The 288,358-nt window shown below is 35.5% G+C and overlaps 21 protein-coding genes and 1 non-coding gene across 36 annotated transcripts in view; 9 read left to right on the forward strand and 13 right to left on the reverse strand.

Annotated features, from left to right (window-relative positions):
• The first annotated feature begins 482 nt into the window (after positions 1 to 482).
• LOC113497283 (ribonuclease Oy) lies at positions 483 to 3,831 on the forward strand. Its single transcript, XM_026876767.1, has 3 exons — positions 483 to 683; positions 753 to 1,069; positions 1,366 to 3,831. The coding sequence occupies exons 1-3, from the start codon at positions 640 to 642 to the stop codon at positions 1,827 to 1,829; spliced, it is 825 nt and encodes a 274-aa protein (XP_026732568.1). The 5' UTR covers positions 483 to 639; the 3' UTR covers positions 1,830 to 3,831.
• A 251-nt stretch (positions 3,832 to 4,082) lies between these two features.
• Positions 4,083 to 7,968, reverse strand: LOC113497282 (UBX domain-containing protein 1). The gene is made up of 6 exons (XM_026876765.1): positions 7,821 to 7,968; positions 7,343 to 7,739; positions 6,235 to 6,419; positions 5,288 to 5,461; positions 4,626 to 4,744; positions 4,083 to 4,258 (listed from the first exon to the last, which is right to left on the reverse strand). Exons 1-6 carry the CDS (start codon positions 7,868 to 7,870, stop codon positions 4,215 to 4,217), a joined length of 969 nt encoding a protein of 322 aa, XP_026732566.1. The 5' UTR covers positions 7,871 to 7,968; the 3' UTR covers positions 4,083 to 4,214.
• Positions 7,969 to 8,183: 215 nt separating this feature from the next.
• On the forward strand, positions 8,184 to 19,079 carry LOC113497186 (cGMP-dependent 3',5'-cyclic phosphodiesterase-like). Of its 2 annotated transcripts, XM_026876600.1 has the most exons (16): positions 8,184 to 8,596; positions 9,063 to 9,179; positions 9,568 to 9,663; positions 10,785 to 10,921; positions 11,421 to 11,526; positions 11,811 to 11,942; positions 13,250 to 13,395; positions 13,822 to 14,047; positions 14,711 to 14,865; positions 15,039 to 15,197; positions 15,752 to 15,840; positions 16,188 to 16,377; positions 16,706 to 16,847; positions 17,300 to 17,445; positions 17,778 to 17,874; positions 18,230 to 19,079. In XM_026876600.1, exons 1-16 carry the CDS (start codon positions 8,462 to 8,464, stop codon positions 18,374 to 18,376), a joined length of 2,220 nt encoding a protein of 739 aa, XP_026732401.1. In that variant the 5' UTR covers positions 8,184 to 8,461; the 3' UTR covers positions 18,377 to 19,079. The 2 variants fall into 2 exon arrangements, with proteins under 2 accessions (XP_026732401.1, XP_026732402.1); XM_026876601.1 differs by lacking the exons at positions 8,184 to 8,596; positions 9,063 to 9,179; positions 9,568 to 9,663 and adding an exon at positions 9,962 to 10,263.
• On the reverse strand, positions 9,929 to 10,092 carry LOC113497833. Its single transcript, XR_003400932.1, has one exon. It is a non-coding gene; the product is annotated as a U1 spliceosomal RNA (small nuclear RNA).
• Positions 19,080 to 21,077: 1,998 nt separating the features above from the next.
• On the reverse strand, positions 21,078 to 36,542 carry LOC113497187 (glucose 1,6-bisphosphate synthase). The gene is made up of 12 exons (XM_026876602.1): positions 36,176 to 36,542; positions 34,520 to 34,687; positions 29,202 to 29,293; positions 25,508 to 25,753; positions 24,847 to 25,066; positions 24,297 to 24,481; positions 23,716 to 23,921; positions 23,380 to 23,501; positions 22,915 to 23,091; positions 22,435 to 22,531; positions 21,621 to 21,774; positions 21,078 to 21,268 (listed from the first exon to the last, which is right to left on the reverse strand). Exons 1-12 carry the CDS (start codon positions 36,242 to 36,244, stop codon positions 21,175 to 21,177), a joined length of 1,830 nt encoding a protein of 609 aa, XP_026732403.1. The 5' UTR covers positions 36,245 to 36,542; the 3' UTR covers positions 21,078 to 21,174.
• Positions 36,543 to 40,526: 3,984 nt separating this feature from the next.
• On the forward strand, positions 40,527 to 44,491 carry LOC113497679 (acylphosphatase-2-like). The gene is made up of 3 exons (XM_026877344.1): positions 40,527 to 40,723; positions 42,899 to 43,025; positions 44,303 to 44,491. The coding sequence occupies exons 1-3, from the start codon at positions 40,660 to 40,662 to the stop codon at positions 44,415 to 44,417; spliced, it is 306 nt and encodes a 101-aa protein (XP_026733145.1). The 5' UTR covers positions 40,527 to 40,659; the 3' UTR covers positions 44,418 to 44,491.
• Positions 44,492 to 47,377: 2,886 nt separating this feature from the next.
• Positions 47,378 to 71,853, reverse strand: LOC113497485. Of its 2 annotated transcripts, XM_026877051.1 has the most exons (8): positions 71,773 to 71,853; positions 63,463 to 63,592; positions 62,763 to 62,916; positions 61,698 to 61,895; positions 60,984 to 61,131; positions 54,690 to 54,842; positions 48,940 to 49,123; positions 47,378 to 48,714 (listed from the first exon to the last, which is right to left on the reverse strand). In XM_026877051.1, the coding sequence occupies exons 1-8, from the start codon at positions 71,794 to 71,796 to the stop codon at positions 48,437 to 48,439; spliced, it is 1,269 nt and encodes a 422-aa protein (XP_026732852.1). In that variant the 5' UTR covers positions 71,797 to 71,853; the 3' UTR covers positions 47,378 to 48,436. The 2 variants fall into 2 exon arrangements, with proteins under 2 accessions (XP_026732852.1, XP_026732851.1); XM_026877050.1 differs by lacking the exons at positions 60,984 to 61,131; positions 61,698 to 61,895; positions 62,763 to 62,916; positions 63,463 to 63,592; positions 71,773 to 71,853 and adding an exon at positions 58,802 to 59,404.
• A 7,382-nt stretch (positions 71,854 to 79,235) lies between these two features.
• On the reverse strand, positions 79,236 to 127,683 carry LOC113497339 (START domain-containing protein 10-like). The gene is made up of 8 exons (XM_026876860.1): positions 127,271 to 127,683; positions 126,828 to 126,986; positions 125,281 to 126,655; positions 105,208 to 105,355; positions 92,618 to 92,750; positions 82,720 to 82,836; positions 82,229 to 82,379; positions 79,236 to 80,055 (listed from the first exon to the last, which is right to left on the reverse strand). The coding sequence occupies exons 3-8, from the start codon at positions 125,449 to 125,451 to the stop codon at positions 79,699 to 79,701; spliced, it is 1,077 nt and encodes a 358-aa protein (XP_026732661.1). The 5' UTR covers positions 125,452 to 126,655; positions 126,828 to 126,986; positions 127,271 to 127,683; the 3' UTR covers positions 79,236 to 79,698.
• A 4,555-nt stretch (positions 127,684 to 132,238) lies between these two features.
• On the forward strand, positions 132,239 to 133,891 carry LOC113497513 (lysozyme). Its single transcript, XM_026877090.1, has 3 exons — positions 132,239 to 132,430; positions 132,861 to 133,019; positions 133,409 to 133,891. Exons 1-3 carry the CDS (start codon positions 132,295 to 132,297, stop codon positions 133,537 to 133,539), a joined length of 426 nt encoding a protein of 141 aa, XP_026732891.1. The 5' UTR covers positions 132,239 to 132,294; the 3' UTR covers positions 133,540 to 133,891.
• Positions 133,892 to 134,106: 215 nt separating this feature from the next.
• On the reverse strand, positions 134,107 to 138,207 carry LOC113497512 (chromosome partition protein Smc-like). The gene is made up of 9 exons (XM_026877089.1): positions 138,024 to 138,207; positions 137,775 to 137,932; positions 137,262 to 137,525; positions 137,044 to 137,136; positions 136,582 to 136,763; positions 136,057 to 136,257; positions 135,421 to 135,600; positions 134,808 to 134,970; positions 134,107 to 134,400 (listed from the first exon to the last, which is right to left on the reverse strand). The coding sequence occupies exons 1-9, from the start codon at positions 138,031 to 138,033 to the stop codon at positions 134,314 to 134,316; spliced, it is 1,338 nt and encodes a 445-aa protein (XP_026732890.1). The 5' UTR covers positions 138,034 to 138,207; the 3' UTR covers positions 134,107 to 134,313.
• Positions 138,208 to 138,457: 250 nt separating this feature from the next.
• On the forward strand, positions 138,458 to 148,608 carry LOC113497274 (N-acetylgalactosaminyltransferase 7). Its single transcript, XM_026876750.1, has 7 exons — positions 138,458 to 138,782; positions 140,449 to 140,608; positions 141,203 to 141,374; positions 144,353 to 145,289; positions 145,845 to 145,995; positions 146,993 to 147,139; positions 148,555 to 148,608. Exons 1-7 carry the CDS (start codon positions 138,587 to 138,589, stop codon positions 148,574 to 148,576), a joined length of 1,785 nt encoding a protein of 594 aa, XP_026732551.1. The 5' UTR covers positions 138,458 to 138,586; the 3' UTR covers positions 148,577 to 148,608.
• Positions 148,609 to 152,497: 3,889 nt separating this feature from the next.
• Positions 152,498 to 155,747, reverse strand: LOC113497281 (tubulin-specific chaperone C). 3 transcript variants are annotated; one of them, XM_026876763.1, is made up of 3 exons: positions 155,579 to 155,747; positions 155,062 to 155,198; positions 152,498 to 154,363 (listed from the first exon to the last, which is right to left on the reverse strand). In XM_026876763.1, the coding sequence occupies exon 3, from the start codon at positions 154,233 to 154,235 to the stop codon at positions 153,237 to 153,239; it is 999 nt and encodes a 332-aa protein (XP_026732564.1). In that variant the 5' UTR covers positions 154,236 to 154,363; positions 155,062 to 155,198; positions 155,579 to 155,747; the 3' UTR covers positions 152,498 to 153,236. The 3 variants fall into 3 exon arrangements, with proteins under 3 accessions (XP_026732564.1, XP_026732563.1, XP_026732565.1); XM_026876762.1 differs by having other exon boundaries at positions 154,951 to 155,198; positions 155,579 to 155,705; XM_026876764.1 differs by lacking the exon at positions 155,579 to 155,747 and having other exon boundaries at positions 152,498 to 154,210; positions 154,270 to 154,363; positions 154,951 to 155,167.
• Positions 155,748 to 156,045: 298 nt separating this feature from the next.
• Positions 156,046 to 160,553, reverse strand: LOC113497277 (spondin-2-like). 2 transcript variants are annotated; one of them, XM_026876755.1, is made up of 10 exons: positions 159,998 to 160,553; positions 159,486 to 159,662; positions 158,982 to 159,190; positions 158,492 to 158,683; positions 158,084 to 158,290; positions 157,717 to 157,971; positions 157,342 to 157,507; positions 157,003 to 157,108; positions 156,558 to 156,696; positions 156,046 to 156,424 (listed from the first exon to the last, which is right to left on the reverse strand). In XM_026876755.1, exons 1-10 carry the CDS (start codon positions 160,014 to 160,016, stop codon positions 156,317 to 156,319), a joined length of 1,578 nt encoding a protein of 525 aa, XP_026732556.1. In that variant the 5' UTR covers positions 160,017 to 160,553; the 3' UTR covers positions 156,046 to 156,316. The 2 variants fall into 2 exon arrangements, with proteins under 2 accessions (XP_026732556.1, XP_026732555.1); XM_026876754.1 differs by lacking the exon at positions 159,998 to 160,553 and having other exon boundaries at positions 159,486 to 159,990.
• Positions 160,554 to 160,628: 75 nt separating this feature from the next.
• LOC113497276 (spondin-1-like) lies at positions 160,629 to 165,679 on the reverse strand. 2 transcript variants are annotated; one of them, XM_026876753.1, is made up of 10 exons: positions 165,446 to 165,679; positions 165,106 to 165,317; positions 164,744 to 164,935; positions 164,331 to 164,537; positions 163,880 to 164,137; positions 163,455 to 163,629; positions 162,973 to 163,063; positions 162,134 to 162,326; positions 161,191 to 161,314; positions 160,629 to 160,791 (listed from the first exon to the last, which is right to left on the reverse strand). In XM_026876753.1, the coding sequence occupies exons 1-10, from the start codon at positions 165,627 to 165,629 to the stop codon at positions 160,694 to 160,696; spliced, it is 1,734 nt and encodes a 577-aa protein (XP_026732554.1). In that variant the 5' UTR covers positions 165,630 to 165,679; the 3' UTR covers positions 160,629 to 160,693. The 2 variants fall into 2 exon arrangements, with proteins under 2 accessions (XP_026732554.1, XP_026732553.1); XM_026876752.1 differs by having other exon boundaries at positions 162,937 to 163,063.
• A 529-nt stretch (positions 165,680 to 166,208) lies between these two features.
• On the forward strand, positions 166,209 to 169,620 carry LOC113497273 (engulfment and cell motility protein 1). Its single transcript, XM_026876749.1, has one exon. It carries the CDS (start codon positions 166,293 to 166,295, stop codon positions 168,522 to 168,524), a length of 2,232 nt encoding a protein of 743 aa, XP_026732550.1. The 5' UTR covers positions 166,209 to 166,292; the 3' UTR covers positions 168,525 to 169,620.
• Positions 169,621 to 169,882: 262 nt separating this feature from the next.
• On the reverse strand, positions 169,883 to 180,914 carry LOC113497279 (transmembrane protein 87A). Its single transcript, XM_026876759.1, has 11 exons — positions 180,661 to 180,914; positions 180,066 to 180,126; positions 175,146 to 175,240; positions 173,958 to 174,131; positions 173,438 to 173,593; positions 172,872 to 173,047; positions 172,503 to 172,610; positions 171,948 to 172,166; positions 171,431 to 171,551; positions 170,636 to 170,783; positions 169,883 to 170,139 (listed from the first exon to the last, which is right to left on the reverse strand). The coding sequence occupies exons 1-11, from the start codon at positions 180,754 to 180,756 to the stop codon at positions 169,922 to 169,924; spliced, it is 1,572 nt and encodes a 523-aa protein (XP_026732560.1). The 5' UTR covers positions 180,757 to 180,914; the 3' UTR covers positions 169,883 to 169,921.
• Positions 180,915 to 181,242: 328 nt separating this feature from the next.
• LOC113497280 (mesoderm induction early response protein 1) lies at positions 181,243 to 182,717 on the forward strand. The gene has a single exon (XM_026876760.1). The coding sequence runs from the start codon at positions 181,370 to 181,372 to the stop codon at positions 182,561 to 182,563; it is 1,194 nt and encodes a 397-aa protein (XP_026732561.1). The 5' UTR covers positions 181,243 to 181,369; the 3' UTR covers positions 182,564 to 182,717.
• Positions 182,718 to 184,361: 1,644 nt separating this feature from the next.
• Positions 184,362 to 187,502, forward strand: LOC113497275 (protein KBP homolog). Its single transcript, XM_026876751.1, has 2 exons — positions 184,362 to 185,559; positions 185,805 to 187,502. The coding sequence occupies exons 1-2, from the start codon at positions 184,599 to 184,601 to the stop codon at positions 186,626 to 186,628; spliced, it is 1,785 nt and encodes a 594-aa protein (XP_026732552.1). The 5' UTR covers positions 184,362 to 184,598; the 3' UTR covers positions 186,629 to 187,502.
• Positions 187,503 to 187,702: 200 nt separating this feature from the next.
• On the reverse strand, positions 187,703 to 204,144 carry LOC113497278 (UDP-glucuronosyltransferase 2B1-like). Of its 2 annotated transcripts, none has more exons than XM_026876757.1 (4): positions 203,228 to 204,144; positions 193,662 to 193,887; positions 191,048 to 191,264; positions 187,703 to 188,888 (listed from the first exon to the last, which is right to left on the reverse strand). In XM_026876757.1, the coding sequence occupies exons 1-4, from the start codon at positions 204,083 to 204,085 to the stop codon at positions 188,609 to 188,611; spliced, it is 1,581 nt and encodes a 526-aa protein (XP_026732558.1). In that variant the 5' UTR covers positions 204,086 to 204,144; the 3' UTR covers positions 187,703 to 188,608. The 2 variants fall into 2 exon arrangements, with proteins under 2 accessions (XP_026732558.1, XP_026732559.1); XM_026876758.1 differs by lacking the exon at positions 203,228 to 204,144 and adding an exon at positions 199,462 to 200,365.
• A 3,968-nt stretch (positions 204,145 to 208,112) lies between these two features.
• Positions 208,113 to 211,122, reverse strand: LOC113497157 (protein cornichon). The gene is made up of 4 exons (XM_026876563.1): positions 210,941 to 211,122; positions 210,750 to 210,862; positions 209,797 to 209,940; positions 208,113 to 208,289 (listed from the first exon to the last, which is right to left on the reverse strand). The coding sequence occupies exons 1-4, from the start codon at positions 211,088 to 211,090 to the stop codon at positions 208,262 to 208,264; spliced, it is 435 nt and encodes a 144-aa protein (XP_026732364.1). The 5' UTR covers positions 211,091 to 211,122; the 3' UTR covers positions 208,113 to 208,261.
• A 568-nt stretch (positions 211,123 to 211,690) lies between these two features.
• On the forward strand, positions 211,691 to 216,932 carry LOC113497153 (endoplasmic reticulum lectin 1). 3 transcript variants are annotated; one of them, XM_026876559.1, is made up of 8 exons: positions 211,691 to 212,003; positions 212,389 to 212,626; positions 212,947 to 213,111; positions 213,496 to 213,785; positions 214,985 to 215,038; positions 215,550 to 215,711; positions 215,988 to 216,150; positions 216,572 to 216,932. In XM_026876559.1, the coding sequence occupies exons 1-8, from the start codon at positions 211,845 to 211,847 to the stop codon at positions 216,898 to 216,900; spliced, it is 1,560 nt and encodes a 519-aa protein (XP_026732360.1). In that variant the 5' UTR covers positions 211,691 to 211,844; the 3' UTR covers positions 216,901 to 216,932. The 3 variants fall into 3 exon arrangements, with proteins under 3 accessions (XP_026732360.1, XP_026732361.1, XP_026732359.1); XM_026876558.1 differs by having other exon boundaries at positions 211,692 to 212,003; positions 216,557 to 216,932; XM_026876560.1 differs by lacking the exon at positions 214,985 to 215,038 and having other exon boundaries at positions 216,557 to 216,932.
• Positions 216,933 to 217,265: 333 nt separating this feature from the next.
• LOC113497152 (CUGBP Elav-like family member 1) overlaps positions 217,266 to 288,358 on the reverse strand; it is a 340,295-nt gene continuing 269,202 nt past the window's right edge. For 4 of the 6 annotated variants that reach the window (XM_026876556.1, XM_026876551.1, XM_026876557.1 and 1 more), the window contains 6 exons: positions 227,834 to 228,012; positions 226,504 to 226,768; positions 225,319 to 225,540; positions 224,671 to 224,697; positions 222,297 to 222,443; positions 217,266 to 221,487 (listed from right to left, as the gene is read on the reverse strand). In XM_026876556.1, coding sequence (XP_026732357.1) covers positions 221,216 to 221,487; positions 222,297 to 222,443; positions 224,671 to 224,697; positions 225,319 to 225,540; positions 226,504 to 226,768; positions 227,834 to 228,012 — 1,112 coding nt within the window. In that variant the 3' untranslated portion in view covers positions 217,266 to 221,215. The remainder of the gene's footprint in view (positions 221,488 to 222,296; positions 222,444 to 224,670; positions 224,698 to 225,318; positions 225,541 to 226,503; positions 226,769 to 227,833; positions 228,013 to 288,358) is intronic. The other 2 variants (XM_026876552.1, XM_026876554.1) reach the window with 2 other exon arrangements.

The following is a 288,358-nucleotide window of genomic DNA, read 5'->3' on the forward strand; positions in this document are numbered from 1 at the left end:
GAAAGAAGAGAAGAAAATGCTAATAGAAAAAATATACGTAAGTGATATTTAAATTAATAACAATATTTATTTTACGTTTTTTTTCAACTAATTTAAATATTACCAACGCTATATTTTACCTAGTTATACCATGGCATTGATCCATAATTAAATTGCAATTCCAGACTGAAGAATGTTCGTAATGCAGGATTTGATTCATCATCTCCGCAATGTACTCGACCAGCTGTTTGCGATAAATAACCAGAAGTTTTCAAATCTCTACGCTGCTGCCATCTGTTAGGATAGCTAACAACTAAAACTGTTATATTTCAAAATTAGTTGTATATTCATTTGGTAAAGTGTTTTTGTGGTGCCTTAAAGTAATTATTCGTCACAACGTTAAATATTGGTATTATAGGAAATGTTAGAGGATTGTTTCATAATTATAGATGCATCCGAAAGTTTTTCGTCAAACGTGAACGTCTCAGAATTATATTTGACGTTGACAATATGTTGACAGTGACACACAAGCAATACAAGGTTTATATTTTCTTCGTAGAACAAAAACAGCTATTTTGTAGATAGTTTTTACGTAAGCTAGCATAATTACCGTAATTTAGATATTGGACTGGACATTAACTGCCGCCTAAGTTAGTGAACATGAGTCTCAAAAGCTTGATCCCGGCGATAATACTATATTTATGGTGAGATTTTGAACTGTAAAATAAACATGTAAACAATTTAATAGTATTCTAAAAGTAAGATTGTTTCAGCTTTGATTTTTCACATCAGCGAGAGAGCTACGAACATGAACTTGTAAAAGGAGTTTCTACTGTGGATAAAGACTGGGATTTTTTAATATTTACTCAAAACTGGCCAGGTTCTGTGTGCAAAGCTTGGACTCATAATAAACCTAATCACCACTGCGTTTATCCTAATAAGAAGGATTCATGGACTGTCCATGGCATCTGGCCGACAAAGGCTGGAACTAAGGGACCTTTTAGTTGCAACACCACATGGTTATTTGACCCTGAAGAAGTCCGGCCTATCGAAACTGAATTGGAACAAGCCTGGACGAATGTGGAGAAAGGTAAAATTTGTAGGGTAGATTACAGTTTATGGGTGGTTGTAATAAATTTTAAAATAACAGTCAAAAATTGAAATACCCTCTAAATACTAATGATGCCATACAGATGATGATTATTCTTTCTTATGTTCTACATAAGAAACAAATTTACTATATATGTATGTAATAATAAAAATACAATACTCTTGACATCCTAATCAGGCATTTTACAGATAATATTTAATTAAATAAACAATCATAATATAACTAACATTTATAATTACTATTATCTACTTAAATTTGTTATCTAACATTTTCAGAAACTGAACTCTACAATCTATGGGCTCACGAATGGAACAAACATGGTACTTGTGCTGCAATGATAGAACCATTCAACGGCCAACTAAAATACTTTTCAAAAGGCATTGATTTCCTTAAGCAATTCCATATGACAGACATGTTGAATGCTGCTGACATCATTCCCTCGGACGTTAAAGAAACTAATGCAGAAGATATAAATAATGCCGTAGTATCTAAAATCGGTAAGCGTCCAGTAATTGAGTGTGTATTTGAAGACGGAGTCCAGTATTTACTTGAGTTACGTATATGCTTTGATAAGCAGTTGAATTTGATGGAGTGTCTTGGTGAGAAGGAAGTCAACGGTCTGCTTACAAACTGTAACATATCTAAAGGTATTATGTATCCGACGCAGTTACCGCCCCCTAAGAGATACTTGGTACAGTTGCATAAGTTTGTCAATTGGCTTCAGTGGTTTACACTGTAAGTCTAAACAAGAAATTCTTCTGATTTGTTTGCGTTTATAATTCTCAAACACTTTTCAACCAATAACTATCACATGAACAACCAGCAAGGAGTTCCTGTAAACAAAATGCCCATGGCACTTGTTTTTAATAATGTTTCAATATTAATTATTTATTTTTTATATTTAAATGCCTCTTGCAATTTAGTTGTTTACAGTTGGAAACAATTTTTTTTATAGTAATGCAATGTTTTCAAAAACATCACTGTTGTTTTTGAACTAGCTTACTAGCTTTTTTAAACCTGTGAATGTCTCAGAATGTTTAATTTTTCTATATTATGGATAAAGAAGATCTATTAAAAAACTTTCTGCCATAAGTGAAACTAAGTTCTATATTTCTTTTTTTATATCTGTCATAATAGGTTAGTCTTAAAGTAGCTTTTTTGCTATTTCCTTAAAATTTGTCTTTCTTTCGTAAAAGAGTCATTATTTCGATCTTATAATATTTGGATGAGACCAACAACCAACAATTCATTCAGTTATAGTTCAAATGCTCAGAGCTATTTAGTTCCTAGAAAACTAACTTTAATGTAATCATAATCATCTTTTATAGAAATAGTCACGTTTTAAGATAACAGCTAGCGAAAAAAAGGTTTATCCCCAGATAACAGACACAATGTAAGTGATTTTCAAGACCGGAAAAAAGGGTAAAATATTATGTGATATAAACATCAATTCCCCTTTTAAAATTTAGTTCTTAATTAAGAGGAACTCCGTATCAAAATGAGTATAAGCCAGCCTTATTATAACATGACCCAACATAAGTATAATAAGGGGATCACCCACTATCTCTTAATAGTATTGTAATTGTGAAAGCGTAACAGCGCATTACAGGGCGTAGAGCGATGTCTCTCTCTTACACAACTGCAGTAATATGACTTTAGAAGGCCGTAGGGGCGCTCAGTTTATAAAAATATATTTTGTAAGTATTATTAACTACACAAATCCCTGTTTCAGTTAATTTACCAGTCATTACCGTAATTACTTGATATTTTATTAACACTAGTGTAAGCAGATGTATATTTTATTTATAATATCTATGTACCTATGTAGAGACAAATATTTATTTAAAATATTTAGATATATATTTTCAGATACATTTAAAATAGGATGAAAAAGCTAAATATGTAAGTTACTAAATAGATATTGAGATTAAAGAAATAATACACATTACATTGTTAAGCAATACATGTCAATAAAACAAAATGAATCCTATTATTCGAAATTCAACTTTACTCTAATGCAATAAAGTGTGATTTTGTACTAAGCCTCTAATGCAACGTAGTTTTGCCTTAAGACGTCCGTCCATCACCTCTTTTACTCTCCCAAGATTGCCAAGTAAGAAATAGAATAGATAGTTTTAATATAAATGCTTAGTCAATACATAGGAAATAATCATAGCTATATACATATTATACATGTACCTAATGTTAAGTTCTACCTATATTGATAATAATGAGTAATATTATGGATTTCTATAAATATTGGTATGTATTTTATATATTTTTACACGTGTAGTTGTGTAGGTAGTTAGGTACTTAAGTATTACTACGTCAAAGTGTCACTAACATACTTTAAATAATTTTTATTGCGTTATAATTGTTCATTTTATATTTATAGTCTACCAGAACATTATTCAATGCTGTGACTTCTGCCTAGTCTTTTCCTAATCAATTAAGGGTCGGCTTCAGTAAATAGATTTCTCTAAATAAAACTTCTTTGTGCTACTAACAAATGGTACCAACGGATTATTAGATGCCCCCTTAAAAATGTAGAAAATGCTGTAACAAAATGAGATATTATGTTGATATAATTTGTGAACTATCGATATTATAGCTTCAATAGCAAGTATTATATTGTTACCGGTGAAACTTTAAAGCCAATCTTGATTCTAGCAATATGTTACTTATGTCGTATTTTTAATCTTGTATTTCTTTCCCAATAAAATAAATTATTTTTTCCATTATTTCTTGTTTAATTTGTCCTTTACGAAAGCTGGAAGGTCCAAAAATCACGACTTTTAGATATTTAATAACAATGACATGGTGCGCCTTTGACGTTCTGTGCTATTGACTAAGTGCGCTTTTGACGATTTGCGATCTTTTGACATTTTGCGCTTTTGAGTTAGAGTTACGCAAATGTTATTCACACTCCCGTTTTTTTCAAACACGTAAAAAGTTTTCATGTTAAAAAGGTAATTCGAAAATAAAATACTTATTTTACACAACGCAGACTTTATTTCCAACACTTCCACATCTCCGAGTTAATATAATTGAACTATTGTGCCTGTGCCCCGAGCCCATACAGTACATTTATAAATCAATACATCCCTTGTAAATTTGTTATGATCTATTGCCCCTTCGACACAATGATCACCGCTGAGGGTACCAGACCTGAAAGTAAAGATACGTTTGTTATTGTGTGTGAGTGAAAAAGTGTGTGTGTGTGTAAAGAAGACTTGAGTTATTGGAGGTGGGTTCTCGGATTTTTGTCTATATTTGAACGAAGAAACCTCCACTAGACTAATTATCTTTGTGCATATGACTTGAATGATTTTAAAATACGAATTGAGAAATCTTTAGTGAGGTACGGTAAGTATTTTTACTATAAAAGATACTTGCTTAAAAATGCGGATGCTGTTTGTCGCGTTGACTCAAAGAGGTCAGAACTAAAGCGCTTATAAAGCCTAGTATTTATAGAAAAGGTCGATTACAGTAAACAATGTCGTATAAAATCATGTTAAACAATAAAGTTAAATACCTAATAAGTCCAAAGGTTTGTCATAGTCTTCCGTGGTGAAAATCTTCTTGGGGAATGTGGTCATCATCTTGAAGCTGTCCTGTTGAGCGTATTCACTGGCGTTCATTTGCAGGTACAATCTGAAATATATGTATAGTACAGTTGTTACAAGGGAATCAAGACTTTAACTTATAAACATGGGGTCGAAAGTTCAATGAAGTGCCACGGGTAGTTTAACAAAAAGAACTTAACTTCGTTTTGGTACTTAACGTTAAAAACTTTTGTGCTTTAAGTTAGTATAGCAAAATTCTTTCTGCAAGTGACAAAAGTTATATTTATTTTGAGCAAACAGAGGTAATTTAATTGATAGCAGAGCGTATGACCATTGGATTACGAAGTCAAATCTCAAGTCAAATCTAGACGCATCAATCACTTTGGTGTTAGTGTTCACATTACAAACTAATTTTCCCTTGTTAGACATGGAAGTGAATCTGGCACTCCTGACAATTTTTCAAGGGACCGATTTGACACAAAGTTCAATTCTCAATTCTTTATTGCGAACCATAATGTATACAGGCTGTTGTGTTTATATATAATTAAGTAAAAATTATAGACCCTGTCTACAGTCTGTAGTTGTAAAACAGTCATGCGATAAGTCAGAATTTATTCATAGTTCTCCCCACCTGACAGCAGCGAGCTGTTCCTTAGCTCCGAAGGTGTGCGCGAGCGCCTTCCCGTCGGGCAGCCGCAGCTGTATGCGCGCCTGCTCGTACGAGACCTTGGGCGCGGGCGCGGCGGCCGGCGGCGGGGCCGGCAGCGGGGCCGCGGCCACCGGCGGCTGCCCTGATGCTGCTAGTCTGTGGGGGTGGGTATACTTGTTATACTATACTGAATGGAATATTGGTGTAGTGGTTAGTGACCCTGACTCCTATACCGAAAGTGGGGATGTGGTGGGGTTTGATTCTCACCCAGGACAAATGTTTGTGAGTTGAACACTCATTCCTTCCGTGTCTAGGTGTAATTTATTATGAATGCTGTATTGTATTGTATGTAAGCTTTGCTTGGTTTTGGACTAGATGGATGGATTATTATATTATATTAATGGACAATATACTATTCAATAATATGTGCGATGTGATGAGCTCATCTACAATGTACAACTACACAAGTTGATTGATCACAGGTTGAGCTACGTTTGACCCGCTCGGCCCGTCCATGTCATAAGAAGCTCGCCCATGTTTCGGAAGGCACGATAATTGTGGTCCCTGCTGTTATTTACACATCTTTGGCAGTCATTGAGAAGTCAGAAGCTAGAAAGTCTTACAAACATGATGCCCATATTGAGAAGGACAAAAAGGCTGTCTTTCCTTATATAGCACTGGTACTTAGCTGCATCGGGTTAGACTAGCAGCCGACCCTAACATAGTTGGAAAAATTCTGGGCTGATTGATGAGTATCTAATTACATAGGACTATTCTTATGGTGGAAGATATATTACAATATATTATATCTTCCACCATAAGAATAGTCCTTCTCGGTTTCAAAATCACATCAACTAACTGTATCTATCTACATAGCACTCACATCATATATTATCAACCATAGTGTATAAAAAAAAAATATCACTCACTTGCGCGCCTGTTTATCAGCCTCGATCTGCGCCCGCACCCTCTCTCGTGCCTTCTGGTCTTCAATCTTCTCCCGTCGCCGTTGTTCCACTAACTTCTGCATCTCTTGCTCCTGGAGTCGCTGGCGGGCATCCTGCATCTCCTTTCCAGACTTGATGCGGATTCTCTCACGCTCTAGTGCTTCAGCCTATAAGCAAATCACAAACTTATTTTGTGAGAATATATACAATGTATACTTTTATACATAAATAAATAATACTAGCAAAACTAATTGTGGTGTACTTTTAAAGAACAATAATCAAGATAAATTATTACATTTAGATATTAAAATTATTTATAAACTGCGTTGGATTTTGTTGTTTGTTTTAAGTAATCAAAGTCAGAACTTTGATAGAAAATGTAAATAATGAAATGCCAATGTCTAGATGACATTTTAGTCTATTTCTATTATTTGAAACCTTTTTAGAGGATTTATTGTACAATTTTAATTTCATTAATTAAAATTAACATTTTAAGAACATTAATTAGTTATATGTTACTTATTAAGGCAATGTAGCGGTAAACATTTCATTGGTATAGAAGTTATCCTACATTTTAATTGTTTACCTTTTTTAATTGTAGTATAAAATGGAGTATTGGTCAAAGTTTAAAATTAGTTAAACAAAATAACTACTACACTTCATCAAAAATGCACTACATGACATCTTTTATTGACAGATTTGAGTATAATTTAATTAATTTTAACACACAGCCTTTGTTGGAGGCCCATTTAACAAATAAATAAAATAACTCACAGGTACTTGAATACTCTTGAATACTCACGAATAGATAACAATTACTTCAATATTTTACAAAATTCCTTTTCAATGAGAGCATATGTAATATTACATTGCTATTCATACTTCCAGATATGGCACTGAGTGTTGTGGATGTACTTATGTTGTGTTAAGACTTGATATCTATTAAGTCTGATGGTAACATTGTAATATTGAAATATTTGTACTGCTGTACAGACACCAATGCCTAGCTATTTCCAACTGCATGTATTTATTTCATTTAGTAAATTTTAGTATAAGATTCTTATACAAGTGTTAAGTAATGTTTGCTCACCTTTTCTTTCTCCTCTCTTTCTTTTCGCTTCTGTTTCATCCTTTCCTCGAGCAGTAGCAGTTGTGCCTTCTTTTCCTCTTCGCTCAATGGTTTCTTCTCCTCAGTCGACTCTGAGAAGCTGCTGTGGTCAGTCTTGGCAGCATGGTACTCCATCTCATCCTGATCTTTGAGCAATTTCCCGCACACGTCACATTTAAATGACTTGACTTCAGCTTCCTCGCTGGTCACCTCTTGAGACGAGGTCGATGACTCGGGCACTGGCGCCGGCGGAGCTTCCGCGCTTGTAGATGTAGCAATGGTAGGCGCAGAGTCTATTGCAGGGTCATCAGCGTGTGCCAACAACCACTCCATAGCTGGCTCCACACCCTTATAGTTCGTTACCGCCATAGCTTTCTCTCTAAAACCAAAAAATCATCCCATGTTTAAGGTTACCGAATCACCGCTAACAATGTCAAACACAAACAAAGTAAATACTTACGCTCGCTCTTTGGAAAATCCCATTTCAATAAGTGTTTGTATTTCGGCCATTTTTAAGTTATTTTATCACTAAACTTATTTGTTACAGTACACCACCAAAATATTCATTGAAATTCATACATTTCATCAGTCATCAGCTGTTTTTTTAAGAACACAGATAATACTATATTGCGTTCCGTTTCGAGTCTCTACACTCGCTAACGGGTTTGTTTACAAAATTATTCTAATTATTATTATTTTTTTGTTTCCCGCAGCAGTAAATTTCAACATTTTTAAGATTTTTTAAAAGATTGAAAATTTTCTTTTTTGCTTTTTCATCGAATGGTAAAAAGAAAGCTTATAAATTAGTTTACTTATTCACTTATGTATTGTTTTTGAAAATTTTAACACCTTTTTCTTAGGAACTTCTCTACTTATAGTCTATCGGTTCCACATAGATCGTTATTATAATGGAATGTGTATTATTATGTTGTCTTTATGATTTGATGTGTTGATTTCGATGACAGAATTGACAAGTTTCACAACGATTCGACCGAATCATTATTTTGTCTTCGTCTGACCAGATTTTCAAATTCTTACTTTTAATTTCATTCTAGATAATTTTACTAACGACTACGATATTTATAATTAAAATAAAGCATAATGCCATTAACATTGCAAAAGAAACAGAACAGACGAAAAAGCATTCAAAACAGTGACCCGGGAAAAATTCTCGATTTGGTTATGAGCCTTACAGACGATGCCTGTGCGGATTTAGAAATAAAATTAAATACTTATGTACGTATAACTCAAAATATATTAGTCTCAGTTACGCTTTAGGCCGGTCAAGATCTCTGCTACATTTTTAAGAAGTGGAACCAAGATACTTGTTATTTCGAACCTTCGAATACAAAGAAATGGTTTAACTAAAACAACTGAATGCCAACCGTTTTTCAAAGGAACAATGAGAAATAGCAAATACATTTATTACAATAGTAACACAACATTTTACACTAGATAGGCCTCGCAGGGATTTAATGATCTTTCCGAATTCATGTGTGTATTGCAAAGAAATTATCAATTGCTAAGAACGCTGGAGGAAAACTTCGTGAATAAACCAATAGTGGATAGTGGACTACCTCCGTGTGGTTTCGACAACCATCCATACGACAAAAAGACCAGAGGCAATATATTTTCATCGAAAGTACATTGCATCGTGAGGCAAAGTCTTGTTTTATAGTTTAAATGAAAGTAATTTACTTAGTTGACAGAAGAATGTGAAGCAGAGTTGGCGTTGCAAGTGATAATAAATGCTGAACGTTGCGAGGTTTTCATTGAAGCAGTAGGAATGACCGCTTTGACACGGAAAGTCAAATTGCACGTATGTTTATTTAATTAATTCTTGGTCAGTGGGTTACCATCAATTCCCTACATGGGCATATAATACTGCACGGAGTATTATGGGCGCCCGACGGGGACTAAATTCTATAAAATACTTGCAACTAAGTATCTACTTACGCTAAGGTAAACTCTGTCCGTTTTTAGAACATTTTGATAGGTTCTAAAATTGAACAAAAACTGATAAGTAACACGTTGCTATTGTGCAATGTAGATCGAAGAGGAATATTAGCTTAAAATCGTCTTACCTACTTTTTTCAATTTTAACCTATCAAACGGATCTTCGTAGAGGGATTTGGACCTATTATTTTCTTCCGTAGATATATTATAATTCTATTGGTAGGCATTTATAAAAATAATTTATTGCGCAGTTATCTCAGAAATTCAGCGAAGCATTGAAGTCCACTGTTGAACAGACAGATTTACTAACTAACTTTGATGAAGATTTTCAGAACATCCTTGCACCTGTAAGTTTGAAGAAATACTACTTACTTAATTTGACTATCTGCTGATTCGAATTATGAACATATTTGCTTCTATCGAATCATAATTATTTTAATATATATAATAACTATATATATTTATACCTACTAATACTTCTAAATATAATATTCATCAGAAATGAAGAAATTATTGTAAGTATTATACGAACTATAGACTAGAATCGATGTTGCACGTGCGCACACATTACATGTTCGTAGTTCAGTTGTCGATTACATCAGAGAGTTTCTGAGAGGGACAGCGCGAACGCAGTACCTCACTACCAAAAATTACGCGTCCGAGTTATCCACAATAGGGATAATCGCAAGGGTCAACCCGCCCGCAGTGCAATGGGAAGGCCTCGCCCTGGGAGAACCGCCTTCATGATCACGGTTTCTCCTACGCCAGGTAAGTATGATATCTCTACACGCGCCTCGGGTAGTCGTTCAGACGCGGAAAATCTTAACACCGCCATTCAGAAAACGGCTCTCAATGCACAGCGGCATCTATCGAGCGACCGAGAACTAAACAAGTATTGCGAGTCGCGTGACATTCGAGTTAAAAGAGGGGAGGCGAACTTTGTTATTGTACGTACCTTCGCCGCTTTGCCGCTTCGAGTTAAAACTTAGTCGGTTGGAGAATAAAATGTAGGATGTACAATAGGGATGATGACTTTGAATAAAAATCTTAAATATATTTAGTCCCACATGTGGGACATGTATAAATTAACTAACTGTGGCCACAGTTTGGTAATTAAAAATATTAGACACTTTCTCTTGCCTTTTTTGACATAAAAAAATTACACAAATATAGTTTAGGAGACGCTTGCGACGTAACAATTTCGTAAAATTTATACAAAATCGTTACGCGAAGTTCCATTCACTGTTACTTGTTCAATTATGTTTGCGAGACAAAAGAAAAAATACGTATCAATTAATAACCGTTAAGCTACAAGACGGATCTTTAAAAAAAAAAAATATCATCCCTATTTTAATATCGTAAGTAGTAATATAATTATAAACCCAGAAAGATTGTTACAAGTAGTTCAAAAGCATTGGGAATCATATTAGCAAACTGTTAATGAATGTCTGATTTCTTACAATTCCAGCATCTGTCGAAAGATAATCCAAAGAGGCGTGTTGTGACGTTTCCGTTGGTGGATACGCCCTTCTCGGTGTTGTTCTGCGTCGTGTCCCCCAAGATACAGGAGGGCCATGTCGCCATGCTCATACACGAGTGTTCTTTGTAAGTTCCATTTAAATCTATCTCAACTTATAATATTTTTGAGGTAAAGTTTGTTTAGGTTATTGAGGATTGATTGAATTAATATTATCTATAGAGGTAGAATTTATTACTCTAGAGATAATTGGGGACTGAACCGATTTTGAAAGTCACGCTATTTTTGAAATAGCCTTTTGTATGGCTTCGTTTGAGCATATTGTTTTAATAACAAAAACATACAACTGCATTCTAATAAAACTCTACTGAGTTAAACTTGATAAAAAGCTATGGAACTAAGTAATGGCTATTTCATGTTGAATGAAAAATTAATTAACAAAACCGGTTCATCCAGTTATAGGTTTTGAGGTAACAAAAGAAGAGTGAAGTCGGTTAAAAATGAGAGTCGTATTTCTTTCCTAATCGTCTTACTACTCGTCTCATTTTCAACGGCCAACATTTAAAGAAAATAAACATTTTATTTTCTAATGTTGACGCTTTTGATATTCTCAAAATAACCTTTCAGGTTCAGTTGGCCGACATTAAAGAAAGCAATCGCACACGAATACGAAACTACTCTAAAAGTTAAATGCCAGCAACTACTGCGCGTCGCCAGGAGACTGTTCACTCAAGTAAGGCAAAAAATAAAGATCTTTAAACTTGTGAACTCTAGTTAGTAAGCCTCTTCAAAGTCAGCTTCTAATAAAGGAAATATTCAATCGAAATCAACAATAATAGCCTCTTACTTTTTTTAAATACTCCCACATTAAGGAATTTAATCGTTGTGTCGTGGATCGTCCTTCACAAACATTCAAGACACATGCACAATTTAATAAAACTGAGGTACGCGTACGTTTTGAAAACACTAAATTCTTTTAAACTTTCCTTGTTTCTATTGCCGACTTGTTAATCCCAGGTGGCATCATTAGAAACTCTACTGCAAATGGCAGCAGACCAAGCGAGGCAGCTGACAAGAGCCGAGTACTGTAACGTACTACTTGTCGATGTAGACAAAATGGAACTAGTCGATTCCAGCTCCCCTGTGAAGGTAAGCAGGACTTTCCAGCATTTCTAAGTGTAGAAGGTTAACTCGGGCACAATCGCAAAGTATATGTGAGAGCGTCACTAAGACTCGGGCTCAATAGAAATGTCTCGGGTAGTTTTAAGTATGATATATACCATGGCCTTGCCCTCTGCGTGGGTTTGAGATGAAGACCACCCCAGGAACGGTATAACTGCCAATTATTGTCTACTATTGCCCTTTTTTATTTATATTGTCCTACGTGCTAATCGAACCGTGAGTAATCCATGCAGTCAAAGTTGTCTAATATTGTCATACAGACTTACCAAACTCTGAGTTTGGCAAAATGACTTCTTACTATCCGTGTACCTAGTCGAATTACTTCTACCCACACAATACAACATCTGGGCCCCGATTCTGCTATTTACAATGGCCGATGAATGACTGGCAATTGCATTAAAGATCATGGCCCATAATCCGACTCGGTTCAAAAATCTTTTTGTACAAAAAAGAAAATGGTGGTAAATAATGCTTTTCATTATATTATTATGTAAAAATAAAAAATATATTTAATGGAGAGATCGTTCAGAAGACCCCCAAAAATTGGATAATAATTAGCTGCACAGGCGGTTTCGCCCGTCTGTAAATTATTTTGTCCCATGGAAACATGTCATTAGGATAAAAAGTATAGGTACTATGTCGGTCTCCAAATCTAATATGTATATCTCTACACTACAATTTAATCAAAATCGGTTCAGTGGTTTAGACTTGAAAATGAAACAAACAGACTTACTTTGCACTTGTTTTGTTAAATAAAAATATGATCATCACACTCATCATAAAGCAAACAACGAGTTTGCTACGGTCAGATAAATAACACGTATATTGCTGTCTCTGTCTTACCCGAGTTACTAACCATGTTCCCCATCATGATCCCCATCAGCCACAATAATGCGTCAGTTACCATTGAAAAGTACAATCTTTCTTGTCTTTGATATACAGTATATACAGTCTTTGATAGCCGCCATATTTCATTTCTGTACGCCGTAGGTATATTTTTCACACTAAACGGGCCATGACCTTTGAAATAATTCCTATTCTGCTAAGCATTATGCCAATACAATAATTAAAAATTCATTGTATTGAGTGTACCGCCCAATACTAAATTTTCAATTATTGTGTAGGTAAAATGCTTCAGAGAACACGAAAAGTGTCGTTTTGAGCCTATTTTCATTCATTCATCGGCCATTGCAAGTAGCAGAATTGGGGCCCTGCTCAAATCTGAAGCAACTTAAATGTAAGTAGGACGAAACATAAAAGTTTGTATGTTTCAGGAAGAAGGCACGGAGCGTCGATTTCCAATGGACATCGGTATAACTGGAGAAGTCATAAAGTCTGGAACAATCGTGAACGCCAGATCTGCTAAAGAGCACCCGGCCTTTGATCCCAAGATCGATAGCTTACCGAATATCACCTGCAGGTATTCATCGTCTATCCTCACGGTAGCGTCGCGGCTAAGCTTTAGATCACAGGTAAAATTACGCTTGACACGGACGGTTCGTGTTAGTTACATCTATTTCTGGATATTTATTTGCGGAAGGCACGTTAAATTAGTCGTTACGAGTAGTCAGAATCTAGAAAGTCTTATCAAAATCAAAATAAAATCCACTTATTCAAACTAGGCTACAATGTAGTAGATACTTATTGAACGTCAAAGTTACACAGACAGCTCCCCTAATCGCCCATCCTGCACTGCACCCAGCCGCAAGAAGTTTTACCCAGGAGTAAGATTTTTGTGGCTATTTTGCAGGTTGGCAACATTATACATTGCTGGTTGAGGTGGCAGTCGTTTTTTATACCTAAGGCCTATGATGGTCCAATAACCGATCCTTAAATTTCTCCTCAGAAATGTCCTTTGCTTCCCAATTCGGGAACAATCAGGGATCATCGGTGTGGGTCAGCTGATCAACAAGGTGGCGGACCCTTACTTCGACGGCATGGATGAGGAGATGGCCCTCGCCTTCAGCGTCTACTGCGGAGTCTGCATCATACACTCTGTAGTCTACCAGAAGATACAGGAGGCACATATCAGAAACGCATTAGCGAATGAACTGGTCATGTATCATATGAAGGTGAGTTCAAATAGGAATGGTAATATTCTAGAAGTAAAGCATTGGTTTTCAAAATGCAGTCAAATCAAACGTATGAAAACCCGGTGTGATATGATAATATACCTGGTCTACGGTATTTTTCGTTAGCATCTACAGTAGCGTAGGTAATATCGCAGGTCTGTGCGGAATAGCAAATTCACTTTGAGACGCCGAGAGCTAGACATATCAATGACGAGATGGTTTGTCGTCTTGGCAAAAAGAAGAGTCTAAATGTATATTAATATATCTCCGAAAGCTTTACAATGACCTCGGTACACAAAACGCAAAGAAAGTTTTAGTCCGTAAAAGTCTTGAGTGACACCCTCTTCTGCTCAACCCCAAGCTATAGAAGTCATTTCATGATTTCTCATCCAGAAAAAGGATAAATAAATATTTGAACGCGCTGGGTCCCAGTGAACGCTTACAGCTGGCGGCTGACTTTGCTAGCGATTGGAACGTGGTTTAAAGTTGCTACTTAATTCACTCTGCCTTATATCGTACTAAAAGGGGAATAGACTTACAGAATGAGATTGATCTATGTGATTTATTTACTATGCCGTCTTGCTTCCTCAAGGGCAACAGTCCAGCTTCAAGAGCTCAAATTACATACAGACCTTTAAGATTATAATGTTTGTTATATAATAGGTAAGTGACTCAGAGGTGTCCAAGATGCTGAACTGCACTGGCTACCACAACCACCCTCACTTGAGCAGCCTCCACTTCAACCCTCGCGCGCTGCCGCTCAGAGAAATGCCGTGCTACGTCATGAAGATGTTTTTAGATCTCGGATATGATAAAAAGTATGTCCTACATCCCTAGTCTAGTTGCATTTCTGTAATTTGTGTGGAATTATCACATTTCGTTTGTAGAAATATAAGTGGGCTAGGTAGCTGGGGTCATTGCAATAGACCTAATATAGAAATATATAGATTTAGGTGATCACTTTGTATATTCAACTAAGTTTTCTCTCCAGATTTAACCTGAAGCCACATAAGTTGGCTTGCTTCATTCTGTATGTGAAGAAGGGTTACCGCGACGTGCCCTACCACAGCTGGATGCACGCGTTCAACGTGGGACAGTGGGCATTCGCCGCACTTATGAACTTCAAACTGGTTTCTCAAGGATACTACAAGTATTATTCATTCTTTTACTTTGATTTTCAGCTTTTTTATTTGTATTTCAAAGGTACTTAACATCTCATCTTAGTAATAATGTTAGTTGTAGACTGGGGTAGATTTGATACGTTCGCTGCCCAACGCTTGCGGTTACATTTTTCTTGATAGCTAAATCCATTTGGACTGCACAGATAGCCGAGTGGTTGAGGTCTCCACGCCAAGTGTACTATGCGTGACGTGTGGCGGGATTAAGCGTTTGTGTGATCCATGAACGTTTGTTCTGAGTTTGTCTTTGTGCATATGATTTGAATGACCCCAAGCAAGACAAGGATTAAATTATTTAGTAAGGTTACTCTACTCCCTTATTAAATAATTTGTTGCTGTGAGAATTTTTTGTTGTGAGTTTTTCCCTGAAAAATATTAACGGCGAATAATCGTGCGGCAGTTTTCCGTAGATCCAGGGCAGCCAACATCTCAAACTCGACCCTCTTTAAGACATCAAAAAGACCTTGAAAATATAAGGCATATTGATGATTTTCTACTAGTAACTATAGTCTTATTTCTTTGTCAGCGACCTGCAAGGTCTCATGTACGTGGTAGCCGGTTTGATGCACGACATCGATCACCGAGGCACCACGAATAGTTTCCAGATTCTTGGACGTAAGATCATAATGTACATATACATTAGCTTTATGGAAAAAAAGATTTCTTCCCGTTCTTCTCACAAGGAATGACACTTTAAAACCGCGTGGCTCGAGTTAAAAGATTTGTAACAATATGGAAACAAACTATAGAGCCTGTTTTGGGTAAGTTGCAAATAAAAAGTGAATTAAAGTTTTTCTAATTAATAAAATAAATTGCTCCCGAAATAAGGATTTTAATGCTTGCGTGACTTCTAGACTAAGAACAAGACAAGTATTTGTGGATTAAACAAAGTCATTATTTACGTAGCGTAACGCTCGCTAACACTTGGCTATGCAGTCAGTTCGATTCCATTATTCCAACAGAAACGACACTAGCAGCGTTGTACTCCAGTGAGGGTAGCGTCATGGAACGTCACCATCTTGCACAAGCCATCTGCATACTGAACACGGAGGGCTGTGACATTCTGGAGTCGCTTCCACGGCGGGACTACGATCGAGCCATCATGCTGCTCAGAGATAATATCCTGGCGACTGACTTGTCTAATTATTTCAAGTAAGGATAAGACAATATTAAATCTTGAACAAAAACGTTGTCTTATAATCCATTACACTATGTTTTTTCCTCGTTTACTTACACGTATTTATCAGACTGGGGTCGAGGATCGAACTGGCGACTTGCGACCCCGGATAGGTCCAAAACTAGTCGGGCTACCCCGAGAAAATCGCTTAAGAATACTGTTGCGTCATTTAAATACATCTCGCTTTGTTCTCAATTTTCCATTTTTTGTAAACGCTCATTAAATACTGAGCGATACATGCATAGATCAAGAAACAACTCAGTTACGAGTATATTCACACTTTCTAACTTCCTATGCTTAAAGGAACCTCAATGAATACAAGGTGATAGCAAATGACTTTCAAAAAGGAAATCGTCTCCATACGTGTGCGCTTCAGTGTCTGCTGATGAACGGCGCGGACCTAAGCGACCAACTCAAAGACTGGACAAGTGTCAAGAAGACTGCCGTTAGTTAAAAGTTTTTACAGATACTCATAACGATATATTAATATTATCCAATATGCGACGGCTTGTGTCTAACCAAAGACCCGTAGCTTTAAGCCTACTTCTGAAAGAAGTTTATTACATGAGTTTGAATGAGGATAGTCGCTTGGAGACTAAAAACCTAAATGTCTTATCTTTAATGAATCTCTGTGTTATTTGCACGTAAGTTTTTCGTAAATCGACTCTTCAGTACTCCTGAGATTGGCAAGGTCCTTGCGGTGCGGGGATTTCACAAACATCCAAATCACATTATCTATCCGTGCCGTCTGAATGGTATGAAAAAATCGTGTGTCATCTATTCACCATGTGGCGCGGAAAGCTAAAATCCGCCACAGGTTCGGCTTTTGGTTGGCGTTTGTCCTGCATCGGTTTTATGAGTTAGGATCTTCTTAAAATCGCCCGTTTTCATCTTCAGACTGCAGTATTGACAGAGTTCTTCAAGCAAGGTGACGTGGAGAAGACTCGCGGAGAGCTGCCGGCCACGATTATGGACCGGGAGAAATGCTTCATACCTGATCTCCAGATACAGTTCCTGCAGAGTATCTGTATGCAGCTATATGGGTAATGTTACCAAAATACTATATAGACTGACCAATAAATCTTTATCATATCTTCAATTAATCATGTCCACCACTGGATAGATGCGTCCCCCAAATAGGCGCGTCTTTAGTTACTGAGGCCCACAGGAACGTGACGTTTTTTTTTAATTAGTTCCTGTCTGTGGCTAACTTTAACTAGACTTACGGCAGTTTTTTTTATAAACGCTTCACGCACTAAGGAATTTAATCCTTGTGTCGTTAACCTGTAGAATGTGATGGCCTTTTAAAATAAAGATGTGGTTACAAGTTAGCTAGTTTTGTGAAATATAAAATAATATTTTATGTCATTTACAGAATTATAGGCAAGATCTTACCAAAGGCAACCGCATGCCTTCAAGTCCTCGACCACCATATAGAACGATGGGAAGCGTCCAAACCTGTATTTGCTGAGGTAAAATCTGGAATATTTTTAGTTACCTCGTACCTTCACGATCATTCTCGATAGTGATTCATGATCCAAGCCCAAATACCAATTGAGCGTGTACAACGAAATGTAAGTTACAAATATGAACATATTAATGCTCTGATAAATAAATAAAAATTTGCAAATATTAATTTTGGTTTTAGCATAATGAGCATAGGTATACATTAATATTAATAACGCGAAAGTTTGTAATCAGGTATGTTTGTTACTGTCTCACGCAATAATCATACTGAACGGACTTGGTATACAGATAAACGTATTTTTTATTATACTTACTACGAGGGTTTTTTCTGAACTTAAATTTACAATCGGTTATTTACAGGTGCCAATTCAAGCTGGGTTATCAGTACTCCTGAGCCCAGAACTGGACAACTTGATAGATTTGAATCTGAAAGAGATGAAGGAAGCGAAAGAAAGAGAAAGATTGGAAGCGGAGGCTCGGGATCAGGAGCAAGAGCAAGCCACATGAGGAGCGACTGTGTAGGTGACACTCAAAAATATACTTAAAAAACATGAGCATATAGTCCAAAATTAAACGAGATTAAATAAAGTATATGTGTTTAAATCGACCGGATATATTTTCAATGTGGTTTTGTGTATGGTAGTTTATAAATTCTAAAGAATAAAAATTTGGCTGATGAAAAAAAAGTTGTTTTCAGCGAATCAAGTTTCTTTGGGAGATGTCGGTGTGTTGTTGAAGGAAAACTGGGGATTTTTTTACTGATAAAAAGATATACTTAAAAAAATTTCGGTTCTTTTTGTGCTTTATGTTGATCGTTCGAAAATTAGTTTCTCGCCTTTTGATCTGTTAAATTCTTTTAGTGTCACCTAGTACAAGTGTTACGGAGCGAGTTGAGTGAAGAAAAAAAAATAGCTTTTAGAAAATATTAAAAATATTTTTTTGCCAACGCCCCATTTACATCATACAATGTTGTTGCTTTTTAGTCAACGACCTGTCAAAAAGTTCTTATTAGAACGGACAGTATATAGCGGCATTAACTCAATCTTTATCGAGTTTGTTCTAGATCTAGCGTCTTGAGTAATGTCTCGCTAATGTAAATGGGGTATAAGTAATCTTGAAATTTTACTCTAAATTCGAAATTATTCTCAATTATTGTTTAGTTTTAGTTATGTCCTTAATATTGGGGGTAATAAATAAAATAACAACTGTTCATAAATAGTTTTATTCTCGTGTCACAAATGTAGAATAAGTAACAAATTTCGAGATATTAATATGCAGTCTATTTCATTGAAATGTTGGAACACACAAATATCTATGAAATAATTTCCGTATTCAAGAACTCCTAATAGCAAAATTAATTTTTGAAACAACTATTTATCTCATTTTCTACGAACGGTCTACTCACGCGTATTTATAGAAAATCGCCAGACTAGTTTCGGAACCAACCGGAGTCCTTAATCAGTTCGACTCGCGATCCCGCGATACTAGTCGGGCGATTTGTGCGTAGAACAATGTTATATCGGCCTCGCGTTAGTTATTTTTGTTATTTTTTAGTTTTTATACATAAAATGGTATATGGTAAACTTCTGGCCAGGACAGGGCCTTACAAAACAGTACACACTGTTTGATTGTGATAATAGTCTATTAGTCTCTACATGTCACTTAAAGGTGACTTTTTACTCAGTGACGTTCTTGAAAACAATCTTAAGGTTCTCATATTATTAATTTATAACAATTTTCATTCAGTTTCTGTTGGTTTACATAAAGTATGCGCATAAGGACACGAATTCTCTTCAGCACATTTATTACTATATTGCATTAACTTAACTTAAAAGTTTTACAAATAAATGCTTAGCTGTTTTGTTTTTGAATACTAACTTTCTGCTTAGCAATTTAAGGTTTTAACCTTCATATAAGGCATACGACTCTAAAAGACCTTATGTTAAGGCCTGAAGTAGGATTCATAGTGAGTTCTAAAGCCTATGTGTTATATTGTTAGGCTTTTTTGTGCCTCTTTAGCTTTCCTTGTAAGTTATATAATCATAAAATATTGGATTACTAAACATCACAGTATGGAATGATTTTCATACATTTTTTCTTTGGTACCAATATTCTAATCAAAGATCTAAATTTATAAACATAGAAACGTCTTGCTGTAGAAAAATGATCTTTATTAACAGGCAGTAAGATTGATTTTACGTGTTCACAACATTCATATTATTGTGCAATACAGCCACGACAAGTGCTCAAAACGTTTCCTTGAATTCGACCATTCCAGAAAAGCCTTTAAAATCTGTTACATTGAAAATCTACTCTCACTAAATTCAGTACCGATATATAATCTAAAGATCTTCTAAAATTTATTGCATAAAATTTTAGTCAATATAGCCTCATCTAATACATGTATATCACACTAACTACTTGTTTAACATGATTGTGCAAATAGGAAACATTAACATAACGTATTCAAAAATATATATAAAACATATTCAAAGCACTGGCAGCCTTAATCACAAACGACACCTAGTGACGTCATTGAATATCTTTTTTTGACTTGAATGAATAGTTTTAGAAATAGTATGACACTTGAAGTCAACGTTTGACTGAGTGACGTTTGTGAATGCAAAGTTTATAAAACCTTAAAAATAAATAGTAAGAAAAATAAATTTAAATTCAATATTTTTTGTAACTTGGTAACTTTTGAACGATTTCAATACAATAACAACATTGGCAAAAATTGAAAAACTTTTTTGCTTATCTAAAGAGATTTTAAACTTAAAACTCTGTTCACGAAGTTAGCTACCGACATTTGGAATGTCGCAAAAATGAAAAAAAAAAAAAATATTTTTACAAATAAGCATTTTTTATGTAATTAAACTTGTATAAAATTATAAACTAATTTGATAATCTTCTTAGCTACTACAGGTTTTTATGGGTTGGGCCAACACATATGGCATATGTCGAACATTATTTTTTTGATTATAATCTATTTTTGAAAGGCATAATATGTACATAGTAACCTTTCATTATCTATTTTTCAATAAACCGTTCATAAAAATATGCTTAAACTAATAGAAAAGATCGAGATAAAAACTCTTTAAAAGTCCAATTTATTAATAAGGCATTGAATCGGAACAAATTGACATTAAATTTGCCTAAAAAGGCTTTCCAAACTTGAACAGCAGTTAAATAGCCTTTTGATAATGAATATTGGCCCAACCTACACAACTTTTTAAATCATAGTTTTACGAATAAGTAGTGTAATAAGTTGTATACCTTATGATCTCATGAATTGTTAGTTTCTCTTAGCCTATGAGCCCATTCTCAGCTGGTTGGAGAAGCTCCTCAACAAACTCCTTGACCATCACTTTCAGTTTCGTGTTCATTTCTTGCTGTTCACTGTGAAAGGGATAATGATTAACTTTCTAAGCTTTTAAAAATACTAGGTTAGTGTTACTTAAACTTTACTTTAGAAAATGAAATGATATATGGTTCTAGGATAAATTCATCCTTTAAAATTTTCGAGGTTCGCCTTTTTTGAGCTAGTTTTCGACATTTTTCTTTCAATGGCTATCCACTTGCAAGACGGCAGATGAGATATCGCGTAGTCCATATATATTCAATAAATTCATATTTTCCATGCCAACAAACCCAAATCATATAGATAAAAATATGTGGGTATGTCTCGTTTGCCCGAGTCCAGTTATCCCCAAAATTCGTTTAAAACACTTATAATAAGTATACTCCTTACCTCCTAGTGGGCGCCTCGCAGACTAACTCCGAATAATACTTGAGCTTGGGTTCCGTCCCACTTGTCCGAATCGTCACACTTAGACCGTTGCTGCATCGGAATATTATCATCTCGCCCGACGTGTAGTCCTGGTCTAAACCAGTACCGAGGACATCTAAGGAAAGATTAAATGTGATGACTTATATTCCTATATCTTTAACAGACGTTACAGGTAGTCAGAAGCTTGAAAGTCTGACAACCAGTCTAACCAAGGGGCATCATGTTGCATAGGTAACTGTGTTGAGGAGATCAGATAGGCAGTCCTTGTAAAACACTGGTACTTAGCTGAATCCAGTTAGACTGGAAACCGACCCCAACATACATAGTTGGGAAAAGGCTAGACCAATGATGAGGTAGAACTTCAAACAAGTGGGGATGGTGACGTCGTATTAAGAAATGCCGAATTTTGTGTTTTTTTTTGCTTGAAGTACGAGTAAGATAGTCGCAAAGGAGTAAGGAGCATGTTAGGTAATGGCATCCTTCTATTCATTCTAATTATCTCAGTCCTTGATACCTCCTGCTAGGAAATTCATCTAATTGGTAGAAAGTTTTCAAATAATTCGAATATTTTCAGCCGACTTCAAAAAAGGATTCAGCTACTTCTCAATTCGGAGTTTTTATATATTTGTTATCTCACGACTTACGGATTCGAAGCCATCTTGTTTTATTTAACATGAAATAGCTGTAATTTGGTATCATGCTACTACTTATTTTTGCACCATTGTTTTTACCGTAGTAAGTGTTTATGTCACTCTTCAATGAATTTAGTACTTACTTAGGTGAGCCTCCCCGTTGATGTTCTCTGGCCATTTGAAGCCGGCGGTGAAATCGTTAATGTAAACAATCTCACATGATCCCACTTTTTTAGGATACTGGAATAAAAACCAAAATAATTTAGACAACTTATCGCCAATATTAAAAAGATCAAAATTTCTTAAAGCTGCCTTTGAGAAATTATGCGCGTTAAATTGCACTTCGATACGTATTTTTTTTATTCTCAACATTTATTGATATTGCGATCAATTCAATTACGATAGCTTGAAGCTAGTTCTTTTCATGAAATATATAAGGCTTCCATTGTTACCAGTTTTTTAATTCTGTTTTTTTATGAAGTCATTCATAAAAAAAAAAACAGAATTTTTCGACACAATGGGGGCCGGGCCCGGCCAGAAATTTGAGCTTGAGGCCCTGCCAGTTGTAATAGCCCAAAGTAATGTTCAAAAGATATATATAAAGTTCTTGTGGAGTTCCTCACCTGCCCTTGACAAGAATAGTTCCGGATCCGTCTGAAGATCTTCTGTATGGTGTTGGGCTCGTGGCAGAGGTAGTACGCGTTGTGCGTGACGTGATACCCGTACTGCGCGTACAGAGCCTGCAGCTGTCGCAGCAGGGACGAGCCCGCGCGGGACAGGTGCGAGGCCAGAGAACCCACCTGAACACAACGGATTTAGAGGTCAGAATCTGTCATCATCCCTTTTGGCGTGATCACTTATACCAGTCGACTAACCGTGTAGTCATTTAATCATTTGAAAGTTGAGGCTGGTTATTTTTGAAAAAAAAGACGAAAATATAACCTGCTCTAATGCCGTAATGTTGCATCTTAAAGTAATTTTACTGAGGGTGTCGAAGAGAGATGCTTGTCGTGTGTAGCGTTGTCTTGCTTCCACAACCATAATACGAGCGCCCCCTAGTGTGTACCACACTGGTCCTGGCAGCTCACCTGTACGGCGGCGGACACGCCGTCCTTCTCGGGCACGCGGTGGTCGCACATGTAGCCGAGCGCCTCCTCGAACGCGAACAGAGGGACTTTGTTTTGTTGAGCCAAAAGGAGTGTGGTGTTACCTGGAATGAAAAGTTTTCTTAGATTTAAGTATTCGATTGAAAAAGTGATATCTAGATTTTATGGTTGGAAAACTTTGTGACTTGCTTAATTTTTTAAGTAATTAATTAATTTTGTACCCATATATGACCTCTCTTCTATCACTTAAACTTTGCTGTGCTCGACAGGGTCCATAATTGTTTCGAAAAATTGTAACTTCAGAATTATCCCACTCACCCATCCACTTAAACCCAGTCAAGGTCTCGACGAACTCCCCCCTCCCCTTGACGATGGCCTTCAGCATCTTGGAGCTGACGATGCTGGCCATGATGTAGACCTCTGACTCGGGCTCGTGTTCCGCGCGCTTGCAGTACTGGTCCAGCAGCCACCAGCCCAGCAGGCCGCCCATCTCGTTACCCGTGAATATGTGCCAGGAGTTTGTACTACATGGATAGGAAACACTCTGATATTATTAAAGCTGAGCTCTTCACGCTTTAATAGCTGGACAAGTTATGAGAAAATTTGGTAGCTTTTTTAACTCACGTGGGTAGCTTATAAGCTTGTGTTGGTAAAAGCTGCTTGAAACTAATTATAACATTTACATAGCCTTGTAGCCAATATTATAAGCGTTATGGCGACGGAAACACTCAAATGTCAATCCAATCCTTTTTGGACAAGTAACTTGATTAATTTGTCATTTCATTACACATAAGCGATTTTATCAGATTTAGAGTATATACAAAAATGTCACTTGTCTGGAAAGGCGGTTCGTTCATGCTTTAGGCATCCTATCCATCACAGCTGTCCAAGTTACTCACGTGTCATCAAACTCGGCAACGGCCAGCCTGTCGGCATCAGGATCGTTGACGAGCACCAGCTTGACGCCCTTCTCCTCTGCGAGCTGTTTGCTGAGCTCTAAGCACTGCAGCTCCTCAGGGTTGGGGAATACCACTGTTGGGAAGTCAGGGTTTGGATCCTGTTGTTGTTTTACGCTAATTGGAGGCTGGAAATTAAAATTGGCAAGGTTAGTATAAAAAAGTTTCATATTGTGGCGCCTGACAATAGACCATTTTGGTAAGTGTGGAGTTTTCCAAGGGAATTGAAAGTTGTCTTTAAACATTTGAATGCAAGCGACGTGTCGTGGGTTCGGTCCACTTGTAGGATTAGCATTTGTGTGATCCACGAATGCTTGTCCTCTGGGTGTCTTTATGCATGTAACTTGAATGTTCGTGAATGCGTTTGTGTGCTTGTGAATTCCGCCCCCCGCGATATAAGGATCAAATTCCGCGGGAGTCGTAAAAAACATCACAAATACTTTTTTTGCTGTTTATGCATTATCACTTCAAATAGCTAATAAGTCTTCCTTACCTTAAGATTAGCAGTAGCAAACGCCTTCAAGATATACTCATAGCCGACGCCATGCATCGCGCTGTAGACTATATCGATGGCTGCTTTACTGTTATCCTCTAACACTTCAGGACTCAAGCTGATGATAGTCTCCATGTACTTGTTAGTCACTTCGTCTTGACAGATCTTTGTAAGGGGATGTGAAGCAACGTCTGTGATGTCCCAGTGAGCGTCTGGTATGCTGAAAGGGAGAATATAGAGAAGTAAAAATGAGTTTCAAGAAGGTTTTAATTAGATTTTATCAATAAATTTCGACGAGACGACTTTTTTAGATTTAACTCGACGCAATATTAATTCTGCTACGAAAACTTAACCATGGTCGATAAAACCTTTCTCAAATAGAATTAATGCTAATTTTGGAATATTTCGCATCTTTTTAAAATGTTCATACACTTGATTGATAGTCTTTTGTAATTTTCTACGGTAATGCCATTTTTTATGGAATTGATTATGATTTCTTTGTTGGACGTATTTATTTGCACGTTTAAGCAATACTTAAAGTATCACCATGTATAAGTGTTACTGCGTCTATAGTTTGTGAATGCGGGGGCGTAGGGCTGGAGAGTCTTCCGTCCAGCAGTGAACAGCAATACGTTAACTTGTACTATTAAAGTTTACTTACTCCAAGCACTGATTAATTTCATCCAGTACATTATCATCATGTGGCGATATGATCTGGCACCCGTTTCTCCAATACACCTTATAACCATTGTCTTCCTTGGGGTTGTGGGAGGCAGTCACCATGACACCGGCGACGGCGTTGTAGAGGATGGTGCCGAAGGAGACCAGCGGTGTGGCGCAGACCTCGGTGAACATGTGGACCGGGATCGATGAGGATAGGAAGACTTTGGCTGTTAGGTCTGCGAATCTGAGGAGAGGAATTGTACATAACTTTACAAGCTTGTGTTTGCGATCTAGTTTTGTTAGGCGAAGTCGGAAAAAGGCTAAGCCTATCGGACGCAATCACACCTAGCTAGGTGTGATTGCGTCCGAAATTAGTCGGGGTATTCTGATAAATACGGGTGTGTAATCCGTTGTCAAACAAATAAGTAAAGGTTGGTTTTTTCGTTTTAAGAAAAACGTGTGTTGTATCATTTTTTGCAGCATAAGTAATAACTGTTTATTTTATTTATATCTTTTCATGATAAAAAAACTGAAAGAGTTGCAAAAAACAGCCTATTTTCGATGCTTGCCAAACGATTACTCATTCCCACGTTTTATTATGATTTTTTTTTTGGTAAACATCAATATATATTTTATTTACATAAATTGCCAAGACAAATGCATTATTTAACAAGTTCAAACTAAGAATCACATAAATATTTACCATAAGTACCAAGAAAACCGAAATGTCGTTCCAAAAAAAGCTTATTGAAACGACATTTCCAATTGGAGACCAACTAGAAGCACCTGGTCGAAATTAGATTCATTGAGATTTCAGAAAGGATCTCATTGGCCAAAATGATCTTCTAAGTGCTTATATGAAGATTGATAGGTTTCGCTGGTTGTAGTAATGAAATTGTATGTTTTCATTTTTTGCGTCCTAGCCATGTAAGTATTATTTACATATGTATTTACTAAATACACATAATAATACGTATAGGACTTTCTTAGCCAGAGCCTTAGCTTAGCTCGCCAGAGATTGGACTCGTTACGGACACCTTATTTTACGGGTAATAGCTTTAAGCGGATATGTCGGACTTACACCTACTGAAAATGCCCGGGGCCCTTTCTATTTCTTAAGCCAGACTCTGGCTTATTGTGTGCTTGTGTGACCGTGGTGGAGTAGTTGGTACCCTTTTTGATACTCCTAACCATAGTTGTAATCCTAAAATGGCTTATAATTTGGAGATCTAACTTATTTTGTCAACCGGTATTACAGGTATAGTCATACATACACATACTGAAGATCGAGAATTGTTTTTCAGTACGAGAAACAAAAGGACCATTCTCCATGGAAAGTATAAATGTAAACTTCTATGTACTGTGTCAGTGCAGGAACATGACTACCGAGAAATGAACCTTGTCTGAAATTCGACTATCAATCGCATTCGCGTAACTGTGGAACGCAGTCGTGTGTAGCTGTATGTAAAGATTATTATGCATACAATAATATAAGGTTTACCGATAAGGAGAATAAAGATACTTACCTATCATAGAGTATACAAAAGGTAACAATAATAGGTAGGTTCAATGACGAGGATTTTCTATCAAATTCAACAAAACGTCTTTTTCCATTCTTGATCAATTTATGCAGTCACAAAATACTTTTATACTATAGAAATTGAAGTAGTTAGCTTCATTTTGTTAATACAATTCTCGAATAGTTTTTATGATAATTTTAGAGACAAATGTACACCTTTTTCCGTAATTGTTAATTTGAATTGTATGATAACCTAAATGTTTAAATAAATAAAACTAACTGCAAAAAAAAACAGTACCTAGTCCCAAAAAAATAGCACTATGACACAAAAGTGGAAAAATATCTTTAAAAGTGAAAGGGAAAAAACGTATTTATATTCGATTATTTAACACGTTTAAAACTACAAGTCTCGCGATAAATCGGTTAACTGTAAACGCATAGCTAATTCGATATACAAACGCAATGGGACTCGTGACTATTTTCTATATGAGATATTTGCATATACATAATACACACCATTCAGATACTATACTTACTAGAAGGTGATTAGCACTAAGTATTTCTTTGTAGCAAAGAATTTCTTGAGAGCAGTCGAGTCATTTATTGAGTGATATCGTTGTGAATTGAATGTGAAAGCCATTGCCATTTGCAGTAAATTGAAATTTTAATGAAATGAAAAAGTACGAGTAATGAAATTTTAATATTTACATGCGGTTTCGCCTCCGTGAAGGCCAGTTATGGGAAATCCAATGATCTTTCCTTAAAGTTCATAGTGAACTGGTAGATTTTATCAAAATCAGCAAAGTGGTTTATTCGTCAAACAGTAACTGACAAATAGTTCATTTTACGGATATAATTTCAGATTCGATCAACGCTGTTGTGTGATCCACGAATGCTTGTTCCCATTCTGGGTGTCTTGCGCATGTGAGTTGAATGTTTGTGAAACTTCTCGTTTCACAAGGATTGAATTAATTTGTAAAGGAGTCGTGAGAGTTATATAATAGTTTGGATTGGGAGCCAATCAAAATATGTAGTAAGAAAATCTTAACGTCAATACTACGTTACTTTATCAAGTACCAAAATAACAATCGTATTATTTTCCGAAAATATCACAATATTTGTGTCTAAGATGGTATTGACCTTTGGTGACACAACGATAAGATATAGAACGTAGTTGATAAGTATTGGCGACTCCCGCCGACGCTACTCAGGCGCATTTGTAGAGACAGACAATAAGTACTACTATTCTAACTAATATTTAACTTTGAAACAGCTTAGATCACAGGGCAGACCGCGACTTATTAATGTAGAAATTGTGGAAACGGAAACGGCATGCTACATGGTGTACAGAAATTTCTCTCCGTCAACTGCTATTGTCAAAATGTATAAATATTGAAGACGTTATTACGACGAATATTGAACAAACAAGTCTAAGCACGACAGGATGGCATCGTCAAAATGCTACCTTCCTTTGAAGCAGTCGAGAAACTAACGAGTAAAATAATAATTAAATTTAGTTTTGCCAAAACTAGCTTCGAAATTTTTTTCATACCAAGCAATTTCAGAGGTTCCAAATTCAGTTTCAAGATTTGGTGTAAACGACTACAAATTATGTGTATTATTGTTTATCCTTTAACATCGGTTCGTTGCCGACAGTACAATATGAAGCAACAGCAATTCGTCTGATTGCCTGCTGACCGGTGTATCATAGACATGACGTAATTCTGCAGGAAATATTATATTTTAGTCCTCGAACTCTAGCTACTTTTCATACTCCTACTTTTACTCACTAGGGATAAGCATAAAGGATGAATTTATTACTTTTATCATGTCTGAGCGGTTGTTTTACTTTCCATAAGCCCACCGCTTGGAATCGAATGACTGAATATAAAGTTGACTGCAAACGTTACGTAACAAAATGGGGAATCTTAGACCCTTTCGATACCCATTGCTAGTGTCGTACTCATAACCAAACTTTGGCAAACGTTACAGGGATGCTAATAATCTGTTCACATGCACATCAAATAACCTGATGCATGACACTTTTAGATCCTAATTTTAAGTTCAACCTAAATTCAAATAATCTGTCACCGCCTAAACCACAGGTAAGTGGTATTCCCATTTCTTTTCCACTGGAAACGACATATGGTAGACGAAAATACCATCATATTACCTCTTGCTGTTATATCTGCCATCGAAGCCAATCACGACGCCATTTTGCATTTGACTGTGGTTGCAGACCTTCTTTAAGTACGAGCATAGACCCTGAAACAAAACGAATAATTATAATTAAAACAAAAAGCCAAAAATAAAATAATTTAGATTATCCTCGAAGAAGTTTTCTAATGTTATTGATTTGTAGCTTTAAAGTCGTTCAATATGAATCATTGGGACATTAAACGTTTCCAGTATTAACTTCAAACATATTTATGCGACACGGTTTAAAACCTTTAGCTCCTGCTTACGTCGGTCAAACAGTCGTGGTGTTACGGTTTTTCACATCGTGATGGAAAAATAAACCTATTTTTAAACACCTTTTTCATTTCAGTTATGGTAATAGCTATGATGACACTATTAAATATTGAATAGACACTAACAAACAGCTATCATTGTATTGATTAAGATTAAGAGATAATGTTGCATCGTAAACAATATCAATCTATTTGAAGATTAATATTGTCGTTACAAGTTTAATCCAAATGCAAGTAGCAAGGAACGGAATATAGCTTCTAGCGTCCATGGTCTAATGAAATATGTTAAGAACTTTTATCTACATGGAATTGTTGGAGGATTTGGATTTATTTAGAGAGTCAACGGCGAAGGCTTGAATGCTTAGTCCGAATAGTTCGAGTTAGGTTTTTTGTCGAAACAAAAAAAATACAAAAGATGGTGAAACGTACCTATAGAAGTAGGGCCTAATAACGTCACTTGTCGGTAAAACGTGAACTGTATAATAATATTTATTTAGTCATTACACGAGATTTCAAGTTACTGTATCATCTTAATTTTTATGGGCCAAATATTAACTATGAACCAAATATTTTTTTCAATCTGAAGTAGTCGTTGAACTGGACCTTCTATTAGATGTAAACTCATTTTCTAATACGTGTCAAGCTCTACGTGGAGGTTTTTGTGTCATTAATAAACGCTTATCACTGATGATTGACAATAAACTGATTAAGCCACGTATTTATACATTTATCTTCAAGTACAATCTTCCTTGTTGAAGAGCTAAAGACAACGCACATAATATATGTCATAGATAATTCAAATTATTATGAAATATTCAAATTTAATATCTAATTATTATCTCTGTCATAAAATCAATACAAATATTGTAAACAACAATTATCAATAACATTTCTATAAAATCTTAATATCAATTTCCAATTTATCTGTTACTATAGGTATATTTAGCAATAACAACTTGATATTACGCGATCAAGTAGGTTAATCTAATAAACTAATGAGTGGACTTACTGTATTATTAATGGGTTAAAGAACTTTGAGGCCTACCTCGTAGAAGGAAGACAAACAACGCGGTGATAATTGGTAAATAACGGAGATAAATAAGGAAAACCATTGTCATTGATATCGTTAACATTGCGGTTAAACAATACATGTTCTACAATAATTCGCCTCGTAACGTGGCTAAGCTACAACTGAACAAGTTGGTTGATCACAGGTTAAGCTAAGCTAACCACGATCGGTCTGTAGATCTATTTCCCAACGAGTTTCTAAATGTTTTGGAAAGCACGTCAAATTGTGGGTCCCTGCTGTAATTTATACATCTTTGGCAATCGTTACTAGAGCGGCGTCTTTCTCATATTGTCAATTACATCATTTCAGCGATTCTAGTGAAACTGGTCGTTTTGGAAAAGGCCAGGAAGGACTGGACATGGACTAATACCGTATTTTGACAAAACAAAAAAAGTATTGTAACAAACATCGGCAAAAAGCTAATGAAATTTCTTGTTAAACGAATTATTTTAAAAACTTTTCTATAATCCAAATTAAAAGGCATCAAAAGCACCAAGGTGAACAACATATTGACCACTTGTTAATAAATCAGACTGGACCGTAGGAGAGTGAAGGGCCAGTTATTTGAGGGACAGATTCATGTCCCTTCCGCTACGACAATTGATGGCCGGACGTCGCGAATGTCATTGCGATCCTGTAGCGAGGTGGACCCTTTGTGACTGGACTAATGGATTATACTGATTGGTTTATTAGTTGCAGTCAATAGGCATGGAAATGATCTATTAGACAGTTTTAGACACCGGCCCAAAGGGTTACCGCGGTTCAGGTACATAAGGGGCAAAGGAAGGAATATGGTTGGGTTTTATTTAGTAAATGTCTGACACTCCCTTCCGCTCAACCCAAAGTGGGAGGAGTAGCTTGACGATTTCCCATCCGGAAAAAAAGGTCCGGTAGGCAAAAAAAAATGAACGAATAGTATGAGTGTCTTGAAGTGAAGGACTCTACATCTCTAGTGGACTCCCTACCATTGTTTTAATGAGAATGTAAGTTTGTTTGTAACACTTTCAGACGAAAAATACGATTAAGTATTTTTTACACAGAATCTTTGTCCACATGTTCTACTGGCACTTCGCTTTACTCGACTTATTGTCAGTTTGATGACGTTTATGATGATCTTTAATCCAGCCTTAAATCTCTCGGTTAATTTCTTTCACTTATTTTCTCTAGACGCACTAAAATTTAGCTCAGAAATAGGTAAAAACACATTTCATACAAATGTAATAGATATAATTAACCCGGTCTTTCCACAAAACCCGAAATACATGTTTGTTTATCATTGTCACCTAAACTAAACAACAGCTTGTAAATTGGTAGGTATATGTAATTTCTTTGACACAACTTTAAAGATAACGACTTTTTTATGAAGATTTTTTTTTACTTTTTATATATATGTTTGTCGGTTAGCATGTTGGCAAAAGCGACATTTACGACGTAAAATTTGACTTTTATAATTATATGTGGAAACCAATCTATTGCAACAGTTCACTGCTATATGGTCCTATTTACTACATTTTAATATTTTTTACTCTTTTATTAGGCCAGCCTAATCTTATAGCCAAAAAGAATAAATTTTTCAAGCCTTAAAAAAGTTTGATGTTTCCTCTTTTAATCAATTAATATGTATTATGATAACTTGACAGTGACTAGAAAGATCTCGCTCAAAATGGGACACAAACAGTATTAAGAATTCTAATGCCTGGATTCACACAAATTTGACGTCGCTCGAAGTAAACAAAAATCTAAAAATAGAGAGCAGCCGACTGACTATGAAATAAGAATGAGTCATTTTCTATAGATTGGTATGTCTTTTTTAAAAAAGTGATAGTAGCTGTCGCTCATGGCTTGGCCCGCCTGTATGTCGGTTAAAGCTGCAAAAAGTCCTGCTTTAACAAAATAGTATATGGTTGCTCAAGGTAACAGCTACCTACCATACAAGATTTCAACGGAATCGGTCAGGCCGTTTAGGCGTAATGAGGTCACAAACATACACATCATGTCATACTAAAATGACATGATGTGTATGTTTCTTTATTTATTACTTTTCATGACTTTTTGGTCAGCTCCATAGTATTTCCCGACGGCAGGTCAAGGTCTCTTCCTATAAAGAAGGAAGTCTTCATACCTAATAATAAATTTCCGAGGGACTAGACCTGACTGACTATCAGTACACAACTTCAGTTTCCCCAGTTCCATTGGACCAATACTTATAATCGTCAAAATTCTCAGCTTGGAAACGTAATTATCTCAACGTGGAAGGTCAAGAGCATTAACGTATAAGATAACGTATAATTGACTTAATTACCTCCTGCGGTTATCCACAGTAAATAAATATATTTATATCATATGAATAACGCGTGATTCTTTATTATAGAGGAAGGGATGAGACGGAAAATGGCCTAAATCCCGCACAAAAAAGCCATTTGGCAAACAAAATCATCTACAGGAATTGCATTGAGTGAAAATAAGGTAAACTATTTTTTTAATTGTTTGGTCACAGTACAGTATTACTTTGAAATATAACTTTCTCCGCTCGCTACCAATTGAACCAGTTAAGTTACCAGTTAAGGTACCAGTTTCCACAGGAATATCGGGATAAAACTATCCTATGTATCCACAGATTAAACTTTGAAATTCGATCATTGTCTAATCAATGACTTTATTTGTGAAAGTGTAAACATTGATTTGATCAGATCATATTCGAATCTACACGTACCTAATACTTATGTATTTCATCGATTAGATTAACAGACAGACAAATATTTTCTCAAAATGTACACAAATTGCATCATACTGGTTGGTTGACTCTTTGTTATTTGGATTTCGTCAGCTGTAGTTTTCTTCTAAAATGATACACGATTAGATATAGGAAAACAATTTTTTTTTGTATTACAGCCATATTATGGCTTTTCTTGCCGGTTCTTCTCAATAGAAATGACATTTTGGTACCGTGCGCCTAGAGTCATTCTTGCACCGTCAAAAGTGCCTAGCAAATGGCCTTCTTAAAATAAAAAGTTATGGTTTTGAACTTGATAAAAAGATAGGAAGGTGGTATTGGGCCTGTAATGGGTTTTAATAGCAAATGACTATAGAAAGCTCTCCTGGCTGCTTACTACCTCTAACTCCTAAAAAATCTCTATTGCTATTGTAAGAGCGAATCGCCCCTATATGCTTTATAGAGCACTATCTTGCTTCTACAACTGCTACTCTTTAAGCTCATTATAGACACTATAATAGAATAGCATAAAGTTCAATTTACAACAATATCGCGCACCATACATTAATTATGGACACGTTCACAATGAACTGGACGATCTGTAATTGGTTTGTCCTTACTTGTTTCACTATTTGCAATACTAGCTGAGTGGTTCAGCCCAGTGCAAATAGGAAATGATCCCACAGGAACATCAAATCGAGATAATAAGTATCTTATGTGTTAATTCAGGTTATAAACTATCTACGTACCAGATTTTGTCCAAATCTGTTCAGTGGGGTTTGCGTGAAAGCGTAACAAACCGCAATCCATAATCTTTGTAGTATGGTCGGGCATTACTTTAAAAGTTGATAGCAAATCCCATGTTCACTAGCGAAAAATATCTTTTAGTGTGTCGTAACTAAAGGGTAAAAGCGAAAACCTATTACGAAGGAAGGCTGTCGGTCTATCCGTAGTATCCGCATGGCACCAGGCACGCAAGCTGGTGTGCCAAGCTAGAAGGAGCTTTAGCAAGAATGTTAAAGTTTCACCAATGTTGCCACAGAATTACCAAAAATAGTAAGATTTAAATCAAGATTGAGCAGCGCTTACTACAGTCATAAATTGGATGAATGACCTTTCTTGCACATTAATTTTTCTATAAGCTTTTTGTACGGAACCCCATCTTAGCAGTCCGACTCACACCGGATTTCCACCTTAAATCATCTTATTTCATCAAGAACCCAAAAATGTTCACTCACCTGAGCTGTTTGTAGGACTACAACATCGTTCATAGCCTTGTATCCAGCGCCCATGCGCCCGCGCAGCCCAGCTGTGCCGAACTTCAGGCGTTGCAGCATACAGCCGCGCAGCTTGTCCCAATGTTTGTTGGATATGGCATCGAGGACCTCCTTACGAGTTTCAGGGTTCTGGACAAATAAATATATTATGTAAGCAAGGCGTTTTTATTTATAAAAATCTAACTGTGCCCGCTACATCCACCACATGGACAAGTGTATTTGGGCAGATTTTTTTGGTCTGGTTTAGACTGAATGTGGCTATCAAAAAACAGAGTACTATAAAGCTAAACAATATTTAAAAAGTTAAATACTTATCCAGTCCTTAGTTAAATCCCCTTAAATTGGGTAGGTTTGTGTTTCCTTCTACTTGTCATATACAATGTATAGAAAGCAGTGCAAGCTTCAACCAATACAGATTGTGATGAGATTTTAGTATGGTTGTCTTATTACATTAGAAAAAGATTTTGAACCAGAAGTATCTTGTTAAGTATGGAATTCAAGGATTGTGTCTCGGGCGAAAATGCCTTCACAGACACTGAAGGCACATAAACAAAGATAGCCATAGTTGTCTGCGAGGGGATGGAAACCTGCAACCTATCAAACACAAACAATGGGCAACATAACATAATGTGGTACAACATAAAACCAATTAGAATTTATTGATCCTAGTATGAACATACACACTCAATGAACATTAATTTAAATAAATTCATTCTTGCCGGTTGCAGCAGGATATTAACAACGAAACACTGTATAGATCAAACAAATGAAGCAACAAATATATCAGAAAGGAGCGAATTAAAATCAAGGTCAAATAACTGTGATACTGTCTTCTTACATCTGATACTAAAGCAATACATATATATATACAGTGTATGGTAATGAGTGAATCATTATCCTATTGTATCAATACCTACCTAGTACTATAGGTTTTGTTATAGGTAGAGAATAATGATTCTAATGATGCAATTATGTGAAAAGAGTAACTGTTGAGCTGACTTATTTAAGTAAAACCGTTTTAATATTAAGTCATGCATAAGTCCATACTGTATTTTTTTTAATAGCAATGTTTTTTTTATTATTCAAAATGAGTTCATCTTTTTTTTTTATGTTGTCTAGGAAGAGACACTCTGGAATTTAATCCTGGTGTCGCAGGGGATTCCACAAACATTCAAGTCACATGCACAAAGTTTAAGAGACACTATGTATAGTATTACTGAAATATTTATATTACACTTATCTACTTTCTACTTGAGTGTTATGGTACTATGATACTTTTAAGTTATCACATACATTTTTGTTATCTATAATAAGCTTTTAATGGACATTTCCTGCTTTTATTATTACCAACATAAGTGATATTAAGCACTTGCAATTAGTAGAATATATAGCTAGACAGATAGACACATAGAAGCAACATAAGACAATTTTTAGAATGCTGAAAAAATAATTTTAACGAAAGATAAAGGCTCAATTCGAAAAATCAAATACTATGCAATATTTGTTTGACATTACATGCACAATATCAATAAAGCAACTGTTAAGTGTGTGACGAGGGCAAGCAACGATCCCTAGTTACACTTAAATTTTCCATAATGAATGAAATCTCAGACGTACCTTGTCATGTTTCAGCCAACTGTTTACAGCGGCATCTAATTTCATATCCCCGCTATCACATACAGACATTTTACACAGTTTTTTTAATAACTTCTCCCTACAAAAAGTCTACAATGATTTTCAACAAAAGTAACGTAATCTTATAAATTATTAAAATGTATCAATGACGTACAACACGACACCACTCTTTGAAAGCCGGCTTTCGTACTAAACACAGTTTAAAAGATAAAAACGTATAAACTATACCGATTTCACTAACTTCGTGTATATTACAATTTGCACTCCATAGCAAATTTTATCAATAACTAAAGGAACTAAAATAGGCCTTATGCTTCGAGAATAAAGTTCTATGAAACAGTTTCCAGAAATTTGCAATTAAGTAAACGTCAAGTGATACGCTTTTGACACTATTGACAGAAATACTGTTCGGAAACGCTCAATCGTATATAAAATCAATTTCAACCGGTTCATTTTCAGGTTTGTAAATATTGTTGTAATATAACAAATACCTATCTGAAATATTTTCTAATTAGCTTATATAAAATAAATAAGTTTATTTTTAACTTTTAAGATGAGCATGATTATTTATAGAAGGGTAGACGCCTGGTGACAATAAATAGCAAATATTCTACGTAATCACATTCCCGATTGAATAATGAATAGGAGTTTTTTATGACTGTATTTAGTAAAACTACGAATACAAACCTCAAACCGATTGGAAAAGGTTTTGATGGAGCTTCCATATAAGAAAAAATCTTTTTTTTTGGAAGTGTGTAAGTTCTCTTTCGATGTCGACTTAAAACGTGGTAAAAATACTATTTTAAAAGTTAATACGGAATCTGTTTCTCAAAAAAACCTTCCGACACAAAATTCCGAGGAGCAGAGTTTCTATGGAAGGGCCGAAGACATGCCGTTCCTGATTGCTCACATCACATACAAATGCTCACATAACCTCCTCATAAGAAAGACTTTTGAAGCGTGGAAGCGAGATAGAAAACTACACGGCATGGAGCGGCATCTCGCTCGCACAACATTAACCCTAGAAAGATAGTCTGCGTAAAATTGACGCATGCATTCTTGAAATATTGCTCTCTCTTTCTAAATAGCGCGAATCCGTCGCTGTGCGTTTAGGACATCTCAGTCGCCGCTTGGAGCTCCCGTGAGGCGTGCTTGTCAATGCGGTAAGTGTCACTGATTTTGAACTATAACGACCGCGTGAGTCAAAATGACGCATGATTATCTTTTACGTGACTTTTAAGATTTAACTCATACGATAATTATATTGTTATTTCATGTTCTACTTACGTGATAACTTATTATATATATATTTTCTTGTTATAGATATCGTGACTAATATATAATAAAATGGGTAGTTCTTTAGACGATGAGCATATCCTCTCTGCTCTTCTGCAAAGCGATGACGAGCTTGTTGGTGAGGATTCTGACAGTGAAATATCAGATCACGTAAGTGAAGATGACGTCCAGAGCGATACAGAAGAAGCGTTTATAGATGAGGTACATGAAGTGCAGCCAACGTCAAGCGGTAGTGAAATATTAGACGAACAAAATGTTATTGAACAACCAGGTTCTTCATTGGCTTCTAACAAAATCTTGACCTTGCCACAGAGGACTATTAGAGGTAAGAATAAACATTGTTGGTCAACTTCAAAGTCCACGAGGCGTAGCCGAGTCTCTGCACTGAACATTGTCAGATCTCAAAGAGGTCCGACGCGTATGTGCCGCAATATATATGACCCACTTTTATGCTTCAAACTATTTTTTACTGATGAGATAATTTCGGAAATTGTAAAATGGACAAATGCTGAGATATCATTGAAACGTCGGGAATCTATGACAGGTGCTACATTTCGTGACACGAATGAAGATGAAATCTATGCTTTCTTTGGTATTCTGGTAATGACAGCAGTGAGAAAAGATAACCACATGTCCACAGATGACCTCTTTGATCGATCTTTGTCAATGGTGTACGTCTCTGTAATGAGTCGTGATCGTTTTGATTTTTTGATACGATGTCTTAGAATGGATGACAAAAGTATACGGCCCACACTTCGAGAAAACGATGTATTTACTCCTGTTAGAAAAATATGGGATCTCTTTATCCATCAGTGCATACAAAATTACACTCCAGGGGCTCATTTGACCATAGATGAACAGTTACTTGGTTTTAGAGGACGGTGTCCGTTTAGGATGTATATCCCAAACAAGCCAAGTAAGTATGGAATAAAAATCCTCATGATGTGTGACAGTGGTACAAAGTATATGATAAATGGAATGCCTTATTTGGGAAGAGGAACACAGACCAACGGAGTACCACTCGGTGAATACTACGTGAAGGAGTTATCAAAGCCTGTGCACGGTAGTTGTCGTAATATTACGTGTGACAATTGGTTCACCTCAATCCCTTTGGCAAAAAACTTACTACAAGAACCGTATAAGTTAACCATTGTGGGAACCGTGCGATCAAACAAACGCGAGATACCGGAAGTACTGAAAAACAGTCGCTCCAGGCCAGTGGGAACATCGATGTTTTGTTTTGACGGACCCCTTACTCTCGTCTCATATAAACCGAAGCCAGCTAAGATGGTATACTTATTATCATCTTGTGATGAGGATGCTTCTATCAACGAAAGTACCGGTAAACCGCAAATGGTTATGTATTATAATCAAACTAAAGGCGGAGTGGACACGCTAGACCAAATGTGTTCTGTGATGACCTGCAGTAGGAAGACGAATAGGTGGCCTATGGCATTATTGTACGGAATGATAAACATTGCCTGCATAAATTCTTTTATTATATACAGCCATAATGTCAGTAGCAAGGGAGAAAAGGTTCAAAGTCGCAAAAAATTTATGAGAAACCTTTACATGAGCCTGACGTCATCGTTTATGCGTAAGCGTTTAGAAGCTCCTACTTATATTTGCGCAAATATTACAGATATTTGCGCGATAATATCTCTAATATTTTGCCAAATGAAGTGCCTGGTACATCAGATGACAGTACTGAAGAGCCAGTAACGAAAAAACGTACTTACTGTACTTACTGCCCCTCTAAAATAAGGCGAAAGGCAAATGCATCGTGCAAAAAATGCAAAAAAGTTATTTGTCGAGAGCATAATATTGATATGTGCCAAAGTTGTTTCTGACTGACTAATAAGTATAATTTGTTTCTATTATGTATAAGTTAAGCTAATTACTTATTTTATAATACAACATGACTGTTTTTAAAGTACAAAATAAGTTTATTTTTGTAAAAGAGAGAATGTTTAAAAGTTTTGTTACTTTATAGAAGAAATTTTGAGTTTTTGTTTTTTTTTAATAAATAAATAAACATAAATAAATAGTTTGTTGAATTTATTATTAGTATGTAAGTGTAAATATAATAAAACTTAATATCTATTCAAATTAATAAATAAACCTCGATATACAGACCGATAAAACACATGCGTCAATTTTACGCATGATTATCTTTAACGTACGTCACAATATGATTATCTTTCTAGGGTTAAGCGGTGGTAGTGGTCCCCCAGGAGTCGAGCACCACCTGACCTCAAACACAACTAAATCCTTCACCCACATTGACCGGCACACTTTATTAGGAAGTTGTTAGTGCAATCAATGGACAATCATGTAATTGTAATTGTCTGCGGAACAGACCACTCTATGTCCTGGGGCGGAGCTTCCTTCTTGAACGTTTGGTACTCATTCATTTGTTTGTAGGCTCATACTGATGAATTATGAACGATAGGAGCCGTTGTGAAATTTTCATTTACATGCCTATGGAAAATAATATGAACTAGGTACTTATTCCTTGGTAAAATAAAGATTTAATATGTGTAGTCAGATGCAATCGTTAAAGCCTGCAAGCAGACCGCCGAAAAGACCAAAAGGAATGGTAGAATAGAAATATATGAAATATACCATACTAATTCGGATAAAACTAGACTACTAGTCACTACTTTCTAAACTAGAAAATTTGAATATTCATTTTGAATATTACAGGCAAAAAAGTGAATTCTCATGAGTACTTTTAGATGAATCAATGATTTCAGGGAAGCGACATAAGTAACGTATATATTTTTTTTACAAAACACGCTCGATATGCAATTATCTACCCACTACCTTCCTTTCGAGGCGGGGAGGGGGACCTTTATAAACTGCCTCTTACTCATGATTTCACCATATATTCAAAAGCTTATAAAATTTTACGACCTCCTTCATCAACCTAATTGATCCAAACATCTTTAATCCAGTACTTTATCTGTATTACTATCATAAATAATACGTACACTTGAAACTGTATAAATAAATACACATGAACTAGGGCGGGCGGCGTAGTATTGGCACTTGGGCGGGCGGGTTCAGTTTGGGCGCGATATACGCTGAAAACAAGTCTCTTTTTAAAGTGCAGTGCTGTGAAAAATAAGAAAAGATTTTTTTACATTTATTTTTTATTATTATTTGTGATGGGTGCCGATGATCCCAATGCGTTGGCTGCTGTGGAATTCGAGGTTTATGGACAGGTCCAAGGTACTTATACCTACGAATTATGTTCAAAATGTTAGCTTTAACAAATATAACAGTTTGAGGGTAATCATTAACGAGCTTAACGGCGATTTAAATAAGTGATCAAAGAAATAACAATATTAATGCCTCAGTTATCACCAAATTTAATTTAAATGCAAAATGTAATTAGCAATGAAACTTTTTAAGAAATAAAAATTGAAATAAAAGAAAGTTGCACATGCAACAAAGAATAGTGATTCCAAAGCTCAAAAACATTATTCCATCAAATTCTCTTAAAACAAATGTAAAGTAATCATTATGATATACGAATACTAATAAACTATAGAACAATTTAAACCTGTCAAATAGGAATCAAAGTATAAATAACAATTAATTCGACAGCTGATCTATACCGAGAGCTAATCAGTCAACTCGGTATAATTAGAATGCATGTAGGTCGATGTCAATGGGTGATTTGGACGTGAAATCAGCGATAATGTATGTGTGAAATGGCATTTTATATAAATATACGTTGTATATGGCATAGCGAGCAGCCTCTATGAAAGATAATGTAATGCGTAGATAAATGTGTCTAAGGCAAACTATCTCGTTGGCCGGTAAAACTCTATATTTTCCTTAAAATTGCTAAGTACATAAAGGAGTTACTAAATATACACGGTGATTTTTTAGTCGTCTTACAAAAGCAGCCCAGTTCATGTATCCGACGTAAAATACCCCTTTTTTATCATCAACTAAGGTAATAAGTACGAAGAAAATTAAACAAGAGAAATCTGAAATATACTCTTAAAAATGATAAAATTGCCGCCCGCGCCCCTCACCATTGTTATAAGGCTCGGACTGTACTCGCAACAGAGCTGTGTTTCTAAAAAACTACGAATTGCATCATAATATTGAATAAAAATTGCATTTTTTTTTTCAAATCTCATAAATACCTATTTTTTTATCATGAACGTGTTCTAGTCATTGGATACATGAACTGGGCTGCTTTTGTAAGACGACTAAAAAATCACGGTGTATAAAACTAGCTGTTGCTCTCGACTTCGTCCGCATAATAGGTAGATCCAGAATTAAATAGACAAATAATTTCCAAGAAAATAATATTACGTCTGTAGATTAAAATGTAAGCTTTCCTCTTTCAAGTTGGATCAAGTCGCACACGGTGTACAAATTTGATTGAAACTAAAAAAGTAGTTTAGCAGTCCATCGCGCAATAACAACGTGATACATAATAAAATACACAATTACTACTAGAGACTTTTCTCTATGCACTCAAAAAAGGTAAAGAAAATACTACCAATTATCTTCAAAACTCAAATCAAAATTTTGGGTGATTTGTCATCTCATCCCAAGAAAAAGAATCTCCCAAAATATTTCTGTCTCTGCAGAAGAAAGAGAAAAAAAGCTTTTTGCAGTTTTTAGGTTTTTTAATAAAGTTATAGCCAATATAATACGTAGGTATTTATGGACGGACCTCTCCCTTGTCAAGTCTTAATTAAAATATGATCTATCAAGAATTTTCTAATTAATGAAGCGGTAAAGAAAAGTTGGCAATGCGTTAATTAATAACTACATCAAAATAGCCTCATTAAAATATTCGCGCTACCAGGCACAGGAGACGGTTATCAACTTTAAAAATTTCCTCTTTTGATAATACGTACCTACCTATTATAATTGAGTGTCCATGATCAAAGTGCCTCTTTAAAATCCTTTGTAAAACAAATGAGTTGTGGGGTTCCGTAACCATAGCGTAAAAAAGAAACTGTATTACTAAGATTCCGCTCTCTGACTGTTTAGCCGTCTGTGGGTCCGTCTGTCACCAGGCAGTATCAAAGATAACAAAAAAGAAAATAAAAGACAAAATTAAACGACGGTTATAAATGTAGTGGGTGATCATTTTTTATTGCAAAATTTGTTTTTCTTTAGCCTATTGGTTCTGAAGCTCCACATTCGCAAGTTCGAGAAGCGTTCACTTAATTGTTTTTTAATCATCGATACTCAATTCTTAACTCTTTCATTGCTAATAACCTAAATGAACCAGCTTGGTACGACAATGTGCTAGAATAGCTTTGGTTACCTGAAGGTAATCGTCGACAGTAAATTAAAAAAAACAGCCTTTATAATATGAACAGTAAGGTCGAAATCACACATTTCAGTAATCATCATTTATAAAATTCTCAGGTTGTTACTTCACGAAGTATTGCAAGGAGTTGGCAGAACAGCTCGGTGTCGGCGGTTGGGTGAAGAATTCCAAGAAAGGCACCATCGTCGGGAAGATACAAGGGACTAAGGCACAGCTTGATCATATGTAAGTATATGTAGTAATTCGCCAAAACTGGGGATTCAATACTGACGTCGGGCAAGCATTTGAGTGATCTAAAAATGCTCAGCTTCTCAGTCTGGCATTCAAGTCACTTGCACAATGACTGCGGGTGGAAACCCTGGAAACACGGGGATTTTAAGCATTAGAGTGGGTGCCAATGTGCCATATACTTATTAAACAAAAAACGAATCAACATTTTAGGAAAATAAATCATTGTAAAACAGTTCTTACACAGTTTAATAATGTACCAGTATGTTTGGTGGTAACCTGGTACACATGGTAAATACTGTAACCTTAAATGAACGAGCGGGCATGTCACCAAGTAGTAAGGTGAGACTATTAACATTAATATTGCTGTCAAAGATGCAACAAGAATCAAAACCTCTGACATATTTTTCAAAAAAATCACCAATCATATTATCTACATATTTTCTACTGCAAGTAAAATAGATAAAACGAAAAACAACAAAAAAAAACATCAAATAAACCAGGCAGCAGCCTGGGGATTAAATAAATTAAATAATTTTTAAATAAAACTTTGCGTTTACCTAACTATCTATGACACTCAAATAATATAACAATGTTTATAACCATTGACAGCACTAATTAGTAAAGCAATGTTTACTTGTTAATTACGAATTGGAATCAATCCAAATGCTGATAGCATATTGTTCCGGATTCTGTCAATTAGTATGCAATAACTCTCTGTCAAAAATAAGCAGTTATCGTCCGCATAATGTTGTTATTGTCAGTGCCAAACGAAATAATAAATAAAAAACTGCTCATAACTCAAAAGTTTTGGTTACCAAAAAGATAAGAGATAAAGAGAAAAGCCAAAAAAGATTTTCAGACTTTCATTGCAACAATACTCACCAGCCATGTTTTTTCTTTTGCCCTTTGCCCTAAAACCATTAAATAACTCCTACCTCTTCGGTTTGAGAGGAAAGAAGTGTCAGACTTTTACTGCCTAAAAGCCACCCATGTTATTTCATTAGCCACTTGGGTCATTGGGACAATCCCGCTGGCCCGGAAGGCATCAACCCTAATGCCGCCCTCCTGAGCTAACTGAGACCTCTTTATTATTTTTCATCTCATTCTTGTTTTTTGCTTTGTTTCTGCTTCTTACTTCATAACTTCGGACTAGGTGAAACGATTTTGTTAATTCTTTTTTTATTTAACCTGAAATCAAGCATGGCTCAACTATTTTATTTTAAGTCGTTTGAATGTTTTTTTTGTAAAACGATACCTGTTTGTTCTTCTAGGATTGATTGGCTGAGTACCACAGGCTCCCCCGGATGTAAAATCGAGAAGTGTGACCTTACGAACTGGGAGTACGTCGCGAAGATCGCGTACACCGACTTCACCGTACGATTTTGATACTTTTGTGCTTTTAATTCTTTTTTTCTAACATTTTTTTTTGTAATAAATGTAAGTATTTAAACTGGGCGTATTATTTTACATGTTACATTGAGATATTCCGTTTCTATGTTTAATTTTGAAGATTTTCAGGAGTAGGATATTCATAAAAATAAGAATGTTTTACCTATAGGAGAGCATAATTTCGTTAACCGGCCACAATCTTAGTTAACCGCTTTTTAAGCCACATCTTTCCACAGAAATAAACAATATTCGTAAAAATACTTTTTAAAAAACAGGTAAAAAAAATAAGCTGCCACTCAATTTTATTCCTATCCCTATTCCTTAGTTTCAGAATGCCGCAAAAGAGAATTATCTACCCAGTAACTAGTACCTAAAAACCTAGTAGGTACTTAGGTACCTAGTGGCATATAAATATAACATCAGTTCTATTTTTTATTCGGTGCTACAACGTAAAGTGAATTAATTATTCCTAATAATGCTATTTTAAAGTGTGATTACCTACAATTAATGAAGAATCTGGAAACTATCTGTGCTACGTCACAATGTAATTCAATAGGTCATTGAAAAGTGATCACACCTTTCTAGAGTAACGACGGTTTGTATTAAAAAATATAAAAACAAAACCACGTGTAGCCATTAGTAAGTTAATTATAATAATTAATTAGTGTGTGCATACGTCCAGACACAAACATTGTCTCGTTATGTCCATGTAAGATAAAGTAAGTAGGTATAGTTAACAATAATAATATATCTACATGGTGTTAATTAAAGGACGTTTGTATTTAACTAAGTTAAGTATAAAAAGGACTGGAAAATAGGTAAATTCTACAAAAGAATTTGAATCTGATCTGTCTAGACTGTTTAGCTCCACCCCTTTTCAAATTAAAATAAGTACATTATCCAATGTATCTTTTTGGCTTCGCTTAAAGTTACCAAATTAGTAGGTATAAAAATAAAGTTAAAGTTTAGGCAACGGCTGTTACGGTCATAAAACGATTTTTTTTCCTTTTTGAATCCTAACTATCGCGAGTCCAAGTCATGTTTGACAAGTTTTTTGATGAAGAAAGCAAGCCCAAAAGCAGTTTGGATAAAACATATGACCATGCATTTCTAGTACACTCTGTATAACAATATCTACAAGTTAAAACGCGACGTGGTAGGTACTATTACTGCACAAATATTATGTTACGTTTGTCTGTGGAATCCTACCAATTAAGTAATGATTGTTCTTATTAATTTGGAAAATTTAGAATACATTTTATAATGATGTGTTTTCTAGAACAATTGCCGAAATGGATTTATTGATAGATGGAAAATTGTTGTAATGATTATCAGAACTGATTTCAATGGCGAAAAAGGCTAATAGCAATATCAAAAGGGGTAATTTTTATAGGAAGGTACTATACGGTAGGTAACGTGTAAATTAGTGGTAACGTAGCAAGTCCCGAACATAATGAACCTGACATCTTGCATCGTTTTACCACGGGACTGATTAGAATTTTTCACTTTTTTGTTAAGAAAACTATTATGCCTTGTTTGCATAAGCAAATCCAGTTGTAAAACAAAACAATTCGTAAGAATATGTAATAAACCATGTAAATGATGCGATAACTTATCACCATTGTCGTCTCAACGCTTATACACTTAACCTCTGGTTATTTTCAACCTTATTTCACCGACAATAAGGGTCTACTTTTCAGCTGTTGTGGTAGGTTTCAATAAGGGCAAGGACCTTTGGTTTTCTTCCGAAGTGTTATAAATAGTTCCTCGGGACTCGGGAGGTATTTCTGTTTTCCGACCGGGGACGCATAATTAACTGTAATTGTGAATAATTGCATGACAGTTCGCATGCACTAGCATTTAATTCAATAAATTTCATTGATTAAGTGTTTTCAATTGAATTGAGATAGCGGTGCGATTTTTTCAATGAAGTATTATGAATGTGGTCAAGCAGACTGATTGATTGTTGGACGGTGTTTGTTTGGTCCGTGATTTACTTACTATTTGATATAATTATATGAAAGGTCCCGGGTAATTAATTGTGTTGCACGGGTTTAATGGTTTGTTGCCATTGTTGAGGTTTTAATTAAAAAAATACATATTTGTAGTTAATTTATCTACTGAATATGAACTTGGTACCTATTCATATCCATAATAAGCACATACTTAGTATAATTATTAGAAAATGCGTTTTTTTATTTAAAAAAAACGACTGCCGCAGTAAGGAACTTAATCATTGTGTCACGGGGGGTTTAACAAACATACAAATCACATGCACAAAGACACCCAGACTCAGAACAAGCTTTCGTGGATTACAAAAATGCTTGTCCTGCGCGGGCATCGAACCCGCGACACGTTGTGCACAGTGGCTTTGGTGTGGTGGCCTCAACTACTCGGCTATCCGTGCAGTCAACTTTATATATTTGACTTCTGTTAATAGCTTATATGTATCTGGGCAAACTCAATGGGCTCTCTTATACTCCAATTTGATGAGATACTTAGTAAGGTTCGTACTTAGAGCGGTCGGCAAAAAAAATGCCATTTTTATGTACAGCTGTATCTATTTTTCTATCCCAGAATTCTTAAAACGAATGTTGTAGAGTTAGGTCACAGTTACTATGAGACTGCATGTGTCCAAGAAGTGATGCCACCCTGAGATTTAGTATTAAAGGTGGTTGTCAATAGTGCTACGAGACGACGGTGCTACGGTAAAATGCTACGAATCAAATCTTTATCCAAAAACAAGTCTTTTCTTAGTAATAGGACGCCATATTTTATATATCGTAGCGTATTATATTTAAGCTGAGGGCTTTCATCATTTAGGTCTCTTTGTGCTAGGGTACGAAGACCAAAACGCTATCTCTACACTACGCCATTTTCGTATCGCGGTCATACAACATCGTAAATCGTAATAATCAATTTAATTCAATAACTAAGTTATTAATAAAACAAAGATAAAATATCAATACGTTTATTATGTTTCGTTCAACAGTACTTACAATAACTTAGAGTTTACAACTTCATTGTTCCATATTTACATATTTTCTTTTACAAACTAATAAAGACCTTAATAGTTTGACTTAGAACGAATACTTAACATTAAATTACATATTACGTGATATAAAAGAAACAATATTACATCCTAATATATTCACCTTACCTAATTACAGGCACTTTTTAAAGTTCATTTTCGAACGCATTTATTTTTGACATTAGACATTTGTGACATTAAAAACAATCTAATGTCAAAATGAACGCGGGAGCGTTTCTGTTCCATTTTCAAATATGTATATGATTGAGGTTTCATTTTACGAATAAAAAGAAAATTGATTCAATTAATTGTATTTCTTTTTATAAATAAGGAGAACGTATTAAAATAAAAACAAAGATAGAGGTAGTTTTATTTAAGAGAATACGCACACTACAGACTTTTCTATCCGTTGCGACTAATTATACGCTTTAATAGAATACATAATGTATGAAAATATAAGACGATTTCAATATCACCCGCCATATACGGTTTCGTGTGCGTGAACTTACTTTTTGCTTAAAAACAATGATTTATGTACTTTGAATATGCATCACTAATAAACTACAAAATAACAATTGTACAAATAACTACAACATTATTTTTAAAATAAAAAAATGTTCTAATAATATATTGTTCGAAGTTACAGCGTTAAGTTCGCAGAGAATTAAAAATATAATTTAATCTTTTTTTATAACTATTTAGACAACAAAAATCTTAATCATACTTTGAACTTTTAAAGAAACTATTTTACATTATAATAGTTTTTAGGCAACCTTGTAAATGGAATACTCCGTGCCCTTCGAGATGGATAGAGAACAAGACATTAAGACAAAAGCGACCACGAAGACAGAATTTTGGGCTCTTACAGCCCTTTTGGTAATTTTTCAGATCGTAAAACGTAAAAACACAGAAATTGATCACGCATCACTGGGCTACATAATTAATAGTTCATCATTCCTCAACGTCATAACTTCGAAGTCTTGTACTAGACTTTCTCTTCTGGCATCTGTAAGGGTAGACTAGCATCTTCTGGCTTTCTGCCAGCTGCCGCGGCAGCCTGTAACGCTCTTCTGTGCCTCTTCTTGGTCCGTTCTTTGTGGAAGAAGAGACGTAGATAGTGGCAGGGGAAGACGACGCACTCCCCGGCCGGTTCCTCCGCGTCGATGTAGACTCCTCGCACGATGACGGAGTTGGAGCAGTTCAGGAGTATTAGGAGCGTGAGGCTGACGATGTGGGAGCCCCAATTACTGAGCTTTGGTGATTCTGTAAAGATCGAAAGCTGTATGAGTTACATAGCAATGTAGTGTTAAACAAACGTACTGAAAAAAGAAAAAAATAAATTTAACAAAGATCAGAATTTAAAAAAGTTTATCTTTTTCTTATTTGCACGGTACCCTCAGTGTCGCTTGCCTGACTCGCACTTTAAAGGTTCTTATTTAATACGGCTTGGCTAGAAGTTTAATCAATTGATTGACCATGTAGACTTACCAGGAAAGAAATAAATATCAAGCAACCCCCACACGCCTCGCCAGACGTTGACAGTGGCGACGAAGGAGATGAAGTGGTAGACGTCAGCTAGCAGCAGTCTCGGGGCGCCGTGCAGGCGGGCGGCGGCCCAGCGCACCGGCGCCTGGAGAGCGAACGTCACTAGCACTACTGCGTAGCCAACGATCTGCGGAAAGAAAAATATTGAGAATCGTGAATAATTATCAGCCTAGCCTTTTCCCAACTATGTTGGGTCAGCATCCAGTCTAACCGGATGCAGATTAATACCAGTGAAAGAGATACAAGGAGCGATAGCCAATCTGACCTCCTCAATCCAGTTACCGGGGCAACACGATACCTCCTGGTTAAAATCACTTTCTAGCTTTTGACTATCTGTAACAACTGTCAAGGATGTATGAATATCAGCCGGGATCCACGATTTAACGTGCCTTCCGAAACGCGGTGGAACTCGTAACGACCCATCCCCAAATTATAATTTTATGAAATACCAGCCGACATATGTCCCTCTGCTAGGTTTGAGCATAGATCATAACGGGTCTTCAATTCAGGTGGCCGTTTGCATATTCCAATAAAATGAAATAAAATTTCTGACTGTATAGACCCTCTATCAATCTGACCAATGTTTGGTGCAAGAACAGGTAACGCAAGTTATAGGCATCGCGTGGGATCCAGGGCGTGTATATTTCAGCGTGTTGTCTAAAAGGGAATATCCATGGAATATGATGGTAGTCTGTCGCTCCCTTTAGCTCAACCCGAACTGGGAAAAAACATTTACAAGGCCGCATAATAATATAACTTTATATTATATAAATAACAACAAGGCACGAGTTCTTGAAAAAAACACATGAAAGCCTACTTATTGACATTAGAAATCAGCTGCGCAACATTAACGACAGGCTTCATTTTTACAATAAATAAACAAATCAGATTACTGTGTATGTGTTAATGAAGGCGCCTGTTAAAGCCAAAACAAATATGTATAACATTTCCTTATCTATCTTGCAATAAAACGTGTGTCGTCAGCTGACAAATCTTATAATAAAGGCTTTGCATCTTAAGCCTTGTAAATATCTTTAGTAATATGTAAACAATGATTTAAATAGAACGAATGTTTGGAGTGGAAACAACCCACAGACAATAGAGATAGAGTTTATTACAGTTTATTAATAGGTAAAAACGTAAATATTATGTTGTTGGCCTTTCCCTTTCTCACACGTAGGAAAGTTAGTTAAATTAAGCTGAATCAGAAATGCGTTTGGATAAATTACTCTAAAAGCGCAAAAATACCTGTTTGATCATTTTATAAGCTTATGGTAATGACTAAAAGTTAGAGAGTTAAACTTTTTGAATGTTTTCAGAATTTTAGAAATAAAAATTTTCCGTGTTTCTGTAGGCTCGCAAAAATTTGGTTTAAATAATTAAGTTCCTATCAAGAATGCAAATGATTTTTTAACTGAGCGACTTCTGCCACCTCTTGATGTGTCTTGATGTAGTATTATTAAAATTATTATATTATATATATTAAAATTCTATAAACGGAGCGCTACAACTGCAATAGTTTTAATTGGGGAATCTTCACCTTCTCGAAATCTTCCAAACCTCAGTTTGTGCCTAGATAGAGCCAAACTTAGATTTTTATGAAAATAGTAACGCTTCGGCCAAATGTGTTTTCGATAGCCAGCCAAACACAAACATGACATTACAGTATGTTAGTTCCACTACGGTTAATTAAAAATTACATAATGTCATGTCAACGTAATGGTGCCCCAAAACGACCTTATTTTTTCTGTTATTTCCCATTACAAATATTCAAAATAGTTGTGAGCATTCAAGAAATCGATTAATGCAGGCTGCCCAAACGAGTTGTGGCGGACGCAGAAGGACAGCGCCCTGCATGAATAAGAGAGGCATCTCCCTTCCAAAAATCCAAAAAAATAATTAGTACGAAAGTGTTAAGTCTGGTAGGCCCTCAAAGGCCCGCGTAGGATAAGCATTTGTGTGATCCACGAATGTTTATTCTGAGTCTGGGTGTTTTGTGCATGTGATTTGTATGTTTGTAAAGCCCTTGCACAAGGATTAAATTCCGTACTGCGGGAGTCGTTTTTTTAAAGACCTTTTGATCGACAATGATGACGTTAATAATGAACCAAAAGCGTGTACGTACGTCCTAATTGATAATACAATTAATGACACAAAACTAAATTCTTATCAGCCTGGAAAAGTCCACGGCAAACGTGACCACAACGTATTGACACACATAACGAATTAACATTCACTAAACTAACGATTGTAGTGTTTGTCTAACTGTGTGTGTTTTTAAGGGAAAGCAAGAAATGATAAAATTAACCCACTAATTATGACCTTGTGCTCTTTTTGATTGCTTACTTATGAAGACTAGATCAGTAAAAAGAGGTTTAATTTGTTTCGAGGTAAGATTTTTTACTTATCTATTTGAGAAGTTTTTTTTTTATTTTGCCCATTTTTAGCATCTCTTGGCTGGCTGTTGTCATATGCATGCATTGTAAAATTGAGGATATTTGCTTTTAAGCCAATAGATGAAAGGTAATAGGTTGAAAACTTTTGTTGTGATCAATAGTTATACTTATTACAAGACAGCAAAGATGAAGAGACAATAGATACATGTAACATGAAGTGGCCTTAGCCCAAAATAGTATTAGGAAATGCTTCAGCAATGGACAGTTCTGGCTATGAAATGAAGTCCCTACATCAAGTACTTCAGATAACAGGGTAGTCCAACACTTCCTTTTTTATTTTTACGATCTTTTGCCATTCTTCTTTAAGTAGGAGCCAAGGTCTTCAGTATGTACCGTTAAACTCAATACAGCAGTGAATAGGAATGGAATATTTCTCATTGTATGAAGATATCAAGCACGTGGCTTATGAATGGACATTGTGGAAGGACAGTTTTGTGTATCTTGTTATAACAAGGTAAGAGATATAAAATATAGAATAAATAGTTACGTTTCAAATTGAGAGGAGGATTATACATGACCAAGTGTGGCTCTACAGCCAAGTGTAAATAGTTAGTAGTAGCGCCGTGAAAATGACATTTAATTTCGTTAAGTCACTGACTTTGATCTGACGTCTTCAAATATTCGAGAATTTTCTAATGATTTTATCGATCCGTCAATTGGCCAGAGGGGCTGGTATGCGTATTTGAGGGAACTGATACTTATATACTTCCCGAAGCACTATTGGAAGACTTAGAGCCCACGTGCGGCAATAGAACCCTACCACTAGTAACCAGTAAACAGTGGGCACTTGTAATGTGTGTGACATTAATTTACCAAACGTTTGCATCAGTATTTGGGATGCGCATTTTCGTGATCTACAGTTCATCTAATTTAATTAAAGCTTTTGAATTAAGTAGTTCTCTATAATAAAAATAGTACCTACCCTTATCTTTCTTGAGAACAAGATGGCGTAATTAGGCTCATATAAAAGATACCTACTGCAGGAACATAAAGTTATAAAGAAGATTATAGAGATCAACAAAGATTTGGCAAAAGTGTATGAACCACTATTTGATTACACAATAACTGCAAATCCTACAAAACTCCTTCTTTTTTAATTTTACTGAAAATATTTACATTACTTGATATACTTTAATGCTTTTGACAACATTCTAATAGATTATGAATTTTGTAGGTAGGGAAATCCCAGCGTAGGAAAAAAAGTTGTCTTAACCTGAGAAGTTAAATGGCACCTATTTTTAACTAAAAATGTATGTTTATGGGATATTTTGGGAATTTGACGTGGTAAGAATCGCAAGGAAGAAGATAAGCTTAAGAAGACCTTTGTGCAAATCTATATCTATACTAATATATAAAGCTGAAGAGTTTGTTTGTTTGTTTGAACGCGCTAATCTCAGGAACTACTGGTCCAAATTGAAAAATTCTTTTTGTGTTGAATAGACCATAAATCGAGAAAGGTTTTAGGCTATAAACCATCACGCTGCGACTAATAGGAACGAAGGTACAAAGGAAAATGTGAAAAAAAATAGGGCAGGTATAAATCATAACTTATATCTTCTACCCACGGGGACGAAGTCGCGGGCAACAGCTAGTTCGTAAGATAAGATGATAATTTCTGGAGAGGAACTACTCAAAATAGAGCTGATGTTGTAGGTGACTTCTTAGTAGATGAAATGTACTAGACATAGACTGAGCTATTCGAAATATTCCCAGGAACAAAGTTACTCATAATTCCATTAAAGCTAATCTTATAAACGTCAGTCAAACCAGTCTCAGGAAATCCTATATTATCTGACTGCATTATTCCTAAGGACGCATTAAATCATCCAGCATCACCCTAATAAGGAAAAGAAGCCATCATGAGACAACAGTTGACGGAGCTCCTAAAAATAGAAGATAAATAGCAGAAAAACCGTTTATCCAATTTGCGTGCAAAATGAGTTCAGTTTCAAGAACCGTTAATGAGGTAAATGCTTTCGTTACGTTTCTAGTGTTGTTACCTTTGAGCTAGTGACACGCGTATTTGTGTCTGTCTGTCCGTATGTACGTCCCACGTGCGACAATTCCCTCAATGTCAGCGTGGCATTGAACGAGTTGCTGTTTTGTGTAAACTGACTTGATCTCTGGCCTCTAGGATGTTAATGGATGAATTGAAGATGAACTCTTATTGTCGTATGCGTTTGACTGTTTTCAACGGGGTATCCGATGCAATTCGCCTATTAATTACTTACTGGTGTTGTAAAGTGTTGCTACATTCGAGAAAGAGGATAATTTAGTCATTGCCATACAATTTAACTTTGACTAACTTTGACTTTAGTTTTCTGTTTAAACACAAATGAAATCTTCTTTATTGAATGTAGCTGTTATTTATTTAGCGAAACACTTTTGGGAATGGGCCATTAGGATGCTGCAAGACTGGTTAGGAAATTCGTACCAAACAAAAATTAATCTCCTACAGTCCAACTACTAATAGTCATACAAATATGTTTACAATCTGTACCTACGTCCTAATTCGCGTTGAGTTAAAATCCAATAATAACGCGGCACAACACGGCGGCTGGGGGACGCAAGACGAGCGAGAGGAAGACCCAATTGCGTACCTAACGTACCTAAGTGGTCACTGACTCAATAGCTACGCATAATGACCCATATGCGGAAAATGTTCGCTTTTGTTAACGATTTTAATAAATAAAGACTTATTTATCAGAGTCAATGACCAATGTTTTCTCTCCATGGAAGATTTCTGGAGTTGCTTCTCCATTTGAATGAAATTTTGAGCACACCTAGAGTCACTTGCTCGGTTACCTAACCTTTCCTAAGGACTTGGTGTAGGCCTACTAAAAAAATAAGATCTGATTTTTACGCTAAATGGCAAGAGTTCTTTGCCGAGCTATGATGCAGGTACCAGTTATTATGATAAGCAGTCTTACCCAATTTTCTTGATATGATTTTCAAATTATTTGTTATCGACTCCTATGGCGATCAAAGTTTTAAGGAAGATTGACGTAAATAGATCATTGTGTACTTTTTAAATTTAGGAATTCAAACAACCTTACAAAAATTGATTGTCTTTTGTATATCGGCTAAACTGATTTGACAATCTACTTTAAGGCAATACCATTACCTTATACAAGCTTAAACCCACCAAAGAGCTTCACAGTTCCCATTTCCCAACAACCTGGCGAGACTACTATTCCAAACAGAACAAATTCCCCAAGCATAGCTAAAACAACTCACCAGCGACGTCCAGCACGACTTGCTCTTGTCATCCGGGAACAGGAAGATGTCCAGCAGTGCCCAGGACCCGCGCCACACGAACACCACCAGGGATCCCACCACAGCCACCGAGAAGATGCAGTCCAGGATGTACAGTATCGTGTCTCTGCTGTTCTGTTAATAATATGTCATGTTACATAGGAATTCGAACAGCGTTGGTAAGGGAAGGTTGGTGATTGGTTGTTAAAGAAAAGACAAGACTGAAAAATGAGACATGTTTTACAAAAACACGTAGTTTTCGTCTTTGGCACGTTTTGGTAGATTGACAAATATTCAAGTGCTTGAAATATTGTGTTCTATTCTTACAAATTTTACAGTTTGGTCTGAAGGACCCTTGATAGGCTTCAAACAGTGTGTCACCCCTTCACCAAGAGAACATTTCGTCGACCTTTTGCAAGGGAAGGGGAAGTAGCAGTGGAAGTGAAATATTTGATATTTCAACTAGGACAGCAAAAGTTTCAAATTTCGAAAATAGTGTAAAGACCTATTACTTGTTATATTCGAAAAGAAATCTTCACAAAAGTGACGTAAAGTGATACGATGAGTTTAAAAATTATATATCTTCTAATAAATAAAATTCCCGTGTCACGATGTTAGTTACCGTACTCCTCCGAAACGGTTCGACCGATTTTTATGAAAATTTGTATACATATTGGGTAGGTCTGAGAATAGAACAACATCTATTTTTCATACCCCTAAGGGATAAGGGTCGCTTACACAAAAAAAAATATTTTATTTTTTGGACGAAATTTTTTGTTTTTATTTTTTTATAATGACTAGATAACTACAAAAAAAAATTAGGCATAAGAACGTTTGCTGGGTAAGCTAGTAGCTCTATAAAAATGGTAGATTTTTTGTTAGGGATTAAAAGCTTATAGCACAGTAAGGCACTGCAAACTGTTTAGGGAAACATTTTCATTGCGAGCTAGCTGTTTCAACCTCATAATACCTGATCTCGTGGTAGTTTAACGATTTTTTTACACCATAAGTGAAACAATAAAGACTTCTTTTAATTTACATTCAAAAGTATGAAAACCATCAAAACATGTCCAAAGTTTGACAAGGAAAGTAGATGGAGTAGTTAACATGGGAAATTAAATGTTTTTTTTTTATCTTTTCCGCATTGTTTCCAAATTTTCTCACCCTTTCCTACGAATGCTACAAATATTTCAAGATCAAATCCGTTCAGTCATTCTCGAGTTTTAGCGAGACTAAGAAACAAGATGTACATAACTTTAAATTTCTAAATAATGATTAGCAATTTTGCTTCTACGAATACGACATACTTTTCAACAAGAATTAAAAAGACCAACCCTAGAATATAACCTCGGATTGACTTGTGAGTGACAAGAAAATTATATTTATGCAATCGTTATGTATGCAACCTCACAAGAATGGCTTAAATTTATTAAAGTGAACATCGACATCATCGTTTGGATAGAAAATAATGTAATGACGTATAGTTGTAAAAATTACACTTTTCATTTGTGCACGAATAAAACCGTTTAAAATTAAAAGAACGTGTTGAACATAAATTAGAAAAAAAAACAATGAATAATCAATCAAATATTGATCGGAGAGACAAAAAGGTTGTTTATCAAATATTACCGACACACGACATCAAATTTAATTAAAATTTTCCATTTGATTGATTCGCTATTGTTTTTCATTTAATGAAATGAGATTTGTAGATGAGAGAGAGCGATCAAAAGAGGTTTAGCAGACAAAGAGTAACGATGAATTTGGTTTAAACTGATATTCCTTATACAATAAAAGATTTTGTATGCCTGGCTTAATTTTACACGGGCAATGCCGCTTTTAAAAGCTACTAAGATGGTTGCATATATACTTACAATATTAGTAAAATATAATGCGTTTTATCACAATCACAATAAGCCACGTACTGTCTCTAGATTTTTTTAATGTATCACAAAATAAAATATCTTTTAAAAGACTTTTTACCAATACTTTGATGGCACTTTGATGGCAACTTTGACCAAAGTTGTATCCTCACGATTCATAAATAAAGAATCTAAATTATGGCAGGTCCAAACCAAAAAGGATTTCAACAGCAAGCAAAATTAATGATACTAAAAAAGTAATAATTAGAACCAAGAAATTTACAGAAGACCAAAAAATATATTGTTTCGACATCAAAAGTCTTCCAACTCTATTTATTCAAGAAAAGCACTTTGAACGTAAAAAAAAATAAAAAAATATACCCAGTACCCCAATAGCCTCGCCTTTCACTGCTTCTAAAGAGCTCTAGCTGTGTTCAAAAAACGTTACATCAAACTCCACAGCCCAGCACGATGTCAATGCTTTGAATTCCCGTTTGAATTGAATATCACTTGCACATTGTTTTACGTTTTTAAATGTGATGGTTGATGGTTCAATTTAGGCTTCCAGAAATTTCGTTTTAATGCCGTTTAAAATCATTGTAAAGTGATAATGTTGTTTTTTTGAGACTAATTTTGCACAAAATGTAGAGCACGATACAAGTACAAAACAATATTTATTGCAACAAGCTTTTGAGCTGGTTTCCTTTTTATTTTATCCAATCAAAGTACTTTACCAAACGCATTCAAAATTTCAGCTCAATAATCCAGAAGTCCAGGAAGTGGATCAATATTTGCTAGATTTGATTGCAAACGAAGAATAGGCAACATAAATGAAAAGCTTGTTAAAAAATACAAGCGGAAAAACAATCAGTATAATTTTCTCAAATCAGGAAAAAAAAATAGTTATAAAATGACCTACTAACTTGTTCTCAGAAGTAAATTAAGAACATGTTTTTTTTTAATGTTTTGATCATTTACACGTCATATCGTCATATGCTATTAACATCGATGTGAAACGCGAAATTAGTAAGCATAAACATTGTAAATCGATTAGTTAAACACGCGTACATTGTTTATTGTAATACCAATAATAATTGTCAATAAATAATAATGATAATTTGTTTCTGTCTTTTTCATTTGAGTTATTTTCAACGATCCCCTCACTCAGGAATTTCAAAACATTCGAATCACGTGCTCAAGACACCGAGACTCAGAACAAAATTTTGTAGATCGCATACATGCTTGAGCCACGTGGGTTTAGAACCCGCGATATGTCGCGCACAGTGCAACATACTAGTAATAAAAGAAATTTCAACTAAAGTCATAAAAGTATTTGATCAATGTCTTTGCATATTATGAAGCCAGCATTGAAGTATTTGAAGTATGCATGCCATTAAAACACGGTCAAAAACCTTGTTTTGAGTACATAAAATGCAGCCTTTTGACATCGTCCTTTTTTGCCTACCCGTCACCATTTTCATCCTCTCGCAGTGGGAAAACGGCGCAATAAACTTTGTGGCAGCACATAATGTCTGGACTTCAAAAGAGACTGTGACCCCTTGAGTTTGTTTCGACATTTCTTCTCAGGGTAGTCAGATAGGAAATGTCGACTCCAGCGTTCTCAAAAAAAATAAGAAGACATGTAAAAGTGATGATAGGAAATCCTACTTACAGAATAAATGATTTCATTTCATAAAACGTAGAGCTCACGACTATTAGAGATTAGCGAGCTATTCTGTTACCTGTAGTGTCAATGAGTACGTAAGACTGTATGAATGAATGTACAGCTGATCCCAAGTGTCAAGTACACTCGTCTAATCTGTGTTTATTTGTAAAGCTGAGTGTAACGCGCGGGCCGATGAACCTTATACAGGATTTCAGGTAAGTCCTACCATCAGTGCAATTCTATGTATGGAAATTGAAGGAAATTTTATCAACAGTATTGAGAATGTTTCTTCGGATGTTCTTGTTTATCAGGATGATTTGTTCATTTTAGGAGTTCAGTTGTGCTCGCGAAGTGAATATAGGTAAATAGAACAGGGACGCCAATTAGGAATACATGCAGTGTTTGACGGATATCACCTATCCAGTGGTCTGAACTAGTTAGGTCTAGTCCATTAAGAAATCTCTATGAGAAGTTTTGACTCTTAGTTCGATGTAACGAGACCTGATGGTGGTAGTTGTTTATGTTCATTATTCTGCGGGTTTGGGGTGGTTCTAAATAGTACCAACCGTCCGAAACATAGTGGGTACGTCGAAGTAGTCCTGCGGCGAGTCCACGGCCACAGCGAAGGGCGCGGCGCAGATGTTCCTGAGCGCGCGCAGCGCCGCCAGCGACAGCGTGGCCGCCGCCGTGGTGGACAGCAGCGTGCGCGCGCTGTCGCCCGTGCACTCGTTGAGCAGGTTCCACACGCCGCGCCACGCGCCCACGCACGCTGCACCCGCCACACACGTACACAACCGCGACAGCACGTAGTAAGTCAGCCGGCCCTTCTCCGGGTTAAGGTGCTTGCTCAGTTGCGTTTGGAACACGGAAAACAACAAGTCACAGATGAGGCCGAAGGCGGCGCAGGCGGCGGCGCTGGCCACGGGCCGGTCGGGCAGCACGTACAGGTCCATGAGCGTCCACGTGGACTTCCAGTAGGTGACGACGGCGGGCGCCACCAGCAGGCTCGCGAACAGCGCGTCCGCGCCCTCCAGCAGCGCGGCGTGCGCGCGCGAGCCGCCCGCCAGCGTGTCGGCCAGCCCCGCGGTGCTTCCTCGCATGTCGGCCGCGCGACTCACAGTGCGACCGCGAGCCTCCGAGCTCCGCTACTCCGCCGCCAGATTACTACAAGTAATTGCATTATCACCCGTCCCGCACTCTGACGTAGCCCGTGTTTGCTCAGGACTAAACGGTTGTGCGTATGATTCTTGCGCTACTGATGTCGATGTTTCGATCGTTTGTTTGAGATAAGAGGTCCTTAACCAGCTAGAAAATAGTGCATCTTCTATGTAATGCATTGTGTCATGACGTTTGATTTCCGTATCGCGATCCACGCCTTGAAGACACAGTATCCTTCCACATTCAGATTTCGATACCATCGATAAATATTTTCTCTTATGTTTTTGAGGAAATATTGTCATTTTCCATTTAGTCTAACAAGCCATTTTATTCAATTTTTTCGTCGACGTCGTCCTAAGACCTAAACCTTATTCTACAGACCGGACACATGAGCGTCCTTAAATGGAGATCTGAAAAACTTTATTTACTGTGCGGGAAAACTAACAGATGTAAACTAGGAGTATTAAGAAAATGTCTTATTCAACCGCGAATGTCATGATAAAGTCCTGATACAGACGTAGCAATTAATTGTATGATTTTTGTCACTTATAACTGGAGCCAAATTCAAAAAAAAAAGTTATAGATTTATATCTTTTTCTCATCGTCGTAAAGAGGACAATTAAACTAATTAAATATAAAAATTACAAATAAAGTAATCTACTAAATAAAGTACCTAAGTGTAACTGATAAGTGTTGATTTTCCAACGATGCAGTAAATTGAAAATATAAGTTCTCATTTAGGTATTCCCCTGTTATTTGAAATAATGATGCACTCCGATGGTTAAATCGGTCTATTACTGTATTATTTTTTTATATTCTTCTCCACATTCTTCGTTCCCCATTCTGGTAGAAAGGCAGAGCTAACATTACTCGATAGGCATACTCTGGTATTTCCCATCGCTATCCTCCAAAAGGGCTTTTCGTCTAATATTACATCATAAGTATACGATGATACCTCAAACACCTTCAGTTTTCATTTTTTCTCCATTCTCGTTATTCAACTGGAAATTTTCACTGACACTTTTAACAGTACATCTCAATACCATTCCTAATAGAGTTCAACGGTCAATGTTATAGTTATGACACTTAAAGTGACCGTTAGGAAGTCCGCACTTTGCAGCCCTACTGGACATGATTTATCATGTGTCTGATTATCTTCATGGTCACGCTTACGATGATGCGAGCGGCTAGTATGATACCCGTTTGGCATCTAGCGGTGTTTTTGGGAAAGGAACTGTATCATATCAAAATTTACATTTATTTTTTATTACCTCGGTTAATGCTAATCGAATAAATCAGCGATGTTAATGATCAGTTCGTCTGGTTACTCCGAAGCGCTTTGGATCGTGATTATGGCCCCTTATATGTATCTATTTACATCTCTCCCTTTTTTTCAAGGAGCTAACCTCAACCTAGCCTTTTCCTAACTATGTTGGGTTCGGTTTCCATTCTAACCGGATGCAGCTAAGAAGTAGTAAGGTTAATTGTTAGATCTTTTAGCTTCTAACTACCCGTAACGACTGTCAAAAATGTATAATTGAGATGTATATATTATATATGAGTATGGTAAGAATAATAAGAAGCACTCACAGCGATCTTAAACCTTGTAGTGAAGATATAGGTGGGTTCCTTGCCGTCCGTGACCAAGAAGTATGGTGCCGCAAGGAGGTTGCGAGCAGACCGCAGCAGTGAGATGGACAAGACAAATATTACTGTTATAGTTGCTATTAATACTGGCCTGCAAGAGAAAATATTAATATTATAAGTGGTGGAAGTTCAATTCAATTTATCAGATTTATGTTATTAGATTTAGCCAAATACCCTTTTATTACAACACAGTAACATACGGAATAGTGTTAACTCGATTTAGTACAGTATCATTTAATAAGCTTCCTGAATCATGTACTCATTTATTTGACACTGGTTTAGCATATTACATTATGTTTTGTTTACGATTGTGCTCTAACAAATTGATTTCAAACTACAAACATATGAAATTGGCGTTTTGCGTTATCACTCATAAACAAATTAGTGTTGCATTTTTGGCTCCAAATTAGGATCAATCAATCAACTCCGCTTTTCGCCGTCCACTGCTGGATATAGGCCTCTCACAGCCGACAGTGATTATAGGATATTGGACCAAAAAACCCTTAGTAGTCAGTCGGGTAGGTTTACGATAAAATAATGATAGAGCGTTGTTTCTTCACGCGATAAAATATTAAAATACCTATCTTATATCGTTTGGAAATCTATCTCACGGTCTAATTATTTCAGTTAGAGTAGGTATATCTAGTATCATAATACCTATGAGGGTCACTCGGATCAGGTAGAATGGTGTCCACAAACATGTCGAGTAGTCCCCAGCCGCCGCGCCACTGCATGATGTTGCTGAGGATGAAGATGTAGGTATACACTCGAGATAGGATCCTCTCTCTCAGCCAGGTACATGCGCCGCCGTCAGGGTCGCTCCAGGCACCAGTTGCACGAGATAACAGGCGTGATCTGTTGAGAAGAGGTAAATAAAGTTGATGCTTGTATCCTTTTCTGTATGAGAATAGACCGAATAGAGGGTGGTGGAACTGTCAAAAATTAAGAGGTAATAGAGAAAACATTAAATGCTCTATCGCTCTCTACATGGAACGACGATTTTCCTATATATATTTGTAGGGTGGTTATCTTTGCTATGAATAAATACAAAAATACGCAGGTCGCACGTGGTTAGAAATCGCCAAAGATAGAGCGGTCTGGAAGGGAAAGGGCAATGGCAAAGGGAATTGCCCAGCTGGGGGATCTATATCTACATATATTATTGGGTTTCCTTAATCGTAATAAAGATACAGGTATTTAGGCACCGTATAGACATAATTGCCGAGGACTTCTCAGATGACATTACCCAACAACTGTTATAGTCCTTAATGATAAGTTTCAAGGAATCTGAGCTGACAAAGAGCTAGTCAAATTAAGGTATATTATATAGTAAGGTATATATTATGCAGTTATTGTAAGATTTACAATAATCGCGTAAACACATAGGGCATTGCCGTTGTAATAGGATTACTAAGTGAAGGTTGCACCTTGGGAAAATATGTATATCCATTAACATGCATTTCTTCTTAAAACGGGTCAGGGCCTTGTGTTTTCACTTTGCAACCTACATTATTATTTACAGTTGGTTTAAATTGAATGGCATTTTATCAGACATACAAATCATTTGCACAAAGACTCTCGAACAAGTGGGTAAGTATTTATTGATCACACAAATGCTTGTCATAAGCGAGGATCGAACGCCGCAGATATTAATAATTGGCCCCTGACCATTAAGGGCAGCCAAAAATCTCACTAATCTCAACTCTACCAATTTCAACTGACCTGGCTACTGCAAAGCAGGTATGTATGACTATACCAAGGAGATAGGTCTGCAAGAAGGGGAACATCCGCGGCTGAAGGTCCATCAGACCCCACGTGCCGCGCCACACGCTCACCACATGCGGAGCCACCACGAAACATGAGAATATCACGTCAGCTGAGGAAGGTAAAGTTATGAACATTATTTGTTTTGGAGAACTATGATATTTTGTTAAAAGCTATTTCACGAATATAGTGAATAAATTTGACAATAGCTTTCGCTCAGATTACGAGATTGACGACTTGATTCGGGCATGACAGGAACAGGTTTACTACACAATTTTTTCATTAGGTTTATAGTGTTAGGTCCATGAAGAATTGCAACGCATCCGACACCAACGTATTTCTTATAAAGACAGCTAATTGTTATGTGGCAATGTAATTAAAGCCTCCTTATAGTTCCATCAAAAGTCTTAAGCATTAAGGAATAATTCCTTTGGTGGCGGGGGTTTTCACAAACATTTAAGTCACATACACAAAGACACCTAGCCTGGAACACACAAATGCCTGTCCTAAGCAGGGATCGAGCCCGCAGCACACCGCGCTCAGTGGATTTGGCCTGTTGACCTCAACCACTAGGCTATCCGTGCAATTAATATTCACTTTACACTTCAGAAGCTCTACACTATCTAAAATAAAACATGCATAATGTTTGTCTAGTAACCTATACCGTAGCTAACTTCATCACAGGTGCACTGTTCGCCAGCACTGCTGCACGACTGCAGGGAGTGACTCCTCGTCACCTTCTGAGGAGTGGACTCCGGGAGAAGAGTATCCGATAAGTTTGGTGGCATCTGAAATGTGAAAGAAGGTTTGTTATATGTACAGTACAGTCCAAAATGTATGGATTTTCTGCTTTACAAGATAGAATTAAAATATATCAATTTACAATAAGTTGTACCGGCAAGGAAACAAAAGAACTTTGATATCGGATGTCTAATGAATATTTGCTATACGCAAATGATTATGAAGAAATTTGTGGCTAATTTCTTCAGCCATTGTTGCTGTTGACCGACCTAAGATTTTTCAACTGTGTATATAATTTGAAACACTGTATCCTTGACTACGAGTACACTTTTAAAACTTTTTAGGGATTATCACTATTCCATCAATAATTCCACACACAGACACATTAGTTTGTAATTATTTTTTAATCACTCACGCGTAGTTATCGGGATCATCCGACTAGTATCGTTCGTTATGAGTCCTCCTGAGAGTAATTGCAACGTTTGTTTATTAAATAGTTAATTTACTTATCCCCAATAAAAATAAAAATCCACAGCTAAATTGCTTCTAATCAATTAAAATTACTATTATTAAAATTTTATTTGATCCTTGTGCACGAATGAACGCTAATACTTTAATGAACGGAGTCAATAGGTGTACACCTTATTTACAACCGAAATCTATTTTAATTTTCAGTAAACAGGACATTTTCATTGGTGTTGAATTAACATGTTTTAGTAACGGTCTAAAAATAAATCACAGAGATTTACAATGTATTTACCTAAAGGCAAACTACAAATTATGGCATTCAATTCGTCATTGTAATTTCATGAATATTTCGTCACTCTGTTTTGAATTCTGTTTAGCATGTACACAAATCTTACGAAATGTTGAACCGCTTTATGAATTTTATTAGAAACGCCTGCTTCAATGTTCATAACGTAAATCTACGTATATTATCATTGCTATGATTATTTTGTCAGGCAACTTTATGAGACATATTTGTTTTAATCTATTTTCGAATGTAGGTCTGGCCAGCGGCCTCTTCGTCTAGTGATTAGTAGTCCTGCCTGCTGTATCTGAGGCCATAATGTCGTGGCTTCGATTCTCACCCATAACAAATGTTTGTATTAGGAGCACGATCATAATATGTTCTTCGTCTGGGTATTGTATGGTACATCACACGCGTATGGTATTAGTGAATATTTAAGCATGTTTATCAGTTGTTTATTTTGCTTAGTTCGACTAGACGGTGAACTAGTTAAAAAAAGTAATTGATTATTCGTTATCAACATAAGCGTAAAATGATGTTGATTAAATTGTAAAAACATATAATCGAATTTAAATAAAAACTACAAAGAAAAACTTTCATGGACGACATTTTCATGGAACCAAATTACAGATAAATTGAGAACATCCTCCTTTTATGAGTCGGTTTAAAAACCATACCCAGGTCCAAACCCACAAGGTATTTTCGAATAAAATATTATAATTTTAACTTTATTTTCACTGCAGTACTTACTTGCAAAACTATCAAAATAATTATATGCTAATTTTCCGATTAACTAATTTTTGGCAACAATAGAATAGAATAGGGGTTATGGAGTTCAATCCGGAAGCAAGCAAACAACAACTTTTAGAATTTTGCCTTTAGAAATAAATACCACAGCTTATGTATTTGTAAACATGTGGCTTATGCCTGCATTCTCATGGTCTAGTCGGATTGCAGTCCCATCGAACAGCCGGGAACATATAGGAAAATTGTATGAGTGTTTGCAGATGCAGTCACACTCTTGAACATTATGATACCTCCAGCGAGAATTGGAGATTTGATACTGATAGTAGAAGCCGTTACCAAAATCGGTCAAGGAAAATCCATTATCTAACTATAAAAGTGCCAACTCTTAGCCTACAATGAAAATGTGCGAATTTTTAGAAAACGGTAATGTTATTATACTAATTATGTTTATTTGACCTACAATTTCATGAAACTAGGCATAAAACTTAGTTATCTATTTGATTCGTTTTGTTTCAAGAGCCTAATTTACCTACAATTAACGATGCAACAATTAGACGCCGACCGACTTGAATGCCGCAGCAAACTTATACGGCTTCGCTGTCTCCACGTTCGTCTGTCACCAGGTGCTTTCTCATGAAAAGCTATAGCTAGACTTTTTTCACCGACGTATTGGTTTATGTTTTCAGTATAAAAATAGAAGTAAAGCAATGTTTTTTAGCTCTCTTTTCTTCCCATGTAAAGACAAAAGAAAAAACTTTTGAGAGACGGATTCATAATCATTTGACGACTCGTTTCAGAACCTTAACACCTTTGGAACCAGTTGCCAGCATGAAATGCGCTCATTGCGCCACTTCAGCTCATGATTACGGGACCGAAATAGTCGAGCGGACCCGAAAACTAACCAAACTAAATAAAAATTGTTAAAAAACTCATCCGTAATTCCAATTAATTTGATAAATGGTAACAAGACTCTTTCAAGCATTATTTTAATCATTTACATCTATTTACATACCTGTATTTAAATGTCCTACTTCCAATTGACATAACATTATCAGCTAATTTTTTCTCATTTGAAAACAAGAACACGTCTTTACTTGTAGATACAGAAAACCAAACTGATAATATTTTCACATATAGTTTACCTATATTGTTTTTTCAGTTCTTTAAGAAAACCTTGCAAACGGCGTTACTAAATATCTGCTATTCGTAAATATTACAAAGTAGAGCCTGAATATTCGTATCCTTGTCCTTTATTTTAGTCGCAATAAGTAAATTCTAGAATCAATAGCTTTAGGTAAAACAAAACTATACCTACTCAAGGTACTTGTCTACGTTTCATTGCACTAAATGGTTAATAAATTAACAAAGTATAAAACAGTCAGAACATGTTTAAATTAAATTGATATGACTCTGATCAGGACAGCCTTACTCAAAAGATGCCGAAACTATCTGAATCTCCATTCAGCTGTACATATTTCATTCACCGTTTGCCATCGAGTTCTAGCTTACATAAATATTATTACTGACATAAGTGACATAATCCAAAACTTCATAGCCGAATTTGACTTAACATAAACAACTTATTGAAATACACCAATTCTCAAATCCCTTGTAACCATAGCAACTGAAACCACAACAAAGTTACCGCTGCATACTTACTCATGTATGAAGAAAACAACAATTAAACAAATTAAATTCTGTAAACCATGCAACAGGTCATACCTTTTCACCGAAACCGACTATATATAGACACAGAATAGATTACATTAAATATATTTAGGTACATTCGAAATTTAGACTTGCAAAAAGCTTTTGACATAGTCCTACGTAAAGTATTATCAAGTTTAAAATAGCAAAGTACTTTCGAAAGTATTGTGTATGATATGTAAAAAATAATATTCATCTCCAATAGTAAGGATTAAGAAGTTTTGATTTTAACATAAGACAGAAAAAAATCTTCATCTTATTGGGTTTCCCCAGGGATGTATTACTGGGTCCAATACATTTGCTAGTCATAAAACTCGTTACTAGTACCTGCCGCACAGAATTCGCTATGACTCAGCCGATTTAGATAAATCTGTTTCGATTCTGAAAAACTAAACAATTTTGTAAAAAAACCTAAAGTTAATTTATTTGTAAATTGAATGTTTGCTTGGAATAAAAAGTGTAGTTTTCTTTTGTTATGTATCTTAAAACGATTTGCCAAAGAAACGCCGACGTGTTTTTATTTACTGATAGAGTAAATATTTACCTCAACTTCAAGGTTACTATAAATATAAATATCTACTATAAATATCTTTATATTATAAATAGTAGCTATAAATCAAAATATACACAGAACTAATCTAGATGCCGTAGTAGAAATCTAAAACTGGCGCAAGTATAGGGCGTAATTATCTGCAAAATGCATGTAGCTTCAAAAAATAGGAGGATATCAATGTATTTTTTTATAGATATTTTTCAGCGACTAGCTATTTTTCAGATAATTCTTAATCGATAATAAGATAAAAGAACCAATTACAAACAATACTTGTCTCTTTTAGTTTATCCTGAGTTAAAATCTATATACTAATACTAATACTAATCTATACTAATATATAAAGCTGGAGAGTTTGTTTGTTTGTTTGTTTGAACGCGCTAATCTCAGGAACTACTGGTCCAAATTGAAAAATTCTTTTTGTGTTGAATAGACCATTCATCGAGGAAGGCTTTAGGCTATAGACCATCAAGCTGCAACTAATGGGAGTTAAGATAATGTGAAGAAAAATGTGAAAAAAACCGGGCGGGTATACCTAAATCATAACTTATATCTTCTACCCACGGGGACGAAGTCGCGGGCAACAGCTAGTGTATTATACACCGATTGCGCCGAGACGTTTTCCTAATTTACGAGATCTAGTTTTGATCGATGCGAAATAACTTCTGATGGATCCAATAAAAAAAATACCCTTTATGTGCGCGATGTTACATGTCCTTATCGTATTAATGACAATTATATCAGCTACAACACTAATGGGAATTATAATTGTCACCTCGTAATATATGACACTTGTATTTTCAGATACCTACACGATAAACAATCAGCAAGTTTTTTTATTGATTTAGGTTATAGATATACGCTGATCATTCAAAAGTCAGACTTAAGAGGGGTCCTGATCATTTTGATCCAGTCCTCTTTGATTGTTCTTTACATTTATTTTAATCAAAGCAAATTAATCCTAATTATATTGAATTAATATTCTCAGATTGTGAGTCACATTTTGCATAGGCTAGAGGCTCCTAAAGTGTCGGTAGTGAACTAGTGGCGTAGTCAAAGCCTACACTAACTGCAAACTTTCCTATTAAAAAGAGGCCCTCATCGGCCCGGCTTAATCAAGTCGTCATTTTTTATGGAAAAAGAATCTCGTGATAAGCCCGTTTCTGTAGCAAAACATAAATTCCTTATTATTAGCCATAATCTAGGTTGGCTGCCATTCGTTTTCAAGCTATCGGCTTCTGAGGTATTTTCACCTGTCTACCACTAATCACCATGCCACCATGCCTTAAAGTATAATTTCGACAATTGTAAAAACGTGATTGTCTACTATAGCTTTTTCTCGCTTTTCCAAATCCTACCTTCTAGAAACGTTATGGTTCCGGGTATTGTGCACGCTACTTCAATCAGGATTAAAAACACTTTCAGAAATAATTAATTGTTTACAGCACAAAATATAACTAGTTCACAGTGACGGCAACAAACTCATCAACATCGTTAAGTATTTGATGTTAATTTATTTGCCTAGCCTGAATTGACAGCAAGTAGTTTCAATAACCTACTGCTTCTGAAGTCTGATAGCTATTTAATAAAAACATATAGAATTTGACATCAATTAGTTTTGATTAAAATTAACAAGACCCACATTTTTTTTCTTGCTTTGGAATAAAATATCAAATCGCTGTGATTATGTCGTTTTATTGCGGAGCTCACTGCAGGATAAATAATTTAATTTCCATTAATTCTTATCCAAGAATTTCTCACGATGATAACGAACACCGTTTTTCAATGACGTATTTTTAGAAAGTAGGTGATTATAACTTTTAAAAAGTCACATTGATAACCAGTTTTATACGTTATCCACATATAACCTGCTTAACAATATCAGTTTAAAAATAGATTTAATTATAGGTATTATGGAAATATTTGATACATATTCACGTTCATTTATGTTTAACAAGTGTAGTTAATCATTGTAATCTTATGATTACAATGTAACCCTATTTAATCACTTTATTAGCATACTGCATTTAGACACGGCTAAACGTTTGTACAGGTATATACTTATCTGTAGTATACAGTATATGGGTGAGTCCCTTAAAAGATGATATCAGGGCTCCGATTCTACTATTTTACAATGGCCGATGAATGAATGGCAATTGAATTAAATTTGAAATTATTCCTACTCTCTTAAGCATTTTGCCAATACAATAATTGGAACTTAATTGTATTGACCTTGAGTTAGCGTCCCACACTGAATTTCCAATTATTGTGTAGAAAAATGCTTAAGATAAAACGAAAATTGTAATTTTAAGCCAAATTTCATTAATTCATCGGCCATTTTAAATAACAGAATTGGGGCCCTGTACCTCGATCATTGGGTCACGGATGACTTTAAAGACGATGTTGACAAGGAGAGGGAACGCAGGGCATTGTCAGTTCAGGCTAATATGTTGGCTGGCAGATTCTACAGATGTACAGACGCAGTCAAAGTGTCTTCATTGAAAGCCTATTGCACCCCACTGTACACGGGAAGTCTGTGGGTTAACTACACACAAAGAGCTTCCAATCAAAGTCCAATTCAACAATGCATTCAGGGCGTTGTTTCGGCTTCCACGCTTCTGTAGTGCGTCTGCAATGTTTGCTGAAGCACAAACGGATGGATTTGCAGACATTTGTTGTAAAAAGGCCGCGTCAGAAGTCGACATCTTGGATGCTATTGCAAATAGAATAGACTGCCCCCTTATGCGGAAACTAGTTCAACGGACTAAGTCCCTGCTCACTATTGTTTATTAACTTGTGTCGTTTACTGTATGGATGTTAGTTATCTGAATAAAATTATTATTATTAGATGTAACCAAAAGAGGTACATTTAATGAATGTTAATGTTTAATGAATGTTACCGGTTAGGTTCATATCAGATTCGCGACATGAACAAATTGGCTAAAGAAAAACAAATTTTCGAAAAATATTGTTCAATCACCTAATCAACGGATATACTCTCAATTTAGTTATTTTATCTTTAGCAGACAATTAAAACTTTTTAGAGTAAGTACCTACTAAGCGACATAGCTTGGCGAGTAAATGCAATGTAAGGTTATATATGAATAAATGATTAAAAAAAAAATATATATAAATGTTTAAAACAAAAGAAAAGAGTGTTTCTTCGAAATAGCGTTCTTTGTATGATTCATATGGCCTAATGTCTGAAAAAGGCACACTTTTTGATTAAATGTTTTCCGAGATAATTCACTTAAAAGATATTGGGGCCAGATGAATCAAAATCTGTGAGACATGTATCATAATTAGGGATGGAAATGAAATTTTAGTTAGAATAATCAGTCAATTATTTATTTAAATCACAGTACATGATGCTTATCATAACACGTATATCTAGTCAATCAAAGCATGATATGACTTTTCAAAATAGGCTCTGCAATTGTGGCATTTGTGTGTACTATTATAATATAAAAACGAAGATTACAATTTAATTAATAATCTGTGTGATATTCTGATTAATAAGGTACTTTTACCATATGAATCAGACACACATCAATCAGAATTTTGACTATTAACAACGGTAAATCATCACACGTATGCAATTAAGGATTCTTGTCTTTACATCGTTTCTGTTCCCCAATGGCATTATATTTTCCGCAGATTCAAGTTGACACTTCTCGTGACCCAAAGGCTGGCTTTTACCTCGCTCAGAGGATTAGCATTGCCATTCAACGTGGCAATGCTGCCAGCCTTTTGGGCACACTCCCAGCCGGCAGCGATGCCGATGAATTTTTTGATGCTTTAATTTAATACTTTTTTGTTTTTTAACTTGTAAATATTATACATACTAAGATTCAAGTTTGAAAATCATTTACCTTAATTATAAAAACGAACATACTAATCAGAAACATAGGTGTACCAAGGCTATATGAATCAGATATTTACCTTTATATCTTAGCGATTTTAGTTATCAGCCACACGTCATGTCGCGACCACGTCAGCTGAGCCCCTGATTACCCCCAGCGCGGGTAGGGGTTGAATGATATTTCGTATTTAGCTGGGTACATTCGAGTGAAGCGCGTGAATATGAATCAGAGTTTTGTGCCGGGCACATATTTTTTTTTTTTAATAAACTATCGAATAAATTCGTACCTTTTTTTTGTGTAAAGAAAGAACTAATATTCTTTCGTAATAATTATAATTCACATCAATTTATGCATAGGCAACAATGTTATTGGTACTAATGTTCAAGAAACTGGGTTACGGACACAACATATTAGTCAGAAGAACTACTTTGAAATATTTTTTTTGACATATTTAAATACATATTATAAACAAAAAATAACTTGTGCAAGATAGGCAATAGTTTGAGATCTGTTTTAAAATTAATTGCAGACTGATTTGTCAGTTAGTTACAAAAATAAACTGCAAGACATCTAAAATTTAGGGTTCGGAGAATCACTCAAAAAACTTACCCCATCATCCAGATTAATTTTCATTTCAAAACTAGAACAGAACACCAAATAACCGTCAAAGAACAAGAATACAAATTACACGATTCAAACTAGGAACACTTTAGCGAGACAACGAGAGGAGCTACGCGATCGTAGCCTGCTACGCGCGAATATAATCTGTTCAATACTTGAATGCAAATTCTGGTAATTCGTAGATCAGCGAATACCAGAGACAATCCATTCTGAAGGTCGTAGCCATTACGAAAGCTTGACGTATTAAATACATTTAAAGGGATAATTACATCGGAATCGATTTGATGATTATTACGATTCGCTACGGTCCACATTGTTTCTTCGACATGGTTTACTCGCGAAACAAATAGAGTAGGTAATTAAAATGCCGATGGTAGAGTTGTTTTTAGGCTGTTTACAATACTGTAGGGTAGTAGTTAATAAAAATTAACAGCGTATACTAACATGTTTTTGCAAAGTCGAGCATAGGTTTTATTATTTGAAAATTGCAGCTGTGCTTGCAAATATACAACTTCGTTAAGTAAAAATTAATGTCCAAAAATTTTAGATGTTTATTTTTTTAGATAAAGAAATAAAAGGTATATTAAGTCATAGTAGTCATAGATATTTATAAAGGAAGCTGTTAATTTTCAGACTAAAGTTTTTTTTGAGGTTTCAATCCAAAGGATAAAAACTCCACCCAAATACGTCCTTCCGTCTGTCACCAGGCTGAATCTCAAGAACCGTTATAGCTATACAGTATAAATTTATACAGGTGACGTATTTTTGTTAGAGTTATAACAACTTATAAGTTCCTGCTATACCAAAAACCAAATCGAGGTTATGCGACGGTTGGTTCATTCATGTATTTGATTGGTGTCAATTTTCTAATGAAAATGTGTTTTTCTGTATCTATTTGTACAGAACCCTAAAAAAACGAGCCCGACTCTAAATTTGTCAATTTTATAAATAGAATAATAGTTAATTTAATTGTTAGAATATTGTATTTAAATTATGATATCGATAAGTTTAAATACACTTTATATTTAAGTTTTATTATTGTTTGGTTCACGTTACAAATACTTTAACTTCAATAGCATTCGTACTTTAATAAGTATTCTTTGTGAATTTTAAATTCTTAGTGGTGTTGGTAATTATAACCGGGAGAAATGGGTCGCATGTACCGACTATACTACTTTATGACTCGCCATAGTGCGAGAAAAAGTGTTTATTTGAGAAGTCGTATTACATTTGATGACACCACGGTTAACCGAGTGGTTGTGGTCATTGCGCGTTTGTGTGATCCACGAACGCTTGTTCTGAGTCTGGGTGTCACTGTGCATGTGGATTGTATGTTTGTTAAATCCCCGCGACACATGAATTCAAATCCTTAATGCGGGAATCGTTTAAAAACAAATAAATAGGATGTGTAGTTTTGGTTAATTGAGAAAAAATACTACTGCACCAATGAAATCCTTGTATACAAACATTCATTTATTCAGATCCACGAAGATGAATGTTTGGGTCTGAGACTTAGAACAAGTATTCATGAATCACGCAAAGCCTTGTAGTCGTACTTGTGTGATCACGTCAAACTTGTTCTACATGGGGATCGAACCCGTGACACATTCACAGGGTTTTGGCGATGAGTGCATATAAAATATACCACTCGGCTATCCGTGCAATTAGACAGAGGGGAGTAGAGTCACTAGTTTTGAGCCTACTAGAAATAACAAGATTTGGATTTGAAGGGATATCAACAACTTATTCATTCATAGCAATATTGCAATATTCACGAGGTTATTAGTGAAATAGGAATTGTTCCTGTAAATTGTAGCGACAGTAGTACACAGTAGGAGTTAAAGACAGCCGCAAGCAATAATCTTTATATATACCTAGCTAATAGACTTTTCACAACTTGTCGCCATTTTAGTGGAAAATTTTCATGCATTTTTATTACTTTAATACCGAATTAAACAAATATACATTAAGACTATTAAGCTATCTTATCTAGATTATTTAATGTTTGCTAACATCTATCAATGACTAGTTGTCACGTGGTATTTACCCGTGGTTTACTAGTTAGATGACTATCTACGTTATCAACAAATGGCACAAGTTGAATCCTGCCGGGAATACGATTTATTTGCAGACATTGTGACCGGCGTTGTCGGCCATGCATACTAGCCATCGGCGCAAGTGCCAAAATGAAAAAATCTAACACGGCTGCTGCTTTAATCATCTGTCATGATAGATTTATGAGCTACGGTAGCCAGCCTTCTGAAATGCTCTCGGAAATTGATCTTCCCGTCGAGGACAAGATACTTCATGGTGATCAGCGGGATACGAACACCTTCCACTGTCAGGCACGAGTCTTGACCGGTAGGTGGGCTTTGGGGGCCGTAAATCGCGTCAATTCCTAACATTCGGATACGATATTTATGTGATGAGCTCATCTCCTATTTAAATGTTAGTGGCCACGGATGATGATACCTAGTTATATCATAGGAATTCACATATACCAGAGCCGGACGGCGATCTCGTGATCCTGTTCTAGAAAGACGACAAACGGACGGACCGCGGTCCATTCGTGTTGGGCCGTTCAGACTTAAGACCCTGATCTGTTTTGGACTTTTATACTATTCTACAAAACGTACCTAATTTAACATATAGTTCAAATCACTTGCACCAAGACAGCAGATTCAGGGCAAGCATTCGTGGATCGCACAAACAGCTTTTCTACGCGGGGATCGAACCCACGACACGTCGCGCTCCGTGGTTATGGCGTGGTGTCCTCAAACTTTCGGCTATCAGTGTACTCTGGACTAAGGACTAAGTAGCTCTTTTTAATAGTCTAACTACCAGCGGGCTGCATCCAGTTTCGCTGACCCTACAACGCATCTAATGGCGAAAAATCTAGTAATAATATAAGTCTGCACATGCCGTAACAGACAAACAAATATTTGGAGCTACCTTCAAGGTTTCAGGTTAAAACAACAATAAAACAAATAGGATTTCGCCATAATGTATATTTTCTATATTAAAACTAATCGGCTCAACAAATAGAACAGTAACATGATTATAAACATTCTAACACTCAACGCGTGATAATGTAACTATGTTATATTTGTCGAGGTGCAGTATCATCTAATTAGCAAAATACAACAACTTTATTCATTGAGAACATAAATGGCTGAATAGTAGACAAGTTATGTGATCAACTAAATTCTAGAACATCACATTGTCATCGGAAATTAGTTTAAACTTAATTATATTTTCGGTTGTAGATTGAATACAAAAAAAAATGAAAGTCAGATCAAAAGACCACCCACCAAATTTTAATGAGACATTTTCGCAGTGGAATAAGGACAACGCTCACTCTAGTTCGCTGTCACGCATTCGCCACAGCGATGACTTAACAGCCAGGGGTATACGCTTTGTCCTAGCCATCAACCTGACATACATAGATATTAAAAGTTTAACAATAAAAACTATACACCATTATACTACACCTCTAGCGTGCACATAAATTATTCATCACCTACATAATATTATTTACATTACGAAAATTAGATAGAAGCTACCACTCCCCGGAGTCAAATGACATTTCTATAAGTGCTTACAATTACAGAAATCGATCAAATGTATGGAATTGACATTTCTTCCAGTAAGTCATGGGAATTGGATCTGTCACTTCTATACATTCAAGCTTTTTAATTGTTAACACTTGTAGGAATGTCATTTCTCTGAAGGCTTTTTATTTGTACGAATCCTGTAAGTTTATGGAAAATAAGAAGAGTCGGAAATGTAGAGTCATTATTTTAAGCGAAGCTTCACACTTATAACTGGATTGATAAGTAATTACGAACTATGTGGTAAAAGGGCGAATTCTTCTTTATAAGTCGTTCGTAAGCCTCATGCTGTCCTCTTCATTTTCAAATCGAATGTAGAGACAGGTTGTCTTTTTGGAAAGTTCGACTTAGGAGCTCTGAATTTTTAACCTCGTAGTTCAAAAATATTATTTTTTCATTCACAGATAAGTATTATTACAAGAATTTTAGTTAGTTATGGGCCAAGGAGTTTTGTAGATTCTAAGAGTATATTACCAATCAAATTAATTTTATTAATAAGGAAAGAAATGATCGAAATATTGAAAGCACATTATTGTCTTTTGGACTTTCCTAGGTTTTATTCAAATACTACATCCTTTTGAAACTATTTATGTTATGTGACTACCTAATTTGTTAGGGATAATCATTAAAACGTTATATATTGCTATCTTTCTTTTTTTTGGCTTGCCATTAATTTTTTTCACCATTAATATTTTACAACAGTAAAATTAGGATTTTATAAAAAGAGAACAACTATTTGACAACTCTACTATTGATATGATGGTGGATTATTTTTCAAATAGAACAAGAATTCTACACAAAATTGAGCACATAAATATAAAACAGCATAGAATACAGAATATTGGAAATAATATACCTGACTTAGTCTATTGATTATTCATTTGACCAAAACTGCGTAAATAAGAGATATTATTTTCACTATCACAAGACGTAAAATTGTACATTTCTTCATCATTTTTTTTTTTAATAAAAATCACCTTTTCTACTTTTACAAATGATATTTCTAGTATTCCTCTTTTAATAATGTCAACATCGATAAATTTATGAGCTGCATGACAGATTTAAGTCACGTGACCTGTTAAATAGAAATGTCATCATCACCCAATTTTCCTGTCAACATACATTTTTTACGACTGTAGAAATATCATTTATCTACCGTGAATATTTTTTGTCAATTTATATTTTTGCTTAAAATTTAATCTTAGAGTGAAAATGATATCTTTTTGTAAATACAATAGAATTACAAAGATAAAATATTGAAGGCACGCATTATAAACGTATTAGACAGTACGAAGAATATTATATTGTAGAATATAGGTAGGTTATAGCATAATATAATATGTTAATTATACATGTATTAACAGCCAAGCGATATAATGATTTATAAGCTAAATTATATCCTGTTTTCTTTTCCGCACACGACAGCTGTCTTCTTATTCAACTAGCTGCAGCGCGCGACACCGTTCACGGAATTTGAATACATAAGCTATTATTTTTTGAAATCATATTTATAGTTTTGTTGTGCACACAACTTCTCCCTTACTGCTCTGCTTCTATTATCATAGCGAGACGTTATATAACTATATCCTTCCTCAATAAATGAGCTGTCTAACACTGAAATCATTTCTCAAATCGGTCCAGTATTTTCCAAGATTAGCGCGTTTAAACAAACACAGTTCAGCTTTATCATATTTTTATTTACACCTAGGTTTGACTTCAAATAGTGATCATGTTATTAGTCGTGTGGCAGAGACTTACTATTTCTTAAAAATATTGTAACTCTTGTAGAAGCAAGACAGTACGCTAAAGATATATATCGTTATCTCTCTCTAAATTTAATTGTGCCTACAACTAAATTTAGAGACCAGAAGTAGGGCTAATGATATCCGCATTTTTTAAGCAAATGATTAAATCCCGTTATTTTTTAATTTAATCTGCGAATTTAATAGATTCACTTAATTGTATCCGGTCATCATGCCCGTTTAATTGAACATCGTTAAACAACAAGAACCTGTTTTAAATCATCTTCAATAAGGCTAAATTTAATAACCCCATGAATTAAATTTAGTAATTTTCCTTCAAATCAATTTAAAACAAAACACAATTTCTCGAAAATTTTTTGTTATTCTATCGCCAGTATTATACAATTGCTTAAACCTTGAACTTGATAAAAAAGTGAGCTACTGTAGGTAAAATGTAAGTAAAAAAATAAAGTGTCACTAATCTTTTCATACTCAGGCGGAATTCTTTCGATTCCATGAAAAAAGCTATTGTTGTTATCCAACTTATTGTGTTTCAACAATAGTCTGTTTTTGATAACGAACGTGATTTGTTTCTTATATCATTTTACTTGTAAACAGTGATTTTATATCTCGCTTACCTTTAAGTATACTGGCACGGTTAAATAAAAAAATAAAAGAGTTGAGTTTACATTTTCCTCATTATTCATGAGTAATAAATGTTATCAACTGTAATAAAAGTAAAATTTATTAATTCACAAAACATTAGAATTATTAGAAAGGTATTTTAATTTCCATTAACAACAAAACGCACTCCATCTTTTTGAATGGACCATCAATCAAATGGGTTTTCTGTTCTCTTTTCAAATAGTTTTCCTTGTTTTTTTTAATTGCTTGAAGGAGATCGTGAAACAAAGAAGGTCCTAATACAAATGTTACCTTACGTTATAATATAACAGCTACATCAACGTCTTACTTAATATTTTATACAAAACATGATATTTTACGCATCTCTCTTTTTCTCTCTGTTTTATAGATTTAACATTAACAAATAGCTCACGATAACTGGAGGATACATTTCATGTCAATAATAAGACAGACAACTCAAATTAACTTGGATCATAATGAGATTTTTTTTTTTTTCAAAACATTTTTTATTCTGGTGAAACACACATAAACATAGGTTTTAAATTCATTCGGACGTAAAATTCATACAAATGACTTCTCAGACAAAATAATTAAACATAAAAAGAATATGACATGAATTGCACCCCATAACTTTTACAACTACAAGAATATCAAGAAGTTTAGTATTTTGTATTTACTCTATCCTTTGACTAGCTAATCTGTGTCTTTATCATAAAATATATAAAATACAGAATTACAGACAAAATGTTATTATTACTAATGAAAATGACGATGACATAAAAGGAAAATTAAACTACTCATGAAACCAGCAAAAGAAGGTACACACATTTTCCCGTTTGATATAGAAAATAATTTTTATGAATGAATGAGATTTATGCTAGTCATAGATATTAAAGAAGTATTAACTAGTGTCTGAAATGTGCGTTTTTGGATATGTTTAAACATTATTCGTATTCATAATTGTATAAGAACGTTTATTCACGCGTATTTAACGGGATCGCCCGACTAGTTTCGGTCCCAACGGAAGTCCTTTATCATGAGCTGAAGCTTAGCGGGGTTTCTTAAACAATTGTGAATCCGCTTCACGATTATGCGTATTGTTACAATCTGGGGGATTTTAGACTATCTCGACTCTTTTCGACATAAGCGATTCATAATATGTCTGTTTAACCCCCGACAAAAAAAAAAGAGGTTTAATATTTTTGTCGCGTCGGTCTTAAATTCAGTTTGATTTGTATTAAAAGTGAATTATGGGCGAGTGTTCTTGGTATGTTTGATAAAAAAATATGAGTGTGAAAGTTTCTACCGTCAGGGGTTAATTTTTCTTACTTTTTCTTAATATGTTTTGTTTGACAGAGTTGACAACCGAGAAACCAACTGGAGATTCCTGAACCTAACTGCAATAAAAGTGAGTGTATTTGAAATTGAAAATGAAATAAAATAAAGAAACAAACAAAATACTAGTAGAGTTTATTTCAATCAAAGCATTTAATGAAAAAGATCAGAAAAACGAAAATGTCGTGATTATTTGGCATTTCAAGGGATCAAATGATGAATCGTCAATGATATAACGTCAATAGGAATCTGTGAACCACGTGACGAGCGAACACGATCACGAAATCTTCTGAAGTAATATACAATTATAATTCCAATAAACCATAATCATCTGACGAAGAAAAACGAAGTATAGGCGATCCATAGAAACCCAAACCGGAATCCTTGATACATGGTACAGCTGATACTTGAAATAAAGCTTACCGCTTCGGTACCACCGATACGAAAGCAAGCCAAGCCTGACATTCCACAGAACAACAAAGCATTTGTCTGTTGACAGTATCTTTATACATCATCCGCATCACGTGCTTCACAACTCCTTTCAAAATTCAATTCGTTACCTATTCACAACTCGCTTAAGCTCAATCCTCTTTTCCCCTACTCAGGCTAAATCTCCTATGAAACTTGAACCCTTTTTTCTTCTCGTGCCTTTCTTCTAAAGGCTTGTCAACGAGGTTGTCAGCACTCTTCGCCACCTGCACACTTTTCCTTCTGTTCTTCATTGACTTGACAAGTTTGTAGAACTTTCCCTTCTTCTTCGTTGGGTCTTGGTGGTCGAGGGTGTCTTCTTCTACTTCTACGCTGAACTCTGAGGATATGTCTCCTAGGTCTTCAACGCTGTGGCTTTCTATCTCCCTGGGTTGTGGCACGACTAGTTTGCTTTTTGATGTATCTGGTTTCGGTTCCTCTGGTGGTGGTGGGGCGTCGGGGTCAACACACTGAAATTGAAAGAAGAGATACAATTTATAACATTAGCAGCCCAACTTTTAAATTATATTGTTGTTGCCATTTGAATGTCTTAGCTCTGTAAGTAAGTGGCATATCGTGTAACGCGTTTCATTTGCTATTCATTCACACTACTAATTAAAACAAATGAATACCCCATTTCAACTAACACACAAGCTTTCAAAGCGAAAACTTTGTCGCTGAGAACAAATATAACATCTAAAAAATAACATGAAAATAAAAATTGTTGTTCGACTTTTAGTGAAACCACACTCTGGTGTAACATTTTTAATTAACCTAACTTTTAAACAATATATCATTATGCACGAGGTGTATCATTAGCATTTTACGTGTGAAGGGTGATTGTAATATTATGCTATGAAAACATTTGCATAGTCATAAATTCACGGCACATGATGTCGCGTAGTCACGAATTTTGTCGACGATCGAACAGAGGTTTTTGTATCGTTGCTATATCATCACGCCTACATTATTATTCGAAGGTTTGAAGACTACAATTGAAGGGATATAGAGACAGAAATATAATATGTTTGAGGATTTGGTCTGCCGAATTGTCGGCAAATTCAAATGATTATATTATACTTGGTTAAGGTTCTAATGAAAATCCGAAAAATATATATAGGTAGACACGTAAATGCTGTTCATCAAAGCGAAAGACATTTGCTAAGTAACAAAAACTTTACTATTTGAAAAAAGAAATTGAAAAGTTAATAAATATTTCTGTCCTAAGACTTTATACAATCTTGAAGAAAGTTACAAAATCAACCTACACAACACACCAAAATAAGTACTTCAGTAATACACCGAAGATAAAAACTAAATCTAAGAAATAAATCCGTCACAACTCAGACACATAGAATTGGGCAAGTTAGAAACAATAATCGATAATAAGGGATTTGCGAAACCAGAGTTACTTTGCGAATTATTTGAAGGGCTCTTTCAAAGGCTTCCCTAATGTTTACGTAACGAGATCTCCTCTATACACGTACATATATTTGTAAGTTAGGCTCAGTAAATACTGATGAGGGGGATGCTAGGAAATGGAACAACTTGGTAAAGTGAGCTCGTTAAAAAGTTTTATTCTTTTAGATTCTCGTTAACTAGCCTTGTTTTTTGGACGTTTTTGTTGATTTGATTGCTTTGCTTTATGTAAGGAGGATTGTATTGTTCAGATTAGGATTAAACACGGATAACAAGTTATAATAATACTTGATACATGTAAGCATATTTGTCTAAACTATCAAAATACATATCTCAAATACAAATTATATATCTCCCTCAAGCACTGATCGAATCACTTGTAAAAAGGGAATGTCATTACAAGTGTAGTTTTATATCGAGAATACGCCAATGTGGTGTATTGTGCATTACTTGCTAACTAAACTCTAGTGAATCATGTTTTTTTGGAAAACATCCATTTATTCTCATGTATCCCTAAAGCTAGACCACCTATAAACGATTCTATGCAACCTGATACCATATAAAGTCATAAAAGCTTGCCTAACAACGTAATTCTCCTTCTTTGAACATCGTTATCGATGCCTGGAAGCAGTAATTGGACTTTTTCCATTACTTCCTTACATAGTAATTGCTCAAGCACTTTGTCTTTAGTTCCTATAAAGGTAGACTTAGTTACAAAGCATGTTACTCATCTACTAGGAACGAATTACAAACTTGTCACTGTCACGCGACGTCTTTACTTTCTTTAATTGGAACGTTTACCCTATTTTCTTTACAGGAAAAGACGAGGTGACAATATGCTATGAAATAGCTTCTGTATTTTTATATTCATGTAATCATTATGTTTGAAGTCCCTTAGTTTTGTGTACTTAAGGCTATTTCATTATTCATACCCCAGAGTCCTCCGTGATTTTTTTAAACTTGTTCCTCGTGAAATGAAGTCATCTTGTTTGAAGTTACGAGATAGCAAATATAAGAAAACTACCGGCACATTGAGAACCTCCTCCTGTCTGAAGTCGATTGAAAAGAGGGTTGCTACTTGAAAACCACATACTATACTAACATTGCCTATGTTTGGGCCACCTCTTCTGTCAAAAAAATATTGTTAGACGTTATCACACTTGTATTCATAGATAAAGTTCCATTCTTCGTTCACCTATTTACTTAGTCCAAAACTCAACTTACATCGTCAAGTGAGATCCTATGCGGTGGAACTTGTTCAGGGTGTCTCCAGGGCTTGTGGTAGGGCAGGTCGGTGAGCGCCTTCCAGCCGGGGTAGCGCCGAGCTGCTGCATGCAGCTGCTGGACTAGACGCGGCGCTAGCTGGGCTGTGACTCTAGGTGATCGTAGATAGTTTTCAAATTATAAGCATATTATGTATGTATTTCAACAGAGATAAGTTTTTTTTTATACAGGAACAAAGCAAAATAAATGCACTTGGAGGACAATTTGATTTTAATTGGCGCTTGCCCTTTCTAGCTATTTACTTTTTAATTGGAAATCATTGAAAGTTCTTTATAAACTAGTGTTTAGGAATTTTATACTTTTGTCATGAGTTTCAACAGAAATTCAAATCTGTGAAAGGACTGAGTGGCACGATTTTTCTTTTTTATTGCTTTTTATATTTTACTGTATGATTTTCATTCAAATTTGTTTCAATGTTTACCAAAACCCACCTGTTAACCAGCCAGGCGGGCAGGGCTCCCCGGGGATCGGACCGGGACACGTACCCGAGCCAGCTGCCAGCGACGGTGCGCGAGCGCACCACGAACCCCGTGAGCAACGACATGGCTCTGGAAAAAATAATAGGAATGATTACCTATGGAAAAATGCACTTTGAGTAAAATTTTCTGATAAGGATGAGTCGGTATTCCACTATCCATTCCTCAACCATTTTTTCACTAAAGTTTGGTTTTCTATTTAGCTAAGGGTTTACGGCCGCTTTCTATATTCGATCTCAATCCCTAATTTACGGATCGAGATTGACATTTGAATCCATTTTCAACTTTTAGTGTTTCTATAACCGATCCATGGATCGTTTTCTCGATCTTTTTCTTCAATCTATCTTTGGGAGGGCGGATCGAGATTTTAGATTGGTATTTATATGAAAGTGACAGTTATGCGTTTTCTATAACCGATCTCTGGTTTTGACAAATCGATTTTCGACGTTTTTGATCTATAATCGCGATCCCCAAATTTTTATGGATTGTACTGAGAAATCTGTGAAAATGGAAATATTTTCAAGTGATAGTGATAGCGATCTTGAAGTATTAGCTCAGCTATCGGACTGGGATAGTAGTGACAGCGAAGACGAACAAAATCTGTCCTCAAAATTTGTAATTGTGATTGTGATGTATCGAGTGGCTGTTTTTTTTTCTGTACTTTACTTGTAAACGGGGGTCAAGGATTTAAGCTGAAGACCATCGCTCAGTAATTCTTTTGGATTGCTAAGCATAAGCTGACGCTTAAACTTTTTTTCTTTCGGTTTTATAGTTTTTGTGTACTAAGTACACTTTTACCAATATCTGTAATACTGGAATCAATAGATAACGATTATAATATTCTCGTTTTGATTTATTTATTTAAAACCATGAAGTATCATTACAGGGTTTACCCTAATGCGACAACTTAGAACTTAAACTAAACAAAAATTGCAACACATTACATTATTAGTTGGTGGTGTGGAGAGCTCTTTTAAGAGGTGCTTTGGCGAGCAAATTTGTTCTCGCTGTAGGTGCGGGCTTCGCCGCCGCCACACGAAGCGGTCCGGTACACACGCTCAAGCGCTGCAATACTTCCGGGTGATTCTCCACTCCACGAAGCACCTTCACCAAGAAGACGACCAGTGCAAACTCCCGTCTCATATACAGTTGATCATTGCCAACCATGCTCAGAACAAACAGAGTGGGATCCATGAGTAGGTAGAACGGATACACCCCATACAGTTTCTTGTACAGATGGCGCGTGAACTTATTCTGAACGCGTTCGAATATTGCCGCTGTATTCTATTCTATACCTGAGACAACGGAAAAACAAACAACAAATAAACTTGCGATTTTAAAATATATTATGTTAATGTCAAACTGACTGACAACTTTTCGATTGACTGACGTTCCGTTGCTGGTCAATAAACGTTTATTGTCGTTTATGCTTTTTCTAATCTTCAGGTAGAATTATAGTATTTACCGCTACGACTTCCCAATCTTTTATTTTTGTATTTTGTGGAATTTCTAGTGATTATACATAAAATAGATAAGCTTTAAGAAAAAAAACACCTTTTTACTCATTAATAATCATGAAGTACTTTTTCTGCACATGCGTAAAACAAAACGTTTAGCAGGGCGATCTATCCGTTTTTTTTCGATGGATTTCGAGACGAGATCGATTAAAGAAATGCAGATTCAAGTTCAATCGAGGGATTGAAAAAAATCTGGATTGATCGGAATCTTAGATTCGGGATCGAATATAGAAAGCGGCCGTTAGAGAATAAGACTAGAGCTATGTCAACATAAAACAAAATTTTAATGTCAGACTATTAGTGTAGGTAGGTTGTTTTGATAAATTATGAATTTTTTTTTTCATCTTAACGTAGCTGTTTTCTTTCGAATAAACCGTCGCATCATAAAAAAACGTATTAATTTTATTCCATTTTCAAACCATTCCAGTCTATTCTTCCTTTATTATGTTACTAGTTCTCATTTTCTTTTAATCTCTGTCGTGTTTAAAGTGTGTCAAGTTTACAAAAACCATTCCACGCAAGCACCTTTCCACAGATGTCTTTGGCTACATCTGTGCAACAACACACTACACAACCGTTTACCCATATTCTCAGAACTAGTACGCAGTTTACCTTATCTCTTAAGTTTGGTAAACCGAAATTCCGCATTGTACCTCTATTACTTTGAGAGGAAATTTGATCTGATCAGGATACTACAGGTGTGTTATACATACGTACGAATATGTGAAACGTGATGATATAAGTTGACGTTATAAACTATTTAATACAGATTTCATATCGTATTGCGTAGGTATGAGCTATTTGACTCTACATTGAAAGTACTGCAATATAAATAATAGATTTAAAAAATATAAAAACCTACGTTTCTAAACTTGGCTTCATTCAAATTTTATCAAAATCGTTCCCCCCGCTTTTATAGTTGTAAATTGCACTGTCATCGGGTTTGAAACTACCCAAATCTATCGGGAAATGCCTCAAAATGGAGTTGCAAAAATCCAAACGGATTGACAACACAGGAAGAAAAGTGAGTGTATAAAAACGTGGGAAAATACGTGTTTTTTTGCTAAACCTAACTAACATTCATGCCTGATTCTCCTGATACCGACACATACATTATCCTCTAGTTGACTTAAAGAAATAAAAACCGTTCTATTCATTTAAGGTGACTTAAGAACCTTCATATTCTACAGATTCACATATTTTACTCCGTACCTTCGTATCGAATTTTCTAAATATATCCCAATACAATAAATTCCATAACTCCCTGTACAATTTCTACGGAACCATCGAGGCTTAATTGAATTTATCAATATACTTGGCGACGATCAATCATCTGTAATTCAATAAAGGTTCTGTCACCAAAATAAGGTTGAGGTACAGGAGGTACTCTCGCGCTCGCCAGCCGGTGTGTATTCGCTTAGTCGGCTATTTATGCACCTATAGGGTTATCACGAACTATTTTTATATGTATGATACATAAAAAAATAGTTCGTGATAATATTAAGGTTTACGCGAATGTTAGACATTGAAATGAAACTACTTTTACGGATTTTATCGCGGTTTAATTTTAGAACTAAAATCAAAAAATAAACAATAAAATCCGTAAAAGTAGTTTCATTTCAATATATAATAATATATTAAGTTAAAATATATATCACATGTTATTTCGTATGAAATCTTACTGTGTATACTAAGAAGCAACTACCTATAACTTTTTAAATCTACACACACACACACAAAATATTTAAAGCGCTTTAAAATCATTACTGCAAATTGGCATACATAGTGAATAAGAAACAAGTTGCTTATAGATCATTGCGTCCGTTTGCGTTTGTTTATAGTAAACCGTTTAAGAAATCAAAATCTTTATTTTTTTTTGTTGTTAACCTGATTTGATTCTGTAAACCCAGATCTACCCGAAAACCATAATTCTCTAAACTGTTACAATTTCTACCCACTTCACCTGCAAGAAAATCTAACCTAGTTGGCATCTCATCCATGAAGCCCCATAACACAGAATATAAGCCACAGCCCTAGAAAAATCTCATACAAAAAGACGCTTACAAAACGAACGACTGGCAGCTTCCGGACTTTACAATTCTGCCGACACTCTGAATTCTTTCGACAGCTAAGCCGAGTATGTCACCCGCTCTTTGATGCGGCAGGTTCCATAATAGCGAATATCTGAGTCCGTATCTTGCTTGCTAGCAGCTGACTATCAGTACAGAAGAAAGATAGAATCACACTTTAAAGAACACAACCTGTTTGAATTTCCATTGCTCAAAAGAAGATTTTACACTAGATAGAGCGGAGATAGAACGAAAGTTGAAAATCACAATTGGCATACCTAAGTGCAAAAAAAATCTACGGCCTTTTAACGATACAAATAGCAAAATAAAAATGTTTTAATTTCTGGTAGGCCTAAAACAGTCGTTTAAGAAACGTCACATTTCACAAAGGACAAGTTCACAGATGTGCGTCAAAACGGCAGATTGGAATTTTAAATTTTAACCAAAAATAAAAAAAGCAAGCCAGGCTACATTTCTAGGTTTATAACCCGAAACAGAAACAACGAAAAAGTATAAATGAGAATTTAACCGCGTGTACGGTTTTAATACGATACCAACGCTTCAGTAATTCTACATAACTTTATATGGTTATTTTAATGGAAGCTTTATTTATGCAAATAGAATAATGAACTAATATTAAGTTGTCTAAATGAAGCTGCGATAGCCTAGGGATAAGGTCCGAGGACTGCTTAGGAAGAAGTCCCAAGTTTTAGCACCGATTTTTTAATTTTATGTACTTTTTATATTCATAATTTGTCCCGCGCCGCGGTCGGTCAAGGACATTGGTGTTGTCTATATACCTTCGAAATTCGAAATCGCTACGGCCGCGGCCTAAGATCATCTTGACAGTGATTTTAATCTGTTAAATCTGTAAGATTACATTCTTGTAGACAAAAATTAAAACTAGGTAGATAGATAGTTCACAGTACAAATAATAATTTAAAAAACACATAAATTAAACTAGGTTCAACAGGGACAACCACTTTTAACTCTATAAAAAAGGCTCTCTTTAATAAAGAGATCACGTTATACATCCACAGTGAGAGAGACAGAGAAGACGCGAACTTAAAATGTACTAACTGCAAAAACAGCACCTCCCCACCTCAATAAAACAACATAAAATCACAGCCATTTAAAACAGAACAAGACAGACCAACAGACAAGGGACGGTAATCACCCGCAGGTGTAATCCGTTTTACTAAACAGTGGCAACAAACGGTCGGGCAGCAAAGCTTAATGTGGCAACACCGTCGCCCCGCGCCGTCGACATAATCTGTTTAACTCTTTGCTACGGTTTTATTCAAATTGTTTGCGAGGTTTTCTATCTCCACATTGTTTTATTGGCGTCTCGGTAAAACTGTTGATGTTGAAACCTAAAGGAAGCTGTTTTGTGTCGTACAGTTTGGTGCATTTATCTACAACTATGTTGGTCTGACGTTCTTTTAGAGATTCTATATTTGTACAAGTAAAATCACAAATAAATAATAATTAAATTTACAAGACCAGACATCAACTGCTAAGCTGCGGCATACTAACATTGTGTTCAAATTGTCATCTATTTATCATTTATCATTTATCATTTATTCAATGTGTGTTATAAGCAATGCTTTTTTCATTGCATCTTACACACATTAAACATACAACAACAGACTAGGTATTTGGATGTGCCTAGGACTAGGATTAATAGTATATTCAGGGTCAAAAATAAAAAAAAATAGGTAAGTCTTGTTTACCAACAAACAACAAACAGATCGCCGAAATAATCTTTATTCGAATAACATTGTCGGTCCACATTTTACCTCCCACTGTAAGCCGATTAAGTGAATCAGATAAAACGTGTAATACATTTTAAAAGCTATCGAGACCGCACACAAATCCAATATTTCGTTTATGCTTAATAGGAAATCAGATCGTAATATCGATTTATTTTATCATACCGAGAAGGTTAGGCCTGTATTATGATGTACCTACTTACTTTTTTAGCTATACATAAAATGATCCTTGCTCTCCAAACGAAGTATATGGAGAGGACAGATCAAAGTCACGTGAATTATCGGAACGAAATGTCATCTGCGTTTTCTATTGTGACTGGCCTGGGGACCTCTTAATACTGTTTTAATTTTAGCGCGCTCCATCTTGCTTCCACAACCAAAACAATAGTAATATTAGGGCAAAAGTTTGATAGCATTATTTAAATCCCTTAACTTCAAACACTTAATGACACAGAATAGTAAAGTCAAAGAGACAAGGGACTAGTTAATGATGCTAGTATTTCATATATTTCGAGAGGGAAGCCGGTAGGAATCTATATGCATGGAGCCTTCTCCACCACTAGTTATTAAAGTTAAACATCTTAATACTTAAGTCTGTTAGAGTAAGAGTTTAACAACCCTTTGTACATTCACAAATACCGCTCCACTTCCCAGTCCATTCCAGAATGTTCTACACGTGGAATAAAAAGTCTAAAATAAGTTCCGCTAAAAGCACTTTTACAGCCCTCAAACGAACGCCCCAGTTTAAGACGGACGCCACTAAATCCACACACGAAACGAAAACGATGAATAATTAAGAGTTCGCGGTTTTGGTGGGAACTAAACGATGCAGGGAGCTTTATAGAAACGGTGAACGATATAATGTTATATTGTTGAGAGGTATAAGATAGTTTAGAACCATTTTCGGTATCTTACCATAGGATATATAGTCAAATCAAATTGGTAGATGGTATCATTTATGAAGTTTCTTCTCCATAAGAACATTTTGGAACCGCGCACCTAGAGTCAATATTGTAACGTATTGAAAGTGCATGGAAACGGCGTACTCGAAATAAATACCGTGCATTTTGATTACTTTTAAAAACATAAACAGCACGTACAGACATCATGGAGTGGATTTCACACGTTAGCTAAAGACCCATACTCTTGCTAATAAATAGGTATGTCACGGACACCTTCAATCTATTTTTAATAAAAAAATACTTCATGAAAAATCCAAAAAGGTTTTATAACAAGCGTGGAAAACCCGTATTGCATCGAAAACTTGCAGTGAGGACATCAACATAAGTCCGTGACGGATTGACGCGGTCGATACCTTATCTTATCACTGGAGTGGCGACCGCAAATTGTGCAAATAAACTAATGAAACGGCACCACTCTACGCCTACGTATTACGTCACAGGCCTAAAGGTTTTCGAAGCTCGCCTTTGTTATTGGTTCGTTTAAAGGTCAAGACAGAGTGCTGATTATTTGAGATGTTTCATCAAGATTCTGCGCCTACAAAATTAGGGAAACGCTTTGTCATCGCACCTTTTGAGCCAGTGATATATTGCGAAGAGGTTTCATTTTAACCTCACGTTCCTTTGATTTTCAGCCTACTTCAAAAAGGAGGTTCTCAATGCCTCTATATGTTTTCATGTTTGTTACCTCAGAACCTCAGTCTGGATGGTCCGGTTTTTTAGGTAATTCATTTTTCATTTTCCTAAAATCGCTGTCAAACATATTATTCTCACGTACTATTCACTATTTCAATCCAACCTATTTCAAATTTAACTGGAGAAAGACAAATAGCAATTAAACTTTATCAAAAACTTATCCAATCTAATACCACGTTTTTTTTCATAAACTGGAAACATTTTCCCCGTTGAAATCAATTGAACTGCGCCGAGAGTGTCCCTAAAGGCTATCCTACAACGAAAGTTAATTAAATAAGTATTCCACGATTTTCGAGCCCAAGAGTAATTGCCCAAAAGCAGCATGAAACTGTAGCTTACTCTGACTTGAGAAATTATTTCCTTTTGTAAAATTAAATAGGAGCCTTAAAGTAGGTGCTGGCTATAGGGTTAACAGTTACGTCTATTTCATCGGACAGAGGCCGACGGGGATAGAAGGAAAATGAATTTTATTGTGGCTCCTCTTCAGTTTTTAAGAGGCTTTATGAAAAGCTTTTCCTTAATTATTGTTATTAATTGCGTTTCTTTCTGAAGTTAAGTAGGTACATTTAATCTTCGAGTCATTTGGTTTCACAAGTTGAAGTACTTAGAATGCTGCAAAAATCTGATATTCAACAATTTTCTTCGAATTTTAGCGGTTAGCCAAAATAAGCGGTTTTGGTGGCGATAAATTGATCTAGTTAGTATTAAGTTAAAGAAATGTCGCTTTTTTTCAATAAAAAAACGAAGTGCTTTTTGGTTAGTTCTAATTTTAGTATTAGCAATTCAACAAAAAAACAAGTGACCGAGCAAAGCTCATTCAGGTATCTACATCTACATCTACTCCTAGATCTCAAATGTCATTCGAGCGTTTTAGCCCAATAACCATTACCTTAAGATGGCGAAGAAAATTTACTAAAAGATCGGAGAGATCCTAAAAAGAACGCAGAGGATCGAACAATTCTCGAGCAATAACCCAACGCGAGAAAAACTAATACATTCTGTATCCTGAACTATAACAATACTGCAATATTACATCACACATTCTCCTATCCAATTATACCACTCTTAATTACGTATATTATCGTGATAAACTACCGTTCGTTAATAACAAAAAGATTGAGGCAGCTCACCACATAATAAGTTCCAGTAACATGCCACTAATAATTCATCGCAACTTGAGATAAGCATGAGATTTTTGACGTCATCCGGTAATTAAGGGGATGACTAACATATTTTAAGTTGCGGAGTTATTTGTAATTAGACCAGGCTTTCTGGTAGTCTAATCATCTATCTGGTATTAATAGAATTGAGATGGAGTTGGTGCTTTAGAAACCAAGGCGCCGACGATCTTGTAAGCGCCAATACTGTATTTGGCTAAAAATACCTCTTAAGTCTTCATTTTGGTTAAGATTTTCAGAAAATATTGGATACGTATCTTTTCTTTTATCTCCTGGACAAAAAATGAAGGGGAATTCAAAATCTGCCTCCTCCATACATTTCATCACATTTTCCTTACTTTTTAATGACGTTTTAAAACGAAAAATACGTGTTCGATATTTTATGGAAATCTGTCTGACATACTAAACAGATTGATATTATAAGATTTGTCAAATAAACTATTTGTGCAGTAACATGAGTTGCAACTACATTATTTGAACAGCTAACGATGCCGATAGCACTAAATTGGTGCCCGATCTGAGTTTGGACAGCAGAACCTAGGAAATAGGGTATTTCCCTATGGGAAACCTGAAAATGCTGTTCACCGATATTTACAATTGTAACGTTGAGACCTTGATCACAATTGCATGGTGTAGGACCTGTGTTTACTCTTGGGAAATCAAGGGAAACGTCAATAAAATACAAGTGTAGAAAACAAGTCCACGTTATTTTTAATCATATTTAAAGAGGTTTGTTTGTACTTGAGAAAATTACCGGGTATAGATAAAAAGGGTATGTATGACGGTGAAAATAAAAAGAGAAAAAGTTGACGAAACTTCAATGAAAATTTAATACGAAAAGTTAAATATGTTGTACACGATGAAATAACACTTCTTCTGGAAGAACAAGGTCGTTGTAAACAGCTTCTATTTATCATTACACCTGTATTTTCCCGCCTGTGAAACACGTTTCGCGAAGCAGTGAAAAAGCGACGTTATTTTTATTTTTTCCTCTCCGAAAATTCGGGTCTTTTTACTTAAAGCTTTTTAACGTAAAAAGTTTTCAAAGTGTAGGTTAATGTATTACATGAAAATGACATATTACAGTTATTTTAATTCTCCATTTTTCTTTAGCACCAGCAAATCAGGAGCTTACTTCCACGTCTTAAAGTAAAATTACCTATAGAAGGTGTGAGAGATGCCTCTCTACGCCCTGTATAGCGCTGTCCCGCTTCAACAACCATAATAATATTACTTTAAAATGTGTTTGAATTATACTTATTACAATAAAATATTGACCTGGTTTTGCGGAACTATTTTTAGGCATTTTCAAGCTATGGAATCACAGCCAATCTTAGGTAAGTGTATCAAACCCAGCTGTCCCAGCAAACGTTGTTTTGCCATATAAATTAGTTTTAAGGAATTATAAAAATGGGGGTATGTAAAATAGATGTCCGATTCTCAGACCTAATAAATATGAACACAACATTTCATAAGAATCGTTCGACCCGTTTCGGAGGCTTTCAATTTCGTTCACCACGATACGAGAATTTTATATAATCGACTAGCTGACCTAGCAAACATAGTTTTGCCATAAAAAAGAGTCAAAGGGTATTAAAAAAAATGGGACTGAAAAATAGACGTCTGATTCTTAGACCTATTCTTCTCCAATCTTCCAATTACCTGACATATCCCTTCCTCGGCGGGTAGTCCTTGTGGTAGACGGAGTGGTTGAGGATCATCTTCTCGTCGCCCGTGTCCAGCCACGACCGCTGCAGTACGAAGTCGCGGTTCTTGAGAGGCGCCGGGCATGACACTGGAAAGGATGGAAAACTTCAAACAATTGAAAGGTACACGCGTAAAATTGTATGTATGATGGACGGACGTTTGTTCCTCTTTCACCCAAAAACCACTGAACGGATTGAGACGAAACTTGGTACACAGATAGTCTATAACCAGGACATAGAATAGTTTGTACTTCTATTGCGGGCCTGCAAGCAAGATGCTAAGAAGCTAGAAGCTAGTATGTAATAATATTGATAATGATGGACATATTTCAATTATAATATTGAGTGTATGTAGTTCGAGACTGATAGGCCGTGATAAGTAAACCAATTGAAAGAACTTTACTTTATAGTCATAACATATAACCCATCAAGTATGGGTATACATTTATGGAAAACATTATATCTTGAAGCCGTAAAAATGATGGTAGGAAGTGATTGAAATAACTTGAATACATCAGCAGATAGGAATTGAAACAGTGGGTCCAAAACCAAGAAATTTCTGATTTGAACCTAAGTTTTAAGACATTGTTTTGGTTTTCTTAAAGATATTGTCACATCTGTATGTACTGAACAATGTTTAGTTCAGTAACTAAACACAGACAAATTAGGGCCGAACTAAGTCTTAACTAGCCTAATACAACCCAGGGCCCAATTTTCGTAACGAACTATTTGCTCTAAGTACATAAACCTAATGTTTTCTATAAACAAAGACTATTGCTAGTTAGTTAGTCAAAAGATTACCGACCTTCTGGCAAAGAATAAAGAGACATCTAATCTATACTAATGTGATAAGCTAAAGTTTGTTGGATTGTACGCGCTTATCGTAGGTACTACTGGTCTGATTTGAAGATTTTTTCTTTCAGTTTTCCCACCTTAGAAAATGTAGAAATTATTTATTTTTTAATATTTATTCCACAACTGTTTAGAAAAATACGAAAAGTTTCGGACCCAATCTCTTACCAAGCTCTTAATCGACATTTTTGTTTTACAAAATAAATGTAGTCAGAGTCATTCACAGCGATTTCTTCCACAACTAGGTATAGGTAATGGCGAATGAAAGAATATAATGAGATATTTCCTCAAGTTACAGAGCAGATAACTAGATTTAATGAAAATGTAGTGAGGCACTCCATAATTGTAGTAAACACATCCTGAGCAACTATTTTCCATTAAAAGTTTTCAGTAAACACGACATTCTTGAGGAACTTTGATAAATGCTTTATCCACCCAAAATATTCGGGACTACGTTTAATAAACTGATAATTTTAGAAACAATGTTATTAAAGTGAAGTGTATACACGTGTGATGGTCTAAATTATTTAGGGTTATCAGGATTGGTTTTGATTTAATTTACTAACAAAGTTTTCATTACTGATACGAAGGGCGTCCAAAAAGTATTTGAATAGGTAACTTAAAATTAATTAATTAAAGTTTGAAAATTTGGATAATAACTTATTTGTAAGCTGTGTGGAACTCTAGAATTGACTAAAATATATTTATAGATTTTTTACATGGATATTAACTGTACATCCATGGGCCAGCCTTCTGGCCAAGTAGAAATCCTTACGGGCGTCTTTCGCTATGAAGGAAGGGAAGGGAAGGTTAAGAGGAGTGCCGGACTCTTATCGGCTAAAACCACTGGAATGCTTCTCCGTTCCCTTTAGCTGGAAGCTAAGCAGAACTACTTCCGCAGACTACTGCGAACCCAAGGAGGTAAAGGAGCGCGTATGATAGGAACAGCATCAATCCATACATTTGCAAAACCTTTTAGAGCAATACTAGAACAATTTTAGAAGCAAGACAGAGTTCTACAAGGCATACAGCGGAAACTCACTTCCACAGACATCAAAATGTTGACTAAATAGCTACCCATCAAAATATGACATCGGTCTACACGCTGCGCTTAGTGGTACGTGGTCTCCAGATGGACCGACGACCTAGTGAAAACCGCTGGGTTCCGCTGGATGCAGTTGGCAATGAACCGGCCGCGCTGGAGAACTTATGGAGAGGCCTATGTCCAGCAGTGGACAGCTATAGGCTGAGATGATGATGATTAAATATGATATCTAATGAATGCCATTAAACTCCTACCATTATACTAGTTATCACATTCTAAACTTTGCCACGTAAGTCCAATTACGATAAACATCTAATAATGATCTGACTATCCATTGTAACTAGAGGGGTTCCTTAATAATTATAATGGTATAATGGTCGGGACGGGAGATAATATAAGGTATACGATTTAACGACCTCATTACGATGAAGCGAGGATACCCATTAAAAATAAAATATTGTGACCTCCTTTCAGAAGCATATAACTGTGTACATGTAAACATTATTAGAATTGATATAAGGAATATAATTTGTATGGAAGCCAATACATTTGCTCTAAATGAGATTGTCATTGTGAGCTAATTGGTGAATAGTGAAAAGTTTGAAATAATTTGTTCGCTCTTCTTCATCATCATCATCATCAGCCCAGATTAGTTCACTGCTGGACATAGGTCTCTCCAATTGCATCTATCTATGTTAGCTCTTACTTGGTACAATTTATTTTGGACGTTAAAAAATTGTAGATATTAAAATGAAAGACATTATTTGATACTAAAAACAAAATTTATCCCAAAAAAAAAGGTACATAGTAGCTAAATGAGGTAACAGTTGATACCGGACCAGGACAAGCTGTTCAGCTCAATTTCTTTGTCCCTAAATCTTATATATAGGTATTTTTTAATATGGAATATTATAATATTTAAACACATCACGTTCAGGCATGAACGACCTTTTGTTCGATGAGCAGACTTCCCCTAAAAGAAAAGATAAAACGTAGAGACAAAAGCGATAAGAAATTTTATCCAAATTTTCTAAGAAATACCGCTAGTACATAATTATATCTTATTAACAAACATAAATCATGATTAGCGAAGTTCGTGGTGGCAGGAAATGAAATGCCATAAGTTCGAGACGAGAGGAAAGTTGGCGCGGTGTTGTTTGATCATTTATTATATCGCCGATAAGCCTGTTCACTCCAGACCCCCTGTACTATGATAACTCAAAGCTAAACTGTCGCGTTGTGGAAGAGAGATGCCGCTCTACCCAGTGTAGCGCGCTGTCTTTGTTCCACAACTCCGACATACTTACTTTAGCGATCATAGTACAGGTTTTGGAAAGAGAAACGAGTATGTTAACGTGAATAAATGCTTAACTGTAAATCATGAATATATTTCTTGAATAGTTTGCGGTATTTGATACTCTTAAGCAGTGTACTAGTGACTTATAGATGTGGATTTGTGGAATGCCATTCAAAAGCTGGAAAGAAGATAAATACTCATATCAATTCCATTTCACATAATTCAAAAAAGAAACAACTATTTTAAATTATGTTTAAACATGGCTTGATCATTAAAGTTTGTTTCTTTCAACAATCTAATTGCTTTTCTCGTTTAACCAAGCAAAAAAGCTTTCACTTATATTCACATTTTTTCAACATAAAAACTATTTAAAATCATAGCCAAACACCTCGAAACGGAGAAAAGCAGCAATCCGTGGCTCTTAAGAGCTCATAATTGCCTCCACCCCGGCCGACATTTGAAAATACTTTTTGAAAGAAACTCAAGGAAAACTGTCGCAAAGATTTTCACGAAAGAACTTTTATCTATAGAACCCGAGGCGAAGTGCGATGGGATGAGCTAAGCGAGGAATGAGATGCTTGAGCCTAAGAGTTACGACCTACATACAAATGCCAGTCTGAATCTGTAATGGATATCGTTTCATTCGATTGCGCTAATCCAATTCGTCCTTAATATGAAGGCTTTTAAATAAGATCAATAAGACGCTTTTGGGATATTTGCGGGTTTTATTTCAAGTGTTCGTAAAAGAAGTTTTGATTAATGTAGATTTTATTAAGAGTCGAAATTCAGATTTTTTCCTTCTTTGTGTTTCTAACCTACCTCTTCGGATATGAAAGCAGCACTGCTTAACGAGTTTTATCTCCCATATCAAAACAACGCTTTGTCCTATCTCCTATATTAAGACAATGCTTTTTCAGGATCTGGTTGAAAAATAACAATAGTAACATTGATATTAAAATGGTCCTTATTTCAAAAGAACAATAGAGTTCATTATTGTATTTACAACCTTATCGCCGGCGTGTGCTACGCAGTCAGCAGAACAGCCGAAAGTTTATTATGTATGTAGGAAGTACAAAAAGTGTCCTCAAATAGAGGTTCCCAACACGGTCTGCCCGTACCGCAACAAACTTGCTAATTGGACAACTTTGTACCGCGTTAGTAATTGTCAAAAAGAAACAAATGCGGTTGAATTTTCATTAGTATAAATGAAGTTCAAGTGTTAAGGGACTTTTTCATCAAGCTGGTGTATAAAAGCGTGATTAAAGTTCAATTTTCTTTGCAGTCTATTGCGGTTTATTCAAAAGGTTGATAGGCAGAAATTGTGCGGAGATATAGGCTATATTTCTGGCGGAATGCTTGCTATCTCCATCCCTCCAATAACCGCATATTTGCGTATCGTATCTGAACTTACATAAATAAAACGTATTCATTCTTGACATACGATAAAATTATTATTTTTTGTATTTTCGGAAAGCAGAATATTACTTAATTTTTTTCGCTTTCAGATTTACTTGTGGACTTTTCACTGAAGTGAAAGTTAATTCCGATATATTTCAATTGTCTTATTAATGTTTTATCTATAATCTTCTCTTTATCGTATTTTGTAATAAAACCTCTTCCTATCTATACTTATTATAGTTATCCTAAGGCACCTATTAGTCGTCAAATACATATTCTCCTACTATTACTACTAATTCTCATTCTACCTAGTTTTTACATTTATTTATGAAAACTGTAAAAAACAGCAGCTATCTGAACTACCATTAGTCACATATTGTTATAAAAAGTTGGAGAACTACAGTGTATTAAAAAATGTATGTCAAAATTCCAGTACAAAAAATATAATACCGGACAATTTGTGTCACTAATGCCTCTAAAGTAATATACACTAACATTGTAAACAGCAACAAACACACTACCTATAGATTGTGTGTTTGTGACGATGTAATCTCAAGAACTACTGAACCAATTTTGAAAATGATTTAAACCAATAGGAAACCTGTTTAGTTGTGAGTTTCATAAGCTACAAATCTTTATCAATAGGCTGCTTACCTCCGAATTCACGGTTTTCATACTAAAATACCACAAAACACAAAAACTAATGAGCATTTAAAATCTTAATAAACACGTTATTTCCATCTTTGTTGCTATCATACCTAGTAACGTATCATATAAAATAAAGGTAGGTAATATACTAAGTAAATATAGGTAGACCTATTACGCGTTGCCAATGGCGGTTTCAAATCCCATATAATTTGATGTAAGCCAAATTCCATTTTCATACACCATTTCGCGTATCTCATGTAGAATATTACTGAGAAATGAGAAATTTCTGAACATAATATCATTTTCTTAGGATTCCCTTTTTCATGTGTGTCTCGTGAAATAACAACTTTTAGTTACCAAGTTGAAAAATCAAGAACGTTTATTAGTGAATTTGTAAAGCTTGTTTCAGCTTGTTGAGGTAACTTTTGTGCAAATGCTTCACCATTTTAGACGCTAAGCAAATGGGTATTTGTCTAAAAAAACCATTAAGTCCGTTAGATAGATTTCTAACAAATATAAGGTACGAATGTTTTTTTTCATACCGTAAACAATAAATAAGTAATCTCGTGTAAAGTCACTTTTGACTGACAAGTAATGTTATAAGCCCTCATATACCTACATACGTTTCAAAACCTTTGATGTTAATTAATTTAAGTTTTTGCTGACATCTTCAAATCTAAAACAAAAAGGTTCGTGATGGAGAACACCATAAAGTTGTTCTTTTCAAAGTTCCGTACAAATAGGATTTGGAAAACAAATATTGGTCACCCATCAAAACCTATGAAAAACATCATTTGTTGTTTATATTCTGTCATTAAGCTCTATCTCTACAGCCTAGTGACGGACAGAAGGACAGACATAATAAGGTTCCATTTCTACCTTTGTGCAAGAGTTTAAAAACAACAAAAATCGATCGACATGAAAATATCAAACCTTTATGGTCATTTTTAAAAAGTTGGCGAATAATAATAAAATTGAATCGTTACAGGCATGGCCGCCGGTGGCACGCCCCTAACCCCCTGTCTCGCACGTGCTCACAATGCCAACTAGAGCCGACCGTGCGTACAGAAGGGTTCATCGTATATTTTATAGCCAGCAACTTTAACCTGGGTTCCGAATACTAGCTATTCCCTTTTACTGTTATCGCACAAAGTTACTTAATAAAATAATTATTGTTGTAATAGTAACGTTTTATTACCCAACATTTGAAATCACGAAGCGCAGTTAGGCAAAATCATAGACCGCGAAACAAACAGTATTCTGCACTATGGAACACAATGCATTTGGGATAGCCGCAAAGCTCAAGTGGGACCGAACGAAATGAAGGAAATTTCTACCGAACGACGATTGACCGATGGGGAAAATATCATCCGAATGCATCCCACAAAACCGCAGAGAGGCAAAATGAGTTTCATCTTCTGTGATTGTTTGGACGAGGCAAAGCTTTACGCAAAGAGTTTACTTGCTCCTCTTAATCCAAAAATGTTGCAGTTTTGGAAAAAAAGCATGCCATGAGCCATGTTGTGTGTCGTCTATTTTCTATAATAGCTATTTTCAGAGGTGATGCCTGGCTGCCAGTAGTGTAAAATATCAATAAGGTTCAAATATACCGAATAATACTGAAGCCGATTTATCACAAAATGCAATTGACTTGTATAAATCGATCGAGCATGTTGCCAATAAATGATTTAGTCTTCTGGGACACTCAAGGATTCCTTTTAGGTATGATAAAAAGGGTCCCATGGGCGAGAGGCTGGAGAAAAAATTGCGGCTGAATTGGAGGTATTTTAGGAAAAGGTCGAGTTGAGCGACATACTATACGATATACATGACTACAATATCCAGAGACAGGTATGAATAATATGAACATCTCAAAAGTGATGAATGTTGGGTGTTTCTTTATAGGCTTTTTTAGAGCCCGTTTATTTACAAATTGGGTGATTTATCAGATCTTATCTTCAAAGTACAACTGCACAAGTTGATCGATCACAGGTTAAGTTAAACTTGATACAGTCGGTTTGGGATGGGTGACCAATGGCCATCTATGACATAATGAGTTCCTTGGTATTTCGGAAGGCACGAAAAATTGTGGGTCCAGATACATCTTTGGCTGTATGTCATTACGGGAAGTCAGAAGCTAGCAAATGTGATAACCAGTCTGACTAAGGGGTATCGTGTTGCCCAGATTACTGGTTTAAAGAGGCCAGTTAGGCAATCGGTTCTGTTTAAATACTGTTACTTAGCTGCCGGTTAGACTGAAAGCCAACTTGCACATAGTTGGGAAAAGTCTAATGATGTAATTTATCTGAGCAATTGACATGAATGTGTGAAAATGAATGTCCCCTACATTTGAAGAGAGGTCGTCTCTTAAAGTAGTTCAACAAACATTTAGAATTATTACGTCATATCCGACGCTCCATAAACGTACAAATGCTGAGAATATTGAGTTCAAGAGGATAGTTCATATGATATTAAATTCCTAGTATTTGCATTCAGCCCTGACACTCAAGTATTATGCTCTTGTATTATTTGTATCCGGCACGTCTCGGAAATTGTTTTATAAAGCTACATATTATTGTTTATTAGTTTGGCCTTGTAATAACAGCTTTAAGCGCTGATGGTTTTCTCATGAAATGAAACTTGAATGTAACTTACAAGTCATAGCAACATATAGAGTGAAGGTAATTAAAAACCTGTTTACCTAATACAAAGCATTTACTACGGTAATAAAGGAAAAATGGCATTTAAAATATAAAACAAATCAGCCATTGTAGACATTAAAAATCTTATTTTTTATTTGCAACTAAACACATTTTCATCAAAATATTAAAATGCTGCATTTGCTTTCAGTTCAATCTAACTTTGACTTCTGCCTTCTAAACATGCAATCCATTACACTAACAGACTACTCTTTCCAAGCCCCTCTGTATTCTAAAAGCATATTCCCACATTTCCACACTGTCATGTCATTATTTAACGTCATTTGACATCGGCCGTACACACGTCACGTCCGCATGCCTTGCTCACTCCTACATCGGCTGAAACAGCTTTGTCCGGCATTCCCCAGCGATTTAGCGGTAAAGCTACGATTTTCTTCAACGATTCCGTTTTATAGTCCTCCTATTTTTTTACGACTCGTTCCGAACGTAAAACTCACCGATGAAAGGTTACTACGAAAAAAGTTGCCATAACCGATGCCACCTCCTTTTGTTTTTTGACAAACAAATAAAGATTTAAGTTTGTCATTTGGAGTAAAATACTTTTAATGTTTTTTTAGCCCACTTAAAACTCCTTCTGTCGTACTCTGAGGGAAATTTGATGGTCTCGAAGGACGAAGCATTATGTAAAACTCTTACCAACAGCCTTTTAAGGAACTTTTCATCTTTCGTCAAGGACCCATTCACTGCAGTTCTGAATTATACGATTGCGAAATAGAAAACAAAAATATTATTAAAAAAATAGTAAGGTTAATAATAATAATTAAAACAATTTTTAATTTGTCTTGTCGTCCTGTCTGAATCTCAAAGTAATTTGAAATCGGTTGACATTTCTCATGACAACACAGAATCGCTCTGACAAGAGAACAAACGTAGCATTATTTCCTCGTGTAAAATTCTCTACAAATTGTTTAAAATTATCATAAATATAATTATTATTATTTCTCAAATAAACAGTCTTGTGATAACAATTTTAACATATAAGTTAATTTTAACATATAAGTTAATTCCGTGGGCAAAAATTAACACCGAATGGTCCGTGACACAAAACCGACGTCAGCGAGGCAGACCCAGACGGAGATGGCGGGATGACCTGGATTCGTTCTTACCGAACTGGTCACTCGCGGCTCTTGAGAGAGACAAGTGGAAGAAGAGTGGGGAGGCCTTCGCTCAGCAGTAGGACATTCCAGGCTAGTAATAAATAGGTAATTTCGTGACATATTTGATTTGATAATATTTATTTATGCTTTATACTGGCTTTTAGGCGCGTTTTATTATCAACTGAGTTTTTAGACTAAAAGACACACCAAGATTTTACCTTTCTTAAGTACTTAACGAAATGGAGTAGATATAAGTAGGTAATATCCTTGAAAGCACCCTTTCTACAACTATACGTATATATGTACATAGATAATGCTATAATGTTTATATATTAAATTGGATCAGATTATTAATATTTTACCCTCACGTAGAGTTTGGTGTAATAACAATTAAATGCTTGTGGCAATTACTTTAGCATCGCCGTTTAGGGCGGCGCGTGTAACCTTGCTATCATTGTGTTATTGATATTTGTAACAAAGACTTTTCGTTCAAATAATTCCGGTATATAATGTAACACCAGCATATATTTGCCACTCCTAGGAACAGGCCTCTTCCCGTATGGGGAAGGATTGAGCCTTGATCAACACGCTAGCTCACTGCGGTTTCTCACCACAATTTTAATGCCTGTATTCATATAGTTATGTACTTGTATAAATTACAAATTTCACTAAACAAGAAATGTCGTATAGATAACTGATGAGAAGGCAGAAAAATACCTGAATCTAAGGTTCTTCTAAACAGATAAGTGATCCTGAGTATCCATGACACTTTCCAAAATGATCCAAATTAGATCAGCTTCAAGAAATCGCATTTTGCCCTAATTTGCAAACCGTTTAGTCCCAAATTTTCTACCTAGGCTCCTGTTTCTCAGATCGATAGCACCTTTAAACGGGTCGTAAATAGAATAGCTTTATAAGTAGAGATATATCAAGTCTAAGTATCACCATTAACGTGGCACCATCAAGTGTGGAGTACTTAATGGCATAATTCCCAACCACGCTTAATTTCAGCTCGTAACTAATGATATATGAACTTGTAAGTCATAAATAAGTAGGGGGATATCTAAAGCACACGGTTCACGGTAACCTTACCAAGCATATACCAAAGACATCCTTCAGCATATAGGCAGTATTCGAAAATGAATCATAAGACGTGGAAGATAGAACTGATTTTACTGTGTCCAAAATTCTACTTCAGTTGTTTTGGTTCTCGATGCTGGCGTGAATTTGGTTAGTCGACTAATTTGTAATGACAGCCCAAGATCCGAAGACACAAACGTATCATCAATCGAGAGAGTAATGGCTATTATTAATGAGGATCCCACTTCACATAAAAGCTTCTTTCGTGGAAATTTCCTTGGCTCTCATAATTGTGTAAATTATTCCCGTGAAGATGTTTTTAAGTCCCATTGTTAAACACAAGGTCACCCTGTAAAAGCATTCAGTTCCCAAAAGTTCGTCAGATTTCAATGCGACTTACGACTTAAATGCTATAGTGTAGAAGTCGTATAATCAGATATTGTCAGTACAGATACAGAATTCAGATATATGTAAGCAGTGCATCTGGTGAGAAACCATTAACGAAAGCGAAGTTTAAAATACAAAGAAGGGATCTCGAATTGGTCAAACAAACAACGACCGAGATTCACGAGAGCCCCCTTTATTCTTAAACTTTTCCATATGAAGTAATCACTTTGTTACCATGTAACAATATTTGTTGGATCAGCTAAGTGATGAAGCCAGGCCTCTTGATCGCTTTTGATTAATGACCGTCATTTACATATTGGATCTCTGTCATTAGAGTAATTTAGCTTCGTACAAGGTTGGCGTTACCTTATCCATATCGCTACTTTACCAACATCGCTATACGAAGAAACTTTACCATTGCTTTTCTGATACTTTTAGGAAGAATATTCCAATTCTGTTCTGCATTTTTTTTTCTTGAATTATCCCAAGCTTCTCTAGCACCATAACTAGATAAATTCAGATGAATCTGAATACTATTATTCTCCTTACTTGAGTCACTTCCTAACGTTGCTCTACATTCCATTCTACTTGAAGGAGAACTTATATTCCGTCTCCTCTGACATAACATTAAGTAGGTTAGGAACATATACCTAAGTATACTCTACATGATATATCTCCCGTCTTTGCCCGCCTCGAGGGTAGTTTATTTCAAATCAATCAAGCACTTAATTCGCCGGGCGCTCAGCCTTGCTGACCACTTTATTAGCTATCAATTTCTTAATAATTACATCGAGATACTGTTGTATACATTTTGCGGCGGATATTACATTAAAAACTTTTTCTTGGAAGATTCTATCTATAAAATTGTTATAAAAACAATTGCTTTAGAAGTATTCGTAATACGGGAGTAATGAAACTTGGCCTAAATTAACCCACATTAAAAATGGATGTTCTTGTATGACGTCATTAGTAGACATGAAGCTCATGTTAGAATCTATTTTCAAATTAACAAAATTTGTGTTTTATTCATTCTAACCATGTAACGAATACTTGTTCGAATTCGGACAATCTCTACAGTCAATAGAATATAAATGCTAATGTTCCTATTTGAACAAATCAGGGCCTAACATTATACCAAGATTCGGCCAAAAAATGTACTGTGAATCCATATTTATGTATCCTAATACGCTCTCCAAATTCAATACACTTACGCAACAAAACTATTTAAGCTTAGAACCGTACTTTCCTCTTCGAAACACCACAACCATTATGTTTAATACATCGCTCTTTGTCTCTCCAGAATTATTCTAAAGAACACTTCCATTGTTCGTACATTTCCTCTTTACATTTTTCTATAAAAGGGAATAATAACAGAGATAATATTTCAGGATTTTCTGCACGCAATTCTTTACATTGCATTTCTAAAGGCACTGTTATGCTTTGAATTATTGTAATGACACACATTATTAGGACAATACAAATATTATTAATGGAGAAAGCTGAAGAAAAGTAAGGATATTTTCCACGTTAAATGGCACGGCACACGGCAGGATATTTTGTCTTATTATTATGACCAAAATGTACCATATAGCGAATTCCAGACTCTGAGCAACTCAGGCCTCGCTTTTTTATGCCATCGTCTGTCTCTTGCCCTCCGCATCGATCGGAAAAATGTTTCTTAGTTGTTTTTCATATGTTCAAGAAAAACACTCCAAAGATTCTGGACTTTTTGGCGAGAATTAACAAGGCTGCAGCCAGATCACAAATAAAAACTTTTCCTACATTAGCTAACTGTTCAGCCCTCGACTTAGTGCGTTCCTAATAATCTTCTTAAGACAAAAACACAACTTACATAAAACTTTACTTCTTTGCCTTATTACTAGTTTGTTCCTGGTGACGGGAGGGATCAGACGTGACCATGTGCGCAGAACACCATCTGCTTCCACAGCAGCTAAAAGAAGTAGTGACCCGTGACAGACCTAATTCTAAATCACGAATACTATGCTATGCTATGATACTCACTCGCATAATACCCGACGTCGTTATTAACGTTGATGTGTCCGGCGTCTTCAGCGGCGAGCATGTGCGTGTCCCACACGGAGCGGTACTCCGGGTCGTGGAGCACATCGTACAGGGCATCCGGTTCCACGTCATCGAATTCTGCCACCACCTGCGAATAAATTATGATTTTTAATTTATTTTGTGCTGCTACTGAATTTTATTGTCTGGTGAAGTGGGGAGTCTGCATAGATCTGCAAGATTAAATCGGTTCATTGCAAATCTTAATTGTGACACGGCGGATTCCATACATATAAGAAGGACGATACGGGTTGCTGTGTTCATAGTATAATTAGGTATTTGACATTTACAAATTGCTCCTTGTAGCCTAACTTAAATAAATGGATTTTAATTAAAAGTGATAAAATGATGCACATTGCTACTACTACTATCATATTCTACAAGTGTACTTGGTAAACAAAGATACAGTGAAAACATGGTTTTCACTAACTATTGTTCCACAGCGTTATAATATTCTAGACCTTGTGTTACAGTGGCACAACATCCTACTACTATTATAAAGGCGAAAGTTTGTAAGTATGGATGTATGGATGTTTGTTACTCTTTCACGTAAAAACTACTGAATGGATTTGAATGAAACTTTACCACAATATAGCTTATACATCAGAATAACACTTAGGCTACAATTTTTGAGGTTTCTAATGTGAGGTCGTAAAAAAACACTTTTTTTGCGCTTACATTGCAAACGCTGACTGAATCCTACAAGATAGATAGAAGGCAGGTGTAAATTATATTTATATCTTCTAACCACGCGGACGAAGTCGCGGGCAATAGCTAGTATGTTATAAAGCTACAGAAATTAAACCGGAACGTGTAGCTGTTAAACTGGAAATGTAAGTACCTTCGGAAATCACGTTATCCAAATGAGAAAATCGGCAATCAATGTACCTTTACCGCTTCAAATTGATTTCGCTTTTCATATTACATACGCAACACCGCAATACGTAACATTAAGCATTCAATATGATCCTAATCATATAAGCTACAGGAGTAACATTTGACTTCCTGAAATATACTTTAAAATTAACAGGTGTGTGTGTAGATACCTAATTCAAACGATCACCAGCGCATCAAGTATCAAGTAATTAATCTATTGCTTCCCCTATGCCATTCATTTCAGTTTCTAGCCGATGCCTATGTCTAAAATATCTGCTACGAATGTAAAAATATTTTTGTGAAAAAGTCTCGTCTCATAAAAGTACGTTCCATTTTTTCGCTCCAATTACTCAGAATGATTGCGGTGAATTTATTTAAAGTTGGATTGTTTGAATACGATATGATAGTATGAATTTAAAATTCGCTGCGTTAGAAGTTTTTATTTTTTGTACATATAACTTTTTTTCTGGAACTTTTTATAGCTTTGCTTTTCTGCAGCTGCTGGTACAGAGATATTTTATCGAGGAATAACAAATGTTGATATTTCTGTTTATATTATTAGTCATTTATTATACAAGACATAAAGATATAAATAGATACCATTATTATAGTATGCTACAGCCCAAACTGCCTCATTACTGGGAAAAACCTCAGTTCGTGATTTTCTCGTACTATTAAAAAGAGTTCATCTTGCCCTTATGTCTACCTACAAGTATCATTCGTTCGTGATTATGTGCAAGTCCAAAAACATACATTTAAGCTTCACTTACTGTAGTCAAAAACTTCATGTGAATTACTCAAAGGCATTGATCGTTCAGAATTAATCAAGGCTTATTCGTTGGGCACGGTTCCAAATACTACTACTAGTAGCTAAAATATGTGTGACAAAGATTACTCTGAAGTATGTTGTGTATGTTAAGTCTCTCCAGCAAATTACATTCCTTGAGGAATTCTTCACATATAATAGTGTGTAGGATTTAGTACAAAAAGCGCCTGGGAATAATTAGAATTCATTGCTATATTAACTGTCTCCCTAATACCAGATTTCAGCGTCGCTTATTTAAGATTGAACTGACTTGGCTGCCTTAGTAGTAGGTACCTATATTTTTCATTTTTGCAAAAAGACCGCAATTTGCGAATGTTAAAATTAATCTTTCTTAAAATCGTACTCGTATGGGGTGCAATATTGAATTTACTAGCTACATAAAGGGCGTAGCTGGATTGTCCAAAAGGGTTACCACGGCCACGGTACAAAAAGCGAGATATGTACATGGGTGGGATTTAGTTAGTTATAATCAGACACTCCCTATTGCTCAACCCAAAACGGGAGGAATAATTTGATGATTTCTCACCCGAAAAATATAGTAGTTCTGCGTTCCCTATATACCCACCCAGCATTTAAATTAAGCTTGGTGATTTCCAGGGGAACAATTGACTGTCTTCTAACCCGAACACAAAACGAAATAAATCAGAAAATGTAAATAGGATCAGTAAAAAGCCTTGGTATCTGTAATTGTTTTACTAAACTGAACTGTCATTCATCTGTCATCTATCTAATTTTCCAATATCTATTCGAAAGCCTTTTGTAGCCGTTCAATCGAATATAAATTATGTAACATATTGATCTTTAAACGATTTTAAATCAAATTAATCAGGTAGGTACGCTTTAGGCTCATAACAGTATACAAATCTTTTTCTTCGCGTGATAAATTCACAGGTACACCGGGGCCATTTCTATAAGCGTACACAGGGACATAGGTCTTGGGCATCCCAAGGTAACTACAAAACTATTGCAAATTTTTAAGATAAGACTAATTTCAGCAATTAATATTATTATATTAAACTACTTGTTGCCCGCGACTTCGTCCGCGTGGTTAGAAGATATAAGATAGGAATTTTTGAGCGGAAGCCCTCGAAGATGAATAATTTTCCCTGTTTTTTCCACATTTTCCATTGTATCTTCGCTCCTATTAGTCGCAGCGTGATGGTATATAGCCTAAAACCTTCCTCAATGAATGGTATATTCAACACAATTTTTCGATTTGAACGTGCTAGTGCGTGAGATTAGCGCGTTCAAACAAACAAACTCTTCAGCTTTATATTTAGTACAGACGAAAGCGTTTTTTTGCACAAACTATGAAATACTAAGTTTTTCTTTGTACTATACCTGAAAACTCATGAAAATTAAATTATATACAAAAAAAACATTATTATAATTGTCATTGACTTACAACAGTTTGAAATTGCTTTATACGCATAATATAACACGTTCAAGTATTTACTGTGTGGAGCACAAACGATTCATTATATACTAAGTATGCTTTAGATATTACGTCACGGCAATCTGTTATATCAGGTATGACTCTGAATATCATTTAATTTGGCTCTAAATTATATATTTCTCTACTGTTCTCGTGGTATAACACTAAGCTTCAACTTTGCCTACTACTCGTAAGTACACTTATTCTGTTTTATCGTTTTGCTGTTAGATACAGTCAGCAAATTAAATCATTTTATTTGTTTTTATGAAGTGCTAGTATTTTATATTATAAACTTTTATTTAGTTCCACCTGTCCTGTTGTCTTACTGTAATTAAACCTTACAAGGAAAATTTGATCATCTACCCGTTTTCCGATTGAATTGATATATTCACAGCGTAATTGTTGTTCTCAGTGAAACAATCTTTTTTTGAGCGTGATGTTTCTTTTATAAGAGGTTACAGAGAAACTACGTGGTAACCGGCTGTCATGGTATGGGCATGTTATGCGGAGGAATGAAAATCATGTGGTAAGGAAGGCGTTAAGCATGGATGTGGATGGATATAGAGGAAGAGGACGACCAAAGAAACGATGGATGGATTGTGTGAAAGACGATATGGCTGTAAAGTGTGTTTCTTGTGAGATGACGGCCGATAGGAAGGTATGGAAGAAGATGACATGTTGCGCCGACCCCAAATAAAATAATTGGGATAAGGGCAGGGGAATGATGATGTTTCTTTTAAAAAAGCATAATGAGTTTATTTAAGTCTCTCAAGCAAAAAAACAACTACAATTTATCCAGATCTAAACTGACAAAAGTACCATAAAGCTATATTTTAGATATTTTCTCATCGCAAACCGAATAAATCTTTTCATAAAATAACATGCGAAAGGTTCCCTCGGAAGATAGGACGAAGATAAATAAGTAGTCCAACAATTTTCCTACAAATGATTGTGAAAATGTCAGTCTGTCAAAATAAACGTAATTTTAGCGAAGCCAGAAATGTTCTGAGAGAAATATCTGAAATGTTTATCGATTCTGAACGCTGTGGGAGGCAATTTAGTAAATGTAGCTTTGTCCATTAGAGTTTATATGTGCGACCTACTTGGTAAATAAGAGGCTATTCTATGGTCAATTGTCTGTGGAATTAGTGCTAAGTTTTGGGTGACACGGGAGGGAAAATACGTAATAGGTAATTTTACACGAAATATTCTAGAAGCTTTAAAGCAATTCAGAATTTTCGAATAAATTACGACATGCCACTTGCACAACTGCAATAATGACACTATAATACTGTATAGGCTATGTGTGTAAGAATTTTATCTGTTTACTTCAAACTCAAGCAACATGCTACCCTGTTGAATAAATGGCACCAATCTTATTAAAAGAGCTCGTAAAATAGTCGTTGAACTCTCATCTTATTTATTTGTTCTCGGTAAAACAATACTCTAACCAAAAGGTTTATTTTCCTCCAATCCAGATGGCAACACCGCGACAAATGTCCACATACCATAAACAATTCAGATAATATTTGTATTTCGTCCCTAAGGAAAACCGCTCGCAGTAAATAAAGCGTGGCTTATCACACTCACTTTATTGCCGGTATAACTATCTATAAGAGGATTTTAACTATTATATTAGGAGGCCTTTGCCCAGCAGTGGGACACAGTGGGCTAGAGAAAAAAAAAAAATTAGGTAGGTAGATAAAAAAACCTGTAAAAAATATCTGAGTATTTTTTTTATGTATGAAACAAAGGAGCAAAGTAATCAATGATAAATCTTTCTCCACGTGAAGCTGCTTTTGTCCAGTTATGGGGCAAGTCCAGGTGGAAAATATGAAGTAAATAATTGCCAATTCTATCTTCAGTCAGGTTTAGAATTATCTTGACAATTACCAAAATAAGTACGTAGTGAACGCTATCTAACGAGATGTCTGTAGAAAGACAGTGAGTATTGAGATATTAGCAATAAAGTCCTATATTGCATAGCTAATTTTACTATATCGATTTCAGTCATCCTAGGGAGGAATAAGAATCCAGGTCCCCTCTGTCATTGAGCAAGCGAGGCGGAAAAGGCAATGAACCTAGTGTTCAAGTAATGACTAGACTTACTTTACTCATAAGCTTCTCATAATTGTAGATTACTATGAGGTTCTCGCTTTGAGATAGTTTTGCCGTACTTATGATAGGAATCAAAATAATAGCTTATAGTACAGTCGTACGACCCATTTAATTTTAAAATATGATCCGTGGTGCTTGGTATCTGGGCCTAACTCAGTTGTTTGTGTCTTTTTGCAGCTGTAGCATACCTCTTCTTTTTGTCTCCCGCTTGCGGTAGAGAGAAGCACAAAAAAAAATCTACTCCCTACTTCTGATTAATTTTGATGAGGGTTCCAAGACTCGTTCAAATCGTTTCCCTAAAATACTCGGAGCTTAAGTGCCAGATGCTTTTCGCTCGTTGAAGTTTCGTTGATTGTTGATCCTGGTTTAATGGATTTGTAATGATGGATACGTGTTTCATGCTTGTCCCATTCAAAAATATTCGTGTAATAACTTTCGTTTCGAGAATTTGACAGTTCATTTACGAGTACTATCGGCTTTGTTTGTCCAGTTTCAAACTCAATAGGAGTCTTTAATCACGAGTTGGCTTGGGCTGACGGTTTTACGAGTCTAACAGAAATTGGCCTGGCAAATATCATTCCGATTTGATTAACGATTGGTTCCGAACTAGCAATATCTGTATAATATGAAACTTGTTATAAGTGAGTTAATAGTGTTAATATTAACTAAAAGAAAGCTTGACTATCTAACCTGCTAGTAGCTTAGTGTTTTAAAGATCGAACTCTCTAGAAATTGAAAAAGAAATATCCATTTTAATCCTACCACCAACGTCAACCTTTCGCAACAACACATCAAAAATCGATACAGGCATTACTCATAAAGAATTCTACATTATTCATTCATTCAATAGACAACACATGAACATGCCACACGTTACCTACAGCCCCCACAGGCTACAAGTATTCGTTTCAACATAGAGTACAAAGTTTACTAGAAAATTCCATTTCCAACAATCCTGGATTGCAAACGTTTTGCAACCGGGATAAAGTTTGAAATGGAAAATGTTGATCGGCCAATTTAACTGCAGAGACCCACGCGTGCTTTATACATTTATAAATATAAATACACGTGGAGTTCTATCTTGTTGTGCACGTGCCGCTCAAGTTTTATTAGCTGAGGTGGAAGATAGATGGGAGAAAAAAATACTAATACTATCGCTCTCGAGAAAAACTTTTTACATTTCTGCAGTTGTCTCTTTTCGGCTTGAAGCGATTGTTTCAACTTTAAACATATCTGGTTTTGCGATTTTTGGAAAACAACCAGTGTGGTTCTGATATGTATGTAGATTATCAAGAACGACAATCTTATCAGACAATCATTTTTTATCGATAGAACACTTATAATTGTACGTACTTCCAAGTACTATTACCAAATACAGGAAAGTAAAATTTATCTATAATAATAGATAATAATAATAGAAACCAAACTATTAGAAAGCAAGTAGTGGATGAATATGTTAGATTAAAAGTGATAAAAACTGCAATATCCCCGGTATGTTCGTACAGCCTGTATCCTAAGGCCTTACAACATTACTGTTGCCATAAAATGAGACAGCACTCTACAATATAAGAGTGTTGTCTCGCTTCCACAACGGACAATATTCCTATAAGTGTTCATAGTAAAGGCTGTACTAGTTAGTGGCTGCTCACACTGGCAAAAACCTGGCACATTGCCTACGGTTTTCTTTGGGAGCTATAGCTAACATGTGCTAGATAATATTACACAAAAGATACGTTGTACGCATAGAAAATATGTATTTGGAAATCGGTTTTCTGTGCAAACGATAGAAAAAATATACATATGGAAGAGAATTATTGTTATTCTCAGAAAATCAATTTATAATGATCTTTAGAAGCCATGAAAGTAAATTATTTTTGAACGAAAATTCAATTGTCTTTTGGTACGTCCTGAAATCGTAAGATATGACTAAGATTTTTCCTTATTGATTATAAAGGTTAAATTTAAATAATAAGTTTTCTTTAAAAAAAATGTTAGGTTACAAATTATGTTTTTAGCTTAACTGATTCGAATATTCCCATACCTTACTATAACCCAGTTTTTCTATAAAATAAACATACTAAGTAGCACTTTTTGAATGTCATAAATCATTCATACAAGTTTCTTAATACCTACTGTATATCTTATTTTAAGCGTAAATAAAAACACAAACAAGACTTATTTAAATTACTTTGCTCGCAAGTGTACCTCGAGGCGGTTCGCATGGCCCGCGGTGTAGTTAGAATAACAATGTCAGCGCACGGCGGGTGTGGAATAACATCCCTCTTAACTGGTACCTAAGGGAGCTCACATGATAATAATATTACGTACATATATAGCAATATTGTGTTTGTAAACTTAAAGCCGATACTGCTTTCAAAATAACGTGTGTAAGGCTTACGATCAAAAGTAATGACTTGTTTTTTGTAAAACGTGCAAGTTATTAGCATAGAGTATTTGATTAAATTTCAAAATATAAATCTTTTTTGAAAGTCAGATTTCCAAAAAATATTGATATACGTATTTTAATTTTTCCACATCTTTAAAGAATGAGGAAGATAAAAACATCAAAAAAGCGCACTTGTAAGTGACGGCACACGTAATTTTAATTCACTGTTTCTCCATCATTTTTTGTTTACTTAATAAAAAAAAAATACGTATCCAATATTTTTTGGAAATATAACATGACGGATTAAACACTTTTTTCTTGTGAAGTACCCTAGTGCCAAAATATTGGAATCTGTAATCGCCAGTCAGCAGTGAGCAAGCGTAGCGATCAATACTCTATCCTTCTTTATATGGGAAGAGTCTTTGGCAGCTTTGAGACATTAAATTTTGTATCCTAGTTTGCATATACATATCATTCTACCGTACGCGTGTATGTCACTGAAGTCCTCCCAAATGGCTTGAATCGGATCGATTTGAATGTTTTTTTTACTCATTTTATGCTGGATGGTTTATTAGATTCACAAATCAGGTCTGCAGAACCGAGCTCATCTGATCAGCTGATTATTATTATTAAAGGTAAGTAAGATACCAACTTTTTTTTTGTTAATATGGTAGGTGTAGGTAGTAGGTAAACATATATTCAGAATTAGCTTTTATTTTTTTATTTTTTTTTATTTAAGCTAGCAACATAAGTACAAATAATTATATTACGAGAAAATTATTTAAACAATCATTTTGCGGTCAATAGTTTTCACTTGTGTTAAGTGTGTGGGTGTGTCTAAAACTACACGTGATTTATTTGTAAGGTTAAATTAGCCCGAAAAAGGTTGATACACAGAAATCAACTGAACTGTTCTTAATATAAACCTTAAAAACCAATGTTATTTTAACCAAAGTAATTCATTTAAGGTTTAATTAAGGTAAGTTCTGAAAATTCTGACTTAAGATTTCATGTTTAATTAACCCTTACGGAGTGGTTTTTTGTAAGATTCGGACTGTGATTGTTATTATTTGACTTAAATAATTTAACTATGTAGTTGCGAAAATAAAAAGAGCCTTTAAACGAAAATATAGAACCACATATCTAAAACATAAATGAACCGTTAACTTCTCAAGTGAGTTGCTTAAATAATCAAGCCAACCAAATTTAAGTGCAATAAAAAACTAAGTTCGATCGTATCATTAGCTCTTTACAGTTTCTGGTAATATATAACACTTTGAAAACGGGCCCCAAATATTATTATTATTTCGCCAAACTAAATTAATTTTTATGCAATCAATTGACAGCAATTTTAAGCAAAATCGTTCCCGACAGTCCTCCATGAGGTAAAAAACATAAAAAAAACAAAATGAATTGAGAAACTGTTACTTTTTGAAGTCGGTAAAACAGTTTTCTTGTAAGAATTAAAATATGACGTCACTATTGTAAGGCGAGTGAGTCTAGGCAGTTATACGTTATCACCTTTCAGCACTCTTTATTGTACTACGTTAAGAGAGCTAAACAACGTATAAAATAGGGTTGTCACTAAACAACAAAGCGTTTAACAAAGCTCGGCCATAATTTTAAGTGTCATTTGCTTTCCTATTGATGTATATTCAAGTATTCAGAAGACGAGGAAAACACTGCTTTAACACGAAAAAAAATGTTTTTAACGTTTTTGCTGGATGGCAATGTTACATCGTAAGGCAAATTTATATTTTGAAGGGGAAATTATTGGTTGTTTTGAAGCATCTTCATCGGGATTGCTTTATTTACCTTCATCATTTCACTTATTATTTATATCAATATCTTAGTCATAATACGTTGAATGTGACCTGAAATTTACGTAAAGTATTGCGTAAATTGAAGCAATTACCGTGCAACAGTTACTAAGAAAATGTATCGGTAAGCCCAGCCCTTACACATAAAGTCTTATATTTATTACTAACTTGGGCAAGTATAGTACCTACCTTCCAAGAACGACACGGGATTGCTTTCCTTAATATTAACAACAACACATAAATATATGATAAGTGACAACCCTAACGAGAAGGCAGCTGGGTGCGACAGTTAATGCCTTTTGAGCATTGTTTAAACAAGCTTCGGTTCAACTTTCCCGAGTTACTCCCGCAGACGCCTGCTAAATGAATTTATGGAGAAAACTATCAACAGCAACGAGTTTTTATTTCAGTTCTCTTTCAACTTTAGAAGCAAAGCCATTTCGAGTTATGTTTTATTGTTGTGTATTTTAACTTTCTAACTATTGTAAAAGGTATATTAGTACATATTTCTTGGTTAAATGAAAATGGATTACTAGTTTCTGCTGGTGGCCTTCTACTGATTTATTTAATTTATAATGCACCCAATTTTTATCTACAACCTATTTGATTTGACGAGAGACACGAGAAGACAATCATAGGAGCAAAACATGAAGTAAGAAAAAAAAATGCGCCAAGAAACGTCCAAGGAGATTACAATTTACCTTATTACAACAATAATTCTTATGTCTGCTAAACTTCAAGCAAATTATACACGTCATTGGTGAAGACAATCACCATTGAATGGGTCGTTGAACCACCACCAGCCCTAAAAAAATACTTGAAACAATGAAAGCTAGAGTCAATAGTCTCCTCTTGCAATAGACTAATGACTATCAACTTCAAGTTTCAACCTCTTTGGACTAAGTCAAGCTTATATTCCATGACAGGTAGCAAATTTGAATTTCGAGCCCGTTTAATGGCTTATCCACACATGGCCAGTGCGGTGAATTTACGATCGTCATAAATAAGGACGACGCACAAATAAAACCAGATTTCTCATCTATAGTCGTTATAAATCTATGGGACGTGTTGCTTATTGGTATAAGATATGATGGTACGTCAGTATTGTTCAATAAATGTCGTCAGCTGTAATTAAGGGGAACAATTAATTATATGCTTATAGGTTTTGGCAAAGGTATTTAAAACGATTTTTATTACTACTATTGTCACCATCGACGTCTCAATTTTACCCCAGAAGCGCCTGCTGAATTTTTTATACGAATTGTTGTAAATCAAATTATAATGGCCCCTAAATTCATCTCAAGTAGGTATTCTATCTAGACCCTATTAGAAAATTGTCGACTGTACTCAACAAGCATAGTAAATTGTAGTAAACACATTTATAGTATTGCTGCTTCGATAAAAATGAGACGTCTCGTTACACATTACGCAGCGTATCCCTGTAAAGGCTAGCTAAGAAGGCACGTTTGTCAAACTATTTGTGTACATTATAACACATATCATAAGGTATATTTTAGATGGAATCAATTTTCTGAGAAATATATCATTTAGTACACTAACATCTATACAGAGCGATGTTATTGCAATACAAATTAATAATATTACCTCTGCGGCGGGTTGAAGAGAAAAAGCAAAGTATATATGGTTTTAACTTGGTAAAACGAGAATAAAAAGGCGTTTTTCTGTATTAGAAACTACGATTCCGTTTCGGAAAAAGGGCAGACTTACGCCTACAGAAACCCATACAGTTAGAAATGTAATTGTAAATCCTGACTTGTAAAAAGTAATGGGAGCAGTGATAAAAGGCCTCAACGGGATAAGGGTAAGATATCGCCATCTATTGCTCTCAGTGGGACAGTCCACGGTCTTACTTCAGATAGGCAGACCATCCTAATCATCAAAGTTCATCCTGATCATAAGTTTTATGGTTTGACTTAAAGTAATAAATAACAACACTTTATACGCGACATCGTTAAGCCATCAATGATTTCATCAACCGTACTAAAACTGAGATACAATATAATACAATAGATTTTCATTTTAAAGATTGTCAATTTCTCATAATTGGAAGGGAAGTTTTCAAAAATAAAGCACAAAAAATATTTTGACGATTACTTCGCAGTTTTGTTTCAGTTACTCCTCACAAAGTTATTTATTTCTTTATTGTTCATATTTCTGTTTAATTCCATCTTTTATAATATGTATAGAGCTCATATTGAGCGTCATCATTGTCTATGTAAAATATGATTTCTTCATCTATTTCGCCATTTCCCAGGCTATGTAGGGTGAGCTTCCAGCCTTACCGAACTCAACTGAGTACCGTCTAATACAAGTTGCAAATGCCTATCTGACTCCCACATCCCATTTCACTGGGAGCACTGTATCTATTGCGTCATATCCTTTGGTTATTTTCTCATGTATGAAAACTTTGTCATTCTTTTCAATCGCCAATGTTACCTAACAAGAATGTAGACTCTATTTTGGAATACTACCCGGAAATTTTCCGATGGTTTTGGATAAGGGTGCTGATAGGGTAAAAAGGTGCGGCTAACCTTTTAAGATCAAGGGCAGAGTTGAATTTAGCTCGGTTTTTATAGAAAATTTGGCAGCGAATCATGCGGGTCACTTAGGTTTAATTGATCAAAGGTAACATCCGCACGACCTGTTGAGAAAACTTGGGTCAATGGCGGGGCCTTCTGAGTCAATGTTACTTTTTTCAGACAAAAAAAGCTTTTGAAAAAAAAATCTCAAGGAATGAAAATTAACCCTGTAATTTTAACGTTTGTAATGCCTACTAATTACTTCTCGCAAAATATAGCGATGGATTTCAGGAGCTGATAACCGCACTCCATTAATTAAAAAGGATTTGTACACGAAGATGGTATATTATAATTATGATTATGATGAAAAAAGGGTGGCTCCGGGTTGTTCTCAATTTCTATATCTGTGTTTTGTCAATTGTTTTTTCTCTGCTGACCTAGGTCTTCATACCTAATAGTTTGATTTAATAGCGGCTTACAATATTTGTTTATATAACTGTGTGCTTATATATTATTTTTTATTGTATTATTTACTGTAGACTGAAAAACTAGGCACTGCTTCGTATTTTGACACCCAAAAAGTACCTAATAAGCAAAATATTTTAAATAAATAGCTTTTGACTTGATCGCATAAAGACTCGGTGTATTCGCTCGACAAACTCGAACTTCTACTGCTTTTGCTAATATAACACATCATCATCATTATTAAAAAACTTTTCATCACTAAATACTTAAGTACTCATCATGGTTAATTAATCATGCCTGCAATGAAGCCAGAGAACTTATCTTGATCCTGAAGGCAGTTCAAACTTTCTAATTACTTAAAGTTAGGATGCAGCGGTTATTTATGCAAAACTAGCCGACGAGTATAACGATTATGCCGTTAATGATGTGTTATTTCATGGAACTAATGCTATACATATTAAATAGAATTGTTTATAAAGTATCTTCTTAGAGTGAAGTGCATAAAAAAATTATAGATACTATGTGGTGGCGGAATAAATTACGTTTTTTCTAAATACACGAAGCACATTTAGACCCGAAACCCGACGCCAAAGTTTCCAAACCACCACCGAATTGGTCGCATTGGTATTAGCCTTACCTGATGTTCAAAACTTACAATCTTACAGTCAAACACTGTCTTTTCTTTTGTGAGATTCTGTTCAAGCTGATAAATGTATGAAGTACTTTTTATAAACAAACATCAATACAATACATACAGTGCCATAATTAAATCCCATAATGATCTCACATAGGGAAATATAAGTACTAAAGACTAAGAGCTCAATAGCTCTATCAATAAGTATCTGCATACCATCTAAAAACCTACTCCATATAAGATCAGAACAGCTTATACCGAGACTTAAAAAAATCCTGAACTAAGCTTTTAATGCTAATGCAGTTTGCGTGTCTAAACTTGGTATTGCTTTATTTTATAACAAAAATTTATGTAAAATTTTATTTTACACTATTTATGTACCTATAGTTTGTTCATGATCAAATGGATTAAGTAGGTATGACATGTATGTACTTTTCTAGACAATAATTTTAAGAGGAATTACTCTCAAGACCTTGTTATTCTCGAAACTACAAAAAAATACCCTTCGATCCTTCGTTTGCATAAGTAGGGGATAAAAATGGTCCCTATCACAGAAAATATTGCGTTATATTCTCCAAAAGTATCGGATCAAGGCTTTTCCATATGAATACTCTTAATAAAAATAATAATAAAATAAAAAATAAAAATCATTTATTTCAGGTCCATAACCCATATAAAAAGTTTACAGATTTTTTTAGGTCTTATTATCTTACACCACAAATATCAATTACATTCAAAATAATTTTATTTAATGAAAATGAAATTATAATTAGAAATTAAACAAATACAAATTACTGATATATAAAAATGTCAAAGAAAATGTCACAAAGGTCAAATATTGTGATGAAATTGAATTTATAAATTGAATTTATAATAAAATTTATAAAATAATTTTATTTAATGAAAATGAAATTATAATTAGAAATTAAACAAATACAAATTACTGATATATAAAAATGTCAAAGAAAATGTCACAAAGGTCAAATATTGTGATGAAATTGAATTTATAAATTAAAAGTCAAACAAAAACATACAAAAATGTCCAAAAAACAAATATCACAAGATGTCAATTATTATTAAAGATCATAATACGTGCAGGCGCTTGCGTGCAGCTGCAGCCATCTCAGTAAGAAAGGAGAATCCCACCGCTCGGACAATACGCTCAGGATCCCGTCCGAGCTACCCCTACAGCGGCGCAGAAGCGATGCACTCCTTTTCCGGATTATTCCGTAGAAGTCATCGGTACTAGCCTCAGCGAACATCGCTGATGCACCGCAAAACCGGGGCCGCCCCAATAGAATCCTGAACGCATTGTTGTACTGGACACGAAGCGCGTTGTACGCCCGCTGCGTGAAGTTGGTCCACAGGCTGCACGTGTAAAAAGTCTGGCAGTACGCCTTGAACAAGGTTATTTTTACCTGCGAAGAACAACGTGCAAACCTGCGAGCCAACATATTGCACCGGACAGACAACGCCCTTCGCTCCCGCTCGATGTCTTCATTGTCAGACAGATCATCTGAGACCCAGTGACCCAGATACTTGAACCGATTTACTCTATTTAAATGTGAGCCGCAAAGAGTGACAGGAGGTCCCGTTAAGTAGCTTTTAGTACCAGCTTTGAAGATCATGTATTCGCTCTTCTTTGGGTTATATCTGAGCCCATGGGCCTCCGCATAAGTTTCACAAATACTCAAAAGCCTCCGCAACGCAGAAAGAGATGGGCTCAGCAACACCATGTCATCCGCGTAGCTTATGTTGTTTATACAGACGCCATCAACGGAACAACCGACCTTAGTGCTGCTGAGCTCCTCAATCAATTGGTTCATATACAGGTTGAACAGACGCGGCGAGGATAGCCCCCCCTGCCTCACCCCACAGTCCAACCCGTATATGTCCGAATGCGTCCCTTCCCATCTGACACTATTTTGTTGGTGACTGTACCAATATTCAAATAGTGCTATAATGTCATGTGACAACTTCGTTTCGCATCGCACTTTCTGCCATAACTTCTCATAATTTACTGTATCAAATGCTTTTGACAGATCTAAGTAGCAGGCATATACAGGCGTATTCCTGTCTGTGTAGTTAATGAACGACCTTCGCGGTGAACGAGCTTCTCCCGAACCTGCCCTAAAATAGACGAATTAAAGACGATTTCTTAGCACATGACTGAGTCTAGAGTCCTTTCATGTTTAGCTGCGAAAACATCCCTTTTGTATAGCATGTTTTGAATTTATTTTTCAATAGTATTACCATCATAAACTTAGAAATTTTGTTGTTACGGTTGATAATATAATTATTTATTCAATAACTCTTTACTCACGCGTATTAGTCGGGAATAGTAGGAATTGCAGCAGGAAGCGAGTCATTTTTAATTTTTGCGATGAAAAAAAATTGGCTCTATCTCCCATCATTGCTGTTTTATTTTTCGTTTTAGATAGATTCTGCCAACATAAAAAGCTCCTAAAGCAAGACTTGTGGAAGCAAGCGAATAAGTATAGCAACAAGGTCAACTAGAAAGATCTTCACTAAACCAATTAACTACTTCCCTTCTGGTATTTCGTAATAATTCCACTGCGTGCAAATATTATGACAACATTTCCAATATTTCTCCTGAATCCAAATCTATCCGGACGTGTATGTATTGATAAGATTCTTATTCAATCACGAAACCGACGAGGAAAAGGGAATTATTATAACGACCCGGCGACAGCCCAGCTTCGCGCTAATGTTGATGCTTATCAAAATGTTTTACTAGCTGCGCCCCGCGGTGTTACCTGCGATTTTCCTTGTTTCTATGAATTTATTAAGGTAAGCCTGAAATGTTTAGTTTAATTCTAGTGTGTTTTTAACTTTTCTCAAGAACCTGTTTCAGACCTACTTGAAATAAAAACATTACATAATATTTTTGGAAGGCACAGCGCTCTACATGGCGTTGATCGTCCTCTCTCTTCCACAACTGCAATAAATTTAAGATGTAGGCTGTGATAGACACCTTGTTCCTAGTTAGTTATGAGTAGGTATAAATATGCATTTGTGACTTACAAATATTTTCATTAGTTTTGCCTAGAACAAACGACCCATCAAAATATCAACCCATCCATACACTCTTTCCACGTTTCTTTCTCTAGAACTTTCATAATATTAACAGAATACGAAACGCCAAATTCAATATCTATAGACCATATCTGACACACACCACGGCCACGCCGATCCTATCCATGTGTCTCGTTACAGGCGTTTCTAACAAAATCCGACTTTGATAAATGAATATTTCCGCGCGAAATGGCAATGTTCGGGAGAACCTTTGAAATTCTGCGATTTGGTACCAAGCTTTGATGTGACTTTTTAATAAAATTGTAAAAAAAATATATGATTATTATACTTTTTTATGGCTGCCATCGTGATACAATTTCTAATGTGCTTAAATTATTTTTGAAGATCAATCAAATTTTAATGATGGTTTGCAGTTTATGCTAAAAAGTGGATTTATATCTTCAAATTAAAAAACTTATTTATAATATGAGATTTATTTTATAACTGTTAAAAGAATTTCCTCATTTGCAATAATTAAGAAAGACAGCAATCTATCAACAAAAGCATATAAATTTTGATCAATAATGTCCTAGAAATATAACAACGTGCCATTGTTCGACTCACCTCAGCTATCAATCATGGCATTTGATATTTTAGCTGCATTGTGTTAACGACTAAAACACGTCCAAAAAAATCCGCCAACAAAACATTGGTACCAAGCTTGGCGCCAATGCACCAATCCTGTCGCAACTCACGCATTATAAAGCAGTTTCTTCATTCTCAGCAACTGAGAGTCAACAAACGGAGCCAAGCATAACGATTGTGACAAACTTTCGCACAAGTCAAACTGACAGCGAACACTTTGAGAAGTTGCTTCGAATCGGGAAATGTTCTCGGAATCTCGCGACTATCTACACAACTATCCGAGAGGACACTTTAACTTAAAATACCCTTAAATTCGTAATTACAAAACTCACCCTTAGAAATAACTTTTCTATACAATCTATAGGAGTTGCTACAATTGTGTCTATAATTATTGTTAAAGTTACGAAGTCGCAAATCACTGAGCAACGAAATTTCATTTTAAGTATCAAAGTCGATAAATTTTAAAATGTTGTTCAATTTGCATTTGTTCTTGGAAATCCTGAAATAAGCCATTTTAAAAACCTCATACAGTACATTGATTAGTGACCTATGATCACGAAAAGAAGGTTTAATATGAATACTCTTCCCATATTTTACGAAATCTATTTTATTTGTGAATCTTTGAGCAATAGGTAAAATTAAAATGACTAAAAAGACGAAAAAATCACATTATTATAATTATTTTTTACACACACTAAGTGTAGAGATCTCTGTGAATCCAATTCATTAATCTAAAAAGGAATGATAGGTCAAACCAGACGCTTTTCCAGTAAATTTCTAGAAATAATCAATTGTTTAAGACGTCTGCAACGACTGGAGGTGGGGCAGTACAGGTTACATTTAATAAAAATAATCATCTAGAAAAATCCACGATCGTTATTACTTTTTTCAGGTTGCTTTCGTAACTGCCACAAATTCAAAGCGTACAAGCGTATTTCTGGTTCACTATAAAGAATGTATTAAGGCCATAAACCATTAAGTAGGGCGTAAAATTACGACGTATTATACCACAAAAGATAGAAGTCGTAACTGTTGAGGGCAGGTTACGACCAAGGCTCTATCATTATCAGTAGGGAGATTATTATTAGAACTAGTAAGTGTCGATCAGATTCACGATGCGAAAAAAAGGTCAAATGATCCAGTGGGCAAGTAAACAAGGGTCTCTTAAAGGTCCTAAGGGTAAGAGGTTCGCTTCTTTTTATTCAATGAGAGTGTGTGATTTGGTTTTTAACTGAATCCGGTAAGGGTGGAAGCTGATCCCTACGTAAGTATATAAAAGCTGGCTGGACAAAGACGTGACTTGATTTTGATTTTGAAATCGCAGGCGTTGAATTTTAGCTTTCATGCGAACATAATTTTGTGTTAGAATAAATTTAACCTCAGGTAGGACTTGACACAGCATCTTCCGTAAAAATAATATCAATCGCTTTATCATTTGAACTATCTTGCTAACTGATTTGAATGTAAAGTTTAGGTAGAATCGCCAAATCGTAACTATTAGTAATAGCCAATAACAAAAGTGAACATGACATGACATGGTAAAACCGACGAGTCAGCAGTTTTCTATTTAAGCCGCTAAGGTGTGGCTGATGGTTATCGGCTTTAGTTGTTTAGAGTTCTTCGTGCACCTTACCATTTGGTACAATATTATATAAGTTTATAAAGGTTTTAAGCTACTGAAAATATACTGCGAATCATAAAAAGTTCCAAAATGAAAAAGTTTTCATTTCAAGTAGGCTTTATTCAGACACTGACGAAACGTTACAAAAAAATCTATGTTCTTAGGAGAGAAAAATACTTGTGTTCCTTTCGCCATTTTTACCTTCCTCAAAAGACATTTCAATAGTAAGTTTATTACAAACTTACAGTGACTCTTCAACAAACTGTAGCGTCAAATATAGCTGGCATGAAATAGATTCCGTCATAATCGTTTCAATATTTTAAACGTTCGCCACAAACTGCACAGGCTAATGACTGTGCGGTTTGTGGCGCATTCACAATGAACGCTTTAACACAATTAAAATCCAACTTCAGTAGCAGAATTTATACCGTTTTAGAATAAAAAGGAATTTGCATTGAAATGGAACATTAAATTCAATTTTGAATTGTATTTTATGATGCCGGTACAAAGAATAAGTAGTTAAACCTCCTTACTTTAACAGCCTAAACAAATCAAATTAAATATGAAATTCCTCCTCACGATAATTTCTGGTGGTCTTTAATATATGGATTTAGTAGCCTAAGCCAGACACCAACTCACATATAATAAAGAACATAATATAATAAATACTGTAATCCATTTAATGATGAACTCCAGATTTCTCCAATAACTAAATTAAACCTTTAACCATATTTCCAGATTATGATAGAAAGTTTTTGCTGCGGAGAATCAAATCCTCCTACCGTTCGTTAGATACTTTAACATCAGGTATTCAGAAACTTCGATTTATCTTCATACAACTAGTTAATCCACCAACATGTCCCAAAACTACCAAAGTTAGATGATCATAATACCGGCAATGTATGAAATACCGCAGCGCTCACGAACGATTTGACAATTAGGCTGTGCAAATTAGACCTGAATCCGTCCAAGCAAATAACAACCTTAACAAATAAACAGACCAGTGTTTAGTTAATTTAGGACAACAAATACCAATTCAAACTCTATAATAAGATTTATTTTATGAAGAATGAATATCAGTGACGGTAATTACGTTTTTAACTTGAGAACATTAATTTTAATGATGCTCAAACCCCCAGTAATGCTGTGATTAGGGATCTGAAACGTGTAGACGATGGATATTTAAATGGAAAGGGACTGAAAAAAAAAGACGAGGGAAAACCCACCCAAAAGATCCGCCAGCTGTATTATGCTAAATGAAACTAAATCAGCCTATAAATTTTAAGATTTAGGTAAGTGAACGAAGTTTAAATAATCCCCTCAACCAATATTACAATCTAAAGAAGGATGTAACTTATGAATAAGCAATCCCGTAATCGTTGACAAACTTTTCTGATTATGCTAACAAGCCCTCAAAAGAATGTCCAGAACTTGACAGAATATGAAAGTGAGCTTAAAAGTAAAAAGTTGTTCGCAAGTGACGACAATTAGAGTTCTACTATTCATATTTTGTATTTTATTTAATTGAAGTTTCTGTAGCGTGCTAAAAATGTGACTAAAGAATCGGAAACAAAGATTTACTATTTGTTTTCAAATCAAAATACAACAACACACCTTGACAGTTCGGAGCGCGCCGTGTGCCGCATCTTCGGCCCACACTTTAACGCCGTCCTTTTCGTACTCCAAGGTCCAGCCTGTTTCTGAAGCGAGGAGTTTCTTTAGTGCTTCAAAGTCGGAGTCATCGGCAACGCGCGCTTCGCCGCGCGCCCATCCCGCGCCTCCCATTCGAGCGCGAACATCACAACGCGATGCGAACGGCGAACTGCCGCCGCCAGTGCCGCTGCCACGGCTACGCCAGTCGATGGCACGCGCATGCGCGGCACTACAGCCGCCATTTTAATTCCATTCTTTTTTAATTTTGATCGCTGGCAATGGCAATTGGCTTTCTTTAATGAGTGTCATTCCCGCTAGTGTCGATTGTCGATCCTTTTCTTTTGCATAGTCAGGTATCCTTAAGGGTTGTCACTTGTTACATTTTTTTTCTTTTGTTGCTTAACAAAAGTTCTGTAAGTACGTTATTTTGTGACACTCAAATTTCTACAAATTAATTCGATGAAAAGACAAAATTGACTTGACCATCCACAATGGGCCTAGGGTTGTGACATAATCGTATGTTATTCTGGTCAACATACATCTCCATTCATCATGCTAAGCATATTTAATCCCAGCCTCTACCTAAGCACCCTGTCTACAATGAGAGATAGTGGCACCTTCATCCCATCCTTCTGCTTGAAGTTATAGTTTAATAACTGGTCCTACTAAGCTAAGTCGTTTGTATGCTAACATTCAAACCCTTTTCAGACTTAGGTGACTTAATTCTACAGAATTGAGTAAGATGGCTACATTACATTGCTACAATATATGATATTTCATTTGACGTTGTTTGACTAGGCAGGTGATACTATGTCATAGAAATGTGCATTTCTTAATTAACACCATCTATTTAAACAGTGTCGTAAAAATGTTGCGTGAAAAGCGGTCAAATGCCAGTCGGAGTCGCAACTTTGAGGGCTCAGTACAAAAAGGCTATACAAAAACAAATTAATGACCATAACATGCGTAATTTAACGCCGATCTTTATTTTTAGTATAAGTCAAAGCTCTGCGAAAATTTCAACTGTTTAGCCATCACGGTTGAGGAGACGCCTGATGCTTGGTGAAGGACTTACGATTTTATCTTTTGGATACGGAACACTGATATTAATGAAAACTCAGATGGAGCCACTCGTTACTCTTTCGTACAGGCAAAATATGTTACTTAAAGATGAGTAGCCCTTTCAATAACCCATTCATTGTGTTTTAACAATGACTAATATCTTGTAGAAACTTCTGACAGCGTTTTGTCCATCCATGCCATGCGAAGAATCCTTGCTTCCTGTAGATTTTCTTCGCGCAAACTGAAGCTTTTGTGATGTCGTCCGTAATCAATTCTGGGAAACAAACAGCTGAATTACTTTAGTATATCATTTTTATTCCTTATTCCTACATTGATGCTGATTACACAAACATTAACCGGTAAAAATCAACTTCAGGTATAGCGAACAGGTTTTTCTAACCTAGGAACAAATAACACTAAGAAGCCAGGATTTGAATAAAGCTTACCAGCACAAGTGACCTGGCATCCCTTCCCCGCAACTGTAGTGTTGCTGCACCAAATATTATCATTGATCTGGAACAGTCCATAGTCTCTAGAACCATCGCTATTCGCTGGTCCAATAACGTCTGTGCGACGACTACTCTCGCTCTCAATGAGACAAACCCCTGAAATATTATAAAGAACCGGTCAATAGCAAATCGGACTCACAACACTGCTTCCGTACAGAATGCACTAAAGAAAATCCTATGAGCAAAAATCTTTAGTCACAATTTATGACCATACCCGTGCTTTTTCTCAATTTTTATTATTTGTTGCTATATCAGCAACCCGACGGGAGGCATCATTAAAATCAGCGGGTGTTATTAACTTAACGCTTTAATGAAGGATGCGATGAGACGAACACTTTAGTAACCTATTTACCCAATGGTGATAGATATCTCCTACTTACAATTATTCAATTTATTTTCAGGAAACTCTTGTTTTCTCAGTTCTTGAACTAATTCACATCTCTCAAAATGTTTTGATTCGACAAAGATGCACGTGCAACAAAACAGAACACAGACAAAAACAGCCAGCTTCATTTTTATTTGTCGAAGATTATGGAGGAAAATCAGACTGTCAATGTTCAAATGAGCCATCCGTTATTTATATAAAGATTGTATGGAGACGAAATCTTAAGGTGCATACACACTGTTCACTATAATCTAGAGTCGTTTGATGATTTCTCCGATAAAAAGGGCTTACTAAAGGATCGGTCATTAAAAGAATGTTGATCCATGTAAAATACGTCTATTCAGTTGTATATGGTTATTAGTGGCCTAGGTTAGGCCACCCTGGGCCGGGCATTACACGGCCTATGGAAATGCAAACCAGGAAATTCGTTTCTAAAAAATCGTAAATACTATTCAATATTATTCTCATGACAAGAAACATAAAAAAAACATTCCCGAATTAATCAATCAATCATTGTTTCGCGGGGGTTTCACAAACATTCAAGTCACATACACAGACAACCAGACTTAGAACAAGCGTGCGTGCATCACACAAATGCTTGATTGCGACACCCCGCGTACTGTGGGTTTAGCGATTTGTTCTAGCTATCCATGCAATCAGTATTAGTTTTAACTACAGAGTTTATGTCTTTATTTTTAGCCCCTAATGCAAAAACTAAAGTATTGTAAGTTTTACGTGTCTCTTTGCCCGTGGCATCACTGGCATCATAGCTCTTGAACGGATTGAGCGATTACAATTTAGTTTGATATTTTTTGTGTTTGTGCGATTGTCCTTAGACATATTGAATAATAATCGGTTTAAAAGTTGTGGAAGGTAAAAGGTTTTATTTATCTTTTTTACAGTAAAGTTTAACAAAAATATTCGAAACAAACGCGCAGGTACGTATTTTGTATATGTAAACGCACCTCTATAGTTTTCTGATGATTCACGTGATTATACTGCATACCTTGTTGACTTACAGAGGAGAGAGTTTGTGTTATACTAGGTCTATAGGCGAGATAGCGCACTTTTCTGATAGCGTTGTCTCTTTCTTACAACTGTAACAATTTAACTTCAAAAGTATGAAGTGATTGTAGTGCAATTAAATGTTTGTTTATTATGATGACAAAACTTTACTACGCCTTTGTTTTTGTTTACATTGTAAATATTTGTTGGAATTCGTCTCAGAGGATTTAAAGAGACGTTTATTTTATTTTACCTTATCTTTATACAAAACCAATAAGTACGCATGGATTCCAATGAAATCAAATTAAATCGTTATTTTTGCAATCAATATCGTACCCTTACCTACACGTGTTAAAAAAAGATATAGAAACAATTATGGACCAAGTTGGGCACAGCAATTTTTAATATTTATAAGTCATTACGTGCGTATTAGCAAAGATGGGTATCTATAATATTATCTTTTTAACATATTAAGAGGAAAATGTAAAATATTATTATTTGTTTAATAAGTTTTAATTAACTAAGTGATGGTTTTGATTTCAACGATATACCCATAAAATAGAATAATACCTACCTACTTACCTACCCATGTTACGATATTCTCAAGCTAAGCTTATTCATTTTAGTACATAATTTTACAACTTAATGCTATTAGACGATTAAGGTTACGCTTTAGAGATCATAAGGTACTATTTTACAAACGATAACGGTCTTCCTTTAATAGATGATGGTATGCCTCGGTGTTCCGCAACTATCATGAACGGCTATTCGTTACCAAGCACCGACCAACGCTGGAGACGTTAGACATCGGTTACTTTAAGTCAGTAAGAGTCTAACACTACCCAGTTCCTCCTAGCGCTGTATGTCCTAAGTCTGTGTCTCTAAGGAATTTAACACCTTGACCAAAAAAACTGGTCATATTTATGACAGTGCCAACTGCCAACCATTTTTTCCACCTCGATGAGATAGACCCTAGCGACAGACGGTGAAAGACCTAAAGCCTAGTATGATCAAATCAAATCAAATCAAATCAAATCATTTATTTCTTTGCAAACATGGGTTGTTACAAATAGATGTTTCAGTAAAATGAGAGCTCCATATTTTGCCGTCAATGGGCATGCAAATAAAAATATAGCAATGGTTTTTAGATTAATATCAAATTAAATTAGAATAAATCGTAAAGATAAAATATGAGGGTACAACACTCCAAATCCAAAAGTAAATTAAAAAACACTAACAGATATCATTAAGAAACGAAACAATGTTAATATTAAATTATATGTCAGCTTAAATTATCATCAGAGATCAAATATTTTTTTAGTGTCAACTTATAATAGCAGATCAAAAAATTAATACAAAATGTCAGAAATAATGTCAGGAAAAAATCAATATTAATATCAGCCAGTCAGTGATTTATCATTAAGAAATTCGTCAATACTGTAATAGCATTTAATAATAAAATTAGTAATTCATACAATGCCTTTTTAAATTTTGATAAAGTCATACTTTTGACGTCATTTGGTATTTTATTATAAATTCGTGGGCCATTTCCAAATATACTTTTTTGCATTAGTGCAGTATTACATTTGACTTGACATAATTTGTTTGCATATTGTGAGCGTATTGGTTTTATTTTATTCTCAGAGTATTTTTGGAATATATGGTTCCATGTTTACTCTTTCAGAATGAAGACTTAAAAAGATTCCCTGTATTCGCTAGGTAGAAGTTATCTCGTATGACGTTTAACCAAAGTGAATAAACGATCGTCTAATTGAGCTTATCAATGATGACGCAGGGGCGCCCCCGCGACTGATCTTAAACAGCAAGTAGGTAGTTTAAGTAATTATTCTTCACTAGATGATGCACGTGCCTTCGTCTGCATGGTTATAACATCGGATAGGGGCGCACGTGACTTTTGCCCATTCTTGAAATGTAATTAATTACTGATATGCTCCTATTCATGTGATAATATGTATCGCTAACAAAAAATGTGCCAAAGGACTTTGATGCTGCAGGTTCTTAAAAAACTTTTATTTGGTTAACCGTTATCAGCTTGGCGTCAAACCAAACGTTATACCTACCTTGATCCAAGTCTGCAAATTCGTTATATCCTATTTATTTCGACGGTTATTCAATAAGATAACTGCATATACCCATAAACAGGTATATGCCAACATAGTTTACAAAACCAATAAAATAACAGTGTTCCCATCACCTCGCCTCAAATTAATAGGTAGGTATTACTGTAGTTCTGGAAGAGCGACAATACTCAATACTCAGCGTAGAGCGACCTCATTTTTCCACCAGCACAAACTTACATCTTTAACAATTGATACTAGCCCCCTGAAGTCTAAAAAGACCATCACCCAGATGGATTCGATACAAATATATTAAGAAACAGTTCATTAGCCACAAAAACAAGTGAACGATAAAGCTTATCAGTCTTCAATATTACAACATTTATTAGTTGTTAATCACACTAACTTAGTCACACTTGTATATGAAGGAAAAAAAATTGTGTTTGTAATTCTTCACATAGAAACTGCTGTACCAATTTTGATAACATTAGAATGTTTCCGCTAGTTTCCTTGAAAAATGTAGATAATAATACCAGCCTATAGGCGTTTAAGTGCCAGCTTCCTCCCATATAGGGAAGATTTGATCATAGATAAATATGCTAGCGATTCGATTTCTTTTAATCCAGGTTTACCCACGATGTTTTACTTCTCATTCATCAGTGATGTCGTAAAATAAATAAAAAAGCACATGTGATTTTGAATAAGTGACATTGGTAGTTTTTCGCACCGACTTTGCCTGCCTTGGGATCGAACCCGCACCCGGTGCTTAAAAATCCATACATAAAACCGCAAGGACTCCACCACCTAGAAACCATAGAAATCTAAAATAATAATATCATTTAGATTTCTATGCTACCAACTCATATGAATAATGTTCTTTTTAAGTAAATGTGTCTAGTACCTACTAGCTGTCTCTGCGAACTACCTAACGCCTTATACACGATGATGAAATTATAATTTTCAACTTTTCCTTATTTAATCACCGTTAAAAAATTCCCTGGACTTCCAAGACTATTTCAAGACTAAAATGGGTTCCGCCGTTCTCGAGTTTAAGCGAGACTAACAAACAGAATTTCATTTTTATATACAAGAGAAGACAAGATATCCGTAGATCTATACCTATTTATACAGATACTGTATAGCCACGGGTAACACCGCAAGGCACAGCTAATGTTATTATAATGGCTATCAACTTAAGTGAGTTATCGTTTGCAACACGATTAACACTTGAGTTAATAAGTAAATACTCTGTCGATAGTGAAAGATGATAACTTTACTTTGTTGTAGGTCATCTTTAATCAAGAATTTAATTTATTTTAAAGGAATAAGCAGAAAATGTATTTGTTATAAACCGTTATATTATTATGTAGATATGCTATATCCAGCTATTTTTATACAATATACCTTTTCTAAGATAATTATTTGTGAACCTGTTGCCAAAAAAATTTATTATGCCTATACGAGGCCTTGTTGTGTTCTCTGAACATCACACGAATAGAAATCCCCGCAAAACAAGGATGGATTTACTTCAAGCAGGTGTCGGTCAAAAATGTGCTTGAAAAGAAAAATGTAGAATGATAAAAAAAAACATACAGACGAGTAAGCTATGATCTCACGATAAGAAAAAAACATTGAACCATCGAACTATTCAAACAGACTTTTCCTTAAAGCCAAATTACATGTGTTCATTGCACCGGGGATTCACATCGCTATCCTGTTTACAAAACACGTCGTGTAGCAACGACTTTTATTAGTGGCTCGTGACCCCTTTGTTTTGAAACAGATAAAGAGGATTCCCCTGTTCCCGGCCAACACATTCCATGCATATTTACACTATGTATTTATACAAATTCGCAATCATATATAAACGAAGCCCGATGAATCCAGTTCATATCATCTCTCACCGCAGACCAAGAAGGTTGTGCAAAAAAAAAACATGCAAAAACTCAGAGTATTTTTGTTGGCTCTTGCAGCTTTATGTATAAGTTGTGAAGCAAAGTATTTTGCGACAAATTGTGAATTGGTGCACGAATTGAGGAGACAAGGATTCCCTGAAGACAAAATGAGAGACTGTGAGTAAAAATCTCGAAACTTTTAATTTGTTCTTGTCAAAAAGTTCACCAAAATTGATGGCGGCAAAGTTTTTTTTTAATAATATATAAGCATTGGTGATTGCTGTAAAGTAATTGTTAGGAAAACCATTTAGCTCGTGAATTTAAAAAAAATAAAATTTTAAATTTTAAATTAAATTTTTTTTTTTTATCTCAATCACCTCTTTTTTAATACAAATAATTTTAAAAAATATAATCACATGAAGGAGTTACCTATAATATCTTGTATTTACTAAACTTACATGCAGGAACAGGTCAACAAATGCGAAATGCGGCTATACCCATACATGTAGCGACATCCCATTTGCAGCAGGGCAGCGGCATATATTCTAATTCCAAAAACGAAGCCATGTATCTATCACATATAAAAAACCGTTTGTTCTTATTCCAGGGGTTTGCCTCATCCAGAACGAGAGTGGCAGGAACACATCAAAGATGGGTACGATCAACAAGAACGGTTCTCGGGACTACGGACTGTTCCAGATTAACGACAAGTACTGGTGTAGCAAGACCAGCACTCCTGGCAAGGACTGCAACGTTACTTGTGCTGGTAAGAATCAATCCTGGAGTTTAAATATTTTTTATCTATCCTTCGTTTCAACAAGGCTAATCAATTAAATCAGTTGTCAGTATTGATTGCGTCTATAAAGAAACTGGTAGTTATACACTAGATGCTGATAGCAATTTATCAATACGGCGCATTTTTTGGTATGTACAAATAGTTTGCTAGATCGAGTTCGGCACCGGTCTATCTAGTCGAAAGCACCAAAAAGCTCAGAACGGCACTGATGTACTTAGCGTCAGTAATCAAAAACGTTAAAACCTATGAAGGCAAAAATATCACATCTTACAGCCGGGATACACTAATCTATGTAACCTTACGGAAAAACATATCTTGCCCAGACACACTTCATAAAACAATTCCACTTGTCTTTCCAGAAATGCTGTTGGACGATATTACCAAGGCATCGAAATGCGCCAAGAAGATCTACAAACGTCACAAGTTCCAGGCGTGGTACGGCTGGCGTAACCACTGCCAGGGAACTCTGCCCGACATCAGCAAATGCTAAACTGAAGATCTTTGAGCTTTGTTCGTACAGCGACAATTAGAACCTAGAACTTTAAAACCACGTCTTACAAGTAATATTAGTGTGTGGATGCGAGACAGCACATAAGAGACGTACAGTTTCATCTCTCTCCCACGCCCACATTAATTTACTTTAAGACGTCGTGGTAGACCTTACAGTATAATAATGCAGAGATTAAGATTTGTTAGAAGATAATCTTGGCCCCTCACACGTACCATCTATCGTATTTACTGAAATACTTTCTGTCTGATAATAACTCACATTCGAGTGTCGCAATATAGCTTTACTGTATTATGTAAGATATTTTATCAATATACATATACAATTTTTATAAGTTTGTGGTTTCACTTCCTTCTTAAATAGATCACTTGTGAGGACTTCTATCAGTCTCTTATTGGTAAACGTTCAATCAAGACAATAATTACTGCTTGAGTAAAAAACATAAAAAAATGAGGATACCATTTTCTAAGTGATTCAAATTTGAACTGAAAAAAACGCAAAATTGGGATCCTAGGTAAAACTATTGCTATTGATAATCAAAACAATAAGTACCTGTTAATAATACATTTTATTTTCTTATAAGTAAATTATTTCATTTGGATGATGCAGTCACATCAGTGAAAATGGCCAATTATTATAATGAACTTTATTGATCTGAAATAAGGACCAATTTCAATTGATGAAGATATCTACATTATAATTATGAGGATATAAAGGCAGTGTCCAGCACTAAAACATACTTAAACTAAAGCTTTCTTAAATATATCGGTTTTTCAGTTTATCTTGAACTTTTTTCTCTGCTTCTACAGCTTTCTTCAGTAACAATTCGTCCACAGCCTTCAACTGGAAATAAAAAAGCACATTACGTTTCCATTCTTTAAAAACAAAGTGTTATAATATCTGTAAAACAGTTCCTTAATTTAATTGACAGATATATTTTTGAAAAATATTACTGTTTAATGCCGATAATTTAGTGTACAAGCTATCGGCATTGAACATTCCATCAAAATCTGTTTAGCTATTTAGCTGTCAAATACTACTAGACCATAATTGGTTTTTTTTTATCGTTTCGTTAATGGGTAACCTGGTATCTGGAGTTAAAACCCCCTGTAGGCCTCGCATGTGCCTTAAAAACCGTTTGGACCCTACGATTTTAAGATTCGCAATCCCACTGCCTATCACTGTTAATAGCTGGAACTATGATTAATCGGTCCCGTTAATTATTTTTTATGATATACATAGCTACTTACGTCATTACAGAAGTCGTTCTTGATACTGGCTAGTTCCTCGAGGCCCGCGTTCTTCTGAGCCTCGTAATTGGTCGTCAGTTCCTTAATCTCCTCAGTACGTTGTTGGGCCTTTTTAGAACGTTCTCGAAGTTTCCTGTCCTTTTCTTCTGCTTCACGTAAAGCACTGTGTATATAGAAATAAAATGTCAAGAAATATTTCGTTAATCTTGTAACATTAGGATTAAATTATAAGATTTTTCGATGTTCTACCAAAAATATTGTGCGCGTACTTCCTTCTGCTATTGTTGGTAACTTATGTGCAATTATGCGGAGAAAACAGATCCTTGAACGCACTAGACTAGTCTCGTCGTTTTGTATGTAAAATCCTTATTTTTTTATATTTTTTAATTTAATGGTATATTTAAAGCTTCCATACCTAAAAAGTGTCTAGTAAGTGTATATTAACTTAATCAAAATCGAAATCAAAAGTTTTTATTTCAAACAGGCCGCACTTTTAAAACGTTAAATTACTGACTCTAGTTGCACGGTTCCAAAGTGTCATTCTTATGGAGAAGCACCGGCAAGAAACTCCTTAAGCTACCCTTTTCAACTAATGTTACAGTATGTACTATACCTTAGCGCGAGGTTCTTGTCCTGCTGCCTCCTGTCCCCGGCGGCGGCCCGCTGGCGCGCGGCCTGCTCGCGCGCGGCCTGCAGCTCGCTCAGCTGCGCCTGCAGCTCGCCCAGCTCAGTGTTGAGGACGTCCAGCTCACCCTCCTTACTGTCAGAGTCTAAGTCGCCCGACTCAAAGTCCCTGAAAAATAACAATATGTAGGGTCGACCATCAGAAAGTTTTTCACATAAGTATGATTTTCGTCGCTCCCCAACTCGCTTCCCACATGTTACAATAATTGTAGTAGTTATTCTATACACCAAACGTATTGCGAGGTTTTGAATGGAGGAATGAATGGATACGTATTTTTTTTATTTCGTTATCATAAACGTCACGATCGTGTATAATTTTTACGAAATCGTTACGTCACAAGCACCTTCTTAAACTCTGCAATTTATGTTGTTTACATATAATTATATACAATATATAATTATTATATATATATAAAATATATATATACAATATATAATTATATATATATAATTACATACACAAAAATACATATCTAACATAATTATATATTGCCTTTTTATCATACGAAAAGTAAATATATTTTTACTTATTATAGTCACCATCCCTATTGCAAATCAAACTTACTTTAGACTATCAGATAGCTTCATGATCTCATGTAACAAGTTATTAGCCGTGTCAAGGTTCGGTTTAATGTTCTGCAAGTTCTTGAGACTGTTTTCCTTCTGCATGAGAGTGGCTCGCAAGGAGTTTAGTTTCTCTTCTGCTTCTTGTACGTTCTGTGCGGCCTGCTCGGCTTGAGCTCGTATGTCGTCAGCGTCGTATACCCTGGATAAACAAGGTTAAAAATAAACAATTTAGTGAAAATTATATTTGCTTCAGTACAAGTATTAACTTAGGAAAACTTAGTTTTATTTGTGGTGGTGTTGTGTGATAGAAAACTGACAGTTGCAGGAATCATTTTTGTTGGCATTTTCTTTATCCTATCTTTCTTTAGTGTTAGATCATGTTTAGATAGATAGATAGATAGAATATTTTAGGAACAAATATTAATTTTTGAGACTTACTTTTACTTGAATTAGCTAAGTTCATTTAAACACGAAAAATGACCTTACTGTATATTACAATAAAGTAGTATTTCATTATCCTCACCTCAATGCCCTCTTCCTAGCCACTTCAGCAACCAATGCATCTCTATGAGTTTTCTTCTGTTCCAACAGCATCTCAGTCTGTCGGTTCTCCTTTAATAGAGCTTCCAACTCCAGTTTCTCTTCATCATGAACCTCCTTCTCTTGTTTTAAGTCTTCCTCATATGATTTTATATCATGATCAAGCTGAAATTACCACACAATCATTATTATCAAACCCTTTCACTGACATAATGAGGTATGGTGAATTTTGAGACAAAACTTGTACCTTCTGCAGTCAATTGATGAATACAACAGAATTAAAGATCCCAAATGGAGTCAGGTAGTACACCTAACAGAACTTCTAGTCAGAATTACACAGTGAGCTGTGGTCATCCCAAGAGCATGTTGAGCATAATTTACTGGACATAGTGGGGTGGTCCCAGGCCGATATAACAATGATAAATAGTGCTTATAGTTAACTTACCTTCTCTAATCTCTCGGCACGCTTTCCCTTCTCTTCAGCCTGGTCATTAAGCATTTCTAGAAGCTTGTTCTTCCTTTCCTCAAGAGCTTTGACCTGAAATTTAGAAAAATTACATCTATGCATCTACAAATACAAAACTAAATGATTGATAGAGTAAATAAAAGAACTGAGACTAAAGAATATACTTTTACAAAGGCCTAAATTTAATATTTTCTTACCTGATCAGTCTTAGCAAACAATTCCTCTTCATGCGGTGCAATATCCCTCAACCGTTCCTCATTGAACACCATCAAGTTAAACAGTAGTAGCAGTATAGAATGTGACGTAGTAGCTGTAGGCTGTAGGAAGTGTATGACGCTGATGGTAGCGTCAACCTGCGGCATTACGGACACCAGGTGGTTGATGACGCGTGTCATGTTGATGACTGGGAGCAAGTCCCAGTAGTAGATGGTGTTCTCGTTGCGATTCTCTTCTGGTGGTGGCTGAAAGTGTTAGGAATATTTATTGTTAGATTATACTTAGAGAATTTATTACTAATTAAATACTGCCAGTGATCAAAGTAACATTGGATAGTCCACAGTAACAACATGTTCCAATAAAGAGAGCATAGCGCGGAGGTAAAATTCTTAATCAACAGTTGTGTCTATACAACTTTGATGTGAGCAAATTCAATCAGCTCTTCAAATAATTGTGGCAAAACAGTTATTTAGAATCATATATATGATACTTACAGAAAGTATAGCGTCTCTATCTATACCGAGCCTGTCAAACACTTGGAACAGTGCGCCCATCACTGCATGAGGCTTCTTCAGGTCTGCGGCAGTTAATGGATAATTTGGAAAGTCTCCATTCCAATTACCTATGAAGTTTTCGACGGTAAAAGCTTGTGCTGAAAAGGTAAAATTTAATTACATTATCTAAACTTTAAAATTTCAACAAAAATGAGCTACTATACACAATTATGGACCACGCAAACTTACTTCTCTCCATAGTTGTGTGATATCTTTTTCGTAACTTCGATTATTATTTAACACAAAGTAAACAACACTTTTGCAACACAAAAACACTAATGCTGTAAATAATTCGCTTTTACGAAACAATAACACGAGCAAAACACAGCGGTCACAGTCTTTCAAAGAATTCAAATTCAAAAATAAACAAACGGATAGTTCTGTCAAGCGCTACAGATTAAACATATTAACTTTTCGTAAATCCACACACAGATCCATTGACATAATTACCTCATTTCATAACCATTATTCTATAGGACTGATTTAATTCGGTAAGCTAAGATAAAAAAAAAACATTTATTTGATCAATTCGTTTAATATATAATTATAAATTCATTTTTTCTTTCTTATTAATTGAATTACTCATTTTAAGAATATTTTACTCATCAACGTACGAACGAAACGTAGTGTGTTGACGTTGTCATAAAAACGTCAGCTTCGTTCGACTCGATTGTCGACGATTTCTCGGGAAGTACATCGAAGTTATATTATTATAATATTTAAATTGTTATGTACAAGTGGTAATTATAACAATGAGGATCACAAATGTGAGACGCGGTCGTATTATCCGCATGGGATCAGCGTGCGCGATTTTACTGACATTGCTGTACGCATTGCATAGGTGGTCCTCGGAGAACGTCGGCGGTCAGTCCGACATAGAACTCTTCTCGGACCCTCAACCCGCATACTATAAGTCCCATCGCGATGTCTACCCAACATTAAAAACAGGTAATTAAAATTATACAGTAAAAACTAGCCTGTATATGTGTGTTTGTATAGTGCTAACGTAAGTACAGTTAGGTGGCCTATAAGACCGGCGTGTCAATTAGACCTTAGTGTTTTTGTTACGTCAGTACATGTTTGCATGCTTTATAATTGGATATCGTATCTTTATGTTCACAGCTGTGACAAAAAGTATTCAGCATACCAATTGTATTTGCTTTCCATTGTAACATACTAGCTAATTTTTGTTATGTTTACTGTTTACTGAGGTGTGAAAAATTGTACAAAGGCCATTTGTTTTAATTCATAACACATGTAGGTTTTAATTAGTAATTGTAGATATTTCATTTGTTTTATCATATATTTCTGAAAACCTTTATCATTTAGATCTTTTTGATAAGTTTTACTTAAAACTTACATTAGTTAGATAGTGATTACCTTTAATGTTATTCTATCATCTAGTATTTATTAATTCTAGCCTAGGTTCAACACTTCTGGGTAAAGACCCAATTGACTAACAATGATTGTTTAGTTTTAATTTAAATAATAAGATATTTAAAAAAAAAAATATTTTTAAAGATGTCTACTGTTATTTCTTAACTTTCTGTTTTATCACTTTTTACAATATTATAAAGCTGAGAGACTATCCAATTAATAAAAAACTCCTAGTTAAATATTAAATTTTGCAAGATTTCTTTTATAAGTCTGTTCCATTTCACTTTTCTGCCTAAGACTGAACACAAACACAAAAAAATGCAATCATAATTTCTGTATTATTACAGATATTAAGCGTACTATTAATATTGGTGTTTTATATGATCACTCTTCTCTCATTGAATGGCCTTTGATTATAAAAAGTTAAGTATTATGGGTCTATTTAGTAGTTATAGTCAGAAAACCTGCCATCATTTAAAGTAGTTGTAGAAGAGGGACACCACTCTACACTTTTATGTTTCTGTCTTGCTTCTACAATGGCAACAGGTATAGTTAGACGGAGACAGAAGTAATGGCAGACTCTTAGATTAAATAATTTGTAATTTATTCTGCTTTGAATGTCGAATACTATATTCATATTAAGTTTAATATAGTTTTATAAATGTTAATATTAGATCAAGTATGTTAAGTAAATAGATCTGTCACCAGGTTGTGCATCAACCATACAAAAGTAGAAGAAAAAGCTCATGAAAATGTAATCAGAATAATATATAAATACATAGTATAAATATAGAAATAACATACGTATTTTACGATATTTTTTTATTTTAATCAAGCTTCTTCAAAAAGCTGTTGCTTCATTTGAGTTGTGTAATAAGTTATTTAAATTAAAACCTTAAGTTAAAGTCCACCACCTACATGGTACAAGTAATTTCCATGTGAATCATAGCTAATGCCAATGCATTGAAGAACTGAAGTATGTAATATTTAAAAAACATTGACAAAGGTTCTTAACTTAATTTTAAAATGTTATATTCTTATACAATTTCGAATTTCAGAATGGAAAGGTACATACTTCACACCTCTAAACAATACATTGTATTTTCAATCTACATTAACATTCAATAATCAAAAATAAACTTTATCACTTTAAAATAAAGTCTCTTTTACCACTCACATGTCACAAATGTATAAAACTTTATCTATAAACAAACTGAAACTCACAATATTGTTACAGAACTTGGTAACTTCGAGCCTCGTGACTTAAGGGTGGTTTCAGGGCCCGGTGAAGAGGGCAAGCCTTACCACATGTCTCAAGACAGGGCCAACGATATCGCTGAGTCAGAGAGTGAATACGGCATGAATATAGCTGCTTCTAATGATATCGCTATGAATAGGTATGATATAACTCCTCTGTTAATAAAACTAGCCTAAAATCGTACCACTACTAGATAGTTAGGTACAGGCCTCTGCCTATACAGCGAGGTATTGAGCATTGATTACCATGCTAGCTCTCTGGGGTGTTAGTTTTCCACACGATGTTTTCTTTCACTGTTTGTGAATGCGTTCGTGTTTGTGCTTTTCAAATAATTCAAAGCCCACGTCTTAGAATAATTAAATAAGTACACGTAACTTAACTAAGCTTATTGGTATTTGTCTGTGCGAAGATTACTTGTGAAACTTCGTGCACACAAGAACCGGATTTTAAGCAGAAACCTTAACTGGGGTGTTTTAAAAACTAATATCAACAAGTTTCCGCCACAGCATTGAATGCAGTTTGAAGTTTGAGGGTAGTTTTTGAAAAATACATGTGATTTAGCAATTTAGTATAGTGGACTAAGTGTGCATGTTTCCTCCACCTTATCATCTGAGTTTGTCTTTAGAATGCTATCGGTCTTATCTGACAGCCGTTGTGACACTGAAATTGCAGTAATAGCTTCCCGATTCAACCTTTGCGTGCGGACTCTTCATAACGGACATTTGTCCCGCAGGTCGATCCCTGACACCCGCCTCGACGAGTGCAAATACTGGCACTATCCGACAGAACTCCCCTCTACATCAGTCATCATCGTCTTCCACAACGAAGGATTCTCTGTCCTCATGAGGACAGTCCACTCCGTCATCGATAGATCCCCGCCGAATTTACTCCATGAAATCGTACTGGTATGTTTTAAGCAAATATTTATTAAATTATTATAAAATTATTTATCTATATATACTTACTAATATATAAAGCTGAAGAGTTTGTTTATTTGAACGCGCTAATCTCAGGAACTACTGGTCCAAATAGAAAAAATATTTTTGTGTTGAATACCGACCGTTCATCGAGGAAGGCTTTAGGCTATAAACCATCACGCTGCGACTAATAGGAGCGAAGATACAATGGAAAATGTGAAAAAAACAGGGCAGGTATAAATCATAACTTCTACTCACGGGGACGAAGTCGCGGGCAACAGCTAGTTATTTATAAAATTATAATAAGTATCGAACCTACTATTAAAATAGTTACACAATACAATGTTAGTGAATGTATGAGTCTAAATGTCAAAGAATAACGATTTGTTATTTTAAAAACGGTACACAGAACTAGTTAAAGCTACGCTCCTTTTTTTTTACTTCTTGTGTTCAGTTTCAAAAATATAGAATTCGATTTATCGAATCGATCAAATCGATTGATCGACTATCGAAAAAAAAATATTCAAGACTAAAATGTTCCGAAACAAATTAATTCGGATTATATCTTGGCATCAGAGTATTCCTCACAAATTCTTCATATTCAACAAGTAATTTTAATGAGCTTCTATCAATAAAACTTCAACTACCTACTAGGCCGTAGGTTTAAGATTAAGCCGTGAAGATTAATTTAAATTGCTATCAATCTCATACTACCTCCTAGATAATCTTAATTAAACTAATCCATACACACGATTGGATCACTAATACTTGTTACTTTGAAATAAATTTGGATTTATTATCTCCGATGGTATAAGTCCGCATCATACATTAATCGGTTTTTTTTGGGGGTTTACACAGTTAAAATCAAAACTTTTATTTCAAGTAGGCCGTTTTCCAGGCACTTTTAAAACTTTAGAGGAATTACTCTTAGGTGCATGGTTCCAAAATGTCATTCCTTTGGAGAAGAACCTGCAAGAAACTCCATAACATTATTATTTTTGGTATGCAAGAACAGCGCAAAATAGAAAATGGTAAAAATCTGTTATGGAAGACAGTGCCGGATTAACCACGTTGCAAGAATAGCAAATGCTAAGAGCCCTGAGCATATGAGGGCCCCGCGATCCATGCCACCTAATTCAAAATTGAGCTCTGCCCACCCAAGTTGACAGCACATTAAAACTAACAGAAGAATTTGACAGCCTATAGTAAACCAATGGGCCCCGTTAGCCGAATTTGCACCAAGCCCCTCTAGCTTAATCCAGCACTGATTTTATCGTATATATCGCCAACGTTTTCCCCTAGCGACTAGACCATAACACATGCCGATAAATCGACATCTTCTGAAAAAGTAATAAACTTTACATCGCACGGTTTGATAAATAAACTCAGTATTTTATCAATGTATTAACGTACTCGTTCTGTTAACCTGAATAATGTTTACCTTACGTATTTTAAGCTAACTGATTTTATAAAGTGAATATTAAACTGCATGGATAGCCTAGTCGATAGGTAGTCAACTCACGAACAGTCAAGGGTTCATTTCCTGCGTAAGTACAAGCGGTGTGGTCCATGAAAGCTTGTCCTGAGTCTGGGTGACTTTGTACATGTGACTAATATTTGTGAAATGCCTCCCTACGCAAGGATAGAATTCCTTAGAGCGATAGCCATTAAAAAAGAAAAACAACAGAACCCGCTCTATGCATAGACGTAACTAAATGTCAAATATGTATCTAGTGCAGTTACCTCATGCACCTAAAATGTTGACTTAAATAAAAATATATGCATGTGTTTGTTCAAGTGCGGAAGATTAAAAATAAACACCTACATCTAAAGTAATATTATAAAGAGATTAATTTTGTAAGGTGTAAGGTCGTAAGTCGAAGAAGTATAGAGGTTTGGAATTTAAAGGAGGCTACCCAGCTAAGGGATCTTACGGATGCTACCCAGCTAAGGGATCTTACGGATGCTAATTAAAAAAAAATCATAAAAAATCCTTGCCAGTATTAATTTTTACGCTCAATCCGTTCGAGCTATGATGCCACAGACAGGCAGACGTCAAACTTATAGCACCCCACTTTTTGTATCAGGGTTTTAAAAGAAAACCTCTTAAGTGTGCTCGTCTCATTTTTTTTAAACATAAAATACCGCCAAACGGAAGGTACGGTTCAACTACTTTTAAATAACCCGCGAGATAAAATGCTTTTAGCATAACTATCATTACAAGCGGAAAATTAATTGCACTACTTCGATTGCAATCACTATTATGTAAATCAGTTGATAAAATTATGATCTAATTAGTCACAAGTACCGAACCGATTGATTTACAATTAGTTTTGATTTTAATTAGGCGATTAGTAACGTGTTATGATTATAATTATTTATGATATTCCAATCCATTCTTTTTTAATTGTTTATTCTTGTTATCAAAAGTAATAACTCAATTTATACTATCTGAAGATATGGCGGAAAAACGGAAGAGGCTTATCAAGTTTAAAGCAAGTGGTTCAGATAAACATAATTATTTTAAATGGTTTTAAATGTGATATTCAATAAGATAATGAGAAGTCTACAAACAACAGCCAAAACATACTAAAATAAATTTTAAAAAATAACTATCAGACTATTTAATAAATGAATAATATCATTTTATTTATTTGACATCTTCAGCTAGTATGTCACCAGACATGTATGTAAGATGTTTGAATGAAAACTTCATAATAGTTTGAAAACGTTTACAAACTATTATGATGCTCCCGCCATTGTTACTGTTACTAATGCATTGTCACGCAATACGTGAAACGAAACGGAAATCTCAATGTTCTATTTTCAAAACGTGTTACTGTTCTCGTGGCAATTGAAATGGAGTATTTTACGCCAATTTCAGGCTTAATTTCGTGTTATATTCAGCCTTGCCTAAACACTATTTAAATTAATGTTAGTACCTGTATCTCATTTTCTCTTTGTAGGTCGACGACTTTTCAGACAAGGAAAACTTAAAAGAAAACTTAGATAATTACCTAAAGCGATTCAAGGGAAAAGTTCGCCTCATAAGAAACGCCCAACGTGAAGGTCTGATCAGAACCCGGTCGAGGGGAGCCCAGGAAGCGACCGGCGAAGTCATCGTGTTCCTTGACGCTCACTGCGAGGTCAACATAAACTGGCTGCCTCCCCTCCTTGCACCGATATACCGTGACTATAGAACTATGACGGTCCCAGTAATAGACGGCGTTGATCACAGAACTTTCGAATACAGGCCCGTTTATCAGCACGGGGCAAACTACAGAGGCATCTTCGAATGGGGGATGTTATACAAGGAGAACGAAGTCCCAGAGAGAGAATCCAGTCTACACAAACACAAATCGGAACCTTACAAGAGTCCTACACACGCTGGCGGTCTTTTTGCCATAAATAGGAGATACTTCCTTGAAATTGGAGCTTACGATCCTGGTCTACTCGTTTGGGGTGGAGAGAACTTTGAACTAAGCTTCAAAATCTGGCAATGTGGCGGTAGCATAGAATGGGTGCCTTGTTCGAGAGTCGGGCACGTATACCGCGCGTTTATGCCTTACTCCTTCGGGAACCTCGCAAAGAATAGGAAGGGATCCCTAATCACCATTAACTATAAACGAGTAATCGAAACTTGGTTTGATGAGGAGCACAAAGAGTACTTCTATACTAGAGAACCCATGGCTAGGTTTTTGGACATGGGCGATATAAGTGAGCAGATTGCGTTGAGGGACCGTTTGAAATGCAAGAGTTTCGGCTGGTTCATGGAGAACGTTGCTTACGATGTGTACGACAAGTTCCCTAAACTGCCGAAGAATATCCACTGGGGTATGGTGAAGAACAAGGCGACTGGTATCTGTCTCGATACTATGGGTAAAGGCGCACCTGCATATATTGGTAATTATTGGTTTTTTTTTTTTGCTTTTTGTTATAATCATTTTAACTTAAAGTAGGTCCCTTGATGCAACAGTATGTTTTTTTTTTATTATCATTCATATTTTAATGACTTCAGACTACTTTCGAATCTAACCGAGGACTTAATCATGAGCAAGCGATAATGGTGTCCCACAAACTGATTGCGTTGTGCCTATATTTTGCTATAGAATAGTATGCTGAGTGCTTATATGATGCAATTCTTTATTCACGAGTTTTTATCGTGATCCTAACTACTGATTTTTTAGACTGGTGCACTTACAAACCGCTGAAGCGTCAGACATGACGCATGATTGTTGTATTATATCATATATGTATCAGCTCTTCAGTTAGGTCAATTTGAGCTCTTAGGAACCGGCAAATGGCTGACTGTCCTGGATCCAGTCTTTGTTTATATTTCTGACGTGCATGCAGTTCACACCTATTAGTCATAATAACTAGCACTACAAAAGTCCTAATATAAACAATAAATACATTTTGAAAAATCCTGTAGTGTCTTCAACCATACTTTTGTTGTAGGCACCGCGTCTTGCCACGGATCTGGCAACAGTCAGCTGTTCCGTTTGAACGAGGCGGGACAACTCGGCGTCGGCGAGCGCTGCGTGGAGGCAGATGTTGATAACGTGAAGCAAGCCTTCTGCAGGCTCGGCACTGTTGATGGGCCTTGGAGGTAATGAACAACACCTTTCAACATGCATACAATTTTGAGTCACTTTGGACTCGTATTGTAAATTTCATTGTTATTTCTTGTATAAAGGGTTAAATGCTTAAATTCAACTTTTTCAAATTGACTTTACTTTGTTATATAAAACACTTTTCCGACATTTACAATACCTTGTATTAACAATTGTTAATAATTGATTATGAAAATAATTTTATTTGTTATTCGTAAACTTATTGTTTATTTTAAACCAAAATTTTCACTTACTTGGTCAAATTAACTACCTATTCTTAGATAGATAGGTAAACAAAAACCAAAAAGTGCACCTTTTTCAAAATCATTGTTGGTAATAAAAATAAAAGTTTATGGATGAAGTCCGGGTCTTTTTATAAAGTACTTATTATGCAGTTTTCGTTGGCATAAAGAAATAAAGCATATTTCGTTATATTTGTTGAAAGTAATCCTCCCTAGCCGCGCCACATACTTTAAAGATTAATTAATCAAAATGAATAGTTTCTTGAGAGAAAAAAGTATCAACGAAGAGTAGAGAAAAGGTACTATTATATAAATTGATTTATGGATAGTTAATATTAAATATTGCAAAATTGATTTGCTGCAGAGTATACCTTCCAGCCGGACCACACCCTACGACCAATAACTCCTTAACTAAAGGGGTTTATTGGACCATATTTGTCGTATGCAAGGTACTCTTTAGGTAGTTTTTTTCGGTATATTCATTTATTAATAGTTCATTATACTCTATTTAATTTGAGGTGGCGCGGCCAGAGAGCACTGCCTGGCGGCCGGACCACATAAATTGTTAATTAAAAAGATATCTCTTGAGGTACTAAAAATATATATATATTCCGATGATAGTAGACTTTAGGTAGGTATTATTTCGAACTATAGCATCTGAGTACTAAACTGTGGTCCGGCCACAGAGGATCACACAAAATATTTATCTAAATTCTTTTTTCCATTATCAATGTTTTTTTTTACTTTCCAGCTACGACGGGGCTCACAGTCAGATAATCCATCGCCTACACGGCTACTGCCTCACCTTACAACCGCACACGCGAACGCTGGGCCTCGCGCCCTGCGACCCCAACAACACGTACCAACAGTGGACCATAACGCATAAGAAGCCCAACTGGTGAGGGTAGCAGTAAGCGTAGTGACCTAGAGTAAGATTCGGTTAAGTTCCCCATCCACTCAAACGAAGCTTGACTTTAAGGACCGATTGCGCATCAATAACTGAGTTTTAATAAACGAAGTTTTTTGCCAATCGAGTTCAGGTTGATTGTGAAAACTAAATTCAGTTTTTGGTGCAAAAAATTAGCTTAAACAAATTGTGGTCATATAGAAAATTCATCCACTTTTAATGAAGTGATATTTAACGGAGAGTAAAAAGTGTGTTTCGTTTGAGTATTCGTCATTAGATATGCACTTGTGACGTTTTGGAATCGATACTATTGCTGTTTTTTTGTCAAGATTCAGTTTTACTTTTTAATTCTTACGTGATTGGTGCGCGTCTTTGCGTTTATGGGATTTGTACTACTCGTTTGTCAGTATGGCCCTTATAAGCATGGTTCTAAAACGTCATGGACTCTTGATCTCTAATTAATTAATTTCTGGTATAGTTTTGGCCAGGGAAACCATAAAACTAGGTGCTTAAATAAAAAAAAATGGTAAATATGACTCCATAATATCTATACGAGATGAAACTATTTATCAGTTATCACTACAGTCTTATCTCAACATTTCAGCTTTAGACCTTTTACTGTTTGACCCATACTAAACTTCAACAAAAACATAGGAATTACACATACAAGTATGACTTATGCAAACATATACAAGTATGATTTCCTCTCCTCATTTGTACTGGAAAAAGTTATTGTAATAAAACGAAATTAAAGTATAATGTTGTACCGAAACAAATTCCAAAACATATTATACTTGATTGATTTTATTGCAACAACAAAATAGTTTTTATTTGAGTGTTGTGAATACAATCTAAATGCCCATTATAATAGGTTTCACAGTACCTCCAATTACACGACACTGTTGCATAGTCTACAATTTCAGCCAAAAGAAATAGACATATTTACATATAAATTTAAATTGATTATTGTGATATCAGTGACATTTTTCTCCTACTCGGTATATACTTTTGCATCCAAGTGTAAAAAAATATCAAAAAAAAATGTGCTTTTTTGTGGTTTAGTCGACAATATGGCAGCCTTGAGCAGAAATCTAAAAAAAATAAAGTTCGCTGTCTCTTTAAAAGTTCAGACAAGTTATAAAATATTTGTATAAGCAAATGAAGAGTATTCCTTGGACAGGCATATTAAAGATACTACTAGATTGATTTGAGCAAGCCGGTAGCAATAAGCGTTAAGCAGTAACTAGAATTCAATTACCATAACAGGCCTTTTTAGTAAATGTGACGGCACTGTCATTTGCATACATAAATACCTAAAGTTTATTATCCGCGGATAGGGATCGTTTAAACCTTAACTATTTTATTACTATTAATATTAATACAAATTTAACTTATTGTTGTTTAAGGGAGATTTACGACTATCAGTGACGAAAGCACGACATTCCATATTATTTATCCAACGTTAAAGAAAGCCTGAAGACTAGTTACACTTACTACAGCTATGGGGACATTCATTAATTAAGCCACAAACAACAAATGAATCTATTCAAGTAAGGAAAAGAAATCATTATGACGCTATACTAAATTACGATTTTAGTACTAACAGTGCCACAAGTGTCAATTAAAAACACTACAAAGAAGGATCATTAAACTCCTACTGTAGGTAATGGTGTTAAAATTGACTTATTTACCCAATATTCTGTTCTGTTTTTTTTTCATTCGAAAACTATAAAAATCGTGCTTTTCAAAATAGCGTGCCTAGCCTTTTCCCAACTTCATTGGGGTCGGCTTCCAGTCTAACCGGATTCAGCTATGTACCGGTGTTTTTAGAAGGAGCGACTGCCTTTCTGACGTCCTCAACCTAGTTACCTAGGCAACACGATACCTCTTAGTTAGACTGGTTGTCAGACTTTCAAGCTTCTGTCTGCTTTTAATGACTGTCAAAGATGTATGAATAACAGCCGGGACCCACATTTTAACGTGCCTTCCGAAACACGGAAAAAATTCTAGAAGTATAAAAAATAATTTATGGATAGCCCCTTACAATAATTCTTCGTTAAACAAAACAACACATCCCATTTTCATCTGAACCTTATCAAAGAGCAATAAAAAGATCGATTCAATTTCGTCACAAACATCGTTCACTTTTTGCCATTACTAGTAAGACAATGTAAAACCGAATGTGGTTCAATTGTTTAGAGTTGCTAGAAGTGTTTCATGTCCGTAATATTGTATAGGAGACAGAAAAAAGGAAACATTTATTATAGGAACCGTAGTATATGTGTAATGGCGCTGATTTTTTGCATCGTGAGAAAAGGATGGCAGTAAATATTTACTGACTCAAAAATCCTGTTTTTGATCGTCCTTTGACATTTGTGGAGCTATGCGTAGCCGTTATGTAATAAATAATGAAATACTTGACAGAATCAGTGCCAAAATCATACGTTTTCAATTAATTAAAATTGCCTTTTGTTTATTATTTTTTTTAGCTTCATTCAATGAGCTATGTGTAAATCAATAAAGACTGATCGCCTAAATAAATGTTTCCTATTTTTCTATGAAATTATCATTGTTTTTTTTTCTGTTTTGTCCCTACGTTGTAAAATATTTGTATGTACTTAAATATGTATGTGTGGAACATTCCTGTAATAAATACTGCCTTAAAATAAGCTTTTGGTCATATGCTCAACTTGAAATCCTTTTATAAAATATTTTTTGTCCAATTTTTCAATTGGTCGTGGTTATGAGAAAGCGAACCAATTCGAGAAATTTGAAGTATATTTTTGTCTTATCGAATAAGCGGGGACACTAAAATAAAATTGCTTTGATAGCCTGTATACAAGATTCGTAAAAAATGTGTTTTTACTATAATATATTGAGACTGGGCACGAGCCCTGATATAACCTTTAAAATATCCCCTCAGATAAATATAGGTTCACGTATATGTGGTTCACTTTAACATAACTATACCCAATTAAGTCTCGATACAGTGATTTTATCTTAGACTCTAGGAGATTACTTCTTATTTCTCTTGTTTTTAATTAATACTATATGAGATTACAGTAGAATTTAATAAAAAAGCAATATACACGAAAATCATATACATGTTACTAAGAATCTCGTATTCATTTATGAGATACGGTGTGCAAAGTATTAAAATTATCGTGCAATTTATAAAACTGTAGAATTTATCGTTCCAAGAGGCAAATGATAATTTAACAATAAGTAAACATGAAAATGAAGCCTGGTTTGCGAAATATAACCATACCTAATGTCAAAAATTGTATATTAATTATATATTTTAAATGTTTCGGATTGTAGACAGCTTTATATTTAAAATAAATATGTTTAGTAAGATTTGAGTAAAGGTGTGTAGTAAGAACGGTGAACGCGTCGTGATGTATTTGAAAACATCGATATTAGGTACCAAACTTGCGGTACTGAAGTTGTGCAACATTTGTAATAAGGCCGCATTTGTATGTTCGCGAGTTCAGAGTTCAGTTAGGATTTAAAAGTATAGAAATATAAGAAGTTTTTGTTAAATAAGGCTAAGGCATCAAGACTAACATTTATCATAAGACTTGACGTTTTGTTCTGTAACTTCGGTACTTTTTGTATGTTTATTGCCTATTACAATTGAGAGTTGCATAAATGGATTGATAGATTTTAACCAAATATTAATTTGTACTTGTAAGTATCAACAGATAAATGAGTGTATATTTAGAAGACCGGCTATTAACATAATTTTAAAAGCAAAGTTACAAAACAAGATGGCGCTGTACTAAAATGATAATAACTTTTGCTTTGATAATTATTTTATTTAAGTTAGATTTTGGTGTACTTAGGATATAAATATTCATTTCTGCTTTATTCCGCAGTTATGATTTTTTTTCATGTTAAGACTTCATATTTTCGCATAAAATGAACTTAGTTCAATATACTATATACTTAAAATAATAACTGAATATTATTATGACAGTATGTGTTCAGTAGTTCTCAACATTAACCTAATTTTGTAGAGATTAGTTGCGTCATCCTGCCCTATCAAATTCTTACTTATTCTATGAATATTATATTATGCATTGTGTAACCTTACAAGCAATGAAATATGGTTTAAAATGACCTCTAAAGTGTATTATAAAATAACCTTATTAATTCACAGATGGATTTTTAATTTGAGATTGTTTTTGCATTTATGTTCTTTAAGGATTGGGTTGTTTTAGTTTAAGAATGGTTGATTTCCTTTTACGTGTCATAATAAAATTGTATCTATGAAACTGTTTTCAACGTACATATACTGGGTTGATACGACGGTGGGGCGAATCTTTCAACTGCCAATACAAGGTACTATTTTCAAGCTCTGTACCAAAAATCAATAAAATTGGAGCAGTAGTTTAGTCGCAAATGATTTTTTAAGTTTTTGCAGCGTTTGAACACGATGTATCTTTCCTAACAGCTGATTATGTCTACACGCATAGGTCATTTACCTTACAACGATAAATCTGAGTATAACCTACGATGCGTTGCTGCCGCTCTGACGCAAGTCACAAGATGCCGGCCGCGGCCGCCTTTATACCTACGAGATAGCGTATCATACGCCGCGCTCGGCGCGCGTGCAACGCTGCCACTTTATTCCCTCACTATCCAAGGTCAACTAACTATCAGCTATAAAGGGTGGTTGCGTTTCACTCTGATTTGTGAGCTATTTAGTTTGTTTGAAAACTAAAAAATGACATTTTTGTTGCTTGTAATTTTTAACCCGTGTCGAATTAATACTAAACACGAATGGTATACGTGGTGTTATTAAACGCCCATCCGTCATATCAACCTTGTATATTTATCACGCTGTCCTTTTCATCTTCATCATTGTACATACCTACTTATCGAAATTAATTTCCAGGAACATATGGATTATTCCAAGTGCCTGTAGACTGAGTGTGGGTTAAAATATAGCAAAAATGACATTATTTCGCACGATATAATGTATTATATTTGTCATACTAGCTTTTGTAAGTGACCTTTCTATTTATTTGATTTGTGGCGTCTACAACTTATTGATATAGTCCAGTGGGGTTTGACCGTAATGTTCCTGGAAAATACATGTCTTGTATAGATTTGTATCGCTATAAAATTACTGTGATTAACGATTTGACAGTTTTATATATTTTTCAATGTAGAGATAAATAAATTATTATTTATTGTTAAATTGTGTTTCACTTATAGAAAGACGTCTTATAGTTGTAGCCTAACCTCATACATACCGTAATAGAAACTTCTCCCACAATTTTAAGCACACTCTCTTGTCCATTGTAAGGTGTCTTCAATTAATAAAAATTAAAACGATAGTCCTCTAATCATGTTCTTTATTACATAAATTATATATTGAATTAAATAAGCAGGTATTTAGCTAACATAATTTGTGGTTAAAACCTTTATCATCAGAAAATAACTAAGTTGGAACTATCAATGTCACAGTAGAAAAATACTACCAAAACTTTCGTAGGAAAAATGAAATTTTGGGTATCACCAGATGTCTTAGAAGCACCGTTGTCTGTGTTATCTTAAATATATAAAAAAAACGTTGTACAATGCTTCTTCCTATATTTAGGGATCTCATACCATTTTTACACTACTTTCAGTCAAGTTTGTATCCATCTACTGTGATCACAATCTACATGTTATTAAAATTCTTAAGATGTATCCGAAGATATCTGATATTAAACATTACAAATATGTGTAGATTAGTAAAGAATATAAGGCAAGGACACTTATCAAGTGTTAAAGTCTAACAGTTTTCTTTTAATGGCTATTAAATATGGATACAAATGAAGTGTTGTAACATCATCACAATTTCTGTCTCTGTAATATCGAAGGTTCGTTTTACGGCAATCAAATATTTTCGTGCAAATCACACAAAGGGTGCAACAAAATTTATATAAAAACTTAGATGTGAACTTTGCAATTCTTTGCAATTTTGGACAAACCTTGCAATTAAATTAGTAGCAGTACCTAAATATGATGTTACTCTAGTACTGAGTATTAATAGCATTAACATTACATTGCAATTTTGATTATCTACTATCTAACATTAGGAAGGAGTCTTCAACCAATACTCGTCCCAACTGGTGACCCGTTGGCTGACATCCAAAACGGACCAGTTAGGGGACGGGATATCAGGAGCAAGCCAGTTAAAGTCGTCCAAGTTATCCCAGTTATTAGAACATTTGTCCAAAGCAGACATATTGAAATGCTTTTCTAAATCATCATAATACAAATTGTATGGCGCCGTACATATCTCGGAACAGTCTTCAACAATGCCTTTACTAGTTACGTGTAAGTAAATATCACAATTATTGGATGTGTGCATTCGTAACTGCTGGCAGGCAGCGACCACCTTACAATTTGTACATTTCTCCATAAATACTGATGATGTGACGGGACCGGACAACACAATACAGTTTTCTAGATTAGTTAAATGCAAAGTTCCCATGACGCCTTTGAGGCCAATGGTACAGTTCTTCAGATTTCGTAAAGCAACATCTCTCTGATACAATTCGTCGTTTTCTAGTAATAGTACTTTATTTTCCTGTGAATCAAAGCCAAAAAGTTTGTCATCCCATTTGTTGCTATCAATTTTTCCGGCGCCGTCGTGATCATCGAGCGAGCTCTGCTTCTGGGTGTGTGATTTTGGTAGTTTCTTCTTAGAGAAGCCAAACTTTTTCCTTGGAACGTATCTTTCTTCCAATTCGTAGCATTTTGTCTGTAGATTTTGTACTATACCCAAATATTTGCGCATGTTGAACTCTTTTAAGAAGAATGATGATGTTACGACATATTTTTGCAGTTCATTAATTTCTCTTTTTATGTTATCAAAGTGTGAGGGTAATGTGTGCAGTTCGAGTGTTGGTACTTGCATGAGTAAATCTTCAACATATTCTGATTTGATTTTGAATGAACCTGAGAAAAAGTCTTCATTTTCATCAGAAGCGTCAACCTCCTCCCTTGCCTTATGAGCCTTCTGTAGTTTCTCTAATCTCTGTGCATCTCTTCTACTTAATCTTTCTAATACAGTATTCCTATCACTCATTTTCCTTTTTTCAACAATTCCTCAATAGTTTTATTTAAATCAGAATTTGGAGTTGCTGCTTCTTTTAGTACATTAATTGTTGTCCTGGAAACCTTTCTGGCATCTGTGTGTTTTGATTCGGAATCAAACTGTAAAATAAATAATGGTTTTGATAAACGTCCCAATTACATACCCAGGTCCAATAAAGACACTAACAATCCATTATCCTTCTCAAAGAGATGTTTGATATGAAGTTTTCAGGTATAGTGAAAGGTAGAAACTTTTATTTTACCAATACCAGTCAAATTACAAAACAAAAGCTTTATATAATAATCCAATTTGATGAAAATGATGTATCAAATGAAATATCATTAACAAGTTTTTCAGTGTATCAAAATGGATCAAACTTGATGAACAAATGTTAGAAACTAAAGCTTCAATATGAATGACCAAGTTATTTCAAATGAAATAGGCACTGATAATGTGTTCAAACCAAACATACTTATGTATTCAGTGGAACCTTGTTCATAGAAGATTAGACTGGTGTTGCTAGCTTGAAATGTAGGAGTCATTAATAATAGCAACATTTAATAAACACAATGGTTTCACACAAACCCCTTTGAAGTACAATCACAAACATAAACATGCACAAATTAGTCCCAGAAAACCATTTTAATAAGATTATTCTAAACAATCGGTGACCACAAGACTAATATTGAATTTAAAGAGTAATGACCTGTTTAAGGAGTTCATCATCAGGTTTGACCAACTTGAACAGTGCGTAACCAATGCTTCCGAATGTTACCACCCAGAAGGAGGACTTAATAGCAACATACATCATCCTCACCGCTGTTTATAATTTGCCTTCGCTTCTCCAAATAGCCTGGTCTACCTCCCGGATCTTTTGCTCAGCTATCTTTTCACCAAGACCGTAGTAACCCTCAAGCACCCAGTTATGGTTTTGGAACATATACAAACGGAAATCTGAAATTGAAATTGAGCTTGTGTTTATGACAATATCTTGTAGTACATACCTATATATATACAGTCCGTCCTACATTTTGATTATTATTAAAACGACGGAATTTTATTAGTAAAGTCAATTCACAGTAGTGATACTCGCATATGACAGTCTGTTTACTGACAGACTTCTAAGCACAAGAACAGACAGATGCGTGCCAAACTCTCTCCGCATTATGATTTTTTTATCACGGAATGCACATGTTGACAAAAAGTGTTGAATGACGAAACAAAAGGCAAATGTTACTGTCCTCTCGATGAAAACGCACTTAATGAAATATTGTTTTATTAATTATGTTTATTTATATACATTTAGCCGTACAGAAATAAAGGACTCCACATACCTCTATCGGTGTTTAACTTGTACCAGAGTCCGTAGGATGCGGCAAGCCCAACCCCTTCCACCAATAAAGCAGCTTTCAAACCAAAGCTGATGTACCGTTTGTAGGCAGGCTTAGGAGTATTTGTAAGCATAATCAAAAAAATACAGAACTAATTGTTTTCTAGAATAAGACTCCCGATTGAAAATTCACTCCATCGAATGAATGTCTCACGCGATGACGTAAGGAAAAGTCCGTTCAGAAATTCTATTATCTTTTTCGTTTTTATTTCGAATCTTTCCTAATACAAACCTTACATTCAATTATTTTTGTATTTTCAAAGGTTTAGTGACACGTAGTGAATTTCATGGCATGTTTTCACTTTTATAACAAGAAAATTTGACTTCTATTCTCAAATTTTTTGATTTTTCGAAATTGCGGTAATCAGTTTACGTTCCGTTACGCACGCGGTAACGTCGTTTATTTGTGTATTTTAACTTACTTCATTTTGAAAAGCATAAATTTCTATTATTATGATTTATAATTTTAGATTTGTAAAAAGTTTTTATGAGTCTAAAGGTTCAGTCCTACATAAAATAACCACAAAATATCAGATTAATAAATATATTTTTATATGTAATTGTACGCTTTACTACTAAGGTACAAAATTAATAAAATTGACCAGTTACTTCCATCCACACTTTTTTATAAACAAGTGTTACTAGGTAGGCATAAACTTAATATACTTTTTATTTAGTAATTCTATTCTTCTTCTTCTTCCACGTATTCTTCTAGCACCTCTTCCTCACACTCCTCTTCACAAGGTGAAGTATCCGTAAGAGCCAACTTGGAACATTCAGGTGACGGATCCTAAAGCAATAAAAAAAAATCAAATTGAATACTGTAATAATATCATCTTGAAAACGTATAACTATCTAAACTTCAAAAGCATTAAAGTTACGTTCGAAACGTGCTAATAAAGAATAATTTCTAATTTACTCACCCCGACGTGACTTCTGAACCGAATCTTGTATCCTTCCACCTTATTATCAGTGCATATACCTTCGCACGTTTGCCATTCGCCCCAAGGTGTGACGGAGCAATTTGGCGGCGAATCAGGATCAACTGACGTTGGTTCCTCACTGAAAAAAATGTGTAATACGTAAATTGCAGTTTTGAAAATATACTAGACAATAGCTACTAAGCCGTTGTTCACACTTTTATCCACTTTCCCATTATAAGGACGAATTGTGCTGTAAACCGCTATAGTACCTATGTGTGAAAGTCATCTCTTGAGACAGGAGAGCTCGCCATTATCTTTTGTATACTTGCCCCGTCGTACCTCTTTTTTGTCCTCCTACAAACTTCAGAGCACGAAAGGACACTATAGTGCCTAAGAGTGCTTAGTGTAGTTCGTTCCTATACCCAATATCATAGATGGATTTTACCTTGTGGTTGTAGTTGGCTGTGTAGGAGGTCGATACTCGTATTTTGGAACGGTTTGCCGCTCGTCTTCTCCTGGGTTTTCATCACTATCTTCATCACCTTCACCTTCTGTGGAAACGAAAACAATGCACTATTAATCTAGCCATAACGATTCTCATTTTAATTCCCTGGATACCAGAAAAAAAAAGATCACATCAGAAGTTGGAATTTAACCCACTCATTAAAATTCTTAAATTTTGATTAGTGTTAATGATAGAATTTAGTGTGTAAAGTCAGACAGACTTTCAGCAAGAAACGTATTTAAATTTGAAGTAAGCTTTGTTAACGATATGGAATGTTACCTGGTTCTTGAGTCACCGCAGGTTCGTCGGAGCAGTTAGGGTTGTAATAGGTGCGGACCAAATGAAACCGCAATCTAGCGAACGGTTTCACCAGCTCCTTAGGAATCTCCGGTGCTATAATCGCTGAAGAAATCGGCTGAGCTGGAGCTGTTGCTTCGTTTGACGACTGAAAAAAGGGGAAAAGTTAACAAGGCCACTTCTTAATGCTGCACTCGTTAAAGAAAAGCGCAGTCTTGCAGCAACTTTCACTAAGTCAAGCGACGTCTCTCATCCAAAACTGCTACAGCATTGCTTACAGACATGACTTCTTGGCAAAAAAGAGCAACATAAAAACACTTCCATCCTATTGTAACATTTGAACATTTTCGTACTTACGTCAAATTTCTTCCCACTATCAGTTCCGGCGTCCATAGGATACAAATTGAAGGTGATGTTTTTCGCCCATTCGTTAGTCTTTGCATCACAGAGCTCCAAGTTTGCAACACCGAGAAACCAATCAGGGGAGGGTACGATAGCAGTGGCCAGGGACACCATGTGATGTTTCCTGCTCGCTCTGAAGGTTGTTAATGTGTTCATGTTAGGGCGAGGTGGTGCTGTAGCCTTCAGTATAGTCCGGACATGAACACCTAGCTGAAAAAGTCAGTGTTTTGTCAAATTTATTTCAAAATACTTTCTATGCAGTGTAATAAAGGAAATAACGTTTTCATACTATTTTTAGATACTTATCCATCAATGAAGTTACCTGTTCATAGATTTCTATTTCCAAATTGGTCGTGTTGCCTTGCTCTGCTAATAGTTGCAATCCAGCTGTAGAGTCAGAGTTGTATTTGAAAAGACTGAAGTCTTTACTGTGAGAGGCTCCTACGACATCGCTGAAACGCGCCAGTTCTCTAGCTGTTGGGAACATGGCCGGATGTGTGTTGTACGACCACAACCCTTCGAATGTCAACTGTCGGAATAATAGAAACATAGTATAATAGTCAGTTCAAATCTGTCACTCAGGCTAAAGGCAAATCACTACTCTTAATTTCCAGGAGAATTATTCCAGTCTATAGTGAAAACACGACTTCATGTTTATAAAGATTTCTTGTTGATTATCCTCATAAGTTACAAGTTAGAAGTGTAAAATGATTTGACACAAGGAACTTACCTGGTACCTAGCATCCTCACAAACCTGACAGTTATCGTTTTCCATGGGCTGCATATCATCTGCCTTCCTTCTGTCCTCACAGATACGTTTTGACAGAGGACCTTCGAAACTGTACCACACATCAGGTTTTACAGCAACCACCGCGTATATTGTGACGCATTTATTGTCCTTTTCAGGAGCTGTCCATTTTGCCTAGTGTGAGAGGGATGAAGTAAGTGTAAAGAAATCGTTACTAAGTAAAGGATTGTAGCGGCACTATCACGTCGCTACATATACTCCCCCCTTTAAAAATTACAGGATCATTAATTCTCATCCCATCATTGTGGAATGGACTTTCATACCACATCATAACTTGTAGTTTTAGCAAGAAAGAACACCCTCTATCTCTTTAACTTGGTTTAGGGTGAAGGTAACTATGTACGTGGTTTTCCCCAGATGAAAAAAGTTTGGGACTCAATTTGTATGAGCTCCGTAACATGAACAAACGTACCTGAACTGAAGTCTTCGGTGTGATGTCTGATTGTATAATAGTGTTGTTACAGGCAGGATGAAAGAATGAGTCACTCGAAAACGGTTCCAAAGTCCCAGCTTTTAGCGGGATTGGCTTTCTGGGGTTGTTCTTATTTGCAGCTGTGTCACCTTGAAGTGATATCGTGAAGGCAATGAATGTAGAGACGCCATCCCGCGAATAAAGGCGAACTGTAAAAACACATCGGTTGTCTGTAAAGTCGGTTTACTAAAGATAGTTGAATGTGACAACTTCATAAGAAAAAACTGATGGAATGGTTGCATTTTTGCATTGCAAAAAATGATAATAAAACGCCTCAGAGCGGGGTAACGGCGCATTTTTTCGTGCGTGCAGCCGGCTCCAACAAATTAAAAGACATTGTTACGTCAAAAGAACCGAAGAAGCTTGTTGGAAGCCAGAAATTGAATCGATTTGACTAAAATATGTATGCGAAGCTATGAAAAGTCAGTAGTTTTAGACACATACCTGTATATTCCTCCTTCGGTATATACATATTATCTCTGATATCATCAATGTCAATTAAGAACCTGTTGTCCGGGGGCAGAGGCTGTGTGTTTGTACCTAAAGGACTTCGGTTGCAGACCTCAAATTCACAGGAGCAAAATTTAAGGAATAATATTATGTAAGTGACCTGAGTTAAACCTGCAAATGAGAAGACTAAATAGAGGGAAAGTAAGAGCTGCGTATATTTTGTAACGAAATACAGAAATGAGATAAAGCAGGTCCACATTTGGGCAAAAAAAAATAAGTAAGTGGCAAAAAATCTGTTTGTAAAGACTAAACTTTTCTATAGGTACCAGACGTTTAAAGACGATAAAAGGTAGATTTTCAGTAATTGGAAAGAGTTACGTAACAAACCATAAAAGAAATGATAGCTTTTAGATAGACTGACGAAACCTTAACCTTAGTAGGCCAAAAAAATCTTTTAATCTTAGCGATGCAACAGAAATGTTAATGTACTTATTAAAAATACTCACTGAATACTTTAAACTTCATTTTCAAAATAATAATAAGACTTTTATAGGTGTCATATGATCACAGGTCGACGTGCTACTAAAACGTGTGACAATTAGCGTATTAGACCGATGCATCTCCCCTGTCTATTACTTAATTTACACTAATTAATCCTATAAAATATCCTGCCATAGCGTTTTAGACTTTATTCCATTGTTATAAGTCTTCCCACTTTATGATGGAATAGTCTAATAATAAAGTTGATATTTACGTTCTTATTTGTGCGAATGTTCTGGAATCTAGATTTGAATGCATCGCGGAAACTACACAAATTCCAATAGAGTCGACATCTGACTCTGTTCGTACTTCGATCAGTGTGTAAATGTCTTAATGCTCGGCAACGACCCGAGAGGACTTATCTATCTACCTATACTAATCATAGGAGGTTGAGCATTCTTCACCAATCTGGCTCATTGCAGGATACCGATCCAGATTTTAATATTTAGAGTAAAATCCTCACGCCGTTTTTATTTGTCATTACCTAATGTATTAGAATATTGAAGGGAGCAAAAAAAGGTTTGACAAAATTCATATTTGCCTCATACTAGTAGTATGTAAGATATAAGGATGGAAAATAAAGAAAGGTTCACATAATTCATGTTTTATTATCTTAAAATAGTATTCATGATGAATATATTATAGAAACAATACGTTATCGCCTACATTGACGGTCTTTTCCAGTATCGTATCATCACATCTCTTCTTTTTGACTTCCAAGCTCCTCCTGGTAAGATAGGGGCCATTACTCGGCGGCCAACTGCAATTAATAGATGAGATTAGAAGCAGGACCTCCTCCCTCTTGTCGACGGCCACCTCCTCGGGGAAGGAAGTGCCTAGTGTCAGGTTCTTACTAACTAAACCTGAGACGCCATCAAACGACTCCTGCATTTTGGTCAGTGCGTGGCAAAGCGTAGCAAACCACCAAGCACAAGTATTACTGAACTAAGTATGATCACTTTGTGTGTCTGCCTTGCCTAAGAGAATTCAACGAACACTCACCGAAATTCACAAAATAATCTTATCATACGAAATCTCCAAAAACTTTCTAAAACGTTTTTCTTTAGACTATTCTTGATCATCGTTTATTATTTCCTCGGGCCGCAATGGGAAAAACTATGTACCCTAGGGTGACAGCTCAATATATTCTGGTGTTTACCTGTAAGCTCCTCTTCTTCTTCATCTTCTTCTACCTCGCATTCATCCTCACAAGCCTCTCGCTCGAAAGTCTCGAAGAAAGTCTTGCATATCTTCGAGACCTCCTTCTTGTAATGATGCTTAGCCTGTTGAGTATATTTAAGTCAAGATTTATGAGGTTTTAATACAACAATTTGACTGTAGTAGGTAAATTGTGATCGAGTATCTTTCAATCATGTATTGTTCATTAAATAGTGTTTATAATATAAAATTTACATGTGCAGTCTGTTTGCTCGTTCAATTCATCTCCAGCCTATACCAGATTAAGGATCAGGACTACAACTCTAACTAAACTCCACCCATACTAAAACATGTTGGTTATCAAAAATACCTAGCCGGGCTTACATACTACCCAGATACTTTTAATTGAGCTCAATGTGTAGTACAATTTAAATAAGAACACGCTAAGGTTCACACCTTCAATAAAACTGACCTATACTTAGCCTAGCATTATCATGACCTACTATTACGTCATCAAGAATTCTAGATCTTCACATTTTGGGTCTTGCCTTCTGTCCCTAATTATTTGCGACATAGCATATTCTGCTTTCATCTTACATATACTACTTCTCCTCCCAGTAGGTATACGCAAACAATCTTTTCGATTTTTTCTAAAGACTCCGAGTTTACCACCACCTATTTACATATTACCATTGTCAACTCAACTAATGTGATTAATATTATTAAGATATTTTTACTGCTATTACTTCTGAGTTATTTGTATTCTTACATATACTACGTAATGTGAACTATGTTATTAATAATTTTATTTTTTATTCTGGAAGTGTAACAGCGCAATACAATGCGTGAAACAGCGTCTATATTCCACAACTCCCAACAATTGAACAAATACTGTTGTATTACTTTGAGCAGGAACAAGGACGCTCCTGTTTCTACATACTCACATGTGGATCATACTTTTCGACAGGGATTCCATCGACCAGGTGGTATCGTTCCCTCCACCGGTATCCGACTACCTTTCCATCTTCGCACTCCCCGTCACAGGAGCTCCACTCCTGCCAAGGGGACATAGGACACACCGACGCAGGGATCTCTTCAGCTGGTGTTGGTTGTGGATTTGTTACTGTTGGGGCTTCACTGTGTAATAAAGCTAGCTCTGTGAATAAACCTGAAATATCTTTGAAGAAAACTGTTTGATATATTCGTCTAGGGAGAAATGGTTTAGATCTTGGGGTCACATTGTCGAAAAATTGATTCCCTTATAGTCCTTATTGAAGGAGGGTCCAAATAGAAGCAGATATCATTTTTCTGCGGTTGGTTCAGTATGATGACACATAACCATGAAAGTTAATGAAAATAGACGGCTGATGGATGTGCATAATGTATGAGATATAGAAAAAAAACAAACGTTGATTTAAATCTCTTGACAAAATATACTTTATCGACAATACCAAGTCAAATATCGTCGTGATCCAAAAATCCAAAAATTAAAATAAGTAAATTTTAAATTACAGACCTCTGGATACTCTAGTTGCGCGGTTTCAAAAGAAACTTCATAGTTTACTCTTTTAAAATACTATGTACGGTTTCAATACTGCTAAATCTAAATTATTGACGCACTAACAAAAACCAAAATAAAAAATTGTAGACAGGTGAAGTATACGAAGGATCTCATGTAGATGTGGTTCTTATGACATGATGATAAGGTCTAATCTACAATACACTACTAATCAACAAGTAGCCTCACCGCCCGTCCCCGGCGCTATCTAGTTGTGTTTGATACCTGGATGGCGCGGCTGGCTCCGGATTGGTTTCTTCACTCGTCTCGGCGCTTTCTTGAGATGTTTCTGGAGCTTCTGTTGCTGGAGGTTCTTCTACAAAGTCATGAATTTAAATAACTCCTTAATAAAACTAATTACGAATATTGGAGAATTGTTAAATTAAATTAAGATAGCGTATAAGAACTGTTCCACCGAGCAATTGATAAGGAGGATTAGAACAAGCTAAACGCTAACCGTCACTAAATGGAGAGCACCCCTAGAAGAAGGAGAACAAGACACAAAATTAACTTAAGATAGCAAATATGCTTAAGGTCTAGTGTCTATCACCAATTGTAAAGTAATATTTTTGCCGTCTTTGCGAAAGCACGTCATTCTCACCCGTGTCACGGTTCCGCAACCAAATGTAATATGACTTTAAGTAATAGCGGTTGGCCCAAAAACATTTAATAATACTACTTTTTAGTTGTGTAAATGGTAATAATACCTGTCGGTTCTTCCTCTTCACATTCTCTGTGATAAGTCCTTATCAACTTGATGTGGAACTTTCCAAAGGGATGCATGTCTTTGATGTCAACTTCATAAAACGGAGAGTTTTTATCATACGAACTCATTTGGACTCGAGCTACGGCATCTTGTGGAAACGTTTGGATATTAGGCGACTGGAAAGCAATAGTCATTACTTTTACAATTATTTCTTAAAAAGGTACAAAAAATCATTTTTTCTTGAATTCATTCTTATCGAAAAACGACATGATCATCATCATCAGCCCGTTTCATCATCAGTCCACTGGTGGATATCTTCCGATCCCGGTATGCATACGTCAAACGACGCATAAGATACTCTTTAAACAGACCTAGCAGGTACACCTTCATAGATGACTTACGAGCTACACGCAAAATACTACTCACTTCATAAGATATACCGCTGTCTGTACCAGCATCCCACGGATAGAGATTGAGCTCTCTTTCAACAAGCCACGTATTATCTTCCGTGCAGAGATCAAACCTGGTGACTCCCAGGAACCAGTCTGGTGATGGATGGAAGGCTACGGCAGCTGAGAAGAGGTGGTTTTCTTTGTCCGCTCGAAAGAAGGAGTAAGTGGGAACGTTCATCTTGCGGTAGCCGTGGCCCTTGCCTTTAATTAGAGTTCGTACTCCGTCGCCAATCTGTAAGACGGATATTAAAATAGTCGGAATACTTAGTAAACGGTACAAAAAAGTAACACATAATAAATCTCTTATTTCAGGATCAAATTTAGAATAAGGGAAAACGAAGTTTTATAGAATAAATCGGTGGTAGTGATGGATAGAAAAAAAATGTGGTTGTGGGAGTTTTTATCCTATTTTATTTGTGTATTACCTTCTCCCGGATTTCAGCTTCAAGGCTGCTTGAATTGGCATGTTCAGCCAGATCTTTAAAGCCATCACTGGCAAGAGTCCCAGGCATCCACAGTATGTAGTCAGCGTTGTGGGAGGCTCCGACCAAGTCACTGTATTTTGGAACCCAATCGTTCTCAGGGTACAAATACGGGTGAGTGTTCCGTGACCAAATACCAGTGAAGGTAAGCTAGTGGGAGAAAATTTAATTAGTATTAACTAAATAAATTCCATATAAAATAATGAAACAAAGTTTACAAATATAAAAAACTAATCGTATTAAATAAAAAACATGAACTTTTATTTACGTCAAAGATTTAGTAAACGTTAAAACTTTACTATGAAGTAGTTTTCTGGTTCCTCATATCGAGCTAACATACTACTGTACTTATTTACCTCATATTTTGCTTCATCACAGACCCCGCACTCGTAGTTAAGCTGCGGGGCGACGTCGTCGGGCTGCCTCATGTCTTCACATAACTTCTGCGTCAGTGGCCCGCCATCTTCAAACCAGACTTCATTATTCACTGCTACCATGGCACGAAGGGTAACACACCCATTGCCCGAGGATGGCGCTTGCCAGTAAACCTAGACAGAAACCCTTGTGAAATATCCAGATACCTGATTAGTAAGTAGGGAAGCTATTTGAAATGAGACACATTTTCGTACAGTGGATCAGTTCAGTTAGCGCGCATAATCAGTTACTTTGAACAAAAGAATTAAAAACTATCTTAAACATCCTTTATCCTGATTCTTACCTCAACAGAAGTTTTATGAGAGCTCATGGCCTGTTCGACGGAGTAGAGACATCGGTCACTGAACTTAGCTGTGCCAGTACTTTGAGGCCTCAGCTCGCCAGGATACAGGGGAACCAAACGCCGAGGGTTCTTGGGATCTTGTTTGACGTCCCCTTCAGCAGATATCATGAAACTCGTGAACGATGATTCATCGTCTGTTTCTTTCAATTGAACTAAAAAAAGAAGAAAAGATAAATAAAAATAATTTGTTTAATTCGTGAGACTGATATAAAATGTTTGGAAACTTACTTAGATATTTTTTCTCTAATACCCCATTTTATTTTAAGGGTTAAATCCTTACCTATGTAGAGTTGTTCAGGAATATAGGCATTATTTTCAGCCCCTAACACTTCCAACTTGAATCTGCCATCCGGTTCCGAGGATAGCGTATTAGAACCATACGGTTTTCGGTCACACCGAAACGAAAGTGCATTATGAAGTAAGGAATAAAAACATAAAATAAACAAATAATAAAACGAAAACATCGCACACAAACAGCTTTGTCTACGACTTTTGTTAAGTATGTGAGTTTGCTTTGAGCCTGGCCATTAAATAGTAGGGCAAAATTGATTAATATATTCAGTGTCATATTGAATATCAGCTAGGATCGGATTGCGACCCTAATTACCTCAATTAAAATGCATGTCTTCAGGGTTAGAAACTACAGTATCAAAGTGATCACAGCTGATTAAAATTACGGATTTTGATTCCTAATGGTTTTCATGCGATAAATTTAAAAATTAATCATTTCTTCAGAGTGATTTAATAGCAAACACATAAAGAAGTTTCATAACTGTAAGCGTGAAAAATATCATTGATAAAGATGGGTTGCCCGTGGCCGTGGTTGTATCTTTAAGCAGTGAAATAGTTGAGAACCTCTTCTCTTCATGTTAAAGGCACACAAGCTTCGCAAATAAACTCCACTAAACTAAGTTTCTCAAAAGTATAAAGAGTATAATTTTGAAGTTATAATCAACTTGTAGTTATTTACAGTAGGTCTAGAGTGTAACGAAACGCAATCTCTAGGAAATAAAATTGACATGCTTGACAGCTCCGATAAGATTGTAATTATTCTACGGGAAAATAACTTGTAAATTCGCGAGGTGTGGTGTGTTGTGGTGACTGTCTTCGTGTCAAATGTTCGATAAATGTCTACTAAACCAATAAAAATGCCGTCGGCAACAAAAGAAAAGGATTCGACGATCCTCAAGATCGCTGTGGAGATGCTAAATGCTGCAGACAAGGTACCACAGTTGATAGAATTCGATCAAAGTCAGCCTTTGTCCAGTATTATTCAACTTTTATGCAAGCCTTGGGGTCTCCCAGACCCTGAGAACTACGCTTTACAATTTTCCGAGAGTAACAACCAGAATTACATAACAGAGAAAAACCGTAATGAAATAAAAAATGGGTCTGTTTTGCGTTTAGAGTTGTCGCCAGCGAAAACTGTTCAGGACATCCTCGGCAAGATAAGCAATGGAACGGAAGCTGAGCAAGTAGCTGCTCTTACGAAACTGTCCGTTCTAAGTAGCGATCCAACCTTCGCACATGAGTTTTTCAACAAAAAAGGTTTGACTTTGATCATAAACAACATCGAAAGTGGTAAATTCAAAGGAAACTCGCTCAAGTATGCTCTCATTACATTCGTAGAACTCATGGACCATGGGGTCATATTCTGGGATGTCCTTGAGAACCAATTCATTAATAAAGTTGCCAGTTTTGTTAACAACCAGGCTAGTGTCCAGGATGCCAAAGTGACCCAGTGTTGTTTATCCATTCTTGAGAACATAGTGCTGAACAGCTCAAAGAACTCACATGTTGAAAAGGAAATTACCATTCCCAGTTTGATCTCCCACCTACAGAACCCTCACCAAGATATTATAATTCAACAGAATGCTATAGCCCTCATAAATGCAATTTTTTCAAAAGCTGATATGACAAAAAGAAAAACAATTGCTGCCACATTGTCTTCCAAACAAGTTAGATGTGTGATATATGAAAACCTTATTGGTGCAAGTGAGTTTAGTAAGAATGCTTCAGACCAAGGATTAGGCACAGAGCTATCTCACCAGCTTTATGTCCTTCAGACTCTGATGCTAGGGTTATTAGAACCTAAAATGAGACAAAGGGCTGATTCCCAAGAACAGGAATCACTAGAAAAAATTAAGGAGCTCAGAAAAGTTGCCTTTGAAAATGATAACAACCCTAATATAGAAGTCACAATGAGACGGCCCCTTGGATCATATTCTAAAGACTTCAAAAAGCTTGGTTTCAAATGTGAAATTGATCCAATCAAAGATTTCAATGAAGTACCTCCAGGAGTGCTGGCTTTAGACTGCATGTTGTACTTTGCCCGAAACTATTCAGAGGATTACACAAAGATTGTCTTAGAAAACAGTTGCAGAGCCGATGAACATGAATGTCCTTTTGGCAAGACCAGCGTGGAGTTGGTAAAGTTACTCTGTGACATCCTGCACATTGGAGACCCACCAAGTGAACAGGGACAAACTTACCACCCATTGTTCTTCAACCATGACAGGCCTTTTGAAGAACTTTTCTGCATATGCATAGTCCTACTAAATAAAACCTGGAAGGAAATGAGAGCTACCACCGAGGACTTCATCAAAGTATCTAGTGTTGTCAGAGAACAAATCAGCAGAGCACTGTCTGCTGCCCCAAAAGGCTTTGACAAGTTCAGACAAAAGATAAACCAATTAACCTACACAGAAATCACACAGCTATGGCAACAAGAAAGGAATAATAGGGAAGAATGGGAGTCAACTGCCAGGCCCATAGTTGAATTAAAAGAGAAAATAACTCCCGAAATAATTGATCTCATTCAACAGCAAAGGTTAGGCGTATTAGTTGGAGGAACGAGATTTAAAAAGTACACGTCTAGAGGTCAGAGGATGAAGGACAAATTCTGGTTCATTCGCCTCTCGCCGAATCATAAAGTGTTGCATTATGGTGACTGCGACGAAAAGAGTACGCCGAGTTTAGAAGAGTTGTGTAACAAATTGGCAGTTTCGGATATAAAGTGTGTCATCACTGGCAAGGACTGTCCGCATATGAAGGAAGGAAGTAGGGGAAGAAAGATATCACCACATTTAGCATTCTCTCTGATCCTCAAGTCAGCAGAAATGCCTTCATTAGATTTCGTGGCCCCCGACGAGCAGATATTCGATTTCTGGACGGATGGGGTTAACGCTCTTCTAAAGGAGAAAATGTTAAGCAAAACGTTCGAAAACGATTTGCAAACTTTACTCTCAATGGATATCAAAGTACGATTACTTGACGCGGAAGGTATCGATATCCCGAAAGACCCGCCACACATTCCCGACGAACCAGAAGATTACGATTTCTATTACGATAACAATTAACTTTGCTTTTATTAAGCTTGCAATGTAAAAGGTTATGGTCGTAGTTAATTTTATACATGACGAAATTTTATCTATAATGTGAATAAGTTATATTTAAGTGAAGATTATGAATAGTATTAATTTGATCATGAAGTAATATTTATAATGGATTGATATTTTACATTTATATGCTGTTAGCAGCGCTTTTCGATTGAATGAGAATGTTCTCCCCTAATTGGTTATAGGACGTATTGCATCCGGCGTCCGGTACGATAGCCCGAGAATACCAATGAGTTCGTATTTCGTACTTCCAGTCTGTAGTAATTTGTCCTACGATATTTTCGAAACCCGTGATTTTATATGATTTAAAATTTCGATCCCCAATAATTATAGTATTGTTTTCTGATATTGAACGGTTTTGAATGATTGAAAATTTTGAAAATGTATTTGTATTGTGTATCATTCGGTGAGATATAAATATTCTCTGGGTTTACGACCTGAACTGAAAGGAAATGTTTTTGTGTGTGAAAAGTTAAAGTAATGATTGAAAAACCAAATATGAAACATTCCTTCAGACACAGATTTACGTGTTACAAAATCAATTACACAACTTGTACTTAAGGCATTAATGAGTAAGGCTACTCCAATCTAATTTTTGTTTTATTTTATGATGACATTATTTTTCGCCTGTATCAGTAATTACATAAGGAACTACTAGGGGATTATTAAAACCACAGACGTTCGTCTAAACGTCAGACTTGCAACCTGTCTTCGTATTTTATGAATGATTGAATCATATTTCCAATAAATGTTTTCCATTACAATAGTTAGAGAGCACAAAGTATTTTAATTATATTACGTAGCATATAGTTTTTAATTTCATAAATATTAAATTATTGTTATAATCTATTACTGATTTACGCTGTATCGACTGAATTCTATTAAACTTCCATTTTATTGTAATGTATTGTGGCCATATACCAATATTATATTTTATATACCAAAGATCATGTCTAAAGAACAAATATATTTAAATGTGTATGTATAAATAAAAGTTTTAAAACCACTGTATTGCTTTATTGCAACCGAAGGGAAAATAAATATAATTATACACCTTGACAGTCTTGACACTTGAAAAATGATTACCCTTACCTACATTTCTGATGCCTCTGTACTATGATGACTATTTCTTGAACCAAAACTCGTCGTTATTGTGGAAGTTATTTGCTGCTACACGACCTTTCATTATAGCAAAAATCGGGACTAATATGAACTTCATACAGTGCTCCTTCACCATAATACAATTCCTATTCATTCCCAGTGCAGTCCTTCACAAGTAAATAGGTAAAACAATTCAGATATGAAATAAAACCTCAAACGACAGTTACAATAATACTTTATACACTTGACTTAAGTAATTACTGCATTTTGGACACTTCAAACTTAGTGTTAATGATTTCTTCGTCGGAGTCCAGCAGTGGGAGCGAGCTGGTGGGTATGTTCTCCTCGACCCAGCGCAGGTCGGAGTCGAGGCTGTTGTTGGTCTCAGCTGCCTCGCGCGCCTCGCCCGTCTCGCTTGTGCTGCTGCCGCGCATCTTCACTCCGTATGCGTCGTTCACGAATTGTTCTTCTTCGTCTGTGGGTTATTTAAAAAATTTTAAAGTTTAACCAACATCATCTTCCTCATAATAGGTATTAACGATTGTAAAAGTAGTACAAATCATTTACTACGATAAGAAAAACTGGCACACTAAAAAAGCTTGGTATAAAAAAGTGAAAGGAAAGAAAATATATATTTACGTGATATGAGTCACGTAGGCTGTGAGCGTAGGCTTTTACTGCTTTTCAGGATTAACAGATGTAATGTTTTACTCATTTACACGACACTCATGCTCTGAACCATAACTTCAATAAATGTGGACTAGTTAAGGCAAAAAAACCCGTCAGTACTCAGTAGCAAAGGAAGACTAGGCAAATTTTCTATCCTTAGGATGTCAAGCATAATAATTTAAGAAAAATTAAAGTTTGTAATAACTAGGCAAAATATCTCAAAATATTTTTTTTTTTAATAATTCGTTTTCCAGACGTTTAAAACGTTACGGTAATGGTTATGAATCTAGTTCGACTTGTACCTTCGTCATCATCAGCGTTGTCCAAGAGCGGCGTGAAGGCGTAGCGCTGGTTGTTGTTGGTGGGCCGCCACAGGACCATGATGACGCTCAGCACGCTAGCGAACAGGATGTGCCAGTACGCCTCGTCCATCCAAACCTCTTTCCATTCCTATAGAAATTATTTAAGGAATAGTTTTTAGGAATACTTTGAAGGTATTGTGAGTGTCTTGTGTAGTGTCTTAAAAAAAGAAAAGATAGAGAACTCGGAGAAAAATACACTCCATTTTCTAAGCTACGCTTGACGCAGTTGGTCTGTAGATGGGTGACCATCTTTTTCATAACGAATTCCTCCGTGTTTCAGAAGGTACGTCAAAATTGTGGGTCCCGGTTGTTTTTCATAGATCTTTGGCAGTCGTTACAGGTAGTCAGAGGCTTTAATGTCTGACGACCAGTCTCACTATGGGGTATGGGGTGTCGTGTTGCCCAGGTAACTCGGTTGAAGAGGTCAGATAGACAGTCGATCCTTATAAAACACGTACAGCTGAAACCGGTTAAACTGGAAGCCGAACCCAACATAGTTGAGAAAATGCTACGCCGATGATGACCTCTTTAGTTTGTCAAATATCAAAAAAGTATGCCCTAAACCCACACTAAACTTGATCGTTATGAATTCTTACTTTATTTTGTAAATATATCGGCTTTATAGACGTCATTCTCCTAAAAAAAAGTAAAAGACAAATGGATGAAGAATGATTTTTGCTTAGTCGTGGGATCCTTCAGGGTCGTAATAATTGTGTGTTTTTATTAGATACTTACTGTAATGCAGGGAAGCACTCTGTATGATTTGATAGAGTACAGCATGAACACAATGGATGATATCACGGCGAATATCAGCGTGTTCGTGAAATGTCTGTATAGCGACAACTTTATTGTGTTTCTGTAACAATTAGAAAACGTGTTTACGTATATTACAGTATCGTAAATCAGCAAATGGGACAAATTATTTAGTATTTGTGTAATATTTCGCGTTTATTTGAAATACGGGTCATGAAATTATTTAAATCTAGCAACGCCACGCGTTGTGTGATGTGGTACAGCTATTTATATGTAGAATGACAAACAACACCGTGCACCGCACTTATGTGTGTTTCATGTTCACCCCAAGACTTAAATTGAGGGTAGCGTACGAAACTGTGATCCGATTGATAATATAAAAAGTGTCACCTCTGTCACGATCTATAGGTTTATCAGGGTCAGACAGTCATTTGTCAGAGTTTACTCAGATAATAGGCCTTAGTTGACATCGTTACCTAACTATGCGAGAGTGACTAACCTCCTGAGCTGCAAGGTCCTCATGGTGTGCGCGAGTGAGACGAACACCCACCAGCAGATGGCGCTGTCGAGCAGCGACAGCGGCACCTCGGACAGCAGCAGGTCGCGGTTGGAGTCGTTGGCCTTGTGGTGCAGGCGCAGCCACGCGTTGATGCCGCCCAGCACGCCCCACAGCACGCCCGTGCCCACCACGCGCTGCAGGGCCGGGCCCAGCCGCGGCCTGCACGCGACACACCACACGGTCAAACATTTGGCATGTGATAAACTCCGAAGGAGCTGACATAAAGCTCTAATGTTCGATATATTCAGTTAATCACAAGTTAAAATCTATAAGGTAGAGATTTACTATTTGATATCCAAGGGTAGAATGAAATGGAACGGGGCAATGAAAGGGTTGGTATGGAAATTATTCAAAGCCACGCCACGTGGCCAAAAGATCCAAGAATACTTTAGGAGCAAATTCGCAACTTGACGTTATACATTTATGTATCACTTAATATTTTTCTTCAAAAATAAATAAAAAGCTTATGGAAGATGAGAAAAATACATCACTTACTTGACGATTCCGAATCCTAGAGAAACAATAATGACTAGCATCCTCGCTAAAGCCCGCTTAGCGACGGATATCCACTCGGCGAACATATACACTTCGGCGTTGAAATAACTGAAATCAAAACAATTGTTAAGTATCGAAATAATTCAAATCTAAAAATCTCAAAACGATATCCCCAACTGTCAGCATGCACAAAAAATATAATATTAGAAGATATTTTAGAATGTCTCTTAAATTATGCTGTGGAAAAAAGGCAGTAATTTCATCATAGCTTTTAATTAGAACTTTGTTAGGATTAAGCTGATCAGAAAACGGGTATTTTTAGTGACAGAACAAGTATAACATGCAGTAAATTTTATAGCACAAACTCACCCTGAACTATTAATGGAAGAATAAACGCCATAATACGTGGCACTCTCAACCATGCCAAGGAGGGCAACGCCTCCTATCCAGTACTGTATGCGGAGGAGGTCCCTCCATTGTAACCAGCAGACAAGCAACCAACCAGTGCATAGCAGGGTATACACACCACACATTATACCGAAGAACTAGAATTCAAAGGAATTTTGTCAGAATATGATATCTCATTTGAGGAAATAAAGTTCAAAATTGTAATTCCTCAAATGATAGATAGTATGATTAGCTGATCCTTGACAGCAAGACATTGCAGTAATGGGCAAGAAAGCGGAAAAAATGCGAAGATTTAGCAAAAGTATTTTTTTTTGCATATTTTTTTACATAATTTGAAATAGTACAGTTTCTTGCCTAAGAAATAATGATAGTAAGTACGGTATTTTAAAGTTTCAACAACCTAAAGGTGTGGTTAAATTTTATCGCAATGTCTCTGCTTGTCTTTTCAAGTGTTTGCTTTTCGAGCATCTTCCGCTTCAAGCACAAAACTGAAGAACAAAAGCCACTTATTCTTTCATTACCCTTACCGGTAAAAGCGGCCAGATAGCAGCAGAGAGGTAACCAGAAGGCGCCGCCATTTCCACACTGGCAGTCGCTCTGAATTGCTTGTTGGAAGACAGTGACATTTTCAGGACGTAAATGCCTTCATTCTCAACAGTCAAAAGGTTGTGATGTGCTGATTTCTAAAACAAATACGACGCGATCCTTTCTTTATACCTGATCCTGAGGGGTAATATTATGGCTTTTTCACACACGCAATAATATTACTTTAAAAAAGAAACGAAAAACACTTGATATCCGGTGAGTAAGAAAAGCCAAATCGCCAAGTATCCTACAGGGACGTTTCAGGGGGCATTCACCATAAAGGACAAGCACTTACAAGATTCACAAATGTTCTGAGTCTTGGACATGACTTGAATGTTTGCGGAACCCTACACCCCCGCGACAAGGTTTAAATCCCTGAGTTAGAATAGTTTTTTTCATGATCAACAATATAAGCAAAAATCGAAAAGTTTTTATTTCAAATAGGCCGAAGCAGTTACTTACCGACACAGTCGGCACCCCATCCGTCTTTACTTCGGGTATAGTTTTCTCAATAAATATGATGTGGTTGTCCCGGCATATGTACTTCTTTTTCTCTTCCCTCAATACGTGTATTGGGGTTGTACCATTAACTTCGCTAACGGATCTCTCCACTCTATTTGTGCATGAGACTACTTGCTGTTGGTAAGAAATTGAAAAGAAAATGAGTTTAAAATCCTTTACTAAATGAAAAAATACCTTTACCCCGGCAATGCAGCGGGACATTTACATGCTGGTTACTTTATTAGATTAAATAATGAGTCACCCTCATATTAAGCAATCATAAAATTTTGACGATAGAACCACGCCAAAGCATAGATTACCTAATAGTCTTCGTAAGCCAGCCTTTTACCGCAAGGCAATTTTGCTATGCCTGCTGAATGCATAATTTGTGATATTGCTAAGTCAGAGAGATTTGTTAAATTTAAACTTTTATGAATCAAACCTTGTTAGTAGGAAATGAAATCATTTATTCTGCAAATAGGATATTTTATCACTTTTGCATGTTTTTTTTGAGAACGCAAGAGTCGACATTTAATTCCTATCTGACTACCCTGAGAAGAAATGTCAAAACGAGGCACTTAGGCAGGTAGGTATACTTATCATAATAGGGAATAAAAATTTCTTTATTACACACTCGAATGTAGGTTTACGATTTTTTAGTGCCGGTCATTACTTTCGTGCAGTAAATAATAAAACATTGTTACTATACTCGTATTTAAAATTTTACAATAATGCTTACCAAAGATATTTAACAAACTTAGTGTTTGGGTACTAAAAGCTTTTTGTTCCTTTTGGAAAGCATAACTTGTAATAGGTGACTGTTTAAAGATGTCCTGAGGAATCTGGTAATTCAAGTCAAGGACGTCTCAAAGAGCTTCGCAAGAGGCAGATAATCAGCAGTAGACGCCAAAATGCAAGAAGTGGGTATTTGTGAGTAATTTCTTAATACAGCTCAAAAAGTTTTTTTGGATGCACAAATTTTACAGGATATTGGCACACGACACGACATCATTAACCACAGAATTAATAATAGCCTGATTCGAGAGTAAAATAAAATAAATTTTGATACCCCTAAATTCTCCCACTACAGGTAGGCAGAAACATTTTTGTCCCTTTCCACAATTATCCGTTGACTATGTAACAGCTTACCTGTTCAAAATAATGTAAGTAGTCAGGAGAGCATATCGTCTTTGCCCATTGATAGTTAATTGTTACTTCTGTATCGTTCGTTACGTCACATTTTACTGAAACAAAAGAGGTTGGTAAGTTTTTTCATTTAGGCCATATTTCAGATTCAGGACAAAGATGAATATGTGAATGAACTTAATGAAACTGATCAGATGTTTTGTAGCTAGGATACAAGGTAGTTTAACATTTTATTTTATTTTTTTCTGAATGCCACGGAACTTCACCTAAACGGCTACATCGATTTGAACGCTTTTTTGCACGCTTTTAAGTGGCCTTTGAATGGTTCAGCTCGGCAGAACGTAGTTCGCCGGAATAGATGGTAATATAAATACTTCGACTCTAAATAAGGGAAATCCTTGTACTAAGCAGCAAAACATTTTCTCAAATGTTTTAAGTAACAAATAATAATACAAGTCGAGGAAAACCCATTTCATAAATTGCCTTTTACTAAATGGCGTTGTTAAATATACATCTGTCTCAATATTACAGTGATAAAAACAGCATGACACTCAAGAGCGAATTTAACAGTGTCGTTTGTGTATTGGTACGTTAGTTAATAAGATATCACTTAGCCAATCCATAAACCAGCAAAAAGGTTTACAACGCGTCAATTCTGATTACAATCTTATTTTATCTATTGTCCGCATTCACACTATCGTACTAAACTCGTAATTCCGTTTCCATATTTTGTAATGCCATTGGTGTGAACAGACAATGTATTACAAACACGTGAACGAAACCAACTGTGACCGTAATTCCGAAAAGGAAAACAAAACGTTTTCATGGTATGATTATCTTTCACGGTTGTTGCTATGCGGCCGTGTCAATTAAACAGGCTAATTATTAATTATCTTTTATTTTTTTTGTGCTATTTATTTAGAAAAGCAAGGACATTTACTGACACTAGTAAGGGCGCCAATAAGCGCCTAATTGGTGCACTGTTAACAGAGTGACGCTGGGTTTAGCCGTGAGGTGAGGAGAGGGAGGGAGCGCAATGCCCGCACTATCTCAATTTCACAACAGCAAAAGTCCTTCTTTCGTCACAAAGTGTGTCATTCGCCAAATTTAAGAATACAACCACTAACACAAGATCAATTGCGAGAAAAATACAACATTTTTCGTCACCCATCAAAGTTGAAGGAACGATTGGAATGATCGTGCATTCAACTTTGATGACAATTCTCAATATTTGTTACCATAGCATGCCATGTAAAAAAAATACGTTACCTGCGAAAATTTCAACTGTCTAAAGTTTAGCCAAATTGTTCCATGATATAAAGTCTAACAGACTGACCGACTTATAGAAAGCAGCCATAGGGTTCTGCTTTCCTTTTGGATACGGAACAATTTTTTTTAACTATAGACAATAAGGAACTTCTATCTTCGCTATACTAAGGGAAATACGGATGCTACATTTCAATGCCAATTCGTCATATAGGAAAATGATTAGTACGGAAGTATAATACTAGCACGAATTGCAACACAACTAGCTATAGAACCATGATAACACCGGACATACAAACGATTTATCTTAAAAGCATCAGATAACACTGCGTCCAGATAAGATTGAATCTGTTTGCACGTTTTTTAATTAACGGAATCTATTGACAAATGTTATCAATACGAGGCCTTTTGTATATATATTCCTATAATATGAGCATTTTTGGGCAGAAGAGCAAAGTTCATTTTTCTTTTCTCTAGCCCACTGTGTCACAGCTCCCCCAAATCCATCCACGATTCTCTATTCTGGGCCGCAAAGTTCATTACCTATTTAAATATAAAAGCTTGTTTGATAGACTTCTACAAATCAAAACAAAGTTGTTAGGTTCGAAGGAAGACTTCTGGTAAGTGTGAGTGGAAGTGAGACGGAAAACAACATTACGTAGCAGCGGCTTGCTTTCACAGCGACAACAATTTAGAAATGTGATAAGAAAATTAAATAATTTGCTCAAAAGAACGGAGTGCTTTTGAGCAAAGGAGCAATCCATGTTCGCGCGAGCATTTCTGACCGGTCTGTGATAGCCCTTATAAAAGCTATAACGTATGGATCTTCTGAACCATACAGTACTACAGACCACTCGATGTACTAAGAATATTCACGTAGACACAAGAGCATCGAACTACGTGGCAGTATAATCGTAAACACAAAATTAGAACAAACAGTTTATATTTATAATTTATAATATTTAGTCTGGATGACTAAGACTTTTTTTCCAAGCTTAGTTTCACCTGTATGTATTTTTGGACTTGATTTTGACCCACTTCGGTCGATCAGATTTCATTTTTTCCCTGCTCCGCATTTTTGTAAAACCTAGTCACGTAAAATAGTTTATTATCGACGAATACAAATAAATTAATACTTTTATGAATATTTTCGTTTTAACTAATCTGTCCATGATTAATCAAATTACCAACAAGTTTTAACATAACAATGTTACATTATTTCAGGTGTGAAAGAGAGACCATATCTTAAAAGCACCAAGGTTCTTCAAGAACCAAAATTGCAGTTGTGGAAGTATGGTATGTAGGCCGCCTGATGTAAGTCAAAAGGTGAGCATAACCTCCCTACGTAAATGCATGACTGTAAAACATATCTTCTCTTATATATGAAAATGAATTGCTGTTCGTTAGTTTCGCTAAAACTTGAAAACGCCGGAACTGATTTAGCTTATTTTGCTCTTGAAATATTCTCGAAAGTCCATGGAAGGTTCAAACGAGGACAAAACATGGAGAAGTTGCAAAAATAAAACTTTTATCTGTTGTTAGACGGTACGTAGTTCGCCGGGACACCTAATGTTATTCTAAAATACACGTACACTTGAACAATTGAAACAAAATAACGATAGGTAGTGGATCGTATTGATAATATTTTTTAAATTTCTAGTTTTGTGAAAGTTTGGTATTGAGTAATATAAGGAATAGTAACAGTTCGAACAACAGTTATACGTATCAAGCAACCTGTTATATCAAACGAGTAAATAATAGTACGATTGTATAATGCAAATTAAGATAACAATTAAATCAATATGATTGTAATTAGCAGACAATATTGTTTACATTTCTATCAATAGTAAATAGATGTATAATAAAGACGTGAAACTGAGTACTGTGGTTGGTGAAATACTAGCGATTGCCCGCGACTTAACCTATTCTTTATAGAAAGATAGCTATGACAAGAGACTAAAGACCGTACAGTGTTGGGTAACATCACTGTCTTATTATTATTAGTGATATCTTTCCGACAGTTAGGGCTCCAATCCCGCTATTTACTGTTGCCAATGAATCAATATAAGTTGGATAAAATTTGAAACTATTCGCATTGAAATTACAATGAATTTTAATCCACTTTCCATTCATTCATCGGCAATTGTAAATAGCGCACTTGGGACTTAAGTTATAGTTGGAAGAAATAGTCTGTCAGAAGTCTCATATTCAGCTTTGGTAACTTTCGAAGAGTGTCTTTTTTAATAGAGCGATCATTCTAGGGCAACCGGTAACTGATGTCATAAGTAAAGGCAGGATTAAGACCTATTTTAAAGCATCAATATCGGTTGACGACACGCGTAAGTTTCACGTTGTGTTAAGACGCGTTAGCGTAATCGATAGACGGAAAGGAAGGTATTTTCGCAAATGAGTACAAGAACAATCTCTCAATTTCCTAGAAAACTCAAATCAGATAAGAAATACTATGACTCGTAAATAACCATATCATTACGTGCAAGTATGGCAACACTTGTCTCTGATGTAAAACACATTAATATCCAATTATTTTCGAGGCAAATTAAAAATACTTTCAATTTATTGACTGCAGGCTTGTTTTAGTTTACAACTTTTAGATTTGTACAAAGCTTTGGCCGCGTGGCCGAATACGATATTTTTTTTATAGCCAGAACCCACGTGACAAAATGTTGTGTTGATATATCCTTTTTTTAGGGTGTACAGTAATTTCCATATCAAATAATAATATAGAACAATTTTCATTATACTGGCGAATGTTTGTTGGTAGAAGGTACTTTTTGCCCATCAAGGCCTTCAATCTAAACTAGCGGTTGCCCGCTACTCCGCCCGCGTTCATGTATAACGAACCCTATGTTACTTCTAATCTCTACAAGAACATCACTACAAAGTTTCATGAGTTAAATAATTTTTGCATGAAAGCATAACAAACTAAAATAGGCATTATGCAGGTTATACTGTGTGCTACAACTATATAATTTGTTGGATTGGATGGACCACAGTTGGATTTAAATTCAATATTATTCCGAGCAGTTTATACACTATCTGTTCAAGAAGTACAGATCACTTTGTGACAGATTGACCAGAAAGAGATAGGCAAAATGTATCCAATAAGAGAAATAAGGATCTGACAAATATAAATTAAGTTTTTGTTATAATACTAGGACCATGCAATATGAATAAAATCTTATTTTTAACCACCTTGAAAAAAAAAGGCAGTAGGTATTCAAAAGTTTTTTTTTGTATGAAAATAAGGTTAGCTTTAATTAAATTCTATTACACAGCCCTTTAATGGTTTTGAGTTATGCAATGTGTTCGGGGAAACTGTAAAATAATGGCAAAATTAAAATAGGTGGCACGAAAACTAAAATTTATAAATTTTGTATGTACCCACATACTTAATCATTTATTTTTGTTCCTGAGTTTATGGGCAAATAATAAAAGATTTCTTAAATTATTTGGTTAACTATACTATAATCTCAGATAATTTTAACTAAGAGTAAAAAAGATGTTTGAGTCATAAAAAAGGTAATGAGTTCACACCAATTATTCATGGTTCGAGAGAAAATGAATGACATATGTGTGAAATACACACAGGACATGCAATTAAATTATACAGGTCACTAGAACAGAGTTTATACTTACACATAACAATGACTTGCGAATCCTTAAAAAGTGATTTAGCTAAGGTAAACACACAATTATCCTGAAAAAGAAAAGAAACAAGCATACAACTTCTGTGAAGTACTAAAAAAGTTAAGTGGGAATAATAAGACAGTTTCCTAAGCTTATTTTTTTTATAACTTTATATTTTTAATGAATCTGTGGTCTAATAGTGTGTCTAATTGAAATTATTAGAAATATTGTTTAGATTTTCAATATATAATGCATATTATTATATTCATAAATAGTTCTGGCAATAACCTGATAAAGTCAAACTCACAATACTGTTATCATTTACTTTAAAAGGAAGAGGAAACATTTAAAATTTTCCTGTTATATAAAATGTTTTCTTATTAGATTACTGAACTGTTCTTGTGGTTTTAGAACAACTAGCGCTATCAGCCAATTAGCATTTTATAAATACAAGGTACTTGAAATGAGTCAGTAATAATACATTTCCATACGTGGTTTCAATAAACCGTTTATCAACACTGTAGCTAAATAATTACATCTGAAGAAGGAATCATGAAATGACTGTAAATCTAGATACTTATTGAGATATAAAAGATACCCTTACCCCATTCAGCGGCAAATCCCATTTTCCAATGTCCGAAAAACTGTGCGTTACTTTGACGATTGTAACAATCAATATAAATAGGATTCGCAACATCATGATTGTTTCAGCCGGCAGAACCACGAATTATTTTATAAACACATAAATGCTACCAAACAACATTTTAATTTGGTTTAAATTACAAATAACACAATTATTTATCGGAAAGACTACGCATTCACTTGACAGACATTTGTTTGACATTGATTAGTGAGAGCTTTGATAAGTGTCATAACCTTTCGGTGTTTAGAGAATTAGTTTATTACGCACTGTTGTTTATGAGTACAGCCTTTGCAGTTTTTTTATAACTTAATGAACAAAGTTTTATTTACATCAAAACAAAAGTTTATGAATTTGTGCTATAATTATTGTGAAATAAAAATTAAATGTTAATAATAAACTGCTAACTTGTAAATCTTAAAAGCCTTTATTCCAAAAACATATTGTTAATCTTTAAAAAAGTACATTGTCAAGGCCTGTGGTTTACTGTGGATGTCGTGTCAAAATATTTTTGTTTTGTTCTCCGTATATTTCTTTTATAATCGCATAATATGTCATAGTTGTAATGTTTTTTATTAATTTAAATGTTAAATTACGTAAACTAATTATAAAAACATTAAATACTTATCAAGTTATGGTGATACATTATCCATAGTGTGGTACCGTGGTAGTCATGTCAGATTGCGCGCTGGTATCCAATGTAAGCGAACACGATGCGAGTATGGAAGTGGGGAATGACAAGTCTCTATTCGAGCCCTCTGTTGATATGATGGTAAATGACTTTGATGACGAGAGAACATTAGACGAAGAAGAAGCTTTAGCCGCCGGAGAGCAACAGGACCCGAAAGCGGAACTCAACAGCCTTCAGAGGGAAGGTGATATGCCCTTGGAGGAACTACTGGCTCTGTACGGATACGACAGAACCATGGAGAAGGCCCCAGTAGCCCCAGAGCAGGTGCCCGAGGTGGTGCCTGAGGAGATTGAGAAAGCTGAATCAGCTTTACAACAGTTGTATAGTGAGACTACTAGTCCAGAAGCCACGCGATGCCTTAGGTCCGGCTCGAGACCGCCTTCCGAAGAGGAAGATGACTATGATTACAGTCCAGATGAGGATGACTGGAAGAAGACTATAATGGTGGGTAGTGACTACCAGGCTGCAATACCTGAGGGTTTGTGCAGCTATGATGATGCACTGCCATATGAAAATGAGGACAAGTTACTGTGGAACCCTAGTTTTCTAGAAGAAAAAGTTACTGAGGACTATATGAAAAAGATATGTTCAATGAATTCCCCGACAGGTGTTGATGCTGTACCTAAGGGAAAACAGTTAAGAGATGATGAAGAGGCCCTATTCCTACTACAACAGTGTGGTCACAATGTAGAGGAAGCCTTAAGAAGGCGACGCATATCAGCCCAAACGCCTGCTCATGCAAGCCTATGGTCAGAAGAAGAGTGTCGTAACTTTGAAAATGGACTAAAAGCCCACGGCAAGGACTTCCATTTAATACGACAACACAAAGTAAGGACTCGCTCAGTTGGAGAGTTGGTGCAGTTTTATTACATATGGAAAAAGACAGAAAGACATGATATATTTGCAAACAAAGCACGTTTGGAGAAGAAAAAGTATACATTGCATCCTGGTCACACTGACTACATGGATAGGTTTTTGGAGGAGCAGGAGGCTTCCGGTGCAGGGGTTGTGAGGCCAGTATCCCCATCTCCAATGATGGAGTTTGGCCCTTCTCCTGCCACACAGCCTGACCCTCTGGCCCTGGGAGAAAAGGAGGTGTTCTCTCAGCTGAACGCCCACACACCACCTCCACGAGCATTGTCTATGGAGGAACAAGAACCTCCAACAGGCTCCTAATACATGTATTATTGGCACAGGCCATTCGTAGAGAGCACTGTTTGTAACATACTTAACTATGTTGTTATTAGATTTAAGCATATTTTTTCCTTATTCATAACATAATCTTTTTTTAATAATATTTTATATGAAGGACTGACTATGAACGGATTTTTTGTATTTTAACATTTGTAAACAGTACAATGTAAATAATAAAGCTGTAAAATTATGTTATATAATATATTTGTGAATAAGGGAATTATGCCGAGTGGTGAATGGATGTGTACCCATCTGCGGGTAGATGGTGTATGAAATTATAAAGTATTTGATTTAAGAATAAACAGTGCAAACTAATGATATTATGTGTTCCTTTTATTAAACGCTTTATTAAGCTTTAATAGCTAACAATACTTCAACTTAGCCTAGGTATGTAGGACGAAACACCTGCAGCTGCGAATGAGTCTATATTTATAATAATTCTTAAGATTTTATGGATATCGCATTAGAAACAACTATTGTTCAGTTGAGCATACGATTATCTTTTTAATTTATATTCAGCCTTTTTAAGTTACTGAACTTTTTTGTACGTTTTATTAAAAAAGGAGCAAAGAGGCCACCCTGCGCGTTTGGCGCCAAAACCCAAACATAGACCCGTCAAATCAAATACCGGCGGAGTATCAAACGAAAAGTCGGTAAAGAGGTATGAATTATAATTACACATTTTGCAGTCCGTGGTTTCATCAGACTCGCCAAAATATACTCTGTGCTGAAAGCGTATAGTGTAAAATCGGCTTATTGTATCAATGTAGGTACGTGACGGATAAGGGACCACGCCCACCTTTTAGACACCAGATTCAGTTCAAAGTAATGTAAATATTAGGTAGAGACAGGAGAAAACTTTGATTTTGCTTAAGCGGCTAATCATTCTCATGGGATAAAACTGTAAGACAATAAAGACATTGTTCTTTGTGCGTAGGTATTGCAGACGTGATGACGTTTTAATCTGTGACCACAATGATACAAAAATGTACATAGTACAGAGCATAAAAAATGGCCTTCAGTCTTCCTCTTCAAATGTTTTTATGAGACATGTATTTGAAATTTTTAATGTAGACAAAACTTTTTTTGAGAATTAAAACAATAAATAAACTGATTCCACTTCCTTTTTACAAAAATTACCTGCGCAAAACAGATAGGAAAAACAACACCCACTCAAGTGAATTTCATCTTTGTGGCGAGGGAGATTGTAGATTGTACAAAGACAGCCACAAGACAAGCATTGATGAATGGTGGATCCGTGGATCCCACAAACGCTTCTCCTACGCGGATATCGAACATGTTACTCGAGGTCATCTTTATATATTGTGATATCTTTATATTCTTTACTGGTTTTTATCTTTGTAAATAGTATCTATTTCAAGAGCGATTTCTAGGAATATGATTAAGTAGTAGGTAACCATTTACGACAACACTTTGATTAGGTACCTGTGTCGTTCAAAGTTTCTTATTACTCACGAAACACGGAATATGATGATACTAATGATTGACCGCAGATCTACTTGCTTGCTCTGATTAAGCAGTATATTAAGCCATGAAGACTTACTTATTGTATTCATAATATTATACACATAGAACATAGGTACTTGCTCCAGATGGACGATAATTTCATCAAAAGTTAATTGGAAGCTATTTTTCTCCTACAACTAATATCTTCAGTTCACTTATAACAAATCATGCATGGTTCCTAAGACGCAGAATTATAAATTTAATGTAATCGACCCAATTTCAAAACGATTTTCAGAACGTCAATTTAAAAATCGGATCTTATGTCATTGAAGTCAACAAATGTCAACAATGCATTGAAGTGAATAATAAATTTTATAAAGCAAAAACTAACCAACAAGTAAAGAACTGTAATTTACTTCAGATGACTATAAAAAACAAATAATTATCAGTATATATTATGTAATATGCATAAGTACTATTTTTTCTAAAACATAAGTACTTTACTACCACATCGTCGTAGATTATCGATTTTGTACATACAATACCAAAAATGTCTGGGAGCTCAGCTTTGTCCGTGAAAGAGATTTTCAATGATTTCAAGGAAAACTATGGTAAAGTTCGTAAACTGCTGGACGAAGATAGCAAAAATGACCCAGAAAATGAGCCCTACGTGTCGAAATATAGGGCAAAGAACATACTTGTTGGAATGAGGGATGGTCTGAAGGATATGCTCGGCAGTGGGACCCCACTCGAGGAAATCACGCTCCGCGCTATGTTGAGTACCGTTCTACTCAACATAGGCATCATTGACATGGAAACAGAGGAACTGACGTCAAGTGAAAAGGTCCTGTCTGAAGCTGTTGAACTACTCGTCCCAAATGCTTCGAAACCCGAGATAATTATCATACTTATTACTGTCTACAATAACCTGGGCATTCTTTGGTCAAATCGCGAAGAACCTGGCAAGGCTAAAACCTACTTGCTGGATGCCAAAGAGTTGTATGAGAACTTCAAATGTACACTGCAGTTACCTTTGCCTATAGAGCAAATTGTAAGTCCCTCAGGGGAGAGCCCTATAGGAGAAATCATGGTACTTGAGAAGGCACACACACTGACCTTGTATTACTTGGCACAAGTGTATGGTGCACTGAAAGAGAACTTAAAGTCTGCGGTGTATTGTCATGTGACTTTACGCAGACAGCTGCAGTACAATGACTATGAGCCGATAGACTGGGCCTTAAATTCAGCCACACTATCACAATTTTTTGCTGAGCAGAATGGGTTTCTCCAGTCTAGACATCACTTAGCTGCTGCTTCTATGATCTTGGAGCAATATGAGGAGAAGTTGCGGTGTATTGAAGGTGATGAGGTGTCCCTTGCTAATATGGAGACATTCCAACATCGGTCAGCTGATGTGGCTCGCTGTTGGGCTAAATATTGCATTTTGTTGATGACAGCATCTCGAGCAAGGCTTATGAATGATTCTGAACAGTTAACTGAAGATTTTACAGGTATGTTATCATTAACAGTAATTTATCTGAACTAAAATACAGCATTTTAATTATTAATTACATTATATTATATATGTATTCATTACATTTATTGCCCTTTTCTTAAATTATGATAATGTTTATGTTTTAAAATGTAATACAGACAAACTTGTGGTTTCATTCCTCAACCATAACATTTCTAAATTACCTTTATTAATCTCTCAAATATTTTAGTACTATTTTAATTTATTATCTTCAATTTACAGATTTATCAAATCTCACTCTGGAAGACAATGAAAACATCTGTGGTGGAGACCTTACAAAGCTGACCTTTCCCGACCTTGATGTTTCCAAGTTTGAGAATAAAATTGGTGATAAGTTCTTACTGACCTTTGAGGATGCAAAGGTAGTCTTCTTATGCTGCCAGGACTGGCTGAACAAAGCCAAGGAGTACTACAAACTTGATACTCTAGCTTCAGATTACATAGAACTCATTCAGGACAGTTCACAGTCTTACAGCTATCTAGCTTTCTTCGAAGAAGATGATGAGAGGAGAGCTAAAATGCATAAAAGACGCGTTGACATGCTAGAAGAGCTACTCAAAGAAATCAACCCAGTATACTACCTGCAGTACTGTCGGCAGCTGTGGTACGAACTCGGAGAAGTATATTCAGAAATACTGAACATAAAACTTGAGAAGTTAAACAAGACAAATGCAAGGCCCACACCACACTCATTAAAAAAGATCAACAGTCTTTGCGAGAAGAGCATTGAGAATTACGAAAACTTCCTAAATTCAGTCAAAAATAAAGATGGTAATATGCCAGCCAAGCTTACTTACGATATGATACGGCCTGTGCTGAGTGCGTATGCCTGTATAGGAAGGAATAGCATGAAGAGGATTTCTGTAGACAAGAAGATACAGCTCAGGAATATACAGAAAAGCTTTGAATCTTATCAGAATGTTGTTCATTTCTGCCTGGTTGATGAAGAGGCAGCATTGGTTATGCAGGAAGAATACCAGTTATGTTTACAGATGGTCGGCATTCTTCCCATTAGAATAATGAAACTGCAGGCCGAGACGGAATAGAAAAAACTTGTACTTTATAGTGCGGGGCACTGTAATGTATGGAAGTGTTGTTTGGTGTATTCTGGATGCTTATAATGCCTTGCTTTGGAACTGTGGTATGAGACTGTCTACAGATTGGATTACTGGCTGTAAAGATGAGTCCAAGTGTTCAAGGGCCGAAGTATGATGTGTTGAAACCATAATTATTGTTCTTCCACGAAAAAGTGTACTATCTAGAGTTTTCAGGATTATTTGAATGTACTACATTGTTTAGAAATGAATAAGCGTAAATTTTTGTCTAGGAAAACAGTCAAGTAGACGTAATCGCAACGACATTTTTATAAGACCAAGGTATCTTATAAAAATGATGTTATTACTAAACAGTTTATTTATACTTTTTATATAAAACCAAAACCCATTTCAAGTAATTTTCATTTCGGATAATTATGGTTTAACATTTAACCAAACATCATATGCCCCCATAATATATTATAAAGAAGTTGTTGACGTATCACAAGCTTTTTATACTAAGTCGCTTATAAATAATTCATCCAGCATTCAAATCGCATGAATGAGAATATCAATATTATAGTGTCGTTTTTTTTTATTGTGATGGCAAAGGAAATAATATATATTCACTGCTTAGGGTTTGGGACCAGTCATTTCTGGTTTAATGTAGAACACAAGTGTTCTTGCGATAAATGTACGTTCGACAAATATGAGCTATCTCTAATACAAATTGAATATATTATAGTTAATTTATATGTATCATATATAATACGTATCTGGTAGCCCTTAGCAATAGTATTGTTAGTTGGTTACAGCATTAAATATACTGGATTCTGTAAATGTAAAATAATAAATGTATATTTATTAAAATGAAAATCAACACTAATTTCCTCTTTTTATTAACATTATAACCTTTAATACATTTTTATAGTGTTATAAAAGTGTTTTAAATGGTTTAACTATTACTCTAGTTTTTAAGGTAAGGGACAAAAGCAATTATCACACATAACTTTTAGATTTTTTCGAATCTTTTTAAAAACAATTTCATGACAACTGAACGATGAGAAAACAATAAAAGCCAGTGGATAATTATCTATCCATAAGTCACGATTTTTAATTTCGCAAATGATTATTGTCAGGAACACAATTAAGATAATAAAGATTAACTACAAAGTGAGATTTAAAATAACTAAAATCTATTTCCTAGTACTAATTACAGATAAATAAAACTAATATCTACAATACAGCTAAATACCTATACATTTTTTACAGGCTGTACAAATTTGACACCTAGAACGGAACGAGTTTTGCAGCCAGATAGAACTGGGCTCCGATTCTGCTATTTACAATGTCCGATTAATTGGCAATGAGCAATTGCATTAAATTCGCACTACTCGTATTCTTCTGAGCATTTTTGTAACACAAATACCTATTGGAAATTCAGTACGGGACGGAACACTCACGTTCAACACAATCAATTTCCAATTATTGTGTTAACAAAATTCTTAAGAGAATAGGAATAGTTTCAAATTTAATCCAACTGCCATTCATTAGTACGCCGTTGTAAATAGCGGAATCGGGGCCCTGACTCAATGCTTGGTGGATTTTACATTCACGAGAAAAGTTTTTGCAAGTATATCGAAAAGTATGTCCTATGTTCCTCGATCCTGAAACAGCTTTAAGAATTGCCAAAGAAGTTAAGAAACATCGATAAAATGATGTTCAGTAAGATTTCGGTAGAATTATGGTTTTAAGCTACTTTTTTAGTCTTTGTTTCTGACCTTTCCTTTCGTATAAACTAACAACATTATCTCAGTTAACGCCTGAAAGATTAAGGCAGACGTATGCATTATGAAAGTTATGAATCCAAACTCAATCAAATAAACCAACTTCACAGTAAATAGTGCATTCAAAACGAGGCTGACTCATATTTAGACTAATGCGTTTGAAACCGAGCCAAATTGCACGAAAACAGCTCTTGGGTGCTAAATACTAATGCAGTTTTTCCTTTTTCATACCTCCGCTTATTAGCCTTAGTATTTTCATGATTACTATCCTTAAAATTAAGATTATCATTATGATAGCGAGTAGGATGACAGCGGCTACGTCTAGTAGGTTATATTCTATGAAGTTGAGGTCTCTTGCGGTGGAGTGCAAGGGGTCTTGGTCTCCCCATCGGATGACTCTTTCCACCCAGTACACAGCTGTGTCTAAGGGATCCGCTATCCTGTCTTTCCAGATCTTGGAAGCCTGGCGAGCGCTTAGCCGCATTCTGAAAGTGGAGAAAGTCGTCATTTAGTTTTGTGGACATTCCAAACATTAACTTAACTCTTTAACGGGTGGCAACAATATTTTTTCTCATTAAGGATCTTTTTCTTTCAAAAGATTCTTCAGTTTGAGAATAAGCTGCAATCCTATGACTGACTTACAATGAAAAATATTCCATTTACTCGTTTTTTGACGCTTTTTATACCCTCAAGAATTTAAGGGATGAAATAGGGAGGGATATTATAAATGCGCTGCATTTCACAAGGGCTACGTTAACCTACGATAATCGAATGATAATTTATTTACCTACTTTGTAAAGATAAAAGTTGCGTAAATTGATAAGTACCTATCAAGGTATCTGTCTAACCCAGTTCAGCAGTAATTCATTATCGGTCGCGAGATAATCATATTACCAAATCTTTGTTAAAGCGGTTTTCGTGCAGTGTGCACCATAGCGTAAAAATAATGCCCTACATTGCAAATAAGAAACAGAACGACTAAAATAAAAACGAAGAAACACTTTCGCTGTTCAGTTATACGCAGTTTAATAGATATAAGAGAAATATCTTAGAACACAGTCCCTATATTGACACTCTAATAGGGGCATAGGGTTAAACAATGTTTAGAAACATTTCAATGCGTGAAATAATGATGCGAACGTAGGTAGGTGACTATATGCCTATGTTTACATTAAGTAAGTACACATATACACACATATTTATCGTATTTGATAACCATTTGAAACACTTAATTGGGTCTCCTAATTTAATTAGTCAACATAAACCAGTCATCTCGTAATTAACTTAGGTATGCGTAACATAGCTTAGGTTTGCCTCGAGTAAAGAAAGTAATGATTTCGCAATTATTTTGATCTTTCATCCGCACCAAGTTTTCGAAGGCTTATTTGGTTTCTCAAGATGGTCTTCGGATCGTCTATAAAAAACGATGTCATGCCATAATTGCTATGCCAATTGCATAATTGCAATTTGCCAGCTATGTAGGTACACCTGGCAAAATATATTCCAAGCATTTTCCCCTAATTACCTTCTAATAAGGCTTTAAGACCTGGCAACATTAGCGAAAGGGAAACCCCATAAGGGAATCAACACCAAAAATCTTGCTTAAAACATTGACATGTAAAGTGTGTAACGAAAAATAATACATGTATGAATTAGAAAACCCAACTAATTAAGACAAACGACATTAGACCAAAGTAGTTAGGAGTCATTTGGGTGATGGATGTGTTACGCCAGAGCCGCCACAGATAATAAACACTTTACGCCACGTCTGCGTTTAAACAAGGGATAACCATTGTAAATTGGTTTATTTAGGGAACATTGACATTTCGCGGTTTATGTTTGGCGCTTGGCCATGTTCGTTAACGTATGTTATACAATGAAGACCGCTTTCTGGGACGATGACGTCATCAGTAGCTAGGTACGTAGGTGCCTAAGTCGAGCCTAATAACGATTGCCAAAATTCTACGATTTCAACTAAAATTTCAAGTTTTAGAAGTTTCTGGAACAGCTCAAAATCTTTGCTGTTTAGGGTCTTGACCAATTTTTGTTTTGTCTAAGTTTACCATCAATCAATCGACTATGTAATAATGCAGCCATTGGAGATACGTGATTTGAAAATTTCTAGAGTTTTTAACAATAGGATATGTAATAGAACACTGAACAATTACTATAATATGGTTCCCTTCGTTATTAATATCAAAGCTACTCTACATTGCATGCTATCGAGCATGATACAAGCACATAAGCATGCACGTGATACATCTTCTTGATTACCTGTCGGATAATGTATTTGATTACTGTAGTTGCACTTCCACACTAACTTGACATATTATTTAACAAATCTATCCTAGTCTAATAACTTTCGTGGGGAGGATTCATAATTATTTATTTAGTAAATCGCATATTTATCAGCAAGTCCAGAGGAGTGACTCGCTCATTCGCCACAACGTCAGCTCATGATTAAGGACTGCCATTGAGTCCGAAACTAGTTGGGCTATCCCGATAAGTACCTAAGCAATCTCAAGGAAACACTGTCTGTCTATCTATCAGGTATAGGCATTTAACTTGAACCCCCTGATACAAAAACCATAGTTGTCGATATTAAAATAATCAAAATTTAATTAAAAAATGACTTAACACTTACTCAGCACTAAGCACGCTCTTCAGCCCATCCAACAAAGTCTTTTCAGACATATCAGCATACGAAATGGCCTTCCCAAGTCCTATGGCCGTGGCTGAGGCGCCATTCAGCGGTTGGTCACCGTAAAATGGAACGATCAGCATCGGTTTTCCCGCCGAAATAGCTTCTGTCATTCCGAGAAGACCGCCATGAGCAATAAATGCAATAACTTTCTTGTGTTCTGTGGAGTAAAGAGGGTTTATGTCAAAAAGTGTGAATAAATGGAGATAAATTAAATGGCGACTGGGATAAAGTAACGACTTACTACGCCATAGTTTAAGGGAAGTACTTGACTCCTCCTTCCTTTTTAGTTTTGGCAGAGCAATTGGATTAAATTTGAAACTATTTCTATTCTCTTAAGCATTTTGACAACACAATAATTGAAAATTCATTGTTTTGACCGTGAGTTTTCCACCTCGCACTGAATTTCCAATTATTCATGGGCCTAGACTTTTCCCAATGAAAAAAAGAATGAATCCAATTGTAGTGATGGAAAATGCTTAGAATAATTCGTAGATATCGTGCTAATTTAATCCAATTTCCATTCCAATTGCCATTGTAAATAGCAGAATTGGGGCACAGACATTTTTTAAGAATAGGTAAAGATATCTTAAAATCCTAAATCTTTGAATTTTTGAAAAAAAAGCCTGCAAGATATCAACATTAACATTAAATAAGTCAGTTGCCTAGGCTACTATGATTACTATAATTATGTTCTCATCGGTTACTTATTTCACTAATAAGTGTAAATCCTACTGCTATTATAAAGGCGAAAGTTTGTAAGTATGGATGTATGGATGTTTGTTACTCTTTCACGTAAAAACTACTGAATGGATTTGAATGAAACTTTACCACAATATAGCTTATACATCAGAATAACACATAAGCTACAATTTTTGAGGTTTCTAATGTGAGGTCGTAAAAAAACACATTTTTTGCGCTTGCATTGCAAACGCTGACTGAATCCTACAAGATAGATCAAAACAATGTACTGCAGTATTGTACAACTTAAAGGATCATATACTAGACTAGACGGGACGAACCTGAAGTCCACGCGAACGAAGTCGCGGGCAAAAGCTAGTTGTTTATAAATATCTAAGTAGATAAAATTACTGGTTAAAGATCAAAATAAATAGATATTATCTTCACACTCATGTGAATGATGACTCGATGACGTAAAAAGGAAAATGGCATTTTCCATATTTGCAGCATCACGATGTGCGGTAATCTTAATTCTTGGACATAATTACGTTATTGAGAATTGATAAAATCAGACCCTAACCACAATAAGGCGTGATATTAAATAATAATGCGTTTTAAATAATTTCCTTGTACGATGCTTTTACCGAGAATTTTTATTTTATTTAATTTTACCGCATTCTTTGCTATTTTAGCGTCGATGACATAATAATACTATTTTCGCGAAAATAAATTAATATGTAGTTACTTAATTAATTAATTTACTCTGTCTTAAAATTGTATTGCCTTTCAGCTAAGTCTTTCGACATTGCAAGTGGTTGAGGTGACCAAGGAAAACCCACCGAGCGCGCCGTGTAGCGAGTTCGATCCCCGCGTAAGGCAGGCATTTTTTGATATACAAATGCTTATTCTCAGTCTGGGTGTCTGAAATGTTTGTGAAACTCCTCGACCTCGACATAAGGATTAAATTCTTTTATGCGGGAGCTGTTATTTTAAACTAAGAAACAAAGCTAGATTAGCAATTTAAAGTTCACATAATTTGTGACCCCCTAAGGGCAACTATCTCATAAGTGATTTCATTGGAACTCTTCGCAGTATCCCGTATATACGGCTACAAGAATATTACTCAAGGATCTGTCTTTAGGCCAACAAAAGCGCACAAGCTAGCTTTGAAAAACACAACCCTGAGGATGTAGGCTCCTACTAGATCCGATGTATTTTTATTTATAACTCAAGGCAAAAAGGGTTTTATATTTTATTACCGATATTTATAGCCCCTATCTATAGGCTAACCTCGATTAAATGACAATTTCTTCAGGGTTAAGGATTCCATGTTTATTAAAATTTTCTTCAGAATTAATTTTACGTAATGCCTACCGCGTCCTAATTTGTAAAACAAATGTTTTACTTCCTTGATAATTGTTATCAATTGAAGTACCTATTTATGTACATTAAGGTCGAAAACGAAACTAGTCTACTCTCAAATTAAATTGCCTTCCTAACTAATTAGCTGTCGTGTTAGCTAAGTCTAGGAATCAACTATTACCAGTAGGTGAAAAGTAAAATGGCGCACTATACGACGCAAGGCAGCATCTTTTTTAGGAGATAGTGGGCAAACGAGCAGCCGTATCGCCTGATGTTAGGCGATTACTGCCGCCCATGGACACCCAGAGAGGCAAAAGTGCGTCGCCTGCCTTTATTGATTGCTTCCACAGTCTCTAAGGTTTCGTATCAGCCAATCCAAATAGGTTGTATATATTTTTTACCGGAGACCTATTAAGAGTCCCGTGCTTCTATCAAGTTATGTTTTGTCAAAGTTCGATTTCTTGTTAAGAAAGATATTAAAGTTAAAGACCAAGTGTGTATTGTAGGTACTTACGAAGCAACTCGTACTGTGGGATCCACCTCACTTTCAGGATGTTTCCAGTCAGCGTGCCCTCCTCACCGCTGTCCTCATACTTCCAAATGACTCTCTGCTTCAACTTTGAGAGGGCACTCACAATGATATCTTCCTTATACTTTGGTATTGAAGCAGTTTTGATCAGAGACCCCCAACTGAACAAAACGACCCCATGTTCGGACTCGTTCAGAAACCGCTCGATGTACTGAAACAAGATAAATAGATAAATTAAAGGCTGTTTAAAGAAGAATTCATTCTAATATTGCGGATTTTTTTGGCTTTCTTGTGGGTGTATTCATCATATCATATCATGTCAAATCAAAGTAATGACACATTTCGAAAAGGAATGTCATTACTCATAAAGGTACCCGTTGTTGAAGTTTTTCAAGGCACTTGGTCTTTTATGCTTCTTCATTCAGTAAGACAATTATTGCGGACGCATAGTCAATTTATTTGACCCCGAACGATCAGTTTCATTGCATTTAAACGAATGAAGTATTACGGTTACTATTAAAGTATCGACGAAGTATCAATTCGAATTAAAATAATGAGTCCCTGAACTTGACATTTTTCGGCGCATGATTAATTAACTAGATGTAAGTCTAAAATATAAATCGGCTGAATTGGTCGAATTTGCTGAAGTAAAAATATTCATTTTCGTTCATTTTCCGGTTTTAATTCCTTATTATTTTAAATAACGCACTCCTTACATTGGAGGCCATTGTTTCAACTGTCAAAGTGGGGCACAAACGATTCTCAAAGTTTGAATAAAGAACGTCCGTCGCCACATTTAAATAAGTAGGTATTGAGAATCGATCTATTTTTAAAATCTTTTGTTTTATTACCTCATTTTGGTTGGCAGGTTATTTTTAAATATGTATTGAAATCTTAAAATAAACTTCTACACACGACTTATATGTACGTATTTTCCTTTTAGTCTTTGATTTACCTTCATATTCATAAGAAATTTGTAACTAACGACCGAATGATGTGCCCTGTGAATGGTGTGGATATATATGTATAGTATTGCTTAAAGTTAAAAAAGGTCCGCGATTTAATTTCATTATTGGAAAACCGTTTTACTCAATTATGTGGTCCAAATATAAATGAATTAAGATTTTTTTGTATTTCACAATTAAGTCAATATGGCTGCCAGTTAGGCAAGTGGCTAATTACACTTAATTACACAATGAAAAGCAATCAATGCCTACTTTTTAACTATTATGTAACAGTTTTCTCTTGCAGACAGTTTTATCAGTCTTATTGAATTAATATGTAATGTTATCAGTTATAGTCGAAGGCAATATCAATTGATATGTAGGTCATGGAAGGAGAACGTGTTACAGGATATAAGTACTAAAGACATGTCTCTTTTTACGTGATCACTTGTGGACAATAGTGTAGTCAGAATTACATACATACCTTTGAGTATAGAGTGTATCAGAAATTAACGCCAACCCAAAAAATGCCGATCGTTATTTTTATATTTTTCTGATAATTCTTAAAACTTGGCTTATGACCAGTTTCTGTTTAGGTGGTGATTTCTGAGACACAATAAAAATAGTCAAGTGCGAGTTGGACTCGTGACACCGAGAGTTTCGGACAAAATAGGCTAGAGTGAGAATAACAAATTTGTAAAAAAAAATGGTCAAGTGTTTACCCATCGGGTACAAAAACCTAAAAAATATCTGGATGAATGTAAAAGTAAAGGTAAAATGATCTAGTCAAAACTTAACATCAAGTGATAGTTATTGTGAGGGTAGATAAAGAAAAAAGTGCCACAAAAATGCGTTCCTAACAGCTTCCCTTAGAATAGATAACGTCTGTCTGAATACATCACAATGAAATGACGTGTAGCGAAAAAAAAACAAAAGAATAATTAATAAATAATAAGAAAGTGACATAATTACATACGTTTCGGTAATATCCGAAAACGTATTGAACCGATTGGACAACATTAACAAGTGTGGTCACACTGAACGACTTTTTGCACACGTAATGAGAAAGAAAGTGGTTTTATATTAGGTATTAGTTTATTTTTATTACTGCTTTACTGGTTTCATAACTTGCGATGTAGAAAGTAAATTAAAAAAACATAAAATGGTTACTGGGTGCTTAAACGTGTTTGTAATGGTCACTGATAATATCTGAGCAATTTGCAAAAGATTTGATTGTAATCGTATCAAATCTTTTGCAAAAACAGGGTTTATTTTTATCCTAAAATCATCCTGAGAAAACATGTGTTTTAAGTATGCGTTTATATCAAATCTATTCTCTAAAATAATATAATAATTTTCCTCAACTTCCGCACAACATCAACTAGACTCAAATAAAGCTAAGCTAGTAGGTATTAGTACTAGAAAATTGATAAAAAACATACTTATATATTCCTACTACACACTTCTAAAATACACACACAGAAAAAATATAAGATCTTGGTAAGAATCGAACCCACGACCAATGGCATAGCAGTCAGAGCCGCTAACCGCTACACCAACAAGCCAGGCTTTTTTTGGTAGATATAGAGTTAAATGTACACCAATTACTAGCATCTGAAAAGAGTGCATTACAGTTTGCAACAGCATCCATTCGCCCATTGTATTTCAAATGTAAATTATCCAGATTGTGGACACAAGTACTTCACGATAATGCAGTTTGTATAACGTGTCACAAAACAAACTTATGTATCACGCACATGTTTATGTTCATCCTGCCTACCATGATATCGCTAAACAGGACTTTTGCCGTTGTGGAAGAGGGACGCCGCTACGTACATTGTACGCCTTCTCGTTTCCACTTAAACATTTGTTTGCTTTTGAAGATATCTTAGTAGGGGGATTGAGCCAGTCTACTCTCATTACAATTGTATCCGTTGCGATCCCCCCGTATATTAGATTCAACTGTCAGTAATGATACGTAATTCTCTAGAATTGCATGTTATTCAATTGTTTTCGAGAACATTTTACTGGGCATTACTTCTACAGTTTTTGTTGCCCTGGTACTTTCAATCCTTCTATCATCCATAGTTAGCAATAAATGATTATAGATTGCCTTACTAGGTACATATAACAATTTTGGGAAAATAAGTGCTTATAAAATTGTATTTTCGTCTTAAATATAAATTACACAACGCTTATTCACACTCCAAAATCAGTCTTGAAAATTAAATGGAATTATGAATCCGGCACATTAAAACTAGCAATCCAGAAAAAGAAAAGAAAAATGTAAATTGAGTATGAGGTTATTGGGCTAATTATTCATTACCAACGATAATATGAACATCGTCTTATAGATCCATCAATAGTGTTAAAAATAACGTTCGGATAAGTAATTTATCTTGCCCTACGGCTAAAGTAAAACCACGTTTGAACTAGGCACATAAGCTGTAGATACCACAGAAATTAGTACATTCATAACAGCATTACTGGGGCTTCTAAGCTACATCTACGTATACAAATTGTGTTATAACTTGTCAATAACCTTATTCTTCATTCATTAATGGATATGTATACTGCTATTGGTTGATTACTTAGCTAAAGTTGACATTGTTTTAGGTACGTTGATACCTATTGTTTTAATGGCAAGTGGTCTCCATTTAATGATGAAAAAAGGTACCGGCAAAAAGCAAGTCAAACACGCAACACTGGGGGTTCTATACAAATGAGCTAAATAATCTCCGATTCATTTTTACCCTCAACGTAAAAAGGTTTATTAAATATAATTTTAATTTTGATGCTTGCTTCTGTGGCATAATAGTCGTCGGATCGGATTAACCGATTTCAATTTATTTTCTTTTATATTGCAAGTGAATTACGTGCGTGTGTTTTTTGAAATGTTTGATAAAAATTGATTGAGCCGTTTAAAAGTTGTAGGGAGTAAAACGACCGAATGTCTTAAAACAATTCGAATCGGTTCTCTAATGAAAGCGAACTGAAATAGAATATTGATGAATTATAGAAGATACAAGAGAGATAAGATAAGAGAAGATAAGATCTCTCTTGATCTTATATCTCTGATATCGTTGGATGACCAAATTAGTTGTAAGTTCTCGGGTGTTTTTTTAAATTTTATCTTGTAATATATCTGTCTGTATTGGTCCTAATCAATAATCGCATATTTATAATTAATGTCTAAGTCTGTCTGAAAAAAAAGCGCAGATGATAAGATAAAAAGACGATCTCACATAAAATAGGCTCGTGATCATAAAACTACTTTGTTTTTTTTTAATTAAAAGAAGGAGGTCAAATATGATTGCGTTAATTAATATTTTTGCTACATATAGCTAAAGATGTTTATTAAATGATAACCTTTAGTTAGAAACGATAAAGATTAGAGAATAGAAAATAAAAATTAAGTGTAGTCATTGAGTGAGCGATAGCTTATTACATAAGCTATAGATAATTTACCTAAAGAACGTGTATAACACAACAGCGATTCTGCAATTTACAAAGGCCGATGAATGAATGGCAATTAGATTATATTTGAAACTATTCCTATTCTCTTAAGCTTTTTGCAAACAATTATTGGAAATTCATCGTATTGACAATGAACATTACGATTTACGCCTCATACTGAATTTCCAATGATTGTGATGGAAAAATACTTAGAATAATACGAATAGTGCCAATTTAATCCAATTTCCATTTGTTCATCGTATTGTTTTTATTGATGCGATTAATTCCAAGAACTTCACTATGGCATTAATCCCCAGAGGTAATATTATACCCCGAAAAAAATAAATATTCGTCCATCAATAAGCTAGAAGCAAGTAAGTCACCCCTTTAAATAGAACACTATTTAAAACTATTACAAAATCTTATATTGTATTGTAACTGTTAGCCGAATCAAGTGGGTATAATTAACGAATTCTTACCTGAAACGGATTGTGAAAAATAATTGTAATTTTTGTTACCGGCATGAATAACAGTTTAACTTAATCTTGGTTGCCTTGCACTTGGAGCCCATTTTATTTGTACAAAACGGAATACCAATGGTAAAACCATTCAATTGATTGTGCTTTAATTGGTATTCAACTAATCAATCTAACGCGTCTAGTATGTGGACCACCGCATCCTGATAAATTGAGAGAAGCCATCTAAGGGATCTAATCAATATTACTGGTTATGTTTAATACGCAAATATTAATAAACTAGGTAGTTTAAGCAAGTATGGGGAAACAAACCCAAAAAATATATGCTAAATATAATACTGAGCACTTAACGTATATCATGAAATATCTGCGAAAAAACACATTCATATTTTATTCAGTTGTATTCTCGATTGCAAACAGTGCGTTATGTAAATCGTTACGTAACCAAATTCCAGTAACTAAAATCTGTTTTAATTAATTTTAAATCTATAAATTTCCTTTAATATTGATCAACTAACGCTTTTATTAGTCTGTCACGCTTTCTCTCGTGGCTCGGAATATGTCTAAGAATTGTGCAGAAAGTCCACCAATAAAATTTGCGTGTCTAATGTTTGCAACACTATTTCTTGAACGAAATTATTTCGGCTATTCCTACTGGTTTAAAACTCTAGCAATAAATGTAAGTAAAACAGTATAAGCAACGTAAACATTTAAATTTATCTTTAGACCTCATTAAACCTCATTACGCCTGTCATTTACTACAATTCCTGCTACTTCAGTTGTCAATAGATACTGTCATAGTGACCACAAGACGTAATGCGAGTCGATGTTTCTACAAAACATTCGTTACGCGAGACGAATCGGAAAACATGGGGAACAAATAGAGCGGTAATTTCATTTTGTACTCACATGCGGTATAGGTTGCCTTTTATGGTCTAGATGCATCCCGCCCACCTCAACCACACCAGGCAATAGAGGGTAAACACCGTTCATACTGTGAAACGTGTTCACCAACATCATGCTCACATTTTTCGCTAAATCCTGCAAATCAGGGATCTTCCTCCCGAAACGCTTCTCAATAATCGCCTTCTCTTTCATTTGTATCGCATATCGGTACCAAAGCTTATAATATACGTTCATAATAGTATTTTCTAGTCTTTGATAGAAGTTCAGTTTAGGTCTATGCTCTGAGCTAACGATTGGCACATATGATGGGTTATCGGTGACCCCGATGCGGTCAGGACACCACTGCATTAAATAGCTCGATAACAAGGATATAATGGGCGCTTTCAAACCGTGGACGTGCGCGAGGCCCAGCATACAATCACTGTTGAAGTTCTCCACTAAAATAACATCGTAGTTCTTCTTCAAAGCATCTGCTAAAGGTGGAAAGTCTACGATTTTCGAGCACACGTTTAGAGCTAAGTCCGCAAGCGGTTGAAACTCGAATATCTGCTTCACAACTCTATCTATCCCCAAAGAGTTGAGGACTTTGTTCCTATTATCGAAGTACGCTAAGTCGATAGTTTCCACCCCCTGTGCGGCGATGCCTTCGAGGCTTACTATTGTATAATTAGCTGGCGGGTTTTTGATCGGGAAAAACGAGACTACGGTGACATGGTGTCCCCTCTCGGCGAGCGTGCGGAGAAGGGGATCGAACACCATCTGGTGGCTCTTCCCGGTGTGAGGGAAGAGGCCGAGGATCCGCGCGGACTGTACATCTTGGACGGCGAATACCGCGAGTAATATGGCGAGTGTCCGCATTGTGTGTACACGCGCGGTGGCGGTCGGAGCCGTACTGTTGATACGAATACCGCGCCAAACGCCCGCCGCTGTCACCGCGTTATTTTCAGAGTATATTATGTTGCCCTGCAGTACCTAAGCATACAGTGATAGCGTGACAGAAAGGGCAAGGTGAATGCTATTTTCTAACAATGTTTCTCTAAATATTCATGAGGTTATCGAACTTAGAAGACGAATTTAGATTCGAATTCGAATATTTGAAATTGCGTCCTAATCATTTTTTTATTTCTATAAAGGATTTAAATTTCAGGCAACCAAAGATTTTTTTTTCAATCATCGTTTTATAGTGTAGATACCCTAAGGTCAGTGATCACAAACTAGGCCAGTCTGTCTTGCAATATCTACATTATTATTATGATACCTAAGTAGCCTTTGTGGCAAATACTTGATATTATTATAATTAGTGCTACTGCCATGGATATATGAGGAAATAAATTATTATCGAGCGTGAAAGACGAGTGACAATTATTTCAAGTATCTGTACCGACAAATAAACTGGACGACTAAGTTAAGTATCTAAACAATTAAGGACAATTAAGTTAGGTTAGTAATTAAGTAATAGGCAGATACTATATCTTCTTAGAATGTTCTACGTGTCGTATTATCAAGAACTATGTTATATGTGTGTTTTTTTTACCAAAATCATCTTACGTTTAACAGTATTGAGTACCTTTCATTCATGAGGTATTTGACTAAATTTTTACAATGTAAATCTGTTTAGTACGTCAGACAGATTCCAAAAATTACAAAAAGTATTTTCCATTTTATCAAATAATGAAAAACGATTGTTAAGAAATTAAGATAATTGTATGGTATGGTAGCGGGGGCTAGTAACATCACTGGCTGGAAAAAAGAGTACTGTTAGGTGACGTCACACAAGATATTGAATCACTGTATCCCCTTAATTTTATGTTTACTAGATAAGAGAAAAAAACATTGGTATCCAATGTTTAAAAAAAAGGCCAAACACCTACCCTATTTCAACAACGAAAAAAAAGCACACCTAGACGTTAAAAAAATCGTTTACAGATTATGTGGCAATAATAGTGCTGATCGCTAGTTAAGTATTACACTCGTTGTAAATTTGTTGCAGAATTATTTTAAAGCGCGAATTCTCAATTTCGTAAACATGCGGAAAATATGAGCATAGAATTTTCCAAAACATTGGGTAGAAGAAGCAATACACCGGAAAGGGTGGAAAATCGAAGCGGGACATCTGACTTGCAGTGGCCAATCAGCATTACCGCAAGAGTAAGAATGAAATGGCGCGATGAACAAGACGCATACCACAAAAAAAAATATGGAAAAAGCAATAGACCGGACAGTGTGGAAAAATCTAAGGGAAGCCTTTGCCCTGCATTGGGACAGTAACGGCAAAACAAAAAAAAAGTAAATCGAGACTAGCACCGGTAATTCCGCACAACACAACTTAGTTTTTAAATTGCTTCGTAGTAAAAAACCGGTGCTAACGATCGCTCCAATTTTTTATTGAACATACCTTATATCTAGTTCGCGTTTTTCTGCACAGATTAAAATTTTAAATTTCGAATGGTTTTACTCTTACTTTTTTTATAGTATAGTTTACAGTTTTAACAATGAACGTGCCGATATAACTGTTGCGTTCGTATTGAGGTCTATGAACTTTTATGCAACCGATCAATAAACTTTCTTTGCATGTTACTTTACATAAAATATTTAAAAATTTGCGAAAAAAAGATTTTATGTTATAAAACAGGTTTACTTATATTTAAGCGTTCGCGTTGGTTTTTTTTAATTACATTTTTAAGGTTAAGTTTTTAAGGTTTTAAGGTTATTTATGCACCTACCGGGAATGTATGTTCATTTTTAAGAATAGTTAATTTGAATATAATTGTATAATTTTAACTGGCGATATGCACGTGAAACTTAAATTCACCTAATTTTGGAAGACAATTTTCAACCAATAACCTAAATTAAAATAAAAAAAAAAACTGATATGAAAGATCGCTCTAAAGCGATAAGACCGCCCTTTGTGGCACCATGTAACTATTTATTTGTATCCAATCCTGCACTTATGTGGTGTGCAATAAAGAATATTCTATTTATCTATCTATCTGACAGCAACTGTTTTTTTAAACAATACTATACTTATAGAAACAAGCCTTTACGTCATGACTCATAGTCTAGACCGAGGAAATACAGAACACTATCGATTAGAAGAACACTGTTTGACGTCACTAGATCGCAAGCTAATTTTTCTAATGAACTGACGTCACAGTGTGAATCCATCCTAAACCTTAGAAAAGCTAGAAACCTGATAACGAGGATGAACTTTCTCATAGTAAAAGACCGGAAAATCCAGTACGTTTGACACACATCAGGCATTTGTTTTATTGTCCGATTATCTTGCGCTTTCTGACAGATCGATCAATTTTAATAAAATTTGACATTGAGGATAACTTGGACTCAAAAGAAGGCTGCTTTTTGTCGCGAAGTAAGATGTAATCCTACTTCGTACTATCCATGTAAATATTATAAACTCGAAAGTTAGTAGGTATGAATGTATTATGTCACGCAAAAACAACTGAACAGATTTGGACAGAACTTGGTACACAGATAGTTTATAACCAGATTTAACACATAGGAGTTTTCAACCCGATTTTATGTTCCCTTGAGATGATTTTCGATTTATAGCCGGCGGGAGCGCGGGCTATAAATCACACAATTTATTAATAGACAATATTTACAAATAATTTAGATTCAAACAGATAACGGAGAACTTCTAAACTGGTTTATAAGAACCCGTTGGTTGTCAAGCTACCAACTTATTCTATTTTAAGAGTTTTTTTTATATTTATGGTGCAATAAGTTTGATTACTATTGGGTAACTTACTTGCGGTATAGGCAGACTGGCGGTGTTCTTGATATGCATTCCTCCAACTTCAACCACACCAGGCAACAGAGGTCGGACTCCATTTAGACTGTGAAAAGTATTCACCAACACTAAGCTGACATTCCTGGCAAGGTCTTCCAAATCTGGTAACCGACTTTTAAAACGTCTCTCTAAAATCACTCTCTCTTTCACCTGAATCGAATATCGAAACCAAGTCTTGAAATACAAGTTCATCGCTGTGTTTTCCAATCTTTCCAAAAACGACATTTGCGAAGTACTTTCTGACGTCATTGTTGGGACGTAGGACGGGTTGTCAGGTAAACCAATACGGCTGTAAGACCAGTGTATCATTGGAGATGAGAGCACCGAAATGACAGGTGCTTTAATCGCGTGAACATGTAATAGACCAAGCACACAATCACTGTTAAAATTTTCCACTAACACCACATCATAATCGAACTGCAAAGCTTCGAGCAAAGGAGGAAATCGGACAAGCTTAGAACATATATTTAACGCTAAATCTGACAATCCTTGAAAAGCCAAAGCTTGAATGATAAATCTCTTCATTCCCAGTAAGTTGATGAGTTTGTTCGACTTTTCAAACTTTTGGAGATTGACGGCTTCTTTTCGTATTTCGGCGATCCCTTGCAAGCTAATATCCGTGTAGTTCGCCACTGGTGTCTTTTGCGGGAAGAAGGATACAACTGTCACTTGGTGTCCCTTTTCTGCCAACATTTTGAGAAGTGGTTCGAAGGCTGTGTGGTGGCTTTTCCCGACGTGTGGGAACAAGCCTAGAATGTTCGCGGCCCGAACATTATTCAACACGAGAAAAACACTTATAATACTGATCAATCGCATCTCGAGACTTCCGAATTCTCTCAGTATACAAACAGGACTGCCCGGTATCTGTTCGTGAGAGTAATATAGTGTGTTCGATATACGGTCAGTCGATTACTAGCCAATGAATCGAAATGTAGGTAAAAACGATAAAATTTGTTGTTTTTCAAAAAGCATCTTCAAAAATAAGTCGACACACATAGATAGCATGTTATTGAGACAATAGAAATCTAGTGAAGCTAGGTGATGCAAATATCCGATATGATGCGTTATTGTGATACTTAGGTATCTAAAAAATTGGGACAAGCCATTAAGGTTATGTTAATTAAAAATGATTTAAAGCATCAATTATAATGCAGATGAAGTCGTATTTTAATTGATAGCAAATTATTTTTATTTATGTGTTAACATTACTTATAGATGTAACTTTAATTTTTTTAACCGGTGTTAACTCTGTTTCTATTTCAATTATTAAGGCTCTTTTGTCTGTCCATCGGTTTGTCCGTCCGTCTGTCAGAACCAATTTGTTTGTTTGATCTTTAGCCTATATCTATGGAACCCTTAGGGTCGCAAGACCCTAAGGGTTCCATAAGTTAGATTTTTTTTAAATCGACGTTTTGAAAGGTTTACGTAAAAATAAATATCACCCTTTAACTATTATAAAGTTCAAGGTCGTTCCAGAGCGCATTTATAGATAAGATGTAGACATTACCGCATATAGAAAAAGAATAACCTTAGCTAATGTTTAATTAATAGATATAAATTAATTGCTCTTGACTGCCTGATTGTACTCTACAAATGTAGGTACAATGGCTGACGTCCGTCGACCTAGAATCAATGAATCTTGTTCATTATCGGTGAACTTTCATCCTGTGACAACTGTCTGTATGTTCTAGAAATTACATATCATTTGTTAGGCTGGTTTCACAGTTGTGAGCTGTCTTTATACCCGTATGTAGCAAGGATTAAATGAAATGGTGACACAATAACGCTGTATAAGAACAACTAAGAGCTGTTCGGGTAGGGAAGCAACTTGTTTAAGAGCCTAAAATGTTGTGTGTCGCTCTCGGAGGTATTGACCGCAAAAAATGACAACATTGCCAATATATTTTTATGAAATCATTATCATGATAAATATATTTATTGTGTGCGCGGCAAGCCTTAAGTAAACTATGCGAGATATCTTATAAACGACGTGACTATTACATATGTAATAATTAACAGGTTTTGATAAGAGGCCTGACCTGTGATCGTGGGTGTAAAGTTTGTCCAATATTTTTACATACTGGTATAAAGTTTAACAAACTCACCCGATCATATACCCAGGGCCGGATCTAGGGGCCCAGGGGCCCCGAGGCCTCGAGGCAACAAAAGGAGTGGGGGCCCCCTTGGTTCGAGTTATTTTCATTCTTTGAAAAATTTATCGAGTATTTTTAGATGCATAGTGTCAATAATGTGGGCTTCTACCGTTTTTTTATTTCATCGGTAGTGCTGGACCCCTAGGCACTGGCCTAATAAAGTGCCTTATGGATAATACGGCACAGCATATAATATAATATATCCGGGGACAACTCATACACGGTTATCTGATCCCAAGCTAAGCAGAGCTTGCGTTATGGTAACCAGACAACTGATAAACTTTACTTATATATTTCTAAATACATACATTTATAGGTAAATTACACCCAGACACAGAACAAATGATCGTGCTCATCCCACAAACATTTGTTCTGGGTGGGAATCGAACCCACGACCTCCGGTATAGCAGTCAGGGTCACTCACCACTAGACCAACAGGCCAGTCAAATATACCTACCTATCTACAAAGCTTAACTAAACTTAGGGCGGTTTAAGCGCCCTTACTGTTAATGTAGGAAATAACGAATTATCTTTATTTTTTCTGTGCCTTCCTGTGTATCGGTTTCACAAACATTCAAGTCGCATGCATTCATGGATGGTACAAAAGCTTGTCCTACTCAGGAATCGAAGCCCAAATCGCGCACTCTGATTCTGGCGTAGTGACCTAGGCCACTCGGCTCTCCGTGCAAATTCAGTCTTTACCATGAACTAGTTCTCTTACCTGTACTGTGATAAGACGGTTCTACATGAAGTGTTCTTCTCCGTCTATTCCCGAATATAATAAGCAACTCTGATTCCAGAGCAAGAGGTACTTTAGTGTTTTTATGATGTCGCTGGCAAAACGCACCTGAAATGCACCTAATACCTAGCAATTATTCCAGTTACGGTAAATCGTTTATTTATGGATAACTAAAAAAGCCGGCTTGCAGTAAAATTTCTGCCGAATTAGTCTTTCCTGGATGTAGCGTAGATAATATTTGGGGAAATTTTATTTTTTCGTAAGTATTGAGGAAAAAACTTAATTTAAGCAAAATAGTAGATAAACGTACGATTCCAGTATGTACCTAGGTACCTGCACGTGTTAAAAATTACCATTGTTTATGGACTACCTACATATCAAATAAGTTATTTATTTTCCTGATGATTTATAAATACACGTCAAGGTGGCGTCGTGTCGTTCTGATCAATAAATTTACTATATTGAAGAGATATTTTCCGTGACACTCAGTCCGTCATGTGAGTAATATCTTCTGCCTGCTCGCCTTTTATCAAACCTGACGATACAGTTACATTTATTTTGAATTAATTGTCTTATTTAAACGCTGTTTTATACAGCATACATACAAGGCTAGCCTCATATGTTGTATAAAACAGCCTTGTTTTTAGAGAACAATGAAGTTCTCTATTGCCTACTGACTTCGTTATGTCAATAATCCATAAATTAGTTCTTAAAACTTTGGCGCGTAATATTTAAACATCTATAATAAATTAAAAGTTCGTTTAATTAAGTTAGTTTCTAAGATTGGATAGATTAACTTATTATACAATAGAACCAAGCATAAGTAAAGCTAACGAGAAATATAAAATAAAATCTATCAATATCGTATGTCCTACGGTGAATTACATCTGTCAGATAAAAAAAAAAATAAGTGCAAATGCGTGTCTTACGTCAAGTAATAAATAAACTGTCTGCGTTAAAAATAAATGTTAATCACATTTTTAATTGTTGCCTTTTATGGCTTTTATTATTATTCTTAATACGTAAGCATTTGTCCTACATTTTATGTAATTGTTGACAGTATGGAGTCACCGGTGTTAATATTTACTTAATCTATTATCAACTATTATGTGTGTTTAATCTTATTTATAACTTATATCAATTGCTATACAATGATACTATTCATATTTATTTTAAATAATTTATAACAGGCTGTGGTTTATTTGCACTTTCGTTGTAGGAACCTACATATCTAATACGATAGGTAAGCATAACAGAAAACTCTATCGCAATAGGAATAATTTATAGAAAAGTTAGTACCTAGGGACTTACATATTTTGACACAAAAAAAAATAAGATCACCTTTTGTCCTTAAAAAAAAATATATATCGCGTCGGTGACATAATAATAAAACGTTATCTAGTTAATACTAATAGAAGTATCGAGATTAGTTCAATCATATCTAAACTAAGCAAACAGTATTTTATAGATTGCAAATATATTCTCATGTTATTTAGATAGCTCCATTATATAAAAGTACTTTGTTTGTTTACCTTTATTTTTAGGATTGGCTTTTCAACAGACTTCAAAAAGCTGTTAATTCGTCTGTTTTTTTTTATGTTTGTTACCTCATAACTTTGGATACCGACTTTGGAACTTTGGAAGTCCGATTTGGTTCTTTCGTGAAAAAGCTGTAATTTGGTCCCATTAAATTCAACATCAGCTCTGGTCCAGTAGTTTCTTATTAAAACTAGGTCGTAAGTTTTTGTTGTTGCAACAATATAATATGTATGTATCATACGCGACACAGACTCGGAACCCACCTTCATGGATCACACCATAGCTTGTTCTAGACGGCGTCGAACTTCTGCTCAGTGGGTTTGACTTGGAAACCTATACCATTATTAAAGGCACACAGCATTTCGGGCATGAGGCCCTAGGTTAAGGTATGTCTGCAAGAAATAAGACAATAACATATACAATAATTTTTATTATCAAAATACTGCGAAGTTTCAACTATACAACATTCCTTGTTCATCGGACACACGATACAACCGCAGGGCGCTAACAATAAATTAATTATGACTTATTGGAACGAGTGACTAATGTATTCGATGTCGATTATGCTGCAATTAGCACTACGATCATTCTGTAACAAAGAGAAAATAGGTCATTATTGAAAAAAAAATCACACAACTTCGCCTATTATAGGCGCCGCAAACTGAGAATACAAAGCCCTATACCTAATGGTCTACATTTTAAACGAAAAAAAAAACAAACTAAACTCGATGGTGGTTAATTACTGATTTTAGTAGGCCTTGTAGGTGTGTATGTATTAATTCTAATGAACGCAGCCATTTCAATACAATGAACTAAAATAAAAATAATTGATTTACCGGTAGGTACAGTGTTGTATATTCAAAAAATAAATTTGAGAACAAAAAAAAGGTTTCATTTAAAATTGAACCTTTGTTTGTATTAATAGATATAAAGACCTGCGGAAAAGACATATTATCGTCAAGATGTTTCAACAGCAAAAAAAGGTTAAGATTGTACTAAAAATAAAAGATGATTGAACTTGTTACCAAAATAAACCTTGGTCAATTATTTTGAGTATTTTTCACTAAGTATAAATTGGCTGTGAATGAATATATCATCTTTTGTTTGACTTGTCTTTGATGAACAAAAGAATTACGTAGTTTCTTTACAATACTTATTATTGTGTAAAGTAATGACCCATTAAGTATCCTTCACCCAAGATTATTCACAATTCACGTGTGCATACATTAACGTGGCTGACGGACTACTTAGTTTGTTTTCAGTCAATTACTCAATTGTAGTAAAAGAAACGTGCTGTTTTGTTTCCATATCTACAATTACGGAGCGTCGCTTTGAGCATAATAGATTTTGGTGATGGCAACATTACAAGTATTATTACCTCCTTATCATGGGCCTATTAAATTGTGCCATTGTTGCTTGACAGGTGTGATAACAGAAATGATGACGCATTGTATTTTGAAATAACGTTTCGACAGATTTATCATCATAATCAAGATTACAGATAGCTAGATTGAGATGCTCTTTAGCTTTTACTAATAAATAGACACAGGTTATTATCCAGGTAACATCAATCCTTCTAAATTATGGTGTAAAAGGATGATTAATCTTTAAATTAAGTAATTTAAGCAAACAGATTTTTCATGACATGTTCGAAGTACAATGTGAATGAATGAATTTTGTGATTGAACAACATTATTATGATTACTTCGCAAAACGAGGTACTTCGAATCTATGCTTGATAGACACATTTATGAGCTAAAATAAGAGGCCTACCCAACATAATCCAATAAATATTAAGGATTTTATTAAGTCTTGATAAAATGCAGATTGTGAGATATGCAATTGAATTAAGGCATTTACTAAAGATAGACCATTCTTACTAAAACCGATATTTCCCGACCGCGCCGTTTCCGAGACGATTTCATTACTTTGCCGTTTGTTTTGGGGTAAAAGCAAAGCCAAGGTGGGGGGAAACTTAGATATCCCTACAAGACGCGGCCGCAAATCACCCATGAATGCTTTGCCATGATAGCTGTGCATAAACCTAGGTAATATCATATTAGTATGTGTAAGTAAACAAAAAAATAGCTTCTTACCCATAAAGGTATAAAAAGAATGATAATAAGTAAAATGCGAGTTTGATCCAGCCTTCTCTTTGGCAGACGGTCAGCACGTCTGCATTCATGATACTGGTTGGGTCATAAAGACCTGGGCCAGACATTACAGGACGAGTGTAGTATCTGAAACATGAACAGTTTGGGTTTAGTAACATATTAGACCTAACAGAGGATTAATACAGGATAATATTATATGCAATATCACATAACAAAGAGCAGCTCCATTTTATTCTGTTAATTTATCAACAAAAAATTAAGCAGAAAGCATTTAATAAAAAAATAAATACATTTTCCAAAACTTATTTCTCTTGGTTTAAGGTTCCTATTGGGAGCCAAAAATTTCAGAATCTGTTATTTAAACTGAACTCTGTCTTTGACTAAACTATTAAAAGCTTGGGTTTTTTTTTAATTACAATATGGTATCTGTATAATAATATTACCCACATATTTTTGAAAGTGTCTTCTTCAAAGGTAATATATGACATCATTTTTAAAAGTGTTCTTTAATTTTTTTTAATGTGATTGCAATTTTTCTATACTGATAAAAAGGTCATTAAGTTATCATATTTTCTGCTTTACAGATCTAGAAACTACACCTGCAACACAATTTGAGACTTATAAAGTCTTTTCAAGAAAATTTTATATTCTAATGATATTTCCTAACTGATTAGTCAAACCTCTGATTGTCATTGGATTAAATTAGAACTGAATCATTAAGATATGACTTGCAAATGTTTGTTTTTTTTTCTTTAGGTTAATTATGTTTAAATACTGATAACAGAGATACTCCAAACATGGCTCCAATTAGGTATGAATTTGGATTCAACGCATATTTCATTTCAAGGTGTTGCTCCATTGTTTTTCCTTAGACCTTGTCCTTACTACGCCCCTGATATAGCAATAACATAACCTAAACAATGCAAAGATCTTACCTGTGTAGATGATACAAAATCAATGGAATGTTTATCAAGAGAGAAAACCATTCTCCTGATAATAAGAACAACACATTTATAAATAAATGCAGCAGATACTCCGGTAACACCAACTGAAATAACAATAAAATAGGTTAGTTGCTGAACTCTTTTGAACTTTGGTAGCATTCCTTATTAGAATAAATACGCACCGGGTTTAGACTGTTACACTGGTCTATAGGATTTTTATAGTCGGTTTTTAGTTCATCAAATGCAATCACGTGGAATATGGAAAAGAATATTAAGAATGCGTCAATAATTAACGCTATAATATACGAAAAGGCTGGAAAGCTGAACGCCATTTTCACAAAATTTACAAAGAACTGATGACAGCTGACAACGACAAAAAGACAGTGTCATGAGACGGGTCAAATTCTGCTACAAGGCTTTTTATCTTTAAATATAAAACTATGTGATAATTGATAATAATATCCATTTGGAAACAATTTAGTGTAGAAAAGAAGGCGCCGTATTTTTTCAATGAATTTTTGAAATTACCCTGCATCTTGCAGTACAATAACCATACCACGTTAACACAAAGTTTACAATAGTTCTGAATCTACTTTAGATTTCTCTTGTTTGATCTCCAAGCAGGGGTGAATGATTTCGGGTAGATGAACTCTCACTAGAACTATGACTAGAATAGAGTTACTATTAGGGCGTCTGCATGTTCAACCCGTCTACGCCCTTTAAATAGACCCGGTATTTTTTTCGTAAACGACGAATCTCGTATCTGAAAAGACATATAAATAAATACTTAAATGTGAGGTAATAAAATAAATAAAAATATTTTAGAACTTATTTTCAAACTAACTTTTATTGCAACACATTGAACGCAATCAATAGTTTGACCACAAATGACAGCTCTCCAACTCATTTCGACAGACAACCAACTAATTTTAATAGCAATAGTTTACCCGATCGATAAAACAGTTCCAATACATCCTAATTTAGTCGCGTTTCAATTTGTTTGCGATTGCTGATGTACAAATTGTACAGCAAATAGTAAAATATTATTGAATAAGTTAACGTATTATGAACTAATAAACGTGTAAAATGAGGGGTAGCTGGGTGATTTGTTTATGTGTTGTGAAATTAGCTTTGTGTATTGAACATGACTTTAAAGGGTTCGATGATAGCATATTATTTGGGATCAACTGGCCCGGCAGTACTGACATACAGAATCTAGTCGATGGGGATGTTCAGAAAGTTGAGGTGAGTACTAATACCAAGGTTATATGTACCTACTACGAGACTGTAGCTTATCAGCGCATAATACAATCGCCACGAATGTTATTTGATTACTTACTTACTATTTGAAGTATTTGCTACGAACAATGATGGCACCTCTGGCTAAGTGAGGAGTTCTTTCTAGAACTATTGATTAGAGAATGGAAACATTCAAGGTTTTGAATGTATTTAATAATATTGACTTACTTTTAACTATCTAATCAATATCATTTAGCATTTCAGCCATCAGTATACTTACTCCCAACTGCTCCCAACGATCTAGAATCATCATTAGTGATGATGATGAAATTATTCATAATTTCTGGTACTTACACATGTTTATTTCATTTGTGTCACCATTGTATTCCAGCTTCCAAAAAAAGAGGTTCTTAAAGTAAAAACGGGAAATAAAGAGGAGTATGAGTGTCATATTCCTGAGTTACAAGCCAAAGAGTCCAAAAGTATTGAAGATTATGATGGACCTTCACCACTGAGCTTGCTGAAGCCTTTGTTCTCACAAAAGATCTGTTCGTACCGGCTGGAAAGCTACTGGAGCTATGAAGTGTGCCACGGAAGGTACATAAGGCAGTATCATGAGGAGCGAGAAGGTAATAAGCCCAGTCAAACAATTACATATATAGTTAAAAAAAAATCCCACAGTAAGGAATTTAATCCTTGTTTAGGGGGGGGGGGGGGGTTAATGTAATTTACCATGTGACAAAAGTCTGAGAGACAATAGTCAATTGTCTGAGGTGTCATGTAATATAATATTATGAAACTTTACTTTGTTGAAGACTATTTGTTGTGTGAGGGTTGTAAAAATGTGGAATGTCCAATCAAAGCTGTTGTCTCCTGAAACACCATAAGATAAGCATCATAGAAGTAAAATCACAACTATATTAATTTCTTACACTTGATCGAATTTTAGGTAAACAATTAAGAACTCAAGAGTATTATCTGGGCCACTGGAATACAGAGAAGCATGCTAAATTGGAGGAACAAGTGAAGGCCGCCCAGGAATCCAAAGACCCCTACCGCACCACAAAAGTGGATGGTGTTAAATTACCTGCAGTGGAAATGATCTTAGATGAAGGTAAGTACTGTTTATTTCCCCGTGGTTCTTTAGATACAAGATAATATTTGGTTTTAGTGGAGAACTTAAATAAGGGTTGGAGTGTGATGTGATTTATGATCCCTGTTAGTTAGCAAATACGATGATGTCAATTTTTTGAACTTCAGAAAATTATATTCTAGATTGATGACAATATGTCCTCCTCTCAGGTTAAATGACTTCATTTCATTTCATATCTATGATTGGTAATATTCTTATAACCTTTTAGGTATCATCATATTTTAGTTTTTTTTATAAAAAATAATAGAAAGGCATTAATTAAGGCAAAGTTTTCTTAACCTTGAATTGCCAGTAGCACTAAATATAGATAATAAACTCAATAAAAATTCTTCATGACAATTCCAGGTACTCTTTGCGACTTGAGCGGTAAATCGCGACTGACCAAAGTATTGTACGTTTGCTACAGTCACGGAAAACACGAAGTGTACTCATTTAAGGAGACATCAACTTGCGAATATGAAATCATCATACTTTCTCCCTTACTCTGCGAACATCCTCAGTTTAAGCCAAAAGATGTTAGCGAGAACATCATAGACTGTTTACCTATTGGTGAGGCGCCGAAGAAACCAAGGAGTCTTCTGAAGATGGAGGTCGACAGTCTGAGGTTCCATCATCAGACTGTCCGCATGAACAATGTAAGTTAGAGAATGCGTTTTGTTGTCTTGCTTTTTTAAAGTAGCGTTTCTTACAAGTAGGTAGGTAGTTTGTTTTTGAAGTTGGAATGTTAGTTTCATTTATATTATATAGTTTTTTATCTTGCATTTTCTTTTGACAAGCTAGGTACCACATACATCCATATACAAGATCTCTATATGGAGTCGATTACTGGCATTTAGACACATGTTTGATTTGAATCTAATTATTTTAACATTTAATTTCAATTTTACACTAAGCAATGACAAGAGTTCAAAATAAATCGAGCCTTTCGAATTTGAGTTATACTTACACATAATAAAGATCAATATTCTTAAATCGCATATTCAGTTTTTCTAATTTAAGTTTTACACACACATAATAAAGTTCAATATTCCTAAACCGCATCCTTTATATTTATGCATTGATGTGTGTATGCAATCACTGCCACTGTGTGCCATTTGCGTGATCCACCATTACAAGAGTGCATTTCACCTTTTATAGTTATTTCATTTGCATTTGCATCAGAATTTGTTTAAATCTTTTTGTAGTGTAACAAGCTTATAATTTTTTAGATCAGTAATCACATTTTCTTTATAATATGGGCATAGTTCCGCGTTTAAACTATATTTTTTAACACTGGCAATATTTATAATGAAAGGATTTTTCGTTAATTACTTAAAGAGATTTTCCTTGATATTTGTCTCTTGTTTTTTGATCATTGGGTAAACGAAAACAAAAGTTGTTGAATATCTTAAAAGCCTTAAGCCTAGGCCTAAGTATATTTTCTTACAAATGAATAAGTATCTGAATGCTGAGTGCTCCTACATCAACCGAAAAGCAACTTTGTGGGATACGCAAGTATCAAAATGAATTTCGATGCATAATTGTCAAAGAATGACATGACTGCTACAACAAAAATATCCCAATCGGTTGCTACATTTAAAACTTAGCAGCACTTTTCAAGATCAAAATAAATTGCGCGGCACCAAAATCGTCGACACTTCACTATTTCCTAAGTGCTCTTGTATGAAGAAGAAAGGCGTAGCAAAATTCCCGACAATATACTGATTCTGCGATTGAACCACGGTTTTTCATGGAGTCTTGATGTCCTAAACCAAAGTTTATTATACCCTCGCTATGCCCATATTGTAGTGTAGTACCTAGCGGCTTATTTAACCTTTTTGTTGGCATTATTCAGGATAACGATCCTAAGGATGTACTAGCCGTGTTGAAAGTTGAGAAAATTGATAAGGTAATTATATGAATTGTTTTTATTTAAGCATGTTTAGTACGTAGTTGCATTTTATCTTTGTTTTGTGAATGTAAGCTGGTAAGTACGAACGTTTTAAGAATGATTGCACGCAAATCTATATGACTTGCAAGTATATACTTGGATTCGTAACTAGGGTTTTTCTATTGTGAATTCGGTTGTAAACCAGAATAATTCAAGTTTGTACAAGAAAATATACGGAATAAATATCATCGTCGCGGTGTTTGTAGTTAAACTACTCCGAAACGGCTTGACTAATTCTTATGTTTTATGAGCATATTGGGTAGGTCTGAGAAGCGGAAATCATCTATTATTTACCCCTATAATTTTCGTCCTACTCCTATATTTTTTCTCTAAAAGAGAGCAGAAAGATACTCTAGAAAGAGATAAATACGGTAAATACAGTCAATCTAGATTTTCCCTTAATCGTTTATAACGGGTTACGGTACATAACAACAATTGATTTAGAAATTAACTCCAATAACATTTACAGGATGGTGAAACCCATCTCAAGTTTGAACTTCATCCTTTGAACGAAGATGAGGAGCTGGTGGAAGACAGCAAGACTCAATTGTTGGAAAGGAAACCTTTAACAGTTATGACTGACGATTCGCCCGCCAGAGCCTTCCTGAACGGCGAGAACTGTCTGAATGGCGTAAGTAATAATATACGAAATATTGTATGTCTGATTTTTCGTTAGACTGGAAGCCGACCCCAACATAGTTAGGAAAAGCCTAGGCAGATGATGCTTGGAAGTGATTAAGTTAAAACTTATGTTTAACCTCCGCCAGATGCATTAAATATAATGTACTAACTAACGTGAGGGTTGTTGTGTATTATTACCATCTAGTGTCACCAGCTAAAACAGTTGATACGAAATTGAACTTTATTGCTATTTAGTTATATTATAAATTAAATAACACAATTTCAGGGTACAGGGTGGTGGAAGTACGAGTTCTGTTACGGCAAGCATGTGCTCCAGTACCATGTCGACCGGAATGGTGAGAAGACGACCTTACTGCTGGGCCGGTTTGAACAGGAGTCACATATCGAATGGATCAAAGATAACAAGGGAAAGGCGCCTAAACCTATCGGTACGTAAATCCTATTTTCATCATCATCATCCACAGCCTTTGTCCTCCCACTGCTGGGTATAGGCCTCCCCTTTCTCGTGCCAATTTCTACGGTCCTGTGCTAGCCTCATCCGGACACGACCCGAGACATGTCATCGACCCGCGCTTCACGCTTTTTTTGCCCTGTCTTGGCCACCATTCTGTCACCGCCTTAGTCCACCTGCCGGCACTTCGTCTGGCCAAGCGGCTTGCCCAGCTCCACTTCAGTCTCGTTATTGTGGCGCCTACGTCTCGAATTTTTACTTTGAACTAACTCTTGGTCACCTTTGTCTATATGCATATAGGTTTTCGTCAAATGAACATGCTATCGAACCTCTCTTGCCTATAACTCGTATCTGCGTGTATGTGAATGGCTACTACTTTACAGAGTACCGAACATCAGTCTCCCACTTCTACTCAAACGGCGACATCTGCGACAAAACCGGCAAACCACGTCAAACCGAAGTAAAACTGAAATGCCTCGAGAACTCTTCAAGCCCCGCTCAAGTATCCCTCTACCTACTCGAACCAAGGACTTGTCACTACATACTAGGAGTGGAGTCTCCTCTAATATGTGACATCTTACCTTTAGCCGACGACAATGGTCTGATAGAATCAGTGAAGATGGTTCTAGAAGGAATCGACCCACCGACCATTACTAAAAGCGATGACGACGATGAGGAGGAGGCTTTGTATAAAGGCAAAGTGTCGGCGAAGTTCGGAAATGATTAATCGTAGAAATAAATGAGGTTATTTATTATGTATGTTTGTGTTTTATCTCTTTACCTACTGTAGTAAATTATTGAGATTTTTCTAAACATAACCCTGCCTAGGCATAAAGAAGGTTATGTTACATAATTTTACAATTACATTTTGGGTTTCGTACCCAAAAGGGTGCTGTGTAGTGTAGCTTTTATAAAATGCTGTCGCCCCGCTGTCGGTTCGTCGGTCTGTCACCACTGACCAGGCTGTATCTTATGAATCGTCTAAGCTAAATAGTTGAAACATCCAAATATGAAGCATATATCTATCATCGACATCTGTCGATAAACAGGGTTCAGTAGTAGTAAGTAGGTATAAGAAGAAATAAACACACATTTTTTTTTAACTTGACATTTATTTACATTCATATCAACAAAACGGGTGTTTGTATAAAACAGTTCTTTTATAATTTTTCATACCAATTGTATATCTAGTGTGGTGCCTCGAGAATGTAAAAATAATTTTTATTTTCTTGCTTCATTTTAGATATGCTTGTTTACATACCGTGACTCGATAAATCCTATCAAGCTATACTTTGCCTTTTGAAAAATAATAATAAATAATAAAAAAAAATTGCATAGCACACCCAGATTCTGTATTTTTTAATGTAAAACGTCGTTATGATTGTCATTGATCTAATCCGTTGTATAAGACTCAGGATGTTATCAGTCAAGTCTGTTTTATTCAGCTGTTTTAAAAATAAAGAAAATTAATAAATATGTCCAATCCAAAGAAAAGAAAAGTCAAGTCAATTGTTGTACAGTCATAGGTGTACTTAGGTAGTCTTCAAAAGTCGGCCAACTCGTAAATTAATTGGTGTAATTTAATTATCTAATCATCAAAAATAATAGTCCAAAGCTCAATTAAGAATCTGGGCATATATAATGCATGTAATAGAGACGCATCGGGTATTTCAATCCTCAGTTTTCAAGAAAACCTTGTGTCAATAAAATGACTGTTTTTTTTTTATGGAGGATATTTGCTAAAAGATCGTCTCAGCAAAAAAGTCATAAAAATATTATTTTTTTACATTTTCTGGTTTTACATACTAAGTTTAATAGGTAAACAATATTTATAAGCATCCAAGGCGACATTGATATAAAATGCTTAGGAAAAACATTGAGCTTGAAAATTAAGCTTATGGCATTTCATCGGTAACAATGCAGGCTCCTGACGACATACTAACTCATCGACAAGATATACCGACATTCGAACCAACTGTACGCTAATGTCATTTCAAAAGAATGCATCTCAAAAGTTACAAATAAATGATTTTATATCGATTATTGTTCGATCGCCACGAATTGGTTCGAATTCGTCGATAGAAGCAAGCTTTTGGCAACCGAGCGGTCACCCGAAAATACCTTTCTCTCAAATGAAAATGCCTCAAGTTTTCTCTATACGCTCTTCCAATCATTTGGTGGTGAAAACTTAGGCAATAGCAACAATAAGGTTCCCCGTCAAACACCTAGAAAATTGTAGGTAAAAAATTCTATTCACAATATTTTGACGTCTATCTAGATCACACGTGTTGGAGGTTCCTGTATGTTACTGCGAGGCCGCCCACACCGAGCGAGGTGCGAGCGATCCTCTCGATATCCTCTGGCAGTCGTTACAGACTGGTTCAGACAGATCGCCGGCACTGCCGGTGCGACAGATCCCGCAGTAACATTCACGCACCTGTAAGAGGCTATACGAGTGGTCGTGTCCAGGATATCAGCTCCACTTACACTATTTTCAATATTCCCAATGTTCCATTTTTTAACAATACGTACATGCCTTTATAATAATTTATTTACCTTAACAACAAGAAAATAATAATTGCAAGACGATGAAAAAAGATGTTTACAGTGTCGACTAATGAACTTACTAAAAGGAATCACAAGACAAAAATTGTATCGCTGTAACACCTAAAAAGGAAACTTATTCAGTCTAGATTTTGTCTTTCATTAGACATCAAAAACGTTGACTAAAATTAAAACTAAATATAGACCCATCTTGATAAACTTTTTTTAAATATAGTAATAATACTCAACTAAATTTAATTAAGTTATTATAATAATGATGCTCTCTCTACATCAGTTCTTTTAGAAGATAAATCATGATTAGTGATGCGCAAAGCAAGGACATCTAAATACGAAAAAACTATATAAAAGTAGTCTCGTCTGTATCTACAAATAAATAGATAATATATTTCCGCCTTGTCTCTCGTCTTGCTAACTTCGTCTTGATGCAAGACTGACTTTGTACATCACTAATTACATCTAAAAAAATCCACATTCTTTAGACTTAAGATTGGTCGTAGCTTTTTTGAAACAAACGTATTGGCACAAGTTATTAACAAAAATAATTATAAATAATTGTTATATTGTAAACTTAAACATTTTTCGTAAACGAAAAAATTAAATAAACTAGTTTTCCCCCAGTGGTAAATAAAAGTTTACTTATTTTTTCACCTATTGAGCGTTTTCGTAATTATAAAAGTGGTCATATTCAAGAAATAAATGTAATTAATACTTAATTTAATAGCTAATTAGAAGGTAAGTTTTATATATTGATGGTTAGTGTCACGGAAAAATACCGTTAATATTTTTTTAAAGGTCAAACCAATCTCTTGGTTCTTTTCCTGGCTATTTACCTATAGACTCGTAAGTTGGTACTTAGACATGTGGGTAGGTGTAATTCACGGGCCAGCGATCACACGGCCTAATATGCGTATTTTGAGACAGATAACAAACTAGATCCACCTTTTTATATAAATGTGTTTAAAAGCAGGTTCTTATCAACTGAAACCTGAAACCACATTTCCAACATTCTAGCCCGATTGCTATTTCAAGGTTAAGTAATGTCGTTTCATGTTCCTTTCTGAAGTTCTCTTCTTAATTTGATACATAGCAATATTACTTTCAAAATCGGATTATCAGATAGTTTTATTCAGATAGATAATTATAATGGTTGCTGAAAGTAGGGTAGTTAGTTATCGCACTTATAATCTTAACTTGATATCGATTCGGAATTGAGCAGACGCGGTATTTTTCCGTTACAAATATAAACCATAAATATTACAAAATTATGAAACAATCAAAATGTGCCAGTGACTATTAGTTAAATAGTGACGAACAGTATTTTAAATAGAAACATATTTTAAGAAGATGAATGATATACCAAAACTTACATACGAAAATATTTCTATAATTAAATACTTATACTAACAAAAATTTTTGACTAAAGGGCCAGTGTTCGATGTGTTTAAATTGTAAAAAAAAATGTTATTTGACTGTGGTAAGAGTTTACATTTATTACACAAAACAAGCACAATAGTAAGTTAAGTTTATTACGAACAGATATTTCAAATATTTTACGATGCGATGGTTTGAAAAATTCTTATAATGGACATCGTTACTATGCGTGGAACAATTCACGCAATGTCACGGAGGTCCATTGCAACAAGTTATTGTAAAGTTTCAAAGACAACCTCTTTTAGTTCAGACTGTAAAATGTATGAAATATCTTTGGATGAAGGTTTTACTCGGGCGAGCCGCGAACCATGTCCCGACAGGCCCACGCATGTTAAGTACACTATTTGACAACAAGACAAGTATTTGTAAACAATAAATACACTGATCACTTTGAGATCATATAGTTAATCTAAACACTTAAAATTTTAAACGAAAAAGGTTGACTGCAAAACTGACAATGGCCACATTAATTATATTAGTTTACAATTAACTATCAAGTTGGTAACATAAAAATAAAAGAAAAAAATAACTGTAATAAATAATAATAATTATAATTGTTCTAACGAACTTAACGGTGTATAAGCAAATACTTATCGTTACTCGGCACTTTAGTACCAAGAGACACTTTGGATGATGAAACGTACATCTTTGTATATTGATAAACAATTACCTCGCCGGTCACTTTGCTGAAGATATATATTATTAAACAATTACCAGCTCTTTGGCGTCTACAAAATGTATCGACCCTTCAACTTATGCTTAATGTGACTAAAACTTAAATGTTAAGAAAAAAATAATTATAATAATAAACAATTTGGGGAATACTTTGGAAACGATAAATCCTTTGACACAAACCTTAACCTTATTCTTATTTAGTTAACAACTGTGCACGTGGACTCGACCGTTACGAACGTACCTTACCAAACTACGTCAGTACAAGTGCACCGGATACATCACAACAAACGTTCGGAATCTTACAACCTCTTTGCAAAGTTTGTTTTTACTCTTTTTTTTTGTAAATTCACTAGGAACCAGTTCTGGAATATTTAATACGGTCTCGATAGTTCTTTAGAACGTTTCAATTGAACTTTGAGTCTCTTTGTACCTATTTGGAACCCGTTCATGGCTTGGATGGCGGCCTGCGCGGAGGCGGCGTTGTCGTACGAGACAAAACCGAAGCACTTTGACAGGTTCGTCTGTTTGTCTATGAACACTTTGGCCGATATCACGTGGCCGAACGGCAGGAACGTGGACGCGAGGTCCGTGTCCGTGAACTCCTGAGGCAGGTGGTAGATGAACAGGTTGCCGCCCTCCGGACCTGCCGAATGACCCAGCGGTTAGAGATAAAACGAAATGTATAATAATTGAATTAGTGGGAGAGGTTTAGTTACATAATACAGATTGTAACAATGACAAATGAAGATTGTTACATACAATATATTAAGTGGATTTTGAATACACGTACAATTCAACATAAAGTTTAATGTAATCTAGTGAAATTTGTTATACACACAATACTGTATAAATTCTGTCATAAACATAAAGTAGAATGTTACAAAATCGACCGTTGCTGGGACACAATTCAACAGACATTTCGGCATACAGCAATCGGCTGTGCATTGAAAACGTGTGAAGTTTCCCTTCCGAACAAACATACATGTTTACATACATTCACACATACATTGTTATGTCACAAAATAAGGTTTTAATGATAACAAACATAAAAAAACAATGCAATATTCCGATTTGAACGGTTGGAACAGGAAATTGGCGATTAGCCAAATTTTGGCGCACGTCCAAAAATTTATGAACATCCAAATTGGTTGCAGGAAACCATCGATTGTTGGTTCTTTTTGCTTATCATGCAGGGTCTGTGAATCCATGTTTATCTGGTTATTACATTAATCTTCGGCTGCATTACCTAAAATGTAGTCGGACGTATTTGGACCATAAAACAGTAGAGAGCTGGTCGAGTTCATCGGAATAAGAGAGAAATCAAAATGGCGCTGTTCTTATAAATAAAGATCTGCCGCCACCAATCAGCTACATTGTCCAGCACCGCCTTCCTTAAGCGAAGATATAAAGCTCCTGAAAATTTGCTGGCTATTTCCTACGTCTGTCACTTACCAGCAAAATAAAGATTACCCGTACCTTCAACCTGCTTTCCGGCGGCCGCGGCAGCTGCGGAACCTAGCACAGAGCCCAGAGGGGCCGCGGCGAAAGCCGTGCCGAACTGCGCCGCGTACGCCGAGCCCAAGGGCTCAGCTGTGGACCCTGCAAGATAACAAAATTATACATTCTCAAGTTGATATCGTTTGACAGCTATTTGAATTTGGAATAATGTTATAAATGTTAAATTCGCGCCATGTCACGCTCCAGTTCTTGAGTGATTGTTTTTATTTTATTTAATATTATAGAATATTTATTTTTATTTCTTTCCATATAGGTTGCATTAAATACTGCTGCAAATTTAAGAGGTATTTGAAACTACGTTGAATATTTCGTTCAATAATTGAATGACCTAGTTAAAATCTTACAGTTTCTTGAGCTAATGATTAATGACATCTGTGAGTATAATGTTACCAGACTCATTTATTTCTATTTAGAGAGTGACACGTTTACGGTTTCACAGTATTTTTACTAAACGTTAATTATGCTAATGACTAATACGAAATACAGTTTTTAAAAAGACAAAAGTTTTGAAAAAGTTCTACAAATATTTTACTAGAAACCCGAATATAAAAACATAGCACAGTCAAAAAACAAGGCAAAGGACTTGTATAAACACTTGTAATGCAGAAAAAAATAAACTGACGTTAAATTTAAAAGAGCTAAAAATTCATATTAGTTTAAGGGCTGAAATTCTAGAGAAGCCTTATTAACTCTGCACATTAAACGGCAAAGGATTACGGTTATAACGTCAAAAACATTACGCGTTAACTTTGTAAAACTGTAATGTTTTAATGCAGTTAAAAATTCCTTTCGCTTCATATAAAATAATATTGCAAAAAAAGTTACGTGTATTTTCATGTATATTTGGGTTACTAATAATAATTAATATTACACACTACTTACGCTATGCTAATACATATAAAAAGAAAACAATTGGATTCCAAATTGTGACAAACTAAAATTTAAAAATAAACTACATACACTGCATGCCATAATAACAGTGTCAGACAATATTAGTACTCAGACACACAGATAAAACACAATAAAAACATAACACTCACGAAAAAAAAGAAATTAAATTTTAGTCTTTTAGCACTCTCATGCAGAAACATTCAATTGTTAATATTACATGAATATCTACTGATGTACAAAGTAATTAACACGAAGTTGGAAATAATTACAATTATTATTAAGTATGTTTTTATTTATAAGAAGCACGAGATTCTGATAGGTAAATAAAATAAACCATTGCATCAAATTACGAACAATAATTTGTGGAGGACCGAATTCTGAACGCATTTTTGAACATGATATTTCGCGCACAATTAAAACATTGCTGTATTTCATGATTACGTAAATCAAACTACGGAATGTTTCATCTAAAATAATCTAAATTATATTTAACAAGCCAATTCAAAAAGCGAACGTAATCATGTACAGCAAATACCAAGCGTTTATATTAAAATATTTAATTAGGTTACAAATTCCCAAACAATTTGAACTCTAGGTACCGACAATTCGTTTTAAAATTAGTTTTTGACGGACAATATTTACATAGACACAGTTCGTTTTGTTACCGTTTAATGTTATACAGTCTTTGCAAAGCAAGCGATGGCGGACCATTCCGCCTAGACAATGCCAACATAGAAATCATACCAGGCAAGTTCTAGATCCATGTGATAAATGATGCATACACATACTGCCCATTATTCCGAGAACAAAGTCTGTAACCTTGGCTGTCAAGTGAACAATCAGTCTCTCGTTGCAACTGTCCACAAGGTACGTGTATCCGATAAAACAATAAAATATCCATACATATTTTAAGACCGTTCATTGTATAATCTGTGTAATTTATGTAAATGCTAGAACGGTGCCGCGTAATGTATAAAAACGACCTATGACAGTGTTGTATTGTTAACGATTATAAAATACATAAATGCATGAAAAAAAAAGTAACTTACAAAGTTAACTTATTCGATGATTTGAAATGCGATGCATGTTTTTACTTTTAGATTTTGTTGTTGGCAGTTGAGTAGGTTAAGCATATGGTATTCTTTAAGAAGGTAATGCTGTGTAATGTTCTGTGATAATAAGCCAGTAGGAAGCTACCTTACAAGAGGTCGCTTATGATATTAGTAGAAAATTGTCTTAGCTTATCATAACATTCAGAACTGAGGTAAGATCTTTAAACAATAATGTTACTATTATTATCAGGATACTTTCAATATTATGGCTGGTCGCGTCACTTATCACATGAATCTACGAAGCTATCGAGACTTGTCATTCCATGTCAAAACACACAATTCGTTTTATTGCATTGCATTGTTACCTGTGATGTTAGTCTTCCCGAGAAGACCTGAAGTGTGAAAAATGTTCATCGTTAATTAACTTTTTTTTACTTAAGTCGAAACGAAACCTGAAATAGGAAAGTTTGCGGACAAAAAGATCGTTACATGTTTTTTTTTTCGTTTTACTTATATGGGTTCCAATTACGGATTCTGGCAGGTTGCAATTAGTGGGGGATTTGTCGAGGTGAAAATTTGTGCTGAAATGATCGAAATTCGAATTCATCGTATTCATTCCACGTGGGCGACATCACTGGTAATTTTATTGAGGTAGCAGTTTTAACGATAATCTGTGTTTATTATCCACAACTCGTTTGCCTGCCTTGAGATTATCTCACCTCCATAAAGACGAAGTGTAAAGAAGGTGAAGGTTTTAAGCATCATTTAAGTTATTTTAAATTGCGTGTTTCCTTTAAAGTTTTAAAGGATCAGAATCTTCAGACATAAAAATGACAGAAAAATTTATGTATTTATTTAGATTTAAACGGGAGATAAACCAAACCTTTTTTTCGGAACAATTTTTGTCATCCGGAACGTTCAAGAAAAGATTTCCTAAAACCTTGAAACACCATATGTTTCGTTTGTTTCGGGAGTATAGTTGAGTGCTTTCGTCAACCAGAAATAAAACTTACACAATGGTGGCGCAGCGGGTTGCGGCGCGGCGGCGGGCTGTATCTGCGCCGCCTGCGTCACGACCGGGGGCTGCGTCATGGCCGCCAGCGCGGCCAGGTTCTGTACCGACACGGGGGCTAATAGGCCCCCGAGCTGGTCCGCTGCCCCCCCACCTAAAGACCCCACGCCGGTGCTCCCGCTCAGGCCTGCACCATTGAAACCGATATCCTGATAGTTAACACCTATGTGGACAAGAAACAAAAAAAGGGTAGCGTAAATAAAAATAAAGTGAGGATTAAATTAAAATATGGAAGTAAGGAGGGACGTGGTGTTGACAGATCTGTCTCGGTACGGTCGGATATTTTATTATTTCTTGTGGCAAAGTCTTTGTAGAGGGTTTTTGCAGTAAGGTATACAATACTTAACGGTAGGTATCAAAATATAAATGTGTCACTGTCTTTTTAGTTTGGTACCAAATTAGGTATACGAAACGTTTGTATTATTTTCCTTGTTGTTCCTCATAAACGTGCAAAACTGTTTAGTGTTATAAAACACGTTTTTCACTATCTTAGCGAGCTTAAAACATCTCTCCATTTCCAACCCATTATGAAACTAATGATATAGTTCCTTCAGTTCATTTTGACTTGAACACATCCGATGACAGTATAAAGTAAACATTGAATGTCGGTCAACACCACAGAGGTAGAATTGGGTTAAAAGGAAACAGAAAATATAAAAGCGAGTATAACACTAATTAAACAATGTGTAATTGGCTAAATTAATCATTAAAACACTGAGTCATTACTTGACAAGCTGAAAGTTGTGGACCGTTTCATCTTGTTTACACTTTGAATCATAAAACTTGACTCGAACAAACATAAACATAAGTTTAATCGTATTATTATTAGAAGGAAGAATGCTTGTCATAGGTATTACTAGAAATTATACGAAGGCTATTTATATCTATAATTATACTTAATAATAAGTTAACTATATTTAATAGTTACGTTGTTATATTTACGTAACTTGGCCTGAAACAACTCATTATACCAACACTATTGTTTTGCTAATTTACAGTCAAAGCAGTATAAAAAAGTTATCAAAGAGGTCTAACAAAAGGGGTTTTATAAAAAGCTTAATAAAAATCTACTCCATGCGTACCAAACGAAGTAAATTCAAATGTCGAACGTGTAGTGTGTACCAACCTTGTAAGAGTGTGGAGCCCTGTCCTTGCAACAGTTGCTGCTGCAAGCCGACCGCCTGCAGTTGCTGCAGCAGTTGCAGCTGCGTCGCCGGCGAGAGCGCAGCCTCCGACGCGAGGTACGTCGCCGGCGCTATCGGCGCTGTTAGCCCCCACAGGCTCGCCTGCATCGCTTGGAGCTTCTTTTGTTCCTTCTCCTTTTGTGTATCAGCAAATTTCACGACCAGCGGTGCTGAACAGCCCTCCATTGTCTGACTGTGGTGTAACGCCTGGAAGGTTATTAGTTTAGCGTGAGAAAATGTATTGGGAAATTGGTGTATGGGTTCAATATTGAGGGAACAAAGGTTTCGTAAATGCAAAACGACGAATAACGTTGTTGATTAATTTTCTTGAATATGTCTTCTTTTATCGGTATTATTATAAATTACTAGATATATAAAAAATAAAAACAAAAAATTCGCCCATAAAATATAATATTTTTTTTAGTGTGAGCACCTCTTAACCCTTAGGAGTATGAAAAATAGATGTTGGTCGATTCTCAGACCTACTGAATACGCAGAAATATAAAACTACGAATACTTTTTTTTTAAGTCACACCATGCACTTTCTGCCCATATAAATCTCGCGCTATGCTTCAGCCAATTAGGTCCCGCATTGATACAGCCAGCGAAAGAGGCTTTCGCATCACATGAATAGCTTGTTACAGTAATATCATACCATACAACCTTCAGCGTCGCATTATGAGAGTAATCTGTATGTATTTAATCTCCTTTTCCCAATTAAAATAGTAATGGGGAATGTTTGAGGGTGTATGAACACACACAATTGTAAATTGCTTCGTAATTTGTTTCATTGCTTGTCGTATTTCTGTATAACTACAAATGAGGTTGTATACTATTTTCTTTCGGTATATAGTACTGTTATTCCTGCGTGTACTGTTTTCGCTCTATTATAGTTAAGTTATGACCACATTTTGACGCTAGTTGTACGTGACTGTTAATCGCAATGCGCACGACGCTGTGGTTTTTACGTCAGAGGATATTTTTAATAATTTCTTAGTACTTTTAAAGTTTGTTGATTATTTTATGTTAAAAAAATATAATTTAAGCCTTAACTTCTTCGTCCTATAACGATGACACGATGACTTTTTCACACCCAAAGCTTTGAATAAGCAGTAAAGACTTGCCAATTTTTTGATTCGAGGTCAAATTGCATTGTACACCCACCCAGTATGGCCCACCCTTCACTGCTTCTTAAGCTCTACAAACTCACCAGCAGCACGCTGTCTTTCCTTTTACAATATAATTAGATGCTTACGTTTAAAGTATCCTTACCTTAATAGCAGCAATAGCAGCCTGCTTGGAAACGAAGGTGACGAAGGCGCAGCCCTTGCTTTGGCCCTGAGCGTCTCGCAGCACGGTGCACTCTTCGATGGCGCCGTGCCCCGCGAACAGCGCTCTCACGTCGTTCTCAGATAATTTCTTGTTTAACATGCCAACGAATAGCTTGCGTTCTGTTGACAAATAGAAAAAAAAGAAAAGATTAAATAAAGGAATAAGTTATAACAACGAAAAAAAGCGGTATTTGCTCATAATATACTTTTTTTTTTTAAATTGTAACCCACGATAATAGACATTAGTAATGATGTATGACGTACTTTTTGATAGACCTTTTTACTTTATTTATTTCTTCATATTTTCGAAAACCTAAGGGATTGTTTATTTGATAGAAAAGGTGTGCAAAACAATTGTTTATATTCATACTTGACTAGGTTTTAACTCATTCAATAGTATCCAAGCACGAGTAATAATTACGATAAGTAAAATTGACTGACTACAAACTCTCGAAGGACATTAAAGAAATGTCATAAAACATTACGCGATTGTTCTTCGTGTCGCTTTAACCTTAATCCGTTAAAAATTGTCATTGCGTCACCGCGAGCATTGAGTAGCTACTGAATAATTTCATACTATTACGATCAAGGCTATTAGAAAACGATACGCAACGAGGAGAAACCTTTAACCCACATTTCTCGTATACAAGGACCATTCCTTTTCCGTCAAAACACATACAAAGTGATGAATAATAATAATATGCTCTTGGATATAGGATACATTTTGTTAGACACACATATAACAAGCGAGCAAGTTATCGTGGTGTTTATTGCCGCGACACCTCACAAGCAAACGCAAGCAAAGAAACAAAATGTCTATTTTCTCGACACTTATCGCAATCGCATCGCACAATATCGTCAAGTGCATTGTCGCGGAGTCACCGTCAGAAATCCGGGCGTGATCCTGAAATATGTACTCTTCGATCGGAAAGCTCACTGGTCGAGGGGTTAACTCGGAAATTTACGACTTTCAAACCCCAACAGTACCGGTCATAAAGCATTTTCCGTTTCGGTGCATACGAATTTTTGATGTTGTTAAATCTTTGAGACTCAGACAAGTGTGCGGACGAAACGGCCAGGGATTGCCTGACCTACATATGAAGGTTTTATTATTTAACATGTTGCGAGATGTCAGGGCGCTGTCCTAGCCCGAGATCTGTTTGTGAGATTAACTCATGAAGCTGCGGAAATGTTGTTACGGGGAAATGTTAGTAGCAGATATTGTGGCGTAGATTTTGCTTTGATGGGAATTACTGATAGATTTAATTTCGATCGTATTTCTTGTATCTTCGAGGTTTATGAATTATACATTTTTTAGTACCTACAATCTATCGAAATATTTATCAATACATAATTTGTTCTATATCGTTCACCAACTAAATCACATTCCGTCTTACACCAAAACTTCAAAAGATCGAGGTTGCAATGAGTATTGCGATTAGAAACTGCAAACACGTTAACGTTTGCGCAGACGAGACGTAAAATTCCCGACGTCAAAGGAGAGCGAATGCACGATACTCAATGTAGCTACGGTGTTGGGGTGTATTACGCGTAAATTCCAACATTTGGGGGTCCCTGAGGCCCCCATCGAGACCAAATTGAAAAGGCACAGAGACTTCAGTATCCATTGGGAAATGAGCGAGAGATGAGTGTGTAAGCAGGTTCAAATCTAACATGAATCGATTTAAATGAAGATTAATTTAAATGGTTAGATTGAAATGATAGAGCTAAGGCTTGGATAATTATCTTACTATTTCTTGACACATGACACAATAGTTGAAACAGGTCAAAAGTATTTAATTATGTAAGCTTAATCGTAGCTCATTCAGAACGTTGAAGAGTGACGTAAAATCGATATAAGATACACCTACGTATTCCTTAAAATCCGACATCAATACCACGTCTTATGAAATAATAAAACAGCTTTCCCTAAAAGCGACTAAACGGGAAATGTCTCCATCATTTCATTATTAGAAACCTCCCTCAGAACAAGGATACAAACATTCCATTAAGCCTACGATCAAAGCTGTGAAAGCGTGACAGCACGACACTTCATATAGCGTTGTCTCTTTTACACCTGCGTTGATATTGCTTTAGGAAGTGGTAGTAGGCCCTCATGTCGGTAAAATCACCGCTCGTGTAAAGATTACCATGAAAATTGAGCGAGAAACGAAACTCGGGATCGCGCAATCCTCGACGATAATGCATACCGCCCGTAACGTTACATTTTTCATTGCTTGTCGATTTTCGTGGGAAGAGAATGAGAGGTATGAATTTTAAAGTATGTAGAACATTGGTATTCTGTTGAAACAGTGTTTTATGGGTTGATTGTCACTATTTTGTTGTATTAACAAATACTTGGCTAATGTTGAGAATATTCTTACGGAAATCCATAATAAATCCAAAAATAATTTTTGAATTCAATAAGTCCAGTAAGTTTCATTCCCAATATCAATAAGATACTTAATAAAAGTCGTTTTACTTGCCTAATATTATAATGTCATGTAAAAAATGTTATTCACGTAAGCGTAAATCCAATCCAGTATAATAGACTGTATGCTGTAGTTTTTACTTTGCAACAATTATCAATACAAAGGTTTACAATTTTTATTATAAAATAATCAAATTTGTCCTATTTGCGATTCTGTGGGAATAACGTTAAGATTCCCTTCGTAATTTCCCGTATTTCTCTTAATCCTCTCTCGCTTTGCACTCCATTCGATGTATGTTTGAATTTTGTATTAAGATACAGATATACATATGGGTAATTTCGTTTTAAGATCGTTGTGATTATGAGGTTCAAACGAGCGAATGTTTCAACTGAAAACTCAGTTGGCGGTATTAATAAAATATTAAATGAAACAAGCTGCATGATATTAACATGAAAATAGATTACAAAAGGAATTTAATTTCGAAACAGAAAAATAGGTCTAAAGTCAACCTGCGAACTTATACATTACCAAAAAAAAAGGTTGTGTGACATAACAGTAGCCGCACAAAACAAAGAATTACGCACAAATAAAACAGGCAATGTACAAGAAAAAGAACAAACTATTCACAATCGAAACAAACTCCAGAGAGTCGAGGAGAGTCGGACTAATTAGAATAATTTAAAGTGAATCTCTAAACGGAGTGTAGGTAATCTGTTTAAATGCACAAGTAATTGTGTACTTAGCACAAATAAGGCTTTAAAATGTTAATGCTTTAAGTGCGCCATCGAGCCGGTAACGGCATCCTTCGTTAAACAATTTACATAACCTTTTGACGAGGGGCGAGGGGAGGGGTGTAAAGGGGGGCGGTCCTAGTATGTCCCATGGTGACCGTGTCTTTTTTCTTTTACAAAATCCTTGGATATTCTTCAATAGCACTCTTACTAGGACACTTTTAAATAGATTCAAACACTTTAGACGATATGTAATACACGTGTAATCAAAGATGTCAAGGGTGAGTCCCCTAATCTCCAAGTAGGCTAGTTGAGTAATCTTTCATTTAAAATTTATTACTGCATGGTTTTACCGCCATCACTTTTCGAATCAAAAGTAGTCAGAGATAATTCGCTAAAGTAATAAGTATACACGAATCCCATACAGCGCATTACATAAACTAGTAAAGCTATTTATCCGTTTTAAATCACGCGAACATATCACAAATGAATTGAATCTCACGTGGCTTGTAGCGTCGTGTTCATAAGACAAATCAATTATAAATGTCGAGTTACACGTGCTCGGCAGCGGACGACTGGAGGCGCGGCATCGCCAGACGTTGTCTCGAGAGTCGCGACTAAAACTGTGTCCAAAAGATTCTTCTGGACTTAAACAGGATAGTGTTGTTAAAGTTTTAATTAACTTCGTTTTTTAAGTAGATCTGTTTAAAGAAAACGAAAAGTTTCAAGAAAAGAGATTGTGTCGTAAACCAATGAAACTGTTTGCTTGTTCGTATTTCTCGGCTCGACTTTAAAATACTATCCACCTGGATGCCTTGGCAATTCTCTTCCTTTTCAGAATGATATTCTATACCGACGAGGAACGAAACTTATGTCTAGGTCATAATTTTTAAAGTCGATCGACTACGAATGAGATCGTAAATTCTTTGCGTTTCCAAAGACTTTGTTTTACGAGTTTTTGGGAAGTAAATCATAAGATTATGATCGAATACAGCCGCAGTGGGCTTTTGGGCCGAGTCGAGTATCTTCTTTATGGAGTAAGTAATATGATTTCAGGCATTTTACGTAAGGCTTTCAGATATTAATCATTTGATATCGATGCTTAAGCTAGGATTAACAACTGCCATAAAAGGTACTTATTATAAGATTTTATGGGATGGATGAAATGGGATTTGATCTATTTTCTACGTCATTAACGTATAAAATTACAAAAAGGTTTCATGAAAACCCAAAAGTGGTAATATTTTTAGCGTGGTCGCGTTTAAAAGCCGCATGTGCGAGTTTATAATGGTCAGACGTGTAGCAGTACCGTGTGCGCGCACACTAATAATTACCCACTCACGCGGAGGACGCCGTAACAATTAACATGCAACTTAATGGGCGTTTAAAGTGACACTTTAGTAGTTTAAAGTATTACTTATCATTGTTCCACTCAACTCAGTACAACAGCGGCCTTGAATATTTCGAACAGTTAAGTCATGTGATAATCAACGGAACTATTAGTGTTAATGTTATGTATTTTAAATGGGAATAGTGAATAATTGAACGGTTTCTTATGTTCAATGAGTGAGGTATGCTCTCTGTAATTGGCACCGACAGTTGAAGAACAAGATGATTGACTCTTGATCAGTCGATTGGGTATGATATGACCTCTCGAAGGACTGACTGGACAAACCCCATTTACAAACCGTGACCAGCGTTTGAGCTGCTGAGCTCGACGTTTAAATACTTAGTTGAAAATTTTACGGTCAGGCCACTGGATCGCCCGCTCATGACAATGTCATCTGAATATCTTGGGGCCAACCACCACGTCTTAGAGCAATCGTGTTTAAGCGTGAAAGCGCACTACACAGCGTTGAACGACATCGTTCTTCCACCTCGAGGGGTTGTTGCGTTCTCCCTTGTACTATGAGCTCTCCAGGACAGTTCAGCTGCAGCTCTAAGCAGGACTGTCACCGAAAACAAGACTGTGCTAAACTGTGCTTGCCATCTCGCTCACAAAACGGAATGTAACAGACTTTGCGTAGCGACGTCTCGCTCTCGCAAATATGTTACAACTATCTCAGCAATGATCAAAATATTTTCCCATAATAATTCCTATAGTTAATTAAACTATTGATTTATGGATAAGTCGAGAAACGTCGACGAGATACAATAGCGAATAATAAACAGGTATTGTTTTGCAGTTTGACTCTCAGTTAAGACTTTATGTCTCGTATTCATTGTTACATTCTATAAATAGCTTGTACTTGTGATTTACGTTAAGTTTCAATCATTAAAATGTAATTATTTATAGTGCAGAAGAGGAAATATTCAAACAAGTACCTAAAAGAGCCAAATATTGTGCTTCTACGGTTTAATATTTTCACGATTAACTTACGGTGTTTTTGAGGTTGCCTCAACCCACAGAACATAATCGTGAGTTCCGAAAGAAAATAAATTGGTATCAATATTAAAATTAACCTTTGTAATATTAAAACACAAGAAGCAATATTGCTTACTGAGCTTTAGCGGAAAACTATCTCACCTAGCACCTTCAATAAAATCTATTTAAAAATACACCCAAACTCCTAACATGTGTTTCTATTTAAACACCTCCTGACAAAGTAACATCTTAAGGTACTACTTAGTCCCAAAAGCCGGCAAGTAACAAGTGAGTGCGTCAGTGTCACCGCAAGCCCCGCCGGCCACTTTACCGGCTATTATCCGCGTCGAGCTCGTAACTCCGGCTCTTCGAAGTGCGTACGCCTGTTGCCACGTAAAGTCGTTAAGTTTACGATTCATGTGCTAGTGATGCTACTCCTGGTCTCGTGATACCCGATTGGTACTTTAAAAAAATAGATGGAGGTATTTTGTTCGGAGGAAATACCTACGAGTTTTTTTTTAATTATTACGATTAGAAACATTTTATATTGGACTTTTTATGATGTTGGAATATGTTACATATAAAGTTGTTTGTAGATTTTCTTTGAATTTTACCGACTAATTTCGCATCTAACCGGAGTCCTTACTCATGAGATGACTAAGTCGCTAGTCGAATAAAGCTGAATAGTCAAACAGTGTTTTAAGTAAATAGAAGATAGAGAAAACTTAATTTAAAAAATAACGTGAAAAAATTCAAACTCACCAAACAATTTTAAAAACCCTCTAATACCGAGATTCTGATTATAAATTTGTCAGCACATCCCTAAATATGACAGCGTGTATCTCATGGCATAGGATCTCTTTAAAGCGCCTGTCATGTACTAAGTAACAGTACCGTCAAACAAGCCAACTTTGCCAATCAAGGTATCTTTGCCCCAAAAGCAATTTATAAGCAAATCCTCTAATATAAGAAACAATTTTAGTTTTATGGCAATATTTTTTATTTGGGTGGAAAGTTGATTATAAATGTTACCATAAAACAAAAATTGATTCTTTGATTGATTGGCAAAGTTGGCTTGTTTGACCGGTAGGTAAATATAAAAGTATTCATTCAGTGTCAGGGACACGATTCGGCAAGCGGTGTCACGGAACTTGGTCTCTTTTAAGATTCATTAAATTAGTGGTTTCCGGGGCGGCTTCCAGACGTATACAAATTAGTAGTGTTTGCGAAGCTCGACGTACAAGACCGTGCAAATAAATGTCATGTCTTAATGACTTAATAATGAGGACTTGAGATTTTGTTCTTTTAACATGGCTTGATTTTTACAACAGCCAGAAATGCTTGACTGGACGTTTAACCGAGTGGTTGAGGTAGCCCCAAAACAAACCGACGTGTCGCGGGTTCAATCTCCGCGTACGACAATCATTTGTGTTATCCACGAATGGTTTTCCTGAGTCTCGGTGTCTTTGGGCATATGGTTTGAATGTTTGTGAAACTCCACGCGACTAAAGTATTAACTTCTTTACAGCGGGAGTCGTTCTTTTGTTTAAGTATGATAGATATAACATATAAGCAGAAATATATATGTAAAGCCCTCGATTTGTATGTGAAGTTGGAAGTAAGTGTAATATATTAAACATAAAGTGAGGGTAAGAGCCCTCCCCGTAGTGTGCGCTTAGGCGAAGGCGCTTGTCACTTATTTAAAACAAAGTTGCTCTATCATTCTGCACACAAGTGTATAAAGTTGAGCCACTTTAGCTTGTTTCGCTTTTTAATTTATGTACGGTTTTATTTAAAACAATTATCCTTTGCGCTTTGTTTGACGTAGCGTATTAAAGAGCGTGAAAATAATGAATTCTCGTCGTTGCCGGCTGAAAAATCGAGCGGTTGCGATGGGATACAATATATCAAATTATGAATTTGTTTTAAGCTTTTAAATATTTTTCTAAAACAAACTATTAACATATTTTCTTTATACTATTCATCGATTTTTCCATCGAAGATCTTAAGTAAAGGGTTCTCAATTTGTTTTCAGAATTAGTCAAACGCCGATATCCTCACGCAATTAAAAAACTTTTTTAATTTTTTAAGCATTATCATGTTATAAGATATTCATAACTATCAAAGCAAAAAAAAAAATACGCAAAAATTATTAAAATAAAAGTGAAGTCATTTCTTTAAAGGTGGCTATAATTATTAATGTAAATTAAATATAAATACTTATAAATAAGTGTGTATGGGTTCTATGTCATGTCAAAGGCAAACATCTTTGACCTTCGACGCATGATGTGAACTCGTCGTGAGAACTTAATAACCAACACTGCTAACTACTGCGTGTCATAATTTAACTCAGGTCAAGTCTAAGTGGTCAACACTTGACATTTATAAATCGTATTAATTATATGCATGACATGTTTTTGAGCAAATAGTATTATAACTGGCCCGGCAGTTTATCTGAGATTTGGTGACATTTCCTTCTTTGTCTAACGTAAAAAATTTCTTCATCTCAATGTTTTTACATTTTCTTTTAGACAATTAGTAACAGCTATTGATCCTCTTTAATTAAATTTGTATTTATCCGTACACTCGTTTTATTTTCTGCCATCGACTTTTTCATGTCACCCACTCAATATAACTTTGCTAAACTTAGCCACAACTACCTAAATAACAATGTCAATGAGGGCTGGCTGTCAAAACACATTGCAGAAACTAAGAAAAAGAAATTAAAATAGATACCGCTGTCGTCTTCATTCAATTTAAAAAAAACATGTTCAAAAACAACTATCGCGCATTTTGTCACCAGAGGCTATATTAGATTTGCAACTGCAAAACCCATGCATCCAAATAAGAGCCTAAGTTTAATAATAATAGTTTATCTAGCCTAGATATGTGTTTGAGGACAGTCCTTCAGTCCTTATATGCATTTCCGCGTGAGATAGGCTGCCACTCCTCGGTTAAGGTTATGTTACCCTTCTAAGAAAGCACCTTGAGTACGTCCCATATTGGAATGTGTATATGAATTCCAAATGGAAAAGATCTCATATTGACCTTTCCATCATGAGAAAGGACCTTACGATTCACTTTCTTAAATACTTATGTAATCTAAATATTACAATTCTACTATACGAGTATATTTCTGATCTCCTCCTAAACGGCTGAACCGATTTTTTTGTATGGGTTTTGGTGGTGCCCGCAGAGATTAAAGATTCTGAAATTAGTTCGACAAAACGAAGTTCACTGCATCAGCTAGTATCTATTATATTTTTCTTAACTTTATAATACAAATTTTCAAAATTTTACCAAAGATTTTGAATTTATGACAAGTTTCTTTCTTTCTTTAAATCTCCGCCCGTCCCCTGAATAGATCTGGTTAAACAGTTAAAGTTTAAGATTATACTTCCAAAGTAAAATAGTTTCCACAGCTGGGAACTGCGACGGCGAACTAATTTTCTCTTTATTATGTAGCTAGTTAGAAAATTTGTCAAAACTCGTTAACGCGCCCCGGCGGCCATTGCATCGTTTGTTTAATTTGTACGACTTCCTCTCGAAAACAATTGTGCTTGTTTTGTAATTTGCTCTCATTATATTTTTTTAAGTCAGGAAATGCAATAGGCTATGTTTTTCTGGATCCCAGAGCAACAGCAACAAAAAAGGCAATTTAATATGTCATTATTTATTATTTTTCTGCCAAACCAGCTGATGGGAAAATTTTGAAACATGAAGAAGAGCAAAATCGATAAACCTGCACTATTGTAATACACAATTAAATTCCACTGCAGTACCAATATTTATACATTTGACGACCTCCGTGGTCGAGTGGCGTACGCACCGGTTTCAAGGTGTCGCTAGCTCTGAGGTCCCGGGTTCGATCCCCGGTCGGGTCAATGTAAAAATTCACATTTTCTGCATTGTCTCGGGTCTGGGTGTTTGTGGTACCTTCGTTGTATCTGAATTCCATAACACAAGTGCTTCAGCAACTTACTTTGGGTTCAGAACAATGTATGTGATGTTGTCCGCATTTATTTATTATTATTTATTATTTATTAATATAGTACGATTGAAATCCCTTTTAGTAAACCACAAACAGAATAATGGGATACTCGTGTTGAACAGATTGATAACACATGCATAAAGATATTTACAACTAGTTTCGCTTTACATTTCAGATTCACAAATAACAATGTGGATGAAGGTGAAAACGAAGAGGAACAAAGCCGCATTCAACAGGGCATGTTAACAAGATGTGAACACGTATGCACCGGCCGAGTTGGATTAAAAACAAATGAGCCAAACAACAGACAGAAAGCAAACATTGCTATTAAAAAATAAACTGCATCACACAACGGGAAACCAGACTTTTTTCGTTCAAAAACTTCACAACGAGATCCTTTTAGTCGTAGTCAAAAACATCCCTATTCTGGAAATATTTCAACGGCGATGGCAAAGCGTGCATGCCACAACTTTTGAAATTAACGAGAGCAAACATTGTGCGATTTCGCAGCATAAAGTCGTATTGTTCACGTCGGCGTGTCTCGTGGCCGCACTTATTTGGGGATTTCATTATGTACGCCAGCTTTACAACCGTACGGCCACCCCCGCGAAACTAAAGAGGGCCGCATGGAATGTTGTATGATTAGTTTTAAATTGTATTGCCCCAATTTTCGCCGTACCTCGGATGAAAATTGAGAGATTATGCCTCACGTCGCGTGTAGCATGAGAGAATAATTTTGGAATCATGTTGACGTCGTAATCGGTTTTGGGATGATTATTTTTATGTTGTTCTTTTTGGGACTAATTTTGTAAGTCTTCGCCTTCGAAGTACGGTATCGCATTTAGTTTTAGAATCAAACATATATTTTTTTCATTTCAATGTTACTTCTTACCATATTAAATGAACAACTTTTAGACGCTAAAATACGGCACTTCGCAGAAAGAATATCTGGTAAATCTTTTTAGGAATCCGTTTAATTAGTAGTTACATAAATAAAATTTTCCACAACAAGAAATAATACTAGGAATCGAAACGAAATTCAATTAAACAAAGAATGTCTACTTCCTTTGACTTATCGCCTATGTAATCTACCCAAGAGGATCTTTGGGAGAGGCATCAAACGAAACAGAATCGTCGGTAAATAGAGGGAAGAATAACAAAATTAAAATGTTCAAAACGTGATTGAGTCAAAAGGGAATCTTGTTGGTGCCGTCATTACTTTGTCGGTGATCGTTCGTGTGTGCAAAGATACGGCGATTTTCACACAGTTGTGCCCAAAACATCGTACGATTACGTTGATTGATGCCGAGTGAAAAGCTTATTGATGTTTTCATTGATAAGCTCGAGTTCTTGACAGCCAATGTTTACTGTCTTAATATTCACAGAAAATATTTATACCAATTTGGTCCTTTAGATGTCTTCTATATATAGTCTCTAGCTTGTTTGATGTATATTTAAGATATTGTGAAAATTTTGTGGTATGCTTTTCAATAGTTAAGATGAGATGCCACACTACACTTGTGCAGTAATCATATTGTATCAATTATAAAATTGTACATCTGGTACTAACCAAAGTGATAACAGTATCATTTTCGCCATGTCGACACAGGTGCAACATGCCACAAGCTCATGAAAATTCAATCACGATAAAAAACGGATGACGAAATGACGCAGAGAAAATGTCAAAGAAAAAATAGACGCAGACAAAGCATTTTCATCGTAATCATCATGGCGTCGTCGATATCGCCGCGAAATGGGGGAGAAGAGGCAAAAGCGTTTACTCATGAAAAAAACACACCGAGTAAATCTTCCCTGTGCACCCAACTATAACAATGACGTGTTGGCATCAAATGCTAATAGAGAAGGAAGCGTACCAACGCGAGACGTTTCATTTCCACGCCGCCGCCTATCGCTCCACGAATTGAATAAATTTGAATTCGGAACTGGGAACAAGCACCTTTGGCGGGGAGAACGGGGTGGAAAGCGTCAAAAATAGTGGGGAGCAGCCGCGATATCAATCGAAATATTGTTTGTTCATTATTACAATACGCCTCGACGGATACGGTCGCGTTGCGAACACGTCCCGATGTGCAGAGAGAAACGATTACGATATTGACTAATAAAATACGTGTTTATTGAAATATAACAGGGGCTGATTGTATTGCTTACGCAGTCGGAATGGCTTAAGGATAAAGATACTCGAATTTAATACGCTACAAATTTATGGTAAAACATATTAAGCATAACAAATATATTCGCAAGAATTACGATTTCAGCCGTATTGTGCTTTTGTAATTTCTTCCTAATTGTATCGTGACATGTACGGAATTTGCTGTAATTGGAATCGTTTCTCGGAAAAAGAATATTTTCCTCGTGAGACACATCCAGGTGATTATCTGCGAAAAATAATATTGTGTTACCAAGCTCGCGAATACGCGATCATCATCAATAAAAAATGTTGTCAATTCCATCGTAATTCGTAATCTTAAAAGAGAATAAAAGGCATACGTGTGTCAATAGAGTTGCGCTTAGCAAAGCGAAAAAAATATGGCATTTTATATTATAAGCAATTCGTAATATCTGAGTGCGGCGCGTAGGAGTGCTTTGCCAATACCGATGTACTCAGTCGATGGAGCAATTTCATCGCAAATTGAAACGTCGTACCTGTTCAGTATATTATGTTGTTCCTTTTGTTGCTCTTTGATGCGGGGAGAAATACGAATAATACAATAAATGGCGATATTATTCTCGTCAAACGTCTGACGGGGTGGCGGGATCATTTTCCCTTGAATAAAGACGCATGTGTCTAGTCTGTCTACAGTGCGATGCGACACTCTAATACAATTTTATTTTTTTCTGTTCCATTCTACATTCGTTTGACATTTGAGGGTTAGATTAGATTCTGTTTTGTTTGATTAAAATGGAATCGTGCGGTATTTCAGAATGTTGCGCTCACGGATAAAGGTTGTGCTATTTTTATGGAAATAGTGGACATAAATAAAACCTTTGTGAATCCACATTCAGGATAAATGAGGCATGGGCGAGTACTGAGTTTTGTGTTCTACGACTTTATGTTCAAAATACGCATTATTAAATTAGAATGAACTAGCAGAACGCAACAAAAATCTCTTTTATAACGGTATTTCACATCGTAATTCACTTTAATTGCTTAACATAGTTCACGGACTCAAACAAAGAAATGTCAACACATCTATTACTCGAAAGCGTTGACAACAAACAAACCGCTGGTAGCATTGTACATGACGCACCGCCCACGACGGGTATCGTCAAATTAAATGTTTTACATCATTTGATTCAATGGACGAACGTAACGACGCGGAGATATGACGTTTGTTATACAATGCTCGTTGTGACCGCTCGGGCGGAATTTCGCGGAGATGCAGATAACGTCAACATCGTACACAAGTGTACACACGAACGCTCAGACTTTAGTTCTAGAATTATATATATTAAATAAGTCAGAAAGTGAATGAACTGGGAGAGGCGACACCGGGAACGAAGCCAGCAGAAATGTGAGAACGGTAATTATGCGTGAATTAGACGATTACTATTTATTTATGGATTTCTTATGTTACAAGATTATATTTAACGGGAGATATGATTGATGGGCAAACACATTAATGAATGAAGAGGAAAAGACCAGAGGAACAATTGAAACTTGAAGCTTTGTTCAAGATATAGTCGGCACAAGTAATTAAAGACATAACGGCCAACGAGAATCACGCTTAAACGGGACGACACGATAAAATGTTTGTAAAAATACATACAAACATTTATTCAACACTCGGCCGCAGTAACCCACTGACACGCATACGCACACACTTCGACCTGACAGCGTCAAACAATCAAACACAAATGTATCAACACCTCGCGACGAGTCTTCAGACACGAGCCGAATATCTGCTCACCTGTCAAACTGTGCTACACACGACATTAATTGAACAACGCTCGCCAGACGAGCCGACCGTGAGTCGCGGCGCAAAATGCGTGAGAATATTAAACAACAAGCATATCATCATTGTGTTAGCGCTTTCCATTTCACTTGACTGTATGACTCGGGTCTCGGGACTGTGTGAGACGTTACGCAAATAGGTTAGATATGTTCCCACCATCTGATTGTCTCCGTGATGGCCCGTTGTATTGTCGAAACGCAAATCGAATTATTAGCGAGAGGTAATTCTGCGATACGTCATATCTAATTCAAATATAATATATATTATACGAACGACATGGGTGGTAAGATCGATACTAGAATATAGAGATGATAATAAGATTTTAGTGTGATGTAAGTGAGTTACAGTCGTAAGCTGATTTATTCATGCGTAAGATTATTGTGTTACAGTGGTGCGGCGATAAGGAAGTTGTATATTAAGGGAACGTGTCTGGTTGTGTTCCGCCTTAGAGAGCTTTACATATCCGACACACAGGTTAATGTTGAAATAATTATTCATTTAGCTTCGTAAATGATTACACGGTAAATTGTGCGTCGAGTTTTTTTGCTTCTGTTTATCAATAACACCCTTAACAAAGTTTGGTATTAAAGCAAAAGTTTCGTAATAAAGTTTCAAACTCATTGGGAGAGAAAAAACAACTTAGACATAAGTAGAAGTACTTATAAGTACTTTATAAGAAAAAAAAACATGGACGGCGGAACGATAAATATCAGAGCTCAGAAACTTGCAAACATTAAATCACCCGTAATTTTATTTAAATATAAAGGGACCCGTAGTCTGCCTAGTCGTCCGTACCGGTCGACAACTCAATATAAAGTGTCAATATTTGGTAACGCCAGCGATGCGAGTAGGGACGTCGAATCGATTCGTATCCGATAATTCCAGGTATCGAGAGAGGCTTAATTGGGGATCGAGTTGTCGTCGGCGAGTTGAGTAGACGGGAGAGCGATGAGCGAGTGCGCAATACGTGCTAGAAGTGTCAGGTGAGGATTTAGGAGAGCCCTGATATAATACACATATCGAGATATTCAGAGCGGATAAGTGCTCCAATCGGGATCAATCATTTTTACGTATGTTAAATTGCGCCAGAAATAAAAAATAGAAAACTTCACGCATTACCTACGAGCTTCTACAAATATACATCTACATATATTTTTCCAAACAATCGGCCTCCGTCCACAAATCCGCTGTTGTAACCTCACAATCATTCTCTCACATAAAAAACCAGGATCCCTGGACCCCGTCAACGAACAAACGAACTAACAGTTTGATAGAATCACTGTCGATTTGCTTAGGGAGTTAACAGCCACGGGGTTTATTGTTAGCACAGCTCTCCTGTGTCAAGTGTGAATTAAATTCGCTGGAAGGTGTTCAAATGAACAGTCCAGAGTGTTTCCTAAGAGGGTAGTTGAAAATTCGCGATTTATTGACAAACTGCTTCAGATCGACTATCAGGATCTATTATGAAACTGTACAAGTGGCTCGACAGTGTTACACTCGAGTGAAATACATTTGAATCGGAATTGCATTTACATATTTTGTAGATGAAAATGTTGATTCAGCATTTCGGCTCTTTGATTACGGCACCGACAAAATGTTTTTCGTTATTATTTTACGTAAATTCGAGTAATTTGTTCCCATGTTTCGTTCAAAGGCAGGCCAATAACGTTACTAAAATTTACAGTAAAAAAACTGTACGTCAGAGTTTTGATCAGGGAATTTTTAATACAGAAACTCCTTTACACAAGTTTAAACTTTCAGTATGGCGTGCGTTTTCTAATTGTTATTTTTTCTGACAAACTCCTGAGAGCCACCACGGGGCACATCCTTTTAATTAAAACGGTGTGTTGAGGACTCACAGTGGCGTTCACAAATTAATTCATTTTGTTTTAGTTTCTCGTTAAATTAACTCCCGTCGGCTCGTGCTATGTTGCTGTACAAACATTCTCACAGACACAATGCTGGTTAAACGTGAGTTTTATTTTCGAGACGAAAGTGAATATTCCCATGGTGTTACCGGTCGCATTCAGCGGTGATATTATGTAGAAAAAGTAATGACTGTACCGTATTGTTGTATGATGACATAATTTTATTTATGCTTTGTTTATGTCAGTTTTTACATGACTGTATTTTTGAAGCTTTTGTTGAAAGTTAACCACACGGATAGACGTTAGTAGGTTCGATAGGCGCGTAGGACAAGCGTTTGTGTGATCCACGAATGGTTGTTTTTTTGGGCGTCTTGTGCATTTGAATGTTTGTAAAAACCCCGCGATATAAAGATTATATTCCTAAGAAGAACCACTCCAGAAGTCTTTTTTTGAAACACGATCAAGTCAGATCGTAACACGTGAAGGATGCGAATAAAATTGGTCACCCATCAAATTTATTACCCTAACCACAGTTGCCTAACATCGATCTTTACATTTAATATTTGATGCGGCAGAAAAAAAAGTCTGTGAAAATTTCAACTGTCTGAAAATTAAAAACGAATGGAAATTATTGCCTACACACAACTAAAATAATTTATGTCATACAAAATATAAAGTCAGATAAATTTGGTAGCGGCAAAATGAAATTATAATTGCTTTAAATAGCTCCGTGACAAAAGCGTAAAACGCGTGACGCGAATTTAATACGCGTGAATTTTTTTGTAAACGCACGCGTTCCAATAACCGCAGTGTTCACAATTTTAGTTTAATTTTATTACACGGTATTAAATTCGAGTTAATTGGTATATGTTTATGCGGTTTTAATCTATAACTACATATTTCGAAACATCTGTGTGATTGTCAAATTAATTTGATTGATTAAAAGAAGTTTACTCTTAGACGAAATTTATTAGTAGTAACAAAGTTAAATAATTATTCAGCCTTTAAAACAACACTACTTTTGCGTAATTGGGTATATAGTATGTGCCTATTTCTGGACGCGTGACCATACATTCTGAAACCTTCTATCGTATCAGTGAAATAAATTGGATATTAATAATACTAAATCTAAACGAGCATTATCCTTTCAACCGTTCATTTTCAATATAATACACACCAATTTCCGTACTCTAACACGTTTGTCCGAAGGGGATTATTCTGTATTACAGGATCCAATACCCGTGTACCACGAAAACCTCAGAAACTACCACTACCGTTTTGAACGCGAGACGACGCTACACCACAGGTAGCGCTGTCTATCTCGCACGTCGGCAAGAGTCCAGTCTTTGCAGCTCATAGTACAGGGACAGGTGTCCATTCCACGTCTATAACTGATCTGTTCTATCGCCGTAATAGTCTCCTCATAACATCTTAAAGGATTCAGCTGTTCGCACATGTTATTGTTTATCAAACTGTTTCAGTAATATTCGAGTTGTTATGTTAATAATAATATTATGTATTTGTTTAGTTTACAAACTATGGTAATGATCTACTAAATGTTTGTTCAAAGGCCAAAGTACTTAAGGTCGATAAAGTCGCGTTGAAAATGTTTTGAATATTTATAGCTTTCAAAAAGGAGGTGGTTCTCAATTCCTCATTTTATACCTATTTCGTATATTTGTTACCTAAAACTTCGGACTAGATGACCGATTTTGAACATTCTTTTTAATTCAACTCAAAATAGCTGTCATTTTTCCCATTAAATTTCATCAAGTTTGGTTTAGTAGTTTTTCTTTTTAAAGTCAGTTGTACGATTTTGTTTTTAAAAAAATATCTCTGTACTACGAGAAGAGGTTTGTAGCTTCAGATGTGATAGATGAACTGAAACATATATGAAAATAGCATTAACAACATTCTTCATAATCACACACAGCTGCAAAGATAGCCTAAAACTTTCATCGACCATATATTTAGTATACCTCTTCACTACCTGATAAATCTTTACCTAAAAATTCTTCGACACTACCATTAAATTACATTTATTGAAATCGATTGGAAAGTTGATCAACATTTCAAAGCCCTCAGGTACATAAACGACCTCGTTCACAGAAAGAGACGTTGCCTAGTTGAATCACAGTTTAATATTAATTACAACGCCGAGGTGTAAGGGTTGATCTTTACCCTTTGAATATTTCACCACTTTCGGGTAAATATATTTATCTAGAGACGTTTGAATATTGAGATATATTGAAGGACGCTACTAACACCACTCCTTGAAGAGGCTCGTCGCTGTCAAAGAGGGATGGCGCGCTACTCAACATATAGTGGCATCTCTCTGCTACATTGTACAATAGACCTTGCTTTAAAAGGAGGTAGGCTTTCTGTTCGGTTACATGCGGGTTGGACCTTGATCGACATTACCTTTGATTGTTTCGGTTGTCAGGTCTGCGAGCGACCTTCGTTAGAAACGGGGTAATCTGAGATGGTATCTTTAACAAAAATTACGGCGGTTACAATCTCATTTGGGAATGACAAAAGGTTGGTAATGTTGATGCGGGTCGCGAGTCCACCTATAGGGTTTAGTGGGACACATCGGTACTTAAGCGGGCTGATGTAGGTTGGATGCTGTGTAATCACATTTTCACAATAACTGTCAAGGGACTGAGATATTTATTTTGGATTTGAGCCTTTGTAGGCATTATTTTTCCACATATTATATTTAATAATGTCATAATGTAACAATGTAATACTCTTTATTATGTAGGTAATATACAACAAAAAGGTTTATCAATCAGTGATCGACGGACTGAAAAGTAGCAAACCTTAATATTTTTCCAGGGTGTATCGCCACGTCAGAAGCCTATGGCCAGGTCAAAACTTTGACGCTAGCTTGTATAAAATGACTATACTCTTAAAGTCTACGTAAGCGTTGGCATTGGTATTACGTTTTTTTTTTATTTATGTGATCAATTTCTTTGCTTTGCTTCTGCATGCTATTTATACCGTTGCCGTGTCCTCATAGTGCCCAAGTGACCACGAAAGGCAGTGTACGTGACGATTTTACAGCCGATAATGTATTATAATATAATTAAATCCTCTCTATATACGTCGAAGGAGAAGTCAAGCCACCTCACGGTTAATCGTCTAAGCACAACAGCTATCGCTTTCAGCAATAATTGCTATGTATGAAATGTATTATTTCAATTTTGTGTTGCTTTTTGAATGCATGTTTGAATCGCCATCAACGTACCTGAACAGATTCAGTTTACTAGTAATTAGGTTTTTGCAAAAGCATTCTTACTTTTTAGTAAATTTAACTGCAAGTATGGTCATGGTGCCATAAAATACAAGTCTAAACTTAAAATAGTTTTTTTTATAAAATTCGGTTGTATCGAGTTTGAAACTCATTTTACCAAACCCGAATTCAATATTACCGTAAAGCAAATCTCGTAGATAATATGATGATGATAATGATCCCGACCGATTATAAGTAATCAAAACAATTCGTTATCTATACAAACTATACACCAAACGGTGTCATAGAAATTGTAACGCGATCGGTTCCTAACGTTCCCCTGCCGACTGTCAACGTATAGACAAACGGACGCGAAACAATGAAGTACGTGACATACACGCAAACAAACAGACATAAGTCTTGCGGGCCATATCGACGGTTGGAGGCGCGAAGTCAGCATAACAGGCATCTGTTGATACATTGTTGTCACTTACACTTGTAAAGTCAGCATGTAAAGCTTGATAACGATGTACATTACGAATCCCCGACGCAAAAAGAGGGGTGTTATAAGTTGGACGTTTGTCTGTCTGTGGCATCATGTGGCATCATGTGGCTTAAAAACCTATTGAACGATTTCAATTTAATTTGTTTTATACTAAAGGTGAGTTGACCTTTAGTTATCACACACAGTTATGTGTGAGTATACGATATGTTTGATAGACATGGGACGTTAAAATGCTGGGTGTGAGGATTTTAAATTTTATCTTCTCTTAATGCTTATACACAATCTAGAACAATGAATTAGTCTTGTCATTGAGGTAGTTTTTTTGTCGATGGCAGTTTATAATTATAATTTGTTTGCTGTATACATTGCTGACAGTACTTTATACTCATAAAGTACGACATGGGAGAAGGGATGGCAGGAGACGATTATAATAAGATCGGTATCAGGACGAAACTTCGGTTTTCAATAGAATTATGACATGAGCCCAACACTCTCGTGACGTGTGACGTACGTTTATTAATAACTAAACTTTATCTCATAAACGTCGTTTCTATACAATACCTATGACGGCAGATGAGTATGTATGTAGCTATGTAATGTAAATTAAATTAATTATGTTTAATGTTTCTGTGAACTTATACTTATTAATAAATTTGTTGTTATTCTCTTTTAAAGCAGAAGGCGGAGGAGGAGTTTTGTGGCACAATTTTGGACAATAAATGGCAATTTTGATTCACTGAATTACGTATCAAAATCAACCAATCACATATACTCTACACATAGCAAATTATATTCAACAATAACTGAGATATCTTAGCTTATCTACCAGTAAATTAACCAATATTACGAACTTGTCTCCTCGATTGTACACATAAGAGACAATTTCCCTGATAACACTCAGAAATAACGAAGAGTCTTCCTTTCTTCAACAAACAATTGTGACACAAGTACACTCATACACAAAGTGCTTTACATAACACAAACGTGAGCTTTCGATGACTTTTACACTGCGTAGAGAGTTGTCAACAAGCGTTGACTACTGATGTATCGATTCTATGTGTTTTACTAGAGATATATTGTACTCTAGTGAAAGGGTATTTAGTACACTTACGGAATATAGTGGTACATTCGAATTCAGTCGCATTGTTGCCGTATATATGCGAATTTGCGTAGGGCTGCCACTTGTGAAAGTAATGTTAAGTGTCAGTGCGAAATGCAACTTTCTGAAAATGGTTTTACTTTGTCGAGATGGTGCTACAGTGTAACTCAAGTATTAGCGCAAGTTGGAAAGTTAAGTAGACTTTCTACAGTGAAATAGAAGTAGAATTGTTTGCCACAATTTAAACTTCACTGCATATCAGAATGTTAATAAAATTACACATAAATAAAACATTAACCAACAAAAAACTTGGCAACGAAAAAAAAAACTTGTAAGTAAAAATAAAAACGATTAAAAAGCGACTCTTATCAGCCCTACTTCCCACCCACACATATACATAGCGTATATCAACAGCACACCAACACATTTTACCTGTCAACACGAACATTTCCTGTGTGCCATACTGCATTAGTTAAACAGGGGGCCACACATGCACAAACTTACATGTAAATACACATTTAAACACACACACACACAAACATTTGAAACCGCAAATGTGTACAGGATTGATATAAAGGTCGCAGATGTTTCGTGAAATCGGTAAATTATGTAAATAGTCGGGAGATTTTTTTCTGGCACGTTTTTATTGGTTCCGAAAATGTACCGAACGTGGATTTAATTGTGCATTCAGCAATTAATTTTATTATGGCGGCTGTTGAAGCTTAGAGGGGTTGGACAATGGCGGTATTACAATTGTTATTGAGCGTAATAATCATTACGAAAACAATAGAAATTATTGATTTGGCGAGTTTCGAGTTTTCTTTTGAATAAAGTTACAAGAAAAGGGTGGTTGTTAGCTTTATTCATTATTGCTAAGCTACTCTTTACAAGAAACTTCAATGCTTATGTAATATGCAGTGATTTTACTTTATTATGTCTGCATAGATCTTCAGTTAAGAAAAAATTGTTTGATAAGGATATATTTTGTGAAATAAATCATCCTACTCATTTATTACGGAACAAGATACCTATCAAATTTGAAGATACCTAAAACATTAAAAAAAATCAAGACAATTTTACCGAAGTCGAAATTCTTTACTTAACTGCAGCATATAAGTAGAACAATAGCTACCATTTAGCAGTAGTGTCGCATAGGTGCTAACATTCTTGAAATACAACGCCGAGCTATATGGCAGACGTGGAAGTACCTAGGTAAGGTATTTACTTAATACAGTGATTGGGCTATGTAGGTGGATAGTTAGATAGAACATTCTTTAGTGCATACTGCATGAGTATAAAATTGAATAAATAAAAATAGTATCTTGGTGTTAGAATAGATTGCTTGAATCTTATTGCTAGGAACGATTTCTGATAGCAACCTCTAGATGATTATTGTTATTTACATCTTATATGTAATTGTATGTATTATCTTAAAAGTAATTGTAAGATTACATAGAAGGGCCGAGGAAGAAATAATTTATATTACGTGTTTAAGCACGAGGGCGTTCATTTTTGAATAAAAACAACATAACTTTTTACTCTTTGATATAGCTTCAAGATCCACAAGAACATAAGTTATTTATATAGGGGATTTTTTTGACGGGACTACAGAAACATCAGTGTATTGGATCAGTTTGCTTAGTGCGTCTAGCGCAAAATGAAGGATCCTGATAAGGAGAGTGGACCGAGTGAAAAGGAGTTCACAAGAATAGCACTAATACACAGAAGTTAAAGTTCAAATTGAAACACAAATTAAGAACAGCTTCTCCATTCAGTTTCCTAACGATGCTACTTAATTCTGTTCCAATTAAGTGGGTAAACAAGCCCTCGTAGCCAGTGTATCGCGGCTCGTATCGGCGAGGACTCGTTACAATCAATAGGCAATTAATCCGTGCACCGCGAACTACGGTGTCGGTACCGAGCTCCCGGACTTAGGGCTGTCAAGAAACAGATATCAAGAAAGAAAGCTGTCAGGTATTTTTTTTGTGGAAGTGACTTTGTGTGGTATATGTGGTGAGTAGTAAAATGACAGTGAGTAATAAATAGCATCGTGTCATAAATAAAAACAGACGCTCTAATTGTTTCAGTAAAAATCGATAAGGAAGTAAAATATTATATGTATTAAGGTACTTTATAACGGCACCACATAATTCTTTAACGATATCGATTGACCTAAAAACCGCAGCATCTCAAACAAACAACGTCAAATGCAAAATTAATCAAACCCTCGACACCTAAAACAATAATTTATAACACGTCAAGTCAGGCTACAGTTGCACCACACCCCTTCCTAAGAGGGGGAGTCGAACATATTGACGCGCAATATAACTTGAGCCGTGTACTGTGATTAATATTGTCGCGCGACAGCCCTACGATGTGGGGATTGACAAGTCGCGAGCGTAAATCAGTCGCGAGACTGCGGCGTGCCGCGCACCAAAATCTACGCCATTTGTGTGTCTCGTTCACCAGTCTACAAGTACAAAGTTCGACCGAGAAAAGTTCCGATTAAGAGATCGAACGGCGACGAACTGGGTGAAACTATTTGTTAATTATCGCTTCGAGATTTCTATTGAGGACAAAGTTGAATGGCTGTATTGAATCTTCGGGAACAAGAGCGGGAGAGTTTTGGCTTGCCGGTCTTTAATATTGTATGAGCACTAAAGCTTAGAAGACTTTGGAAACTAAATAGAACACTGAGACAAACATCTCCAATAAAGCATGGAAAATGATTCTTGATTTTTTGACGTGTCTCGAGATCAATCCCCGCGTTGCACCATCATTCAAAAAATATACTCGTGCTGAGTCTGCGTTACAATAACAAAATAACGTAAAATTAAATAACTTCTAAAGCTATCGCTTTCATTGCACCTAGTCACACGTCAACACGTACCGATTAACCAACAAGTATATTTATAATCGCAAACTCAACCTAACAATGGATGACGTCATTCAAAAACGGGACCACTGCACTCATTACGCTAATAAGTCATACCACTTAAACTATCATTAGTCTATAATTCAAGTATCTGTTACTGATAATCGTGGCTATCGTATTAATTGGGCTCGCGTTAGTTAAGGTGTCACTTCGACAAGTCGTCGATATAAATTAGATTAGTTGGCATGCCACTTGCGGGATTATTTATGGCGTATCATATCCCCAGGTTAGATGGCCGACAGGGGGATACTTGCCAGGAGTTACGATATCGTCGCAATATATTAATAGCTTATTACTAGGTTTCGTTGCAGCGAATCTGTGTGTTGTGTCGATATCATTGTAATTCCTTCGTTTGTTTATCATTGTTACTTTGTTGCTTGAAATACTTTCGTCAGAAATTTTATTTAATCTGTAACATTAATCTTCAATACTAATTTAACACTAATAAATGATACCTAATTATTAGAAACCTATTTCGGAACTCAAAACCTTCATTATTATCATACACTCTCCAGTCACTATTAGCATATTCCCAAACCTTTTCGCTAATATATTAACTGATAATACTTTGGGTAAGTTTTTTTTTAACTCCCGAAGATTATTCTGGAATACATAATGAGTTTCGTCACTAAATGTCAACGAACTGTGCCACTGTTTCCTTTGTTTTTTTTATCGTTCGTCATTATCATACGGCGCGGAGGTGCTAAAGGCACTTTGTAAGAATTGGGAGCTCGCTATTAATTGTTATTCGCTTAATTTTGTATTTCGATTTTGTATGTAAAGAAGCTAGGTCTTTGTATTACACGTGTAAGAATGTCAATTGCATTGGGTATTAGAATACAAGCCTTGTGAGAGAGAGCCTTGTTTTGTGTTGTTTTTTAACTATTTTTACTATAGTTAGTTCATCAAAAAATACATAATTTCTAGTATACTACTATTACTTAACAAGACGGTCAAAATAATGTAAAATTTTGAAAAGTTCGCTACACACAGTGCGCTACGTTGAGACACAAAAACTACAGTTTTAAACTTATTTAAAAAGTTTAGATGTGATGTAAACAATAGCACACGTATATATACATAGGTATACCGCACCACACCCTTCAACACAAACGCCGCCACAATTTCCAATTAAAATTCAGACGAAACCATTTAAGTCCAGGTACCAGGACAAAAGGGATCCAAGGAGTTTGTTTCTGCACGTTAACACCTAATACGTAACTACTTCACCCCACTCGATACAGCTATACGATTATACGTCACGGATTCGATTCTAATTCTCACCCGAACTGTTTAGAACGTGGAAGACGGCTTAATCGGGACACTTTAACTCAATCAACGTGATCAAATGCAAAATAGGTTTGCCATTGGCGCACGGTAATCGCTTTACAGAAACTGCGGTGTTGGGCGCTATTCATTTGTTATACATAATCATGGGCGTATATGTAGACATTAGTTTTCTTGTATTCCTGAGCCATTTTGTTCTCCTCGAAAACTTATCCACTTCGATTTAAGTACCGTGGAATTATCGGGGTAATATCGAATCTTCTTCGCCAAACACAGTAAAGATACATCTTAGTTATTTTAAAGAATAAATCATTTGAAATTATTCATATTTCTATCCTGTCATAATCATCTTAACTATATACAAATTCAACACGCAAACCTAATATTTTAAACCAGAGTTTTGTTTCTTTTTTATTTCAACCATTGTTCTAAAATGGAAGCTCTCTCTTGCCAGGCTGCGCCGGCGCAGGAACGGACGCACACAGCCGATGCGTGCGCGCATTGAATATTAAAACTAGCGAGGATCAATAACCTGTGTTCTCGAATAGGGAATCCGTGTCGCACAACTGCCAGGTAAAAACTAAAGTTCGAAATAGATTTTAATACTTTTATATATTTGTAGATTTTTTTAGTTCTTGTACAAGATTGAAGAAAATTGTGCCATTTCTACGAAGCGTTCATAAATTAAATATTCTTACCAAAACTTGCATCGATATATTTACTTGTAGCCATAAAACTTACCTGCAAAAAAGGAAAAAATAATCGTTAGTTACATTTTTTATTCACAAAAACGAATAATTGAAAAATCTTCAACACTAGAAATGTCATTGATTTAAGGACTGAAATACTAACAGCCTTCTTTAAGAACAACGCTGGGTAAAATAACACCGTGTGCAATATATGTACATACATGTCGTCTTCGTAATGATCCAATAGAAATTGAAGGACAGGCAAATACAGATTTCAGAACGTCACTAAACTAAGTACCTACTGCTGTTAGTTGATACATAAATATTGTGCCACGTGTTCAAAGATTTGTCAAGACGACAAAACCCCCATAATAATGTATTCTCCTATCTTTCAATAAGAACAGCTTAAGGAAGAGATAATGTTTAAATTATATTTTCCTTCTTAAAGATATAATCGGAATTCAACACGAAGTTCCTTATGCACGGCTTTTTGTTGTTCATGCGAAATGCTTTAATCGTTTTTATGTACCTAAGTATTCTGTGATCCGTTGTTGTTTTTTGGGTCCCTTACACAAAGCCTAAAATGAGCCCTTAATATAGTTCGTCTATCTCATAAACTGAAAGCATGCAGTTTTTAGTTGAATTACATCATTATGAATATTGTAGGGATAATGTGTTTCTCTTGCTGCCATGACAAAAATATATTTACTGAAACAGCAGTATAAAACAAATATTCTCACCTTTATAGATAGTTTAATACTAATATGGAACCTTTCGTGCTCAAGTCCAACTCACACGTAGTTGATTTTTTATAGCGTAATATTCTGTGATTCGTTGTTTTTTAAGTATGTGAGGCAACTTGACGAGATTTTTGTTGAGCATGCATGAATATTTACATCGATGCATGTTAATAAGTAAACTACTATTCGAAGTCTTTTTTTACATGTTCAAGAAGATTCGAAATCAAACAAAACAATTCAAACTTAGTGTGAACGTGATGAGCATTTCATGCGATATATTGCTATCGCTACAGCATGAATAGCCGAGAGGTTGAGGTCACCACGCCAAATTCACTGTGCGTAACGATATCGGTGTCGCGGGTTCGATCCTCTATTGGGATAAGCGTTTGTGTGATCCAGAAACACTCGTCCAGAATTCATTAACATAGAAACACCGGCCTTCTCAAATATTGATGATCTCAAATAGTCATTCATCGTTTTTTAATCTTATGTTAAACGCCGTTAATATTCAATAGTAATTCATGATTTCAAGTAGTGCTCGCTCAATCTGTCAACAGAATTAGTTTATCAGCCTTCTAGAAATCTGAAGTAAATAATAAAGACCAAATGCATTAAAATTAAAAATAATAAACAATTCAATGTAAAAACTTTAAAAGGCAAATGATAGATTCATACTAACACAACGATATTTTCAAAGTGTTTCACACGTGCAAACAATACTTGAAGTGAATTAGGTGTTTCTAATGCAAGGAGCGAGAAAACTTCGACGTGCATCGCTTAACAATCGTACAGGGAACCGCAATGTATAGCAAAATATAGGAATTGTGAAAATCGACCTTAACGCTTATCAATAAAGATGCAAATTGATATAATTTGAGAATTTTTAAGTATGGTTCGCTGTATCCAAAGGTTTCGAGAGAAAACAAGCTTGGTTAAAACGTTTGTTTTACAAAAATAAACGGTTACTAACACGAACGACATTGTATTGATTTTGATGTTATAGGATATATGCAGCCGTGTTACACATCAATCATGGTAGACAATGAAGTATTTATTATTCCAGAATCGTATCAGACGCTAAAATGTGTATTAAATCAGGCCCAAACATACCTTGAAATCCATTTCCAATCAAATCCAACTATTCCCTGTATTTTCAAAATGTTGGTAATACGATTATGATTTGACTTATTCAAAATGTCCGTTCAAATTAAAATCGTTCCTAACTCATCTGTCAATGTTGCCAGCTCGGTCCGATTGAATTCAAACCACAAATTTAATATTGTCCAGACTAAAATCCGTTTTGGATAACGACATAATTTAGTTCTAACCGCGTTGCGTACCCACTATGTATATGCAGATATGCAGTAGTTGTTATTAAGGATTGAAATAAGTACATATGTGTTAACTTTTTAAGTATACTTTGTAAGTATTTGGAAGGTTGACCGACAAAAAAGAATACCTTCATTGAATCTTTAGACCTGTTCTCTATTTTCCGGAACGATTATAATTTGTCTTAAATATTGTTGTTCTTTATAAATCTGACGTTAAAATAAAAAATATAATTTAAAAATAACACAGCAACAGACTCTTAAAGAAACTACACTCGATAGTACCACACAGCTATAAAGTTTCTCATAATCTCCGCGGGAGGGTTTATCGATAAAATTTTACTCGATTTAAACCGAATCGAGTCTAAATCGATAACCATCAGCAAACGATGGTTTTTACAACAAAACCCGGTGACCCGAAACGATGCTGCAATGCCGTTGCAAACGAATTCAGCTAAAAACGTTCAACTCTTCTTTGGTTCAATGGATTTTTGATGATTTCGTAATAATAGATATAAAGTTTAACTTGGAGAATAATATATTGATAAGAAGAGAAGAGGTAAGCGTTTGTCGTGTTATATTCGACAAGGGATTGCTCACGAGTTTGTCCGCGTGTTTATTAAGTTATAATCTACGTTGTTGTTTTCATCGTATTATCAGTTTTAGAGTGTACGCATATTCTATCCGTTTTTATGTGAAATATATGAATGAAATATTTTTTCAAATCGGACCAGTTCTTGAGATTAGCGCGGTCAAACAAACTCTTCAGCTTTATAATATTGTTGTCACCTAACTTAAACACAATACTGCTTCTGAAATTCGACCGTTTTTATGTATGTTTTTCACTGCAAGTCACGGTTCAGTTTATCCGGAATTATAAAGGACTTACTTTTGTGCTGCAGATCAAAGACCCCTTTATAATAAAAACAAATTCAGCAACAAATACTAATACTAATACGAGTCCCATAAGGATTCTAAATTAATTTCCTTTTGTGTACTTTCCTTATATTACATTTAATAACAAAAAGAACATTTAATTAAAATCATCGCACATTAAACTTTGCCAATAATATTCATCGTTATAGGTAACTCGTTCAAAACATGTAATAAACTAGCCTAATACACCTCGCGACATCAAAGCCCCTCTTATCAAGATTCCGCTCTCAGCGTGTCATATGACGTCACACAAATTAATTTCAACAAATTTCTAATTACAATTTCGAATGATTTACAAAGCGACATGCTCGTTCATTTTGATTTAAGGCCGGTAACACCAGAAACATGTCCTTAGGGACTAAATTACTTTTTCTTTTATTCGTATCCATGGTACTTAGTTCACTTTAATTATTAATTAAAAACTTAGGTAGCAGGGAAAGAATAAGTGATACAATAGTATAAAATCAAAGATTCAAGCTAAGTTAAAAAATTGTTGTACACATGGATTTCTTTTTTCAAGGAAAAAAGAGACTAATCTTCTGTATAAATGACATTTGTCTAACAGGAAAAAGGTGAGAATTGTCATATTATATGTTATTAAAAAAGCGGCAATCCTCACCTCATTCTGATATCTACAATCATTACAACCTATTCACAACTGCTCAACTGATTTGTTTAAGAGCTTGTACCGAGGTTATCTCAACTGATCCCGTTCATATTCACCGTGAAACCCACCATCATCGTAATTTATTGCGTGTCAGAGATGGCCGCGACGTGTAATGGTCACAAGTTTGACTGGCGATGGGAAGTGATGGTCCATCTTCGACATGTTTATTCATAATGAATGGTTATGGGGCGAGTATAAGAAGTGATTGCTACGCGTTGTAAGCTACAATGGTAAGGACGGTTGGTGTTTCGACTTTGAGAGATGGTGTGTTATATGAAAATCTCCGTGTACAAACTTATCGGCTAGTATGCTTTCTTCCGTTTCTTTATGAGGACATTATGGGCAATATTTCTCTCATAAAGCAACGAACGCACTATCTTAATGCAAATAAAATTATTGGGTATGCAATGGACCTTAGATAGATTATGCTTTTCAAGCTTGATTCAAATCTTTATCTCTATTAATGGCCTCGTTTTTAAGAAAATTTGCCCTCAGATCCCGCGCACAGCTATTTTTTTAATCAGCTTCGAGATATCAATAACCTATTTTGCAAGTCTACTGTTACCTATTATAAATATATTTCATAGTTACCCACAAAATGTAGCTACATCTTTACGCATAATCCAAGTTCAAATTTCACAACGACCACTAAAACTAACACAGACAAAAACAAAAAAAGCATCACCCGCAATTATATTCCAGTTGTAATTACGCACGTCACTGGGCCAGTGTAGTATGAATGACAGATATAGTGTGGTCGAAACGATCGTACATCACAGGTTTAACTAGAGTCGCGAGTTGAAAATAAACACACACATACAGTCAGGATGCACGTTAACCAAAATAACCGAGTAATGTGAACGACGATAATATAACATTGTCAATTATACGTACTGGTCAGCAAACACGTGGCAGAAATGTTCCACAATACCAACCTGCATTACATTACATACTGATGTCTGTGGCCAATTGTTATGAACACCTGACGATAGAGGAAAATGGGAGAAAACAAAAGAGATTGAACACAATCAATCATCAAACTTCATCATCATTTCAGGCTTTCGAGGTCCACGGTTGGACACAGGCCTTCCCAAGTTGGGCCACAACCTCCAGTCCTCCATTTTCCATTTCAAAATATGTAATATTGTTAAAATATACGTAACGTTAATTCTGTTGCTGAAGACGATTATAGGCACGCCAAAGTCTCTTATCCAAAATTAAACAACTAGTTCACCATGCCAAATGTCACACAAATTATACGATTATCCTACTTACGAAAACATTGTATACAGTTTATGAGAATCATAAAAACACAGTCCTTCACAAGCTATCCAATACATTCATGACCTATTCAGCAATTTATTGATCTTAATTAAAAATTTTAACATTAACTGTCAACGTAATTCACCGTCTTATTTCTTCGCTGTTAAGGTGCAATGAAATATATTTAAAAATGTAATTCGTTGCAAATTCAGGTGAGACGAGGATCGAGGGCGGGCCGCCGAGGTTAATCGTCCACGGGAAGTTCCTATTAGGTCAGTACCCGTGATGCGCAATAATTGACTTGTAGTACGCCGCGCAATAGAGCCACGACAACCGCGATTTGATGAGATTTTATCTTTAGATTTATGTGTTACTTTCAATTGAATCAGAAACCAAGGTCTTGGAAGATGTTAAAGATAGGTAGGTAGGTACCGGTACTGCATGTGCGAATGCGAAAATTATAAACATTTCAATTACACAAAACACTTTTTTTCATTTAGTAAATTTCATTTTAAGTCATTCCATAATTTAAATTTTGACTTGATTAATTGTGTTTATTTTAAAACGATAGTTGTTATAATTTAGGATGGTAAATATTATCATAATAATATTCAGTATTGTCTTTCTTTCTTGTACCTACTCTTATTTTCTACAGTTAAAAATTCATGCATAACGTTCCATTCGCTACGAAAACAAAAAGTAATTATTTCGCGACCTCCATATGATAGTGCAATATACATAATTAGCACATCATTTACATCCGTCCATAATTTACATTTTTGTCTGTGTATTGCTCATAGCAACCTTCAATTGTTTGAATGTTTACCTCGATAACATTCCTGAAGTTAGAAGTCTATTCAATATGTCTTTAATACTTTTTTTCATTAGGCGTACCTTTGAAGATAATATTCTTGTCCTATTAATTGGTTTCTCAACTCAAAGCCTTTCGCTTGTTAAAACCCTCTAACGCTTTGTTTAGCGATAACAACATTAAATGAAAAAAAAAATGTTTTGTTATTTAAAAAAAAAACCGATTTATTTTGACACGTTTTGAGGTCGTGTTCAGGCACCGCAAAAAAAGTTAGGAAAATATTTTTTATCTCATTGCCTCTTAGTTATAAGTTTATAACAGAATATTCTAAGTAACAAAGCATATTATTTACGGTCTCGCTCACGCCATTTTCACAGGAAAATGTCCCCATTTTCATAATTAGGTTTCGTTCTAAACCTGATTCGATTCCCGGAACGTACACAATTACCGATGGGAATCTAAAAACAATATAATATTCTTTGAATGAAAATATTACAAGGGCTTTGTTTCTTAACGACAACAATTTATAGAAAAAAAAAATTGAGTGAGGTTAATTAAAAAGATTGTCTGTTTTATGTATTTTTAAAACATTTTAAAGTGTGTAAGAAACGTAATTAGGTTTTTTTTCGCTACTATATTGCTTGTGTATAACAATAACCGAAGCATCTACGTAGCGCTCTTGTACATGTGAAATCGATAAGGAATGTTACGCTAAAATACCTTTAAATAAATGTAAATGGACAGTAGTACTCCGTAACGAACTGCACTAACTTATTGAATTCAGTGATGAAACATAAATCCATGTAGTTAACAAAATCCATTAGATTTCATCCATTCAATCAAAGCTTTCGATTAATTAATTTTGAGTTACATAATAATTCAAATAAAACTTGTATTTGCACAGCCCCGCAATTAGTGGCGATTACCCAACGAGCAATTAAAAGTGAATTAAATCGGATCGACGCATCTAAAAGCCGCAGCTGCACGAGGGTACAAAACTATAACAAGTAGGTTTTGTAAAACAGTCATTTGATAAAAAAAGAACATTTCATTGACACAATAGTTTAAATAGCGGTCACATAGGCGTAAAGGTCTACTGAGACGATATTATGTTCAAAGATTTGATCCCGTTTAAAATTCCTTCAAAAAATTGTATAGCCAATGCGAAATGAGCTACACAACGGAAAGTCATCTACATGCGTTGAAAGTTTAGGTGTTCTATGCTCATATGAATTTAATGCAAAGAAATTAACCATTTCCACGAAGTATATCAAATTATACATATAATCGTTTTATAGGAACACCTTTAATAACGTCACATTAAACCATCGTATATTATAGTGGAAATAAAAGTGCGAATAATTACAAAAAAAGCTCAGATTAACAGTTACAATGATGTAACAACACCATAGTCGGATGGCTGAAATGTCTGCGTTGTTGCCAAGTGCTCGTCGACTCTGATCGAGCGTAGAGACACGTCTGACTGACACGACATCTTATCTATGAGAGGCACGCGACAACACTGTCACATTGCAAGCCGCATATAAAACGGTATCCATTATACAATAATAATAATTTTGAAAGAAATCAATCCATATAATATTTACACCTGTAGTTTAAATTAGGTGTCTCCACAATTTGCAATAGTTTTGTAGTTTGCTTAGGCAGTCCACGTCTGTTCTTCTATAGAATAGGGGTGGATGGACCTGGTAGATGCCCCCATCTCATTTTAAATTAAAGTTCTTAACAAGGCCTTTGCATGTTGGACATGTGTACTCGTGCACTTTTTTAAAAAGAACCGGTTCTCTTACCAATAAGTTATCCCGTGAAAATAAAAATCATAATACATATGCCACAAAGTTCACACAACGCCATCTAGTTTCAAAATTCAACCTCAATCTGAATTACATCCAGACATAGAAAAAATGATCGTGTTCATCACACAATTTTTTTATCATGGGTGGGAATCGAACCTACGACCTGCGGTATAGCCATCAGGGCTACTAGCAGGTATACCAATAGACTTATTCTTCTACAAACGGTCGCTAATTAAAAACAAATCGATTTGCAATCGAGCGAATCGATTACCGCTCTCGATTTTCAAAGCGATTTAAATTTGGATAAATGAACTATTCATGTTTAGTTTTGTTTGTTTATATTAGCTTGTTTAGAGTTATATTATTAATAATAATGTTTTGGTATGAATATTCACATGTATGTACCTACAAATTTTGTGAAAATTTCGATTTATTATACGGGTTAAGTGTAACAGATAGTTTAGATACATATATGTTAAGTGTTACAGATATTTTAGTGGTTAATATGTATCTAGGTAGGTAAAGTATTATCTACAATGTAGGAGAAAAATCCAAAGCAGAAGAAAATTGCATAGATTTATTATTGCATTGATAAAAGATACATAACTGAGTATTCAAATGCTCTCTTCATAGCAACGGGCAGAACTATAAAAAATAAGATAGCACAACTAAATAGCTTGTTAGACTTGCATAATATCATAAAATTTGAATATCATCTACATTAAATACAGAAATAACAGTCTGTCTACACACACTGTCTATACACAACTAAATCGCTCCGTAGTACAACGCGTGCAATCCTAATAAATTACTGCAACAACTACTGCCTCATATATTCAGAGTAATCCTTTGATATCGCCCTGTAACTCAGCAATGGACACTCCATTACAACTAAGCCGACCCGCAGATCTATTGTCTTAGAAAAACAAAAGAAAAGAGTAAAATGACGCATCAGTCATTAGCAGCTTAAAATAAAACACGTCCAGTGTATCAAGAGCCGTAGCGGCTGTAGCATTCGAAGACAATGCGTAAACGTTTCGTGTGTGCGTTCAGGTGACAGGGGTCTTGTGACTATGGTTATGTATAAATAGTGTTGTCTGTTAGCGTGTAGTGTTCAGTTCCCGAATGCCGCAGTACTAATGTAGGCCGGCGGCAATCGGTGGCATGTCAATCTGCACGGCGGTGTTTCGACGCGCGAATCGTTTAAGTGATTTATTTTAGGTTCGCCTCTTGAGGGGAACATGTGTATTCGGTGTCCAGCATTGTTGTTTCGACGTTTCCGACAGCTTTTAAATGTAATGTCCGGTAAAAATTCTTCGAAAGTTTGCGTTGATTGAGCGTTTCGTTTATTAGGTTTGATAATACGCATTATTGCGTTTTTAACTAAAACATTTTGACCATGTTATTAAAAAAATAATTAAGTAAGTAAATAATTAATATTCACCTCTAACATTGAATACACCTTTTCCCGGTATTAATTTCAACAAAACAAACAATAAAACAGTAGCTACGCAACCACACAAGCGCGTACCCACTTCCTGTCCACATCCGACATCCAGTTCCGTACAGATTTCGGGAATCCGGATCCGTTTCGTATTGATAATAACATCAACACCGGCCGGCCGGTTCCGATGTGTCGTATCAATCAGCCGCCACGCCTACCTTGGCAGCGGAACGATAATATTCATTCAGTTCTGAAAACCCTGTACGTATTCTGTTATTAAGCCATTGTCCGCGACTGTACTTCACGATATTAAAATGTGTCCGCGATTGTAGGCATTGAAATATGACGAATCATTTAATTTTTGATATTTCGAAGGGTGAATTCTGTTTATGAGCGAACTCGTAATGCTGGTTTTAATATCATATCTATTTATATTTCATGTATCTCTATACACAAAAGCGCTACGGTAATGAACTCTGAATTAATATTTATCTCTGCATATATTTGGCATATTCGATATTGCTCTTAATAAAGTCACTTAGTATGGAGAAGCAGCCAAAGCCTACGCTCAGGTTAAAACTGTTTCAGTTACTTATCTCTCTTCCACAGCCTAACGGTGAAAGCATTACATTGACAAGGTTCGTGTCCCGGCACGTACTAATTTCTTTTTAATTCGTGTGTGCATTAAAAAGTAAATATCACTTGATAATTCTGCTCCAGGGAAAGATGGTGAGGAAACCAGCCTCAGAGTTTTTCAAGGGTGCCCAAGCTACATTAGACTCCTATAGAGAGGCTTTAATACTCCGACGTCGTTTGTACGGTTACAAATAAAAAAAAAGAAAGTATTCAAAACGTGGTGAAAAGCAAGCTGCACTAAAAGATCCTAACAAAATTGTGAAACTTCAATAACATAATTAGTTTCATCAGAACAGGGTTCAAATGAAAATTATTTGCTTTAACTACGTCTCACACCGAGCTACTCACACATCTTTCGCTTCTACTAATTGCCATTCACGGTGACAGGTTGGCAGCTCATTTCCTTGTAAAAGTTAAATAGTGAGTTCCAACCCCTCCCGGCTTAAGCTGCGGATTACAGGCGAACGCGTGTACCGTACCTACGTAGGCTACGTATGCTACGAATCCTACGTACGCTAGGTACGCTATGTACGTGATGTACGTAGATTTCTCGTCTATCAAGTTAATTAGCAAGCCTACTACATCCGTGAGTAAATACTTAATACCAATGTTTGTTAACGATACAGAGAGTGGGGTAAACTTTTCAAGATGTTTGCTGTCAAGCCACCTGATATCGAAGTACGTGCTCGGTACTCAATTCGAAGAACACCAGGTACTTCTAAGTGGTCTGGTTGTGGATGTTTTCTTTTATTGCATCCCTTTGATTGCCGACGACCGGGAAGGGTAGTGTAATTGAATTTCCTATCAGGAAATTCTTAGTAGCAATCTGATTAGAATATTTACCCGCAAAACGTTTGTGGAAGGTTAACATTGAATGTTCGAAGACATACCAATTTGATTTACTTAGACAAATTTGATTCATCGCAAAATAACTGTAGGTAAACTTTTTATGATCAAGTTTTTTATAGCATTTTTAGACTCGGATCTCTTCAAATTGACATAAAAGCCACATTATTCAACGATGTTTTCATTTCCCACACTACGAACATAGCCCTACGGACGCGACAGGAGGTATCGTTGTACGAAACACTTACATATTCCGAGTACGTTCAAGATCCAATGTCAGACACAGTGAACGATATTGTGTTGCGATGCCAGTGCGGGCTCGTGTCGCCTCGTGCCTGCTCGGGTGACGTCGGCTCCGTGCATCTGACAGCTCAGTGTCTGCACTGCCACTGCCTACATCTCCGACGATAAATCCGTTTGCTATTAATCTGTGCTTCGCAGATTGTACGATAAATCGCTTGCTCCCGAACGACGGCGCTGTTGGGTTGACGAATCGCTTTCAAATCATTCTTTTCGTTCGCTTTGAACGAATGTCTCTTCTCCGGTGTGATTTTGGTTTCGTTTTGCTCACAGATCGCTGTTTGATGACAGTGTTTTGTTTTATTTGCTCAGAGCAATCTGTGTGACGTCACCTCTCGAACTCGTTGATGACTGAATATTTGCGTGAATATTTTTTTTTTTCAAACTCAGTCAAAAGGTAAGATGTATAAATTGCTCTAATATAGCATACATATATATGAACGATGAAAAATGGGGATATAAATAAAGGGCAGACGATGAAAATGTCATAATGAAAATACCCAAGACTTACGCGTTGGTTATTACAATAACAACGTAATATGATCTTTATATTGCTCGCATTAAGGTCCTCGTGTGTGGCATTGTTAAATTAGTATAATTTGATCCGACGACAGCGGGCGTCGCGGCGTGACGTGACGGATCACATACGAACGTAATGCGTGCTACACACGACGCGTCGCGGAACGAAACTGAGTAAATTAAAAATATGCAATTTTGTTATTATATCATTACCAAATATTTCATTATCAATAAAACGTATAGAATTAGTATTAAGACAATTTTGCGAAACGTTCAAGGTGCAATCCAAGGTTAGTGAAAATTTGTTGTAATTACTGACAAACTGTAAAAAAACCGTAACAAATACCTTGAGGTTGCATAATCTACTACAAATTTTTCATTGATATCTCTTTGACCGTCTATAGAATCAAAAGACATACGACACAGCACCCGACCTACCGCCTTCCAAAAAAGTTTTTTCCAGAAATAACTTAAAAAAAAGAACTCTCGCAAGTCAACCATTCACATGTTGAATTATTCTAAATACAAAATATACATAATTTATGCCATCTCATAAAAAAATTACACACATCTTAGCACCTTTCTCTGCAATCATTCCAATACTGAATAAGGTTAGTCTAGTCTGAATATACACTACAAACATACATTTATCACAAAAGAGTATGAAAACTCTTTACAAAGTTTCCCGCGTATATCAAAGGAGCCGCAAATCCAAAGGATCATTGTACTGATGTAAGGATTTCGACGACTTATAGTGAAGACAGAAATCTGACAAGATATCGAAATAGTATAATAGGATTCGACGAGATTTTACCGAAGAGAAGTTAATAGGACAATGTGGATCAATAAGTTAGTGGGCAAGAAATATGTAGGTCGCAAACTTACGTCACAACTTACTTCAAGGTAAATGACCTATTATTAAAAATATTTATTTATGTATATTATTCCGTGGACTACCTGTACATAGGTTGGTCCTTTAATATGAAGTCCATCCATAAGTTGTGCCTAAAAGATCGCTCTTAGCGATAAGACAGCCTTTGTGGCACCAACAATTTATGATTGTCAAATCCTCTAGACGTATATTCTATATGTCGATCTAGTGACAATATGCCTCGAGTGTCCACACCTAGACCCCGAATCCAAAGGATTAAGACGATGACCAAGTCCTTTGTATACTGGTCAATCATTATACAAACAAAAACAATCTCTTTACCTCTTCATGATTGATACCTCAATTCTACATCAAGAATAATTTTTAAAACAAAACAACCTTAAAATATTAAAACTTCAAGTAAAAATATTAAAATGTACAAAATAAATTCAAACTTTTCACTGCGATAACATTTTTCTTTTTTGTTTTATTAAAATAAAATTACTAAGACGTAAAGAAAGAGCTCTAGGGAATCACAACTAAGATAGAGTAAGAAACTAAGGCATTTCATAATGAAAACTGAAAAGAATTATACGAAAGAATATCAACGTCAGGATTTAATTAAATTGTAATTCTTAGCCGCCGGTAACGTAAGCATAATTAAATTGCGACTCTATGCCGTTTTGTATTAAAGTCTTTAATACTTTGCATGGATAGGGCTATGAATGCTCGGTGATACTAGCAAACAAATGGTGGTTATAATTACTTACTGACACTAACTATATATTAAATAAAAAAGGAAACAAATGAAAATCGCAATTCGTAACAACCAACACGCTCCGAAAGCAAAATCAAAGTAACTATTTACCAGAACAAAACCACGAAAATACATTGTTTACGATCATAAAACATAAGCCATATCCATTACCGCCTCTCTTAACAGACGAATCTATAAAACACCAATAAAACCGTCGACGTATAACGTGCAAACTGTCACTAACACATAATTCTGTTCCGTGCGAGGTTTAGCGGTAATAGTCCGTTTCGTATTTGTAACTTGTATTCTGCTGACAGTCTGTTGCGTCCACATTTAGAATATTAAGGCGTGTGAAGACGACGAATTGAATTGGGAATATTAATGTATTTGTGAGGAAAGTATTGTGAAGGCTAAGATTTCACTCTCTCACGGAATACAGGGCTTGAATAATCAAAAATTCCGAAAGTAACGTGAGGACACCCAGATATCTATCCATTAGTTTAAAACACTGCTCAATGTGAAGAATACCACGTTTTGCAATCATAATGTTGACTTGTTTCTGGAGGGACGCCAACATCTTTCCTCTTAAGCATGTAAAGTTACATAAGTATAAACAATTACCTACCAGATGATGAATAGGGCTTATGGTATCTGCAAATTCTATTATGTAAACCTAACAGGTTAGCCGTGGGAGAATTCCTTGGTCAATTGTGTTTTACGTGGGAACATCGTAATTACTCCTCCGAAATACACACAAAATGCTCAGTTTAATGGAGACGTCGTTTTGTAGATAGTCTGACGAAAACCACCGAAACAAGCTTAAAGAAAATATAAATATATTGCCAATAGTCAACGGGTCACAATATGAAGACCGTATATTATTTCAATAAAAACAAAGATGGCTGACTTGATATAAAAGCGAGAACCATAGACTGGAAAGCGTAAGCCATACGACAAATTTTATTCAGAATCATCGAACACCAAATAACGGTTTCGATTCAAAACTGACATTGTAAATAAACCTATCGAATGTTCGGCATACAGACAAAATGATACCCGAATCGATCGAATAAAAAAACTGCAGAAGTTTCACGATCGAATCCGTGCGATACGAAATACGAAATATTGACAAAACAATGGCTCTACATTTTACGCAAGTTGAAAGGAAAAGTCTGCAACTGCAGTCGCGATCGCCTGCGCTTCAGCGATAATTTCATGTCTGATCGGCGTCTGTCCAAACGCCGGTTGCTATACGAAGTAAGCCTTCTATTTTCATATTTTTTGCACCGTATGCCCATGATTCATGAGCTTATAATTCGGGACTGGGGAAATTACAGCGCAAGGGTGTGGGGAGGTGAAAAGTTGCTGTTATTGCCGATATTAAGCCGTGTCTGTACATGTGTGGGTGCATTAAATATATGTGAATACGTCGTATAAGTCCACGTAGGTGTGTGAATAGTAAATTATTACACCCCCGTGCATTACTACGTGCGTGTAGGGTGACGGTGTCCCAGGAAATCAGTGAGACAATTTAGATACGGCACGCAAATGAAATAATATTCCGAAGGTTGTGCGCTCCTGTCATCATCATATTTATTTATTATTATTTTTTTACGTTTTCGCTTCGAGTGGATGATTTATGGTTGTTCCGCTAAGTATTTTGAGCGGTAAAGGAAATAAAATCTCTTTTTAGGAAGCAATTGGTATGTTTTATTGCTTTTCTGTCTGCCGGGGGAAATGTTTTGAATAATTGTTACCCGTCGTAATGGTTCAGTGGATTTGATTGTATTTTAGAAGACGGAGAGAAATTGTTTGGAGAAGCTAAGTGAGAAAATATAGTAAACGGCCGACACTTTTAAAACTAAATTGTCGTATCTGCAATACGTCTAAAAACATGGTCACTTATTCACTCTCTACTCATTCATAAACGATTCAGTAAAAAAATAAAATTCTGTGCGGGTAATTTTTGGATTTGAAATTTTTTGATGATAAGCCTAATTTAAGTTACGAGAAGTCTTTTATGAATTCAGGCGCTAGTTAATATGAGTACCAAGTAGTGCTGTGAAAAAAATATTCACTATAATTTGCGAACTTTTGTACGCTTAAAACAAGTTTTACAATTGCGTTAGAACTATTAAGGGACCTCTTAGCAATGCCTGGGACGATTTTAAGCTTCAAATAATCAATGGGCTAAAGCAATTTTGGGTCAATGTATCTCGTATTGTTTTTAATAAACAGAAAAAAAAACATTTAAATTAAATAAATTAAATACACACAAAACCCAGTGGCATATTATTAAAAAAGTACATCAGAGGTATAATTACCTTTTGTTCGTATTTCGGGGCGATATCAATTTACAACAAAGCACTCGTGTTGCGGATAAACATTTTTCTGTCAACATTTGGAGCGAACGAAATTAAATTTCAGCAGATTAACTGTACATAAAGCTTTACATTTCACAGGCGAACTGGCCGGTTTAAAGGTTTATTTATTAACTTCAATATTGGTTTAATTATATTGGATAGACATATCCAATAATTTTTGCGGTCTTTCGGCAAGTGCACGGGCAGGCAAGTGGCTGAGGTCACTACGCCAAATGCACTATGCGTGACTTGTCACGGGATCATTCCCGCGTAGGACAAGTGTTAGTGTAATCTACGAATGCTTGTCCTGCTTTTTTTGTGTATGTGATATAAAGTTAAATGGTACACAAGGATTAATCTCCTTAGCGCACAAATCCTTTTTTTTTTTTAAATAATTCTCTTTGGATACTAAACTCACTGCAGAAGTCGAAGATTTGTGTTGCCTCCTGTACTATACATCTGCGAAGACCGGAGAAACAGTCCTTTAATTATATCATACTTAGCAAAAACACTCGTACTGACAAAATAATCGTCGGTTATTATAGAATTAAGTAACATAGGTTTCAATATACAGGAATAAGGACAATTCCTGATACAAAGTAAGGTAACAGACAAAGGAAATCTGCGTGATAAATTTACCTAGACTAAAATAGGTTCGTGCTAGACGCATTACTTGTGATCTGGTCTAGTTGTGGGCTGGCTTATTTGTGAACAGACGTGAGACGGCGAGACGCCTCGCCGATACCAGAGAAAAAGCAACGATAGTAACAAAAGGAGATCTAATAACACATACTTTAAGAACATGTTTCAGTAGAGTTAGGTCATGACTGGAATATCTTCAGTGCATGCGTATAAACAAGACTCCAGTAATAAAAAAGGCTCAAAAAAACATAACGTGTATCTATATAAATTTTCTATTTAATTCCGTTATGATTATTATTGTAATGCACCCTTTTTTAAGGGTTCCGAACCCGATGAAAAAAAGCAAAACTCTGTTACACTGGCTTTGCTATATCTCCGTCTGTCATTAGGAACCGTGATAGACAGCCAGTAAAATTTTTCACAGATGGTGTATTTTTACAGCCGCAAATATTTAAATAAAAAAGTGAGGTTGAGCAACAATTGGCATAGTCATAAATTTGTTGGGAGACCAATTTTTTACAACATGTACTTCTTCATTGTATTCAGGCTTCGATCCCGACTAGAACCTTTGGTCGTTTTTTAACGAAACTTGACCATTTCGAATACAACAGCTTCACTTAAAGCAATTAGGTAGCCGAGGCCTGTTTGAGCATGTAGAACACCTATTTACTGTATAATTATTCTAGTCACATACCCACACTTAAGGAAGATGAGACGAGAAGCAATAACCGTCCATTTTTGAAAATATTTTAACAGTTATTACGACACTATTGTCTTTAGTTTACCCTTAACCTTATTATGCATAAGGCTACAAGCAGAGACGGTAACACAAGGTCGTATTATGAAACGCACTCGTAAACGCTACAATAACTCTTATTATCTATCCATCGACTGTTTTGTTAAGTAAAAGAATGAGCGTTATTCAAGTGAAGCGGTAACGTGTATCGTTTTATGCGATATTCTCGTGTTTGATGGTTATGCCTGGGGAGCTGGTAACAAATATTTGCGCCATTTGATGGTAAACGCAAATTTGACCACGTTTTATCGGTACTTACCGCGAATGCGGGCGGTGTAGTACCTAATTATCACTCGGGAGGTAATTCCGCGACGCACATAGAACTACTTAGCGGCTCATTAACGGTACTGGTATTTGACGTTTTTATGATTTTGTAAAGCTACTATTTAACAACCAATGTCAGTAAACCTGCAGTAGTAAATTTAAACATAGGAAAGTAATAATTTTAAAAACTGTCAAATACATCTACTAGGCTAACTTATGATGATCTGATCAAGATACTGAGCTTTTCACGGTTGTGCTCCACAGAAATTACATTTTAGAACTATTCAATAGATTTAGAGAAAATGGGGTCTACTGTTCTACTCGTATCTCTCTCCCTGACACTAGATACTAAGTGAAACTAATCATTTAATATCTCGAACAATTTTGAAACTCCCGAATGACATATATGGAAAATTTTAATACTTGAATGCACTCATACGCTTCCTCTCCTGGACGCCAATTCATATTCCAACATAATTTTTAATGTAATACAACACTACTATCTTGATAAAACCGCACGACTCTACTTGCATGTAATAGTTAAACACCGTTTGTTACTTCGACCACGCATGTGGTATTCGATACTAATTAGATTATTTCGCCGATTTCACTTGCTTACGCGCATTACCTGACCTTTGTATTGTAACTGGGGTCCGACCGCAGAGTGATACAGCCGCAGTTGTGGGAGCGAGACGTCATAATACACGGAATATAGCATTCTCTTTTTTCCTTTCTTATTATATTAGACACAATATAAATACTTTAAGAGATGGCGCTGAAGGTCCTCTGCTTATATGTATATATTTTAACTGACAAATACACAAATTATAATCTAAACTCATTAGTAACTAGTTTTTGCCTTGGTTTTGCGCTTCGGTTAAAGAATATAGCCCAAATTCTTGTTCGGTATTTGAGTTATCCCTTAAACAAATTTCATCAAAATCGTTTCAGTGGTTTATGTGCGAAATCATCACAGACAAGCAGATTCACTTTCATAGTTATTCCTAAAATTACCACAGTCGTTACTAACTGGACAACGTCTAATAAACGGTAATATTTAACCTTGAATATTAATTGCATGCAGACTGCATTGCACCGCTACTTAAATGAGGATTACATAGATATAACTTGAACAAAACTTACTTATGCTAATGTTCTTGCAATTTTAATAATCGCATATACATTGCGAAGGTGGTTTACGCTCAAACAGCTAAACGAATTTTGATAAAATATGGTATAAAGTAAGTATGGCTTTACTTTTTACCTACTTCAATAAAATAAATCATTCTTTTTAATTTGCCGTCTACATTGAACAAGATATTAAAGGTCAGTAAGGCTTTACTTTTTACCTACTTCAAAAAAGTAAATCATACTTTTTAATTTGCCGTCTACATTTTAATTGAATAATAACGGTAAGTTGCGCAAGCGCAGTCCTTCTGTTTCGTTTCGTGTAGCCTTGTAAAATGGTAGCACACGATTCGTAAATAGATTCTCACTTATAATACATAATAATTTATACATAAACCGCATATATGTTGCTATATTTATATTTTTAGAAAGCTTTGAGGACAAACATGTACAAATATGTAAGTCTATAAGGTTTCAGTAGATACACGGGTAAACCTTGCATCGCGATTAGCGTTGACTCGCAAAATAGATGCGCACGAGTCGATCATATCGCTGGCGCGTCCGCGTCGTGGTTCGTCAATCACTAATTGAATTATCGATAAACAGCAATGTTATGAAGGACGGTATGAGCCGTTTAAGTAAGATTTTATTATAGTCAATTAAAGAAGTAAAGATTTCGTTTCTTTTTGCCGAAAATTCGACTTGGCCGTTTTATGTTGGTCATGTCTGTCCGAAAACGGAACTAAAATATAATATCAGCCTGTAATTATCTTTCGATTGATTATATTATTGGTAAAAAGTGTCTCCCTAATGTAACGCTAGCTTCTTTCCTGATTAATTGTATCACTATTTTCCTCATGCAAATGTGACATAATCTAGGCTAGCTCAAATTTTACAGCAATCTCCCTAAAATCGCTCACACTCTTATAATTTATATTTAATCATTTAATATTTTTAGTTAACGCTCACAGGACAATAATTTCAAATTATGATAGGCGTTTATAACGCTCGTGTCCATACTAAGAACCCCTTATGAAACCTACTTAAGTACAGTCCTCTAATAAGGTGTTGCAGCCTTCCGTTTAAATTAGCAGAGACGCTCAAAGTAGTTGCGCATGAGTCGATTGTAGCACTTCATGCTAATGTGTACAGTCAACAATAAAAGTGAATTGGTAAAGAATTATTGTGACTTAATTTGTTTGTTTCGACTCAAGGTTAACACTTTGAAGATATTTAAGTAATTTTCTGTATTTTCATTATTGTTAAACATAAGAATAACTAAAGGAAAAATAAGTGAATATTCTGTAAATTATCTGAATTAAGTACTTACTGAAGCTTGAACGGAGTTCTATTATCCGTGAAAGAAACCTACCTATATCAAATGTTACTAAAATATTAAAATCCCACCATCAAAAGCGCAAAAAATGCTCGTCATAGTGATTCATGTCATCTCGAAAAATGAACAATAAAAGAAACTTCAGCTGATCAAATCTAGACTCAAAAATGTACTACCCCTGACCCCACATACAGTCTAGATGTAGGTATTAAGTTAAGTTCACGCAGCCCTACGGCGACGCGTGTGGTCTACCGATAATTAGCTATAATTATATCGATAGGCGAACCGAGATAAATTATTATGTGACTGTGATTAGTCATGTTTGAATAGGCACGTAGTTAATGTCAACAATGCCATACGAAGGTGCATATATGAGTGATATTCGATAACTTTATATACTTGTGTACGTTTGATTGATACTTTACATCGTATTTGCGTATTGGTGTTTAATTGATTGCATGAGTGTCAAGAGTATGCCACGAACAGTAAGCACTAAAAGTTTTTGAAATACCGGTTCGTTTTAATTTAACAAATTCTCTCAAGACACATACTTATTGACGGAATTTAATAATTGTGTCACAAACATTAAAGTCATATGCGTAAAGACACCTAGCCTCATATCAATTAGATTCGTGAATCACACAAATGCTTGCCTCACGCGGGCATCGAACCTGCGACCAGTTGCGCATAGAGTGTGGCATGGTGACCGTCACCTTTGGTCTATTAGAGCACTGAATTGGATATAGCATTATATATTTATTACTCACGCGTATTAATCACGATCGGCCGACTAGTTTCAGATTCAACCAGTGTTCTTAATCACGAACTCACGGAGTGAAAAGTCTCAAATCGAACTCGTTTATTGTTATAGATACATTACAAGGAAGTATTATCTAAGAATCGCATAACTTTCGAATCAACCTCGTGATGCATTCGCGTGTCGCCGCCATTCGTCTCGCTTTACCGTGACAGTGCATACGATATTTTTCAGTAACATGCACGGCCTTTCAGTATACACTCATGTATGTTACGTAAGGCTTAATGTATTTCTTTCCTATCATGCCATCATCTAGCGCACCTAGTTATTCTATATTGAAGTATTGATAGTTGACACGAACATAGTTTTGTAGTTTATTGTTGGCATCATTTTAGAAAGACTGAAGACGGAAGGAAGTTTGAGAGAGTATCGTAAATGTTAAGGTGGATAGACAAACTGAGCTCACGAAAGTATAACCTCTGCACACGTGGTTATCTATGAAAAAATAAACTTACACATATTAAACACATAATAAAGATTTTTTTTAGTGCTAAGTCACAAAATATTAGTTTTAGCTTAGTGTAGTATTAATTTTTATAGCGTTAACAATTTCCTCCAACGTGTTAGACCAATGGTATTGAGAAATAAATAACTGCAAAATTGGTAAATATTAACATATTCAATTCAGCCTTACAAATTCAATAACAGATACTCAACAGAAACAAAATACTATTCAATAAAAATAACTTCACAGATATAAAACATTACAGCCGAGCGTAGATTAGGACACCTGTTTAACGGACACAAACCATTTTGTACAATATTTATTGAGCAATAAAATGTATTATTGCTTGATAAATTTAACTATAAGTTAGATTAATAGCGAAATTGAAAACGCTGATGGATTTCATTTCGGCAGTCACAAGTTTGGGTCCGAAATTGTTCAGAAAATCGATAATTGGGTAAATCTGAAACTATCACACATCGGGGACAAAGAAAAGAAAATCCAATCGCCGCAAGTAATTATAACTTATATTCTCTCCACAAACATTGTCAGGGAAAGACAAAGCAATCAGAGTGGTGAGTTAGTTCCAATGAAACGTACCTATAAGAGAGACCGATACAAAAAGTATCAATAGGAATCCAATTCGAGCACTCCCCGCGTTTAAATCGACAATATCGATAATCAGTATACAATCGAGAATCGAATCGCATGCATAAATGCAACTGCTCATAATCGATTGTCTGCAACGTCGCCTGTATGTGGGTCAACTTAAATTGAAAGACACTGCGACACGTAACGGTATGTTCCTTTTGGGACTCGAGAGCGAGTCCTGTAATTGTTTTGAAATAATCGACTTACAACGCAATCGGGGTTGAAAGTGAATTTTTTGAGACGTTTTAAAGGTAAATTTAAAATTTTCCGTAATATTATTACTTTATGACAGTTAACTCTTTAAGTTATTTTTGTTTTTGTGAAGTACGAATGCAGAATAAATGTTCATTATTTTTTGTATCATTTGCCGCAGTGAAATGTTTTTTGCCTGCTTTTAGTCTAATGCAATTATGGTTTACGCAAAAAAATACCGACAAAAATACTAACTGAAAAAACTTAAAATAAATCATGATGTTACACAAACTATGCTAATAATAATAATTACAAGCCATTTCATGAATGCAGACGTACGACAGTGTAATTTAATATGATTAAGTCACCTTTCGACATTAACAAGATTAGACGGAATGATTTGTTGCACAGTGAGCTATTTAATGAAAACAAGGTTTAAAATTACAGTTTCAAGCAATGTTTACTGTTTAACTAATCGTCACGCGTATGAATTTGAAAGGTCGAGCAGAATACTACAGCACATCAAATTAAAAAAAAAAGTTTAACCAGTTTCTAGAATGCCGATAATTAAACGCAATAAATATTTAATAAATGAAAAAAAAAAACTAATTTAAAATGCTGTGGTTTTTGAAGTCTTGGTCAGCCATTGACGGTCGTAATCAACTGATTTGACAACACAGAAGCTGGTCATACATTTGTGGTACCTTCGTTGTATCTGAATTCCATAACACAAGTGCTTTAGCAACTTACTTTGGGTTCAGAACAATGTATGTAATGTCCGCATTTATTTATTTATACATTACGTAATTCAGATGCGTAAGTTTTAGCATAGCGTGGCATATACTATATTTTTTTTTGTTAATGCCTATCATTTCATTTCTCTAGCTATTATTATGTGTAGGCACGCGTTTGCAACTCAAACGGCCCCAAGAGGATCGCATCAAATCCCAGGTATGAATTACGTCGACAATAAAGAAATTAATCGCGGAAGTATTTTCATATCGATTGAGTATTCATTATGATTGAAACGATTCCCACCGAATAACAATAGCATAAATAATATTAGTGCGAGTCTTTGATGTAAGTTCTTCTGTTAATCTAGCTTTACGATGGAAGTGTAAAAATACAAGTACATATATAATATATAATGTTACGTAAAATCTACAAGTCCCAAACTTTGTGAATGGAGACAAGAAACCTAAAAACTTTTTGTGTAATTTTTAGAACTAACTGTGCACGTGTAAGAAGAATACATTAATTCATAATTGCTTCATTGTGTTTCTAGCTAATAGGCTACAACATAAACGAGTATAAAGCATTTGAAAATTTCAGTTAAAACCTTATTTGTTCAAATAAGCACATGTTGAAGCGTTTCGTAATCAGATTAGTTTCGATAATTAAGTAAATTAAGCACGTGTCACTTCGATTGTTATGTCAATTTGTTCCTATAGGTATAAATTTATTTAATAATAAGTAAATCAAATTTGACTGAAAAATTCAGTTCGTAGCTTCAAAATGAAAAAAAGGTCGCGTGATGCACATTGCCCCGAAAAAAAAATGAAGGGCGATTGTTTTAATGTTGAAAACATCGTTAGGAAACAGTTAAGTAACCCTGAGTGAAACCACTGGTTGTTTAACCACTCTAACAAGACGTGGTAGGTACATGAATTAGACGTTATGAAGAAGAAGGCTAAACCTGGCTACAGCGCACACAAACCTATTTACACACAAGTATGTAAATGCTAAACTAATTTGAATACAATAAAGTACTGATACTAAGTGCTAAAAGCAACAGTTATTCATTACATTCACTGAATGATAAAATCAATTTATGTATTTAGAAACCCTTTTTTTATTTGTTTGTATACAAGAATATTTGTTTATATAACGTAATTAACTTACCCAATTAGTAGCAGTTTAGAAATATTTCTAAAAAATATTTAGAAAAATTGACTCTTACCTGAAACAAAATAAAAAAAAAACATTATTAAAATAAAATAAAAAAGGATTACTTAAATTTATAAATATTTCATAGCAATCATGGCAAATATCTACAATAACATACATATTTTATGAATTCGTATATTATTTGTGAGTGTTTCAGATATTGTTTAATTTCGGATGTATTCAAAAGACGAAATTCCGTGTTTCGGAAGGTACGTCAAATTGCGGGTCCAGGCTATTATTCCTACATCTTTGACAGTTGTTACAGGTAGTCAGAAGCTTGTTCAGTCTGGCAACCAGTCTAGCCAAGGGGTATCGTGTTGCCCAGGTAACTAGGTTGAGGGGGTCAGATAGGTAGTCGCTCCTTGTAAAACACTGGTACATAGCTCAATCCGGTTAAACTGGAAGCCGAGACCAACATAGTTGGAAAAAAGGCCGATGATGACATTCGCAAGACGAAGCTGTTAAAAATAATTATACTTATATCATAAATATGGTCTACAATAGTATTACCTAGCAGGTATAAATGACAAATACCAACGAAAATATCAAACAAGCAGAGTATTGATCATCTTAACAAGGTAGGACATAGCAACCGTGCCAAGGAGGATGTACGTTTACTAATAACTTATGCCCACACATGTACGGTATGCACACATACACAACACCATGTTTACATAACAATAAGTGTGTTTATCTGTTTGTGTCTGCTCGTACGGTTAAATGCGACAGGTATTCCTAAATTATGATTTTGATTGTTTTAGTGATATATTATTTAGAAAATTGCTTGTGTTTAAGCGTTTGGGAATGTTTGTTTAATAAACATTACTTGGAATTGTCATTTTCGATGTTTTGTTCATGGTAAGGCTCATTCCTTTTCATATCCAGATCAGGTAATCAAAGATTATCAAGACAAAATAATTATAGAACGCACTATACTTGTATGGTGACAGATAGATTGCAAATACGAAAACTATAGAAGCTGAAAAGAAAATGTATTTATTTTATACTCTAATTTGCATGTTACTATCCGATCAGGAATTCAGTCCTCAGATTAAGATCCATTTAAGTCAACGCCGCAATATTCGAAAACCTAAATCCAAGTACCTAGTATGTATAACAGTTTTCTACCATAAAGCAAATGGCACACATACCTACATACGTGTAGTATTTATTAGCACCGCGTTGTCGCGGCCTTTTAGTGCTAACACCGTTCAATTATCATGTCTAAAACAGGCCAGTAGCGAGCGATGCGGGGTGAGTACACACTGGGGCACGTTTCGTAGTCCCGCGGTATTATAACGTAGTTGCCGTAGTTGTTCTTTTTTATCTAAAACGACTCCTGCATTAAATATTTAAATCTTTGTGTCGCGGGGGTTTCACAAACAGCATTCGTCGATTACAGAAATGCTTGTTCTTCGCGGGAATCGAAGTCGCGACACGTCGCGTTCAGTGGGTTTGGCGTTGTCAAAACCGATTCATACTTTTCCTTTTAGTTTAATGTAATCATCATCCTAGCGTTTTCTGAAATATGTTTGGGTCGCCTTCCAGTCTGACCGGACGCAAACAGTGTTTTACGACGAACGTATTTACTGTAACTAGAAACTGTAGTTTTGAATCTAAGCGATATGAATGCTTATTACTAGTACTTGTACCTCTATAATAATGTGCAATGTACAACTATGGTCGCAGAGATTAATCTTATACGTAAGATAAACAACAAAACATTATCAAACACAAGGTCTAACACTTAAAATCTAATCGTATCACGCTGGACGATGTACACTGTTTTGTGTACGGTGTCATCTTGTAAACTCAGTACACTGTGCATACACAGCCTTACAATACGTAAAGTACAATAGAACGAGACATTACAATTAGATATATCCGATGTGTTAATTCTGTTGTTGCCGTTAGCGTTCCTGACTGCCAACTATACTTCTTGACACTAAAATTTATTGATCACATATCTCTTCGTGTCGGTATATTTGATTGCATGCATGACAGGCCAGTTAAGATGGCGACGCGCTACGGGTTTCCTTTCGTGTGATCAGCTAATATTTGTTTTGACCGAGTGTAAGTACTTTGTTTAGAGTAAGTGAATGTATGTTAAAACATCAAGAAAGAAATCGAAAAAAAAAACTATCCTGGTTTCGCAAAGGAGGAAGCGCAAAAACTCCCAGATGCAGGACAAGGATGACGTAAATGCTTCACAACCTACGCGGGGAACGAAGTCGCGACACATCGCACTTAGTAGGATTTGTGTTCGACCTTAACCACTCGGCTATCAGGTGCCTTTGTTGAATCACTCTGCAATTTATTGAACATATATGTATAGATGTCATAAATTTCAAAATCCAAAATAACCAAAAACAACTGCATTAAAAAAACAATTGAACATCAAAATATAAGTCGATTTCGCGGCGCAACTGACACGCTGATGAAAACGGCATCAACTTTTCACGATCCAAGCGACCCCGTTTGTGCCCAGCCTGGCCTGTTATGGGCCAGTGCCATGGCCCATTACGGCCCAATGCTATGGCCCACTGTACCCAATCGTGCCTATTGTATCGCAGTCGTAAATATTTGGAAAAAACGCCGCCGGCTCTACTTGTAGTGCACAAGTGGACTGCGCCTGTGTATCGCGAAGTTCCAAAGCGGCTATAGAAATGATGTAGCTTCGAAAATAGCGATTTACTATTTTTTGGGTTCAATTAGTATTGTTACGTTTTTAATTGATTATTTATTTTCTTCTTCTTTACTATCTTTATTATTTGAGAGCCACAATCTATTGAAGTCATTGCCTGGAGCGATATAAATAAAATATATAGTAGGTCCTATTTCGCTAATTATTTTTTACGCTTCAGTTTATAGTATTTTCTATATAGCCTGTATCAGATCAGATCCCACTGCTAAGCAAAAGCCCTCTCTTGCTACATCCCATCTTTTATTTATTTATACCACATTTCACTTTCATAATGTATGAAAGTGTTTATGTGATATATTTGAATCTTTAATAACGTAAGCGGCCATCACACGCTGCCTTCGTAGCCCGAACGCTTCTTATCAAAGTCGTAGCCGCCCGGGGCGCGGCCCATCAATTCCCAACTCTTCGTTTACGGCAAGTATGCAGATTCAACGGCAAATAGTTTCAACGATAGCCTTTTAGATTGTCACTGTGACTCCACTGTGTTTATAAGTTCACTTGAGTTGTAATTTCAAATGAAATATCATCAACAAGGTTATGGGTCGATAGTGTTCTGTTTCAATTTATTTAGAGAACTTTCCCTCCAATCGTAAAGCTTTTCGTTGACACATGATGAGTAGCGTTGTGTAGCTCTACAATAGAAGCTACGCGTTTTAATTCCGGCGGTATTATACGTAAATTAAAGCAAAATAATTTTATTATTGGCGTCAAAGTCATGTATTTGCTAACATTTAAGGACCACAACCATTGCGTCGAAAATTTACTGACTCAACAGTATGTTTTGCCATACTATTAAAAACACAGCAAAATACTTTGAATACACATCAACTCCTTCCCCACAATTTGAAATACTAAATAAAGTTGTTTCATACAATTTGCGCAGTTTGTAGCGGTTCGATGTCCGGTTTCATCGCGAAACAACCACAACTAAATATTTATTATTTTGCTTAATCCAATAACTATAGTGAAATTGAGAATATTGAGAGTTTTCTTAGTTAAATGTATTTTATAAACACCAGTCATCGGTCAACAACAATGCGAAACTAAAAGCACAATTTTGCGTTATCAAAATCACGAAGTTTTTATTTTCAATTACGTTTTCTTCAACCACTTTTATCACTTTACAGATTTCAGTTAGAGTAATGTCAAAATAGTACCAAGTATCACGATAAATAAATACAATAAAATCGCGTCGCATGCAAAGCCATGTGAATTGCATCTAACTATATAAATGATAGCTAGTTTTCAAATATGGCTGCCATCGATTCAGCCCGATTTAATTAAGCAAATCATGACGTACGTGTCGGTTTATAATTAAACACTGGTTATTTCCCGAAACCGAATGTTTCACTGTCATCCGTTAGTTTTCCGTGTTGCGATTGTGATATGTTAATAATTGGTGGAACTAAATGTGATTAAATTGAGTTTGTGAAAAAAAACTTTTTATCTTCTCCATACATGTGCGCGAAATATTCATTTTTTCTCTCTTCCTCATGTAATCCTTCACATATCCCATCACTTTAGATCTTCCTCCACTTGCAAAAGATTGCATTACACAAGAGATTTAAAATCGCAAACAATCGACGCATAAAGGAAACGGACAATTACTTATAAGTACCCACAATAATAGAAAATCTAATCTAATCACGCCACTGAAAGAATTCCATTGAGAGGATTGTGTCCACTTGGAGAATGCTCGAGAGTTTACAAAACACTCGAGTGCTATGATATCGGTTGATTTTAAATTACTTGGAGACGCCATGTTAGTTGTGTGCCAATAGAGGTGGGCTGATAAGGCGCATCGCGGGCTCTCGAGGCGAGGTCGCACCGCGAGCGAAGAGGAGCTTTTATACAAAAATGAGGAATGTCGTGGCACTGAACAAGAATAACCGATTTAAAGAAAGTTTAATTAAAACTATCGTGTTTGAGGATCGTTCGAGCTATCTTAACCTACCGTAGTAAATTCTACCAAGGCATTACTACTAAAAAAGTGGGTAAGTTAAATTCTTATTTGAATTTAAGGGAAAAAGCTTGATTTAAATCATATGTGACATAACAACATAAGTTATTCATAGAGTTCGTATTTAAAAAAAGATCCATCAAAACGTATATAAGATTCGAATTTTCTTTTACTTTTTTACATATCACTTAAAACTTAGGCATTGGTGCTTAAAATCTCTCGACCACAGTTTAGGTTCGCTCATTTGTCTTTGCGACCTAGTCTTTTTATGTTCTTGGGAAGCAGAAATGTAAACTGACGGAACGGAAGCAGCGTTGATAATGATCTGGAGATCGGTCCGTGCCACCAAAGCTTGGCCGCGACAACGCTCCTACGAAATAGTATTTCGACCAAAAAATGTTCACTTTTGGCTTGCAATTTTGCTGTCTCTGATTCAGCATTTTGTTGAGATTTCATTTCGTGTGAAACTATTGATTTAGAAGAGCTGTAGAAGGACTTGTCTCAAGTTGATCGCCATTTTAACTTTAATATCGTATAATACCAAACAGTAAAAACTATAAATAACGAATTAAAAAATAAGTCCTCCGTAGGAAGTACTTATCTTTAAATTGAAATTTAGGAATTTTGTAACTCTTCACTTAATTATCTTGCTTAAAGAAAATTTTTTAAAGAAATATTGTTATTTTTTTTTTCATTCTGAAATTAAGTTTTTTTTACGTAAAATGACAACGACGTAAAGTCGACAGAAAAGTGTGTACTTTAAGCGATGTGAAAAAAATATTAATTGTATAAATAGTAAGTATATCATATTTTTCAAATCACATACTTGTATTTATTACTAGTACCTATAAATAAAGTTGAAGTTATTATAAACTTTACGGTAAAAGTGCTACAGCGAGAAATACACAAGTCATAAACATTTCCCTGTAAAATTATACTCAGCAAGTTTTACAAGAGCCCCAACATAACCTGTACGGGGGCTTCCTTCCGTAAAATCTTAATATATTCCCCCTGTTCCATTAAAATTACCATCCTGCGACCTGACTGTTTTTTGTTCACGCATCACGTGCATACAGCAAAGCTTCCTAGGAACGTAAATCTCTGGCTTCAAGTCACAGACATCCGCACTGAAGGGGTAATAGCGGGCTCCTAGAGGGGCTGGGACAGTGGCAGCCGCCGTCTTTTGTTTTGCAACTCAATTAAAACTTGGCTGTTTGAACCGGCCACGCTTAGGAGGTCGTTAGTGAGTTTGGAAATACACACGTCACGTTTCGCGTAGATCACGGTTTCAAGTGGATTCAGTGCAATCTAGGAGTGTAATTCAGGATTTCTGGTTCTGTCTTGTGTAATACCTACGGCTTAGTTGTTCGCCTGCAAGGTTGGAGTAACTATGGGTCTTTGTCACGCTCAGTCACAGAAATTTGTCGACTATCAAATGTGACTGTCATGATGAATAGTTCTATATGAGTATTATCTGGAAAGGATTACGTCCTGTCACACTCAAGCTTAAAGATCATATACGTTTTTTCAGATCTTAGGTAAAGTTAATACGAGGCTTTAGAAGCCCAAAAATCAAACAACTAAAATGCGAGCAAAAGGGACAATTAGGGTCGATTTCCAAAACCTTTAAAGTTCTTCAAACATAGAGTAGGTACAATAAATGACCAAAAAAGACAATTAATCCATTAAGTAATTTTTCAAATGACAAAGTCCTAAAATTTATGAATTAACTTCGGCTTCCATTCAACTCGGGCAAGTATGAATCATTTCATACCTGTACGTACACCGTACGGCATAACGTTTCAACGTTTTTGATATGATTCCGTTTACGGGAAGCGAACGGTTGACGCGGCCGGATCCGGCAAGTTTTTGAATTGCGATCCCGGAAGGAACGCCATGACATAACGCCAGGAGAATGCTAATGTGTTACTGCGAATTTTACTTATTAATCATTATTGTTATACGAACAAAGGGAGGAGGTTGAGGAATATTTTGTAATGCATCCGAAATTAATTGTTTTCATGATTCGACGGACTAATATTATGGATGCAAAGTTTTAAATTTTTAGTAATTGATTTTATGTATTCAATACAGCGTCGACAATTGTCAACAACCTTTGAAATAACCAAATAACATTTAGACTAAAAACATTTTTTTTAGGTTACTTTAACTTAAATAATAGTTTTTTTTTTACATCAAATACAATTGGCCGAGGGGCATGAAGTGAAAATTAAAAAAAAACCCCACTACTGGGCAAGAGTCCATATTTGACTTTATTAGATCCTATTCTGTTTGAGAAACTTTTCAATACACAAGATTAATTATGTCACAACCCACAGTTCCATAGTACCAGCTAGGCCACTACAATAGCACCGCGTTAATCCGCACTACGGCTTGTTTCTCAGTAATCTGGCGATCGTTATCAGAAAGCTGCGCTTGCGCATGTTTGTACAACTGTTGCGCGGCGTTGCGTATGCCTCGGTAGTGTAATGATTATACCTTTTTTCTGTTGTGTTTACTTCAAAGAGCCTGTTTCTGTGCTCATTAAATTACACATAATGACTTATTACTGACTAGACAGGGAAAGTAGTTTATTATTTGGAAAACCATTTCTTCTTAAACACTTTTAACTTTCGAAATATATTTTTATCAAGGCAACTAAGTTAACTCATTTCAGAATGGCAGTAAAGTGAATTGCGCCCTATAAATTCTCTCTTATAAATTAATATAAACAAACCAAATAAAAGAGACATTCTACCCCAATCATTCATCAGATCATATATAAAGAGTACAAAGACGAAGAAAAAATATACGACACAAGTCATACTTAAACAAAAGTTCAAGTTTTTCGGATATCAGATGACAACCACCATATATTCCGGGTAGATCCAGAAGGCGTGCCATCGACTCCTTAAGTGTATTATACGGTTGCGGAAAGGAAATAGCGCTCGGCATGGCGTAGAGCCTTGTCTCGCTCTTACCATTCCAACCATCTTGCTTTAATCGGTGGTGGCATGCCCAGATCTTTATCACTTGTATAACTTAATGTTTGCCCAAGTGTCGTGTGACGTCATCGTCACGTCGACGTGTCGCCGTCGACTCACAATGGCTACGCTTTATGTGTTTATGGCGTTTCGTTTGTTTAACATTTTCGAGTTTATTATCTGTATGAGAGAGTTTTATTTGAGTGTTAAGATTGGGGTTATGGTTTATAGGTACTAAGTCGAGTTTTTGAAATTATAAAATGTAGCCCCGGAATCATTGAATGACAAAATATATTAGAAGCTGCTATAAAAATTGGTTACTTTTTACTTACTTTTGTGGATAAAAAGTTTCAAAACGACATGGTGATGGCATGAAACCGATGGTTGAAAAATAATTGACATGCGAGATTAAAAAAAAAGATTTTAATCACAATGTTAAAGAACAAGCAGTCTGTAGCAATGAAGATTTACTTCAAACAGTATACCGGAAATATTTAAGTCTGCAGTGAAACGTTCAATTTACACGCGGTGACACAACCCAGCTATATTGTGACAGCATTGAGGTTCCCCGAATACGGACTGAGTAACTTATTCAATGTAAATTAGTCTTTACGATCTTTCTTCGACAAACGAAGTTGGTAAACCGCATATGCAAAATAAACAAATGAATCTCGTAACTCGACAATGCAGACTGAAAATTCACAATAAAAATAAAGTCAATTTTTTTTCTAATTATATCCCTCGAATTTTGCAATGTGCCAGTCTTTATGGAAGAACTCTATCTCAAATAAACTTCAAAAACAAATTACCTTTAATGCTTTAACAAAGTCATTAAAACTGAGAACACCAAGCAATTACAATAAAGCATTCCAATTACGTGCGACAACGAAAGAAGGTGAAACGACACTTATCACCAAACTTAACCTCTACCGTGTAATAATTTAAGTTGTCAAGTGTATGCAGGTACTGATAATAGACACACACATACTTGCAGGTCAAAGCGCTCACCATAAACTCTTAAAGCAAAACTCTTGGTGTGTGAGCGAGATGGCGCTACGCTGTGTATAGTGCTGTCTCGTTTCCACGAGCAACAGTCTTGCCTCAAGAGCTCATAGTACAGGTTCAGGTTCTAAACTAAACATTGCGACACGGTGCCATTGTTCAAACACATCGTTAATGACTAACGCGTTGGATTTTTTTTGTGTAGTCTTTGAGAATAGACCACCACATAGTTTCCCGTCTTCGCGTGACGTGTGAGGTTATGTAATGAGGATAAACGCGTAACAGCGGCGTTCTCTTGTTTCTATCTAATTACGATAGTACTGATTAAAGGGAAGGCAAGATTAGATGAAGAACGGTGACTTCACGATGAACCTAAACAAGGGTCTCTATTATTATCACCATTATATTTAGTGTTTCAAGTTGTCGCTCAATACTATTTTATTTCAGTCTATTTAAAGGTAAAGTAAAAAATATATAAATTTTATTGAAAAAAAGTCCACATATTTCCTTTCAAAAGCAGACAGCGGATAAATTGTTTCGTTTTTATTGAATTAATTTAAAAAATAAATTGAACACCATAGTTAATAGCATTTTGTTGCAATATTCAACCAACTAAGCGGAATCAAAATAAAGCTCCATCAAACATTGTACATGAACATAAAACGTAACGCATATTGTTCAGAAACACTAATAGTTTAATATCCTCGTAACTCGCACATTTTATTGGAACTTCAGCGGTTTTCAGTATTGAAAAAGTGATTAAAATTCGGATCGTTTAACATTGAGCGGAAATTGCACTTTTTTTTCGCGTTAATCCCCAAATTCGATGTTAAGCCCGCGTCGGTAATAATTCTGAATGCCAACAGCGTACTAAAATTGATTCCATGTGATACTACAATGGTCCCGTGTTTAAGTTTAGCACACATTGCCGGCTGTGAACCGACGCAGGACTGAATCGTGCGTACTAAGCGAGCCGTGTAAACATAACAGTTTAACCACGGTAAAATGTCGAATTGGTGCGATGTGTCGCGTTAGGCGCCGCTACGCTTGTCGCTAGGGTTGTCAATTTGCATAAATCTCTGTTTTTCAATACGATATTTACTGTTTGCTTGGCTTATGCAAATCCATTACACGACTATAAAATTTAAAATAGAATAAAACTGTTAAGAGCACATTGTCACTATAATAGCAGCATTTAAATATTTTTTATATACAAAGTTGTAAACAAGATTTAATTTTCAATTAAATGGTAATTGTAACGTGCTGTCATTATGACAACATTAATTTATTGCTGTTAATTATGACACCACAACTATTGTGCAAGAGTTAATTAATAAATAACGACCTCCATTAAAATAGTGTGACGTCATTTAATGGAACTATGGTAATTAAGATTGTGTTCATCAATTGTTTCCCCAATTATATGAGAAAATAATTCTGCTCATCAAAACGGCATGGCCGCATATATTCAACGGAATTGTGGTACATTTTCAGATATGGAGAAAATAATATATTAACGGATCACACATAACGCTATAAAATCGACAAAATGCAACACTTTGTCATTAGCCGTTTAAAAAAAGGCCAATAAAAACCCCAGTCGCAATGGTGACAACCCTAACCAGTCGTATTTAATCGCCAACGCTCTGTGATGCATCTATTCTCTTTAATCTGTGCCATGACTGCTAAACTAGAAGCGAGGACTAATTGTAACGATTCCAGCGCTAGTCGAGATTTCTAATTTATCGTCTAACAATGGGATCGAGCTGTGTTTTGGTGGCTAAACGGTGTTAAAGTTTGATTGCCGTCTAACTTATTTATTGGTTCCATACAAAGGCTGCAAAGTCTTTGTGTAAGTATGCGTTAGTGTGTTTCAGAATTGCAGCTGAATGGACAGTGATTGGCTGAATCAATCCACTCCGCATCAGTTAAAATCGCTATAATAAATCAACATTATGATTGGCTATGGTATTCATGGTCCGCCACGCTTAACTTTGTGAGCAGAAACACATCCTTAAGGTTCTAACGAGATGATTTAAAAATTTCTTCAAACTTTTTTTAACTAACGAAACATTTTTATCAGTAAGTACTCTTCAACTATTCGATTCTAAAAAAATGAAAGTTCAGTACAAGTTAAAAAACAACACCGGTTTTTTTTTAATATTTTGCGAGTCATTCTATACTCTGTATTAATTACCTTCTTTTAGGCTAAACGATGGTTAATGAATATTTAATTAAATGGATCGAACCAGTTTTTATCATCACCATTATATTATTCAACATTAAAATGCGCACAGGTTAAACTTGTACTACTTTCAATAAAATTTCCAAGTTTCTTTTCAAGGAAAACCGTGTCTCTAATTTCCTTCATAAAATTGTTGAAACTTAAGGAAAATTGTAGCTGACTATAACGCTTTCATCACAGTCTAGAGTTCACAATTTTTTTACCTACTGCAAGCAATCAAAATTTTCCTTGTTTTTATTAGGTCTTCAGGGTAGGGATCATCAAAACGTGTAACCGATACCTGTGACATTGTGTTGGAGAAGGATTTTGCCTAGACTGTATCCAAGCGCATTGTATGTAGTTTATTGTCATGTTCCAAATCAGCTGATCAAACAACTAATCCGCGACATTAATAAAATGCCTCGCTCATTACAAATCATAATGTTTACACCGACGGAGTATTCTTTCGATGTCCATTGTTTATTTATTTAGCGCGACAGACGTCGTTGACACAAACATGCAGCAATGGAATGTGATTGTGATACAAGTTTATTTACCGATGTTGATACAGTCACGATTGTTATGGAAGCGTGCTGGCTGACGACAAATCTTCGTAGTTTGCTTTACATTGCTGGTTAGGTAGGGGATGATGTTAGAGACAATGATAATGTAGCATCAATGATCAGCGTTTGGCTATTGTTTACTTCTCAGGGTATATGAGTTATCATAACAATTTGTTTTCTTGAACGCTGAATAGAGTCGTTACAGTTCTAATACTGCACAATAGTAGGGTTCAGTACTGATTTCATTCTGATAGTTATTTCATTGAACATGGAAGGCTACTACAACACGGACTAAAAGGTAATGGAAATTTCATGAAATGGGGAAGAGAGTTGGGAGTCAATATATAAGTTGTATCTATGTCACAGATCCAGACAGTATCCAGAAGTACCAAAAATATGAAC

This window comes from Trichoplusia ni, chromosome 9 (genome assembly GCF_003590095.1).
Source record: "Trichoplusia ni isolate ovarian cell line Hi5 chromosome 9, tn1, whole genome shotgun sequence".
Taxonomy (NCBI): Eukaryota; Metazoa; Arthropoda; class Insecta; order Lepidoptera; family Noctuidae; genus Trichoplusia; species Trichoplusia ni.

Excerpts from the sequence above, each read along its gene's own strand:
- LOC113497153 (XM_026876558.1), top strand. The coding sequence starts at position 211,845 with ATGAGGGGTAGCTGGGTGATTTGTTTATGTGTTGTGAAATTAGCTTTG. Across the intron at positions 212,627-212,946 it reads GTATCATGAGGAGCGAGAAG|GTAAACAATTAAGAACTCAA; the intron begins GTAATAAGCCCA and ends ATCGAATTTTAG. Across the intron at positions 215,039-215,549 it reads AAGTTGAGAAAATTGATAAG|GATGGTGAAACCCATCTCAA; the intron begins GTAATTATATGA and ends TAACATTTACAG.
- LOC113497283 (XM_026876767.1), top strand. The coding sequence starts at position 640 with ATGAGTCTCAAAAGCTTGATCCCGGCGATAATACTATATTTATG. Across the intron at positions 684-752 it reads GCGATAATACTATATTTATG|CTTTGATTTTTCACATCAGC; the intron begins GTGAGATTTTGA and ends AGATTGTTTCAG. Across the intron at positions 1,070-1,365 it reads CTGGACGAATGTGGAGAAAG|AAACTGAACTCTACAATCTA; the intron begins GTAAAATTTGTA and ends TAACATTTTCAG.
- LOC113497679 (XM_026877344.1), top strand. The coding sequence starts at position 40,660 with ATGGGTGCCGATGATCCCAATGCGTTGGCTGCTGTGGAATTCGAGGTT. Across the intron at positions 40,724-42,898 it reads GGTTTATGGACAGGTCCAAG|GTTGTTACTTCACGAAGTAT; the intron begins GTACTTATACCT and ends TAAAATTCTCAG. Across the intron at positions 43,026-44,302 it reads AAGGCACAGCTTGATCATAT|GATTGATTGGCTGAGTACCA; the intron begins GTAAGTATATGT and ends TTGTTCTTCTAG.
- LOC113497339 (XM_026876860.1), bottom strand. The coding sequence starts at position 125,451 with ATGGGAGGCGCGGGATGGGCGCGCGGCGAAGCGCGCGTTGCCGATGAC. Across the intron at positions 105,356-125,280 it reads GCGCGCTCCGAACTGTCAAG|GTGGTGGCAGAATTCGATGA; the intron begins GTGTGTTGTTGT and ends ATTTATTCGCAG. Across the intron at positions 82,380-82,719 it reads CCCGCCTGGCTGGTTAACAG|AGTCACAGCCCAGCTAGCGC; the intron begins GTGGGTTTTGGT and ends ACGATCACCTAG.
- LOC113497282 (XM_026876765.1), bottom strand. The coding sequence starts at position 7,870 with ATGGCCGAAATACAAACACTTATTGAAATGGGATTTTCCAAAGAGCGA. Across the intron at positions 6,420-7,342 it reads AAAGAGAGGAGAAAGAAAAG|GCTGAAGCACTAGAGCGTGA; the intron begins GTGAGCAAACAT and ends ATTTGCTTATAG. Across the intron at positions 5,462-6,234 it reads GCTGATAAACAGGCGCGCAA|ACTAGCAGCATCAGGGCAGC; the intron begins GTGAGTGATATT and ends CCACCCCCACAG.
- LOC113497186 (XM_026876600.1), top strand. The coding sequence starts at position 8,462 with ATGCCATTAACATTGCAAAAGAAACAGAACAGACGAAAAAGCATTCAA. Across the intron at positions 13,396-13,821 it reads TTACCGAATATCACCTGCAG|AAATGTCCTTTGCTTCCCAA; the intron begins GTATTCATCGTC and ends ATTTCTCCTCAG. Across the intron at positions 17,446-17,777 it reads ATCTGTATGCAGCTATATGG|AATTATAGGCAAGATCTTAC; the intron begins GTAATGTTACCA and ends TGTCATTTACAG.
- LOC113497276 (XM_026876752.1), bottom strand. The coding sequence starts at position 165,629 with ATGTTTTCGTTTTATTATTTGTTTATTTTATGTTTTTATTCCTTACTT. Across the intron at positions 163,630-163,879 it reads ACAGCGGTATATCTTATGAA|TCGCCTAATATCCAAACGTT; the intron begins GTGAGTAGTATT and ends ATTGCTTTCCAG. Across the intron at positions 160,792-161,190 it reads AGAAGAAGAGGAGCTTACAG|TTGGCCGCCGAGTAATGGCC; the intron begins GTAAACACCAGA and ends TATTAATTGCAG.
- LOC113497278 (XM_026876757.1), bottom strand. The coding sequence starts at position 204,085 with ATGCGATTGATCAGTATTATAAGTGTTTTTCTCGTGTTGAATAATGTT. Across the intron at positions 193,888-203,227 it reads CCAGTCTGCCTATACCGCAA|TACATCGAGCGGTTTCTGAA; the intron begins GTAAGTTACCCA and ends ATCTTGTTTCAG. Across the intron at positions 188,889-191,047 it reads AAGAGCGTGCTTAGTGCTGA|AATGCGGCTAAGCGCTCGCC; the intron begins GTAAGTGTTAAG and ends CTCCACTTTCAG.
- LOC113497485 (XM_026877051.1), bottom strand. The coding sequence starts at position 71,796 with ATGAAAATTAATCTGGATGATGGG. Across the intron at positions 54,843-60,983 it reads CTACAAGGTTTAAGATCGCT|AACAGCAGAGACACGATACT; the intron begins GTGAGTGCTTCT and ends TATTATTAACAG. Across the intron at positions 49,124-54,689 it reads AGTCGTGCTGGACGTCGCTG|ATCGTTGGCTACGCAGTAGT; the intron begins GTGAGTTGTTTT and ends TTCTTTCCGCAG.
- LOC113497157 (XM_026876563.1), bottom strand. The coding sequence starts at position 211,090 with ATGGCGTTCAGCTTTCCAGCCTTTTCGTATATTATAGCGTTAATTATT. Across the intron at positions 209,941-210,749 it reads ATTTTGTATCATCTACACAG|ATACTACACTCGTCCTGTAA; the intron begins GTAAGATCTTTG and ends TTCATGTTTCAG. Across the intron at positions 208,290-209,796 it reads TTCTTTTTATACCTTTATGG|AATGATCGTAGTGCTAATTG; the intron begins GTAAGAAGCTAT and ends TCTTTGTTACAG.
- LOC113497281 (XM_026876764.1), bottom strand. The coding sequence starts at position 155,055 with ATGATGTATGTTGCTATTAAGTCCTCCTTCTGGGTGGTAACATTCGGA. Across the intron at positions 154,364-154,950 it reads ATGATGAACTCCTTAAACAG|TTTGATTCCGAATCAAAACA; the intron begins GTCATTACTCTT and ends TTTATTTTACAG. Across the intron at positions 154,211-154,269 it reads AACTCCAAATTCTGATTTAA|AAAGATTAAGTAGAAGAGAT; the intron begins ATAAAACTATTG and ends ATACTGTATTAG.
- LOC113497273 (XM_026876749.1), top strand. The coding sequence starts at position 166,293 with ATGTCTACTAAACCAATAAAAATGCCGTCGGCAACAAAAGAAAAGGAT.
- LOC113497187 (XM_026876602.1), bottom strand. The coding sequence starts at position 36,244 with ATGTCTGTATGTGATAGCGGGGATATGAAATTAGATGCCGCTGTAAAC. Across the intron at positions 25,067-25,507 it reads GAAATTAATCAGTGCTTGGA|CATACCAGACGCTCACTGGG; the intron begins GTAAGTAAACTT and ends TCTCCCTTTCAG. Across the intron at positions 21,775-22,434 it reads CAACGGGGAGGCTCACCTAA|ATGTCCTCGGTACTGGTTTA; the intron begins GTAAGTACTAAA and ends ATCTTTCCTTAG.
- LOC113497280 (XM_026876760.1), top strand. The coding sequence starts at position 181,370 with ATGTCAGATTGCGCGCTGGTATCCAATGTAAGCGAACACGATGCGAGT.
- LOC113497512 (XM_026877089.1), bottom strand. Across the intron at positions 136,258-136,581 it reads GCTAGGAAGAGGGCATTGAG|GGTATACGACGCTGACGACA; the intron begins GTGAGGATAATG and ends TTGTTTATCCAG. Across the intron at positions 134,971-135,420 it reads GACAAGAACCTCGCGCTAAG|TGCTTTACGTGAAGCAGAAG; the intron begins GTATAGTACATA and ends CTATATACACAG.
- LOC113497277 (XM_026876754.1), bottom strand. The coding sequence starts at position 159,750 with ATGTGGACCTGCTTTATCTCATTTCTGTATTTCGTTACAAAATATACG. Across the intron at positions 157,972-158,083 it reads AAATAGAAATCTATGAACAG|CTAGGTGTTCATGTCCGGAC; the intron begins GTAACTTCATTG and ends TGACTTTTTCAG. Across the intron at positions 157,109-157,341 it reads TGCGGTGACTCAAGAACCAG|AAGGTGAAGGTGATGAAGAT; the intron begins GTAACATTCCAT and ends TCGTTTCCACAG.
- LOC113497275 (XM_026876751.1), top strand. The coding sequence starts at position 184,599 with ATGTCTGGGAGCTCAGCTTTGTCCGTGAAAGAGATTTTCAATGATTTC. Across the intron at positions 185,560-185,804 it reads GTTAACTGAAGATTTTACAG|ATTTATCAAATCTCACTCTG; the intron begins GTATGTTATCAT and ends TTCAATTTACAG.
- LOC113497513 (XM_026877090.1), top strand. The coding sequence starts at position 132,295 with ATGCAAAAACTCAGAGTATTTTTGTTGGCTCTTGCAGCTTTATGTATA. Across the intron at positions 132,431-132,860 it reads TGAAGACAAAATGAGAGACT|GGGTTTGCCTCATCCAGAAC; the intron begins GTGAGTAAAAAT and ends TTCTTATTCCAG. Across the intron at positions 133,020-133,408 it reads CTGCAACGTTACTTGTGCTG|AAATGCTGTTGGACGATATT; the intron begins GTAAGAATCAAT and ends TTGTCTTTCCAG.
- LOC113497279 (XM_026876759.1), bottom strand. The coding sequence starts at position 180,756 with ATGATGTTGCGAATCCTATTTATATTGATTGTTACAATCGTCAAAGTA. Across the intron at positions 180,127-180,660 it reads GGGATTTGCCGCTGAATGGG|GATAATTGTGTGTTTACCTT; the intron begins GTAAGGGTATCT and ends TTTCTTTTTCAG. Across the intron at positions 174,132-175,145 it reads ACTTACATTATTTTGAACAG|CAAGTAGTCTCATGCACAAA; the intron begins GTAAGCTGTTAC and ends TCTTACCAACAG.
- LOC113497274 (XM_026876750.1), top strand. The coding sequence starts at position 138,587 with ATGAGGATCACAAATGTGAGACGCGGTCGTATTATCCGCATGGGATCA. Across the intron at positions 141,375-144,352 it reads TACTCCATGAAATCGTACTG|GTCGACGACTTTTCAGACAA; the intron begins GTATGTTTTAAG and ends TTCTCTTTGTAG. Across the intron at positions 145,996-146,992 it reads ACTGTTGATGGGCCTTGGAG|CTACGACGGGGCTCACAGTC; the intron begins GTAATGAACAAC and ends TTTACTTTCCAG.